This window comes from Macaca fascicularis, chromosome 16, assembly GCF_037993035.2.
Source record: "Macaca fascicularis isolate 582-1 chromosome 16, T2T-MFA8v1.1".
NCBI lineage: Eukaryota > Metazoa > Chordata > Mammalia > Primates > Cercopithecidae > Macaca > Macaca fascicularis.
Genome location: NC_088390.1, coordinates 78,331,079 through 78,619,436, shown reverse-complemented (window position 1 = coordinate 78,619,436; position 288,358 = coordinate 78,331,079). Strand labels below are relative to the sequence as shown.

The 288,358-nt window shown below is 43.8% G+C and overlaps 1 protein-coding gene and 2 long non-coding RNA genes across 7 annotated transcripts; 2 read left to right on the top strand and 1 right to left on the bottom strand.

Moving 5' to 3' along the window:
* The first annotated feature begins 115,394 nt into the window (after positions 1–115,394).
* Positions 115,395–269,574, top strand: LOC102136274 (uncharacterized). 4 transcript variants are annotated; one of them, XR_012426080.1, is made up of 5 exons: positions 172,805–172,849; positions 249,506–249,705; positions 256,665–263,673; positions 265,455–265,534; positions 269,446–269,574. It is a non-coding gene; the product is annotated as an uncharacterized lncRNA (long non-coding RNA). The 4 variants fall into 4 exon arrangements; XR_012426082.1 differs by lacking the exons at positions 172,805–172,849; positions 249,506–249,705 and adding an exon at positions 115,395–115,532; XR_012426081.1 differs by lacking the exons at positions 172,805–172,849; positions 249,506–249,705 and adding an exon at positions 234,439–234,715.
* Positions 167,224–172,600, bottom strand: SOX9 (SRY-box transcription factor 9). Its single transcript, XM_045376772.2, has 3 exons — positions 171,810–172,600; positions 170,653–170,906; positions 167,224–170,079 (listed from the first exon to the last, which is right to left on the bottom strand). The coding sequence occupies exons 1-3, from the start codon at positions 172,238–172,240 to the stop codon at positions 169,235–169,237; spliced, it is 1,530 nt and encodes a 509-aa protein (XP_045232707.1). The 5' UTR covers positions 172,241–172,600; the 3' UTR covers positions 167,224–169,234.
* LOC102136812 (uncharacterized) lies at positions 179,310–220,739 on the top strand. 2 transcript variants are annotated; one of them, XR_010581979.2, is made up of 7 exons: positions 179,310–179,411; positions 208,478–208,534; positions 209,482–209,604; positions 214,731–214,988; positions 215,880–215,910; positions 216,783–216,920; positions 220,551–220,739. It is a non-coding gene; the product is annotated as an uncharacterized lncRNA (long non-coding RNA). The 2 variants fall into 2 exon arrangements; XR_012426083.1 differs by lacking the exons at positions 179,310–179,411; positions 208,478–208,534; positions 209,482–209,604 and adding an exon at positions 209,653–213,954.
* Positions 269,575–288,358: the final 18,784 nt, after the last annotated feature.

Sequence of the window (288,358 nt, the reverse complement as noted above, 5' to 3'; positions counted from 1 at the left end):
CCTAGCTACTCAGGAGGCTGAGGTGGGAGGATCACTTGAACCCAGGAAGTTGAGGCTGTAGTGAGATTGTGCCATTGCTCTCCAGCCTGTACAACAGAGTGAGACCCTGTTTCAAAAGAAAACAAGCAAACAATAAAGATACCTTAAATATAGGCAACACTTAAGAGAAATAAGGTAGTGTGAATGAAGAGAAAGAGAATATTATTTAGAGGACATGGAAAGTGAATAGACTCTTAAGGTAGAAAACACTTGAGGGTGTTAATACAATGAGAGAAAGAAGCCAATGGGGAAAGAGAAAAATATGCAAGACATTGGGATCAATTGTGTGCAAGACGTTTTGGAAGAAATGGGCAAGAGTGCATGGATTAATCTTGGATACAAGGGAAGGTACAATTTGTGTTAGAGACCTGGGGAGAAAGGCAAGACTGCAGGTAGGGTTGGGCACTAAGTGAGGACGTTTACATCTGATTGCCTCTATCTTTTTTTTTTTTTCAGTGAAAGAGAAAACAAGGTCATTTGTATCAGAAATGATGGCAGAAGAGGCTTAAAAATTTGGCATTGCCACTGAGAAGAATGAAGGATGGAGCTGATTAGAAAATTGCAGGATTGCTGAGCACTGTGAGAGGTTTGTCTGAAACTGGCTGTGAGCAGACTAGCGGTATGTGGTCACTCTCATGTGGGAGGGAAGCAGACCTTTTGTTGGCCTGGTCCGTAGGTGCGGTTGGAAGTGGAATGATGGGAAGCACTGTTGGAGTTATTGGCATAAGAATGACCATGGGCAAATGGGCTCGGTTGGGAAGAAAATGACCCTAGGAGTGAGGTGGCAAACTGAAACAAAAGGGAGGGGTCCAGAGTGTGGAGATGATGATGAGGTGAGAGAATGGGCAAAGAGAAAAAGCTGGAAAGATAGGACATTGTGTCAGAGACCTCAGGTTTTAAAAGGTCAGAGGTAGGACTATTTTGGGTGATGAAAAATCCAAGACGTGTCATGAGAGTGAGTTGGGAAGAACATAGCCAGCGAAAAGTATTCAAGTAACGGTCAAGGAACCAGAAAGTCTTAGTGTTCATTGGACACTGACCCCTTCTAGGATGGTTGCAGAGGTTGGTTTCTAAAGCAACTGTGAGGCAGCAAGTGTGAGATGGAAGAACCCGAGAGCTCAAAGAGATAACACTTATTTTAGGGATGAAGACTAACCCAACTCTCAAGGTAGAATTCTTGATAAACACAGTCTCCTAGGCAAAGCAGATGAAGGGCGGGGGGGGGGGGGGGTCCGTTCCTCTTTGTTTTATTACCAAGTTCTGCTAGGCCTGAACTGGTAGAACTCGGCTTATTTTAACAGTGAAGGGGCAAAGTGAGTTATTTTCAGTATACAGAGAAGTGGAAACTTCGACAAGAAGAGTGTCAATGACTTGCCCAAAATGACACCACCAAAGTGCTGACCTCTGTCACTTCATCTCCCTCTTCCTTCCCCTTGGCTGCTTTCCTGCGTGTAACCTATTACAGCAGAGCCCGATCAGCATGGGCCTCCCTGTTGCGTGCCCTCTGGAGATTTGGCATTTAGATTTGATACAGGGAGGTGGAGGGGAATTTTCCCACTTGGCAGAATGTGTGAAAATCAGGAGGGAATGTTATTCCTGCACAGCAACAAGCAGTATCAAATCAGTACTTCTTTCTTTCATCGGACTCTGTTGCTATTTATGTAGATTTAACAGTTCCATAACAATACCTTTTGCTTGGAAAGGTCTTTCTCTTACCAAAAATGCAAAAAGAAACCCGCTATATTTTTCATTTCAGAAGTAGACACCACTGGGACAGGCGCAGTGGCTCACGCCTGTAATCCCAGCACCTTGGGAGTCTGAGGCGGGCGGATTACAAGGTCAGGAGATCGAGACCATCCTGGCTAACATGGTGAAACCTGGTCTCTATTAAAAATACAAAAAAAAAAACAAAAAAAAAACAAAAAAAAAACAAAACAAAAAAACAATTAGCCAGGCTTGGTGGCGGGTGCCTGCAGTCCCAGCTATCTGGGACGCTGAGGCAGGAGAATGGCGTGAACCGGGGAGGCAGAGTTTGCAGTGAACTGAGATTGCGCCACTGCACTCCAGCTTGGGTGACAGAGCGAGACTCTATCTCAAAAAAAAAAAAAAAAAGAAGAAGAAGAAGAAGACACCATTGATTATTTTTCTACTTTTATTATTTTTAAATTAATGAACTACTTGTGCATTTACCTCCCACCAACCTGACTCCTACCTAGATGTGAGGTCCTTAAAGACTGAAATTCTTCTGTGTCTTGATTGTAGAATCCTCTAAACTCTTCCAGTTCTTAGCACATGGCAAGTGTGTTTGTTGAATGAATAGATGAAACTCTTTTTCCCACCATTCTAAAGTGGGTGCTTTGAGGCTTTTGCATAACTGTGGCAGGAATGCTTCACACTAAGCCCTTGTATCTTGTTCATGGCTCCCTGTGATAAATGCAACAGAGATGGTAAAAATAAAAAAGATCAGGGCCCAAGACACCCAGGTTTAATCTTGGCTTTACCACTAGCTGTGTAGTGTCAAGTAAATCTTTGAATCTCTCTGAATCTTCATGTGCAAATGGAAAGAAATAATACATCCTTTGTTTGGTTGGGAGGAAGATGCAATGTGATTACATGTGGCCTGGTAACTGATATATAGGAACGGATCAATTAAAGAGAGATTCCTTCTTGACCCCCATCCATAAATTTATCCATCTACCCATGTCCCAGGGCATGTATCTCTGAGATGTTGAACTAATTAAAAAGTGTCTTCTGAAGCTGTGGAACAGCTTTCTACTTGGTACAAAATTAACCTGCCATTGATTTTGTAAGTGGGAACTAGTGCAAGCCGTGTAGCTCAGATGCCCATGTGGGTGAACTGAGGTGGAGGAGAGCAGGGCATCTATAAATCCTAACGCGTCCTGTCGCTAGGCAGCAGGTTGGTTAAGAACACAGTGGTGAGGGCGTCCTTCCTGAAATGGGTAGTGGTGGTGGTGACCAGGAACCTGGAGTATCAAGAATGAGGACAGAAAAGACTTTTTTTTTTTAAACACTCATCATGTTCCAGGTACTGCTCCAGTTGTTTTCTACTTGTGACGTGTTTTAATTATTCAATAAAACTCATTCAGGCTGGGAACGGTGGCTCACACCAGTAATCCCAACACTTTGGGAGGCTGAGGTGGGCAGATCATTTGAGGTCAGAAGTTTGAGACCAGCCTGGCAAACATGCTTAAACTCCATGTCTACTAAAAATATAAAAATTAGCCAGACGTGGTGGCGCATGCCTGTAATCCCAGCTATTCGGAGGCTGAGGCACGAGAATCGCTTGAACCTGGGAGGTGGAGGTTGCAGTGAGCCAACATTGCGCCACTGCACTCCAGCCTGGGCGACAGAGCGAGCCTCCACCTCAAACTCAAACAAAAACAAAACCCCTTCAAGGATTTGAGAAAGCCAGAATTTCAGAGAAAAGAAATTCTGGGTGTGCCAGCTTTAAAACTACCCCGAGTCAAAAATTATGTGAGTATAGATTGATTTGCTCAAAACTGCTTGATGCAAAAAGAAATGAAAGGAGCTGGAGCCACTGTAGATGGATGGAGGAGTTCCAGGGCAGCCTCTGGACTAACAATAGACTATAAGCTGCACCAAAGTGGGGGTCCCATCTGTTTGACCCATCCTTGCACACCCCTTAACAGATAATAGGTGCTGGATACAGGATTTGATGTTTGGAGCTATAGCAGCCATGGGGAAAAGTGAAGAGAATTTCAGGAACCATGGCCCAGAGCCCTAACACATTTGAGCTGCTATTTAATAAATTAATTCACCCTGGAACCACCTACCTTAAGACTTCTTGCCCTGGTTTTTAAAAGTCATTTTTTCCCAATTTTTAAAAAAATGCACAGAAACATCCTAACTGAGCTTATCATTCAGTGTGAGCCTGGGCTTCATTTCTGTCCCTTGGTTGGATTATCTGAATCATACTCCTAGATAGGGCAACACCTTATGAGGCTGGTGGCAGCACCCATTTCTGAGGGCTACACTATAAAATAAGCTGGGACCCTTGGGTTGCTCTCCCCCACTGCTAAACAAACTCAAGCATTTCACATGAGCATTGGATTCCCAGCAGTGCAGGTGGCAGAGAATGGGCCTGGCAGTTTGGTGTTTGATTTGTCAGGGTGCCACATGGAGCCAGGTGCCAGGGCCGTGTTACACGATCTGAGTATCTTGCTGACCTGCCTGCTGCTGTGGCTCATGGCAGGCCGGGGTTTAAGAAGCATAGTTTGCATTTTTCCCTCTACTGGAGAGTTTTATGAAGAAAGACACCTGAACTGGTCCACTGGGCATTTTCCCCTTCTTTTTTATGTGGGATCTGCTGTCTCTCCAACCTAAACTGGGAGGTGGGGATGGGGGATGGCCTTGGTGTGTTCTGAAACTTTATTAACTATTCATCAGGGAAGAATGTGATTTGGATGCATATATTCTTAGGTGAGACACTCAGGAGGGTTTGTGACTCTGGTGTGTGTACATCTGTATTTCATGGAGCTGCAGAAACTAACTTCCATTCCTCAAACACAGTATCCTGACATGGGGCTGGCTGCCTGGGAAGAGCCATTCCATCCAGTAGCTGCTGGATCTCCCCTTTATTTTCTCTGTGGTGACCCAAAATAGTTGGCATAAAGTGATTAGATAGGAAGACCTAAGAGGTGTCTAAGCAACGGCTCCTAGGAGAAGCAATTGTCCTGTTAATATTGGACAAATGAGAGCTGCATTTTCAATTCATTCTCTCAGAAGAAAGGAACTCTCCCTGCTCAGTCTTTGTTGTTGCCCAGTGAGCTGAAGGTCATTGGGTTCTACAGAGAGTAGCAGGCGGTATGCAGGTGGCAGAGACAGGAAGCTGCAGCACCCGCAGGTGCACCCTGACTTGGAGGAGCACATTGGAGGGAAGCAAAGCAGCAAAGTCTTCCCCAGGAATCACCTGCAAAAATTAAGGCATAAGCATGGTGCCCAGGAGGAAAGGTCCATCTGCACTGAACCAGTACCAAGACAAGTGGTTTCACTTCATTGATTATCAGTTGTCACAAGCTTTTTGGGGAGAAGAAACAGGTCATCATCTTTGGAACCTTCAGTATCTCCTCTATGCCTCGTTGACATGAAGTTGTACAGTGAGTCTGGAATTCTCAATTCAACTTTGGGTCCAGCCAACTGTAATCAACCTTCTTATCTTGAGAGAATTCCAAGATTCAGTTCCCCTTTGGCTACTATTGGATTTGGATATCTTCATCGTGTCCACCTACCAAGTCTTTTTTACTTTTTAGGTTTTTATTTTGAAACAACTTTAAACTTCCAGAAAAATTGCAAACATGGTACAAGGAAATTTTTTTCATGAGCCGTTTGAGAGTGAGTGGCCCATGTGATACCGCATCCCTGCAAAAACGTTCCTGTGTAATTTTACAAATGGCATAGCTTCCTACACGGCAACATAGCTCCATCCTACGTGGCTATAATGCAGCCATCACAACCGAGAAATTAACATTGATAACTTATTGCCACTTAATATTCAGAGGTCAATCCCCTTCACCCATTGTTCCAATAATATCTCTTGTAGCCAAAAGATCCAGTTGTCATTTATTCATCATGTTTCATTTGAACCATAACAGTTTCTCAGACTTTCCTTGACTTTCATGGCATTGACAGTTTTAAAGGCTGTAGGCCAATTATTCTCTCTGATATCTCTCAATTTCAGTTTGTCTGATGATCCCTAATTATTAGATTTAGGGGATGCATCTTTGGCAGGGATGTAACACGATGCTGTGTCCTTGTTAGATTCTGGCACATGGTACGCGAGGTGGGCCTGTCTGAGTCCTCCCTCATAAAGTTATCCCTTTCCCTTGTGTCATTAATCAACATTTTTCTTTTGGTGGAGAGGTATTTTGAAACTATGAAAGTGTTCTGTTTCTCATACAATTTTCAATTAATTTATATAAATATGTGGACTTGAAGATTCCTTTTTTCTTCATTATCCATATGCCATTACTTCATTATTCATTTTGTTGCTCGGATTATCCCAGATTTGGCAAGTGGAGCCTCCTCCAAGTTGACTTTTGTGACTTTTTTGACATGTCCTCATCATTTCTTTTTATTTTTTTTATTTTTATTTTTATTTTTTTTTGAGATGGAGTCTTGCTCCAGTCACCCAGGCTGGAGTGCAATGGCACGATCTTGGCTCACTGCAACCACTGCCTCCCAGGCTCAAGTGATTCTCTTGCCTCTGCCTCCCGAGTAGCTGGGATTATAGGCATGCGCCACTATGCCCAGCTAATTTTGTATTTTGAGTAGAGACAGAGTTTCTACATGTTGGTCAGGCTGATCTCGAACTCCCAACCTCAGGTGATCTGCCCACGTCGGCCTCCCAAAGTGCTGAGATTACAGGCGTGAACCACAGTGCCCAGCCTGTCCTCATCATTTCTGAGCACCTCCTTGATTTATGGAACAATGGATCAGGTTCTTCTTGTACTTTCCCTGTCCCATACCTGAAATCAGCCATTTCTCCAAGGAGCTTTGGTTCCATTTAGTGGAGAATAACACGTAGGAACAGATCTGGGAACTAAGTGTGCTCATTGATGTTGGGATGTTGCCGCTCCCAGGCCCTCTCAGCAGAATCATGTGCATAGACATGTGGAAGTGTATGCCACAAGCGCACACACACACACACACACACACGAACATACATGTACTAACATTTACATCTATATTTATTTCTGTATTTATCTATGTGTATTGAAAAGCTCACGTTTCCATTATTATCTTCATTTTCAGTCCAGCACCTGGGGTTCATTCTAGTTTTCTCCCTTCCTACAGGTGGTACTCCTTTCCCCACAGTGAGGAATTTGGCTTTTGTTATCTTTAGTCCATTTACTTATTTAGTTAATCCCCCTGCAGATAACCCAATCCCTCATCACTGTGGTCACCTTCTGCTCCACCTGGATGCCTCTTCATCCTGCACAGGCTCCACTACCCATGATGGGCCCTTCCCCAGGTGTAGACACCTTCCTCACCCTTTGGGCCTGACACCCGACCTTGGGTCACTGTGACTCATCCCTGCCTTCTAGTGTGGACAGCTACACTAATGGCTTTCAACCTGATGTGTTCCAGAAAGGACGAGGAAGAAGGAAAGAAAAGGATGGAGAAAACTATACATGGTCTTCACAGTGAGAATTTAGTGCCCAGAGTATAGGAAGTCATGTAAGCAGTTTGGTCTAATAAATCTATTTTAATGAGGCATATTTTTGTTGGACTGAGCTATATTGCATTAAGATGACTTGTAGTTTCTCTCCGTCTTCTCTTCGTTTCCCTCCCCAAATGACACTGTGACTGCCTGAGGCTCTTCTACCCAAAAGCCAGGCCTTGATCCTTACTTCCACTCACTGTCCACTCAGATTAGGGCTTGGAGAGTCTCCTTTGGTGACTGGAAGGGGAAGACAAATCCCTAGGGGCAGTTTCTGCCCCCCGCCCCCCTCCTTTTTGGCAGAGTCTCCCAGTGCCTTCCACTCCTGTATGGCCACTTTCACAGGCTGAGTTTCCAGCTCTTCGCCCACCCTTTCCCCTTTGGAAGCCCCAGTCTGTTTGGGAACAAAATGCCTGGGAGTCATGAGCGCAGGATGGGGAAAGCCAAGGCCAGCCCGATCCTGGCCTGGGTTGTTTAATGCTGTGGCGCCACATTCCTTCTACTCCCTGGGTCCAGCCTCATTCTCCTGAGGCTGGGAAAAAGAATAGGGCCCACTGCCCGGTCACCGAGGACAGGCCCTCTGATGCCCCTGGAGGATTTGGGATTAACTTGCAAAAGCAAAGGGCCATCTGACTCTGCCACAGGAGCTATTTCTACCCTGTGACACCACTTGCCACAGCCTCCCCGTCACTCTCAGGCTTGGCCACGGTCTCTTTTCCCTGACCCTGTGTCAAGATCTGTTGTCCATTCTGCCATTTGGTCCATTGGGGGAAAGAGATAGAGGTGTCAGCATGGACTGATGAATCGGCAGGAAGGCCCAGAAAGAGGGAGCTGTGGTGCCAAAGAAAACCAGTCATTTCGCCCCAAAGGATGTGGGGACAAAGGCCAGCTCTGCATGTCAGGTTTGGGTTTTATGTGTCTCCATAGGTCCTGTTTGGCTGGAACTTTACATGGAAGATGGGGACAGCTAGTTTTCTTCTCTGAGTCATGGGAGAGAAAGAACACGGCTCCTTGGGGACTTCTAAATGCCAGAGCCAGAGAACTCAAAGGTGTCTCTCAGAGGCTTGCAGGATATTGCCATATTGGCGTTTCCACCTCAACTCCATTACATCCCTTCCCTGCTCTAAGATTCTTGAATGATGTGAATCCTTCCCTGGAGAATGCAGTGGCCTGGTCATAACTTGCTAAATGCCGTAATTAAAATAGTTCTCTTATTAACTTGGTGATAACGCTTTTTTTCCCTCCTCCTCTGAAATTACATGTTAGCATTTTGTTAATTAAATTTCCAGTTCCAACAGAACTGCCATGTGGTTTTCAGGGGGCCCTCTTCCTGGGGGGGGTGGGGGGCGGGAAGGTGGATGAGCAGGTCAGACTGGTTCTCATCTTTTCTGGGGCCAAACGCCTCTTCTGCAAGAAGAAGGTGGAGAGAAGAAAACAGAAGCACTCTACACCTATACGAGGTAGCCAGATTTAGCAAATAAAAGTAAAAGACACTCAGTTAAATTTGAATTTCAGATAAACAACCAATAATTTATTTTAGGGTTAAGTATGTCCCAAAGATTGCATGGGCCATACTTATGCCAAAACCATATCAATTATTTCTCTGATAGTCAGACTCAGGCATCCTGTATTTCCTCTGGCAATACCATATCTACATCTAAACCTTGACTCACAGCTCCAGAGAATAAAGGTTTTCTACTCCAGAGAAGAAAGTGTATAATGATTCTTTAATTATTGAATTAGCATCAGGGGTTGTTTTACTCCTTTAGTCAGCTCCTTATTCTCATACTCTCAAAATATTTTACAGTTATGTGTTTTATTAATACTGGTGTGATGATCAATGTGGATCTATTGCTGTCTTAATCATTTAAATCGTACCTACGATGTACCAGGTACTGTACAAGAGGCTGGAGTTATAAAAGTTAGTAAGATAGACTTTCATTTACAAAGCCAGATGGTGGCTTTGTAAATAAAACTTTATTGGAACACAGTCACCCCATGTATTTCTTGTTCATGGCTGCTTTTGCCTCCAGTGCTGAGCTGAATAGTTGTAACACAGACTGTGTACCCTGAAAACCTAAAATGTTTACTTGCTGGCCCTTAACAGAAAGTTTGCTAACTTGACCTAGAAGAAGAGGTAGTCAAATATGCTAAGAGAGATGTAAGCAAAGTGTGTGGGAACCACAAAGGGTACCAACTCTTCTGTGCCACTGTGAATGTATCAGAGCTGACATTGGAGCTGAGTTTTAAAGGAGTCATCAACGGGTGGGAAGGGGAGAGGGGCTCAGATCTGAAGAGGAAGAAACAGCATCTGCAGAAGCACAAAGAGTACTCTGGGGCTACGTCCTGGGGATGTGGAGGGTGTGCAGGGTGAAGGGTGGGAAAATACCTCCTCTCAATTTCTTAGTATGTCAAGTATTTATACATATTCAGTTCTATAATGCACACGGCAGATCTCGAAGTTGAAATTCGAATCCATGTTTTATACAGGAGTCACTGAAGGCTCAGAGAGTTTAATTTAATTGTCCAAAGTCTCAAAGAAGGAAGGAGAAGGGTCATGATACTAACTCAGAGTGGACCTGTCTAGAACCGTCATTCCCAGCATCCTCTCTGCCAGCAGTCTCCAACCTTTTTGGCACCAGAAACCGGTTTTGTGGAAGACAGTTTTTCCACAGACCCAGTGTGGGCACAGTGTGAGGTGTGGGATGGTTTCAGGATAAAACTATTCTACCTCAGATCATCAGGTATTAGATTCTCATAAGGAGCATGCAACCTAGATCCCTCACATGTGCAGTTCACAACAGGGTTCATGTTCCTATGAGAATCTAATGCCGCCACTGATCTGACAAGAGGCGGAGGTCAGGCAGCAATGCTCGCTTGCCCACTACTGACCTCCTGCTGTGGGGCCTGGTTTGTAACAGGCCATGGACTGGTATTGGTCCATGGCCTGGGGGTTGGGGACTTCTGCTCTATGCTGCATTGCACGATGCACATGCCCATTGTGACCAACCAACCGAGGGTTCCTGGAGGACAGGGAGCATCTCTCACTCTACAGCAGTTCTCAACTGGGGATGAATTTGCCTTCTGAGGGACATTGGGCAATGTCTAGAGATATTTGAGTTGTCACAGCTTTGAAGGGAGGTGCTACTGGCATCTCATGGTTAGAGGCCAGGGATGCTGTTAAACATCTTAGAATGCACAGGATGGCCCCATGACACAGAATGATCCAGCCAAAATGTCAATCATACCATGATTGAGAACCTTGCTCTACATCCCTATGCCCAACACAGTCAAATAAAGGGGTACTAGGTAAACATTTGTTGAACTGGAAAAAAGAAAGGTATGTTTAGGGAATGGAGAAAAATTTAGAGTCATTGGTAAGAAGGGTGTAATGGTAGAAGATGATGCAAGAATATAAATTAGAATTGAATTGCAGGCATGCAAGGTTTGACATTCAGGAGTTTTAATGTATTCTAAAGGAGGGACATTTTACTTTAAGAGAGTGACATCATTAGGTGTGCATTGGAGGGTTACACTGACCGTATAATAAAGAGATTTGAGTAGGGAGAACTATCAGGTGGCCTCAACTAAGGCAACAGCAGTGGGAAGAGAGAGGCAGAAACCATTTTGCAAGAAGTTAGCAGGTAGACTTAGCAGGAGTTGGATGTGTGAAGCAAGAGGGAGAGTCACGAAGATACTTGTTTGAACAATTACGACACTGATTGAGGTAAGGGATATAGGAGGAGGGTAGACCAGGTGTGCATGCATAGTTAGAAGTGGGAGGGATGATGATGTTAGATTTGCTAATTTGGAGGTGGCTACAGAATTCCCTGTTCCCATGTGGCAATTTTCAGTAGGTCGCTGGAAATTTGAATCTAAAAACTGGAAAATAAGATTGATATGAAAGTATTGATTAACGCATGTATATTTTTCCCATTGATGTATATCCTTCTTTACATGGTTTTGCCTGTTCTCTTTGCCAGACCATAAGTCCCCAGTGTCAGAGATGGTGTAGAGGTGATGTGCTCAGACAGGATTGGGTTTGAATTCTGGCTCTACTGTGTTCTAGCCATGTAATGCCCAGGTGTTCTTTTGCTTCTCTGAGCCATAAAATTTCCTTATCTCTAAAACGGGTGTAATATTAGCTACCTTAGGGGCTGTTATGAAGATTAGATGAAGTTTTCATTGTAAAGCATGTAGGATGTTTTCAGTAAAAGTAGCAATTTATTTTTTTATTTTTACTTTTCATGGGTATATAGTATATACAGTAGGTATATATATTTATGGGGTACCTGAGGTGTTCTGATATAGGCATGCAGTGTGAAATAAGCACATAATGAAGAATGGAGTATCTGTCCCCTCAAGCATTTACCCATTGAGTTGCAAACAATCCAATTACACTCTTTAAGTTATTTTAAAATGTACAGTTGTTTACTATAGTTACTCAATTATTTCTTTAATATTTTGCTTTCTAATCCCGGTGTGCACATGTGCATGAGCACATGCATGCGTGCACACACACACAGGCACACACATGCACACACACATACACACACACACACACACACAGCCTAGTACAGGATTCCGTGAAGCTTGATGTTGTCTCTAGAGACCAACTGTCTTTCTCCATTAAACTAAAATGAAAAAACTCATTGTGAAAACTCATCAAGCTTTACATGTATGTTTTATGCATTCTTTTTCTGTATGAATGTTGTTTTAATACGAAGCTGAAAGATGAACAAACTGAGGCATGAGCAAGATGAAGGAAGGAAATTACTAATCACATTGTCCCCATGTCCAAACATAATAGAACATCATCAAAACTCTCCTTCAAAGATTGGCCCAATCTTCGCTGCTTCTCAACCCTCTTTTTCTTTAGGAAAGATTGTCTTGGCTTAGTGTTTCTGTCTCTATTGGAACAACAGGGCTAGAAACCAAGTTATGGACTGTCAGGACCTCTCTTGGATAGTGGAATTTCCTTGATGTATCAAAATATTATTATTGTTAATTTGTTTTTTAGTGGGTGATAGGCTGGTCATTGAGAGGTGAGATGGTCAATTCAGTTTTGGATCCTGGCTGGATGGACAGACTCATTGTCATTTAAAATGAACTTGCGATGGACTGGGAGAAATATATATGCAACATATGTGATAGAAGACTTGTATCCAGAATACACAAAGGATTCTTACAATTCAGTGAGAAGGCAAACAACTCAATGAAGAATAGCAAAATATTCACCAAAGAAAATATACCAATGGTAAATAAGCACACGAAAAAATACCCTCCAAACTATTAGCCATTGATCATGAAGGAAACACAACTTACATCCCTGAGATACCCCACCCACTTGAAGGGCTAATATTTAAAAAAGAAAAATCCTAGGCTGGGCGCTGTGGCTCATGCCTGTAATCCCAGCACTTTGGGAGGCTGAGGCAGGGGGAATACGAGGTCAGGAGTTCGAGACCAGCCTGGTTAACATGGTGAAACCCATCTCTACTAAAAATACAAAAATTAGCCGGGCATGGTGGCGCGTGCCTCTAATCCCAGCTACTCAGGAGGCTGAGTTAGGAGAATCGCTTGACCCCAGGAGGCAGAGGGCAGAGGTTGCAGTGAGCCGAGATTGTGCCACTGCACTCCAGCCTGGGCGACAGAGCAAGATTCTATCACAAAAAAAAAAAAAAAAAAAAGAAAAATCCTGATAACATCAAGTGTTGGTGAAGACGTAAAGCAACTGAAACTCTCATACATTGCTGGTGGGAATGCAAAATGGCAAAGCCACTTTCAAAAACAGCTTAGCTATTTCTTATAACATGAAACATACACTTCCCATACCACTCAGCAATCCCAGTTCTTGATATTTACTCAAGAGAATGAAAACATGTTCACATAAAGACTTGTACTCAAATATTCATAGCAGCTTTATTCCCCAAATTGGAAACAACCCAAATGTCCATTAGCTTGTGGTATAACTGACCACACAAGGAAAAACTACTCAGTAATAAAAAGAAATAGACTTCTGGTACACAGAATGATACAGATGACTCTCCAAAGCTCTTTATACTAAATACATAAGCCAGATCCAAAGGACGACATACTACATGCTTCCATTTAGATAAAATTCTAGAAAAGGCAAAGCTATAGAGTCAGAAAGCAGCTCAGTGGTTGCCAGGAACAGGCTGAGGGATGTGGATTGACTGTAAAGGGCACAAGAAAACTTTCTGGATCAATGAAAGAGTTCCCTATCATGAGTGTCATGTTGGTTTTGCAACACAGCTGTCAAACTCATCTAGCTGTAAATTTAAAACAGGAGGCTTTGACTGTATGTAAATTATACCTCAATAAAGCTAATTTAAAAAAGCAACCCATGACAGTGACATCCTCCTGCCTCGGGACACGTCATTCTTGTTACCTGGAATGCTTTCCCTTTCTTGCGCCTTTTGAGCCTGGCTCCCAATCCTAAATTTCCAATCACTCTTTTTCTACTTCCTTGGAATTTTAAAATTTCATTACTACAAAATTTTTGGTCCATGCTAACATGTTGCTTTCTACAATTTTGCTGGTTTCATCAGTACATATCTGACATTACACTAATCCATTATGATTATACCACTATCCTTAATTATTATTATTGATGGAAATAAATATCTTCAGTGCACACACTATAAGACATGACTCATGGCTGGGCACGTTGGCTCACACCTGTAATTCCAACACTTTGGGAGGCTGAGGTGAGTGGATGGCTTCAGCTCAGGAGTTTAACACCAGCCTGGGCTGTAACATGGCAAAACCCCATCTCTACAAAACATTTAAAAATTAGCCAGACATGGTGGCGTGCACCTGTAGTGCCAGCTACTAGGGAGGCTGAGAGGTGGGAGGATTGCTTGAGCCCAAGAAGTCGAGGCTGCAGTGAGCCAAGATCATGCCACTGCACTCCAGCCTGAGCAACAGAGCAAGACCCTGTCACAAATAAAGACATGGCCCAGTGTGGCATGGGTACCACTATGGGGTATGGGGACTGTAGCATGGGCTACCTTCAATTACCTTCCCAGTGGCTGTCCTGGCCCATTTTGTACTCTAACCCAGAAAGCTTTACAGCACACTAAGGCACAGGGGTGGTGGCTTAGAGCCCAGTCACCTGGCTGGCTTAACGGAGGATTAACGCTTCCCCATCTGTAAAATGGGCATGATATTAGTACCTAGGGTTGTCAGGATTTAAATCAATTCCTATGTTCTAACTGCTTTAAAAATGCCTGGAACAGAGTGGGCTCTATGTAAATGTTTTATTCAAATAATTTTTAAAATATATTATTTCTAACATTGGAATGCAAATTCATATTTAGCTGCTCACTTTTTTTACTCTGATGTGAACTTAGTTAAGAGTAAGAAGGACTTCTTAAACATTCCCTGTGTAAACCTGGTGTGCTCTTCTAGCTTAGCACTGATGGCATGGTCTGAAATTCTTGGTTGAGGTATTGCCTTTCCTTGTAGATTTCTCCAGGGCGGGGTCTTTATCCTAGTTATTTGCATCCCCAGCACCCAGCATAGTTCTTGGATTACAAGTAGTGCCTTGGAAGTGAGAGTTCCAACTGAGGTTCGGTGACATGCCTGAGGTTACACAGCTTTTAAGGGGTGAACTGAGACCTCTTGAATACCAGTCCAAAAGTCTTGGGAGGGTGGACTTCCTCTGATTATTTTAATCAGCAGAGAATTCAGAAAAACAAATCAGTTATCAATTTTGAAACATATGTACTCAACTTTGAAGGTAAGTTCTTGGTTACATAGGTTTCCTTGAGCTGTGAAGTTGAGTTCACACTCCTGAAGTCTATTCCAACTGGACTGTGGTGGGAAGTGACAGGTCTGAGATATCAAACTCCTGCAAGTGTTAGTCAAGAGTTAATCAGGTCTCACCTTGACCTGGGCTTGACTGTCTTGGGACTCTGGACATTTGGAGCCCACTCTAAGCTTTGTTCCTGACTGAATCATCTTGGAAGACATATGTTCCACCCAGCAGGTCCACTTCCTTTGGTTGTTACTATGTCCCTGCTGTACCACAGGGATGAGCCTGCTTTGCGTGGTTTGCTTCGTCTCATGCAAACTTAGATGAGTTTGACCACTGTATTGCAAATCCAACACCACACTCATAATAGGGAACTCTTTCATCACTCCGGAAGGTTCTTGTGTGCCCTTTGCAGTCAATCCACATCCACTAGCCTGTCCCTGGCAACTACTGAGCTGCTTTCTATCTCTATAGCTTTGCCTTTTCTAGAATTTTGTCTAAATCTTCTCAGCCCAAGATACCTACCCACCCACTGCTGAACTCCCCTAGTTACTAACCATTGATGTGGCCTCCTGAACAGATGCTTCCTGTATCAACCTGACTAAAGCAATTGACAAAGGAAATCTGCTGAAACAACTTACGGATTTCAAAGTCAAACTGGAGTTACTTTTTAATTCACCCTTCAACACTCTATATTCTCCTTGATATGATGATAGTGTAATCCAGAAAAGGGCAGAGTAGGTTACCTTGGTGTGATGGTGTATTAGTCCGTTTTCACGCTGTTGATAAAGACATACCTGATATTGGGCAATTTGCAAAAGAAAGAGGTTTATTGGACTTACATTTCCACATGTCTGGGGAGGCCTTGGAATCATGGCGGAAGAGCAAGTCACGTCTTACGTGGGTTGCAGCAGGCAAAGAGAGAAATTGTGCAGAGAAACTCCCATTTTTAAAACCATCAGATCTTGTGAGGCCCATTCACTAACAGCACAGGAAAGACCCGCCCCCATGGGTCATCTCCTTTCAGGTGTCTCCCACAACACATGGGAATTATGGGAGGTAAAAGATAAGATTTGGGTGGGGACACAGAACCAAACCATATCAGATGGTATCAACTTGATTGAATTGAAGGATGCCTAGTTGGCTGGTAAAGTATTGTTTCTGGGTGTGTCTGTAAGGGTGTTGATAGAGGAGACTGACAGTTGAGTTGGTGGACTGAGAGAGGAAGACTGACCCTCAATATTGGTGGGTGCCATCCAATTAGCTGCCAGTGCAGCTAGGATGAAGCAGGTGGAAGAGGATAGGATAACCTTGCTTGCTGAGTCTTCTGTCTTTCACCTTTCTGCCATGCTGGATGCTCCTCCTGCCCTTGGACCTCAGACTCCAGGTTCTTTGGGTTTTGGACTCTAGGACTTGCACCAGTGGCTTGCCAGGGGCTCTTGGCCCTTCCATCCATCACAGACTGAAGCCTGCACTGTCGGCTTCCCTGGTTTTGAAGGTTTCCAACTCGGACTGAGCCACTACTGGCTTCTCTCTTCCCCAGCTTGCACCTTGTGATCATGTGAGCCACTTCTCCCTAATAAACTCCCTTTCATATAGACATAGATCCTATTAGTTCTGTCCCTCTGGAGAATCCTGACTAATACATTTGGTTTAAATCAACAAATATTTATGGAGTACCTATCATGGGCCAAGTGCTGTACTTGTTTGTCCCTCAAGATTCTCAAGAAGTAACAGCAGCATCTGTCTTATCCCTGGTACTTAAATAAGACATCTCCCATTGTCCTGGGAAGATCAAGCCATTGAGCATTTATATGTCTCTGCCCTAGAGATTTCCTAAGGCCAGTCTTGAATTCTCCCCTCTCCTAGACTTTGAGAAGGATCAGTTTAGGAGGCAGGGCACTGCAGAGCTATAGGCCTCCTACCTGGACACCCTGTGTTGTCTGTTCAAGCAAGGAGGCTCCCCTCTAAGCCTGCAGGCTCCTTGCTGTCTGACCCCAGCCATCTACCCTTGCTTCAAATTACAAGTAGGACTAGAAGCCAAGAGCCAGCCCAATGCATCATGGTTCTCACTAAGTAGACAAACCAAGCTGCCAGCTAGCAGGGCTTGGCTACAAAAGCTCAGGAAGCAGCAAGCTTATCCAGAGAAGGTGATTTTGTTTCTAAATGCAGCTTCTCTCTCTGCAGAACCTATAGATTTCTTCCAATTGCTTTTCTGTTTAAAGATGAGCAGTCTTGTTGGGGGTGCCATCGGGGTGTGTGTGTGAGTGTGTATGTGTGTGTGTGAGTGATGGGGCATGCAACTGCATAGTAATTTAACTGACTTCATTTAAGATAAGGGCATGCCATTGGTTTAGTCCCCGTTAGGTTCTAATTAACCTGGCTCTATTCTGGAGCCACAGAAGACACTGCTGATCCAAGATGACGCTCTTACAAATGAACCTTCATGGTCCAAAATCTTCATGGTCCACAGGGAAGAAGGATGTATAAGAGTTGCATTTGCATTGTTTACTCATAAAATATGTGAACAGCTTCCCTCCTCACCCTGCCCCCACCATCCTCCCACACAAAGACACATACTCGGCTTATAATTTGGTTTGTCAGCTACTTGATATAAATTCTAGTAATGGGCAGAGGAGTGACTCCTTGGGGAGGGCCCTGCTAGTTCTTAATCTCAGCAGAGGTGGATAGATCTGGGGACCTGGGAGAAGCTAAGCACTTGGAGATGTAGCCTTTGCTGTTGGTTATTTTGTTGATGAGGATATACTTCGGAATCCAGAAACTCTGAAAGGAAAGTGTTGTTGATTCTCTGATATTGCATTCATTCATTCGTCACACATCCATTGAGCCCCTCCTGGTGGGGACAGGCACAATGATTCCTGTGGGAAATATGTTAGTTTCAAAGGCAACCCTGGAAGGGTCCATGGTCATTTCTGCAGAAAAAACTTGGACTGGGAATCAAGAGACTGCATCTATCCTGGGTCTTTTGCTCATTTGTTGGGTGACCTTGCGCAAGTCACTTCCCACCCCTGGGATTTCACATTCTCCCCTGAGCTCCCCTGCAGCTCTGACGCTCTGCATTTCAGCTCCATAGAGCAGGGAGGACCCAGATGCATGTGCCCGGGCAAGCCTCCCTCTTCCCTCCGCTCCTGGCTAAGTCTGAGGGCCAGGCTGGGTGTGTCTAGCTCTTACTTTCCCCTCAGGCTTCTCCTCAAGGTTTTCCCTCTTCTTTATCCTCTCTCCCTGCAAAAGTAAGGGAGAGATGAACAGAGGAATACGGATACAGAGAGAAGAATAACAAAAAAACAAAAAAAATCCTCAAGATTTCCCGTAGCCAGCGAGGAATATCAGGTTTCAACCTGAACAAAAACGTGCTGTTCCACTGCCTGGCTATTGCCTGACTTTGGAACCCAAATGGGTGTTCTCTGTCAAGTCAGAGATTGTGGTTCAGAGTGAAGACTGACTTATATACACATTGCCATGGCAACGTTTAGGTAAACTGGCTCAGAGGCCTCAGGATGGATATTATGGGATCGCTTCCTTTCCTCCTTTTTTTCTTTCCTCTCAACACTAGCCTAAGGTAAAGAACAGCTGAGCTGGGTTAAGTGATTCCTTTTTGGAGATTTCTTACCTTTGTACGTATTTGGCTGGGAATTTGTCAGTGAAAACTCAGCTGAGGTGTCAGCTGAAGGTGTGCTGGGGTCCTTGAGTTTTATTGATAACTAGATGATGTGATTGATAATTCATGTTGAATGTGACTGATTATGTTGCTAAGGGAAGAAGGGAGCTACAGGTGCACACGTGTGTGTGTGTGTGTGTGTGTGTGTGTAAACTGGATGGGGGATGCTGGTTGTGACTTTAAGTTGGATGTCTACCTTCTCCATTCAGATTTCATCTGTCTGTCCCAGATTCTCTTGGTAATGGTCGTATCCAGTGACACCCAAGTTTTCTTTCATTTGCTTGCCAGAATTTGAATCATTGTCTACCTAGTGCCTGATAGTCATACACCAAGTAGGGCCTTGAAAAACTAAAATACGCTTTCTCCAGGGACACCCAGAGCAGATGCAGAAGGCATCCTTGCCTCTTATCTCCTCTGGGGGTTGATGCTGGAGACCTTCAAAAGCCTATATAGAGAGCAATGGGGGTCTTGGATTCTCCTGGCTATTTTATTTTATTGCTTTTCTGACCTGGATTTCTAGGCTGCACACTTGAGGCATCAAGCTTACCTACATGCAGAAAGATTGGCCCAGTGAATACCCATACAGGGATTTCCGGAGCTCTCCTAAAGAAGGATGGGCAGACTTTAAGCAGGATCAGAATCTCACTTGTCGGAGTTCCGTGGGCCACACTAAGATGGGAATTAGGAAGAGAATCCACAAGGGAACACTGGTGGAATCTGATGGAGTCAGTTCTCCACTCGTCCGTTCTCCACTCTGCACTTCCTCACAATCTCCCTGGACTAGTAACACGTTTGTGAAATATAAACTTTTTTTTTTCCAGACAGGGTCTCTCTCTGTCACCCAGGCTGCAGTGTAGTGGCACGATCTTGGCACACTGCAACTTCAACCTCCCAGGCTCAAGGGATCCTCCTACCTCAACCTCTTGAGTTACTGGGACCATAGGCATGCACCACCATGGTCTGCTAATTTTTTGTATTTTTGGTAGAGATGGGGTTTCGCCATGTTGCCCGGGTTGGTCTAGAACTGAGCTGAAGAGATCTGCCCGCCTTGGCCTCCCGTAGTGTTAGGATTAGAGGTATGAGCCACGGTGCCTGGCCTGAAATATAAACTTAATTATCTTAGTGAGTATGATCAAGACAGGATATTCTTTTTCTTTTTCAAAGATAAAACGCCAGAAAATTACAACTTCTATAGATGTGTGTCTTACATTTATAATAGACAGGTGCCAGAAATCCATGTGTATAGGAAAAATTTGAAGTTGGTGAATTTTAAATATATTTGGTGAAATTGTCAGAGGAAATTCTTGGTGATTTCTTTGTAAAGTGCTCTATTTCTTCAAATGTTTCCGTTATCCAGATTTTTCTGCCTTTGGTTGACTTGGAATTGAGTGTCCCCACAGCTTAGAACAAACAAAAAGTGAGCTGGGCCTGGGGAAAAATCAGAGTAAGCAAAAAAGGTCTTTGGCCTCAATCTCTTCTTCTGAGATTTACTTAGCATATTTGGGATGTGCGGATACCCTTTCTCCTAGTCTTTAAATTTGCTTAGGTCACATTTTTTCTTTAGAAATAAAATGCTTTTGGCTTTTGTCAGGAATTCTTCTGTTCTTTGCCTTTTTTTTTTTTTTTTTTTTTTTAGAGACAGCATCTCGAGGGCAGTGCTACCATTGGAGCTCACTGCAGCCTTGAACTCCCAGGCTCAAGTAATCCTTCCCACCTCAGCCTCCTGAGTAGCTGAGACAACATGAGTGCGCCACAATGCCTGGCTATTTATTTATTTTTTATAGGGATGGGGTCTCCCTATTTTGCCCAAGCTGGTCTCGAACCCCTGGGCTCAAGTGATCTTCCCATCTCAGCCTCCCAAAGTGCTGGGATTATTATAGGCATGAGCCACCATGCCTGGCCTACTTTTCATGTTTTGGAAGCACCTATTGCACAGAGACAACTAAGAAACAGTTTCTATAATTACCTTTAGAAAGCATTTTGACCCCTATGTCTTTGAGACACTCGTCTTCTTTGCCAGCTCTGATAATAAACCCCATTTTTGACATTCAGGGCATTCAGTCAGCAACCTCAACAGGAAGAGGAAGCAGGAACTAACCAGAAGAAGACTGTGGGGATACTGGATGGAGAGGGAATCAGTCCATTGTAGGTGGCCCAGGACCTTCTGACTCCAGATTTGAGTCAACATGGAACTCCCAGGATGCTCCTCATTTAAAGAACTAGTGGCACTTGTTCTTTTCGGGGGAGAGGGGATAAAGAAGAGGGAAAACCTTCTCCTCTGGTCCTTCCTAGGCTCTAACCAATTTTAATATAACTCCATTGCTGGCACTATGGTCCTGGAAGCCACAAGTGAACTGTTTTCTACTTTGATCCTTAGGGAAATTGGAGCAAATCAAGTTGCTTATTTAAAAAAAAAAAAGTCAAGGGTGAGATTCCCTGGGGTGTGGTGTGAGGATTGTACTGGAAAAAGGAGGAACACAGTCCAAGCAAACACTGCTGAGAAAGTCTTCCAGCTGGTTGGGTTCCTAATAGTTTCTCTGGGCAAAGGGGAGATCCACTGTCAGATAAAAAGCAACTCATCACCCTCTAAGCAGCAGCTGGGCAAACGGCCAGACTGGGGAGAACAATGATTTCCTCGCTCTTAAATTTGATGATTAGTTCATATTTATTGGAAGCCTGTGATGCATTTAGCCTTGCAGCCAATGTGCAGAAGGAGGCAGCCCGATGGGATTCATTTTTTCCTATTCAGTTTTTCCAGTTTTCATCAACTGAGTCAGCATCTCCCTAGTTAAGAGTTGTTGAGCTGAATCTCATCTGATCGTCCTATAGCTACTAAAATGGCTCTTAATGCCTTCCCTCTCATTCCAGCCCCCAGATCAAACTGGCCTATGCATATCCACCCTCCCCAACAGTTCCACCCTTTCCTGCATCTCCATCAATAAGATGAAATGGCCTATTTCACTTAAAATACCTCCATGATTGCGGGTTTCTCATTACTGCCTGTAAACAGACCTCTCTAGTGTTTAACACGTTACTTTAATTAGCTTTAGGGATAGAAGGAAAAAGAGAGGGTGTCAGGGTTGGGGGACAGGTTTTCCCTGTTTGTTTTCCTTTTGTTTTGTTTTTTTGAGATGGAGTTTCGCTCTTGTTGCCCAGGCTGGAGTGCAATGGCGTGATCTAAGCTCACTGCAACCTCCGCCTCGTGGGTTCAAGCAATTCTCCTGCCTTAGCCTCCTTAGTACCTGGAATTACAGGCGTGGGCCACCATGCCTGGCTAATTTTTGTATTTTAAGCAGAGACAGGGTTTCACCATGTTAGCCAGGCTGGTCTTGAACTCCTAACCTCAGGTGATCCGCCCACCTCGGCCTCCCAAAATGCTGGAATTACAAGCATGAGCCACCGTGCCCAGCCTGCTTTTATTATTTATTGAGTGTTACTGTCTGTTGGACTCCATGTTGTGTAAATTCTCTCGCTCACTCCTCACAGCCTCTTTATGAGATAGGCCATCTTACTGACTCAATTATACAAATGTGGAAACTAAGGCTGAGAAAGCCTCCATGGTTCCTGAGAGGAGCCACTCTGATACTGCCTCTGTGACTTCGGGTCCTAGCCACAACTTGGTGTCCCGAAAGGTCAAAAGCCAGGGGAGAAGTACTAAGGGGTACCTATGGTGTTCCTTTAGGAAAAGAACTGGGGGAACTGATCGTGAAGCTCAGGTTTATAGAAATGTTTATGGGGCCAGGTCTGACATGCAAGGCATCCTGAAGCTTAAGCATCCATTTAAAGCATGCATACTTATGTTTGAATTTACTCCTGAGACCAAACTGTAGCTCCCTTATGTTCAAATTGCACTTTTCAGCAGTGCATTAAAACACCAGTTGCCACAGGATAAACAGCCCAGATGTTCCCAGGAGAAGAGCTGCTTGTTCACTTGTTGAAGAAGCTGGTAGGCTGTCTGGAGGTTGGGCAGTCTTACCTAGTCAGATGTGCTGGTGATTCTCCCTAGGGATTACTGGTTCTGGTGGTCTCTGACGTTGATCCTAATGCTGAATGGTTTCATCGCCTCTATTTTACCCATTCGTTGAGCCCTGGATGAAATGATTTGAATATGAATAAGCGCTACAGGGGGTTTGCAAATGAGGCCAAGATTTTTGCAATCCATTGCTGTTTTTCCTTCTGGGGATAAAGTGGGTGGTGGTTTATAGCCAGGTGCAGTGTAGTTTATAGACTGCCAGTAGTAGCGGAGGCCAAGAGCGGAGGGAGCTGATGATAACAAACAGTATCCTCTGGGGAATTTCATGGATGGTTCATGGATGTCCCTGAGAAAGTCAAAGTAACATGTAATTAAATCAAGTTTCCAAATAAAACACTCTGGGGCCAGAAGAGATTTATGATCTAGGAAGATTAATTAAACACATTGCTAGGTCCTGGGTTAGTACTGGGCATTCAGGGGTATCTGAAGGGAAAGCTGGATCCTGGTGGAGTGATTTCTCTTTTTCAGAAGAATTAGAATCCTGGGTTAGGGCAGCTGCTGAATGATCTGGAGGGAGTTATGATTGCCCAGAGGGTCATTTCAAGGTAAACCCTTCCAAAAGAGCACTTCACTGCAAGATGCAAGCATCATTAGGTTGAAATCAAGAACTTAAGCCAGCCAGACCCCAGATGCTCTGAGAGTCTAGCGGGCTAGCCAAACAAATGCATTCTCCGCTGCTCTGTGTCCCAGGAGGCTGGGCTGTCGGGATACTATCAAGAGGCTGTGTTGCCCTTGGGCTTCCTGTGGGGTTCAGCCAATGACAGTGAGGGGAGGAAAGTGAGGTAAGGATATTTCATTCCCCGAACCCCACCTTGCAGGATGACCTTGTGCTGGCTGCATCTCGCCAGAGTTCATAGCTACTGTGGAGCTGCATCATTCTTCCTCCAAGGTCTTGCCCCTTCAGGCCTGGATAATGATAGTCCCCACTATTTCTGGTCCTAGGGCACTGCACTGTTCCCTGCTACTTCTCGACACCCTGCCCACTCATTTGTAAGTAGTTCGTTTATTAAACTCTCCTGAAGTTACCCAACATAAGGGTGCCATCTGTTCCTGCCTAAACCCTGAATGATACAAAAGTAGCTACTAATAGGATCCCCATTTTACAGGCAAGGAAACTGCAGTGTAGAGAGTTGGAACAACTTGCCAGGGGGCCATACCTTGTAAAAGGCCAAACTAGGATTTACATCCAGTTTTGTCTGATCTCAGAGCCTACAGATTGATGACTACCCTTCAGCACTTCTGTAGGGCTCCTTATGGTGTCAGCAGTCTCTGACAAAGGCTACTAAGAATTCATCAGCCACTGGTCATTGCTCTTGAGGCCTTTCCTGCCACCCTCTCTGCCTCCTATGAGGTGAAATTGCGCAGATCCACCCGCTTCTTCATTCTCCCACTGCTGGGACAAAGGGCATGAGCCTCTATGGTGGATGATCTGGACTTGGATGAAGACCACATAGCAGTGCCAAGAGGCCACTTGAGGAGTAACTGAGCTTGGTTTCACTGGCCCGGTGTCCCTCATCTGACACCATATGCAGTGCAGGGACACAGCAGACAGGAAATGCTTTGTGGGACACAGTAATTGCAGGGCTGCTCACTTAGCACTGGGGTCATTTCAGAGCCCATAGATTCACTTCCAGGAGGCCCAGAGAGTTGGCTCAAACCTCATCCCGCACTGCTCCAGAGCCAGGCCATAGAAAATGCAGGTTCATGTGATCAAGAGGATGCTAGATTTTCACCTGGTTTTGTGCATTTTCATAATGTTCCCTCTTCCATTGGTGCTTAGATACTAACAGGTGCTTAGATACTAAGTGTAATTTACATGGTTCATATGCCTGACATGTAGTAAACTCAGAATATTGTTGAAAAAAATGAATGAATGGGCTAAGTGATCATACTTTGGGAGCTCTAAGAAAGTGGGGGATGGAGCTTATGAAATCATTTAATCACTTCCTATCCCTGTTTCAGACCACCAGTTAAGGTCAAGGCTGAGAGAAGAAATTTGCTGGGAAAGGCATAATGCCAAGAGTACTTGGTAGGAAAATAATAAGTGATAAGAACTGTCATTTTAAGCATGTGGTATGTACCAGGCATCCTGCTTAGGTTTAAAATGCACTATCTCATTTATCTTTCCAATCCTATGACTTTGATGGAATTATCCTCATCTCACAGATGAGCATCAAGCCTCAAAGAGAAAATTTATATTGCCTCCAAATTTACACTTCTACTAAGTGGCAGCATTGGGATTAAAAGCCAAATCCATCCTCAGACCTCAGAACTTTGGTTAATTATTCAGAGTTCTGGGTTGGATGCCTGGGAATTAGGGCTGCGAATCCAATCTTACGGCTTGGAGCTGGACACCACTGTCACAGCCCACCACACCTATAACCTCACCACCCAAAGAATTTCTCTCCCCATATGATTCCTTCTCACCTTGTCCTCCCTCTTCGGAGGGTTCTTTCTTGCCAGTTTCCTCTTCTCATTGTGAAATGGTTTTCTCTCTGTTGCTGCCTGTCCCAGCCCTTAGGCGGGAGGTACTGAAACGATTCACTAGCGTTTGCCCTGACCTGTCTGTCGCATCTCACACTGCACCAGGGGATGCTGTGCCTCTCGGCTTTGTTAATCATTTCAATTTGACATTGTGTGTGTTTTATGGTCTTACTTCCGCCCCACTTTGCCCCCATTCAATGATGTTTACCTTTTAAAGCAACACTGGAAGGGAAAAGCTATTTCTCCTGCCAGATGTTGAAAAAAAGAAGAAGAAAAGAAAAACACTCCTCCCCCCACTGCACACATTTCTGCTTCCAGTTTCTTCTCTGTAACACACATAGATAAATAGGAGAGATGAGCAAACTCCAGCTCTTTGTCTGAAATAACGAACAGCAGGGGTCTTGTCCTTGGGTATGGAGTCCCTGAAAGCAACGTGTCTCACATTTTAACACACATGTGAACCACCTGGGGGGTCACGTGAAGATACAGATTCTGATTTAGTAGGTGTGGGTGGAACCTGAGATCTTGCATTTCATCCCAGGGAGTTGCAAGGTGATACTCTAAGTGAGGCTCCTAAGATTTCCCCCCCGCCCCGTCCCCTTCATTTTGGTCCTCTATTTCTCTGTCCCTGATGTGACTCTGTCACTCAGGGCAATGTGCGCTTGTCTCCAGAGCTCTTGTGGTCTTTCCAGACTGCACCACATCTCCCACGAATGCTGCAGCTTGCTCAGTGGCATCGCCTTTTATGGCTTAGGTTGGAGTCTGTCTGCTAAGCCCTTCCAAGGATAACAGTTAGTTGTCACTGGCTTGGAGACAAAAGAAATGCATTTTGCTGGAGCCAGTTTTCCCCGAAACACTAATGGTACCTTTATCTCGGGTAATTAAAGCTCTGACTGATGAATGCGTAATTACGCATAAGCCCGTCTAAAATGATCGCCTTGGTCTTTCATCTTGAGCTCACCTCATTTAGAGAGGTAACAGTCTTTGGGTGTGCTTTACAGAGTAGCAGTTCTGAGGTGTCTGAGTTGGGTGGAGTCACTTGGGGGGCCGGCCACCTCCACAATTACTGTGGTTGTGTGAAGGCTGGAACTCTCTTTGTCTCCATGAAGTAGTGGCTTTACGTGGCTGAAGGGGGCAGTGGGAAAGTCAAGAAATGTGTTGAGGTTTGCCAGGCTGGAGGTTCAAGCTGCGGCCCATGGGTCTGGTCCCAATTCTGTATCCGAGTGCTTCGGGATAAAGGGGGTGACAGGCCCGTGATCTGTCTTCTGCCCTTGGGCCACTGGCCACCTCTTCACCCTCCCTGTTTGGAAACAGGCTCATTCTTTTTACTGTGGCTACCACTGACCCTACCTGTGCTAGTATCACTGTCATCCTGTGACCCTCCTTCCCCAGCCTGAGTTAGGGCTGATTTTGTTTTTGTTTTGTTTTGTTTTGGTTTTGCCTCTTGGTTGAGTGCTCATGGAAGTAGCCCAGAGTGCTAGGTCAATTTCTCATTCTCAAAAACACTGAAGCAGAAAGAGGCCTAGAGAGTGGTGGCAGATCACATGAGTTCCAGACATGGATGAGCTGAAAACCCTCCTCTCCCTCACATGAGAACTGCAGCAAATGACAACTGTTAAGCCCTTCTGAGCCTCAAATTTCTCATGTGTGAAATTCTACTAACCTCATAGAATGGGTTAAATGAAATAAAGCCGGTACTGGCTTAGCACATGGTCTGGCTATTGTATTGGCTTAGCACTTGCTTTGGCTATTGTATTAGCACAATACAATGATCTGGTTATTGTATTGGCTTAGCACATGATCTGATTATTGTGTTGGCTTAGCATATGGTCTAGCTATTGCTTTTGGTATTTCTATTACATGGGAGGGCCATCATATGCTCTTTGGGTGCTGTAGACCAATAGAAACTATTCAAGTCACTACTTTTGAGCATTCTCTTCCTCTCTGATAGGTCTAAAATGCTGCTGTACAATCTGAGACCCTCCAGGATCCCAAAGGACTTTAAAAAAATGGTTGGGATGGGCTTACCTTGAGCTCTCATCTAATGTCCACAAACACAGGGACACTCACTTGAGGGCAATTAGATTGGTATAAAAAACCAGCATATATAGGAAAAGTAATCTGAGGGCAACAAAAAATAATAGATGCTTAATGGGTCATTACTACCTGCCATGCTGTGTGCTGTGTATCTTCATACCACATTATTTTTGCAGTGATCCCACATGGTAGATGCTATCTTCATTGGCTCATGGAGATATGAAGGCTTAGAGGGGTGGCTTCCCTCAGTTTATATCTCTACTAACTAACCTATATAGGACCATCCTATTCCATTAAAGATGGTGACACTATTGTCTTCTTGTGCTGATCTTCTAGCTACTTCTGAAAGTTTTCAGTTCACACTCAGGTTTCTCAAATGTACTTCCCTTCCCCTATAAGACATCCATTCTTCAATCTTCTGAAGCTAGGCTTCCCACTCCCAGCCTTGTAGTGATATTGTCACCCAGTGGTCAACAATGACCTACTTCTTCGGTGCTAAACTCAAACATTTTCTCATTTATTTTTCTTCTTTTCTGGCACATACCACAGTTGATGAAAACTCTTTCCTTGGACCCTAGGATGATATATCATACTGATTTACCTTCTTCCTCCTAATCACCACTTCTCTGTCTCTGCTGCCTCTTTTCTTTTTTATGCTTACAAATGGGTCTTATTCCTATGACATATTCTTTGAGAAACTCATCTAGTGTCATGATTTCAACCCTCTCCTGTATGCTTACCACTGTCTAAACTTCTATTTTTAAGCTTTGCATTTAACAAGCTACAGGCATGTATATCCTGGCTGTATCTCTCTAGATGTAGTGGCACGATCTCTAGCTCCACAGGTGTAAAATAGAAGTCTGTGTCCCTCTTTGATATTCCTTTCACCTTCTGCTTTCTTAGTTTTTGCCAATGTCCCATGCCTCTTCAGGGAGAAATCTCAACTACTTTTGACTACCTTGTACTCCAACCCTCACAATTGACTTAATATCCAAGTGCTACAGCTTCAAATCTTGACCACCCAGTCCTGCTTCCTTTGTGAGACTCTGAACACCTCACACCTGACTTATTGGAGTAATTTTTCAAATGCTTTCACTTCCTTCATTACCTCTCCAGACTGTGATACTCTATACCACACAGCCTGCGTGTTCTGGAAATGCTACTTGCATTACATTGGTCTGCTCAGGAAGCCTACAAAATAGGTGACACAGGCCTTAACTTGACTTGAGAAGTTCTCCATGATTTCCATGTCTTCCCAACCTGTTTTTCCCACTGATACCTATGAAAACCCTTGGCTTAAGTCAACATAAACTATGTGTTAATTAGGATTAGGTTCAATTGCCAGTAACAGTATAATCCAAAATAGCAGCGACTTAAATTGCACAGAAGCTTATTTCACTCTTGTTTTAAAAACCAGGTATAGGCAGCCCAGGACAGAAATGCCAGTTCTGCTCCACCAAGGGCTCAGAGACCCAGGCTCCTGCTCTCCTGTTGGTCTACTTTGGGTGACCTCCATTCCCAAGATCACGCTCACGATTGGCCAGTTCAGAACCAGTTATCAAATCCACAGTACAGCCAGCAAGAAGGGGGGCAGGAGTGAAGAAGGACATAGTCCTTCCCTTTAAGAACATTTTCTGGAAATTGTAGATATGGCTTCCATTTGGATCTCATTGGCTAAAATGTAGTCACATGACCACATCCAGGTGCAAAAGAGGCTGGGAAATTTCTTTTTTTTCTTCTTTCTTTCTTTCTTTTCTTTTTTTTTTTCCTGTCTTTGACCATATTTGTATCTGACTGAGATTCAGGGTTTTATTACTAAAGCAAGAAGATGACAAAGGGTATTGGGAACAACCAATAACCACCACTGCAGTCAACTCTATTTTTCCTCACAGGCCATGGATATTTTTGTCACTGTGCTATGGTGCATACTTGCCTCCCTTGCCTGATATCTCATCTAAATATGTAAGAAACTTGTCAGAGAGACGTTATCACAGAGTTGAATGAACATTGACCTTGGAGTCACACAAAACCAGGTTCAGGTCCCAGCTTTACCACCCACAACTTGCTGTGAGACCCTGAACTCACAAAACATCTTTGAGCCTCGGTTTTCTTCTCTGCAAAATGGAGTAATAAAATTCATGTTGCAAGGTTATTATGAGGATCACATGGGGCAGTTTAGATTAAGTACATACCCCAATGTTTGGAATAGCATATATAATCGAGAAAGGAAAGCTCCTTATCTTAACAATAATCATGATAATCAATATATTACCTCAAAAGACCCAAGTTATTTTCTTTCACAGAGAACTTCCTATCTGTTCCAGTTTGAGGGAACCATTCCTTGCTTTGAACTCTTTTAATAATACACACTGTATTTGAGACACTGATGATAAAATTAATACATGCGGTTTGTGATTTTTTAAAGAAAATTTCTGAACCTCCAGAAAAGTTGAAAGAAGAATACTTTGACTTTCCTTAATTGCTACGTTAAGTGATTATGTACATTTGCCCAGTTTTCTCAACTAAATGAAATATCTCTTGAAGTCAAGGTCCACGTATTAAACAGGAAGCTTCCTTTGTTTTTGATCCTTTTTTTAAAATTTTTTTTTTAATTTTTTCTTCTCTTAGTACCTCCAATGCTGCTTAAGAAAACGGTGCATTTCACATCACTCTGTCTACTCCTGTCTTTGATGATTTTTCATGGATGTCCAAATGGCTGAAGGCAACAATGACTGTGTAGGATAAGATTTGTAAGATTTGTCAAAATTGTCCATTATTGCTTTAAGGGTGGTGATATGATTTGTCTGTGTCTCCACCCAAATCTCATCTTGAATTGTAGCTCCCATAATCCCCACATGTCATGGGAGGGACGTGGTGGGAGGTAACTGAATCATGGGGATGGGTTTTCCTGTATTGTTCTCATGATAGTGAATAAGTCTCGTGAGATCTGATGGTTTTATAAAGGAAAGTTCCCCTGCACATGATCTATTGCCTGCCTCCATGTAAGACGTGCCTTTGCAGAAGGTGAAGGCACCTTCTGCCATGACTGTGAGGCCTCCCCAGCCATGTGGAACTGTGAGTCCATTAAACATCTTTTTCTTTACAAATTATCCAGTCTTGGGTATGTCTTTATTAGCGGTGTGAGAACAGACAAATACAGGCAGGCTCCAGGTAGATATTCCCTCCTCTCACTTCTTTGTATGCATCATAACCTCCAGTGATATTCTTCAAACAAACAAACAAAAACAAAACACAGTTGCTAAGTGAGTGAATGAATGAATGCTTAGATAAATGAATGGCTGTAGAGATTCAACTTAGGGTGACTGGGAAGTTACTCAGATGGTCAGTGAGAGAGCACAGACTTGGTCGTACATAAATCTAGGCCTTTACACTATATACTGCAAACAACAATGATCAGAGGCAATGATGATCCTGAAGATGCTTCCTATTTTCTCCCCATTTTCCTTGTGGAGGTATAAATTGACTAATTTTGATGCCACCTAGCAAATCCTCCTTTAAAAGAATTATATTACTAAGATATAATATACCCTCTGGGGCTCTGTAAGAGTTTGATTGATAAGAATTCATTTTCTTTCTTTCATGGGTACTACAGGGGGTTAAAATGGCTTCCCAAAGGCAATCAGAGAGAGCTAATCCCCTTCAGCAACTTATCCCTTTGGCATGGTTCCATCCCATCTATTTTGCAGTAGGTAGGAAGGATTATCTTGGAGGCTTGGACAAAATCACTCCCCAACTGAAATGATAAACCGATGGTCTACCATGTGCAGTGTGTTGGATGCATACGTTCTCTCCACTTTTCACAACACCTCCACGATAGGTATTGCTCTTCCATTTTACAAGTGAATTAACTGAGAGTCAGAGAGGGTCACATGACTCAAAGGGGCAGAGACAAGAGTTGAACCAAAGTTTGCCTAACTCAAACCTTTTTCTTATTCTACTGTGGAGGACTCTCTGTGAATATTTCATTAACAAAGAACATGTTTCAGAAAACATGAAAGTAAGCAAGTTTGCTCCAGCAGGTCTGCAAGCAGGAAGTAAACATGCAGTAATGTCACATTTCAATACTAATCTGGGCGTTGTCTTGCCCCATCTCTCTGCTACCCGTTGAACTTCCAGAAAATAAACTCTATGCTTGATGTCCAGTAGAGTCATATTACTGCTCTTTGTCCAAGCTCTTGAAGACAGGAATTAGCATAGGCATTTATTATTATCTGAAAATTATTTGGACTTTATGAAACGGCCTTTTCTCAAATATCACTGCTTGGCGTAACATGATATTCACAATTTTGGTGCAGAAGAGCAACTTGCCTCCGACAAAGCAAATGCTCACTGAGTCAGATCGTTTACACTCTCTCTTCTCTCTCTTGGCACATATTATATATATTTTACAGTCAGTAATATACACATAGACCTATGACACACACACATAATAAACCGCGCAGATAAAGTGCCTTATTATGCCTCGTCTAGATCACCAAATAATGTGCCGGCTGAACAAAGGCTTTTAGCAGAATGATTGCAGAGTATGCTCTCTTTTGTCTTGCTTTCTTCTCCTCTTTTCCTCCTTGCTACCCACCGCCCTCCACCTGCCCCTCCTCTTCTGGCTCAAAGCACTCCATGCCGGGGCTACAAAGCATCACATTCCTCAACAGGTTTAATCTTTGTAACATTCTGGCATGCAAGTTATTAAGAGGAGATTGTGAGGAGCTGTGAGGATGATTTGATGGAGTCTTTTCGTGGATAAAAGGTTCTTGCCTGGGATTATCTTTACTTTATTTGAAGTAATCCCACTCGTCCCCTCAGCTGGGTTTGTGGTTCTTGGACTGGTGGGCTGCGGGCAGGTGCACCTAGAGTGATTTTCAGGGCTCAGCAGGGCCAATGGGAAGGTGGACAGCCTTGTTGGAGTAAACTGGGGAGGGGTTCAAGAACTGTACTCTGTAGAGAGAGTGCAAAGTTTGATAGGGCCCTGCTGAAACAGCCTGGTTTAGGGGAGTCTCTAATACTTTTCTTTGAAATGCAAAATTAGGCAAAACCACTTTCTTGACTGTGAGTTTTCCATTAACAACAGGTCCTAACCCACTAATGGGCACTGCCCATATCTTAAACAGGCAGTGCCTACCTCCCTGCCGCCACCTTTTTTAAAGCCCTTTTCATGTTTTTCTCTACTTGCTACCTCCAATTCTGTCTAAAAGAGACATGCATTTCGCTTCTCTCTTTTCCAAATTATATGATTATTTCCATTGATGTTCAAATACGTATAGGCAATGATATCTATCCAAACAGATTTTAAGGCACATTGAATTTTATTTGTACCTCATATTAATGGGGAAGGTGGAAATCACTTTTTGATAAGGATTTTAGATGTCAATGGAAGATTTCTTTTCCATGAAAAGGGTATAGTGATAGATACTTAGTAGTATTGTATTAGCTGGGTGCAATAGCTCACACCTGTAATACCAGCACTTTAGGAGGCCGAGGTGGGAGAATTATTTGGGCCCAGGAGTTCAAGACTAGCCTGGGTCACATAGCAAGAACCCATCTTTATAAAAATACAAAAATTAGGCTGGTGTGATCCCAGCTACTCAGGAGACAGATGCAGAGGATTGCTTGAGCCCAGAAGGTTGAGGCTGCAGTGAGCCGTGTTTGCACCACTGCACTTCAGCCTGGGAAAACAAACAAACAAACAAACAAATAGTGTTATAACAGGCACTGAGCAGATAGCTGGCATGTGGTAGGCAGGAAACAGAAGGGGCTACTGTGGCTGATGAGGAGATTGTGAATGAACCCAGAACATGGTGTGATTGCAGAGACTTACTTGCTTTGAGTGACCACTAAGAGCAAATGGGTCATTTGCTCAATCCATGTCAGAGCACCAGGATTACCTGGAGAATGTATTGAAATACGGTGTCCAGAGCATCTGTTTTTTGTTTTGTTTTGTTTTCAACAAAACAACTGAAGTGGCACGGCCTGGTATAGAAATCATATGGATGGATTGGAAGAGGGAATGACTAGGACCTTGGAATTAGATGACTGTGAATTCAACCAGAAGGGGTAAAATCTATTTCATCTATATTGGTAGCAAATAGAAAGGAATAGATAAACATTTCAAAGAGAATAGATAAACAAAGAATAGATAAACATTTCAAAGAGAAAGGACATGTCTTAGTTACTTATTGCTACGAGAAATAAAAAGGAGAGGGGAAAAAGTTCCATGCTTTCAAAACTGAGTGCCTGAGAGGATGGGAATGAGGGGGGTGAAAAAAAAATGTAAAATGACTTCAGGGACTAAAATAGGGATATTGAGAGGAAAAACCGGTTTGAGAGAAGACAACCTGGATATATTAAGTTTCAGAGGAATATTTAGGGACTAATGAAAACCACCCAACAGGCAGTTGGGGTATGAGGGATGGAGCTTGAACAAAAGTTTGGAACTTGACTTATAAATATGGGAACCATGAGCCCATAAGTCATAATCGAAAGCTCTGAGGATGAAGAAGCTCTCCTAGGGCTGGAGAGAAGAAAAGTCCCATTACTAAACGAATACTCCCTACTTAAGGTATAAGCAACTCATCAAAAGCAATGAGGTAAATAAGAAAGCTATGAAGAGCTTGGCTGTGAATCTGTGAAGCCATTGAGCACCCACCATGTCCAAGGGCAGTGTCTCCCGTCAACTCTAGGGCATTCCCATGGCCATACCAAGTAGTAGAAGGTACCAAGTAGACTTGAATGCTGCCACCAGGGGCCTGCTTCCTCTTGGCCCAGAGACCAGGTTTGAGTATCTAACTCAATGTCCTCCTTAATGCAGGACATCTGGCTCATCAAATTTCCTCTTTGATGTCTTTCCCTGAAATATGCAGTCCTCATTTCTGCCCTTCCCTAAAAGTCACAGGATTTGAGACCGCTCACTTTGGGAATATTTGCAGATACCTTTGGCTCATGGCACTTATATATAGAACATCTTTTCTTCTCTAGGCCAAATGTTTATTGGAGTCCATGCTTACATTCTACTTAAGGGACTTCAAACTGGAAGAGTTGTATGGTGTTCTACGTTTAGAGACCAAGCATTTAATTTACCTCAATCCCTGTTTTCTTATTTAAATAGCAGAGGTGGTCAAACGGATCTTTCAAAGGCCCATCCATTACATTCTTTTTGAAAATGCTGTTATCATGTTTCTTCACATCTGATTTATCTTTGTGTCTTCTATTGCCCATTATTCATAATGAATACTTAATAAATGTTTGTTGATTGAATGATTGGGGTACAAAGGCCAGAGTAAAGTAGAATAGGGTTTACTCCTGAACACTGATTGTACTTCCTTCCTTCTCTTTTAGCTCAGTGTTTCTCAAAACATGTTCCTCAAGATTCTAGCTCTGTAGGATCAGATATCACTGTTAAATTAAAAAGTGGTAGAATATGTTTGTGTGTATGCAGTTTCCCATAGAAAAATTCTGTCTTCTACTTACTTTGGGAAATTTTGTGTTCAAATTATGATGAGCTTGGCTCTCTTCTGCAGAACTTCTCAGAGCATTTACCACACTAATATATATTGTGAATTGCTAAAAACTAGTTCTGCAGAAGTCTCTCCCCATCCTTTTTAAAATAATATTTTGAGGAACCAGTTTTTAGATTGCACTTTGGGAATCCCACTGTGGTTGCTATAAAGTAAATTAGTTCAACCATTGTAAAAGACGGTGCGGAATTTCCTCAATGAAATAGAACTAGAAATACCATTTGACCCAGCAATTCCATTACTGGGTATATACCCAAAGGATTATAAATCATTCTGCTATAAAGACACATGCACACATATATTTATTGTGGCACTACTCACAATAGCAAAGACTTGGAACCAACCAAAATGTCCGTTGATAATAGACTGGATAAAGAAAATGGGGCACATATATACCATGGAATACTATGCAGCCATAAAAAAGAATGAGTTCATGTCCTTTGCAGGGACGTGGATAAAGCTGGAAACCATCATTCTCAGCAAACTATCACAAAAACAGAAAACCAAACACCACATGTTCTCACTCATAAATGGGAGTTGAACAGTGAGAACACATGGATACAGGGAGGGGAATATCACACACTGGGGCCTGTCGGTGGGGGGGGGATAGGGGAGGGATAACATTAGGAGAAATACCTGATGTCGGTGATGAGTTGATGGGTGCAGCAAACCACCATGGCATGTGTATACCTATGTAACAAAACTGCACGTTCTGCACATGTACCCCAGAACTTATAGTATAATTAAAATAAAATAAAATAAAATTGTCAGAATACATGTATTAAATAGATACATACATGCTAGAACCAAAATTCATTGAGATCTTTCAGAATCCCAAATATACGAAGAGGACATTTAGAGAAGAAATGAAGAGAAAGGCCTTGAATATGTGGGCCACAGAAATAGGAAATGTCAATATCTATGTGGATCTTTGAAGTATGTTTCATCCCATTCAAAACCATGTTTGTACTACAGGTTTGAAGCTCCTGTAAAGAGAAGTTAAATCAAACTCTGGCACACCCTGAGTGCTATAAAATTACTCATGAGAAACTTGCTATCAATTACCAGAGTAAAACAATAGGGTATTTTTTTTTTTCCTCTCTTTATTTAAAATACCGCTTCTCAGCAAGCAGTCATGAGAGTGCTGTCAAGGGCCGGATGTACTGTTTCCCAGCAGGATTAGACAGGTTGATAGGGCTCACCCAATGGGTGAATTTATGGCTTTGCTGGCTTCTGGTTGACACCAGACAGTCTTCTGAGGAGCTTAAGAAGAAAGACTAAGTGCATGTGACTGGTCTCATACTCTTCTTAAGATGGTGCCAACCCCTCAGGCTCACAGTGGTTGTCTGCACCCCTGCAGATTTCTGTTCTGACCCTGATAGCCTAGGGGCTATGGCTTTTGGTGCTACCTACTACTGTCTGCTTGCTGTTAGAGTGGAATAGAGGGTTCCCAAAGGCCACTGGGAAGCAGCTCTACTGATTTCTGGGGCAAGCTGCCATATTGATTTCTGGGACAAGCACTGTTCTTCTGCACTCTCAGGCTAAGTGGGAAGAAAATGTGTTGGCAGTGGAATTGGGGTTTGTTCACTGCTCAATCCAAAGGGCAAATGGGAGTGTCTCAACAAGTCACCACACTATAACATTTGTAATGTTGCACCTGAAACTGTATTCTCAACTAGGAAGGAACATTAGCCATGAGACCAATATTCTGGTCTTGACTAGTTAAGTAACCATTTGAGCATCATTTTACCTCCTGGGTCTCAGCATTCTCAACTGAATAATGCCAAAATTTACAAAGTACCTTTTGGCACTGAGTAATTTTGCTCACATTCTATAGGTATGATGCTCACATTGAGCATCAGTATCTGTGTCATACGCAATGGGGAAATTGGGCTCAGAAAGCTTAAATGGTTTGCCCAAGGGTCACACTGCAAGTGAAAGAGAGATTCAGGAACTAAACCCAGTGTATCACTCCAAATTTGGTGCCTATATTACACATAGTCCATTCTTGCATTGCTATAAAGTCATATATAGTCATGGACTATATTATATAGTTCATTCTTGCATTGCTATAAAGAGCTACCTGAGACTGGGTAATTTATAAAGAAAAGAGGTTTACTTCATTCATGGTTTTGCAGGCTGCACAGGCTTTTGCTTCTGGGGAGGCCTCAGGAAACTTACAATCATGGTGGAAGGTGAAAGGGAAGCTGGCACATCTTTCATGGCAAGAGCAGGAGGAATAGAGCAAAGGGGGAGGTGCTACACACTTTTAAACAATCAGATCTCATAAGAACTCACTTTAATGAGAACAGCAAGGAGGAAACCCACCCTCAAGATCCAATTGCCTCTCACCACACCCTTCCTCCAACATTGGTGATTACAACTGGACACGAGATTTGGGTGGGGACACAAATCCAAGCCCTATCAGTGCCCTTCCTCCTCATCATACTGAAGAAATTGAACTTGATCATCAGCAGGTCCTTTCAGCTTTTAGCATGACCTTACCATAGGATCAATGACTGCTTGAGGGCCATCTCCTACTCATGGCAATTGTGGAATCTAACGTTTCAGAGTGCTGTCAGGAGCTGCTCTCAGCCTTTCATCTGGATAATAAATAGACTTAGAGTTCTCTCTTCTAATACACTCTTGGATCATTTGATCTCATTTTTAATTAACTTCGCTTTTGGTGAAGCACCTTTCTTGGTACATTTCCTCTGCTCTCTCCCTGCTACAGCTTAAGCTTAACTCATCAGAGATTAATTATGCAGGTCATTAGCTCAATAAATGCTATCTATTTCTCATCCAAGAAATGGGATGCATAAGTTTCAACAGCTAGTACTGACTCTTCCACCTTTAATAAGACTTATTTTCCTTTTACTCTCCTCGTGTGTGGTTTCTATCTAAATCTCTCCTCCCCTCCCTCCTTCAGATTACCCCAGGTCAGACACTGACATGGCTACAAGGTCATGCTATTTAATTAACTGCATCAGATCCCTTGAGGTCTCTGCCTTCATACTTTCTGACTCCCCCTCTAGCTCTCTGAGTTGTCTATCAGCTTTTAATCTTCCGTTTTGCCTCTATCAGTTTCCCTCTTCCTGTCTTGGTGTCAGTTCTCAAGCTTACGTGCAGAGAAGAAAAGTGAAAAAGTTAACAGTCTGAAATCTGATGCTCCACTAACCTGTCTAATCCTGTTGCCTGGTACAGCAGGGGCTGAAATACCTGCACCACAGAATAACAACCACAGGACATGAAAAGAGAAGAGGGGGAGATGGGCTCCCTCTCCTTTTCATTTATCCTGGCAAATGCTTGTCAACATCTACAAGGGTGCCTTAAGGTCAGGAGGCCAAGGCACTTCCAGGTTATTATTTATCTTAGTATAGCTTGGGAAAGGTGCTTCTTTTACTTGGAGTAGGAGTGGCCAAAATGGCATAAGCTAAATAGAACCTTATGTTCTGGGAAAAGAAAACAAACTCAAGTCTCAGTGATGTGGATTACAATCGCGGACATATCCTCAATTAGGTTATGTGACCAAGAAAGAATCACTAACCCCTGCTGTTCACTTTATCACTCGAATCACATAAATAATAATACCGTCACCATGAATCTCACAGATTGGAAAGTTAAAGAAAAAAAAAGTAAGACATGTGAGCCGGGTGTGGTGGCTCACACCTGTAACCCCAGCACTTTGGGAGGCCAAGGTGGGCAGATCACCTGAGGTCAGGAGTTCAAGACAAGCCTGGCCAACATGGCGAAACCCCATCTCTACTAAAAATACAAAAATTAGCTGGGTGTGGTGGTGTGTGCCTGTAGTACTTGGGAGGCCAAAGCAGGGAGAATCACTTGAACCTGGGAGGCGGAGGTTGCAGTGAACTGAGATCGAGCCACTGCACTCTAGCCTGGGTGAAAGAGCAAGACTGTCATCTCAAAAAAAAAAAAAAAAAAAAAAAAAAAGAAGTAAGAGATGTGAAAAGGCTTTCAAATAATAAATACATCATGTGAATGATGGGATAGTTCTTTGTCCTGCAAACATTGCTTTGTTGGTGAAGTTCTTCCAAGGGTGTATTAAACTCCCATGGGTTTCCCCTTTGGTGATATTATTTTGTGGTTCTATTTTGTGTAACCTATTCACACCTGTTTAAAGATGTGAGAATGATCAGTTGCCCACTAATCACAGGGTTTATTTGAATCTGGCTGGCTAAGTGAGCTTCTCCACCCCCCACGTTTTTTGGTTAAATGCACATCTCTTCCACATCTGTGAACCCAGTTGAGAAGAGCATTCATCCTCTACAGAAAAGACCATTTTTTCCGTCGAGTGATGTGAGTAGCCAGCCTTTTCTGATAAAACCCTTACCTCTTGCTTGTTGTCACTTTGCAGCAATGTAACATATCACACAATAGGGGAACCTCCAGGGCTCTTTCAGTTGTTACTTTTACTTATATTTCATGTCATTATGAGAAGTTCAAGGTAAGCTTTGTTCACAGAAATAAAAACTCTGAAAAGCCACCTCTCAATTATCAGTTTGCAGTGGGATAAACTAGGGAGAGATTAGGTCATCAGGATTATCTAATTGTAACTGTCACTACCCACCCCCACTGGATAAGTTACATCTGTTCATACTATATTATGTAAGGAAGTCTCGGAAAGGAATCGAATACATTTTAGAACAAAAATTCCAGGGTTTTTTTTTGAGACAGGCTCACTCTCTCACCCAGGCTAGAGGGCAGTGGTGCAGTTAGCGCTCACTGCAGCCTCCATCTCCAGGACTCAAGCAATCCTCCTGCCCCAGTCTCCCAAAGTGCTGGGATTATAGGCAACATACCACCACACTCAGCCCAGGGTTATTGTTTTGAAAAGGGACAAAGTCTAAACCATGTGAACAGAAGGAATGTACATGTAAGACTAGATGGGCCATCTCTAAGAAAATAACAGTGATGCGTGCTTTGGTGAAGAAGGCTTGCTTCTTAGGAAACTTGTAAGCAAATCAGCTACATACTCCTACTAACTTGAGCTCCCACCAGCTTTCCTACTCTTAGGACTCACTTTCTCCAGAGTTTTCAGACACGTGGATAAGATGCTTCATTAGCACCCAACAGGGTACTAAGATTTCATGGCACAAAATAAGTAGGGAGTGAGGGGAAGGGTGCTTCCCTGAGAAAAAAAAGTGTGGGATCCATATTGGAGGCAACTATTGATAAAGAAGATGAGGAGTGGGAGACAGGTCAGGAGGAGGGGAGCATTCACAGGGGACCCCTGCTTTTCTGCATTGTGGTGGTAGAAGGGAATGTATAAGGTGAAGTTCTTCTCTACCACACTGCTCCTTGATATCATCCTGACCACGCAGTGAAAAGATGTTGGATGTTCAGTGACATGGCTTGGGGAAGACAGAGGATCCTGGGAGCAAGGAGAGCTGCCTGCTTCCTATCACCTGTGGCCTATTCCAACAGATACAGGAGGACAGCACAGACCCTTACCCTGTGGATGCTCAGCTAAGTCATCTCAGAATAGCACATATTGTGGAGGAACTTGAAGACCAGCAGTGGTCGAGAGATTTCCTGGATGCAGGAGACATAAAAATGAATTCCAGGATTGCTTCCCCTCATTGGTGAGCTAGGGCTCTGAGACAGAACCAAGGACCATGTCCTGTACAGATCATGTATGCATGACATGTCCATGCTGTGTCCTTCATATTCAGGCTGTGTTCTTTTCTCATCTCTTCTCTTTTCTATTCCACAGGTAATATGAGATCAAGGAATACACAACATAAATGTGAGCCAAATTGCCTTAGGAAGGGAAAGCCATGGCAACATAAAGCATATTGCGTTCATCTCTAAATGAAATAAAATATCTCTTTATGCACTCTTAGTGCAATTCTATTCAGGTGGATAATGATGAGTAGCCGTTTGATCTCCAGGTTTGAAAATGAGGTGTCTTTCTTGGTCTTTTGTTTCTGCAAAGTTCCACCAAGATTTACAAAGACATGGAAGGCAGCTGTGACCAATGTCCTTTCCCTTTTCCTTGGGTCTCTGGGCCCTGCTGCAGTCGTCAGCTGGGCTTCGGTCACTTTTCCAAGAGTTTCTTCCCTTCGTCTTAGAGGATGGGACTGGTTGAGCTGGTTATTGCCAGCTTTCTTGAAAACATTTCCAGATAGGAATGAAGGTTCCTGCCAGGTGGTTGGAACAGCAAGAATTTCTAGGGAGGAGTTCCTGTTGGGTCTAGTTCTCAACTCACTAATTAAAATCTCCCGGTTACTAATTTGTTGGTTCCTTGTATCACATTATTGTCTTTGAGGAGGTTGTGCTATTGTTGCCTTTGTCTGATTGGGAGATAGGGGTCTAGTCACGATCTTCAGAGTTATCTCTCTCTTGTGTTCTTTTTTTCTCTGATCAAAATTCTGATCAAGAGAGTTGAGAATGACCCTTTGTCTTGGATCCCTAGGCATCAGAAATCCAAGCCTGTCTGAACTAAGCTTCTCTAAATTTAAGTAGAAGAGAATCACTGCTCATTGAGAACACTTCCTTTCCAAGAGGGGAAGTCACAACTCATTGCCATCAACCTGCTTGCCCATCAGCTTTGCAGGGTGTAGGACCAAGTGAGAGAAAAATGCTGACTTTTATTTTTTATAGAAGACATTAGGGTGAGAAATCTGAACACTGGACTTGGTGTCAGAAGATGTGTGTTTGAGTTTGGGCACTGTCATATGAATCTAGAAAGGTCATTTGAATTCTCTGCAAAATTGGAGTAACAATACCCCTGTTGCCTCCTTCAGAGAGTTATTGATGGGGGAGAAAAATTAAAATTTTTTTTTTTTGGTGAAAAAACATAGAAAGTGAAAAGTGTAAAACCTGGTGGGATGTTTCAATTACCCAAGCAATGAGAAGCCAGAGCATGTTATAAATTTAATCCGAAATAAAAGATGCACCACCCCGCAACTCACTCCCTGATAAATCTCATCTGAAGCAACCCTCTGGGAATCTTTGCTAAAAATGTTGACTACTGATCCAGGAGAATTACAGATTGGCTCTTGGTTTAATACTTTTGCACCCACCTGCTGTACGAAGACAGCCTTGTTCGATTCATGGACAATCTCCCATTGGCTTTTTGGGTGCTTTCATTTGAACTTGGATGTTTCTAGAGCATGTAAGTCTCACTCTTGAATTCTTTGTTTTAGGGACTTCAAATGCCAGTGTCACAGCATGAATAGCTTATAATAAGACATTTTCCAGAAGCTCATGGCCCCAACAGTGACTATGGTAGAAAGGGAGGCAGATCTCAACAGGCTGATGAGTGGGCAGGTCCTGCACCAGCCACAAGAAGAACCCTAGGCCAGCTGCCAAGTTTCAGCCAGGAGGGAACATCTCTCCTGGAGTTTATAACCCTGCAAAGGAGGGAGTCAATAAGAAAAGCTGCTCCACGCCCTTAATACCACAACATTACTCATGAACACTTTGCTGTTAATTAACAGCGGTAAATACCACACTTATTTCATTTTGCTTACCATTTTCTCAAATAGCAACTCTCAGACACCCGGCAGTGGGATGGAGGGGGCAGTTTATCCCCATAAAGTTCTGGAGGCCTTGCCAAGACTGGAGCACCGGTGGATTTGATGGGTCTGTCATCAAGGGGCAAACTGAATCCTGGTTTCACTGCCCACATTCTTGTACCGAATGTAGGGTATATGGCCATGACTTCTTTAGAAAGTTCGAGTTGGGACCTGCTGATCTTTGAATACTCCACCAAGTGCTTATTTGATAAAAAAAAAAAAAAAAAAAAGTCTCCAGTTGCCTGTGAAACTCCATGCTTCTGAGAGGGCCTCCTGAATGATGGGGTAGCTCTTAGCCAGTGTTGACATATGGTCTTCCCCCTTTCCCATTTGCTTGGAAGGTCTGACCCAGGGAGCAATTTCCAGCTCTGTACAGCAACTCGGTTTTCCCCATACAGACATACCCCCATCCCCATTGGATGTTCAAATCTGACGTATCATGTAATGGCCCTTAAACAATATTTTTATTAAAAAATCATGTATTGAAGACTTCATGACAGGCCCTGAAGAGACAAGGATGAAGAGGGCAGGACCCTGGTCTTCAGGAACTCAGAGTCAAGAAGGGTAGGAGAATGGGTAACAAGTTCAACCAGTATGTTAACTCATATTTTCAATGATGGTAGAGGATAAGGGTGCTGTGGTAATCCATGAGGGAAAGTAGTTATTTTTGGAGGTAAGAAATGAAATGAAAATTAAGTTTTGAAAGTTGAATAGGAGTTTCCCAGGAAAAGAAGTTCTGGCATTTCGGGGAGAGAGAAAAGCACATGCAAATATCTCGAGGTATAGAACAAAGCACATTCCACACAGTGAGAACATAAACTTGTCTGGTTTTCTCTTCTTTTTTTGAGATGAAATCTCACTCTGTCACCCAGGCCAGAATATAGTGGCATGATCTCCGCTCATTGCAACATCTGCCTCCCTGGTTCAAGTGATTCTCCTGTCCCAGCCTCCCGAGTAGCTGGGATTACAGGCGCCCACCACCATGCCCAGCTAACTTTTGTATTTTTAGTAAAGACTGGTTTTCACCATGTTGGCCAGGCTGATCTCGAACTCCAGACCTCAGGATCCACCCGCCTCGGGATTCCAGGTGTGAGCCACCAAGCCCAGCCAAACTTATCTTGTTTCCTGATTCTTGCTTTCCTGCAAAATGTATGTTAGGTTTGCTTATATATATTATAGGCATATAATGAATTGCATTAAAGTTAACATGTTTGTGCTAACATGCTATGCATGCTTGAAACCTTCTTCTATCATACCACAACAACACTGAACACAGACACCGAGTATTCTATTTCTTTTATGTTTCATACCTTCCTGCTCCTTACCTCAAGTATTGGGCTCAGTCTTGACTCAGCACTCATAACCTCCATTTTTCCCAGGTCCATTGTCTTGGAAGGGAATAATTTTCAATTCTTTTCTTTCAGAATTGACTCCTATTCTCCCCATTTAACTAATGTTTGGGAGTGGGGTTGGTGGAGGGAGGGATGTGGAGCTCAGTGTTTTTTCTCTAGCCCATAACTCATTTCTCTCCTTCCCCTCATGGGGCAGCTGTCTAGGTCTTCCAGTGGCCGGTTCTCCGGTCCCATGGTCTTCATTTAGATTCTCACCTCCCCTACCACCTCCACCTAATGTCTGACCTCCATGCTCCAATGGGAGTGCATTGTGTCCTCGGTGAGGTTAACGTAAGGAGCTTGAGGGTGGTAAGATTTCTTGGCCAGAGTTCCATGGGACTTCAAATTCCATAAAGTGTTTCTGATTCATTCCTTCACTAGCCCACTGAGCTCCAGGTCCTGTGCTATGTGCTGGGGTGCTACGATGCACAAGAAAAATGGCATCTGCCTCCATGTACTTTACAGTCGCAAGGTCCTGATCAGGGACATTTCTGTTGTGGCCAAAAGTCATGCTCAGATCTGGGGATCTGGGTTCCCTAGTATCTAAGCCACCTTTCAAAAAGGGCACTCTATACACTGGAAAACCACATTTCCTTTCTGGAGGCATTAAGAAGCCACCTTTGACCTGCGGAGCTCCAAGATTCCAGCAAGGGTCAAGGTAGCCTCTGAACTGGCACCTAAGTTCCGGTGAGCAGGGCTGCTGGCGAGAGAAGATGCTCTGGAGAGTTTTGGATGCTTTGGCTCCAAATAGTTTCAGAGTGAAAATCTTATTTAGGCAAGATACATGGAAAGTCAACCAGCATCTGAGTTGTCCTTGGAGGCAATGCATTTGATGTTTCTAAACTTGGACCTCATCACTCACAGGCCTTCACATGTCAGATGTCTAATTCCCAGTGGTAGTTTATGAGAAGGGACAAATGAAATGAACAGACAGCCTTTGAACAGGATGGCTGACCCGGTCACCAGATTGGGGCTCCACTAGTGTAGATATCTAACACCAGACCTTGTCTGCAAGCTGTTTAGAACCTCTAACCTCTCCCTTCTGTTGGGGCAGGGTGTCTGTTTTGTTCATTGCCATCTCTCCAGTGCTTAGGGGAGTGTCTGCAACAGAGTGAGTGTTCAAGAGATGTTTCTGGGCTGAGTGGCTGAATGTTCATGTTGACCCAGACACAACCAACCAGCTGCCAACACCTTGTGAGAAGGAAGGCCAGGTGCTTGTTCTTCTTTGGCTTAATAACAGTCTGCAGGTACTGTTGTCTTTTATATGCCTGCTTAGCTCACTGTGAAGGCTCCATAAATATTAATTGATGGACAAGGAGCTCTGGGGTTTGGCTCCAGCCAGATCCAAGTACTATTTTTTGAGGAAGTTTATAAGAACAGAAGAAGGCAGGATATTATGTTGTGAGTTCTGAGACTCTCAGGACCCCCTCCTACTTCTCCCAGACCCAAAGCCTCAGGAGAAGTGGGTGGAGAGAGAAGGGAAGTACCTAATTATATTCATGAGTTATATAATTATGCTTTCAGGTTCTCACTGGTGGTGGGTTTTAAAGGAGCTTTGAATAATTTCCATTTTGAAATGCTTTGTTTCCTCAGGCTTTGTTTTATTCATTCTTTATTCATCATCCTTGGTCCTTCCGTAGTACCTTCCAGGAGGAATTATCTGACTATCAGCCCATGGACTTGGTAACTATCCACAGCAAAACTGAGATCTGCAGAGACTTGCTAGTGGTTTAACAATAGAATCCGAATACCCTGAATCAAGCCCAAGCTTCTCACCTGTTGAAGTACCTTTCATGGTAGCACCTCCCTATGCACTAAAATAGTGGTTCTCACTATCTTCTCCCCAGAGCAGCAGCCTCAGTATCACCTGGGAAGTTGCTGGAAAGGCATTTGCTTGGGTTCCACACAGAACTCCCAGAAACTCTAGGGTGGGACCCAGCAATCCATGTTTTTAATGAGCCCTGCAGGGTTTCTGATGCACATTCAAGTTGGGAAGTCACTGCTTTAGGTTCTAGAGCCTACAATAATCCCAGCTAAGGTGACTGCATAATGGCCATCTAACTAGATCCCACCTCAGACCTACTAAATTAGAATCCCCAGGAGTGTGGACCAAGCATCAGATTATTGTTTATTTCTTTTAGGCTCCATACAGGTCCTAATGATGCATGGTCATGGCTAAGTGTGACTATACTAAAGCAATTATGTGTTAGGGGCTATTCCCATGAGCAAGACACCACATGAGAGGCATCTGTGGGGACTAAGGTATGGACCTCACAGATACTGCCCAAGAACATAACCAGCTCTTGCATGTTGTCTAGCTCGCCTTGCAGGGCCTGATTGCAGCCAGGGATACTGCCTATGAACATGCAGAGGCTGTGATTTCCCATGTTTTCAAGACCAACTGAAATGGTTCTTGTGAAGTCTCAATTTGTCAGTTTGGGCAGAGAAGCCTGTTTGAATCTGCAGCTCCCTGAGGGGAAAGGCTGACAAATGAGAGACAAAAGGACAACCAGACAGAAGCACATCTCAGTTTTCACTCACACTCAGCCTTGGTTGGTGTTTCTCTGGTCTTCCTCATCAGTCAGGACAGGGGTTCTTCAACTTTGGTGTGTAGCAGACTCACCCCGGGGAGCTAATAAAGACTCAGAGGCCCAGGCTCCTGGAAGTAGGAGAGGGCCTGGGCTTTTGCATTTTTACGAGGTTTGCTGGTGATTTAAGAACCACTGCTATAGGCCAAGCTGACATACGTTTTCTGGAAAGAGCCAGATAGTCAATGTTTTAGGCTTTGCAGATTATGTGATTGTTGCAACTACTCAACTCTGGCATTGCATCAGGAAAGTTGCCATAGACAAAATGTAAGTGAGTGAGTATAGCTCTGTTTCAATGAGGCTTTATAAAATTGGATGATGGGCCATTTAGCCCATGGGTCGTAGTTTGCTAGCCCCTGTTCTAGATAATAGATCTCAACTTTGACTACACATTTAATCATTGGGAAAGTTGTGGGTTTTTTCTTTTCTTTTTTTTTTTTCTTTTGATTGTTTTGCTTTTGTTTTTGTTTTAAATCAATGCCTGGGCCCATTCCCAAAGACTGGATTCAATTGTTCTGAGGTGGATCCCAAGAATTATTATTTCCTTTTCTTAATTAAGTCTCCTTTGATTCCAATGTGCAGCCAGGATCAAGAACCATGAACTTAAGTATTTATTCAATAGCCATTGAATAATTCAGCCACTGAAGAATAATTCAGCGGCATGTGCTGAGAATGTTAAAATATGAGCCAGATCATATTACTCTTTCATGCAGCACTCCCCAGTGCTTTCCATATGACTCATAATAAAATGGATGTCCTTGTCATGTCTTGCAGTGTCCTTCAAGACCTTGCCACTAGTGACCGCTTTGACCTCACCTCCTACTGCTCTGCTGCTTATATTCTCTGGTTGATCACACTAGCCTCCTTACTGTCTCTAGAACATTTCAAATATTATCCTAAGTTAAGGTCTTTGCTTTTACAGTTTTCTATCAGAAAAGCTTCCATTGCAGTTATCTATTGCTGTATTACAAATCATCTCATCACTTAGTATCTTAAAATAGCAACAAGCATTTATTTTGTCCATGAATCAGAAAACTTCACAGAACTTGGCAGACATGGCTGATCTCTGCTCTACAAGATATCAGCTGGGGTGGCTCAACTAGTCTTCACAGCAAGTTGCTGCTGGCTGTCAGCTGGGAGCTCAGCTGGGTCATTGACCTGCATCTTCAGTTTCTCCTCACATAGGCCTCTTCCAAGGGCTGCTTGAGCTTCCTTACAACATGGCAGTTGGGTACCAAGAGCAAGCATCCAATAGAAAAGAAGTGGAAGATGCTATTATTTTAAGGCCTGGACCCAGAAACCGATAAAACATTAATTCTGCCATACTCTATTCATCAAAACAGTTACATAGCTCTCCAAGATTCAAGGGGAGAGGACATAGACCCCACTTTTCAATGGGAGGAGTATCCAAAGTGTTTGGGTCATCTTTCCTTTAACACAGCAACTTTACATATATATTCATGACTCACCTACTCTGACACTTCCTGCAGGTCTCTGCTCCAATGCCACCATATCAGAGAAGCCACCACATGTAGATGGCAGCCCTAACCCCTCACCTCGCCCCATCACTACTTATCCCCTGACCTGCTTTATAGCTGTCAACAGTGCTGAATGCTATTGGCCATATTGTGTATTTGTTTGTAATGGACACTTATTGAATTACTTGTGCTTGATGCTTAGATGGCTAGAAGAGAAATGTAAGGCACTATTTTTGACCTCTGGGAGCTTTTGATCTAGCCAAGGAAAAGAAAAACAAAAAAAGCCTCGGATAAAACAGATATAGAAATATGCTGGCAAAAAAATGTAAAAATGTTTTTAGGTCTTTGATTGTCAATTGCACACAGACAGTAAATGCTCAAGGTGGAGAGGCCCATAATGCCTCCTCAAGCCAACTCTTGGTGTCCCTACTGGCACAGACTTTAGATGTCACTTGGTGCTTTGCACAGAGATTGTTTTGAAGGCCAAAACATCACTCTCAAAATCCTCAGTTTTTGTTATTCTTGATGTAGAGCTAAAGTAACATGGAAGGAAAATTTTGAGAATTCAGTTGAACATGTATTTATGGAACATTATTTTGTTCCAGCCATGTGGTAGGCTCTGAGACATACATATGGTGCCTGATATTGACGAGCTTACAGTCTAGTGGGGAGACTGACATTTAAACATATTATTTTAATAAAACATAGCAAATACAATAATAAAGGCAATCCTAGAGGGTGTTTTGGAAGTGGTAATATCTGCTAGGTCTTAAAGAATGAATAGGAGTAATCTAGATGAAAAAAAGAAGAGTGGAAGATGGAGTGGGCTTGGAGAATAATAATATTTCAGCAAGGAAACAACTTGTGTAAAATGAGAAACAGTACAGTGGGTTGAGAGAACAACAAGCAGTTTATGTTGGAATATCAAGGGAGAGGTAGAAGAAGTGGGCTATGAAGGATATGAATAGTAACAGGGTTTCATCGTGAAGGGATCCTGCATCTCTCACTAAGAAGCTTGAGGTTTATTGGGTGGGTGTTGCACTGAGGATTCAAATGGTCAGAGGATGTACTTTAAATACCGTGTTCTGGTTGCAGTATGGAAGATGACTTTGAAAGAGGAGTAGGAGGTGGAGAAGCTGGGACCATTAGAAGTCTATTGGGGCGATGCGTGGTGGCTTATGCCTATGATCCCAATACTTTGGAAGGCTGAGGTGGTAGGATCACTTGAGGTCAAGAGTTTGAGACCAGCCTGGGCAACATAGGGAGACCCTGTCTCTAACAAAAAAAGAAAAAATAGGCAGGTGTGATGGCATGCTCCTATGATCCCAGCTACTCAGTAGGGTGCGGTAGGAGGATCACTTGAGCCTGGGAGGTTGAGGCTGCAGTGAGCTATGATTGTACCACTGCACTCCAGCCTGGATGACAGAGCCAGACCCTGTCAAAAAAAAAAAAAAAAAAAAAAAGGGCTATTGCAAAGTCCAGGCATGAAATGACAAGGGCATGAAATAACAGCAGCAGGGATGGGGAAAAAAGGACCAATTCAAGGCACATTCATGAAGCAATATCAATAGGGCTTATTGACTGATCAACTACAGAAGAGGGAGGAGAATTAGCTGACTTCCAGGTTTCTGGGTTTCTGACATGGTGGCCCAAGTATCACTGGGTCTGGATAGAAAAGAAAAGGGTCCATATATGGGCCCTAGAATGTAGAAATTCTGGTCCATTTTGGCTGCTGAGTTTGAGGGGCTTTCATGGTACCCAGAAGACACGGTAACAGCCAGTTAGGCAGATATCCAAGTCTAAGGACAGAGGGGGCCTGAGTCCTGGAGACATAGGGCTGGGCTTCATCATCACAAGATTTGACCATGAGGTTTTGTGAAGTGAGCCAAAGAGACAGACATTCAGAGGATATCATGCAGGCAAAGCAGGCTGTGAGTGAGGCCAAGGAGGAGATTTGAAGAAGCAGGAGCAGAGCCAGCAGAGGTAGGTGTCATGGAGAACAAAGAGGCAGAGAATGTCAAGTCTGAGGGTGCTTCAGGTGAAACAGATACAGAGCAGTCAAATGCAGTGGTGCCCTTGGGTTTAGTGACCATGAAGTCACTTCCAGCTTTATTAAGACCGTTTCCGTGGACCTTGGGGAGACGCACGCTCCTCCTGGACTGAGGGTGGCTCAAAGTTTCTTCAGCATGGACTTTCTTCCCCTAACTCCTACTTTTTACTCTTCAGGTTTCAGCTGAAATGTCACCTTTTTAGACAGACCACTAGACAATACCAGGTAGATGACTTGGCAAACAATAGGTGCTCAAAAAATAAATAAATAAATAAATAAAAGAAAATATTTTTTGACTGGGTGCAGTGGCTCATGCCTATAATCTCAGCACTTTGGCAGGCCGAGGTGGGCGGATCACCTGAGGTCAGGAGTTTGAGACTAGCCTGGCCAACATGGTGAAACCCCGTCTCTAGTAAAAATACAAAAATTAGCCAGGCATGGTGGTGGACGCCTGTAGTCCCACCTACTCAGGAGGCTGAGGCAGGAGAATCGCTTGAATCCAGTAGGCGGAGGTTACAATGAGCTGAAATCATGCCACTGCACTCCAGCCTGGGCAACAGAGAGAGACTCAGTCTCAAAAGAAAAATAATTTTTACAAAGCGGACTTTGCCACTGTGAGCATTGTTGTTACCGGCTTAGGCTGGAAAGAGATTTCTGTTGCTGCAGAACTCCGAGGACTGGGAAAGTTGACAGAGGGGGCAGTTGGGGAATGAATGAGAAAATGAACCTTCAGCAAGTTGCTCTGCCTTCCCGAGCCTCCATGTCCTCACACCAATGTGACCAGGCCAAGCACATTCATCTTCAGGATGCAGCTGGCTCTACAAAACAGTGGAAGATCCTAAGTGCTTAACTCCTCGTTGTCATACACGTTTATTGAGTTGTGTTTCATGCATTCTTCCTACTTCACAACATGTGCCAGGAGGAGGTACTAAAGCCCTCAGAGATGAGATGAGGACACAAGACTGACAGGGCTAACTCACTTGCCCCAAGATCATGCAACTGATATGTTTCACAAGAATTTTAGTTCTTCCCCTGACACTGGCTTCCAGTGATTCCCCACCCACTTTGGTAAACCCCATCTTCTGCGTGTGGGTTGGAGCCAGCAACTCCTAAAAAACAGAATGTGACAAAGTGGTGGGGTGGCACTTCCAAGGTCAGGCTACACAAAGGCCGTGCCTCTCTCATTCTCATTGTATCGGTCAGGGCTCATGGAGAAACAGGATTAATATGGGGTGTGTATGAGATAGAGAAAGAGAGAATAAAACAGAAACAGAAAGAGACACAGACCGAGACAGAGAGACACAGAAAGTAACAAAGAAAGAGAAAGAGGGACAGACAGAGACAGAGAGACAGAAAGTAACAGAGAAAGAGGGACAGACAGAGACAGACAGAGACACATAGAAAAAGTAACAAAGGGACAGAGGGATTGAGACAGAGAGGCGAAGAGACAGAAAGAGACAGAGACACAGAGACAGAGATACAGAAAGACAGAGAAGAACAGAGACAGAGAAAGACATGGAGAGACAGAGTGAAACAGAGATGCACACACAGAGAGACAAACAGAGACAGAAGCAGAGAGACACAGAGACATACAGAGACAGAGGTAACAAAGAGAGACAGACAGAAATGGAGAGAGAGAGGAGAGATTGATTTTAAGGAATTAGCACATGTGATTATAGAGGTCTGGTGAGTCTAAAATCTGACTGGGGTGACCAGCAAGCCAGAGACCCCTGCAGGACTTGTGGTTACAGCATGAACACAGTTTGCTGCCAGGACTCCCTCTTTCTCAGAGGAGGGCAATCTTTGTTCTATGCAGGCCTTCCACTGATCGGGTGAGGCCCACCCACACTGTGGCATGTCATCTGCTTTACTCAAAGTCTGTCAAGGTAAATGTTCATCTCATTCAAAAAACACCTTTACAGAAACATTCAGCATAATCTTTTGACCAAATGTCTGAGCACCATGGCCCAGCCAAGCTGACACATCAAATTAACCATCACCCTCCCTTGTTTGAAGAAAAGTCGATTAAAGGGTTGTGAGTTGCAGTGGAGAGGCCCATGTGATAGGAAACTGATGGAGTATCAGGCTAACAGCCAGGGAGAATCCAAGGCCCTCCATCCAACAGCCATGTGAGTGGGCTTGGAAGCTCACCCACCCTGACCACACCCCAGCTGTGCCTTGAGATGACTGCAGCCTGTGAGATTCACAGGGGCAGAGGACCCTACTACACTGCACCCAGATTCCTGACCACAGAAACTATGAGACGCTAAATGTTTGTTGTTTCAAGCTGTTAAGGTTTGGGGTCATTTGGACATTAGCAATAGACAGTCAACATGTGTGCCTTGCGGCTTAAGCTGGCCCTGGGATTTTCCCCAAATGTTTCATCTTAAGTATAGGTATGTGGGCCGGGTGCCTAGTGTAGAGAACTGGTTTGTGACCCATCCAACATTCTAATGGGATGATGCAGTCAGTGATTGTATGAGTCCTTTTTCACACTGCTGATGAAGACAGACCTGAGACCGGGCAATTTACAAAGGAAAGAGATTTATCGGACTTACAGTTCCATGTGGCTGGGGAGGCCTCACAATCATGGGGAAGGTGAAAGGCACATCTCACATGGTGGCAGACAAGAGCATCAATGCCAAGCAAAAGGAGTTTCCCCTTATAAAACCATCAGATCTCCTGAGACTTATTCACTACCATGAGAACAGTGCGGGGGAAACCGCCGCCTCGATTCAATTATCTCCCACAGGGTCCCTCCCACCACACGTGGGAATTCAAGATGAGATTTGGGTGGGGACACAGCCAAACCGTATCAGTGATTATTTTGCCACCCTTCCTCCCTGTTCTTATTTCTTCCTTGAACAGTTTTAATCCAATTTCTAGATTGGGAAACTGAGTTTTGAAGTGACCAGTACAGAACTGTGGAACGACGTGCCTCCTGGTGCTGGAGTTTGCACTTGGAGCTCCTCCACCCTGTGGATCAACAATCCTCACGTCAAAAGCACGACCTTCCTTCAGCAAGGAGGACGTGATCACATTCCACATTGAAGTGGAGACTTATTGCATCTGGGGACGGAATTCGCTCTGCTGAGCCCAGCAGCGGGGCCCTCTCAGTAGGCAGTCCATCCATGTTAATAAATGTCTCACCTACCAGACAGCTTCAATAAGGTGAACCGTGCAGGAGGGGTCATGCTTGTCAGTTTAGTTTTACTGAGACATGGAGGGCCTGTCTGATGAGGCTCTGGGATTCAGCTGTTGTCCTGGAGGGAAGACAGACTGGCAGTTTCTTCCCCAAGACCTGGCCCGCTCCCTTCCCAGACACACTCTTATTTCATTTCCATTTTTGAAGTCTAGGGACTGCTGGGGTCACATCGCCCTGCGTGTATATGCGTTGTATGTGCATGTATCGTACTCGTGTGTGCAATTATGTATAATATATGCGAGCTTTGTTCAACATTAAAAAATGCTTCCATAGCAGCTATCTCAATTGCTGTCCCAACAGGTAAGCTGTGCAGGCATTATTTTCCCCGCTTTGCAGATGGGTATAACTGAGTCTTAGAAGGTACCTGGTTCCCTTGAGGTTACCCTGTAAAGGAGGAGTGCTTATTCTCAGCCGTTAGGATTCCCGGTGGCTAATTCTCTGAGATGCTGTGTCCTCCTGTTGGACGTCATATCGCTTTGCATCAACTGCAAGGAAATTCACAGGACTCAGGAGTTTCCTAGGGATTCTCAGAGTGTCAGAATTTCACCAAAGGAGGTAAATGGCAAAACAGCCCAAGCTTGGGCATCCCCCTGTTCCACAGGAAGGAAACGGAAGGCAAAGCAGAACAGCCCAAGGTCAAATTTGACAACAAGAGGGAATCCAGGAAGCATCTGGGTCAGGCCCTTCACTTAACACACGAAAAATGTGAGCCTGTATGGGGGAGTGAGTGCCCAGAGTCAGAAGCCAGGGCAAGATGGAGATGTGGGTCTGATCCCCGTGTTGCTGCTCCTGAACCAAAGAGGTTCTGATGGTCTGAAGGCCCTGCAGACGCAGCTGTGTGTCTGTACTGGTGATGAATCCCCTTCTGCTACCTATTCCCTCTCCCCGGGAACAGCTTCCTCCTTAAACTCAGCTGAGCCAGCAGGGTGAGCTCCTCCAGAGAGCCGGCTGTGTCAGTCTCCCCTTCCCACACCTGTGTCCCCTCTCCATCTCCGCCCCGGATTCTCAGAGGCTGCACCTGCCCCATCAGGTCTCTCTTCTTCTCCGGGGCCCCTCCTTCTCTCTTTCCACTCTGTCAGGACATGAGTAATGGGCCCTCTCCTTCAAAGAGGAAACAAGATTGATGACAGAAAAAAAGGCCAGTGAAGATCTCCTGCTCCTCCCTGCTACATGCTTGTTCCGTGTGGATTTATGAAGTGGTCACATCTCCCCTCCCAGATAAAGCTTGGCAGAGACTCGGCCACCCAGGGTCACATTTCCTCTGCAGCCAAGCGCAGAGGGAAGATTCTCCAAGGTAGGTGTGCAAATAGGACCACCAGTGGGGAGCAGAGGCCACTTTTCCCAGACCAAGAGGAGTCTAGACTATCGCTCACACATGCCCTGGTCGTCTGGGGCAGCCAGAATTCTGAGAGTGCTTCAGTGGGCTTAAGGTGACGGCTGTCTTTTTTTTTTTTTTTTTTTTTTTGGCGGGGGTGGGGAGGGGATTACAGGTCAAATCCTGCTCCAAGAAAATGGGATATTTCTTTTTTTTTTTTTCTTGTTGCCCTTCCTTCCTTCCTTCCTTCCCTCCCTCCCTCCCTCCCTCCTTCCTCCCTCCCTCCCTCCCTCCTTCCTCCCTCCCTCCCTCCCTCCTCCCTCCCTCCCTCCTCCCTGCCTCCCTCCCTCCTACCTACCTCCTTCCTTCCTTCCTTCCTTCCTTCCTTCCTTCCTTCCTTCCTTCCTTCCTTCCTTCCTTCCTTCCTTCCTTTCTTCCCTCCTTCCTTCCCCCCTCCCCCACCAGGCTTCAGTGCAGTGACATGCCTGGTTAACTTTAGAAAAATGTTTTTGTATGTGTGTGTGGAGATGGAGTCTCCCAGTGTGGCCCCAACTGGTCTCAAACTCCTGGGCTCAAGCAATCCTCCCACCCTGGCCTCCCAAAAGTGCTGAGATTACAGACATGAGCCACCCTATCTGGCCAAAATGGGATATTTCTGCCCAGTGAGGACGCGTGTTCTCCCTCTGGACTTTTTCCCTGTAAGATTACCTCTACCTGAAGATACTGTTGACAAATAAGCTATAGGATGCTCAGGTGCATTCAAATTTCAAATAAACGACCAATTTTTCTTCAGTAAAAATATATTCCAAATACTATGTAGGACATGCTCATACTAAAAAAACAAAACAACTATTCCTTTTTGCTAAATTGTGCAGCCTGAGCTGAAGAATCATTTTGCTTGTATGTGTTTGTTCTTTGTTCTAATGATGAGTTTAAAAGCACTTTGGAGGAATAAATTCCTGAAAGTCCGGAAGATGAGGGCCTCCTTTTTGTATTTCATTTCTGCTATGTGCCTTGGGCCCTGCTTGCCCTTGGCCATGCTTGACTTTTGGCCACTGAATTGAGGAGGCAAAAGGCGGGAGATTTGTAGAACAGTGGTTCTCTACTGGGCACAGTTTTGCCCTCGGGGACATGTGGCAATGTCTAGAGACATTTTTGGTTGTCATTACTGGGGGTGGGGGATGCTACTAGCATCTAACGAATGAAGCTAGAGATGCTTCTAAATACCCCACAATGCCCACACGCATGCACGCGCGCGCGCACACACACACACACACACACACAAATTACTAGCCTCAAATATAAATAATGCTGAGGTGGGAACCCCTGGAGTAAAGGAAGAAAATGCACGTTTAAAATAAAGGGCCTGAGGCTCAACTACAAACCCACTGCCTCAAAGTTCTCCCAAGTCGGCCAGGCATGGTAGCTCACACCTGTAATCCCAGCACTTTGGGAGGCCGAGGCGGGTGGATCACCCGAGGTGGGGAGTTCGAGACCAACCTGGCCAACACAGTGAAACCCCGTCTCTACTAAAAATACAAAATTAGGCAGGCATGGTGGTGCATGTCTGTAGTCCCAGGAGAATCGCTTGAACCTGGGAGGCAGAGGTTGAGCTGAGATCGCGCCACTGCACTCCAGCCTAGGCGAGAGCAAAACTCTGTCTCAGGAAAAAAACAAAACAAAACAAAAAAACACCCGAGTCAGGAACTGGCACAGACAGCTTGGAAACTGCAGTCTAGCCCCCTCCTCCACCCAGAGCCCTGAGGCCCTGTAAGACCTTCCCTCCGATTTCCCCTTGAAGGCTGCCCCTGAGGTTAATTTTAACCATCTTTCATGCAGACAACAATGTTGGGGGATGGGCGGTCTCGGAGTGGTGCTTAGTCCCTCTTCTCCATCTTCCTGCCCTTCCCTGCCACCAGCCTTCCCTAACAAGGCTCTGGGATGATGGTGGCAACAGCTTTCCAAGGCGCCCAGATGTGTCCTTTCTGCCCTGGTGGAGGCTGAAGAAAAGATGCCCCTTTGCTTGCTGTCCAATGGGAAACGTGAAAGCACTGAAGAGGCAACAACTATCAAGACCCACCTCTTCCCCTAAGTCGTTTCTTCCACTGGCAGCCAGGGTCTCCAGAAAGGAGACTGGCAGAATCAGTATTCACTCCTAGGTTCTTACAGCAGGAGAAATAGACTGAAGGTTACCCCAACAAAGGAGACATAAATGCTCATCTTCAGCAAACTACATCAGCCCTCCAGACCCTAGAGTTCAGGGAGGTTTGCAAGCTCAGCTCTCCTGCATGCCCCTTCATCCTTGTGTTTTCTCCTATGTACTCCTCAGCAGAGATGACAGCAAGCTGAGCCCCCACACTCAGCGGTCTGCCGAGGATGGAGATATTGAAAACGCCCCCACCAGCTTCTCCAAGAGCCCTCCGTGTGGTGTGGGTGAGCAAAATCCAGTCCTTTCTTTGGGCTGAAAAACAAAGCAAACCATCAAAACAAGACAAAGGCAAAAATAAGCAACAAAAAAGTGGGAGGCTTTTCCTTCTTAAGTTAAATCCTGGGACAAGTAACTTTGAACTTGTTTTTTACTAGAAGGGGTAAAAAAGTTCAAGTCTTACAACTTAGATTTTGTTTCCCACAGTCTCTCACATTTTTATCTATGGCTGGAGAAGCAAAATAGTTTAGTTTATGGGACCTGTGATTTTTCCCTCCACCAAGTGACATGAGCCAGTGGCCGCCCGTTGGGTTGCAGTAGAGAAACTCCTCTTAGCAGCCCTGGCTAGTCTCCTCCCTCCCCTGCTCTTTTTCTGTCTGCCCCTCACTTTGGCTCCCCAACTCCCCGCCCCACCCTTTCCAAAAGATTTATAGAGCCAAGTGGCTTGAGAACAAATGAGCAGACTTCAGTCTGATGTATTCTGCATACTAATGACAAGATACTGCTTCTGTACCTAGGGGCAAAGCCAGGTCAGGCCAGTTTAACCATCAACTTTATTTATGGGCTTATAACTTTGCAGCTGCGGTAGCTCTGCCCAATCTTCTGAGATCTGCCTCTCTCTATAGATTCATACATATTTTTAAAACAAATTTGGTGGGGGCTGGGGAAGAGAGTGCTGGTAGCGCTTTCTTTATGATCTCCTGAGTAATTCTAGTAAGACGTTTCAGCCAAAGGAGAAAAAGGGGTCAGAGAAGGAAATAGTAATAGTAATGGTAGTAGTAGTAGTAGAAGTCATAGAGTAGTAGTAATTCTTCCTCGCAGGGAAAAATAAAGCAATAATAATAATAATACTTCCCCCTAAGGCAGATATTTATTCTATCTAGTACTTCTGAGTTTTCTACAAGTTAAGTTTTAGAACCACCGATCTTAAATCTTGAATCACAAAATGAGTTGCATGCTTCAAAATGGCTCAAGACCCTTCCTTCCTGCCCAGGATCTTCTACATTTGAGCATCTTTAATGTATCAGTGAACTGGTCTCTCCAGTCCAGATGGTGTGAAGCTCAGAGCTCAGCACCTGCTCACCTTGCCTCCTTCAATCCTCATGGTGCCCCTCCTCCATTCTGGTTGTATGTTATAACCCTGTTTGTGTAAGTCAGTGCAGCATGAGAAAGAGTCCATCTAGGATCGTAAGTTCAATGTAATGAAAATGGATCGATTTTGCTTGGCTTCTGTGTCATGGACTTAGCTCAAGGACAGAGATGGTGTAGATAGCTTCAGTCATTCAGTAGAGATGTATTGGTCACCTGCTATGGGCCAAGCACTGTGTTTGGTGTCAGGGACACCAGAGTGAACAAGATACAATAATCTCCCGTCTGTAATGAGTTTGAAGGATGTAGGCAAGTCCATTCCCACTGCTGAGAATGCATTTTAGAGCATGCATTAGAATGCTCGTGGCACCTGGCCCATCATTAGTATACCATGCCAGATCTTTTCCAAGGTGAACAGCATTGGATCCGTGATTGGAGATCAGCCTTAGTATCCTGGGAACTTGGGTCATAATCTCTGCCTATCCGTGGAATGGTTAATCTATTTTACCTTTCTGCACTTCAGCCTGCCCTTCAGAAAGGATCTAAGACATTAGTGGGTGAAGAGGGAAGAGTTTGTGAACACCTGTGACCTTTAACAAAAGCTTGAAAAAACAAGGTCACCACTATTGATTGCCACTTTTCTCTGTTTCACATGTGGGCTGGGCCACGACTGGGGTCAGAAATTGAATAAGGACATTCTTTGAAACTTGCTCAGAGCAAAATGTTCCCCTCTGGGAAAGGAGTCCAGCCAAGTGGTCATGAGATGCCAGAGTCGTCTTATCTGACTCTCAGGAACCTACTCTTTCTATTCTACGTGGATAGAGACAAAGGATTGGGGCACAAGAACTTTGGGGACATGACAATAGCAAGGGAACTGTAGGCTGGTGGATAGGCCTAATCTTGCCAGCTTGTGTGACCTTGGACAAATCGCCTTACCTCTCTGAGCCTCGATATACAAATCTTTGAAATGGGTATAATAATAATTCATGTCCTAGGTACCTTGCATGGTTGATATATTTGCGAGGGCTATATAAACCTACTACAAAAATGTTACGAATAATTAGTAAAGTGCTCCAAAAATGTTAGTTTTTTAAATGGCTGCTTGAACAGTGGAAATCAGATACTGATGAAGATTTGTTATATAAATGAAATACCTGAATAATTGAAGGGTTTGAATGCTCCACAGCTTTTTAATCACACTCAACCAATGCCGGAGTATATAAATCTATATAGTAATGATCATTTGTCTCACTGTGCTTTTGAATGGATTCATTGGCTTTCCTTGTAGGGCAGGGGTATGTGAGTCCCCAGGAGAGCATAAGGTTCCTGTGGGTAGCAAGTAGGTCCGTATGTTTGCTGATGTCCCTGTAACACCTGCTGCAGAGGGCTGCGTTCTCAACTGAAGTCACTCCCCTGGCTGACCAACTGATTGACCGACAGACTAGGGCTAGGGATAGACATTCATAGACATGGAAAGATGTTTTCTAGTCTTGTAACATCTATGATACTCCTTTGACATTCCTGGAAGTGGCATCTATACATGCTGACTGAATGAAAGCCGGGAGCTGTACAGCATCTTGTGATATTTGCTGGTGGAAGGTGTGATGTAGAGTAAGATTCTTCTGGCCGGGCACGGTGGCTCAAGCCTGTAATCCCAGCACTTTGGGAGGCCAAGACGGGCGGATCACGAGGTCAGCAGATCGAGACCAGCCTGGCTAACACAGTGAAACCCCGTCTCTACTAAAAATACAAAAAACTAGCCGGGCGAGGTGGCGGGCGCCTGTAGTCCCAGCTATTTGGGAGGCTGAGGCAGGAGAATGGCGTAAACCTGGGAGGCAGAGCTTGTAGTGAGCTGAGATCCGGCCACTGCACTCCAGCCTGGGTGACAGAGCAAGACTCTGTCTCAAAAAAAAAAAAAAAAAAAAAAAAAAAAAGATTCTTCTTCCCCAGGACAGTTAGCATTGGTGTTGCTACTTCAAAACAAGATCTTGAGGAAGTCACTTTGCTATCTGATTTGGTAGTTTGCAGAACTCTAAAACTGAAATGCTAAAGGCTACCTTGCAGCTGTGTGGATTGGTGTGTTCTATAAAGACCCTAGCACAGTGCCTGGAACATGATAGTGGTTAATAAATATTATTTTCCATACTGCTTTCGTACTGGTGCAGACACGACTCAAGACTACATTTGCTAACTAAACACGTGCGTGGTGTTATCTGACAGTTTTCTTGGCAGGAAGGACCATCCTTCCCATCCATCTGCTGCTAGCCACATGGCCCATGCGTCTGTGCCGTTTGTCCCCAGTTCTGTTTCCACAGCTCCTGAAGTTGTTACTTCTGCACTTCAGCAGACCCCAGAGTAACTGGGTTTTTGGTTTTTTTTTTCTCTCATACATAATTCTTTTCCTTTTTTTCTTTTTTTTTGAGAGTGGGTCTCGCCCTGTCGCCCAGGCTGGAGTACAGCAGCGCAATCTTAGCTCACCGCAATCTCCTCCTTCTGGATTCAGGCGATTCTCGTGCCTCAGCCTCCCAAGTAGCTGGGATTATAGGTGTGAGCCATCGTGCCTAGCCCCATAATTCATTTCTTATTTCATCTATCAAATATTTATTAAAAACCTCATATATTCCAGGTGCTATGATGGACATTGAGGTACTTCTAGGCCAATACCACTGAGCTTAGAACATAAACACAACGTAAAACAAATAAACAAACAAAAAAAGTCTACTTCTAAATTCAGCCAATGAAATCCGGATAATAAGAAAGGTTACTATGGATTCCCCACCCACTTCCTCAAAAGAAGAATTTTTAACCCATTGCTGAGGCTCAAGATGTTCTTATTCCTTTTTTAGAGAATGTTTTCTTTTCCAAAGCCTGTGAGGAGAAGGAGATTGTAGAAAACAGGATTACAGAAAAGATGCTCTGCAATTTAAATTCTCAATTTGGGAGTCATCAGGCTTTTTCTGTAAAGGCCCACGTAGATAGTAAGTTTCTTAGGCTTTGTGAATAACATGGTTTCTGTTGCAACTACTCAAGTCTGACATTATAGCATGAAGGCAACCACATATAATATGTAAAAAAAAAAAAATAAGCATGACTATTAAACAATAAAACTTTATTTACAAAATCAGGAAATCTACAAAATTCTGATTAAAAATACAAAAATGTAATAAGTAGAGAGATATTCCATGTTCATGGATTGGAAGACTTGAGATTGTTTAGATGTCATTTCTTCCTAACTTGTTCTGTACACTCACCACAATCCCAATCAAAATCCCAGGCAGCTATTTTATAGAGAATGACAAACTGATTCTAAGGCTTATTTGAAAGGGCCAAGGTAACATAATACTGAAGAAGAATAACAGCATTGCAAGACTCACACTACCAGATATCTCACATTAAGGCTATACTAATCAAGACAGAGTGATATTGGTGAAAGAATAGACAAATAGATCAATGGAACAGAATAGAAAGCCCAGAAAAAGACCCACACAAATACAGTCAGTTGATCGCTGACAGCACAGGCAATTCAATGGAGAAAGGATAATCTTTTCAACATATGATGCTGCAGCAATTAGATATCCATATGGAAAAAAAAAAAAACTAGACACAGATCTTACACTTTATACAAAAACGAACTAAAAATGGACATGAGCCTAAACATAAAATGAAAAACTGTAATATTTCTTGAAGAAAATGTAACAGAAAATCTGCATAACCTTGGGTTTGTGACAAGTTCTTAGATATAACATCAGTAGCACAGTTGATGAAAGAAAAAATTGATGTCAGACTTTATTAAAATGGAAAACTCCTGCTATGCAAAGACAACCACATAAAAATGAAAAGACAAGCCACAGACTGGGAGAAAATGTTCACAAAACACATATCCAAAAAAGACATGTATCCAAAATACACAATCCACAAACAACTCAATTTAAAAATGGGTAAAAATTATGAACAAACCCTCACTAAAGAAGATACGTAGATGGTAAACAGCATATGAAAAGATTATCAATATCATTTGTCATTAGGGAATTGCAAATTAAAACAGTGAAATACCTGTTAAAATGACTAAAATTCAAAAACTAACAATACCAGCTTTTGTCAAGAATACAGAGCAACAGGGACTCTCATTCATTGCTGGTGGAAATGCAAAATGGTACAACCACTTTGGAAGACAATTTGACAGTATCTTATAAAACTGGTCTTGCCCTACAATCAAGCAATCACACTCCTAGGTATTTGCCCGACTGGTTTGAAACATATGTCCACTCAAAAATCTACACGTGAACTGAGCATGGTGGCTCACGCCTGTAATCCCAGCAATTTGGGAGGCTGAAGCGGGTGGATTGCTTGAGGTCAGGAATTCAAGACCAGCCTGGCCAACATGAGGAAACCCTGTCTCTACTAAAAATATAAAAAAAATTAACTGGGCATGGTGGCACATGCCTGTAATCCCAGATACTCGGGAGGCTGAGGCATGAGAATCACTTGAACCTCGGAAGCGGATATTTCAGTGAGCCAGGATCTTGCCACTGCACTCCAATCTTGGTGACAGAGTGAAAATCTGTCTCAAAAACAAACAAACTGCATCTGAATAGCACTTTTATTCATAATTGTCAAAAACTGGAAGCAACCAAGACATCCTTCAATAGGTGCATGACTAAATAAACTGTGGTACATTTATACAATAGAATATTATTCAGCAATGAAAGAAATGAGGCATCAAGACATTGAAAGACATGGACTGATCTTAAATGTATATTGCTAAGTGAAAGAAGTAAGTCTGAGAAAGCTACATGGGGTAAGATTCCAATTATATGACACACTGGAAAAGGCAAAATATAGGTCTTGTTCCTCTGTCGGTTAAGAGAACCTAGAGTTGGTAAAGAGATTGGTGGTTGCCAGGGGTTCAGAGAAGAGAGAAGGATGAATAGGTGAAACACAGCGACTTCTTTAGGGCAGTGAAATGGTTCTGCATAATATTGTAACGGTTGGTAGAAGATATTAGACATTCATTAGAACCCATAGAACTTTACAGCAGAAAAGTGCACCTTAATTTATGCAACGTTTTAAAAAAATTTTTTTAAGAGTTTGAGGGATCTCAGGGTGGAATGCAGATGTGACAGAAGGATGTAGAATTCTTACAAATATATGAAAGAACATCAGTGAATGAGGTCAGGGAATAAGGTACTGACCTAAGTAACTTTGAAAATGAGTGAAGTCTGTAAGACGGAAAGAAAAAGGAGCTGTAGGCCGGGCACGGTGGCTCACGCCTGTAATCCCAACACTTTGGGAGGCCAAGGCGGGCGGATCACTTGAGGTCAGGAGTTTGAGACCAGCCTGGCTAACATGGTGAAACCCTGTCTCTAATAAAAATACAAAAATTAGCCAAGCATGGTGGCTCACACCTGTAATCCCAGCTAGTCGGGAGGCTGAGGCAGGAGAATCGCTTGAACCTGGGAGGTGGAAGTTGCAGTGAGTTGAGATCATGCCACTGCACTCCAGCCTGGGTGACAGAGTGAGACTCCATCAAAAATAATAATAATTATTATATTACTAGAGAAAAAGGAGCTGTATACAAGCGCTGTATTGGCATTTCTACCCACCCCCACCAACACACTTTTTTGTGGAGAAGATATGGGTTAGCAATTCTGAAACCATTATACATAAAGGCTGGAATTAGACAGTTCAATAAATGGATCAAAGATTGTGGGAGCCAGGTTTTTCATTGCTAGAATGGGAGCTCACAGATAAGCAACAGGAGGAGATGGAAATGATCCATGTGCTAATGGATTCGAGTTGGAAACATAAGTACAAACCCAGATTTAGCTTAACATAGAAACAGATGATTACATGTAGAAATATTCATTGATATGTGTATATATACAGGTTAGCACATGCATATATGTTTCCTTGCTCTGTCAGTTGGAAGAACCTAGAAGCACTAACACTCCAGTAACAATGAGCACACCTAGTGCCTGGTCTTAGTTCCTAAAACCATTTGCCTATAGAAAGAACTAGGGCTCCCTGTAGATATAGCTGACTCTACTGGAGCAGGAAATGTACAAAATGAGCCAGGAGCCTCTTGTAGTGGCAGGAAGTAAGAAAATGCTCAAAAAGCAAAACTAAAACAAAGTGAAATTCAAAAAAAGCAAAACGATAAAACCCCCACATACCAGGCATAGTGGCTCATGCCTGTAATACCAGCATTTTGGGAGGCCAAGGTGGGAGGATCATGAGGTCAGGAGATCGAGACCATCCTGGCTAACACAGTGAAACTCCATCTCTACTAAAAATACAAAAAAAGTTAGCCAGACATGGTGGTGGGCACCTGTAGTCCCAGTTAGAGGCTGAGGCAGGAGAATGGCATAAACCCAGGAGGCAGAGCTTGCAGTGAGCCAAGATCACGCCACTGCACTCCAGCCTTGGTGACAGAGCAAGACTCTGTCTCAAAAATAAATAAACAAATAAATAAAGTAATATTCCATATAACGCCCAAAATATAAAGTAAATACCCATGATTCATAATGATAAAGATAAATGACTGGGTAAACAAATGGAAGAGACCAGACACATCTGTGCAGAAGGATTCCAAATAATTTATGTAGCTACTCCACCCCTGAGAAGGAGGAGCATAATTCCCCCCTCCTCAAATGTGGGCTTCACATAGTGACTTTCTTCCAAACACTAGAGTATGGAAAGGGAGAAACAGAAAGTACGAGAAACCCAGCAAACCCTACCTGAGCCAGGTTAATATTGATATCAATAAATTTCATTGATAGCAGGGACTTTTTTTTTTTTAATGTCAACAAAAGACTTTCACATAGACACATAAACAAGCACTTTTTGTTTCTTTTTTCTTTTTTTTTTTTTTTTTTATTGAGACGGAGTCTTGCTCTATCACCAGACTGGAGTGCTGTGGCACAATCTCAGCTCACTGCAACATCCACCTCCCAGGTTCAAGTGATTCTCATGCCTAAGCCTCGCAAGTAGCTGGGATTACAGGTGCACACAACCACACTCGGCTAATTTTTGTATTTTTAGTAGAAATGGGGTTTTGCCATGTTGGCCAGGCTGCTCTCGAATTCCTGAACTCAGGTGATTCAACTGCCTCGGCTTCCCAAAGTGATGGGATTACAGGCGTGAGTCACCACACCTGGCCAATAGCATGGACTCTTGATGTGATGAGAGTGGCACTTTCCATCTGTCGTCTTCCTCCCCAAAGCTCATTATCCCAGTCTAATCAAGAAAAAAAAAAAAAAAAGAAAAAAAAAAAGGAAGACAAGTCTCAACTGAGGAACCTTCAACAAAATATCCCACCAGTATCCCTCAAAACTGTCAAAGTCATCAAAAACAAAGAAAGTCACTCTGAGAAGTTATCACAACCAAGAGGAGGCTAAGGACTCATCATGACTAAATGTAGTGTGGTATCCAGGGTGAGGCCTTGGAATACAAAAAGGATATTAGGGCATAATTGAGGAGATTTGAATAACATGTGGTCTTTAGTTAACAATAATTGATCAATATTTGTTCCTTCATCATGACAAGTGGGCCACCATAATGCAAGATGTTAATAAAGAAAAAAGGGTGTGGTGTGTGCAGAAAAATTCTGTATTCTAAATAATTTTGAAAACCTGAAACTGTTCTAAAATTAAAATTGTAATTAAAAAAAATACAGGCGATAGGCTGAATTTGGCTCCTGGCTACAGTTGGCTGACTTTACCCGAGATCAATGTTTTCAAACCTGGCTGCTCATTTTACAAGCTTTATTTTATTTTAGTTTAGTTTAGTTTAGACGGAGTCTCGCTCTATCACCAGGCTGGAGTGCAGTGGCATGATCTCGGCTCACCACAACCTCAGACTTCCTGGTTCAAGTGATACTCCTGCCTCAGCCTCCTGAGCAGCTGGGATTACAGGCATGCTCCACCACATCCAGCTAATTTTTGGATTTTTATTAAAGACGGGATTTCACCATGTTGGCCAGGATAGTCTCTACCTCCTGACCTCATGATCTGCCCGCCTCGACCTCCCAAAGTGCTGGGATTACAGGTGTGAGCCACCGTGCCCGGCCACAAGCTTTATATTTAAAATAGGTAATTTACATGTTTGAGAATAAAGACATTATGAAAGTCTTTGTGGTTTTTTTTTTTTTTTTTTTTTTTTTTTTTTGAGATAGGGTCTTGCTCTGCCACCCAGGCTGGAGTACAGAACATGGTCACAACTCACTGAAGCTTCAACTTCCCTGGGTTCAGTTGATCCTCCTACCTTAGCCTCCTGAGTAGCTGGGACTACAGATACACGCCACTGTGACTGGCTGATTTTTTTTCTTTTTTTTTTGGTCTTTCTGTAGAGGCAGGGTTTTGCCATGTTGCCCAGGTTGGTCTCAAACTCCTAAGCTCAAGCAATTTACCTGCCTCAGCCTCACTAAGAGCTGGGATCGTAGGCATGAACCACCACACCTGGCCCTATGAAAAGTCTTAATCTTACCCATTTGGAAAGTATTCTGTCACTCCTTGTTCCCTGTTGTCACTACTTGTATTATTTTCTTTTGTATTCATCCAGTGCTTGTTTATTCAGCTCCAAGCAATAATGAAGTGTATTTTTTATTTTCTCCCTTTTTCTACATAAATAATAGTACCCTATAAATACTGTTCTGCCTCTTGCTTTTTTTTTTTTTTTGTATATATTCTGGAGATTTTTCAATATTAGTGCAGAAAAAATCTTTCTCATTCTTTTTAACCGTTGCATAGTATTCTAAGTTACGAGTTTATTTAGCCAGGCTCCTATAAGGGTTGCCTCTAATCTTTGTTATTACAAATTATTCAGTAGTGGACAATCTTACATGTCTGGAGTTAAAAGCTTGAGGAGGTCTGACTTTGATGCCTGCACTCCGCTTCAAGTGAATTAAATCAGAAATTCTTAGGGTGGGTCCTAGGCATCCTTATTTTATTTATGTATTTGTTTTTAGATGATGTCTTTCTCTGTCGCCCAGGCTGGAGTGTAGTGGTGCGATCTCAGCTCACTGCAACTTCCATTTCCCGGGTCCAAGCGATTCTCCTGCCTCAGCCTCCCAAGTAGCTGGAATTTCAGCTGCCCACCACCACACTCGGCTACTTTTTGTATTTTTAGTAGAGACGGGGTTTCACCATGTTGGCCAGGCTAATCTCGAACTCCTGACCTCAGGTGATCCACCCACCTAGGCCTCTCAAAGTGTTGGGATTACAGGCGTGAGCCACCACACCTAGTTGGCATCCTTATTTTAAAAAAAGTCCTCCAGTGAATCCTAACATGAATCCCAGACTGAGCAGCACTGCTACAGAACAAACACATCCGGGAAGGTTAGAGGAGAATGGTTCTCAAGGCAGGCGACACATCAGAATCACTGCAGGGCTAGATAAAAATCTATACAAATATCCACGTACAAGGCTCACCTCAGAAAAACTGGATCATAATCAATGGGTGGAGTACCCAGTGTATTATTTTTTAAAGCTTCCTATGTGTTTCTATTGCACAATTAGGGTTAAGAACCATCAATCTAGGGCAAAAGTGCACCTTGTTAGAGGGAGAGCTGGAGAAGTGCCTTTTCTTCCCCTGGCTCTTCCAGTCTACTCTCTGCTTCTCTATCCCCTTCCTACACCTGCCTTGGAATGTCGCTAGGAAGTAGACCTAGGACAGGATGAATGGCAAGTCAGGGTGAGTGCCCACAATGCAAGAGTGGGGTGGTGGGCTTGTGTCAGCCCACGGGCAGCATGAACATGAAGGGAATGCCTGCCATCAGAGGGTGCGCATCACTGCCCATCCGTGAGCTCCGGATTAATATTTTGCCAGCCCTTGATGGACTTTTGTTTCCTTCCGGCAACCTCTCTTTGCCGTCGTCAGAGCTGTGGTGAGTTCTGAGGATATGGGTGTACAAACCGAAACTTCCCTTTCCTCATCTTTACTTAATCTCAATGAGTTGGCTTGAAATCTAAGCCATGACATGCTTTGGGCATTGCTTCCTCATTGTGTCATGGGAAAAGACAAGGGGAAATGAAGTTTTAAAGAAAGGACTCTCCCTTAGTAATTGACATGTGTCGAGTGCTTACTCATGGTACTCTTGCCCCAGATGTATGACGTTTTATTTTACAATGGGAAACTGAGGCACAGAGAGGTTAAGAAATGTATCCAAAGTGACACAGTTGGGTAGTGTCAAAGGAAGTGGATCTGAAAACCAGGTTTACCCATCTCCAAAGCCTAAGCTCTGTTCTATCCTGCCTTCTTCCTATAGAGATTGAGAATTTTCTCCTGATTTCTGTATATCCTCAAGGACTGTCATCTTCAATGGAATCCAAAATGTTGGTGGCCTCCACCTTGAGGAAACATAAAAGGGATCTCTCTCTATATATATATATATTATCTGCTCCTATTCCAAGATTAACTTTCTGCAGGAGGCAAAAGCAATTACTTTGCATCTCCAGGGCAGCCGTAGGGCTTTGTCATAGTCTTGAACTCAAGGGTTCTTCAAAAAGTTCCTCCTGGAACTCCACAAATACCATCTGCTCTAACAACCATTACAGTAACCATTAGGGTTTCCAGGCGTATAGAAGTCTTACCCTCATTGCCTCATTTAACCTTCATTCCACCTTATTAGATAAGCAAACTGGGACCCCAAGAACTTAAGTCACCTGCCGAAGGTCACAGCACTAGGAAGTATTACTGCCAGATTCAAATTCAAGTCTCATTTGCCACCACAGCTTGTGCTCAAGCACTGCCCTGCCCATTCCAGTGCACTTTCTAGGGAAACTTTCTTTTTCATCCCCTGGTGAGTCTTTCCACTTTCCTCTAGCTATCCCTAAAGGCATTCAAAACTTTTAAGTCTCTTTCTCTTTCTTCCCCTACCCAAGCGAGGGAGAATTAGGCCACAGTGGATGGATTGATACGTGGAGTTAACCCATGTCTTCCCCAACCACGGCCACACAAATTCCAGACATTAGAATCAGGGGCAAGGAGCTGGAGTGAGAACCCAAGGGTTAATATTGCTATAGTGGGAAAGTTATCTGCTTTGTTGTAAAACACAGCTTCCCAGCACTACAGAAGGGGCTATTAGCATGCAAATGTACTTTGCCTCATGCTTTTTAATGTTTTACTTCTGTTAATTGCTGAAACCGGTTGTAATTTCTGAGCACTGCTGGCTTCAGGGAAGCAGTTTCCTCTAAAGAGAGTTATCATTGCACCTGGAAAGATTTGAATTCTAATTTTATTAACCAGTTGGGTGAGGCATTTTCGCTACTTCTCAAAGGGAAAAAAATAGTTGGTTGAAGTAAGAAACCTTCTCATTGTACTTAGTTTCCTCTGAATTCTTTGGTTTGGAACCTGGTGTTCTCCATAAGAGATCAAGAATCACATATGAGGCCGGGCGCGGTGGCTCATGCCTGTAATCCCAACACTTTGGGAGGCCGAGGTGGGTGGATCACGAGGTCAGGAGATCGAGACTATCCTGGCTAACACAGTGAAACCCTGTCTCTACTAAAAATACAAAAAAATTAGCCAGGCGTGGTGGCTGTAGTCCCAACTACTCGGGAGGCTGAGGCAGGAGAATGGCGTGAACCAGGGAGGTGGAGCCTGCAGTGAGCCGAGAAGGTGCCACTGCACTCCAGCCTGGGCGACAGAGCGAGACTCCAACTAAAAAAAAAAAAAAAAAAGAAGAAGAGTCACATATGAGATTTGATAAAGATAACAGGGAGTTTGTTAAAGACTTTAGATATCAGGCTCCCAGTTACAAATTTGCAGTGAAAAATATTTCCTTTTTTTTTCTCATTCCAGGGACAATCTAGATGAGTAAATTGCTTTTAAGGTGACTTACAAATCTGAAATTCTACTTTCTATGAAGTAGAAATGACTAGAGAAGGGAACCCCTGCTATGGTAAGACCAATTTGCTGCTAGCACCCAGCAAGGCCTTCTCAGCCAGTTTAAAGAAGAAGTGACTTCCCACCTTACCTCCATCAACACATACATCACAATGGATTTTTTTTTTCTTTTGAGCAGTAGATGCAAAGATTCTGAAACTGGACAGGGGTTCCAGAAAACAAGTCATTTCTCTAGGCCTTCCATAGACGCCCTTGTTGATCAAGCCATTTTCATTTTTCAGGAAGTATTTTATTATGGAAGTCCCGAAGACCATTAGCCCTACCTGGCACTGGCTTTCTGATTGAAAAGCAGCATTGTGGAGCCTGAAACAATATCAGAGGCAACTACTCCTCCTCCCCGTGGATTTAGGACCGCTGCATGCAGAGGTCTGTACTAGAGAGCCAGCTAGAGTAGCCAGCAGTGGCATAACTATGTAGGGAGACGATGCAATTGTCACCTCGACCCCACTGGATGCAGAAATGTCAATGGAAAAACAAATTCTGCGTCCGCTGAATTTGCTCTGTCAATGCTTGCATTTTCTTGTCATTTACTATATAGAAAGAATTATTACTATCTTTTATCTGTCAGTTATTGATCCACTTTTTTTTTTTTTTGGCAGTTCTCCTATTTGTTAGTTTGTTCTCCCAGTTGAATTCTGAGTTTCTGGGAATCTCTAGTGCAATGAGAAATGATGGAGAACCAATTCTCATTATCTGATGAAGGAAAGAGCCATGTACCTACAATAGCAAAGGCTCAGACAAGCTTTCTCCTGCCTTGGGTTTATGGTCACGTGCTGTAGGTGTCTTGTCTTCCCACTCACGCCTGTCTGCATCCTCATGGTGCATCCTCAGGATGTCCCGTACGGTGTCTTACCTATCGTTATGCTTTTATAACAATGTGCTAATAAAAGCATGGATTACAAAACAAAACAGAAGATATGGGTTTCCCTGTTGATTTAGATACGCACAAGCTTTCTGGGTTGGGAGACTGCAGTGTCTGGACTGTCTAGAGTCGAAGCAATGTTGAATCTATAACAGCAAGAAGCTATTTCAGCAGAGCAGGTATTAGGCTCTGGGCTGAGCTTTGACGGAAACTAAAGAGAGGACTAGAGGAGTTTGCGTCCCATGCAGAGGAGGCTGGAATATTGTACGTGAGTGAAGTGATGAGCTTTAAAGATTCATCCTTGCTGTTAGCTCACTGTATCAAATGATGGATTCTTTCATTTTGACTTTTTAAGTTTCTTTTTAGTGGTAGTTGGGAGTGGAGGTGGTTAGTGAGAAGAGAAAGACTTTTTCGTTTTTGAGCACCTCGTTTGTACCATTTACATTCATCGACAACTCAGAAGAATCCAACAGGTAGTTTTATCTCTATTTTGCTTTAAAAAGAAATTGAGGTGATGGGTGCTGACGAGTTGATGGGTGCAGCACACCAACATGGCACAAGTATACATATGTAACAAACCTGCACATTATGCACACGTACCCTAGAACTTAAAGTATAATAATAATAATAATAAATAATAAAAGAAAATCCAAAAAAAGAAAAAGAAATTGAGGGTTAGAGTCCCATGGATGCCCCAGGCTACAGGAGCAGTGAGAGAGTGCTAGGGTTTACATCGGTTCTTCCTGACACCAAAACGTTCCCCTCCACTGCCCCTCCCCAGAACTGCCTTCCAGAAGGACCAGAATGGCCCATTTGCAGAACTGGCAGTGGGGAGGGACTGTTCCAAGGGGGCCTTAGTCGCAAGTGGCCGAGCTCTGCTTCCCAGCCACCCACCAGCCCTTCCCCTCCCCGACAATTTCCACTTGTTTCCTTCAGAGGAAACATGACTTTTCCCATTGACGGAACTCCCAGGCCAACAATACGCCCATGGCATGCCCCCCTTCCCTGGACCCGGCTTTGACGCTGGCATGTCCCTCTCCCCACCTCCCACCCCACCTGCCCTGACCTTCCCTTGTGGGGGACGTTCTGCATAACAATGTCTGGTCCGTGCTGCCCGGGGCTGCCCTTTTGCTATTAGCACCTAATGAAAATGTAACCGTATTTAACCCCCCACAGTCCTGGATGGCGAGAGAGCCCAAGTGGGTTTAATTCCTTTGTATGATAAGCATCCCGCTCTCCACTTGCAGGGTCCATCCCCTTTCTCCCTGGAGAGGACGCGGAGCTGTGTATGGCTAACTCGGACCTCTCAGCTGTCCGGGGCACAATGGGGAAAGTATCTTTTGTGGCAATAACGGCTTTGGGGAGGGGAGAGGGGAGGGTCCGGGCTGGTGGGGAGGGGGTGCAGTTGAAGAGGAGGAGAACAATGTGTGAGAAGCTGAGGCTCTGGGTTTCCCACACGGACCAATATGTGCCCCCACCCCCCTCTGGGAGAGACAGATCTGCAGCGACCAGCCCACAGCTGATCCCGCCTTGATTGGCTTTTTTTTTTTTTTTTTCATTGTGCTCTCAAGGGACGAAAATCCTTTTGTGGCGTGAAAGGAGAGGCGTTCCTGCCGTCCCCTCCCTCGAACTGATTGGCTATGTCACAAGATGGCCAAATCCACCCGGATTAATGTGCGGCCGGCCGGGCCGCGGTATGAGGACGTCTGTGTCCGCCCCTTTGGGCGAGCGTGTCTGCTGCCCTGGGAGCAGGGGAGGGGGACACGGAGGGGCAGGCCACCATTTTCTTCATATTTATTATTCTCCCCCCACCAGACCCCAGCCCTGCAGGGATGTTTATTCATGGGCCACATCTGCTGGCTGGCAGGCGACATGTCTCTTGTTAGAAGGAATGCCTGGGAGTCCCCAAGGAGCCAGGAAAATGGGACACATTCCATAGGACCCGCCTTTTCCTTTTCGCTTTGCGCAGAGAATCCTTCGGGGCTTTCCCAACCCACCTGTAATCTTAGCCTTCCCCAACGACCAGCTTCCAGCCCTTCATCGGGGGTGGCCCCAAGCAACTCACCTGGGGATTCTGGGTTCCCTGATCTCCTGTCCGCAGTGCTAGAAAGAAGGCGCCTTCTCCCTCTGCTCTTTGCACCTTTAGTCCCTGCTACCTGAGCCACTCTTCCCCTGCCTAGCTTCTTGTATAAATCAACCGCAAGCCTTTAAGACCCAGCTCAGATTTTGTCTCTGACTCTCCTGATGGGGAGACCGCTCTTCTTTCTCTGAGGTCTCATATTATTTTTGCACCTCTTTGATCACATTGGCCACTTTTTACCCTAAATAATTATGGTTTGAGGGAATGCCATGCTTCCCCTCCCAACTCATAAGATCTCTGAGGATGATACTTATCTCTGGTCCATCCTTGTCCAACCACCTGCCCCCAGCTAATGCTGATCATAAATGTGTCCCTGGGAGGCATCGTTCACCAGCTGTTGATTGAATGAAATGGGTGAATGCATGGAGAGAAGCAAGTGGCTAGACCCACAAGTCTTGGATCTCTGTGGTGGATGCTGGGATTAGTCTAGAAGGTATATAATGCCTCTTTCCCCTACTTGTAAAATGGTGCAAAATTTGCTCCAACATAGCTTCCCAGGTGTCTGTCCTGTGTGCGGCTTTAACAGTACCATGCATTTCAAAAAAGTAGACACTGCAGAAAAGGATGTTCCCAATGCAAAGAGGACAGAGAGACCTATACAGAGATTTGGGGGGACAAGATATCCCATTGAGTCGTTCACAGGTCAGTCTGTCTATAGGGTCAACTACATGGCAGTCAGGCTAATTATTACTTTTTGGATTGGCAGCTGGAAATGTCTTCGCTGTTTTCTAATATAATTGATATTGACTTTTGGAAATGGGACAACCTGCAATGTACTTAGGAATATGGGACTGGGTGTGGTTGTTCACGCCTGTAATCCCGGCACTCTGGAAGGCCGAGGCAGGTGGATCACCTGAGGTCAGGAGTTCGACACAAGCCTGGCCAACATGGTGAAACTCTGTCTCTACTAAAAATATAAAAATTAGCTGGGCATGGTGATGCACGCCTGTAATCCCAGCTACTAGGGAGGCTGAGACAGGAGAATTGCTTGAACCCAGGAGGTGGAGGTTGCAGTGAGCCGAGATCACTCCACTGCACTTCAGCGTAGGTGACAGAGCAAGACTCTGTCTCAAAAATAAAATAAAATAAAATAAAAGGAATATGGGCAAGGAAGAAAAATAGAAAAAATGTGGAAGAAATTGTAGTGTTTTTATGGATAAGCCATGTCAAGCTTTCACAGGTTTTAAGTGAAGAACTAACAGTAGACAAAATTATGTTGGAGTTGTATAATTTTTCCAGTGCTAGCAAGAGTTCCTATGAGACCATGGCTTGTTCTGGTTCTGAGTGGGGGCGTGTCGGTAAGTCTGTGGCAAGGGATGGGTGTGGCTTCTAAGTGGGTTGACCAACTTTTAGAAGATAAGTAGGACATCTTTCTGGTATATGATTGAGAGCCTGGAAGACTCCTTCTTCTAGGAGAAACTGGAGAAGTGGAATGTGATCACAGAGACACTTTCACCTATGCTGTTAAATATTGCTTAACGGATTGTGTTTCAGCCACTCACACTTTGTCATGAACTGATTCAATCAAATTGCCTCTCTTTTAAATCTCCGCTGATAGTAGCTTCTCTAGGTAATAGAAACTTGATGACTAGGGGTAGACCCAGGAGAAGCTGAATGGAAGCTAAGAAAACCCCAATACCCTCCGAGAAAGAACTCTAAGAGGGAGAAGAATGCAGAAAAGGAGGAGTGTGGTTGTCAAGCAAACTTCTCCTTCCTGTTCTTCCTCCACATTTTGCCTAAGATAATTCCTGTCTGGGAAACAAACACGGCAATGACTTCTTACTTTTCTCTCCTTCTACTCCCAGAGCCCTGCATCCAATAGTTGGTGCTGCAGTCGTGCTCCCTTCTAGGTTAAATAAGGAGGCCTAAGAACCCAAAGCACCATTCAAAAAGAAAGAACAAAAAAGCCACATGAGTTCTTAGTTCCAATTAAGCTTTACAAAGTATTATTTGGAATACAATCCTTTCCCAACCTGGGATCGGTGCTTAGACTGGACGTGGGGAAGTGAAGTGAATTGGGGGATGGAGGAAGTGGCCAGGCCTCTGAGGGCATCTGATCCTTCTTGTTGGATTAGTGCAGAGTCCATGGGGCTATACATAGCATGCATCTAGCATACATTTCAATATGTCAGCCAACCTGGTCCTACATCAGTCTCTTGGGGTGTTAAAATAAAAATACAAATCTGGTCCCCCAGCCCAGACCTGCCTTTTCAGAATCTCTGAGAGAGGGCCCTGGGAATCTGTATTTTAACAAGTACTCCAGGTCATCCAAGTAGACACGTCTCACTGTGAGTGAGTAGAAGAGCTAAATGCAGACCACTGTGGCTCTCAGAGCTCAGGCAGCATTTATTGTGCCCTCCTGAGAAGATGCTGAACTGAGAAGAGGTTGATGGTAATTTCTGAGTTAAGCAGCCTTAGGAGTGATTAACACTTAAAATCAAACCTTGAAATTTATTTTCAATTCCATTTATTAATTCCAAGAGCCTACTAATTTTTCCTAAAAAGGATTAGTGTTAATAGAGAAAAAAAGTTAATATTCAAATATAAGGCACCACCTTCCAAGGCATAGGAGGTTAGAAGATGGTTTTGAAAAGTGATAGGAAAATGAAAATTTTGAGAAAATGTTCTTTTTAAAGTGCTTGTCTGCCAGACATGGTGGCTTATGCCTGTAATCCCAGCACTTTCGGAGGCTGAGGCAGGCAGATCGCGACGTCAAGAGATCGAGACCACCCTGACCAACATGGTGAAACCCCATCTCTTATAAAAATACAAAAATTATCTGGGCATGGTGGCATGCACCTGTAGTCCCAGCTACTTGGGAGGCTGAGACAGGAGAATCACTTGAACCTGGAAGGCGGAGGTTGTAGTGAGCCAAGATCTCACTACTGCACTCTAGTCTGGCGACAGAGTGAGACTCCATCTTGGAAAAAAAAAAAAAAAAGTGCTTGTCTATGTGTCTATGTGAAAGTCTTTTGTTGATATTAGAAAGTTGAGTGTGTCTCTCTAAATAGGCTTATACAAATTTCTATGCATTTGTTATCTGCATATGTGCATAAATAATACATTTATTCATTCTCAACCTTCTAAGAGCTCAGAGTTTAAGAAATAACTTTGTCTGAGAGGGAACTTGGCATGAATTGGCATCACTCTGGACATGTAAGTCTCCATTTATAACTGAAGGTTGGATTGGGTTTAGAACTGTTGGGGGAAAGTCTGAATAGGAGATGGTCCAATGTTTATTAAAAAAGGACATCTCTGATAGGTTTTGGTTTATCAAAGGGAAACATTAAAATGAGTATTGTTTTTCTAAAGTTAATCTGTCCTTTTACACATAAAAATACAATTTTTTCTTGAATTGAGAAGAAACAACTTCAGCTCTGTTCTTGATCTTAAGAAAATCTGCTGCACACATTTTATAAATGTCGAGTTAATTAGCACTGAGTTAGTGATGTCATAATGAATTATTTCTCATCAAAGCAGATGGGTCAAGAACAACTTCCTAGGACGAACAGTTTTCTAAAGCAAACATGTTAACAAAGTAGTTTCCTATAACATTCTTTGCCTCAAGTTTTCAAAACAGCAATACGGAGCCAAAATGTTAGAAACCTCAAAATTGCTTTGTGAATTGTATATGTTTTCCTATAGATTGTTTTCATTTTATTTTTTATCATAGTTACCCTAGTTCTTTGACTTTTTATTAAAATATAATAATATATCTATGGAAAAGTGCACAAATCATAGGTGAGCAGTTTGATAAATTTTATAAACTGAATATACCTGTGTAATCAGCGCCTGGATCAGGAAATAGAACATTAGGAAAAGGTTCTTCCTGATCTCTTTCAGCTACTCCTCTTCCTTCCCCCAAAAGGGAAGCCCCTATCTTAACTTTGAACACCATCAGTTTATTTGGCTTATTTTTGAATTTTATGCAAATGAAATCACATAGTATGTATGGCTTTATGTCAGGTTTCTTCTGCTCAACATTCAGTCTGATTGTTGCATAAAGTCCCAGGTTATTTATTCACAGTTTGGTAAAATATTTCATGGTGTGGAAATACCACAATTTATTTTTTTATTCTACTGGAGGTAGTAGACATTTGGGTAGTGTCCAGTATGGGCTCTTACGACTAGAATATACATACAGTTTAAAATCTTGTTTAAGTCATCTGACAAAGCTTGTGAGATGAATACAGTTTTGAATTGCTAAAATCCTATTGATTTTTTGACACATGATGCTAAAAAACCCCACAAATTCCCAAATTGTAAACATGTCATTGTGCTAGGTGTTCTGATAGAAAACATAAATTGTCTAAAACTGACAATTTGTTTTTGACAATAAATGAATTCAGTAAAGTTTGCAGAATGTTGCAGGAAACAAAATTAACATACAGAAATCAGTAGCATTTCTATATGGCAACACAGAGCTATCTGAAAAAGAAATTTAAAAAGTAACCCCATTTAAAATAGTGAAAAATAAAATAAAATACCCAGGAATAAACTTAACTAAAGAACCAAAAGGGGGCCGGGCGCGGTGGCTCACGCCTGTAATCCCAGCACTTTGGGAGGCCGAGACGGGCGGATCACGAGGTCAGGAGATCGAGACCATCCTGGCTAACAAAGTGAAACCCCGTCTCTACTAAAAAATACAAAAAACTAGCCGGGCGAGGTGGCGGGCGCCTGTAGTCCCAGCTACTCGGGAGGCTGAGGCAGGAGAATGGCGTGAACCCGGGAGGCGGAACTTGCATTGAGCTGAGATCCGGCCACTGCACTCCAGCCTGGGTGACAGAGCGAGACTTCGTCTCCAAAAAAAAAAAAAAAAAAAAAAAAAAAAAAAAAAAAAAAAAAAAGCAAAAGATCTCTAAAAGATCTCTACAATGAAAACTATAAAACATTGATGCAAGAAATTGAAGAGGACACCAAAAAATGGAAAGATATTCCATGTTGATGGATTGGAAGAATCAATATTGTTAAAATGTCCATACTACCCAAAGCAATCTACAGATTAAATGCAAACCCTATCAAAATGCCAATGACGTTCTTCGCTGAAATAGAAAGAATAATTCTAAAATATATATGGAACCATGAAAGACCCAGAATAGCCAAAGCCATCTGGACCAAAAAGAAGAAAACTGGAGGAATCACATTACCTGACTTCAAATTATACTACAGAGTTATTGTAACCAAAACGGCATGGCACTGGCATAAAATTGGAGACATTGACTAATGGAACAGAACAGAGAACCCAGAAATAAATTCATTCATCTACAGAGAACTCATTTTCAACAAAGATGCCAAGAACATGTATTTGGGAAAGGACAGTCTCTTCAATAAGTAATACTAGGAAAATTAGACATCCATATTCAGAGGAATGAGACTAGACCCCTATCTCTCACCATATAAAAAAAAATCAAAATGGATTACAGACTTAAATCTAAGACTTCAAACTTATACGAAACTATTATAAGAAAACATTGAGGAAACCCTCCAGGAATTTGGTCTGGTTAAAGATTTAATGAATAATATCCCCAAAGCACAGGCAACCAAAGCAAAAATGGACAAATGAGATCACATCAAGTTAAGAAGCATCTGCATGGCAAGGAAAACAATCAACCAAGTGAAGAGACAACCCACAGAATGAGAGGAAATATTTGCAAACTATCTGACAAAAGATTAACAACCAGAAAATATAAGGAGCTCAAACAACTCAATAGGAAAATATCTAATACTCTGATTAAAAAATGGGCAAAAGATCTGAATAGATGTTTCTCAAGACATACAGATGACAAACAGGTCTATGAAAAGGTGCTGAACATTATCGATCATCAGAGAAATGCAAATCAAAACTACAATGAGATATCATCTTAATCCAGCTAAAATGGCTCTTATCCAAAAGACTGGCAATAACAAATGCTGGTAAGGATGTGGAGAAAAGGGGACCCTTCTACATTTTTAGTGGGAATGCAAATTAGTACAACCACTATGGAGAACATTATGGAAGTCCCTCAAAAAACTAAAAATAAAACTGCTGTATGTTCCAGCAATCCCACTGCTAGGTATATGCCCCCAAAGAAAAGAAATCAGTATATCAAAGAGGTGTCTGCACTCCCGCATTTATTGCAGCTCTATTCACAATAGCCAAGATTTGGAAGCAACCTGAGTCCATCAACAGACAAATGGATAAAGAAAATACGGTGCATATACACAATGGAGTACTATTCAGCCATACAAAAGAATGAGATCCTGTCATTTATAACAACATGGATAGAATTGGAGGACATTATGTTATGCGAAATAAGCCAGGCACAGAAAGACAAAATTCACATGTTCTCACTCATTTGTGGGAGCTAAAAATTAAAACAATTGAACTCATGGAAGTAGTAGAATGATGGTTACCCAAAGCCGGGAAAGGTAGTGGGTGGGGTGGGGTGAGTAGGGGTGGTTAATGGGTACAAAAATATAGTTGGATAGAATAAATAAGATCTAGTATTTGATAGCATATCAGGGTGATTACAGTCAATAATCGTTTATTGTCCATTTTAAAATAATTAAAAGAGTGTAACTGGATTGTTTGTAACACAAAGAAATGATAAAAGCTTGAGGGGATGGATACCCCATTTACCCTGATGGGATTATTATGCATTGTATGCCTGTATCAAAATATCTCACATATCCATAAATAAATACACCACCATATACCCATAAAGTTTTTTAAAACAAATAAATAAAACCATGTCTGTCTGCCACTATAAAAAAGAAAAAAAAAAAGAAATTATCCCTGATCTCCTGAGATTATCTTTTTTTTAAGGCAGAGTCTTGCTCTGTCAACCAGGCAGGAGTGCAGTGGCGCAATCTCAGCTCACTGCAAGCTCTGTTTCCTGGGTTCATTCCATTCTCCTGCCTCAGCCTCCCAAGTAGCTGGGACTACAGGCGCCCGCCACCACACCCGGCTAATTTTTTGGTTTTTTAGTAGAGACGGAGTTTCACCATGTTAGCCAGGATGGTCTCGATCTCCTGACCTCGTGATCCACCCACCTCGGCCTCCCAAAGTGCTGGGATTACAGGCGTGAGCCACCGCGCACAGCCATATGAAATAGGTCAGAGCATTAGCCTGAGAAAGTAAGTCCATGGAGGATGTGAAGGTACTGAATGAGCATGGAACAATGACATAACATATTGAAATGTTCATACTTTGCACTTCGAAGTTTTTATATGGAATTATTAATGTAACCTGTATTATCAGTGCCTGTGTTTCATGTGCACTTGACCTGGTTTACACAGAGAACCTAGTACTGCTGGGCCCTGCGAGAACTGAGGGGTGAGCCTGGAAAGTCTTATCAGCTAGCCTTTCCATCTCTCCCATCTCTCAGGGGACAAATGGTTTCTCATTTTCTGCTTCACTCAATGTATCTGCTTCCAAATCTCTTTTCCAAATTGCTTTGCTGCATTTCCTTGTAGTTTCTGCTACTCCATAACGTTGTGTACGTGACTTTGGTTGGCCCCATGCTGAGCCAGCCGGGGGGGGGGGGGGGGGGCGGTGGGGGGGGACTCTGCTTTCTCACCTCATTACTGCACTCTACAGCTGATTAGCAACAAATCTTTATCTGCATTTTCTAATCCTTAAATGCCCAGGGGTGAAATTTGCCTGGTTCAGCTCATCTTTTGTTCACTCGGTGAATTGAACTGCTTGCCTGAGGGTTGGGGGGCGATCTACTTAGCTATCATTTGTGTGGTGGGCACAGATTACCTGCCTGTCTAGGGCAGGGGTCTGTGGGTGAAGATTCTTCCAAAAGGGAGAGTAGGTTGACTTGCACTTGGATGTCTAGTGAGGCTCCATGTTTTCCCAACTGCACTTGAATTTCTCAGAAATACTTGGAAAATAAGCTGAAGGGAAGAGTCCCTGCACATGGTCCTAATGAATGTCAAGTACATTCTTTAGACACTCATTTAGTAGGCAGTGTTACATAAATGCGGGACCAAAAAATGTTTAATGCTTTGATATTTGCCTCCACACTTTAACACATTTAGGTTTGCAATATCTGCACAACTGTGACAGATATTGCAAAAGTATCAATATTTTTGCAATATTTCAAAATATTGCAATGACTACTTGTTAGCATGGTTTAGAAAAGTTACCTGGATCGGATGGGCTGAGAAACTGGGATTGGATAAGATTTAAGGTCCCTGCTGACCTGAGAATTCTGTGAACCCAATAATAAAGCTGGAGCCTTCAATTCTGTCTGTGACCTGGGATGAAGAAGGCCCTTCTTTCACTTGCTATGTGGAGATAGCTTCCTTAGCATTCATCACTGTAATCATTAATTTTGATAGTAAAGTTCACCAATTCATTCACTCATTTTACACTTTTATCCAAATGCTAGATTTTCCTTCATGCAGAAACAACAAGCACTGTCCTGCACCACAGGGATGGTGAGCAAAACACGCTGGGGCAGTGATCCTGCAAGCTGTCGCAAAGTCCAGTTTAAACTGGGACCAGGGAAATGAATGCAGGTGCCCAGGGGCCCCGTTCTAAAATAATGGTACTTTTAGTAGCAACACATCTTGATTCTAACTGGCTTGGGTAGGTCCGTGGCTTTTTTATGGGGAAGATATTCTGTGATTAAGAACACTTTTTCGGCTGGGCGCTGTGGCTCACACCTGTAATCCCAGCACTTTGGGAGGCCAAGGCGGGCAGATCACAAGGTCAAGAGATTGAGACCAACCTGGCCAACGTGGTGAAACCCTGTCTCTACTAAAACTACAAAAATTAGCTGGGCGTGGTGGTGCATGCCTGTAGTCCCAGTTACTCAGGAGGCTGAGGCAGGAGAATCTCTTAAACCTGGGAGGCAGAGGTTGCAGTGAGCAGAGATTGCACCACCCAGCCTGGGCAACAGAGCGAGACTCCATCTCAAAAAACAAAACAAAACAAACACACTTTTTGTTAACAGAAGATGTGTGTACTTTAAAGCATTGTTTTCCCAAATCTATGCTCCTCTCTGTTCCTATTGGCTCTGATGACTGCTTTTTGAAAAAGTCATGTACATATGTGTATATATGTATATCCACATACATGCGTATATACACACATACATATAGGTAGGCATATAATTAAATGGAGGGCATATACACAATACTCATATACATATACGTGTGTGTGTGTGTGTGTATGCAGCCATGCATCATTTAACAGCAGGGGTACATTCTGAGAAATGCATCATTAGGAGATTGTTGTCATTTGAACTTCATAGACTACTTATACAAACCTAGATGGTGTAGCCTACCACACACCTAAGCTATAGGATATGACCTATTGCTCCTAGGCTTTATATCTGTACAGCATGCTGCTATATCAAATACTGTAGGCAATTGTAACGCTATGGTATTTGTGTATCTAAACACAGAAAAGGTCTAGTTAAAAAATATCGTATTATAATCTTATAGGACCTCCATCATCTACGTGGTCTGTCCTTGACGGAACGTTGCTATTCCAGGCATAACTGCATACATAATTTTATTAAAAAGCAAAGTGGTCACAGAGCCAATATGACTTGCTATCCCCTAGAATGTTGGAGCTGGAAGACACCTCTTTGTTTCTATAAAGAGAAACAGAAGCATAGACAGTGAAGATGATTTGCTCAAGGTGGAAGAACAAGTGAGTAAGAGGATTGAGGGCTAGAATTCTGATGTCCTCTTCCCAGGCCAGTGCACTCTCCTTTGCTTCTCCCACTGGCTGCCTCCCCTCTGCAGTGAGGCAGAGAGGGCTGAGTTAACAGGGAACAATTCCCACACTCCCCCCAGGTGGGATGTGTGCAGGAGGGGGCCTGGTGAGGTCGTGTCTGGGACTCTTCTTACCCTTGGAAGGGGCAGGTGATTCCGAGAGGACCGACCAGCTAACATGCCCAGGTGCCCATGATGAGCACACCGTGTTTTAAAGCAAGGAGCGAGGCATTTCTGTCCCCTCCATATTCTCAGTGCCTATCTCAGTGCATGGGACAAAACAGAGTTCCAAAAATGTTTGCAGAACCAACTTTCTTGTTTAATTGACTTTCAAATGTAAATAACTGTGGGATCAGGCTTGTGTTTTAAACCATTACTTGCCATCTATCCCGGGGCAGAGATGGATGAATGAATGTTTGGAAGACAGGTTTTATATCAGGCAGAAGGAGATAGTGCATAATCACTGGGTTCTGGGAATAAGGGTGAAATCAGGGGTTAGAACAAGCACGGACCAGGGAGACAATAGCATCAAAGACAAATGCCGAGTATTTTACAATTTGCACCCAGACTATCCTGTCCCCAGGGCCATGGTGCCCATCAGAGAGGCCTCTCCCTATGGCCAAGCCAGCACCCTGGAGGAAATCAGATCATGTTCTTCCCTTCCTGGGTGTTTGTTCATTATCTGTTTCCCCTGTTGATTGATGTTTCCTGTCTTTTCCTTACTGGCTTTAATCTCATGGCTAGTCATTTGAGATCAATTTTTAGCCTAGTGTCCTCACCTCTTGAACAGTGCTATGGTCATTGCTGCCAATCTTACCCCTGTATACCCTGGCATGATTCCTGTGACCCTTCCCATCCTTCGATCTGTTTCTTAGTCCTAACCTCTGTTCACCCATAGTATTACCATTTATCTCATTATATCAGGCTCTAGATATGTGTGCTTAGTTCATTTGATTCTCATAGTAGCCTTGTGAGAATTAAAGTAGTAGGTGCTTAGTTGCTCATTTTACAGATGAAGAAACTGAGCTTTCCTATTCAGTAAGTGGCCAAGTTAGAATTCAAACTCTCAGTTGTCTGACTTTAAAATTTCTGCTCTTTTAATTACACCAAATAATTATCTTGCACCATGAGTTCTTAAATTCTGTGCTCTCCATTAATGCCATAAAATGATCGCTGGTGGGTCTTCAACAATCCAGTCTTATTCAGGTCTGTTGTTCATTCTTCCTTCCACCCTTGACATATCCTTAGTGTCCTAGCTCCATCATGTCCATAGCATCTGCCCAATTGTGCCACACTTCTGCTGTCCTGCCAGTCATTAAGGTACATCAACAGTTTTGTGAAGTATTTTCTTTGCGTTTATCAGCATCAATTAGAAATTCATTCGTTTTAAGAATTGAGCTGGCATTTTAAAATGAAATGTGGAGAAAGGGATTTGATGACACTCTGATGTTGTTAAACAGGATTTAATTGGGGGTAGAAAAAGTCTTGGTTGGCTGGGTGAGGTGGCTCACGCCTATAATCCCAGCACTTTGGGAGGCCGAGGCAGGTGGATCACCTGAGGTCAGGAGTTTGAGACCAGCCTGGCTAACACGGTGAAACCCTGTCTCTACTAAAAATAACAAAAATTAGCCAGGCGTGGTGGCAGACACCTGTAATCCCAGCGACTCAGGAGGCTGAGGCAGGAGAATCACTTGAACCCAGGAGGCAGAGATTGAAGTGAGCTGAGATCATGCCACTGCACTCCAGCCTAGGCAACAAGAGTGACACTCCATCTCAAAATAAAAGTAACAATAAAAAAAAGAAAAAGCCTTGGTTTAGGGTGTCCACATCATTCATTAATTCTTTGCTCATTCATCCAACCCATCAGAAATATTAAGCATCCACTGAAGACGGATACTGAACAGAAATTCAGGATACCAATATCAGCAAATCCCAGTGGCTTCTTTCCAGGGTCTGAGCCCCCCATTTCCCAGTCTAATAACCCTGTCTATAATGCCTCTCACTGAGGCAACTTAAAAGAACTCTGGAGAAATGTGTAGAGGTCATTGTCATCAAATGCATTTTGCAATCACATGGTCAAATTAACATTTAACAGATCTCCTTCTCAGCACCCCTTGTCATTTCTTGTATCTATGAATAGTGGTGGTAAGCCTGGAGACATTTCTGCAAACATCAAGGGCAGATTTATACTCCAGGTTATGAGAGCAACACAGCAGCTTGACCCTAATTTCCAGAGTACTAAAAGCTCATCTTCAGGCAACATTTCTTATTGATCAGTCCTGCCAAGTTTCAAGAAGGTAAAGGAGGAATAAAAGATAGTCCAGAAAAAAAAAGCCGGAAAGGCCCGGGCGTGGTGGCTCACGCCTGTAATCCCAGCACTTTGGGAGGCTGAGGCGGGCGGATCACAAGGTCAGGAGATTGAGACCATCCTGGCTAACATGGTGAAACCCCATCTCTACTAAAAATATAAAAAATTAGCCAGGCGTGGCGGCGGGCACCTGTAGTCCCAGCTACTCAGGAGATTGAAGCAGGAAAATGAGTGAACCCGGGAGGCAGAGCTTGCAGTGAGCCGAGATCGTGCCACTGCACTCCAGCCTGGGCAACAGAGCGAGACTCCGTCTCAAAAAAAAAAAAAAAAGCCAGAAAGATGGAACTGTTTCTGAAGGGTTATTTAACCTGGAGCAGCATGACTTGAGGAGTGTTAATACCTACCTTTATATCTGTGGAAGGAAGAAGTAGGAAACTAGCACCTGTATCATATGTATCTGATATGATATGATACAGGTATGATATGAACCATGATACCTGTAGCATATGTATCATGGGCCATTCACTTCTGCTCCAGCTGCTCCAGCTAATCCCTATTACATCCCAGTGAAACTGATATTATTGCTAGACTTTCACACGTGAGGAAACTGAGGCTTGGAGAGGGCAGGTGACTGGCTCCAGTGGCTCAGTCTCTTGGCAGCAGTGTTAGCTTTGGATCTGATTGGGTTAGCACCTGAACCCGTGCCCTGTGCCCCACCGCGGTGAGGGTTATCCTCTGCCCATGGTAGTTGGATCTTGTTCCATTCTTCACTAGCACTGAGACACAGAAGAAGAAAAGGTAAATTTTGCAAACTGAAGACTTTTACATTTAAATCGAGAGTTCAGCTGAGGAGAAGAAATCCAGGAAACTTACTGATCAAGAGCTTGGGGAGGAGACAGACCTGAGTTCAAATCTTGGCTCTGCCAATACTTTTCTGTTTATTACTTATATGGCCTTATGGGAGTTTTGAGTCTCATTTTTCTCATCTATGAAATAGGATTGGGGGATTAAATATTATAAGTATAAATTGCGAGCCATCCTTAACACTTAAGACAGGCCCTGGTATTAGCAGGTATTATTGATATTAAGGTCTTTGCCACATTTGGGCTCTGTGATGGATTTTCTCATCTTAAGCACATACTTTTGGGCCAACCTTGGAGTGACGATACACTTGGCATGTTCACATGCTGAGTACACTCAGCTTCCTTAAAGAGCCTCTGCAGTTGAAAATCAGTCATTGGAATAATTCTGCTGCCAAGGACTCTGATCCTTTTCCCTCTGGTTTTGGATCTCAGAGCTGGAGCTGTAGAATATGGTCTAGGAGTTCAGGCCATGTCTTCCTCCACTCTCTCCTTCAGAAAAAACAGCAGAGATCTGCAGATGTAGGTGCATCTCCTTGTGATTCCGGTTGGTAAAAGGCATGATGCAGATGATAACGCAGAAAAGCTTCCCTGTGCCATGCCATGCAGAAATGGGATCACGCAGGCAGGGACCATGAATGCTGATGCCTGTCAGTGAACTACCCCGCAGATTCCAGGTCTGATCCAGCCACACACAGAAAAGGGAAGAGCCAGAATTTCTCAGCTGCAGCAAGAGGTTCCCCCTAAGAGCACGAGTTCCCTAAAGCGTCCCTGTTAGGGACCCCATGACACTTGGAGCTGCAAGACTGTCCCAGGCAATGACTTCGTTGATAGAAAAAAAGGAAAAGCATTCAAGTTTAAATGAAAACCAGGACCCCTCAGGGTTCCACCCGTGCTTTTCTTGAGAATCCCAGTATATTAAAAATATTTGCAAATTCAAGGTTGTAATAATTTGCTATTTTTAAAACATTTATGTTGAATAAATGCATGCTCAGTTTCAAAAACACTCAGAATTACAATGATGTATTCTCATGTGGAGATTAAGTCAAAACCCCGAATTTAAGGGTGCTTTGGACATATTGCCCTGTCTTGCTGTAGGATTGGCTGGGTAAAGAAATTCTCCTGATATCAAGATCTTGCTAATGCCGTAGGACTCCTGGCCCTTTATTAGCCTTAACTATGATCCGAGAGAAGTTCTAAGTTTTGGGGCTCATGGTCAGGGTGAGGTTTTTTAGGATTCCAGCCCAAAACTCCAATCACTGGGACTTGGCTGGAATTAAACAAGAACAGCAAAATCTGACTTCCCAAATCCCAAATTTGGCCTTCAGGACCCTCTCATCCTTGGACCAGATCCCTCTCTGTTCACACCTCCCACCCCCACCACCCTGATAGCAGCTGGAGTCTGTGCAGCAAATTCCCCCCGTGCTCCTCCTGAAGCTCTCTGGACGCTGCCCCAGCGGGCTGGGGGCTTTCGATGAGATCTGATTTTCCCGATGGAGGTGAAGTGGCCTTTGAGGCCCTGTGGGAGGGGGCGGTGGTGGGGAGGCGGGCAGCCCGGCCGGACCGCTGACTGTGTGAATGTGGCGGGCTCATTGTTCCTCAGCTTTATTCTTCAGGCCTTGATGGGGTTGATTTAGAAATCCTAATCAGGGAGCTCTCAGGGCTTCCCGGGTGTGACACAACTTGAGCGGCTCTGGGGGATTCTTTGTTCTCTGATGACAGCTGACTTGGTCGCCAGTGGGAACAGTTTGAGCATAACTCGACACTGCATGTGCTGGCAGCTGCGGCCTTAACTCTTTGTTACCCACTCCTGATTTCCCTCCACTTGCCAGATCCTTCCTCAGAATGACAACTCTTAAAAGTACCTTTCTATGGATGGATGAGGAGGGGGCGGTCAATGCTGAATAGGGGAGGGGCACATTGTGTCCCACAGCAGGGGCATTCTTGAAAATCAAGAGTGTCCCCACCCCCACGCGATTCCACTTTGCCAGCGCTAAAGGCTGCCAAACGATGACCATTCACCGTCCACTCAGGTGCTCGGGTAAACTTTTTTTCGGCCTGGCAGAAGCGACAGGAGACAGAGGGACAGGGATCTTCAATGCTCAAGCTCTGGGGCTTCTTCTGATCTAAAAACAGAGCAAAGCAGGTCAGGATGTCTGCTGAGAAGGCTTCAGAGCAATAGCAGAAGGGGATTAGATTTGCAGCTGGGGTATCCTGTACTGGACTACAGCGTCTCCATTTGACCAAACCCTGGTCAAGTTGTTTCCCTCTCTCCAGGCCTGAGTACGTTCATCTGTCAAAAGGGAGATGGTTATAATTACAGTGTGACCCCACGGCATTGCTGAGGATCAAATGAGATAGTGCGTGTGAAGGTCTGTCATAGGCATTACTAAATGACTGCTGCTGTGGCTCTGATGCCGTAAACTCTCTCCAAACAGAAGATGCTACTGCTCAGGAGACAGAGAAGAGGGGAAAGCTGCAAATGTCTTTAAAATCAAATTGTTATGTAGTTTCTCTCTCGGGTTCTGAGCTAGGAGAGCAGCCACAAGAAGTTTGTTAGAAAGTGATGTTTGCTATCAGATTGGTTATTAATTCGACAAACTTTGAGTACCAGCAATAAGCTAGGTTCTGAGGCTAACAAAGATAATTAAGACATAGACCTGGCTTCAGGGAGCTGTGACGATAAAAGTGGGTGCATAGTTAGGATCCTTGGTTGCAAATACAGAAACGAGATTCAAGCATGATCAGGTTCCTCTTTCTGGCCCTGCTTCCACTTCTCTGTGTTTACTGGCTCCATCATTCTGTCTCATAGGAGGTTCTTATAAAGCATGGTGGACAACAGAGATTGAAACTATTCCTGAGTTTGGCATTGCATAGAATTCCTGATAAGGGGCCAGGTGTGGTGGCTCACGACTGTAATCCCAGCACTTCGGGAGGCCAAGGTGGGTGTATCACCCGAGGTCAGGAGTTCGAGACCAGCCTGGCCAACATGGTGAAACCACATCTCTACTAAAAATACATAAATTTGCTGGGTGTGGTGGTGGGCACCTGTAATCCCAGCTACTCCAGAGGCTGAGGCAGGAGAATCACTTGAACCCAGGAGACGGAGGTTGCAGTGAGCTGAGATTGCACCATTGTGCTCCAGCCTGGGTGAGAAGAACAAAACTCAATCAAAAAAAAAAAATTCCTGGTAAGGAAACTCATTGACTCAACCATGGTCAAATGCCCACTCAGAACTGAGCAATTCTGGCCATGGGGCAGGTTCATGTTCTAACACAGTCATTTCCTCTCAACCCCTGTGGATGGGAACAGGGTGATTTGGCCAATTTGCAAAAGAGTTACTGGGGAGACAATAGTACAGGAAACCAATATAGGAGCAAGAGCCAAATAATAAAAAGAGTCTGGATGTTATCCCTAGGCCAAAAGGAACCATTGAAAAATTTAAACTGAGGAATAAAACAGCCGTGTTTATATTTTTCAACTGTAACATTAAGAGCAAATGGATAGGAAGAGGTGATTCGGGAAGTAGAGAGACCTATCAGCAGGCTATTGCAATAGTCCAAGCATGAAATGGTGAGGGCCTAAAGTGGGGTGATGAATAACGGGGATGACCAGAAGGTGACAAATACAAGAGATACTGAGGAGGTAGAATAATTATAACCATTAACTAGATCCTGGAAGAAAGAGTGAAATATTAAAGGCGATCTTCAAATTTCCATTCAGAAAACAAGTTTTTAGATACAGAGTATAGCAGTTGTCCTGGACTGCTTGGGTCTGATAAATTGGTGGGTCAGTGAAATCCCCAGATATTTCCATATCCATTTTTAAATCAACCTATCATCTATCTATCATCTATACAATCTATCTATGTATCTATTTATCCATTCACCCAACCTATGTATCTATCATCTATCTATCTATCTATCTATCTATCTATCTATCTATCTATCTATCTATCTATCTATCTATCTATCAATCATATGAGGGGATTGGTTTGGTCCCCTGGAGAGCAATGAGGAAACAAGGATAGGTAGCAAACAGAATGGTGACCATTCTCTAGCTTGGCCCCAGATGCAAACCTGATTCCCTATAGAAAAAGCAGCTGCAAGCAAAAGTTCAAAGTCAGAAATGAGGTATATCTAGGTGACACTATGAGACCCAGGGTTGTGGTATGGAGAATTTGCTCCATTGTTTTGAGGCTGTAGAAGTGACAATAGCCCAATGAGGACTAAGGGACATCCTTTGGCATCTCCAAGTTCTCTTCTTTCTGCACCCACTCAGTGGCCTTCCAGAGAGTACCACCACCAGCAGCAGCAGCAGCAGCAGCAGCAGCAGCAGCAGCAGCAGCAGGAGTGAGGCCTCAGCTCTAGGGTACTACATTGGGTGCGGTCATGGAGTAAAGCATTGCTGGCTTCTATATTTAAATTTCAGCATTATCCAGAGTAACTTTGCTTTCTTCCATATTAAGATTTCAATGGGAACAAAGGGTTCCATTGAAATAGTATCCTATTTTCTTATGGTGGGGGACAAGTGGAATTCAGGACATCAACTTAGAAGCAATTCATACTGTTTAAGGGAGGAGTTAATGAGGGCCTAAAGTAGTTGGTGGCAGCAGACATGGCAAGCTGGGAGTCATATGAAAGACAACAAAGAGGTGGGCTCTTAAGGGCTTGCAAGTTGCATAAGGGGGCCAAATGAACAGTGAGGAGCAATGATGATTTCTAATTTGGAGCCTTGGCAAAGGAAAATGGCATTTCTGTTAACAAAATTAGAGGAGTCAGCAAGAAGACATGGGTTGGTTTGGAATTCAATGAGTCTAAGACATATACAGATCTTTATCTGAGGAGAAAAAAATAATAAAATGTGTATGTGTTAGATCCTGGAACAAGTAAGGCCAAGATACTAGAGGCAGTCTCTTATTATGACATCTTTTGAGGTATCTGTGAGCATAACGATTATAGGACCAGGGTGAATGATAACTGCTATTGGAGAATATGTTATGTTTGGGACTAGAACTAGAGACTTCCTGCTTTGGGGGAAAATGTTTAGGACTAGATGCATTAGTGTTTTTTCCAGTGAAGGCTCCACCTAGCATCTGTCTATTCATCCATCATCTACCCACCCATTCATTTATCTATCCACCTATCATCTACCCATTCATCCATCTATCCAACCAACCAACTAACCATTATTCCTTGAGCACCTCATATTTTCTTGACTCTCCAGTTTTAGAGAGCCAAAGAACAAAGTACAACTTAATTTCTGGATTAGGGGGAATATAGCCAATAAATCATGAAATCTTCAAAAGGAACATTTGGCATCAACTTGTCAGTACTTTTGCTCACATAACAGGTCAGAATAACTAGGAAGTCTTTTTGCAGACTGATCATCTAGTTAATGCTTTGTTTTTAGCTAAATGGCAAATAGGTTAATTCCAGTAGAATGCCTAAAAGTCTTCTTAGCAATTAGTATTGGGGTTATTTACATTTTAAATATTCATTTAAAATTTAATTTCCTTACCATTTTCTATATTGATCACATGGGTACCCTTGACATCTATCTTTCACAGTGGTTTACATTTTATGCTCAGAGAATGCAAATTCATTTTAATACTGGCTTTAGCCACATATAAAGATGAATTGGTCCTCCAGAGTGTATATAATGCGTTGCTGTTTTCTCTGACATTTCCCCTCATGCTTCAAAAAGAACCACTAAGAGTTTATTGTACTTCAATACCTTGGACGATATAAGCCTGGCAGGTCAGTTTTGTGGACTCCTCAGCCTATACTTCTCCAAAGAAAAGAGATTTCATTTTTCATCTCAGTCTCCAGGGCTCCAAAACTTACTTTTGTTAGTCATTAAGAGCAAAATTGTCAAACAGATGACAGTTTGGGTAAGTATACTGGTAAAGATCTTTAATTATTATTATTATTTTTTTTTTTTTTTTGAGACGGAGTCTCGCTCTGTCGCCCAGGCTGGAGTGCAGTGGCCGGATCTCAGCTCACTGCAAGCTCCGCCTCCTGGATTTACACCATTCTCCTGCCTCAGCCTCCTGAGTAGCTGGTACTACAGGCGTCCGCCACCTCGCCCAGCTAGTTTTTTGTATTTTTTAGTAGAGACGGGGTTTCACCGTGTTGGCCAGGATGGTCTCGATCTCTTGACCTTGTGATCCGCCCATCTCGGCCTCCCAAAGTGCTGGGATTACAGGCCTGAGCCACTGTGCCTGACCAAGATCTTTAATTATTAAAAAAATTAAAACCATTTGCTAGGACTTACTTTTTAAAAAATAGGTAAACAAAAAGATATTCTACCTCAAACTGGCTTAAACAATGCAGGGGGTTCATTTACTTACTCTACTGGAAGGATAATGAATAACGTGGAATTCAGGGTTGGTGTGCTCCAAACAGATCAATGAAATCATTAAGGACCTGTTTTACTTTCTCTTTGCTTTGTGTACATTGGTACCATCTTTATCTTCAGGCCAGTTTTCTTTAGAGTGGCAACATGGCTAAGCTCTACGTTTATTACCTTCAAACCACTCCTAGAGTGAGAAGGTTGGTTTTGGTAGCTCTCTCCGACAAAGTTAGAGACTTACTTCCTCAGAAACGCTAGAAAATCTTTCCTCAGGAGTCAGATAAGGAAATGCCATGTGTTGATTGGCACAGATTTTACTTATTGCAAACCAATCATTATGGCAGGAGGACAAGCATCCAATCTCTGATTGGTTCAACCTTGCATCTGGGTAGTCAATCTCCATTTAATCTCATGACTACTACACAATTGAGGAAAGATAGAAGGATTGCTGGGGCTCCAACTCTAATTTCTACTATAGTAAGGCTTTAAAATTTTTCAGTATTCAACCAACCAGCATGAGTGCTTTCTATAAACAATGAGCCCTACTAGGTTTTTGGCAATTGACTGCAAAAATCATTATATTGACCTTTATGGTTACTGAAATAACAAAGCACTGACCTGAAAGCTTAGAGTGACAGGCGGTCCTGTAGCTTTTGTGGGGTGATTGTGGAGAGTGGCTTGTTATAAGACTCATGGCAGGTACCTAGAATTTGAACAATGAAAATGACTCAGTCCCAAGGCACCTAAGTAGGAACATGTTATTTGCATTAAAAAGAAGTAGGAGTGTTTGAGAAGTTTCTTTCCTGCCTTCCTTCCATGTGTATGTCTGATCACAGTTGTTTGGGGAAAATTACGTCCACTAGACCTGTTGGGCTGTGGTACAATTCCAGTTAATATTTGACCATTGGCTTCCTGTTGCCCAGAAAACTATTAGTGAGGAATAAACCACAATATAAGTTGTCTCCCTTTTTCTCTTTCCAACTTTTGGGTCTCTGCCCTTTTAAAGAGATGCCTTTCTGCCTATACAGTTGGAGGATATGTTCACTGCTTGTCCAAAAGGGAGCAAGTGGGAAAAAATCCTCTGGTGGTAGTTGGGCCTTGTCTATTTTTCAAAGTGGTTGAAGGAGAAGGTGCAGGTGACCGAGTCTCCCAACCATTCTGCCTGGTTTCACGGCTGCTTGAGCATATACTCAGCTGTCCATCTTAGAGGTTATCCAGGATTGCAGGCGAGGCAGATGAGAAAATTAGGAATGGAAATGGAGAAGAAAAGAACTTTGGTGCGTGGGATCAACATGTATCAGATTGATGCAACTCCAAGTAGAGGGAAGGGAGGCCTTTTGTCCCAAGGACAAAACTGGTCTGTTTGCAACTTTGACCCCAGTTCCCCATCTCACTTCCTTTCCCCTTCGGAACTTGGATGGATTGAAGAATCTTGTCAGCATATCGATTCTCTGAGCACCTGTGTCCACCGTACTGTCCTTTATGGATATTTCCTTATCTCCTGGCTTCGGCTGGCTGGTGTCTCTGTGGTAATGGAGAGTGGGGAGGGGGACGTGGTGGCATTCCAATCCATTTGTCATCAGTTGCCACTGTTTTTTGTTTGTTTGTTTGTTTTTTGTGGAGACGGAGTCTCGCAGTCTCACTCTGTTGCCCAGGCTGTAGTGTAGTGGTGTGATCTTGGCTCACTGCAACCTCCACCTCCCAAGTTCGAGCGATTATCGTGCCTCAGCCTCCCAAGTAGCTGGGATTACAGATGTGCACCACCATGCCCGCTAATTTTGCTATTTTTAGTAGAGACGGGGTTTCGTCATGTTAGCCAGACTGGTCTCAAACTCCTGACCTCAGGTGATCCACTCGCCTTGGTCCCCCAAAGTGCTGAGATTACAGGTGCGAGCCACCCCACATTGCCAATTGCCACTGTTTTGTTCCACCTGGTGTGTGCTCTCAATTGTGTCCTGGAGGAAGAGAAGCAGAGCAGAGAGATTCAGCTGAAGGGCTGCCCCCGCCCTCGGAAACTGGGGGTGGGGACATATCACCAATGGAACCGCCTTCAGGACAGCCAAGGCATCTCCAGCCAAGGCATGGAGATGGTAATAGAATGCCCACCTCTCCTGGGAGAATAATTATTCTGTAATTCAGATTTTATGTTTTAGGAGGGAGCGCAGCATTTGTATCAGCCCAAAGGCCTTTATTGTTGAATTAAGAGGCAAGTAATTCAGATACAGCCATCCCATCATATACTCTAAGATGTGATCTTTCTTATTCTGGGTTGGAATTTTACTTAAAAACCGTGAGGGCTACCACTGTACCCCTGCCTTAAACAGAGCATGAGTGTGCTCCTTGTTTTGTTTTGGGCCCCGTCTGTATGCTGTGCATTCATTTCCACCATTCACAAAAACACTGGCCTCCCACCCGCCAATGTCAGGCTTAAACAGGAGTTGAGTGGCAACATTCCTTCCTGGCCAGGCCTATGAATGGTCTATGGTCGAGGTCTGGTGAAGCCTTAGTTTTGCTCTACTTCTACCTTTGCCCTTAGCAAAGGCTCAGACCAAGTTCCTCCCAGACTCATGAAATGTGAAGCCCTCTCTCTCATTCCATGAGGAACTCACCAGCGTGGCCCAACTGAATGGCTTCTTCATATTTGCACTATTTGGCCTCTGCATCCTTTACAACATCACCCTTCCTCTAGAACTTCTTCTCTTTGGTTTCCATCACAAGGAATGCTGTGTTGTCTTCCTGTCTCTGCTGGTGCTTTTTGGATCATCCTTCCTGGTTCTTTTGTTTCCTCCCACTCTTTAAAAGGTGGTACTGGCCCCTCTTTTCATATTGTTCTTCCATGTCATCTACTTCTACAGCTGTAACTGAATTCTCTCTCTCTCTCTCTCTCTACATATATATATATATATATATATTTTTTTTTTTTCACATCTCCAAACAGCCATTGAATGTAACTGTGAATTCTGAAGTGGAATCTCAAACCTTGCCTCTAACCCAGATCCCTCTCCTAAGCAACCAGCTCTGAGAGACAGCTGTCTGGGTGGGTACAAACTATTGAAAACCAGATTTGAGTTTCTCTTAAAATTTCCCTCCTGTCATTTTCTCTGGCTTTGACAGCATCTTTATTCTTCCAGTTGCTCAGACTCCAAATCTTTGTATCGTTTATGACTCCCCTGTATGACATAACTCTCATCTTCCTCCTCCTCCTTTTTTTTTTTTTTTTGACATGGACTCTTGCTCTGTCACCCAAGCTAGAGTGCAGTGGTGTGATCTCAGCTCCCTGCAATCTCTGCCTCCTGGGTTCAAGCGATTCTCCTGTCTCAGCCTCATGAGTAGCTGGGACTACAGGCACATGCCACCACGCCCAGCTAAGTTTTTGTATTTTTAGTAGAGATGGGGGTTTCACCATGTTAGACAGGATGGTCTCGATCTCCTGACCTCGTGATCCACCCATCTTGGCCTCCCAAAGTGTTGCGATTACAGGCGTGAGCCACCACGCCTGGCCTCCTCCTCTATCTTTTTCTCATTCTTCTCCTCTTCTCTACTCCTTACCCCCTACTTTGTCCTTCCTGAAGCCTCTGCCACTTCTGGCCAAGTCATCCTATGCTCAGAAAACTTTCATACCTCTTTAATCCCTAGAAATCAAGGTTCACTTTTTGCTTACTGTCACACAAGGTTCCCCCAGAGATGGCTTGCACTCTGACTCCAGACCTCCTCTTCTGCTAGTGTACCCTTTGAGCTTTCTGTAGCTGGGACTATTAAAAGGGACATCCTAGCCAGGCGTGGTGGCTCACGCCTGCAATCCTAGCACTTTGGGAGGCCGAGGCAGGTGGGTCACCTGACGGCAGGAGTTCAAGACCAGCCTGGCCAAAATGGCAAAACCCTGTCTCTACTAAAAATACAAAAATTGGCCGGACATGGTGGCAGGTGCCTATAATCCCAGTTACTCGGGAGGCTGAGGCAGGAGACTCACTTGAACCTGGGGGGATGGAGATTGAAGTGAGTGAGCCGAAATCATGATTGCACTCCAGCCTGGATGAAAGAGTGAAACTCTGCCTCAAAAAAAAAAAAAAAAAAAAAAAAAAAAAAAAAAATAGGACATCCTTTGGTGAACTACATTGAAAACTGTATTAGTCAATTTTTACACTGCTGATAAAGGCATACCTGAGACTGGTATGTCTCATTTCTAAAGAAAAAGAGGTTTAATGGATTCACAGTTCCATGTGGCTGGATAGGCCTCACAATCATGGTGGAAGGTGAAAGTCACATCTTACATGGTGGCAGAGAAGAGAGAAATGAGAACCAAGCGAAAGGGGTTGCCTCTTAAAAAACCATCAGACCTCGTGAGACTTGTTTACTCCCACGAGAACAGTATGGGGGAAGTCACCCCCATGATTCAGTTATCTCCCACTGGGTCCCTCTCACAACATGTGGGAATTATGGGAGCCACAATTCCAGATGAGATTTGGGTGGGGACACAGCCAAACCATATCAAAAACCTTCATGGTGTGTTTGGACCAAGTTATTCCACTTCCAGGAATTTCTCTTAAGGAAATGATCAAACATCTGCACAGAGATATGTGCAGAAGAAGATTGATTACAGCATCATTTGCAATGACTAAAAAATGAAAACAATATCAGCGTCCAATAATACCAATACAATGGAATACTAGGCAACCATTCAAAAACAATACACACTTATTTCCTAACATGGAAAGATATTTCCAGCATTTTTCTATGTTCTAAGGGAAAAGGAAGTTATGGAGTAATATATATGATGCTTGCATATAGTATTTGTATATGTAAAGGAATAAAACAACTCTAGAAGGAGATGAGAGAGATCATCAGGCAGCTCTGAAGTCTGCATGGAGTTACCAGACAGGCTGGCTCAGGACGTGGTGTTTTTTCTTCATGGATTCTAGAGTTAAGCATTGCTTTAAAATTGCTGAAAGGAACAGAAAGTGCTGTATTATATATACATATCTGTATATCTCTCTCTATATAAACAATTTCTGCCGTAACTGTGGACTGACAACATAAAGGAATGAATAGTTAAATTTACAACGTGCTGCCGGGCGTGGTGGCTCACACCTGTAATCCCAGCACTTTGGGAGGCCGAGACAGGCGGATTACCTGAGGTTGGGAGTTGGAGACCAGCCTGACCAAAGTGGAGAAACCCTGTCTCTACTAAAAATACAAAATTAGCCGGGCATGGTGGCGCCTGCCTGTAATCCCAGCTACTCAGGAGGCTGAGGCAAAAGGATCACTTGAACCCGGGAAGCAGAGGTTGCGGTAAGCCGAGATTGCACCACTGCACTCCAGCCTGGGCAACAAGAGCGAAACTCGGTCTCCAAAAAAAAAAAAAAAAAAATTTACAATGTGCTGAAGCACAGTAATTTATTTGTTTTGAGACAGGGTCTTGCTCTGTTGCCCAGGTTGAATACAGTGGCACAATCATGGCTCACTGCAGCCTCAACTTCCTGGGCTCAAGCAGTCTCCTACTGTAGCCTCCCAAATAGCTGGGATTACAGGGATATACTACTACATTCTGCTAATTGTTGTATTTTTTGTGGAGATAGGGTTTCACCATGTTGCCTTGGCTGGTCTCAAAATCCTAGGCTCAAGTGATCCACCTGCCTTGCTTCCCAAAGTGTGGGATTACAGGTGTGAACCACAGAGCTCGGCTGCAAAGGAATTTTTAAAAATTCTTAAAAGAAGACCAGGCGCAGTGGCTCATGCTTTTAATCCCAGCACTTTTGGAAGCCGAGGCGGGCGGATCGCTTGAGGCTAGCAGTTTGAGACCAACCTGGTCAACGTGGTGAAACCCTGTCTCTATTAAAAATACAAAAAAATTAAACAGGCATGGTGGCAGGTGCCTGTAATCCCAGCTACCTGGGAGGCTACAGCAGGAGAATCGCTTGAACCTGGGAGGCAGAGGTTGCGGTGAGCCAAGATTGCACCATTGCATTCCAGCCTGGGCAACAAGAGGGAAACTCCATCACACACACAAAAAAGTCTTCAAAGTAAACATCCTCCACTGTTTCACCTTTTGCCTTTGTTGACCTCATCTTTGTGCCTAGAAGGCTTCATGTCCCCATGTTAATGAAGCATTATCCATTCTCAAGTACAGTTAAATTCCCCCTGCAGGGGAGGATCGAAGGATCTGGAGCTGGAGGTTCCAGGTTTATATCCTCCTTCTGCCTTTTATTAGGCTGAGTTTCCATCTCTCTAAAAGAGGAAGGGGTCATAATACCTCATTCACAGGCAAGGCATGAGGATTGAACAATGTATGTAAGAAGCATTTTAAGAACTGCAGAGCGTCACGCAGTAGTCAGGGAGTGTGATTTGTGATTATTATGAAGGCCCTGGGGTTTAACTCTGTGGACCGAATTGCCACACGAGCAGCTGGAGCCGCTTCAGCCTCAGCCTTGAGCCCAGTGTGGATACAACCCAAGCTTCACTCTGGTTGGAGCCCTGGTCCCGACAAATAGGCTGTGTGGGTAAAAGGGGGTATGATTCCTCCCCACATGTCCCCAGCACTTCCTGTTCCTTCCAGTGTTTCCAAAGCGATGCTTAACTCTAGAAGTCATGGAGAAAATGCTGTGTCCTGTCTGAGCCGGTCTGTCTGTTCGCTGCATGGAGACTTCAGATTTGCCTGTTATCTCTTTTCTCTTCTAGTTCTGCGTTCAGGATCTGAGGAGTTGAGTGGTCCCCAGGAGCTGGAGGCCCTCAGTGCTACCCACTGCGTGGATGATAAAGAGGCCTCCATTTCCCATCATTGCCCTGGCTGGAGAACAGGCTGGCAGCGCTGTGGGTCTCTCTCTCTCTCTCTCTCCCTCTTTCTGTGTGTGTGTGTGAACTAGTTTAAAGTCTTCTCTGCACACACACAAGATGACTGAGCCTACTGCATGCTTTTTAAAGTGAGTCAGGACTCCAAACCACCTACTCAGGTCCTGAACAGTTCGAGTGGGAAGGAGAGACTCTGGGAAGAAGTAAGGGGGGACCCGAGGGTGATGCCAGCCTCTGACAAGATCACCATGACGTAGGGCACCATGAAAATAGGAGCAGTCTTATTTATCCTGGTCTATGCATTTGCCTGTGGGAGAAGGGGTGAACTCCAGATGATCTACAGGGACTCTTGGAGGTGAACTGCCATCCAGAAGAAGGACTTGGAGGGATAAGGGGGTGCGAAAGCCCAAGACCATTTGTCTTGGCCTGGTTGGAAGCTGCTTGGCCAGCCTGACTGAACCTGTCAACAGCTAGAAAGTGAGGTCAGCTGGGCTAGAGGCATCGTTAGCTATCACCAGAGCTTGCATCTCAACCTCTTGAATCATCCATGATGAAACTCTTTATCAGCCTGGGAGGAGGCAGCCCCAGGGAACAAGACTCCTGGATAAGGCTTGATTTTGAGCAAGGCTACATCCGGAAGGACTGGCCAGGATGAGTTAGCCCCAATCCACACTCCAAGATAACCAAACAAGTTGACTTGCTGAAGGGAGTTACTTAGTATTCTCCATCTGGGATCAGGGGAATGCCAATCTTCTTCTCCCAAATCTGGGCTGACTTAACCCTCGAGGTCCCAGGCAGCGGAATTTCCAGACTTCATCATCTTTCCCTCTGAACCTCCACTCCCACTCTCTGGAGGGATTCCAAAAAAACCACCAGCTAAGGGATGGGGCATGGAAACAGTTTTACTTCTGGAGAAAGATTAGGGCTTATTATGTGACAGGGAGTGATAACACCAGGGGACAATCAGGAGTTTCGTCAGAGATGTTCTGCTAAAAAGAAACAACTGCAGTCTTGAAGCAACACATTTGAGAGATAGGAGAGAAAGAGAGAACGTCTTGTACCTCCCCTGACCCCCGGGCCTCTAAATGCTTCAAGGCTGCTCCAAATTGCAGTGGGGAGAGGCTGGCTTCGGGAGCTGTCTTCTGAGTGACAAGGAGGTCCTGCCTGCCTGAAATGGTAATCCTGGGGTTAGAATCAGGAGGGAGGCTGGAATTTTTAGTACGGCCTTGAAAGAAAATATCAGCCCACCCCGCCCCACCCCTGGGATGGGAATAGGGTAGGAGGCTAGCAAAATAAATAAAATCTGCTGTCTGTCCTGACCAGGCATAAATTGTTACTTGAACGGCAAAGGAAAAAATGAGCCAGATATTCTTCCTGGGCTTGTTTTCCATCTTCTCATCCTCTCGTCCCTTATCAATGTGTTTCTAGAAGAGTCCCAAAGGGAGCAATTGCATGAGAGTTACAAGAGGGTCATTGCTGGAAAATAAAGTGTGGAGCTGAGAGAGGCTGAGCAGAGAAGATGGGGGATCGTGCAACACCCTCAGGGCAGCATTCCCACACTGGGAGACCCCTCGTTAGCTGACAACGTCAGAGTGAGGACTTGTATTCAGTGCCAAGATTTCCCCAAAATCACCCGGGAAACACAGCACCAACTGAAAGGAGGAGAAGAGTGCACTTCACAACACCTCCATTGACCATGTGTGTTAATGCTTCAAAAGCGAATTCATTTATCATGAAAGTAACCCAGTTTGGGCCGGGTGTGGTGGCTCATGCCTATTATCCCAGCACTTTGGGAGGCTGAGGCAGGCTGATCAAGAGGTCAAGAGATGGAGACCATCCTGGCCAATATGGTGAAGCCCCGTTTCTACTAAAAATACAAAAATTAGCTGGGCATGGTGGTGCATGCCTGTAATCCCAGCTACTCAGGAGGCTGAGGCAGGAGAATTGCTTGAACCCGGGGAGGCAGAGGTTGCAGTGAGCCGAGATTGCACCACTGCACTCCATCCTGGAGACAGAGCGAGACTCCATCTAAAAAAAACACAACAAAAAATACTCACCCAGTTTGCAGTTCTGGGGAAGTTTGAATTATCCTCCTTTGAGTTTTAAGACTGATGTGTTTAAATTTTTTCTATGTTGACTTCACTAGGAATCAAGGGAGATGATTGAAGAAGCTGGTCCCTTCAACCCTAGCTCCTCAACCAAGCTCTTCAACCCTATTGCTGCCACAAGCCATCAATGGTGATGGCTGGCTTGGGTGTTTTTATGAGTGTTGATAATTTCATTAGAAAGTGATTTCATAGGCTTGACATAGTGGATCACACCTGTCATCCCAGCACTTTGGGAGGCCAAAGTGGGGGAATCACTTGATCCCAGGAGTTCAGGACTAGCCTGGGGAGTATAGGGAGACCCCATCCTACAAAAAATTAGCCAGGCATGGTGGTGCATACCTGTGAAGGCTGAGGTGGGAGGCCTGCCTGAGCCCAGAATGTCCAGGCTGCAGTGAGCTATGATTGCATCACTGCAGTCCAGGCTGGGTGACAGAGTGAGACGGAGGAGGAGGAGGGGGAGGGGGAGAGGGAGAGGGAGGGGGAGGGGGAGGGGGAGGAGATGGAGATCGTTATGTTCTCAGGCCAATGATAAGAGCCAGGCAAGTCACCTGAAAGGTGCATTCATTCATTTCAGTGGTTGCCATAGTGCTGCCAGACATCTGGGCAAATGAAAGTGTGGTGTGTTGGGACCACGCTGGGTGAGCTATTGAGATGGGTAATCTTTGCTTGGGCTCTGGGGGCACAAAATGACCAGAGGAGTACGAAATGGGAAGTACTTGATCCCTTCCACATAAAGACAAGTTGGGTGCTCCTTGGAGCATGGCCGCTGTTGATGTCTCTTAAATTGTCTCAGCACAGTTTGCCTGAACTTATTAGACAAGACGTGAACTGAGACACGGGTGGCCGGCCCTGGGAATGAGTTAGTTGTGAAGGTTCAGAAGAGTCAGCTTTGTAATCTGGGTGCTGCCTAAACTTCCTGTGTTTTCTTTGTTTGTCTTCCTTTTGGTTTTCTCTTCCTAGTCTCTCCCACACTTAAATTCCAGTCTCTCATATGGGCTAAGGGAAGCCAAGAGAGAGAGAGCTGGCCACACTTGGGCCAGAGCTCTGAAGGACAAACAATTATTCACTCCCAGGCTGACATAGCTGTGGATGTGAGAGTCAGAGGGAGAGATGGGGGAGGGGCAAGCAGAAACTCAGGTGCCATGTTGACATTGCCAGGTCAACCCCCATCTCCCCACCTGGAGAATCAGCTTCCTGTTTTAAAGCCTTGGGGACTTTGTGTTTTGTCTGAATAAGGGAAGCTGTTTCCCTTACATCCTTTCAAAAATAAATAAATACAAGGCTGTCATATCATTTTACAGATGCTGCTACCCACAAACAAAGGGTCAGAGCTCTGGCCAATTTCTACAAACCAGAAGATCAGAAGGCAAGGAATGCAATGCAAGGGAGGATTTTAGAGACTGAGAAAGCCAATTAGCTGGTTTATCTATGTTTCATGTTACTCCCACCACTGCTACTAGTAACAAGAGCATGCCTCCATTACTACCACCCTCATCACCATCATTATTATCACTATCACCACCGTCATCATCACTACCACCATCACCATGAACACTACCACCAGTATCATCACTACCACTATCACCATCACTACTACTGCCACCATCATTGCTACCACCATCATCGCCACCACCACCATCACCACCACCACCATCACCACCATTGCCACCACCATCACTACCATCGTGATCACCATCAACACTACCGTCACCATCACCACTACCACTACCACCACCAACACCACCATCAACACCATCACTACTATTATGATCACCATCAACACCACCACCACCACCAAATACCTCCATCGTCACTACCACCATCATCACCACCACCATCACTATCAACACCACCATCACCATGAACACTACCACCACCATCATCACTAGCACTGTCACCATCACTATTACTGTTATCACCATTATCATCACCACCATTGCCACCATCATCATCACTATTGCTACCACCATCAACACCACCACCACCATCATCACCACCACCACCATCTCTGCTATAGTGATCACCATCAACACTACCATCACCACTACCACCACCACCATCACCACTACCACTACCACCAACAACCACCACCACCATCATTACTACCACCACCTCCACGATCACTACCATTACCACCACCACCATCACCACTACCACTACCACCATCATCACTACCACCACCTCCACGATCGCTACCATCACCACCACCACCATCACCACTACCACTACCACCATCAACACCCACCACCACCATCATTACTAGCACCACCTCCACGATCACTACCATCATCACCACCACCACCATCACCAGTACCACTACCACTACCACCATCAATACCCTCCACGACCATCACTACTACCACTACCTCCACGATCACTACCATCACCAGAACCACCATAACCATGACCACCACCACCACTGCTACTACCACCACTGCTGCCACCACCACTGCCACTTTTGGTCCCACTCCCTCTACTGTGGTTATCACCTCCAAGTAGCTCTCAGGAACACCAAAGTTAGGGTCAGCCGACCTTAACCAAAACAATGCATGCCAGGTTGTTGAGTCAGATGGGGGCCACTGAGCCTACAGATGCATTATTCTAGCTGATAGGACTGAAAAACATAATTTATTTTATAAAGGTAACCCCAAAGCTACTGGACAATAGCAGCAACCTGATGTCAAGTTTCCAGTCTCAGAGCCAGAAGACCTAGGTTCTTGTCTTTGCTCTACCATCTGCCAACTGAGTGACCTCGAGCAAGTCACTTCTCTTTAGGGACTCAATGTCTTACCTATAAAATCAGGACCATCAAAACCTATGGTCTTATAGAGTTTAAAGGAGAAAACTCATAAAAACACTTATCACATTATCAGACTGATAAAAGGTGCTAAAAATCCTTCACTTCATACCTCCCTGCCTCCCTCCCTCCCTCTCCTCCTCTTTGTTCTTCCCATTTTCCCTCTTATCATTACTCCTAGATCTGAGATCCTCATCAGTCCCCAACCTCAATTCAAACTCCAATAGTCAGCCATCAATATAGGACACTAATAAACCTTTATAACTACTCCTCTAGTTCCTAACATCCTGTTCACAATACGCGTTTGTCCCAAAGAGGAGAAAAGCTAGCCCCAGTACCCAGGCACCCAACATGTGAAGGAGGGATGAGGAGCATGGCAGGGGAGTGGAGAGGGGAGTTCCAGCTCCTCTAGAGAATGAGGTCAGGCCCTATGCAAGGGCTAATTAAAAGGTCAGGCTTCATTTCTTGTGTCTTCCAGAAGAGCTTCCAGGGTGAGCAGGCGGGGGAAGGCCAGGCTTCCTGAAAATGCCTGCCAACTTTGTATTGCAGCTGCTTGCTGGAGAGCTGGCTCAGGAGAGCTGTTTGCTTTGGCCAGATGCGCTACACGGAAACAGTAGTAGGATAATGTTGGGGGAGTGGCAGGGACTAAGGCAGAGGGGGCCCTGTGCATTTTCAACAGAGAGAAAAGTTTTCTTTACAGGCGGTGTTACGCCTCAGGCTGCCTCAAGGAGCCAGCTGTGACTTGGGTTCAAGAGCCTGGCCGATTGGGATGTCGGATGACAGGGCCGTGTGTGACGGGAAGAGCATTTGTGCTTGTTTGTGCAGAAGCGGGTTATGTGCCTCATGGAAATCAAGCAGGGGTCCGAGGACAGTCAGACTTTGGCTTATTCTTGCCTGTCTCCCTTTGGGTTGAATTCTCATGGGATGATAAAGAGCTTGCAGCTAATGGGCATATGTGTGCTGTCAATCCAAAGAGGAGATGACGTTAAGCTGGGTGGGGGACAGGAGCAATGTGGTCAGGACATGGTACCGGTAGATGTGGCAGATCCAACAGGGGCTTCCAGATGTCACTATTATCATTCGTAACTCTTTTTTTTTGCAATAATAAAGTAAGATTCCCTGTGCACCACGTGCCATTCCAAGTGTTAAGTGCTTTACACGCATAACCTCATTCAATCTTTAAAAAATAAATTTATTTTATTTATTTATTTTTTTGAGATGGAGTCTCACTCTGTTGCCCAGGCTGGAGTGCGGTGGTGCCATCTCGGCTCACTGCAAGCTCCGCCTTCTAGGTTCACGCCATTCACCTGCCTCAGCCTCCAGGGTAGCTGGGACTACAGGTGCCTGCCACAACGCCCGGCTAATTTTTTTGTATTTTTAGTAGAGGCGAGGTTTCACCATGTTAGCCAGAATGGTCTCCATCTCCTGACCTTGTGATCCGCCCGCCTCGGCCTCCCAAAGTGCTGGGATTACAGGAGTGAGCCACCGCGCCTGGCCAAAAAAATAAATATTAAGAGATGACAATCCTAAAGCTCAAGAGGTTCAGATAGGTACATCACACAGCCAATACAAGTAACAGATACAACTTAGACCAAGATCTGTCTGCCTATAAGCCTGGGTTCTATAGTAGCCCTGGGACGCTGCAGGTAGTGATAACTCCTCCCTACCAAGTTCTACAACTTACCCTAAGGACCACCCATGGATGAGACTGATAAAAGGTTGTGGATTTCATGGATTATAATATAAAGGCGAGAAGCTGAAATGAAACCAACTGTAATCCCAGCACTTTGAGAGGCCAAGGCAAGAGGATTGCTTGAGGCCACGAGTTCAAGATTACCCTGGGTAACAGAGCAAGACCCCATTTCTCCAAAAGAAAAAAAAAAAAAGAAAAAAAAATATATATGGTGGTGCATGTTCACCCCCACTACCCTTTAAAAAAAATTAGAGGCAGGGTCTCGCTATATTGCCCAGACTGGAGTGCAATGGTGTAATCATAGTGTAATCACTGCAGTCTCAAACTCCTGTCCTCAAACAATCCTCCTGCCTCAGTCTCCTGAGTAGCTAGAATCACAGGCATATGCTGCTGTGCCTGGTGATCTCCCTTTCTTGACTCTGGGAAAAGGTAGATGATCCTTCAGCATTTTGCAGAAGCTGAGTCTCTGAGAACCAACCTTGATCTGCAAGAATAATTCAATTTCTTTCTACAGTGCTAGGACTGGAGAGAAGAGAAGGCTGAGCAGGCTGACAGATGAAGACAACCTCATGCCTCCAGTTCCTTGAGAAGAATTGCAAGGGCGGACTTGAATCTCACGCTTCAGCCTCCTGAGCAACTCTGAAAGGCAAGTGTCTTCCGCACAAGCTATGTCGACTGAGGAAACTACAATGGAGTTTCCAGGGTCCCCCGTGGCACCTGCTCCTTCCTCCAATAGAAGACAACTGATTGTTCCTGGTTCCTTGGTCCCATACCTTGTTGTGCTCTGGGGGGAGTAAATACCTAGTAAGGAGTTTTCTACATATTTTGCTCTCTCAGAATTCAAAACATCTGGGATGGGAAGCAGCAGTGCTTGACTGCTGGGGCTGTCTGGGGGCCTCAGAACTAGTGAAGAGGGAATTGGAGGAAGAATCAGCTACTCCATCATTTAAGGAGAACCCTAACTGCGTCTGTATCCTCTTAACTTCCGGTCACCGCAGTAGGTCCCTCCTGTCTGTTCAGCCACCAGTCGGTCACTGCAGAAGAGCTGACCACCCCCACCCATCCTTTGTCCGGGGAGGAAATTTGGACTTGAAGGCTCTAGGCCAGAGCCTGACCCCAGCTTGCTGCTGCTCCGCTGTAATCTCCTCCCCCTCCTTCCTCCTGTCTGACTTTCTCCATGTCTCAAAGAGCAGGTTTCAAAAATAAGAGGCTAACACACCCTTGGCAAGTGCTGGGAAGAGGGAAATGTGTTTGACACATGCTCACCCAGAGTGCATGGAGGGCTCCCAGCAGGATACAATTAATGATCAAGGGGGAGGAGGGGATTGCAACAATATGGTTTTTTTTCCCCTTCCCCATATCCCTAGTTCCTGGAGTTTGGCAACATTTCATGGTGGAGAGAAAAGCATCCCAAGGATCTGTACATAAATAGCTGGTACACATCGGTCTCAGGTATAAACAGAAGGAAGTCCAAGGTATGTTGCTCATCCTATAGTACAAATGCAAGGATTTGCAGGAAAACTGGGGCGTCAACTGGAAATCAGCTAGCTAAAGGGCATTAGGAAAATTTCCCCCAAGTTTAATCTTTTGAGCCTTCAGGCTAATTTTGAAAAAAAAAAAAAGAGAAGTGAAGCAGGATAATTAAAGTTATTAAAAACTGTTCATAGTTAGGCTAAGAAATCCACAGGCACCTGAGCTTCATAGGGGGTCAGCATCAAAAATGGGAACAGAACTTTGTGTTCCACATCTTTAGAAGGCCAGTTTGGTTCCTGGGCATTTTAAGACTCTAGAGAGCCAAAACCTTCCTCCTAATGAGAAAATTTTATTTTAGAATGGTTGAATCTCAGAGTTTCCTTGCACAATGAGGTAATGATGCAATGCATCTCCCTCCTCCCACGCAGAGGAGGCCTGTGTAGCCTACCAGCTGCCTAAGAGGCTGCATGTGATAGAAACACTCCAGGAAAAACTCCCAGTTCCTTTCCTCCCAGACCCCCCAGGAAAGAAAAATAAGGAAATAAAAGAAGAAAATCAAGTAGATTATAAAATGTTTAAGGGAAATCAGATTTTTTTTTTTTTTTTTTTTGATATGGAGTCTGGCTTTGTCGCCCAGGCTCGAGTGCAGTGGCGTGATCTCAGCTCACTGCAAGCTCCACCTCCCAGCTTCACGCCATTCTCCTGCCTCAGCCTCCCGAGTAGCTGGGACTGCAGGTGCCCGCCACCACGCCCGGCTAATATTTTTGTATTTTTAGTAGAGACGGGGTTTCACCGTGTTAGCCAGGATGGTCTCGATCTGCTGACCCCCTGATCTGCTCTCCTCGGCCTCCCAAAGTGCTGGGATTACAGACATGAGCCACCACGCCTGGCCAGATTTAGAATTATTGGAGTAACTGTACGCGTGAACCAGTTGGAAAAAATGTTAGAAAAGTCTGTTTTTCCAATGATGCCTTAGTTTGGGGTAATAACAATACTCAATGCCTATCTAAACTCAGTAGGCCCCTGTGTGATGCCCTTTGTGATTCTGGGCTATCTTTCAAGGATAAGTAGGGCAGACTTTAAAATCCCAATCTTATAAAGAAAATAAAGCAAACAAACTAAACCCCTAGAGAGCTCAAATGACTCGAGTAAGTTGCACAGCTTTCAAGGGTTAGGATTAGGACCCTGTACCCCTATTTTGGCTTTACTTGTTTTTTTTACTCCCTTCCACTTTTCCTTCCCCTTCAGCATGGTGCACAGGTGTAGGGAGAGAACCTGGACGATTTTATAAAGATTGAGCGGTTGGCATGTAGAGGAAACCAAGCCAGGAAGGTCTTAGGGTCCATCTTCTCTCTTTCCCTTCCCTCCTCCTGCCTTTCTCAGGACAGGGATTTCCAGGAAGTTCAGGGCACCAGGTGCTCAGCTGTAGAAATCAGAAGCATACACTCTTTGCACATATTGAGGAAACTGGGAAGAAAGAAGCAGAGATGTCAGACACTGACGACCCATCCCCTTTCATGAGCATCTGCAGGTTTGTCTGCTCTGCTCTTGGGTGGTTGTCACCCATTGTATGCTCCGTGATCTTGCTTGACACAATGCAGAAACTAAGTTGGGCAATCTGGGTGTGGACTCAGGAGAGCTTGGGCCAAGGCAACTTCCTCCAAGCTGAAAACCATGGGACATTTCAAAGACCAACATTGGGAGTGCCAACCATGGGTGGAAAGGCCCTTTTGGAAGTGCTTTGTGTTGAGCCTGACATCAAAAATTGGAAAGTGACTTTTGACCAGTGCCAACGAGTGAGTCTCTGTGCTTGTGCCTCACACAGGGAGGAGGTACATCTGGGCTGGACGTTGAGAGAGGTTTGTAAGTGTAGGGCTTTTAACCGGCCCATCCCTGCTCCCTGGCTAGCAGGGGGATGGTGGTGGGGCTAAGAATTCCACATTCCTTTTGCCCATCCCTTCTCCTGGCCAATCTAGTCTCTCTCTTCCCTTTCCCCATGTGACAGTCACTGTCACAGAAAAACTTTCAACAAATATTAGCACAACCTGAATTTGGCTGCAGTCCATCTTGTTTCCAGTACCATCTCAGGGTTTGCTGAGGCCAGTCCTTCGGTGCCTGGCACCCTGCAGAGATTTATAGAATTCCAGAACAGGGAGCAACCTTACAATTCTTATTGTCCAACCTTCCCTCTTGGGAGAGGGCTCCCAGCCCTACACCGGCCTCTCCTAGCCTGCGCTGGTTCTCCACCATAGCTTGTGTGCTTTTCGCCTCGGCCAGTGTATAAAGAGCAATTTTAGGGGTCCCGAGCTGCTAAACAGCGGAGGGGGAACAAAACTACCCTGGGGGTGACAAATCCCCAACCTTAATCTTGGCCCTTGAAGCAAGGGCCGCTTGAATACAACGTGCTGTTTATGCAAATCCCATGCAAATCAGGGCAACTGGATTAACTGGGGGGAAAAAATCCCATGGTCTTTCTGAGCCTTCCCAGCACTCAGTGTTGGCCTCAGAAAGGATGAGGTTTTGTTTTGTTTTGTTTTGTTTTAAGTACTGTTTTCTGTTTTCGAAAGGTTTCTGCACTGGTAGCCTCCGCCAGTAGAGAGTCAGTCTCCCAACTTGGCTCTTCCATGCACCAGGGCCTGTGTGTGAACAGGGAGGTTTGTTTTAAGCTCTGTCAACAGGGGCCTGTTGGAAGTGACCACACCTTAGCCAGGCTTGCCAAGATCCCTGTAGGGGGTGAGCATGGGGAAGTGGCTGGCAGTGACCAGGGGATAGGGAGGGTCCAGTTGAGGGACATTTGCTCAGCTAAGAGATCAGTGTGTCTCCCCATCACCAGGACAATTGAAGATCCTTCTTTTGGGTGGGAACCCTGTGTTTGTAAGATCCTGAATATCCTATTTGAAAACACAGCCCGTTGCCATTTGACATCCTTGGAGACTCCAGCTCAGCCACTCAGCTTGCATATTTATGCAAAACAAAATGCAAATGAGCCCACTGAGTCCTTTGTCTATATCCTGCCAAGCTGGGAACCTGAGTCTCCTGACAGACTCCTTCTCCATTCCTTTATCCTCTCCAGAAAACTTTCCTAATTAGGACATGCAGTCTCTGAAACTTTGCTAGTACAGTGAAATTCAACTCAATAAATAAGCTTTCTGAACTCCTACTAAGCACAAAGTATTATGTTAGGTTTCTAGTGAGTTGCAAAGAAGAAAAGACATTAAAGTTATTGCCCTTGACGAGCTCATGGTGTCTTTCATGAGATCTCCATTCTGGTTAGTCTCTCATTTAATTATTCATTCAACAAATGCATATTGAACACCTACTATGGGCCAGTCCATGCACTTGGCACTAGGATACACTGAGCAAGTAGGAGAAGGTTCTTGCACTCATGAGTTTCCATCCCAATGGAGAAGAAAGACAAAAAGAGGTAGTGACACATAAAAGAACAAGATAATTACAGACCGTGATACCGGCTAGGATAAAATAAACAGGGTGACATTTTATTATGACAGAAATGCATTATGGCCTGGTTTGATGTCTTTATAACAGTTACATCTATTTTTTAAGTGAATTAAAAGCAGCCACAGGAAAGGCAAAGGGCAGAAGGCATTTTTGCTTATCACCTGCATCTTTGTTTGCTTTCATTAGAATAATGATGTTCCATTAGTCAATGAATTCCATAAATATTTATTGAGCACCTCCTTGAGAGAGGAGGGTTCTGGATACTGGAGAGTCATTCATAAACAGAACAGACCAAAGTGCCTGTTCTCACGGGCTCATCCTGCAGACCCTATGCTAGTCTATGAGACGTGTGTTTCTGTGAGGTGGGAGGATGGAGTGTCGTGAAGTGGGGCAGTGATAGAGGGTGTAGAGTGACAGGAAGGTGGTGAAGGTGGCACTACAATGAAGTGCAGCCCAGGTGCCAAGGGCAGCAGGAGGAAAGGATCTGATGAACAGGTTTGAGGGGCTGGTGTGAAGTCAGTGAAGGAGATGTGGAATGAGGTGAGCCTGTCAAGGCAAACAGGGGAAGAGGATGAGCCAATGGAAGGTGTTTAGAATTGATCATAAATGTGGTGGGAAATCTTGGTGGATTCTGAATAAGGAAGTGATCTGTTTAGATTACAGCTTATAACAGGTCACCTGGTGGTGGCTGAGCAGTGATGAGACAGGAGAACAACAGAATAAGCTGGAAATACAGAAGATTGTTGTAGTCGTTTGGGCAAAAGGTAGTGTCAGTATTAATTAAAGGGACAATGGGGAAGATTGAAGGGGACAAATGCAGCTGTCTTTTGAAGGTCATGCTCACCTGACCAGCTGATGGACTGGATTTGTGTGTAGCAAAAATAGAAGAATCAAGAATGACTCCTAGGTTTTTGTCTTGTGTGACCAGGTGAACAGCAATGCTGCTCTGTCCTTTGTAGAAGGCTGGGAGGAGTGGTTTGAAGGGAATGAAGGGTTGTGTTGAAGACATCTGAAGGTTGAGATGCCTCTGGGACATCCAGTTGAAGGTACTGAGAAGGCAACTAATGTAAGTCTGGAGCTTAGAGGCCAGTTAGTTTACAGCCAGCATCTTAACCCTTCTTCTGACCTTTTTCCGTGATTTCATAAAGACATTGGATGAAGTGAAGTGAGTCATTGCAGTTCATGGGAGGGAATGGAAGGGGCTACTCTTGAGGGTTAGGGACCATGTGCATCCTTTGCACTCTCCTGGGGCAGGAACAGGGCATGGCACCCTCAAAGCCTGTTCATTGCCAGTGTCCTGACCTCCCATGGATTACCAGGCTTGTGTCAAAGACGTGACTTCCTGGAGGCAGAGTGGGAGAATTGTCGTTCTAATCTGAGGGAGGGTTCGGAACCCCAGGTGTTCTTTCCTGGGAGTGCCTGAAATGAGGCCAATGAAGAAGAAAGCAGCCTTGTCTTTCAGGCCGTAGCAGCTCCTGGCATTGCAGGTGAAGAAACTAAGGCCTGCAGAAGAGACATGGTTTGGCCAAGTCTGCACTGTTCAGTTTAAATGCAGAGCTGGGCCTTGAACCATGGGTCTCATTTGCCTCTCACATTCTTTTATGTAGGGCTTTGCAGACAGTACCAGCATGGATGAATTGGCCACAGGTGTGATGTAAGGGAGGGGCAGGCTCCCCGATAGCCACCTTTTGCATCTTGACACAGTCTCATAAGAAGACTGTTAAAGATGAGTTAACATTATCTGAGTGTTATCTAGATATGAGTTAATATCATCATTATCTGAGTGCAGGAGCAGTCAGATAACCCATCTTTCATGGCTTTGTGTGTTGCCTGTGCTGACGATTCTATTTATCAGCTCACCTGTGAACAACTTCTGAACACACACAAAAAAATCAGACCATTAGAAAACAAAGCAAAACCAAAGGGATACACCGCTATTGTGGTGACAATAAAGTGTTTTCATTTGCAGAGGTTTCCACTTGTAAGGCTAGATCTGTTGGTGAGTAGGTGATGGATGTTTGTGCTGGTTCTCTGTGGACACCCCCACCATCACCCATAACAAATCTCATTGTGTGTATTGGGAGACATCTTCAGATATAAAACTTAGAAACTTGAGTTTTCTGGGTAAGAGCTGGTTTTGCATCAATTAAAAGAGACTAAATACTAAACAGTTTTAGTAAACACGTGCAATGAAACTTGATTGATTCCTGGTGAGGTTGCTGGGTCACCCCAGTTTGCCTAGGACAGACTTAGGGGAGATGTTTCTCAGGCTTTCAGGGCTAACACTGGGACATGTCTGGGCATACCAGGATAGTTGTCGTCTTACTTCCAGTTCAGAGGAAAAAAACAGAAACAAAAATGAAAACAAACAGCTCTAAAAGACATTTTTAATACAACTAGGGGCTTTTAATGTGGGCTAGGTAGCAGATGATGATGGCAACCATTGTGACTTTCTTAGGGACATCGGTTGTAAGTGGTTACCCAGGGGATCATTGATATTCTGGACATTCGAGAGGTGAAGTGTCCTGCAGTCTGCAACTTATCATCACATGGTTCAGGAATACAACACAACACAACACAACACAACACAACACAACACAACACAACACAACACAACACAACACAGCACAGCAATGCAAAATCACACACGCACATATGATGATAAATAAAATATGACAAAAAAATTAATAATTACTAGGGGCTAACTGTACAGATGGTTCCTATACTATTCTTTCAGTTTTTTTCTGCAATTTTGAAAATGTCTATAGCCAAAAGTTGAGATAATGCTTTTGAGTGGAAAGACCACTACTGCCTTCTTCTTAAGGATCACATTTTTTGTAGAAACTGAGATTTGGTAATTCAGCTCTTTGTCACAACTCTGTTGTGAAGGTTGCTAGATGCTACGAGAATGCAGTTATTACGGTTACTAATTTTTATTTTTTAGTAAGTATTATTTTTTTTAGTAAGCAAAGTCCTATTGAGGTTATTAATCAGAAGTGGGGGAAACTTAAGACAAACCTCCACCCAATAAAGAAAATAAAACAGGCCAAGTGCAGTGGCTCCCGCCTTTAATCCCAGCACTTTGGGAGGCCAAGGCGGGTGGATCGCCTGAGGTCGGGAGTTCAAGATGAGCCTAGCCAACATGGTGAAGCTCTATCTCTACTAAAAATACAAAATTAGCAGGGCGTGGTGGCGCATGCCTGTAATCTCAGCCACTCAGGAGACTGAGGCATGAGAATCGCTTGAACCCGGGAGGCGGAGGTTGTGGTGAGCCAAGATCATGGCATTGCACTCCAGCCTGGGCAACAAGAGTGAAACTCCATCTCAACAACAACAACAAAAAAAAAAAAAAAAAAAGAAAGAAAGAAAGAAAATGAGAAAATGAAGGAAGATGGGAGGGATTAGATTCTGGGAACAACTTATAAATGGGAGGACGGACTTTCAGGGTTCATGCAGTTGGCAGAGAGACCCAGCGCAACTCAAATTTCTCTTCGTGCTTCTTCCACATGGACAGTGATGGGCGAAATCAGAGAGAGAAAGGAGCTAAAGTATAAGGAAATGAAGCCGTCAGTGAAGGTGGTGGGATAGGGGCCTGAGTAGACCCCTTCCTTGAAGGAACTAAAGATAGTATTATCAGAGCTTTAAAACAATTGCAATGGCTTTTTCATACCTTCATGGAAACTTAAGCAAAAATGCTAGCTAAAACATTTAATTAAGCAGACTTGAATCTCACGGTAACCAGAAAAGTGTTTGACTCTCTAGGCAGACTTGCAGAGAAATCTCCTTACCAAGTCCAGGCCCAAAGGTGAGGTCAGGAGGAGGGGGGCCCAGGGAGGAAATGTTAGTAGGAAAATTTCCAAATCATATCTATTTGGCTGTTTCCTTAAAATGATATGTTTAACCCTTTTATTGTCCTTTAAAGCTGTTCATTAAAAGTTTAATTTGAATTAAAAAAATAAAAGGCGAAAGCATGTCATTTGGGACTTATTTTTCAGTTTAAAATCAAGATAGCCAATCAATAAATCTTGAAATGATTTTTTCAGACTGTGAACAATGTAGACAAGACATCACTGCTCACCTGCTTGTGTAATTTTGCAGTGTAGACAAATAACCTCAAAGAGGGATAATGTGAATTTGGTTAAGAACTAGTTCAAGATCAGATAGACATGTGAGGGAATCCCAACTCTATTTGCTCACTGCTTGTGTATCTTAAACCAGCTACTTAACCCCTCTAAATTTCAGTTTCCTCATCTTTAAAATGAGGTAAGATAATAGTACATTCTTCTTAGAGTCTGGGAAGCTTAAAAGCATCCATGAAGGTAATTAGCATGATATCCAAAATATAGTTCACTTTCAGTAAGTATCTATTATTATGTCACTTGCTGCTAATAAAAAAGAAATAGGTGTGATGAACCGTATTAAACTTGCTTCCTTATACATATCTCCCTGCCACAGAATGATCTCACCATGACAGGGAAGTGGACTAAACCCAGGAAAACTTACTTTGAGGACGACACTTCTACAAGACTTCTCTAGACACATGCGGCATTCTAGGGCTATGACCTTCGTTACATAGTTGGCTCTTAACACACAGTACTTTTTTTTTTTCTTCATGAAACCACATGCTCTCATTTAGAAGGACTTGAAAATGTCCACGGTCTTGGAATTTGGGGTTAAGTCCTGGGAATGAGGGGAATGAGAAGGCAGGACTGAAACGAAGGGAGTGCAGGATGAGAAAAACAGAGAAGTAATATTCTTCCCCTGCTCAGGAATACCTGGCCCCAAGCATTCACTATGGAAGGCAGGTGAGCAAGGAAGGGCTCCGGGACACTTTATAGAGCATAATAACCATTGCAGCTGTGCAAGCAGAGATCAAAGATCAAATCAAATTTCAAGCTGCAGGGACCTCAATCCGATCACCTGCAGAGGTCAGGGAAAGGAATTTTTCTTCCTTGAAGAGCCCCAAGATTGGCTGAATTCCCAACAGGGGGTTTGGCCCTGCCTTGAAGGATCACATTACTGGCTACTGCCCAGAAGCAAGGGGACACGGCCTTGGGGGTGATGGTACTGGTGGGGCCATTGCTATTGTTCCACCGCAGAGTGTCTGCCAAACTGAATGGGAGAAATTCAGAGAAAGCCCGGGGCCTGGTATCCAGGGGCTCCAGCTTGGTCAGTGATCAAAAGCCTCCTTTCGAATGTCCACTCTTAAGGTAGGTACCTTGGATGCTAACTGTTGAGGCTTTTGTGGGTGTTAGATTGGTTTCTATTGCGTCCTCCTTTGAAAGGAATCATATAGTTTGTGAGCCCAGGCTGAGATGGGACTTCTGCCAGAAGGAGGATGGGCAGTTGACTTGCAGGGCCATCTGCACTGTTTGCACATCCACCCCATTTTTCCCCCCGTGCCAACCCCAACACACACACAAAAGAAAGTAGCTGAAGCCGGGAAGCTCAGGCCTGCGCTCAGCTTTGTGGATACTTGCTCAGTATGCTCTGCTGGAGACAATTCCATCTGGTCAACATGAACACCCTGGCATCTCTGCATAGTTGGAGAGAAGCAGGTGGCCTCCAGCCTGAGCTCTGAAAAGCTCCATGGAACTATCTGAACTTGGATCTTCAACTTCAGCCCCCTCTCTTTTCCTTGCCTCTCCCCACTCCCATTTGATGACATTACACATGGGGTGGAGGTGGGGGTGGGGAGCAGAATTAGGAGGATTTATTGCAGTGGTGGGAAGATTTAATTGGATGATAAAGGGAGAACAAAATTTAATTCCAGAAAGATTCAGTGGATTGTTTTTAAATATCCCCAAATTCTATTTTGATGGTCTTATCAGAAGACACCCTTCAGGGTGAGAAGGCAGTGTGTATAAAGCATGGGGAGGAGTGGTTGGTGGGTCAAATTAAATGTATTATTAAGTGAATAGGGAGAACCAAGTGACGGTGAACTTGGCCACTTGGGCTGTGGATGTCAATCAAACTAATGTGTTGGGGGAAGGGGGGAGGAAGTTTGTCACCCGTTTTAATATCAGAAATTCCTTTACGTGGGTGGTAACTGGGGAACAGCTGCAGGTAGCTGAATCACAGCCCAAATCCTTGCAAAAACGCTGGTGGGACCCCTGCCAACAACTGAGCAATGGCTTTTCAAGCTGGAATGGAGCAAGTGGGACTAAGTGAGGCGAGGTGGGGGGGACGGGGGGTGGTGCTGGGGGTGGGGAAGCAAGTTTTTAAAAAGCTGAGTTTTGAAGCCGGTGCATATTTAATAGGATTAGAACACATGAGTTAGAGGCTGAAAATTCTCAACCTGCCTCGTTAAACAGCCAGCCTGCAGGAAGGCCTGGCTCTCGGAGCAAAGGCAGAGAAGCAGGGAGGAAGGGAGGTGAAACACCTGGGCTCTCTCCAGAGGTAGCCAAGGCCAAAGGAGAGAGTTTGGAAGTTCTTTTCTCTCCTGCACTCTCTGTGAGGCCTCGGAGAATCCATCCTTCCCATTCTAGCCCCGCTTGGTCCATTAACACACCCAGTTTGTCAATAGTGCCTTCAGGTGCCATGTCCCTGTTTGCCTTGGCCCAGGCTTGTCCACCCACTGCCTTGGTCAGCCCTGGGAGGAGAAGCGTTTGCTTTTGCCTCCTCATGCGAGGTGAGTGGGCCCAGCCCCAGTCTCAAAGGTCTCTCTGGATTCTGGCTGGATGTGTCTCGGAGGCAGTTCTGAGTCTTGGGTTTTCAGGTGACAGGTGGTGCGGATGCGTTAGGGTGGGCGGGAACATTTTTCTTCTTCTAACTGTGGATCCTTATTTGCTTTCCTGATGACTAGCCCATGGGTGACAGAAGGCTGTCCTGGGCCCTGAGAATTTAGCTGAATGGCACGTGATGCTGAAAGAGAGTTGGGGTTTCCCTGGCTTCGGGCTCTTGCACTAACTCGGGGAATGGCTTCAGATAGGAGCTCTTACCTCCCGGGACTCCAGTTTCCTTATTTTCCTCCAGAGGCCACAGGTCATTCCAGCCTTTCTTAGGACAACTTTCCATGCCACTGAAATGAAAAACACATCCCAGAAGTACTACAAATATTTGATCTCAGACACTCTGCAAATCACATCATGAGGGTGAGGGATGACAAATGCAACCGTGTTTACAAGATTGAGGACCTACTGGGTGCCTCCCGCTGTGGCCCAATGTGTGTCTAAACTTGTAACCATCGGTTTGCTCTTCACAGCCTCCTAGGTACTGCCCTTAGCAGCTGAAAGAAACGCAGCCTCCCTGAAAATAATGACCAGAAGTTGTTGAGGCTTAAGTGCACCAATAACCTCCTTCCTTGACTTTTCATTATGCAAACTGTCTTCTTCCTGATGTTCTAAATTAGAAAGAGGAGAGTAGATTTGCTCAGAAGAACACAAAGCGTTTCCTTGATGTTCTGTCTTCCAGGCTGGAGTGCAGTGACATGATCTCAGCTCACTGCAACCTCTGCCTCCCCGGTTCAAGCGATTCTCCTGTCTCAGCCTCCCGGATAGCTGGGACTACAGGGACTGCCACCATGCATGGCTAATTTTTGTATTTTTAGTAGAGACGGAGTTTTACCATGTTGGCCAGGCTGGTCTCAAACTCCTGACCTCAAGTGATCTGCCCACCTTGGCCTCCCAAAGTGATGGTATTACAGGCATGAGCCACCACGCCTGGCCCTCGATGTTCTCTCTTAAAGGTAGGTGAGGCTGGAGCACAGAGATCAAGAACCTAAGTTTTAGGACTGGATGGGCTTGGGTTCAAAAGCTGGCTGCCACTTATTAACTGGGCCAACTTGTGAGAGGTAGTGAGTCTTTCTTATCTTCAGTTTTTTCACTCTAAAAATCAGTCAAAAGTAGGATTCCATGCAAACAAAAAACAACACCTGCATGTAACATACTTGGTAGACAGGTACAAACTTCATGTACGTGGAACAGTTTTACCAATGGTTATTATTAATCGTAACCAACATTAAATGAGCTTTTTGCAAGGGTCAGACGTGTCGGTCAGTGTGACATCCTTCATTCATTTGCTATCCTCAGTCCAGCAGCCTGCTCGGCCAGGCTATCTCCCTTCTTAGTTCAGGCAACTTCCCAAGTCTTCCTTCCTGACTTGACACTCAGGCCCAGGACTTGGCTTAGATAAGGACCTGGCCCCTGCCTGGGGTGGTCCTGGAGGGCCCCTGTCTTTGGACAACCCAGGGGAATTGTCGAGCCCCAGCACCCGGATGCGGGGGCCTCAGGAATCCCGGGAAGCTGAGACCATTCCGACAGCTCTGGGGAGCCCTGAGTGAACAGTGTGTGTCCTGCCGGCTGTGTAAACACAGTAACCAAATACACTGATGGTTTCCAGGGCCCACCAGATGGCAAGAAGTACAGTGGGTGATGCAGTTTCCGTTGCTTCTCCTCCCTTCTGATTTTCATTTGCTCCTCGTGCCTCGGAGTAGGACAATGTGAGATGCCCAGGAAGCTTTGCTGTAATCCTGAATCTTTAGGTATTTGCATCTTCCTTCACGTTGTCTTTCAGGACTTTCTTTGTTCATGTGGCATCTTCTCACTGCAGGCTGCTTGGACCCGAATCGACCGACTCCTAGTACATCATATACCCTTTCCAATTGTCTTTCTTCCACCGCACTCACTATCTGACATCTATAATTTTAATTACTCCAATGTTTTTTAATTTTTTTTGAGATGGAGTCTTGCTCTGTCCTCCAGGCTGGGGTGCGGTGGCACGATCTCTGCTCACTGCAACCTCTGCCTCCCGAGTTCAAGTGAGTCTCATGCATCAGCTTAAGGTGTAGCTGGGATTTTAGGTGCGCACCACTCCGCTTAGCTAATTTTTGTATTTTTAGTAGAGATGGGGTTTCACCATTTTGGCTAGGCTGGTCTCAAACTCCTGGGCTCAAGCGATCTGCCAGCCTTGGCCTCCCAAAGTACTGGGATTACAGGCATGAGTTACCATGCCCAGTCTGTTTTTTTAGTTTTCTGACTACCCTCCCCTGCACCAAAAAGCAAGTATCTAGAAGAGAAGATTTTTTTTTTTTTTTTTTTTTGTCTTTTTGTACATGACTGTATCTCAGAGCCTCCAATAGGGCTATATTTTTTGAATGCAGGGTTGTGAATGTGTTTCTCCTGGGCTAGGCTAAGCATGAAGCTGAGTCCTGCTGAAATATTTGCTGGAGTCTTAGGGACACAAAATAATTTATTTTCAGACTTTTCTAGGAGACTTGGGCATCACAAGGTCAAAATAGAAATCTTCACACTCAGGTTTTTAAGATAGAGAAAAGTTCCTTGAGCAAATGCAAGAAACAGTGAGTATGCTGGAGTCTAGCAAATTGGCACTGTCACCCCCACCTCCCTGTCTGGGGAGGTCCAATGGGTAACTTATGGAGTGAGCCAATGGGGGCTAAGGATATAGTGATTCCAGCCGTTTTTAAAAATGGATGCAAAGTCTCCCGACACATTCAGTCCTCCCCAGTCATCCCCTCCACCCAGCTCTTACGCTTACCAGAGACGGGAGCTGGTGCCTGGCTCTCTAGCTCCATTCTTTCTTGGAGTACAGCCTGCGGGTGCCGGCGGCTTCAACCCAAGCTCTCCTTTTAATGCTTGAATCCACTTTCCCTTTCCCAGAAGTGAAATATGCTTTTATATTTTATTGTACGCATATTGTTTTAATTGCTTTTGCTGGTGAGACTGAAGGTAACAACAGTGGCTGGTGTCCCTGGATGGTCACCAACTGTTAGTATTCCTGGCTCTGTCTCCACTCAGCATGGGATCCTCAGAGAAAACAGAGCAAAGAAAAGGAAACTGGTCTTGGGACAGATGGAGTCATTTGATAGGAAAGCTGGGAACTGGGGAGAAGGCAGGAGAGGAGAAGTGAGGAGAGAGGAGGGGAGGAGAGGGGAGAGGGAAGAAGAGAGAGAAGAAGGCACACTGAGGTTGGGCTTGTTTGTGTGTATTGGTTTGGTTGCAGGGGTGACAGCCTGAGCTGGGTCTGAGAGTTTTAATCTTCCAACTACCCTTCCTGTCACTCCAGAGAAATAAAAGTCAAAGCTCAAAGTGATTTCCAGTCCATTTTAGGCTTCTTGCCATTTTTATTCATCGGATGTGCCCAGCAGCTCCTCTTGGTGGAGGCAGCTACTTTGCCAACGTCTCTGTCATTCAAGTTCAGGCTGAAGTTATGTAATAACGTAATGAAACAGTGAAGGCCATTTCTTGTCATTGTTTTTTCCTCGCTTGGATAAAAAATTTGTATCTCACTGCTCTATTTTCTTCTTCTTCTCCTTCTTCTCCTCCTCCTCCTTCTTCTCCTTCTCCTCCTCCTCCTTCTCCTCCTCCTCCTTCTTCTTCTTCTCTCTCTCTCTCTCTTTCTGTGCATATATATATACACACACACACAGAATATATATATGAGATCATATATATATTCTTCTCATATATGAGAACTCAAGGGAGGGGCACAAAAAACAGACAATTGAGGGGATATTTAAGGAGACTGCTTTAATCTCTGTCACAAGTTTCATTGTATTTTATGATTTAAAAGCTAACATGAAAGAATTTTCCAAGGCTGCAAACTTTGAGTGTTCCCTAAACTGCTGTAGTCCCTACCCCTAGACCCAGAAAGGACACAAGCAAAGACACAAGTGCACATGCTACACCCTGCAGATTCTCTAACTGGCAATAGAGGTGCTATGCAAGGTAGGGGAAGGGATGAGGCAGGGGTGGTGGGTGGATGAGGGGCAGCTTTTCAGAGTTTGCCTGGCAGTCAGAGGGAGGAGGGTCACTGTAGGCTAGAAATACCTCCACAAAGGTATTGAGGGTGGAAAGAGCATGGTACTTGTGGGGAGCTGGTAGTCATTGTATGTGGCTGGCATGTTGGGGGGTGAGGCTGAGGAGGTGAATGTGGACTTGGATGAGACCATAGCAGTGTCAGGGAGGCAGGCTGTGGCCCCCTGGGTTTGCCACTTTAGCACATGGCACTCATTCTGTGGGTAACTGTAAGGCATGGGAATACTTGCAGTGTCAAATAATGCAGCCAAGTGTGTGTTTCAGAAAATGAGTCTCACCAATTCAGAGGATGGACCAGAGGGTATATGAGAGTAGAGTGGGAAGACTCATTTGTTCACTTACTGGTAGGAATTTTTTTTTTTTTTTTGTAGACAGGATCTTGCTCTGTCACCCAGGCTGGAATATAGTGATGCCCAAGCCATCCTCCCACCTCAGTCTCCCAAGTAGCTGGGACTACAGGTGTGCGCCACAGCATCCAGCCAACTTTTTGTATTTTTTGTAGAGTTTGGGTCTTACTATGTTGCCCAGGCTGGTCTTGAACTCTTTAGCTCAAGCAATCCACCCACCTTGGCCCCCCAAAATGTTGGGATTACAGGTGTGAGCCACCACACCCTGCAATAGCAAATATTTATAGAAGAGAAAGCCAATGATAAATATATATAGGAACTAAATGTGTAATATACATGAACAAAATATGTGATATATATCCAAATATATGATGTAACTAAATATATGATAAATATATGGTATAGTTATATATAGATATGATATATATTTATATACAAAGAAATATAAAGCCAATGATACATATTTTATATATATGAACTAAATGTATGATGTATGTGAACAAAATATGTGATATATAACCAAATATATGATATATATTTATATATAGATATGATATATATTTAGTTATATATAAATAAAGTTTGCTAAAAGAAAACGAGGTACGTAAGGATAAAGAGTCACAGGGAGTCACATTTTAAATCAATTGACCAGAGAAGAGCTCTCTGAGGAGGTGGAATTGGAGCACAGAATTGGATGAAATGATGGATCCAGGCCTGCCAATATTTGGGGGAACTATAATCATATTTTGGAGAGAATAAGTGTGGCCCCAATTCGATGGCAATGATGGGGAGAGATGACAGAACAATTTGCAGAAGTGAAATTGAAAGTTCAGCTAGCTATGGCAAGTGAGAGAAAGAAAAAGCCTCCGGGGGTGAGAGGGCGGTTCCTGTTTTTGTGTTTTTATTTTTGCCTTGGTCATCTGGGTGGGTGGTAACACCATGAACTAGGACGGAGAGTGAAGGAGAAAGAGTATTTCTGCAGTGTGAGATAATGAATGTGTTGCCCTTCAGTGGCTAGTGGCCCATCCTAGAATTTTCTTCCATTTTTCTAGGCATTGTTCTAGATCTTGGGAAAGTTTTATATAATATTCATTCTCCTTTAAGAATGGGAGGGAAGATGTCAACCCCAAACATCAAGAGTTTAGGAATTGGTCTAATATTTTACTTGGCTTATTTTCTGTTTTTCTCCTTCCCCCTTTTTCATGTTTTTTCTTTTTGAGTCCAGCCAATGAGACCACTTACTGGACAAGGTCAAGCCTTCTTAGACCTTCAGAGAATGTGATTCAGACAATGTCTTAAAACAAGACTATTTACCTTCTTGGTGCAAGGCTTCTGCTGCTCAGAATCCCACAGTCCTGCTGCAAGCCTGAGTTTAAAACCAGTCTATGCATATCTTGCATTTTTAAGACTAACTGGAAAAGGTCATTGATGACAAGGGAGAAGGAGGTGACAATGAATTTTCTGAGCTGGATTCTGGAAGAAGTTTTCAAACCAAATGTTTGTTATGGTCTAGAGATTTCTGAAAGTCATTTGCAAAATTGCCAATAGGGTCAGATGTTCCAGTTTTCTCCACCCACACGTTAAGGGCTATTCCTGTGTTCATTTAAGGGACACTCTAGTGGCACTTGAATTGCTTACATATTTCCAGATCATTTTGCTAATTACTCTGTGGCTTAGTTCACCTTCTGTGCTGTTATTGTTAAGCTGGAAAGGGTGGCTGTTGGTAAAGCTACCTTCCCATGGGGCAGGGGCTGCTGCCTGTGTCGGGGCTTGCGAGGGTGGTTGGCTAAGCCATGGCTTGGCCTGAGTGAGCGTGTGCTAGCTCCTCAATGGAATGGTCCATTGCCCATCTCAGCTTCTAAACACAGATATTGTGCCATTTCCCATGTTTCCATGGCTGACTTCTGAATTGATCACCTTTACATTTGTTTTCCAGCCATGCTAAGATTCTGGTCCAGGCTGGGAACCCAGGCTCTTTCTAGCATTCTCATTGCTGACTCTCAGACTCTGAACACCCACTCTGTCTTCTTCACGAGGGACGTGTGGTGTCAAGGAGCTATTGTGAGTGGCGTAACATGAAAGACCAGCTCTGGTTTGGGGGAAGGACTCTTAGTGTGGATGGATGCAAAAAATTTTAGTGCAAACCAGAGGGGTGTGTCCCTTCTGGAAAAGGTGGGACCCATGGCTCCCCACTGTCCCCAGGCTGAATTCCAAAATCCTTGTGATGGCCTCTGGGGCCTCCTGACCCTGAGGGACCAAGCTGTGCCTGCCTCTAGGATTCATCTTGCGCCTTTCTCTGCCACGACAACGAAGCTCTACCAACTTTAGCCCTGTTGTTATTGTCCATCTCCCTGACTAGGCTATGAGCTCCATGAGATCAGGGATCATGTTCCTCTGCTTATCTGGTTTTGCTGGTTGAATGAATGAGAGGTTGTAGATGAATGAGGGAATGAATGAATGACTTGGGGAGCTCAAAGTTGGAAAGCTACCTTAGCACTGTATTCAACAGTTCAGCCTTCCGAGCTGGGGCTCAAAGAGGCATCCTTTTCTAATAAACTATCAAGGACAGACAAGGGCCTTGAACTCTGGGGAAGGTGTTATTACTCTGAAGCCACTTGTGAATGTGGGTCTGAGTCTCAGGCTAAGGCCAAACGATGCTTCCACATAAACCTGTACAGCTAAGAAGATCCAGGTTTTAAAAGCAGGGCATGCATTCTTTAGAGCACAGAGGTGAAATGTCAGGCCAATCCTTAGAAGGGAACTCCGAGAATGATTTGGCAGTTGATTTTTTAAAAATGTGACCCAAGCTTCATTTTGTAGCTTTAAAAATAAGCAAACTCAAAAAAAATAAAAATAAAAAAATAGTACACTTACCACCACTTCTGCAAAAAGAAAAGAAAAATAAAAGCAGGTCAGATGTTAAGCTCGTATCACCTTGACCGACTGTGTTTAATATGTCTAGAAGCAGAGGGAGGTTTAGGCAGCCGATTTTCTTGATTTTCTTCCGTTGGGAGGCAGATACCCTGTGCTGCCTGGGGAGAAGCTGAGTGCAGACAGGATTGGGAAGGCAATCCTGTCGATCCCTCCAGAGACAGGGAAGACCTGGGGTTTACTGCCCTGCAAAGAACCACATAGCAGTGCTAACTTCCTCCTAGCAACTTTCAACTTTTTATACTATTTATCTTGCAATTCCTTCAACCTTGGAGTGGAAAGGCAAATGCTTCAAAAGATGGGATATGCTTGCACTTGGACTGAAGAAGCGAGGAAGGGGTTGTTCCTGCTGTTGGAAGAATCAGATCAGACATGGTCTATAGGCAGCAGAGGTCAAGCATTGGAAGTCAGTTTTGTAGACTCTTCAGAAATTGCCAGAACACATGCAATGTGTTTGGCTCCCAGGATCTTGCCTTTTACCTCAGCTTCCTACTTTGAACTTTCTTTAGGTCATCGTTGCTATTTTTATCACTAGGCTCTACCTGCTATATTAACCCCTAAGAACCCAGAGAGGAGTGAGGAGCTCTGATGCTTGTGGAAGCAGTGACAGGAGGGACTGGACATCAGTCGGCCATCTGGGAATGTGTGCGATGCCTGTTGTTGTGGCATGGTGTGTTGGAGAGGATGAATGCAAGCCCCTTGGCCCAGCAATGTGAGTAACTCTAATTGGGGTACTTCTTCCTGGGTCTCAGGTCTTGCATCTGTGAAAGGAGACAATTGGATAGATGGGCGAAGTCATTGCTTTCAGAGTTTTTGAGATGGTTCTGTGTTAGGAGACAGTTCCATGCACAAGGCTCTGGAGAGCTGGAAGTTTGCTTTGACCCTTCCGTGTCAGTTGTCTCATGGAGGATCCTTTTGGAAAAAGCCACATGTCACTAATGTAGAGGGGTGTACCGACTCAACCACCTGCAGAGTTGTGTACATATGTGTGTGTGACACATACAGAGGAACAGGAGATGGAAGACAGAGCCTTTATGACCAGAGTCCCCGTGTGCATGTTAGGTTTGCATCCAGTGACTGAAAAACACCAGGCTGGGTGCGATGGCTCACACCTGTAATCCCAGCACTTTGGGAGGCCAAGGTGGGCGAATCACAAGGTCAGGAGATTGAGACCATTCTGGCTAAAATGGTGTAACCTCATCCCTACTAAAGTTACAATAAATTAGCTGGGCCTGGTGGCACGCACCTGTAGTCCCAGCTACTCGGGAGGCTGAGGCAGGAGAATGGCGTGAACCTGGGAGGCGGAGGTTGCAGTGAGCTGAGATTGCACCACTGCACTCCTGCCTGGTGACAGAGAAAGACTCTGTCTGAAAAAAAAAAAAAGAAAAGAAAAAGAAAAAGTAAAACACCAGATTCAGCATAACACAGAAGATAGGAGGGGTGTATGGCCAAAGGGAGGGTGTCAGTTTGCTGAGCAATCAGAAATGTCCCTGTTTCCCCTTGTCACTGCTCCACCCCTCACCCCCAACTCTTGTCTGTCCTGTGAAGAGCCAGTGTGGAGCTTTTGAGCCTGGCCTTGTTTATTGCTACCGGCTCCACTGCCACTGTGGCCTGGGCACAGCCAGAAGGCGTGAATTAGGGCAGTTACTGAAGCCAGAATGTTGCAATCAGGAGTTCGCTGGTGAGGCCATGGGTCACCAGAAGGGTCACTGCTGACTTATTTCCATGTCCCCTGGTCCTGCCAGGAGGCCCGTGGAGGCACAGAAAGCAAATACAAGGGAGGGCTCCCATCAGAAACAACCTGTGACTTTTCCTGGCCTAGGGACTTCACAACGGTCAAATCCTCCTGCAGCTCCCTTAGGATGGTAGAGGTGAAAAGTGTGCATCCGTGTGCCTATGAGGATGTCTTTGTACTTTGTGTATTTCTGCAGATGCATGCTAATCTGTGCAAAACACACATGCATTGCGTGTGAGCATGTAACACTCACGGGAAGAGAGCTTTCAGGGGATACAAAAGCCTGTAAAAGTCTTGCGTGTGGTGCCAGTGGGTTCAAAGTGACCAGCCTCTCCGGCTGTGTCTCAGTGTCCCTGGCTCTTTTGTTAGAAGGCTTGAAGGAGCCATCCTGAATAGCGTGGCTAATGTACAAGCGGATCAGTCTGCCCTCCTGTCACTCAGTGGATTTGACCAATCAATCAGTATCAGGTCTGATCAGTATGGGAAGGCGATGAAGGAGAACTGTTTTGAATACAGCCTTGAAAGGGATGGGGAGAGCAAGCAGCAGTCCCAGTTTCTGTTTCTCTCTCTGTTACCGCCTCGCTGTCCCTGCTTCATGGTTGGTGACATTCTTTGGCAGCAATGTTCTGTCTTTGACTATCAGATTCCTTTCGGAATGGAATGTCCCCTGCTAGTTTTATGGGCCTCTTATGGGTCTTTTGGAACTGTTGTCCTGTACTTTTAATATGCATAGTACCTCACCTATTGACTTCATATAATGGTTCCAATTTACATGTTGCTTTGCATGTGATTTGCATTACATTAGGTCAGTCCCCATTCCAATGAATATTTATCAACAGTCACATACCATGGAAGATGCCATATAATGAGAACGAGGACCAGGGATACAAAATCCTCTAACTAAATCTTTGTGGCTTTTCACCAGCAGCCTCTAGCCCTTTCCAGTCCACTAATCCATCTCTCCACCTACTTTTCTTTGACAGTTTCTTAATAAAGGTTGATGTTCTTGGGATAATCACTGGTTTGGCTTCTCAGAGTTTAGTCCAGCCTGAAATATGTACCTGAAGAGTCAGAGCATACTAAAATTGTACACAGATGTGGTTCTTTCAATGATTTCTACCAATAATGTGGATTTCTTGGGCTCTTCCTTTCAGATGCATTGAGGGACAGCCACAGATTTAGCTCCATTTACATTGAAGGAAAGAAGAAACTGAGACAGGGAATTTGGGAGAAATTTACCAAGGACTATTATACCAAGTTGAAGCCCAACGTGAGGCTAGACTAGATTCAATTCAACATGTTTTTTTGGGATCCTATAATATCTGAATACTGTGTTCGATGAAGAGAGAGACACACAAAAAAGTATTCTCTCCAGAGTTCGTAACATATCTTGCTTATGCACATGCAATCCTGAATTCATTTTGAAGTAGTTTCACTGGCTTGTTCTACTGGTCATAGTGAACCTGTGTAATATTTGGCTCCCATTGCTTCAAAAATCCTCCACTAGAGTATCAGGGGCCCTCTTTGAATGGGATCTTTGTAGAAGTGAGAGTACTTAAGGTCCCGCTTTAGTAATAAATACACTTGAGAATATCCATTGCATAATTATCCAAAAAGATGGCTGTCTCTCCTCCAAGGGGTGACTCAAAGATCCTAGCTCTTTTTGTCTTCTCTGTCTTGGCCATTGTGGAGTCTTTTGCTTCTGGTCACGGGGACAGGAATATGCAAGATATTTCAGGGGTCCAGCTGAGAAGTGGGGGGCATTGCTTCCATCTGCATTCCAGAACTCAATCACATGACCAACACTACTGCAAGGAAGACTAGAAACTGTAAATATGCACGTGGATGTGGATGAACACTAATGATCTCTGCCAGAAACACTTAGCTGTGGGCCTCAGACAAACAACCTGTTTTCTCTAATCCTTACTTCCTTGTCCATAAAATGGGGACAATATCCCCTCGCTTGTAGATATTAAACACATATGAAGGTATCTACCAGCACAGTGCCGGGCACAGAGCAGAGGTTAAAGGAACGTTCTCCTCTCGTTTTGATCTCATCCGTCCTTTCTACTAATTGTTTCTGAGAGGTTGTAGGAAAAGAGGGGGCAGGATGGTCTACATATGGTTTTCATTGGATAAATCAGGATGTGAGAAGATTCTGTTTGTATTCTTTGCTGATCTTCTCCAGGCAAATGAGTAATAGCTAGCTGTTTGGAAAGAACAGGTCTTCCTAGCCCACCTCAAGCCCTTCCTGACTGTTTTGGTGGTTATGTTTCCACGCTCTGTTAGAAAAGATAATGGATACTGCCCATGAGCACGACGGCACTGAACTCTAAAGCCATAGCTGTTTTCTGGGTTGTTCTTGTGAGTTGCACATAGAGAAAGGCAGATTGCATGCCCTCCAAATTATTAAGACAGGTGCTGAGAGCTGACTCAACTATACTTTGCTTACAGAATAAGCTGAAGGTGGGTGGAGGCTGTGTGTACAGATGGGCTCTCTCTCTGACTCAAGTCTCAAAGGTGTTGACACCAAGGGCACAGCTTTGGGAAATGCTCTATTTAGAAAAGCTTGGCCTATGTCCTGGTCTGTGTTCTCATCATTGAGAATATGTTAGAAGAGTCAGTCACATTGGAAATCTGGCCTTCATCTCTTCATGTCCAAACTCCCATTTAGGCTAGCTGGTATGACACACCTTTTTTTTTTTCTCTGTGACCCCTTGACAGTTTAAGCTTATTTTAAAAATAATTTTTCGAATGTCCAATTTAAATACATTGTAGAAATCAGTATGGGCCCATTGCCTAAAAGAAACAAATATTGTAGTAAGGTAAATAGCTGCTTTAGGGATACTGTGGGATCGCTGGGCGTGGTGGCTCATGCCTGTAATCCCAACACTTTGGGAGGCCGAGGCAGGCGGATCACTTGAGGTCAGGAGTTTGAGACCAGGCTGGTCAACATAATGAAGCCCCATGTCTACTAAAAATACAAAAATCAGCTAGGTGTGGTGGCATGTGCCTGTAGTCCCAGTTACTTGGGAGGCTGAGGCAGGAGAATCGCTTGAGCCTGGGAGGCAGAGGTTACAGTGAGCTGAGATCATGCCACTACAGTCCAGCCTGGGTGACAGAGCAAGACTTTGCCTTGAAACAAAACAAAACAAAATACCACTTTGAGTTGCAAATAGTAAAGTTCAAATAACAGAGGTTTACAAATTTAATTGCCTCACAAGGAGGTCTGGGGGTTGGTGGTACAGGGCTGTTTTGGTGCTCAGTGATGATCACCAAATCTATGCTTCCCTTTATTTCTACACTTTTCTTAACTTACTACTCTTTCTAAACTTAGCTTAACTTGTTGGCTTTTCATCCTTATGGATGTAGCCTCATGGTCACAAAACAACTTCTGCAGCTCCAGGCATCACATCTGCATTCAAGGCAACAAGAGGAAATAAATAAATAGCAGTAGCTCTATCTATCTCTTTTATCAGGACAGCAAAAGTTAATCTTAAAATATACACTAGGAAAAACAATTATTTCCAAGTAAAGCCAATACCACTTAACTTTAATTCCGAGTTTTTTGGTTCATTTGTATTTCTGGAATCTCCCTTTTCTCCCTTACTTTCCTCACAGAGGGAACCCTAGTCCATAATTCGGGATTATATTCACCTCTTTTCCTCTGGCATATCGCTGACAGATGGAGAAACAGACTTCCAAGAATAAGACAAAGAGAGATAAAGTAATATCCAGGACATAGAGAGAGATTTTTTGATCTATTTCAATCAATGTAAACCAGTACAGTTCATGTTGTTTCCTTCCACCCCACCCTGCCCAGACCACATCTTTAACATCACCTACTTTGAGTTTACCTGCTTTCCAAGCAAGGTGCTGCACCTAGTGTTTTACGGTAAGATTTCAGAATCAAGTGCTGATTCATGGGTAGGAAGATGTCTGCACAGTCAAACTTATTGATAAATTATTTTAGGGAGGCAAAAAATGAAATCAGTTACAAATGTAGAAATCTGCTTTTTCCTAATTGTCTGGGACTGGATCTAGTGCTTGGAGAGGGGATTTTCCATACCTGCTTTAACATACGTAAATCAAAACTGACTTCAGACACCAGTTCATTCAAACATTAAAAATAAACCAATATTAGTTCTTCCTTCTCCTCTCCCTTCTATATTCAATGACAATGAAAATGAAGGCCCAGGAATTTTTAGGAACTATTCAAAGATTCCTTGGAAAGACTGTATGTAAAAACTAGATATTTCATTTCATGCTACTCAAGGCACACATCCAAGGCCAAGCTTACGGCATTCATTGCTAAGCAGTCACTGTCAACTTCCTCTCCCACACATGGCAGACATTGCTAATCAATCACAGCCAGCTTCATACTGATTTGTCATTTCATAATCCTTTTTTTTTTTTTGACAGAGTCTCGCTCTGTTGCCCAGGCTGGTGTACAGTGGCATGATCTCGGCTCACTGCAAGCTCCGCCTGCCAGGTTCACGCCATTCTGCTGCCTCAGCCTCCCAAGTAGCTGGGACTTCAGGCGCCCGCTATCATGACAGGCTAATTTTTTTTGTATTTTTTAGTAGAGATGGGTTTTCACCATGTTAGCCAGTATGGTCTTGATGTCCTGACCTCATGATCCGCCTGCCTCGGCCTCCCGAAGTGCTGGGTGCCATGAGCCACTATGCCCGGCCTTCACAATCCATTTTAGTGGAGTCCTTCAGGAACCTACCACAAGTCCAACAGGGTTGATTGTTGAGATACAATAAAACCTATTTGTCATACATGTCACAGACATCTTCCATTGCTTTATTTGAATAGATCTAAAAACCAGAAGACTACCTTATTCATTCAAGTAAACTCTGTTTAATTTTTTTCTAAGATGATAAATTTCCATGCAAACATATTCTATCCCCATATCCCAGCTTCTATGATTGTTACCTTGGACTATATACAGCTGGCCTTGGAGATGTTCCTATGGAGAGGTATCAATTTCTTCTATGCCGGGAGCTCCTCCAGAGAGGAATAGTCAGTGGCTGAGGTGAAGTGGCATGCAGCTCTTATCTCATTGGAGCTTCCAGCTCTCCTTCCCACAGCTAGGAACATTTGCCAGTGGATGAGGTTTCTTGTGTAAAGAGGCCTCTCTCTGGAATGAGTGATGATAGCTTATCCCTCTTCCCACTGGCTTCCAACATAGCTATAGCCTGACACCAGGGAATTGAGCTCTACAAACCTGGCCTGAAAGGACCTAAGAAAAGCAGATCTTTAGATTATGCGATAAGAGTAGTGAAGAGCTGATTTGGAAGAGGAGGGACAGAAGGGTTGATATTCCATTGATGGTGAGGGTAGCCAGGTAATTACAGAGTGGCTAAGGTTGCTAACTGTCCTCATTGACCAAAGAACAAGTTAAAACTTGTCCCCAACTAGAAAGTACCAGCAAAAGGAAAACCCTGTTTGAAACATATCTTTCTTCTCAAGGCATGTTTTTGTTGTTATTGTTGTTATTTTAGTTACGTCTTCAACCTTCACTGGATGGGTTGTTGAGTCTGGCTTTCGAGGTGAGAAATGAGGAATTTGAAATTTGCACTTTTGGGCGGGTGTGGTGGCTCACGCCTGTAATCCCAGCACTTTGGGAGGCCGAGGCGGGCGGATCACAAGGTCAGGAGATTGAGACCGTCCACGGTGAAACCCCCTTCTCTACTAAAAATACAAAAAATTAGCCGGGTGTGGTGGCGGGTGCCTGTAGTCCCAGCTACTCGGGAGGCTGAGGCAGGAGAATGGCGTGAACCTGGGAGGCGGAGCTTGCAGTGAGCTGACATGGTGCTACTGCACTCCAGCCTGGGCAACAGAGTGAGACTGTCTCAAAAAAAAAAAAAAAAAAAGGAATTTGCACATGTTTGTATAACATAATTTTCATTTGCAAATGACTGTCACTTGATAGAGACTCTTTGAATTCAGAATTGTGAATACACACACGGTGCTTTTGATCTTCTCTGCCCTAAGGTGGACATTCTATAGGAGGTAAATTTATTCTTACAAATTAATATCAAAATAGTTGCTAATAGTTATTGAGTTTTTACTCTTGCCAGACATTGTTTTAAGCATATTATATGGGGATATTTTATCCTTCTAACCCTTTAAGACAACTACTATTATCAACCCTATTTTCAGATAAGAAAATAAAACCCAGAGAAGTTAAGAAGTTTCCCAGGGTCATACGGCTAAAAACTGGCAGAACTTGGATTTGAACCCAAATAATATGGCCTATGACACCCAACACTTTACTGTCCCTTTCATCTGTGAAATGCACTGATTATGGCTCAACATGTGTTTCCCCTGAATAAGGTGAAGAGATTTCCTCTTTAAGGAGCTGTACTGGTTCTAGACATCGGTCTCCACCCTGGCTGGTGTTTTCTGCTTCTTTATGCCATGGAGAATGCCCCAAATCCTCAAGGCATCAGACTGGCTTCTGGATCTTTCTATTTTTTTCAAACTTATTTAAATGTAGCCCTTCCTAGTCTTTCTTCCACTTCCTGATGACGTCCACTGGGCCAACATTCCAAGGGCAGCAAAAAACTTTAGCCAGGGAGCCCCAGTTGTTGTTGTTTTTCAACTTCCTTTGATCCTATTTTGTGGTTGACTTGGCGAAAGTCCACATCTGTCACCAATGGGCTTTAAAGCCCATATCGGATTTGACCTCAACACACCCAGTTCTAAGGCATCCATTTCCTTTCAATATTGGACGAATAAACGGGGTTTCTCTTATTCCACATTCATCTTTCTTGTTTTCTGTCTCTCTCTCTCCTCCCCCTCAATAATCCTTCAGACTCAGGAAGGACCTTAGCATGTTTCTGTTGCTGTGCAGCATATGTTGTGTTCTAATCCTTCCTGTGTTTGCTGTAGGTATGGCGGCTCTCCAAAACAAATTACTGATGTTGTCGAGGAGGTCACCAGGGCATCTTTCTGATGGGGGATGGAGGGGGAAGATGTCTCTGGCGATACACTCTCGGGGCCGCCTCCGCCTCTTGGCCTGTTTGGTGCTTGTTTGACGCTGAAGTGCTAGACCTTGGGACCCCAAGCTGTGAGCTGGCAGAAAGGGAAGGAAGAGATGAGTTTTACCTACTGGTCTTGTCATTTGATGAAGGAGAAGCTTGTATGGGGCAGGCCTCGGGCAACAGATGTTGGTGGAGGATCTGCCAAGACTGAGTTGAGGCCGAGGGAGTGATGCATATGTTACTTGACACGTGAGGATTAGGGAAACCATGAGGAAGCATGCCTGGGCCCTTCACACCGTGACACCTCGGGGAAGTGAATTATGAGGACAGAGCAGCACAGTCCACGCACAGACAGGATGATGGGCTCAGGGCAGGCAGTTTGAATGATGCCTTTGCTTTTTTCTCCCCCACCAATGGTCCCCCACTCCCCTGCTGGGACGATTGGCAGGCGTAGTGGGATGTTTTGTGCGAGTTGTGAAATCAAAAGCAGAACTCATTTGATGGAAGAGCTGCCTTCAGGGTTGTCTTCTGTTGTTCCGCTCTGTTAGCCTTCCCCGCCCATCCCCACATTGATAAGAGGTTCTAATGCAATGCCCAGTCCTTTTTCCTGGATTTTGCAAATGAAGTCGTATGGAAGGTAGCCAGAGGGTCCGACCATCCGTCTTTGTTGATGGCACAAGGGGGCATCTAGGGAAATGAAAACAATTCAATGGGCTCAGGCCCTCGACAAAAGCAGGCAACAGGGTCATTGGACATTTAAGACTGGGTCACATGAGAACCAGTAACAAGTGGGAAGGAAATGAGTTAGAGCCCACGGTTTCTTCTTTTTCCCTTTGTGTTGTGGTTTCTTGGGTCTCTGCATTCTCCTGGTGGAGCTAGAGGCAGCAGAGGATGCAAGCACTTATCTGCCTCCCCCTATCTGTGAAATTGTGTGTGTAGGGTAGGGGGTGGCGGAGAGTGGTAGGTAGAAGAAAGAAAGAGATGATGGAGGTTGGGTGTGGTGGCTCATGCCTGTAATCCCAGCACTTTGGGAGGCTGAGGCAGGCAGATCACAAGGTCACAAGATCGAGAACATCCTGGCCAACATGGTGGAATCCCGTCTCTACTGAAAACACAAAAGTTACCTGGGCATGGTGGCAGGCGCCTGTAGTCCCAGCTACTCAGGAGGCTGAGGCAGGAGAATCGCTTGAACCCGGGAGATGGAAGTTGCAGTGAGCCGAGATCGCGCCACTGCACTCCAGCCTGGCGACAGAGCAAGAGTCCGTCTCAAAAAAAAAAAAAAAAAAAGAGAGAGAGATGATGGAAGATTGGCCTAGGAAAGAAACATTTCGGTAATGAAAAGGCTTTTGGAAATGATCTCAGGATCTCAGTTTCTTTTTTGGGCTATCACACGTTTGGAGGAGGAGTAAGAACAACCCTACTGAAGTCCATGACTGAATCCAGTGACCTCTACTAGAAAAAGAGGTCAAGGTTTATTTCCATTAAATGAAGCAAGCCTCTCAACCAAGTCTTGGTTCCCTTCTGCAATACCAACCTGTTTCCACCACTGGAGATTCTAGAAAGGGTAGAGAGAGGGTGGGAAAGAAGGAAGGGAAAGGGTTGGAGAAAATGAAGAGCGTGTGGAAAAAACACAAAATGTGGAGAGAGACAAAGAAGGGAAGAGAGGAAGCCAGTGAGAGAGAGAGAAGGATGAGGAAAAGGGGCGTGGAAAGAAGTCAACCTGGGGATATTCTAATGTGGCTGCATGTTTGTGAATGTGTGGGTCTTGACATGCTCGGTGCCTGGGCCTAGTGCTTTCTTGCTGCAGAATAGTGGAAGCAATTTTGAGGCACTTCATCAAGTTTGAACTCAGACAAGAGGCACTGGAAGAGCACACACACTCTGGCTCAAATCTCTCTCCTCCGTCTTTACTTTCTTAGAAATCTGACTGCAGGGCCGGGTGTGGTGGCTCACGCCTGTAATCCCAGCACTTTGGGAGGCCGAGGCGGGCAGATCACGAGGTCAGGAGATTGAGACCATCCTGGCTAACACAGTGAAACCCCGTCTCTACTAAAAATACAAAAAATAAGCCGGGCATGGCGGCGGGAGCCTGTAGTCCCAGCTACTGGAGAGGCTGAGGCAGGAGAATGGTGTAAATCCGGGAGGCGGAGCTTGCAGTGAGCGGAGATCTCGCCACTGCACTCCAGCCTGGGCGACAGAGCCAGACTCCGTCTCAAAAAAAGAAAAAGAAAAAGAAATCTGACTGCAGAGTTTGTCAGATCCTCAGACTCTACAGGCTGTTTTCAGATTGCAAGAAAGAGTTTATGAGAATAGTATTAAAATAGAGGTAGCTTTACATACAATAGGAATAGGTCAGAGGTATTTCATCGCTTGTCATTTTTGCCGGAATTCTCCCATTAGAGATTTATTCCATTAAATCTCAAAGGTGTTCTAGAGGTTGCTGTGAAAGTTTAAAACAAATGCTCTGGGAGGGTGTTTTAGTTTGCTAGGACTGTCATTGCAAAGTGTCACAGGCTGGGTGGCTTAAATCATTTTCTCCTGGTGCTGGAGGCTGAAAGTCTGAGATCAAGAGGTCTGCCATGATTGGTTTCTTCGGAGACCTCTCTCCATGGTTTGTAGATGAATGTCTTTTTTTTTTTTTTTTTGAGATGGAGTTTCCCTCTTGTTGCCCAGGCTGGAGTGCAATGGCACAATCTGGGCTCACTGCAACCTCCACCTTCTGGGTTCAAGCGATTCTCCTGCCTCAGCCTCCCGAGTAGCTGGGGTTACAGGTATGCGCCACCATGCCTGGCTAATTTTGTATTTTTAGTAGAGATGGGGTGTCTCCATGTTGGTCAGGCCGGTCTCGAACTCCCGACCTCAGATGATTCCCCTGCTTTGGCCTCCCAAAGTGCTGAAATTACAGGCATGAGCCACCGTGCCCGGCCATGTAGATGGCTGTCTTTGCCCTGTGTTGTCCTCACACAGTCATTCCTCTGTGTGTGTCTGCATCCTAATCTCTCCTTGCTATAAGGATAAGAGTCATATTGGATTAAGGCCTACCCATAAGACTTCATTTTGCTTTAATCACCTCTTTAAAGACCCCGTCTCCAAATACAGTCACATTCTGAGATTCCAGGGGTGAGGACTTCAGCATATGAAGTCACAGGAAGGAGGGAATTTAGCCATGACAGAGGAGTCCAAACTTAATTCTTTTTTTTTTTTTTGAAACGGAGTTTCGTCCTTTTGCCCAGGCTAGTGTACAATGGTGGGATCTCGGCTCACTGCATCCTCCGCCTTCCGGTTTCAAGTGATTCTCCTGCCTCAACCTCCCAAGTAGCTGGGATTACAGGTACCCGCCACCATGCCTGGCTGATTTTTGTATTTTTAGTAGAGACGGGGTTTCACCATGCTGGCCAGGATGGTCTCGAACTCCTGACCTCGTGATCCGCCCATCTCAGCCTCCCAAAGTGCTGGGATTACAAGCGTGACCCACTGTGCCTGGTACAAGCCTAATTCTTTATTAGCCATTCAGAGTTTAGCAGGGATCTGAGAGCTGGCTGAGAAGGAGCCCTACAGGTAAGGAAAGCCAGGCTCAGGGGAGTTCAATAACTTGCCCAAGGACCCAGAGGAAATATCTGGAATTTCAACACAGGTCAGTGGGACTGCAATGTTCACTGTTTCCATCATGCAGAGAAAGAGAAAAGATGGAGGGAGTGTGAGGGTGGGATGTGAATCTGGAAGGAGCCGTTTGGGCTAAAGGAGAAGCAGCGAGGCTGAGGATGCGTGTGGATGGGACCTCAATTCCTGACTCATCCCTGACTGACAGTGACCAACACCATGCTGTCATTCCTGATGGCAGTCACTCTCACAGCCCGTGACTCTCCAGCCCCACACCCCTCACCCATTTCTAGTTTGAAAACATGCCCAGCACTGCAAGCTAATAAACAAATCAAGTCTCTATAACATGCCTGTGCTTCTAGTCCTTTCAAAGGATTTCAAACTTTCGAGGATGCCATATACAAGCAGCATTGAATAATTATAAAAGTTCACAAATTCTCTCTTGCATCACACACAGACACATATACGTGAAATTTTTTATGATGGTTATTTTTTATAGTTTCAAATTTTGTAGTTTCTGGAAACTTCACATCTCTAGTGATTCCAAGTGGAAGTGAATTGAGCTCTGGGGTTTATTTTAGCACATGGTTTATTTTAGTACCAAGTGCTGAAGTATAAAGGGGGTTGACTTTGGTCTGGGCCATACCATGGGCACAGGCAAATAACAGGGATTGTCAACACTATAGCATCTACTATGCAATTGACACAAAAGTCTAAGCATTTTGCTTATATTAAGCCATATAATCTTTCCCTTTGGGACACACACTCTTATTACCATCATCATTTCCATGTTACAGACGAAGAAGCTATGGCTGGAGAGTCTGAGGAACTCCCCATGCACAGTTCCTGAGAGGAAGGGCTGGGGTTAGATCTGGGCAGTCTGTGTCCAAAATCCCCTATAGCTGAGAACCATTGGTCTGCACCGTTTGCCCTGACAGAGTACTGAGTGTGGAGTCTGAGCAGTACGCCCTTCTGTGATTGAGGCCTCTCTATTACATTCTCCTCTGAAGGTTTCTTCCCCCCAGACAGCAGGTCCCTCCTGAAATCTGCTCATCGTACAACCAGGAAGGCTTAAGAATGGGGTTACAAAGCTTTGATCCCAATTTTGACTTTTCAGTGCTAGTGCTATTATTATTAATTAATAATAGTTATCACGGGCGGGTGCAGTGTGGCTCACGCCTGTAATCCCAGCACTTTGGGAGACCGAGGCGGGTGGATTACAAGGTCAGGAGTTTGAGATTAGCCTGGCCAATATGGTGAAACCCTGCCTCTACTAAGAATACAAAAATAATTAGCCAGGTGTGATGGCGCGCACTTGTAGTCCCAGCTACTTGGGAGGCTGAGGCAGAAGAATCGCTTGAACCTGGGAGGTGGAAGTTGCAGTGAGCTGAGATTGCACCACTGCACTCCAGCTTGGGTGACACAGCAAGACTCCATCTCAATAAAAAAAAAAGAAGTAATAATAGTTACCATTTATTTAGTATCTGCTTTGTTCTAGAACTTCTGTTAGGCACTTAAGATAAATTGACTTCTGTCTTCTCAATAACCCTGGGCATGATTATTATCTATTATTTTATATATATATAAGTATAATTTATATATAATTTATATATAAGTATATATAAATTATACTTATATATATATAAAATAATAGATAATAGATAATAATATATATAATTATATATGTATATAATTTTTTTTTTAGACAGGGTCTTGCTCTGCTTCCCAGGCTGGAGTGCAGTGACTCAATCATGGCTTACTGCAGCCTCAACTTCCTGGGCTCAAGTGATCCTCCCATCTCAGCCTCCTTAGTAGCTGGGACTGCAGGTACATGTCACCACACCTGGCTAATTTTTGTATTTTTTGTAGAGACTTTGTCTCGCTGTGTTGCTCAGGCTGGTCTTGAACTCCTGGGCTCAAGGGATCCCCTGCCTTGGCCTCCCAAAGTGCTGGGATTACAGGTGCGAGCCACCACACCCAGCCTATTATCTGTTATTATCTTCTGTTTACAGATGAGCAAAGGCATACATTATTGAATAATTTGCAATAAGGAAAAATTGGAAACAAACACGTGAGCAAATTGCAAATTTCTTACTCTTATATGAGTTTTTGTGCCCTTATATGAGTTTATTTTAGTCTAGATTCTAAGAACTTGAAGAACATATATTTGAAATGACAAATATTACCATGTTGCCCTACAAAGGACCACAGTTATTGACTCACCCGCTGTCAGTGTATGGGGGTACCTGTCTTTCCATGACAGGGGGTACCTGTCATGCTGGGTAATATCAATTTTTTTGAAAGTTTTTGCCAGACATTTGGAATAGTGTTATCTAACTAATACAGTAACCACTGTGCATGTATGGCTATATAAGTTGATAAGAATGAAATAAAATAAAAAATTCAGCTCCCCAGCCCTACTAGTCAAATTCCAAATGTTTGATAACGGCACATTGATCTAGAGGCGATCATATTCACAATGAAGATACAGAGCATTTCTACCATCACAGAAAGTTCTACCAGACAGTGCTGCTCTTGGACAAAAAAATGAAATCTCATTGGTGTTTCATGCCTGTTCCCGATACTAGTAAGATTGATCAGCTTTTCATAGAATGATTAGAGAAAACTGTTAGGCACACCTGCTATGTAACAAGCATTAATCTAAGTGCATGATGCAGGTAATCCACTTAATATATTGATTGACCTGTTGTTTGAATGCAGACAAGAAGGCTCAAGAAGTGAAAGGGAATTTGAAGGTGCCCCAGAGAGAGGACTAACTGAGTCTGCAGGTCCCTGGGGAGGATTCAGAGCAATTGGTCTTTGATAGCAGAAGGGACTTGTTTTCTCCAGAAGCATCAGGGAAGGAGGAGGAGAAGATGAGTAAAGTGGGGCTGCACCTGTAGGTTTAATGGGGATGGCTTCCATCTTCTCTGTGAAGTATAAGGCATGATCATCACCTGGAAGGCAAGGAACAGGGGAAATTTCCAAAGGGAGGGTCGAGGAAAGCAGAGGTAAACCATAACCACTCACTAGAATGGGAACATGAGTTGTCTAAAGAAACATACACTATTTCTGGCTATTTTGAGGGCCCAGTTGAAGTTGGGGATCGTGAATGTATCTTGACAGCAATGTAGTTATAGATCTGATTTTCTTTCAGCAATTATACTGGCATTAAACTTAGAGCAAGGTATGCCCTCTGAGCCCGAGTTTTCTCAGTGTGGAATGCTTCGCTTCTGAGAAGCTTAGATGAATGCCCCTATGTAATGGCTGTGGGGGGCTGCCCAACATTCAGTAGAGCCCCAGGAAGATTCTGTTGAATGAATGAATGAAGTAGCTGTGGTTTTTTTTTTTTTTTTTTTTCCCTTTTCCACTTTCTGCCCCCACCTCCGAGCAAATTAGTTTATGCGTCCTTTCCCATTTGGTCAAATACCTAAAACAGTGTGAGCAAATCCTGGTAGAGTGAGCTTCGGCAAGCCCATGTCCTCCAACTGAAATTAAGAAGCATGCCACCCAGCTCCCCAGGCAAGTAGCCCTTGTCCAGCCCAGCCCAAAGTCCCTGAGGGGTCTGTTGTCCTTTCTTTAGCTCTTAGCTTGTCCACAGTCATCCAGGCCATTTCCTCTTTGTCTTGGCTTGGGGTTGAATGGACGTAGCCCTCCCTTCGGTTGGAGGTATAAGCTGCAGTAATATTGGCTTCCTGATACCTCTTCAGCCTCTAACCCCTGACAAGCAGGTAGAATGAACTTCTTTAGAGAATTATATGTACCTTGGAATCTTTGTAATGAATTCCCAACTAGCCAATCAGAAAAGAAAATGCAGCTTGGGAAGTGAGGGTGAAGGGAATAGGAATGTCTCCTCAAGGATTTTCTCCCTGGGCCTAAAGTATTTACATTCAGATTTGCATATAATTTGCATATAATTTGTCTGGCTACAAAGCCTTTCTGTTGTTCAGATAATGTGTAAGCTACAGTTGATTTCTACTATGTCCTTCTCTGCCCCTGTCTTTCCTTACCCTATTTACTCAGATGTGTGGTAAAAATGTCAGGACTGTCAGGGACCAGTTCGGTGTCTGGGACAAGGGTAGGCTCTGGGTCACATTCTTTCTGTGTTAGCAATGCTGCATGATATTATGCATTTTATTGTTGCAAAACATTTTGTACAGCAAAAGAAACCAGAACAGAGCTGCCTGGAGTAGGGTTGGAAGCAATAAGTAGAGGAGTGAACTTGGCTAAATTAGAAAGGGGAGTTAGTCAGATAAACCAAAAAAAAAGGTGAAGTCTGGGAAAATTAATTAATAACCCTTGCTAACATTTTATTTAAAATGCTTACAGCATGCCAGGCATCATTTTCAGCACTTCCCATGTAGTATGTGTTCAATCATTACGACAGCCTTAGGAGATGAGTAACAATTGTTACCTCCATTTTATAGATGAGTAAACTGAGGCACACAGCGTGTAAGTAACTTGTCTAAGATTGTGCAGCTAGAAAATAGACACTCAGGATTTGAACTTGATCTTCAGAACCTGGAACTGTGCTTTAAACTAGTCTAGTGTGCCGTATGCAGAACCAGAAAGCATAGTTCTAGAAGTGAGAGCGAGTGCCAGCTCTTAACTTTAGGCTACAGGGATCAGATGCTCAGGCCAGTAAAGGGTTAGGGACAAGGTATCTGGATATCCAGGGGGTGGACAGGTGGAAAGAGGGTTTAGAGCCTGCGCCTACAGCACAAATGAGCTGTAGCTCTGCCATCACCTCCTTCTGGCTTGGTCTGAAGCCACCCTTGTTTGCTCTTTCTCTTGGCTCTTGGGTTAGAGTTGACAGATGACTCGCTTCAGGGTAAAAACTGGCCTCAGCCGGTGGCAGTGGCCTGGTGGCTGAACTTAAGCCTGCTGATGTGGATAAGCGGGAATAGTTGGTCAGTGGCCGGGACTAAGAGGTTGGCAGGATAAACAATGGCAAGGATGAGTCACCGCCCTATAGTCAAACCCACAGGGTCTGTCTTATCAGGCCCTGAGTGACCCCCAGGATGCTGCTTGCTGGAGAGAAAAGATGCTGCTTGGAATCTTTCCACAAAGGGAAAAGGGAAAAGAGGAGCTGCTGCTCCGTGAAGCCTGGAAATTTTTCGGTTTCTCTGTTTAGTCAAACTCTTCGTTTTCAGCATTGATCTGAAATGTAACTTTCCCCCTGGTTTTTATTCATTTAAAAAAAAATTATATTTTGTTCATGGCAATGATGTTGACTGTTCCGGGATGAAAAGGAGCCAACAGCAGCTGGGAAGTGAAGGGGGATGTAGCTGAGAACAAACCTTGCAGGAGTGAAGGGGAGAAAAATAATTAATGAAAGATGGCGTAGAGGCCCGTTAGTATTGGCTGAGACAGTGTGAGAAACTTCCTTGTGCTGGGGCAGTGTTGTCGAGGAGAGAGTGTTGTCATCTGAATTAATTTGCATGACAATAGGCTGAACCCTGATTATGCATAGGGATGCTAATGGGCACCAGCCACAGTGCATTTCCATGGGAAAAGCCTCTTCCTTTCAGGAGACAACCTCTTCCTCCTCCCCTTCCCCACCTCCCCTCCCCCTTCCTCCTCTCCCGACCTCTCCTTCTCCCCTCCTCTCTGTTCTCTCCTCCTCCCCTCCTCCTTTTCCATTTTTCTTCCCTCTTTTCCCTCTTCTCCCCCTCCTTCTTCTCACAGTGGAAGCCCCAGCTCCTCTTCTAGCGGAATATCCCCTTGGGGTGGCCACTCTTAATGGGAAGGTGAGGGTGCTATGAGATGGAAGGAATGAATGCTTTCCAAAACCTCCCCAGACCCGCATTTCTCCCTCCCACCTCTTACGAAATGACCAAGGAGGAGGTGTGAGTGTGTGTAGTATAACTGAAAAATGGATCCCAAATAGTGTCAACCTAGTTGTCACTGGAGATGCTGTGGGAGAAGCCACTGTGTGGGAGCAGGTGGGGCAGAAGATACTGAGGTTTAGGGTGAGAGTAGGGCCCTGAAAAAGGGCAGAGACAGCCTTTATTCAAGGACTTTCAAAACGTGTTTCGGTGCAAGCTGTTCTCTTATAGTGTTTCCATTGCATGCCCTTGAAGAAAAACTTAAAACTTGGCACGGTGGGGCTACTCTATCTCACTTCCAACACCACACTTGGGGAGGCCGGAGAATTCAAGGGCAGAGTCTGGATCCAGATTATCTGGGTTCAAATCCCATCTCTGCTGTTTACCAGCTGTCTGATGCTGACTTTGTGACTTAACTTTTTGTTGCTCTAGTTTCTCCACAGGTAAAATTGAGCTATTAGTGCCTTTTCCCCATCAGGCTGTTGTTTGGTTGAGACAAGGCATGCAAAGTGCTTAGAACATACCTGGCATGCTGTAGATACTCAAGGAATGTCAGGTGTTACCATCTTCCTTTCTTCTCTAGATGGTTCTCCTTCCACTCAATGGCCTCCGTTTTCTCTTGTTCCATTAGAAAATCTCTTCGAGTGTTAGGTGACTGATGGCATTGACTAATCCCCCAAAGCCCTATGCCTCTATCCCTGTTCCCCCTGCCCGCCCCTCCACACCGCCACCCTGCTGGTGGCAAAAGAAGTGAAGACCAGGTTTTGTGGGACTGGACCGCTCATGATCACATTGTTTCCTTGGGAAGAGTCTGTCCCTGCTTTGTCACATGGGAAGATAAAATGTCAGGTGATGAACCTGATTATACCGTGGGTGCTGGGAGTTCTCAACAGCTAATCTATAACATGCGTCATGGTATAAAGTGTTCTCTCTTGTCCAGAACAAGATTTGATTGTCAGAGTTGAAATAACTGCCTCTTAAGTGATTTTGACTTGCTTAGCTTTGCCTCACAGTGTCCCTGAGGAGGAAAGATAAAGACATCTCATTAATGGGGCTCCTGACCTACCCAGAGGCTTGAAGGGTGAGACTTGGGCACCTCAGCAGCGGTTCTCACACCTTTTTTAAAAGCTCATGTTTGAGAAATATAAATATTTCTATATTGTCATTTAATATCTCAAAATGGATATTTTTACTAGATGTAATTCAAGCAGGTGATAATTCTAAATTTACTTTTTGTAAGGCCTTTATTTGAGGGCGTGATGAGGACCAATGAACAATTTGGTATTAACTCATGAAACTCTAGCGTGATAGCTGTATTAGAGGCGTTTGAATCAGAGCAACTCCACTTGAATAGGAGCTGGGTAAAATAAGGCTGAAACCTACTGGGCTGCTTTCTGAGAGAGTTAGCCATTGTAAGTCACATGATGAGATAGGAGGTCAGCACAAGATACAGGTCATAAAGATCTTGCTGTCAAAACAGGTTGCAGTTAAGAAGCCGGTAAAACCCACCAAAATCAAGACGGCAAGGAGACTGACCTTTGGTCATCCTCACTGCAACACTCCTGCCACCACCATGACAGTTTACAAATGCCATGGCAACGTCAGGAAGCTACCCTATATGGTCTAAAAAGGGGAGGCATGAATAATCCACCCCTCGTTTAGCATATCATCAAGAAATAACCATAAAAATGGGCAGCTGGGCACAGTGTCTCACGCTTGTAATCCCAGCACTTTGGGAGGCTGACGCGGGCAGATCGTGAGGTCAGGAGTTTGAGACCATCCTGGCCAACACAGTGAAACCCCGTCTCTACTAAAAAATACAAAAATCATCTGGGTGTGGTGGTGCGCGCCTGTAATCCCAGCTACTTGGGAGGCTGAGGCAGGAGAATCGCTTGAACCCGGGAGGTGGAGGTTGCAGTGAGCCAAGATCACGCCACTGCACTCCAGCTTGGGCGACAGAGCTAGACTTCATCTCAAATATAAAATAAAATAAAATAAATAAAATAAATAATAAAAACCCTCAGGGCTGCTCTGTCTATGGAATGACCATTCTTTTATTCTTTTACTTTCTTAATAAACTTGCTTTCACTTTACTCTATGGACTCACCCTGAATTCTTTCTTGTGCAAGATCCAAGAACCCTCTCTTGGAGTCTGGATTGGGAGCCCTTTTCGGTAACACCTAGGTGGTACCCATGACAGGGCGGAGAGATTTGAGGCGGATATCAAGCTTCTTTACCCTCGTGCTTAGGATGGCCACATCTTACAAACCTTTTTTGACTGTTCCATGCTATTAATAGAAGGGTGTTAATGTGAGGGAACGTCTTCAGGGGAAGATCATTTGAGTTCTACTTTACCATGGTCCTACTTAACACTTTAATTAAAAAAAAATTAGATGAAGTCATAGAAGAAATGCTTCTAAAATGTGTTGATGATCGACAGTTGGACAGGATAACCAATATTGATAGTATTACCAATCAGAATTAAAAATGATCTGAGGAGTCTGGTAGCCAGGCATCAAAACAAGCCAAATGAAATTCAATGGGGTCAAAAGTGAAGTCCTGAGAATTTTAGTTTCAAAAATCCATTGCATAGAGATGATAATGATGAAGAACATCAAATGTGGAAACAGTTTTGATGGGAATAAAGCAGGATGTTTGGGTTAATGACAAGTTCAGTAAGAACTGAAGGTATTGAGAAAGCAGATAGGAATATTGACTCCAATCTTCTGGTTAATTAACAAAGACATGTGTCATCTCCACGTTAAAAAGAGAACTCTTTCCCACACCTTCATTTGCAACCTTGTTGTTTGGAATTTGGAATGTATTTTTTTCCCCTGGAAACACTGTTATAAATTAACCAGGCTTTGATAAAGCTTCAGCTAAAATCTAGCAGAACAACAGTACAGTAAAAATAATCACTTTGATTCCAATTTGCAGACAGAAGGACAACCCAGGCCTCATTACCTCCAGGTACAGGTGGTTTGCTCTTAGTGTCCCCAGACCCTGCTTCTCAACAATCAGACTCCTTTTCATGCAGCATGTCCCACTCGTTCCTACACAGCTGGCTGTGGGCATCAGGAAAGGGGGTTACCAGAGCTGCCACTGCGAAGAGAGATCAAGAGTGTGAAGCAGGAGATGGCAAAATTCAAACATTGCGCAGGCTTCATTTTGGGAAAAGTCTTTCTAAATTGATTTGTTCAATACCTAGAATAGTAACCCCAGGTAAAACGTTATTATCTGCAGCTGTATATTAGGTTGGTGCAGAAGTAATGGCAAAAACTATAATTACTTTCCCCTACAGAAGGCTCAAGGCCTAGACTGCATTCTGTGGGCATTTCAGGACTTGGCAATTTTTTTTGTATTTTTCAGAGACTTTTGTTAGATCTCACTGCTCATATTGTCATTTCCAGACAAAGGGAGAGAAACTGTAGCAACCTCATGGGGGTTTCCAGTTTGTAGATGGTTAAAAATTTCTTTTTAATCAGGAAATTTCAATGTGACTTATTTTATTTTCTCCTCCCCCTCCACCTTTTCCTTCTTCTTCTCCTTCTTCTTCCCCTTTTTCTTCCCCTTCTCCTTTCCCTTCTCCTTCTCGTTCTCCTCCCCCTCCTCCTCCTCCTCCCCCTCTTCCTCCTCCTCCTCCTTCTTCTTCCTCTTCCTCCTCCTCCTCTTCTTCTTCTTTTTTACTTTCTATTTCTCCACACATCTCAGTTTTGAACATGGTTAAAATAATGATGTGTCACTAATGAGGTCATCTCATAATAAGAACCCTTGGCTTGGGTACAGGGAAGTTGAAGTATTTCCATCAACTCTCCCAATCTTGCCAGGATGAACCAGATGAAAGCTAGCTGGGCAGGAGTCCTGACCCCTCTTGGAGCATCGTGTGTTCCTTTTGAATCTTTTGAAGGAATGGGAATCTTAGCAATTAGGAAATAAACCATTCTACCAAAGTTTCATATTGCCCCAATGACATTTACAAAGTGACCAAAAAAAAAAAAAAAAAAAGCTGGGGAGTTACTCTTTATTCTGGTTGCAAATGCAAACAAAATAAAATACTGACCATTTTCAGAGAAAGCTCAGTCTCATGAGAGACACAGGTATGAGAAAAGATGATTGAAATATAATGTGGTAAATGGTAGGAGGAGAGAATAAGAAAGTGGTCTGAGAGTACACTGGAGAGGCTGACACAGCCCGGGAGGAGGGGAGGCTTCCTGACTCTCAGCTAAGGCTTGGAGGATGAGTGAGTAGGAGTACCCAGGAGAAGAGATCAGAGGATCAGCACAAAGAACTCACTCGTGCAGCCACAGCTAGGGGAGACACAGCAAGGAACATCAAGGGGTATGGCGTTGCTTTCTCCTTAAAGAGCAAAGCAAGGAGAGGCAAGGGATAAAGCTGTTCAGAGTAGAGAAAGACCATATAGCCAAGAACTTTCCAGTCTGGATTAAAGATATTGGACTTTATGCTATAAGCAAGGGGAGGCTTTTAAATATTTTAACCTGGGAGATTGGTACATCAGGATTGTTTTAGATTGATCGCTTGCTGGACAAAATGGAATATGAAGTAGACGAGTGTAACCTTTGAGTTGGTGAAACCTATAAGAAGGATGATGTAATAATCTAGGAGAAAGGATTTCTGAACTAGGACAGTGGTTGCAGGGAAGAGGGGTATGGGTTAAAGGAATGTTTAGTAGGTAAAATCAGGAAGCCTTGGGGATTGATTGTAAAGGCATGGGAGTAGGGAGAGTTGAGGATGCTTTGAAAATTTTTAGCTGGATGGTGTTGAGACCCCTCACTCTAACAGAAAATAAAGACTTGGGGGACAAGATGACTTTAGTCTTGGACAAGTTGAAAAACTATATGCAAATGAAGCTGTCTAGCCAGTGTGTCTATTTGTTTGACTACACCTCTGTGTCCTCATTAATGTATTAGTGGCTATGGAGTGCCTATCACATACTGTGTTTAAGGCATTGTTCTATTCATTCTAGCTCTCTCAGGGAGAATTGAACATGACTTTTGCCTTCAAAGAATGTACAATCTAATAATAGGAGACAAGATACAACTACAAAAAATACTACTCCAAGAAAAAGTTCTTATTGCCATAAAATGGAATTCAGGGGTAATAACAGAAGGCTTTATAAAAGAAGGAGGTAACATTTGAGATGAGATTTGAAATCCAAGTAGAATTTGAATATACAAAGATTTACAGTTAAAAAGAAAGGCATCCCAGATGGAAGGAGGAATATAAACAAAAGCAGACCCAAGAGATTTGAGGATGAAAAAGGAAAGGGAGAAGGGGGGAGAAGAAGAGGAAGTAGTAGGAGGAGGAGAAAGAGAAGGAGGAAGAATAGGTTGTTTGATGTGAATGGAGCACAGAATGGTTGAAGAGCAGGAGAATAGTAAGATACCAAATCAGCAAGGTAAGTTGAACCAAGATTATGGAAGGCTCGCTTGTTTGTCTTTTATCTGTATTAGTTCCCCACCGTCTTGGCTCACGAAGTCTGAGCAATAATCAGTCGTGCCCCACACTTTCCTTGTTAAGACACATGCATTTACTCTTGGCAACACCCATCATGATGCTTGGCTATGGTGCTTCTCTTCTGAGTTGGTGGCCATGGCCCCTATGCCAAGGATGAGAGACCTGCTCTGTGCACCAGTGTTTCCTTCTGTTTTGCTACAGGAATAATCTGTACTCTATGATTCATGCCCGTGCCCTCAGCCACTGAGAAGCATGTTCACTTGACCATTTTGCTATTTGCCCCTGGTAAGTATCTACTTGCATATCAATTTCCAGGGACAGAGCAGACTGGTAAAAATCAACAGACTGGTATCTTGTAGGACTTACTTGCATAGCTGCTCCAAAAAAGTGATCAGGGTGAAAAAAAAAAAAAAAAGTAACTGGTGCTACTGTGTTGACTTATAACCTGTATGAGCATCTGACATGTGCAGAGCCTTCCTTTCTGGTGGCTGACTCTATCTCCCCTTTCAGAGTTCCTCCTGTCTCCACGGCTTCTGAGAGATTCTAACTCTGAGAGTCGAGGAACCTTCCTAAGCTTTCGTTAATGTAAAGGGGTTTGGACATGAACTTGAATGGCTATTGAGCTGATTTTCCAGCTGACAGGAGATGGTTAATTGTATGCTGTCTATAGGAGTCTTACAAATCTGTCTGGCCATGTTAATAACAGTTTGAAATTTATGGCTTGAGACCATTGGGGGTGAAAATGAACTCAGGGCCCAGCAAGAGTAATAATCCCTTAGGTGGAAAATAAAGTCCAGTGGGCAGATCCCAGAGCCCTATAAAGAGAGATGATCAAAAGTAAACATGGTGCGAGTTCAGCAGCTCTGGTGGTATTATGTTCTCTCCTTCTGGGATATCATCTGTCTTTTCAGAAGCACATACAGTCAGTTAAGAGTGGAACTAAGAGTTGGGGGTTATAACATAGTCTGCTTACGTGCTATAGGGATGGGAGCTCTGCATCCTTTCCAGGAATCACCTCCTCCCTGCTATGGTTTTTGATTCTAATAATCAAAAGGCAAGAGAGGCAATTTATTATAACTGAATAAGTGAATAGATTTCTTTTTCTCCCTTGAATCCTGAGTCAAAATACAATAGTGACACTCATAGAAGGAAGAGACCCAATCTTTCTCCCAGAGAGAATATGGGGAACTTCTCCAGAGCTCTTCTGTTGCGGGATACATTCTTGTGTTATCTTTGGGAGGAGGCAGTATCCGCAGCGATGTGAGCTGCAGCCCCCCTGCTGCAGCCCCCCTGCCCAGAAGCTTAGGGTCATAGGTGAGGATGTGGTCTGTGTCGTTTGCTGCCAGTTCCTTTCTTTCCAGCACTAGTTTGGTTCTCAGGCCTACCGTGACTCTGTGTCTCATTGGTTCCTCTGATTGCTGCTTCCTCATCTGTATACTTAGAAAGTAGGGCTAAAGGGCCCTACCTCTCAAGGTCATAGTGCGGATCAAAGGAGACAGGTGCAGAGCACAAGGTGCTAAACAAATAGAAGTCCAATAAATGGTGTTGCCTTACTTCTCATTTGCATTTGCAGGGCACATGCGCAATGGAAGGGACACATATGCAGTGGTTAGTGGAGGTTTCCGCTGGGAGCTGGAGTGCAGGGGTTCTTCCACTTATTTCTGTAATTTCTGTATTTGTAATAAGCTGTTAACAGTGTGTATGATATTTTTATAGTTGAGAAGGAAAGCTTAGCTGCATTCACAATAAAGAAAATTGAGGGTCTTTTATCATACCCTCCACACAGTGTGGTAGCTAAGGGGAAATGTGAATAGTAGTTACTTGGACTCATAGAGCACATGACAAAAGGCAACAGCTGTGACAGTAGTTTTCAAGGGTTCTCTAGCTCGTGGGCTGAGCTGATCCCATTCCTTCCTTCACCATCCATGCAGCCACCTTAACACAGATGCACACAATCTATTTTAATCCAGTTGAGTGATCCCCACTCTCCTGCTCCATGAGATTGTACCTTCAACTACAAGGAGTGTATTTGACCAAAGTCCTGAGCATCTGCTCTTTGAAACTCAATGCCAAGTTTGCTCCAAAGCCACGACTCCCATAGGCTGCTCCTGACCAATGGTTGAGTGCAGCAAGGATGCTGTGCTAAGGAAGACCTGTTCTTGGGAGATTCAACTTTAGCTTGACAGTTCCCCTGTGGCCTTGGCCAGTGGTCTAGGAGGCTTTTACCAACCTTCTGTCCTTAACTCAGGGTCAGATTTGCATTGAGGCCTGATGGCTGTACCAACTTCTCCAGCTCTCTCTATCCCCTGCCCCATCTCCCTACCCTCACAAGCATTTCCTTTAATAAAATATTCACTTATGAGACTGGGCACGGTGGCTTATACCTGTAATTCCAGCACTTTGGAAGGCCAAGGTTGGAGGATCACTTGAGGCCAGGAGTTTGAGACCAGCCTGGGCAACACAGCAAGACTCTGTTACTACAAAGCCATTGAAAAAAAGAAATTAGCCACTACAGGTGGTGTGCACCTGTAGTCCTAGCTACTTGGGGGACTGAGGCAGGAGGGTCGCTTGGGCCCAGGAGTTCCACACTGCAGTGAGCTATGGTTGCGCCACCACACTCCAGCCAGGGAGACAGAGTAAGACCCTGTCACAAATAAAATAAAATAATAAAAAATAAAATCCGTGCTCATTTAATCTTATCTCAGCATCTACTTCTCAGTAGGCCCAGGCTAACACACTTCGGTTTGTTGTTTGTTCTTTATTTATTTGCTTTTGTTTTCCTATCTGCAATCTCTAGGAAGCCAAGTGGGATGATCCTTGCTGGTTTCTCCCTCTGAGGAAAGAGGAAAATGCCATGATTCCCTGTATGGCCTCTCTTGGAACCATATTTTGAGGTACCCTACTTCCTTCTTGAGTGTCAGCAAGAGCAACTGTAGGACTGGCATGAGATCTGGCCATTTCTAGGAGAGCGAATACCTTTTGCCTCTTTGATGAGAAAACTAGACGAGACATTATTTAGCAATTCTTGAGCTCAGATTTTGGCATTATGACAGCGTGAATTCAAATTCTGCCCCAGCCACTTGCAAGCTGGGACCTAAGGTCATGAGCTTCTGGTTGTTCATCTATAACAAGTGGATCCCAGTACCTACCTCATAGGGCTGCTGTGAGGAGTAAAATAAAATGCATCCATCAGCCAGCTTGCAGTGTCTGCACTTAGCAGGTGCCCAGGTGCAATACCTTGATAGTTTGTGATGTTTATTCTCTTCCTCATTAGCATGCGTATGTGTCTGTATCTTGTCAATATAAACCAATATCTTAAAATGTATGAATCAGGCTTTTAAAAATATTTAAGTACACATTTTAAATTACAAAACCTAATGAATTGAATATATAAGGATTCTTGAGGGCAGAAATGCTTTTCACTCTTACTGTCATTTTTCCATATTCATATGAATGTGTACTGATGTGTGTTTGTGAATACAGCACCAGCACTACGCTAGGATTGATGAGAAACATGAAAGTTGATCTGTTAGAGATCATGCCTCTAGGAAGATGTCAGTTCAGAAAGGGAATGCACAGTAACTACGATCTGGGATAGATGTATAGGAAAGATTAGGTGTCAGAATACATATTTATCTCACTGATTTTAAAAAGCACATTTTGTCTTTCAGCCAATGGCATCTTAGATTTGACCAAATGCAAGTTTGTGCAATATGTTTCGATAGTTTAGAGGAAAGAAAGATTCTTTTAGCTTACCTTGAACGTGGAGAGGAGAAGGCTCAGGAAAGGCTTGAACTTTTAGGATGGACAGAATTTGGGTAGAAGGCAAAGGGGACAAGCACTTTGAGGGGAAGAATAGAATAAACAAAACATACAGGCAGTGAATGGGAGTAGCAGGGAGAGGGGTGAGAAAGGCAAGGTGGGATAGGGAAGCTCAGGGGTTTGTGGATTTTATTATGCAAATCAGAGAGGGTCAACAGAACTCTTGCATGAGAGGGTGGGGAAGTAGTGGCGAATAATTAGGGCTGTGTTTCAGGATTTGATTTGACAGGGGCACTGAGGTCAATGGGAGGTAGAGCGTGAGGTGACTTGGAAGGCTATTATGACAGCCTGGTGGAGAAGTAATGGAGAGAAAGGGAAGCCCAATTCTTGGCCCCATACAATGCAGCAGTCATTATCTCATGTGTCCTTTGAAATGACCTTGGAAATTGTTGGGAAAATTAAATGAATTGACTCTGTCTTCCCCAGCTTCAGTTATCTGCTTCAGTCTCACCGCAAGCTTGAACAGACCTTGCGCCAACTCTAATCCCCATGGCTGTGCCTTGTGGGAGGTGTGGTGAGAGGCTGTCCATTTTTGTTGCTTTGTTTTCATGCCCTCCACATGTTTGGCAGTGGTGTGGCTTCACTTGCATCCTGGAGGTGGCCTTAGTTCTTTAGTGTTTGGATGGAGGAGACATAGGGTCCCGGTTTTTACTTGTAGCAGCTCCTAAGTGTGTTCCCCAGTGTGGGGGAAAAACTGGAAACACAGAAGCCATAGCTTTTGGTGTGTGACTGTGGCATTTAGGGAAGTTTTCCAATTGAGGTCATCAGAAAGAAATCTTTGCATCCAGACCCAAAGCCAAGGCCACCTGGACTTAGGCTTTCTGATGATTCCAGTAATTTGGGAAGCAGGTGCCAGTAAGGGCACAAAGGAGTACTCGGATCAGGACAGAAACAATTTAGGAGAACTGCTAATTTTCTAGTTCTATAAGAAGTCATTTGATATCTTCCTTCCCTCTCCACATCCCTCCATTCCTCCCCTCCTTCCTCCCTCTCTTCATTTCTTCCTTCTATTCTTCCCTCCTGCCACTGATGTTTGTTGAGGGCTTACTACGTGCCAGGTACTCTGCAATGACTGCAATGCTGCACAGGTTGCTAAGTGCTACAGGTGGTACCTAAGAGGGAGGAAAGCACAACTCCTGTGGTCCAGATGCTTGAGAAGTGTTGCTGTCAAGGAGACAAAGCTGTATAAAACATTTGGGAGGCAATGACAACACAAAATACAAGAAATATCTACATAACACAGGAACAAGACATAGGAAATAGAACACAGAGTTCAAGGGTGACTGACTCCGGTTCTTTGGAGGAGATGATTCAAGTCTTCAAAGTTCTAAACAAGGAGAGGTAATAGGAAGGGGTATATCCCAGACTGAGGATCTCATGAAATGCAGCCATAATTATTCACCGCTACCTCCCCACCCTCTCATGCAAGAGTTCTGTTGACCCTCTCTGATTTGCATAATAAAATCCAGAAATCCCTGAGCTTCCCTATGCAACCTTGCCTTTCTCACTATCTCCCCGCCACTGCCATTCACTACGTGTATGTTTTGTTTATTCTATTTTTTCCCTTAAAGTGTTTGTCCCCGTTGTCTTCTACCCAAATTCTGTTCGTGCCACAATGCCACAACGTCAAGCCTTTCCTGAGCCTTATCCTCTCCACTCTTGTGCCCAAGCTAAAAGAATCATTCATTCCTCTAAACTACCAAAGAATATTGAACGAACTTGCATTTGGTCAAATCTAAGATGCCATTGACTGAAAGACAAAATATGCTTTTTAAAATCAATGCAAAAAATAGGTATTCTGACACCTGAATCTTTCCTATACATGTATCCCCGATTGTAGTTACTGTGCATGGGTTGTTCTCCCTTTCTGAAATGCCATCTTCTTTTTGTTTGTTTATTTTTGTTTTTTTGGAGACGGAGTTTCGCTCTTGTTGCCAAGGCTATAGTGGAGTGGTGGGATCTCGGCTCAGTGAAACCTCCTTCTCCTGGGTTCAAGTGATTCTCCTGCCTCAGCCTCCTGAATAGCTGGGATTACACGTGCTCACCACCACGTCCATCCTGAGTAGCTGGGATTACAGGCACCCGCCACCACGTCCAGCTAAGTTTTGTATTTTTATTAGAGATAGGGTTTCACCATGTTGGCCAAGCTGGTCTTGAACTCCTGACCTCAGGTGACCCGCCCACCTTGGCCTCCCATGAATGCCACCTTCTTAAAGGTATGGTCTCTAACAGATCAACTCAACTGGGGCAGTTTTCCTTCTTCCCCCACCCAACCCTCCTCAATCCGAGGACATCTGGAAATATTTGGAGACAATATTGGGTTGTTGAAACTAGGGAGGGGTGTTATTAGCATTTAGTGGGTAGAGGCCAAGGATGCTGCTAAACACCAAGTCCCCCTGCAACAAAATGCCACAAAATGCAGTTGTGCCAAGGCTATGAAACCCACATGAATCATCTCACAATGCAATGGGGCATGGGACTGATTATCCAGAGAGATGGCTGGAGATGGATCCATTGAGGAGAGGTGTGCTTGAAAAGGATTATAAAGTTTCACAGAGTGATCTATAGGATCCCATGCTGTTGGTTCCTGAACAATCTAGAAACAAGACAACTGGTGCTTCCAAGTGTTTGGATGACAGTATAAGTGAGGAGACAATGGCACAAACTGCAGCCTGAACTGCAGTAGCATTTTCTGGGCAGATGGCTCTGAAGAGATGCACTGGGAAGGAAAAATGAACAGGACATGCAGACTCACTCCTGCTCCATAAGGAAGGAAGAACAGTCATCGAAAGTTCAATTTTGGTACTTTCATGTGACCATGTCTTCAGAGACCTAGCTTTGAACTTGGGGCCATAGGGACTTTGCCTTTTGTTTTAAAAATGACACTCTTTCATTCCATCTTGAAGGGCAAGTTGCTCTATCAATTAGTTTCTAACATTTTTCTTCAACCCAAGATCATTTATCTTAGGTTTTCTGGACTTGAGATAATTTAATTTGCACTGCGAGCCCTGTTTTGTGTGTTTGTTTTAATAAGCTGAAGTAAAAACAGAAACAAAACAAAAAGTCCTCCTCGGAAGAAAACCTGTTGTTTTCGTGAGAAGCTTTTGCTCCTGTCTCTGATGCTCCTTCCACGGAATGCTCTTCTATCAGGGCTTCTGAGGACACTGCCTCCTCCCTGAAAAGGCTGCCTTTCCTTTCAGGTCCCTGGAGTGTTGCTGGGTGGGTGATGTTCACTTCTGGTTCCCATTCATTGTCCTAAAAGGAGCTTGTGGGGTCTGGTGTGGAGTGTGTGTGCACGCGTGCATGTGTGAGCTTTGCCTCTGGGAACAGGCAAAAGAGCAAGAGAGGAACAGATGGGCCCCCTGAGCTTCTCTTTGGCCTGAAAAATGAAAGGCGGAGAAAATTGTAATAAAAAACGGAAACAGCTGTGGCAGGACAACAGCAGCTTGTGGGGTGGGCCTAAGCCTGAGGGGGGGTTGCAGTCTGTCAAGATTCTGCTCCTCGGCTGGTTGGGTATCACCAAAAAGAGTGTCCGGAGGTCATCAGATGTGCCCTGTGGCCTTCCTCCCTCTTCACTCTCCAAGCCAGACTGTAAAAACAGAGATTGAATGATTTTTTTAATATATCAGAGAACATGGACAAAGAGGTACCATAACTGCCACTGAACTTATCCATGCAACATGACTGTTCTTTCTTCGATCTCATGTAAATTCCCCCAACTTTGTTGAAACCTGTTTTTTGTTGGGTTCTTGGCACATAAAGTCAGCAGCAGGTTAAGATGGCATTTGCCAACGACCGACCAGGATGATTCACTGAATAAGCAGAAAAGACATTTAGTCATAATCATTGGCTCCCATTCAAGAACAACTGGACTCTTTCTCCAGAGGGACTTTTAGACCGGGTAGCTCTGAGAAATGAAGACTGAAAATGTGACAACTTGAAGGAAGACTGCAGCTATCATATCAGAAGAGACAAAGAGTTTCTCAGAAAGTGAGGAGTTTGCTACTCCTTCTCTACTTCCCACCATCAATAGTGAATAGTAATGATCATTTCAGTTGAATCACTAATGCAGTAATAAAGTGTAACTTTGCTATGTAGAGCAATCCAATTGCTAATCAAATGACAAGTGGCTGTACAAATCAGGAGATTACTTTTTGTCAGGTAACCTATTTATTAAGCAACCTTTTATTTTTTTATTTGGTATTTAAAAGCAACACACATTTAGATGATGAAGTTTAGAAGCTAGGGAACTCCTGACCATAAGCTCTTTATTTGCTTAACTCCCTTGACTATGTTTAATGAAGAAACATAAATATCCATAATTTATTAACATCACTTGTTTAACATTGGTCTCTTTCTACTAGGTGTGGGGTCCCTCTGTCCTGTTCACCTCTGTGCCATTAGCTTCTAGCATGAGCCTGACAGGTAGTAGATGAGCAAGAAACATTGGTTGTCTTGACGATTATGACTTCCTGGGCAATGTGGCTGGATAGACCTGAGCATGTCAGTTCTTTCCACACTGTATGCCCATGAGGACGGTTTTGATGAACAGCTGTGGGCGCTGGTCTCTAGCCGGAAGCTGGATTTTATTTGGTCCCATGTCCATTGATTGACTACTATGCATGGCTGATTTCTGTTATGCTGTTGGCTCAGGTTGTGTTCCTGCTGTCTTAATTTTGTTGTCTAGCATGAGATGCAAGCTTGGTTCTCATAGTTGCCGACTTGCACTGTGGTTGAATCAAAATGATCAGATAACACAGGTGAACATTGGAGGGAAAGGAGTCTTGGTGGGAATAGGGGCTCAAGGGGCAGGGGCATTGGGGAGACTTAAATATGCCATGTCATTTTTTTCCCCTTAAATCCCAGAAAACAGCTGCAGGTGGAGAATGGGATGGATTTCAAGAATTCTTCATGGAGGCAGGGGTTCACACAGGGGCCAGCTGGGTGATGAAATCCACTGAGAGGTCAGATGTGTGCTCATGTTCAGTGAAGACTTCAGAAATTTCAGGGACTTTCAAAATTGGCTCTGGAGGGAGGCAGATCTGTTGACTGGGAAGGACTCACACATGATGATTCTGAGACATAGGGGCCTCAACCAAGAGGGAAAATGAGGACCCAGACTCCTTCTAGTTCTGCTTTGGGAAACCCTTGAAGAGAAGTGTCTCTTTTTTTCTAAATTTACAGAGATGTAGGACATTCAGAATAAGAGCAAATCTCACGGTTTCCAGGGACTTTAAGCTATAAAGTGCAGAAGTCCCACAAACATTGTCTTTCCAAAGGTCCTTTATTTGCATAGATGTGGGTCAGCTCCTCACAGTTCCAGGAATTAGAGCAATTTGCATAAGTGCCACCTAGAGGGCCAGATGTTTATTTGGGCTTTGACTTTTCCCCCTTATCCCTTGACTTCTTCCACCTCCCAAGCTGCCTGTAAGTGAGCCTGAAAGTCTCACATTAGACACTCCTGAATTCCCAGCCCTATTTGTCACCAGCTGGACCTAGAGGACCAGCATAATCAGCTTCTTCACAGAGCTTGGCACGTCCCCACATGGGTCTAGCTAGATTCATACAGTGCCGAGGCAGCTGCAAAAATGAAAAGTCAAAAGAAAAACGGATATCTGAACTCTTCCTATCCAAATAAAGGAAATAAACATCTGGGTTCCAAAAAGAGTGTCAGGGTCATCAGATCTGATGTCCCTCGAACTCCATAAGGCCAAACAGTGTGCAAGGGAACTGGATAGGGCATTGAGGAAGAAGGGGTGTTGGAAATGTAAAGTGAAAGCATGAGATGCCATTTTACACCCACAAAAGTGGGTGTCGCAAATACAAAATCTGACAACAGATGGGAGTGTTGATGTAGAGGAACTGTAACTCTCCTTCCCTGCTCGTGGGAGTATAAAATGATTTAAGCACTTTGGAAAATGCTTTGGCAATTTTTTGGTAAGATTGAACGTTTATCTATTCTATGACTCAGCAATCACATTTCTAGGTATTTACCCAGGAGAGATTTATATCAGCTTTATTCACAATAGCCCCAAACTAGAGAGTGCAAATGTCCACCAGCAGGAAAATAGATAAACAGAATCTTGCAGATTCATGCAATGGAGTACTAGTTAGGCAGAGAAAAGAATAAACTACTGATACATGCAATGACACTGAGGAATCTCAAAAATTATTTTACGCAAAACAAACCAGATATGAATGGGTACCTATTGTATAATTTCTTTTTTTTTTTTTTTTTTTTTTTTTTTTTTTTGAGACGGAGTCTCGCTCTGTCGCCCAGGCTGGAGTGCAGTGGCCAGATCTCAGCTCACTGCAAGCTCCGCCTCCCGGGTTCACGCCATTCTCCGGCCTCAGCCTCCCGAGTAGCTGGGACTACAGGCGCCCGCCGCCTCGCCCGGCTAATTTTTTGTATTTCTTAGTAGAGACGGGGTTTCACCGTGTTATCCAGGATGGTCTCGATCTCCTGACCTTGTGATCCACCCGTCTCGGCCTCCCAAAGTGCTGGGATTACAGGCTTGAGCCACCGCGCCCGGCCATTGTATAATTTCTTTCATATCAAGTTCAAGAACAGATTCTGATCAAGGGTGTTAGAGATCAGACCAGTGGTTGTCTACGGAAATGAAGACGGACTGAAACAGGGAATGAGCAAATGTTCTTGGGTGATTAGTTTGTTCTCTAATTTGACTGGTGTGGTAGTTGCTCAAATGTACACACATATCAAAAATCATCAAGTTGCACACTTAAGACCTATGCGTTTCACTGCATGTAAAGGATTTAAAAAAAAAAAAAACAAAAAACCAAGCAAACATACAAAAAAACCCCGTAATAAAGCAAGACAGGAGTCCAAGAGGGGAAAGGAAATCTGTAAAGGATGCTTTTTTAAGGGTTGTTTCATCAATGGATACTCATCCTCCCTTCACTGGGGAGGTATGGTGTGTTACTCATTGACCCCAGGTTGAGTAAATGGGGCTTTATTTTATTTTTTTTTAAGATTAATTTTTTTTATGATTAATTTTTTTTTCTCTTTTTTATTATACTTTAAGTTCTAGGGTACATGTGCACTATGTGCAGGTCCGTTACATATGTATACATGTGCCATGTTGGTGTGCTGTACCCATTAAATCGTCATTTACATTAGGTATATCTCCTAATGCTATCCCTCCCCCCTCTCCCCACCCCACAACAGGCCCCTGTGTGTGATGTTCCCCTTCCTGTGTCCAAGTGTTCTCATTGTTCAATTCCCGCCTATGAGTGAGAACATGTGGTGTTTGGTTCTCTGTTCTTGTGATAGTTTGCTCAGAGTGATGGTTTCCAGCTGCATCCATGTCCCTACAAAGGACATGAGCTCATCCTTTTTTATGGCTGCATAGTATTCCATGGTGTATATGTGCCACATTTTCTAAATCCAGTCTGTCATTGATGGACATTTGGGTTGGTTCCAAGTCTTTGCTATTGTGAATAGTGCCAGAATAAACATATGTGTGCATGTGTCTTTATAGCAGCATGATTTATAATCCTTTGGGTATATAACCAATAATGGGATGGCTGGGTCAAATGGTATTTCTAGTTCTAGATCCTTGAGGAATCGCCACACTGTCTTCCACAATGGTTGAACTAGCTAAAGTCCCACTAACATTGTAAATATGTTCCTATTTCTCCACATCCTCTCCAGCACCTGTTGTTTCCTGACTTTTTAATGATCGCCATTCTAACTGGTGTGAGATGGTATCTCATTGTGGTTTTGATTTGCAATAAATGGGACTTTAAAAGAGGTCACTTGCAAAGCTTTGAGAAGAGTTCTTGCAGTTGAGAAGCACGGAGAACTCGTGCTTGCCTTGGGAATCTAGTTATCTAGGGTGAGCTGTGAGAAGTGTTGACTTTTCTTGGGTAAGGGAGGGACTTGTTTCCATCCACCAAATGTGGGTCCCTATCTGGAAGAGAGAGCAAACATGGCACCGTCGTGGGTCCTGTTTAGCAGAGTTACCTGCAAAGGCGAGGAGACCTCCGCAGAAAGAGGCTGGAGGTATTCTGAGCATGCTCTGTGGTGGGAAAGGCAGTGAAACTACCTGTCTAATAGAGATGTATCTGTCGGAGTCAAGACAGCCGCATGAATGAACAGTTCATGAAAGCGCCCAAGGGGAAGCAGTGCAGCGCTGCTCAGGTGCCTGGCCTGCCAGGAATACCAGCCTTAACCATCTACTAGGACTGGAGAATTTGGCACCATCCATATAAATACCCCTTTCTCTTACTTTTCCTCCCCTGTTAGTCTCATCCTCTTTGACTCTGTTGGGCAGACAGGAAAAAGCAGCCAGCTAGTGGGGGAGGGGAAAACAGGGAACATGCAGAGAGGTGTACAATCATCCTCTTCCCCAGAGTGGGTTTTCATCCTGGAGCATTTGTGCGTTGAGGAGGGAAGATTTACTATTAAGCCAATTTAGACATTTCCTGGGAGCGACATTTCAGTTTTGTAAAATGAGACTTAAACAAAGCATAAGAGGCCGGGTGTGGTGGCTCACTCCTGTAATCCCAGCACTTTGGGAGGCCGAGGTGGGCAGATCACCTGAGGTCAGGAGTTTGAGACCAGCCTGACTAACATGGTGAAACCCCGTCTCTACTAAAAATACAAAAATTATCCAGGTATAGTGGCAGGCACCTGTAATCCCAGCTAGTCAGGAGGCTGAGGCAGGAGAATTGCTTGAACCCAGGAGGCAGAGGTTGCAGTGAGCCGATATCATGCCATTGCACTCCAGCCTGGGTGATAGAGCGAGACTCCATCTCAAAATAATAATAATAATAGAAAAGAAAACATAAGCATAGTAGTTTTTTTTTTCCCCTATCATTCTGAGAATAATAGGAAAAGTCATGTCTCCCTCCCTTTCCACCCGCTTTCCTACTTCCTGTGAGCACTAAGGGCCAAGGGAAGATCCAGCTCCTGAATAAAATCCAGAGTCAATGAAGGCAAATAGAAAGTGCATTTTGATCACGATCCACATAGGTTACATGTGTTTCTAACTGACTACTAAGCATGTCCAACTACATTCCTATATTCCATGATTTGTTCAAATGACACCATCTTTCACTCTGCCACTGAAGGTAGGGCATAGAAGTTAGCCTCCATGTCACCTTCTGAGTGGTCTGCATACCAATAGTTCTCAACCCCCATCACTTCTAGCCCTTGAGTCCTCTCTTAGCCATCCATCCTCTCCATTTTTATTCCCGCTGCCTTGGCCTTGGCTCAGGCTTTATCTCTTCTATGATGGACTAAACTAGAGACTCCTAAGTGGTCTCCTTAATGATCTGGTTTCCTGGATTTTTGACAGCAAAGTCAAAAGTGTGGGTTGGAGCAGGTGGAACAATGTCCACTTTTAAATTTATATATATAGTTTTTGAAATAGACTCTTGCTATGTTGCCCAGGCTGGCCTCGAACTCCTGGGCTCAAGGGATTCTCCCACCTCAGCCTCCTGAGTAGCTGGGATTACAAGCGCAAGCCACCACACCCAGCTAATGTCCTCTTTTTTAAAACACGCAACAACTCTTGCCATTTCCTGGTTCACATCCTTAAGTTCACTATGATTCTGCTTATCTCTTAACTAATTTTCTGCTATTTACCTACCCATATCCGATACTAGTCACAGTGAACTAACTTATAATTGCCCCAAAGCACCAGCCTGTTGAATATTTCCATGTTCTTGCACAGTCTCTCCTCTGTGCCTTAGTGTCTTTCTTTAGCTGGACAATTTCCCTCTACTCCCCCTCCTCTGCATTCTTTATATACATCTCTAACTCAATGCTCAACAATCTTGTCTGTTTAATGTCTTTATCTTTACCCTTCTTTTTGTGAGCTCCTTATCTTATTAGTTTTGAAGCCCAACTGCTACCTGGCATATAGTGAACATTAATCAAATGTTCATTTAATTTAATTGATAATTTAGTTAATGAGTTATTGATTTTTTTTTTTTTTTTTTTTTTTTTTTTGCCTTCTAACCCCTAATACTTGATTCCCATCTCAGGATCTGGGAGAATACAGCAACTTAATACACCAATGAATTCATCAATAAATGCTGACTGAGCTCCTGTTATGTGTCAAACACTTTCCCAGGTAATGGAGATAAATTGAGAACAAGATGAAGTTCAAAGCCTTAGTTGGAGGAGACAAACACATAAATGACAAAGATTATTTCAGGAAGTGATGGTGTTACAAAAATGGAATAATGGATTAGGAGGATTGAGGTGATGGCAGTGTGGACTACTATATCCAGGATGGGCAGGGAAGGCCCCTTGGACCAAATGGCCCCTTGGTCGGTCCGTTTCAGCTGATAACTGAAAGATGAAAAAGAAATAACAGGGAAACTGATGCAAGGGTCACGAAAGTAGGGAGTGCAAAGGCCCTGAAACAGCAAAGAGTTTGAGAGATTGAGAATGAGAAAGAAGGCAGAGGGGTGGGGCCTTGGGAATAAGGAGAGTAGTGGCAACAGATGAAGTCATAGAATTAGGCAAAGACTACATTGTGCAGGGCAGCAGTCAGCAAATCTTTTCTGTAAAGGGACCAGCTAGTAAATATTTTGCGCTTTGTTGGCTACTGCCTCTGCTTCAACTACTCAAGTCTGCCATGAAGCAGAAAAGCACATAGACAATCTGTAGACTAATGAGCATGACTTTGTTCCAATAAAACTTTATCTGCAACAATAGGAGGTGGGCCAGATTTGGTACATGGGCTGCGGTTTACCAACTCCTGGAGTAAGGCAGTTGAATCCTATGGTAAGGAATTTGGATTTTATTCCAAGAATAGGTAGCCATTGAGAGGTTTTGAACAGGGGTCATATGGTCAGATTTTGTTTTGAAGAGGTTCCTGTAACATAATTTATAACATAAGAATTGTCTTTCTCCATTTATTATTCCTTTCCCACTATGAACTCTATTTCTAATTTTCTTTTGAAAACTGAGAGGATGGGGGGAGCCTCTGGTAGTTACCTATGTCGTTTACTAGTCACATGACCTTAGGTCAATTGCTTAATCTCTCTGAGCCTCAGTTTCCTTCTTCATAAAACTGTAATAAGAACACCTGTCTCAAAGGGTTGTTAAATGGATTACATGAGATCATGTATATACAACATCTGTCACAGTGACTGCCAAAGTAAGGGCTCAATAATGCAAATCCCTTTGCCATTTTTTTCTTCCATTGGGCCTGTATATGTCATACTCCAGTCAAAACAGGAGGATATGTAAAACTTGGGTTGAAAAATCAATTGCACAATTACAGGATAGGTAAGAAATTACTTAACATAACATAACTGGGTGACTTGGCTGCTATAAGAGCTAATATGATTTTAATTTAAATTAATAGAAACATGATTCCTGATGACAAGAATGATGAATCTATTTGTCTTCCATGTTAGCCAAGTATTTGGAGTCCTGGAAAAAATCCGAGTGCACTCATTTGAGAATACTAGTAAGTGAAGTACATTCGAAGAAGGCTGTCAAATATAAAAGGGTTTGGGAGCCCTATCATACGTAAAATGTATTGTAAGTGTTTAGATTGGGAAGAGTAAAAGAAAACTTTAAAACTACACACATAGTTGAAAGGCTGTCACTCGGAAGAAGGATAAGACACACATTATTCTGCTGTGGAGGTGGGCCACCTTGGGCCATTGCATGGAAAGTGCAGAGGTAAGATTTTTCCACATTTAAAGATCTCCATGGTGCATGTGAGCTCTCAATCCATGCAGGTATTCTGGAAGCGATGGAGAAGTATTCAATAGCTGAGATAATGTATAAGAGATTTTTGCAATGCAAACACAAATAAATTAAAAGACCTTTCTTTATACCTTCCTCATTTCTGATTCCTTCCTCATTTCTGCAGGCTACATTAACCAAATCTCTAGAGATCCAAAGACTCTTTGGATACTAGGGACTGGATTTTTCTCTTGGGGTCTCTGCTAAAAAGATGATTGTGAGACCCATGAATCCATGGTTCATTAAGAGGTAGAGAGACTAATAGAGGGTTATTGGGGGGTAGGGCAGAGGGGCAGGAGAGAGTGACTAAGGTAAAAATAGAGTGGGTTCCCTTTATGTAAATGGAGTCAATTTTATATCACTGAAAAAGAGATGAAGATCAGGAGAGGAAAAATGAACTCAGCATGTTCTCACCAAAACCATTTCCAAATCCATCAACTCCTCCTTCCCTGTGCCTGTTCTCCCAGTTGGCCCTAATGAGTTGCATTTTTCCCCCATGGCATGCAAACAAGGAAAGACCAGGAAGTACTATTTATTTTTGCCTGCCTCTTCTTCATGAAAATGTAAGCCCCATGGGGCAGTCTTTCTTGTTCATGGCTGCATCCTAATCAAATGTTTACAGAAAGAATGAGGAGTGGGAATCATTCTAGAGTGGAATATGACAGCAGGAAATAATGGTGATCGGATGAAGCTCAATATAAAATCCTGAATACTCAAGGGAAGTGTCTAACCATAGCTTCAGGGAACTATTGCCCCAAATTTAGCCTGGTTGTTTTCTGAGATTACCTGGCCCATGTTGTATCTGGTCAAAAAAGAACGATTCTCCAGAAGTTCATAGTAAAATAGTTCTAGTCTGTGCTTGATGGAAGAGGAATAGCTCAATCAGGGCCCAGCAGAGTTTTCAGCTGTTGGAGTCAACGGGAGACTCTGAGAAAATGCAGGGGAGAGGTGGCAAAGAAAGGAAGAAAAGGTATGAGCAGGAAAAGGGAAGGGAAAGAATAGGAGGGCAGGTCATTGCGTTTCTGGTGTGCAAGAAACCTGTCTTATGCCCACAAGTGAAGGTCATTCGAGAAGCGAAAATTCATTTGACTCTCAGAGGGATGAGAAACTGTGTAAAGACAAGTGGTAGAGTGTTACTGCAGAGATTCCAGTGTCTTCTTTGGCAATACCATCATGTTCATGGATACAATGGAAGGGCACCTACTATGCTTCAGGTACTGTTGAGAACAGAAAGAAATCTTGCTATCTTCTACGGCAGCCTCTAATGCTGCAGTTTACTGGCCAGTAGGTGTGGTCAGGGGCGGATCCAGCTTTTGTGGGGCATGAAGCTTATTCTTTTTTTTTTTTTTTTTTTTTTTTGAAGAGAAGCTCTTTAAGAAAAATAATTTCAATTTTAAAAAGTCAAGAATAAGTCTAGAGCCTTAAAAGGAGCCTGTGCTTTTGAGAGGCACTGAAGCTTGGGCTTTGTTTGCTTCATAGTAAATCCATCTCTGGCTGTAGTGATAGTTCATCAATTACTTTAATATAAAAAGTGCCACCATGCTGCCTCAAAAACATTCATTTTGGAAATCAGGGAAGGAAAGGGATGGGATGGAGTTGAAGTGGGAAAGTCAAACAGCTCAAACGAATCCACATGGTTCTATTTTAATAATAGAGCAAAAGACTGATTCTTAAATGAGTTTATTTTTATTCCCTTTTGCTAAAAATTCCAGTTTTGTTAAAATGGTTAGCAAAGAAAAGGTTTTATTTTAAGTACAAACAAACAAATAAATAACCCTGGATCTACATACAAACTCTTTCCGGTGTAGAGGACTCTCCTTGGTTTCCAATCAATATGTTGCTGTTGCCAGGGTGATAAGCTCCGTGCTTCTGGATTTAGACTAAAAATTCCTCCAAAATATTTTATAATCTGTTGATGTTGGGCTTTGACTAGATCTGATAGATATGGGGGTGAGTGGGATTCTGAGGAATTCTCTCTCAGCACTTCTGTGTCTCTTGTGTTTTACTGTGTATCAGAGCCACTCGGGTAGCTTATGAAACACTTTTTCCTGGGTATTACTCCCAGGAATTCTAATGCAGGGAGACTGCTGTACAGACCAGGAGACTCCAATGCAGTCAATTCCCAGATTGCTCTGGGTAAAATCTCCCCTATTAACAACCTGCTTTATGTAGGAGGAATTATAAACATACTCAGCAAAAGGGGAAACTGAGGCACAGGAAAGCAAAACAACTTGCCTCAGGTCCCTTCACAAGTTTATGTTCAAACAGGACATTTCAGCTTCAAGAAGTCCTGGCAAAGGCCACATACTGGGAAAAAAGAGCATGTTTCTGGAAGAAAGAACAGTACAACAAACATACAGATTTGCTAGGGAAGGGGGTAGTCACAGTGGAATGGTGTGTGTTGATTTTAATAGACAAAGGGATTAGAATGAATAAGGTAGACAAGAATTAGTGAACACCACAGAGACTTTTTCAAAGGACTTTGTGAGTGTTGGCAAGAGAAAAAAAAATAGAGATTTTGTAAGAGCGGAGGGCCTCAGTGCATGGAAGGCTATGTCACAAACAAGGAACAGAATTTGATGTCTGAAGGGGTAGGGAAGGATTTGCACAGTCCCCCGCAGATCACAGGCCCTCAATCAATGTTTGTTGAAGGAATTTGCAAAGGAGGCCGAGTACTAATGTAGACTCGATTTGATAACTACCATTTTCCTGGTTGCCATGTTCCTGGTGTGGGATGTCAGCCAGGAATCCAATAAGCAGAAACAGACAATGTGAGGTAATGCCAGAGAGGTTGGACTCTGGTTAAGACTGTCAGAGACACAGGCCTAGTAGTAAAGCTAGCCTGAGAGGGTGAAGGTGACTGACTCTTTAGAGACACTTCTCCAATCAGCTGGGGTGTGGGAGTGGGGGTGGGGAGGTGTGCCCATGTGAGGGAAAGAGTGATTTCATCTATTTAATGAAAAATGACCTGAACGTTTCTCTGAACCTGGAAACTCCCCATCTAACCGGGGCCAAGGAAAACAGGATTAGGTCTTGTTTCTTCTACAATGGCTTTGCGTCTGCTTAGAATGAGTTAAACTGGAGGGAGCAGAAAAATCATCCCCTTTCATTGTTTCTGCAGAGAAATCTGGAAGGCTCTGAATCATTTAATGGGTTAATACGACAGGCTTCCCTCTGGTTCCCTGTAGACATTGTTTTTCTTTGGCTTCCTTTGCTTTTTAAATGGACACTCCATTTCTTGGGTATGTGTTCATAGGACAGAAAGTTTGCCATATTAAAACCAGAGAAACAAGTCACCCCTCTGGCATTCTGTCTACTGACGAGCTCCTGATTTCAGTCTAATATTCCCTCTGACCTCCACAAGGGACAGCTTTTGCCCTGAAGCATGAGGTCATGAAAACCACAACAAACATTTTTGCCAGAGTGGGCAACTACTGACATGTAATTTTCTGTGTGATCGAAATATTCAAGTGGCACTTTTTCAAGATTTCTCTGCCTAGATGTTTGGAGATACACAGTCTTTTCCTCAGCATGTTTTCTAGGATTGCCAAAGGTGCTCATAAAAAACATCACAGTCGTCAGCACTTCACGATGTCTTTTGTGCTCAAATTTGCCAAGTCGTCCAACAGGAGAACTGGGTGAATAAATCCACAGGGCCATTTTCTTTTTAATGCAATGTATATTTATTGTAAACAATAATATACAAAAAAAAAAGAGAGAAAGAAAAAGGGAAAGGTAAGTTTCACGGAGAGAACAAAAGGTTTGGGGGTGGGAGGGAAACATGTGAAACAAACAAAACATGTACACAAACCAAAGCTTACCTAAAGACAAAATATGATTTAAATGCCAGGTTTCTTAAGTTACAGAAATATCTTTTTAAAAAGATCTGCTTTTATACAGAAATTGAAGGATGCCATATTATGAGTGCTTTAAGATTTTATTCTACTGACTTCTAAAACTGTTAATATATCTTTTTTTAAATAAAAAAAAAAAGTTTGCTGTCTTTTTTAAAAAGCAATCCTCAAAACTCTCCAGCCACAGCAGTAATTAAGATTAAGGTCTGTCAGTGGGCTGATCCCCTCCAGGTAGCCTCCCTCACTCCAAGAGAAGATGCAGAGGAATTATTGATGACACATGCTTGCATTGTTTTTGTGTCAACACACACACACACACACACACACACACACACACACGATGTAGGGCGGCCCAAAGGTCTGTGGCAGAAAACGCTGCAAATGACTCAGTGATACACTACATTTGCAATCTCTCATTTGTACAAAGAGAAACAAGTTTCCAGTTTGTTTTCAACAAAAAGAAAAAAAGGATGGACAAAAAGGCATTTATACAAATCTAGGATGAGGAATCCAAAGAAACTTGCTTTTAATAATAAAAAAAGATTAAAGAGATAAATAAAAAAAAAAACTGGTTACAGTTAAGAACATAATTTAACAACAGATGACCATACCCTTTGAGGAAGGCTCCAACAACCTATTTTAAAGAAGGTAAAATTGAGAAAAAAAAATTTTGTTTTAATTAAAACCTCTCCTTACAAAATAAATAATTTTAGCACGTGGAATGTCTTGAAGGTTAACTGCTGGTGTTCAGAGAGGCACAGGTGACAGAACGAGCAGGCATCTGCCTTCCACATGGGGCCCAGGCAGGCAATGGGGGGCAGTGTGCTCGGGCACTTATTGGCTGCTGAAACATTCCCAGAACAGATTTTGTCTCCTTTGCTTGCCTTTACCTCTTTTAAGACTGCAGTGAACAAGCAAAGGCAGGAGGAAATGCACTAAAAGAGAGCGCAAATGTTTCCCAGCAGCATGGTTTTAAGGCTCAAGGTGTTTTTTCTTGTTTAAAAAAATATATATATGATAAAGCTTACCAAATGCTTCTCTAAACTATTGTTTACTCTCATAATTGCAAAATAAGGCCTTTATTTTTTTAAGGCAGCTCCTCCTCGAATCGCAAAGCCTGAGGAATTAAGCAAAGTTAACCCCCAAAACTGATCACATAACACAATTCTTTTTAAAATGTTAATACAACAGGAATTTTTTTTTTTTTGTAAGAGAAAGCAAATCTGTACAAAAATACTCTGGTTGCAAGAAAAGCTAGGGCACACTGTTCAACTAAGAGTAGTTTAGCTGTTGGAAAAATAAGAGCATTTAATTTTATCTAAAAATATGTATAAATCCCCTCAAAATGGTAATGAATCATACACAGTACATACTAAAAATATTTAAAATAGAGAATATTCCTCACAGAGGACTTTTTTCTTTAATTACTGCTAAAAAAATAATTACAAAGTCCAAACAGGCAGAGAGATTTAGCACACTGATCACACGATTCTCCATCATCCTCCACGCTTGCTCTGAAGAGGGTTTAAAAAGTCCAGTTTCTCGTTGATTTCGCTGCTCCATTTAGCCAAGGTTGGCCTGGCCACTGATTGGCCACAAGTGGGTAATGCGCTTGGATAGGTCATGTCTCTGTCTTGGAAATTTGGGTACGAGTTGCCTTTAGCTTAAATGTCTTTAAGGAAGAAGAAGAAGAAAACAAAAAACAAAATAAAAAACAAAACCCACAAATGTCCAAAGGGAATTCTGGTTGGTCCTCTCTTTCTTCGGTTATTTTTAGGATCATCTCGGCCATCTTCGCCCTTCATAGGAGGCCTCCTCAAGGTCGGGTGAGCTGTGTGTAGACGGGTTGTTCCCAGTGCTGCGGGCTGTGGGTCTGCGGGATGGAAGGAACCCCAGAGGTGTCGGCGATGGGGGTGTACATGGGGCGCTGGGCGGGGTTCATGTAGGTGAAGGTGGAGTAGAGGCCGGTGCCCTGGCCCGCCGCGTGGCTGTAGTAGGAGCTGGAGTTCTGGTGGTCGGTGTAGTCGTACTGCGAGCGGGTGATGGGCGGGTAGGAAGGGCTGTAGTGCGGAAGGTTGAAGGGGCTGTAGGCGATCTGCTGGGGCGAGTGCTGCTGCTGCTCGCTGTAGTGGCTGGGGCTCAGCTGCTCCGTCTTGATGTGCGTTCGCTGGGACTGGCCCGGCTCGCTGCTCAGTGTGGTCAGCGTGTGCGCCTGTGGCTGCTGTGGGGGCGCGGCCGGCTGCTGCGGGGGCGCCGCCTGCTGCTGGGGGGGCGCCTGCGGGGCCGGCGGGGCCTGCGGAGGCTGCTGCGGGGGTGGCGGCGGCGCCTGCTGCTTGGACATCCACACGTGGCCCGCGCCCGCCGGGGTGGCCGCGGTGCTGCTGATGCCGTAGCTGCCCGTGTAGGTGACCTGGCCATGCGTGGCCGGCACCCCCGGGTGGCCGTTGGGCGGCAGGTACTGGTCAAACTCGTTGACGTCGAAGGTCTCGATGTTGGAGATGACGTCGCTGCTCAGCTCGCCGATGTCCACGTCGCGGAAGTCGATGGGGGGCTGTCTGCCTCCCTCTGGCAGGGGGCGCCCCTCTCGCTTCAGGTCAGCCTTGCCCGGCTGCACGTCGGTTTTGGGGGTGGTGGGTGGGGTCGGTGGGCCCTGGGATTGCCCTGCGGACAATAAAAGAACAAGCACGGGAAAATCAACAAGTGCTGTGCAGACGCCCTAGTCTTAGGCACCCTCCGGGGACCCTCCCTCGCTGCTAAAGTGTAGTAAGGGCCCGCACCCGCGCGGGAGGCGCGCTGCACCGGAGATAACTCGCCCAATGATTAACCCGCCGGTACACACTGGACAGCCCCCTTTTATCAGGGGAGGGTCTGGGGCCCGGAGGGTCCGGAAGAACAAATTGCTACTTGTAGAAGAGCCCTGTGTATGCTTTTGGGGTGGGGGAGCAAAGGAAGAAGGGGGAGGTCTCGTAAGGCTTGTAAGGGCATTTTACCTCCCAATAAAAAGAGTTAATCTCTTCGGATGCTGGGATTGAGTTGGGGTGTGTGTGTGTGTATGTGTGTGTGTTTGGGTGCCTCTTAGGCTCTGGGTAGAGAGGGGGAGCGGGACAGGGGCAAAGGGTAGTGTGTACCTCCCGGGAAGCATAAAGTCTCCACAAAGAATCTCCCAGGTGGAGGGCAGGGGGTGTGCCAGGCGGGCCGGGGTGGCTTGTCCTGCGGGACTGAGGGGCGACTCACCCGAGTGCTCGCCGGGGGAGTGCACTTCGCTCATGCCGGAGGAGGAGTGCGGCGAGTCAGCCTGCAGCGCCTTGAAGATGGCGTTGGGGGAGATGTGCGTCTGCTCCGTGGCCTCCTCTGCCTCCGCCTGCCCGTTCTTCACCGACTTCCTCCGCCGCGGCTGGTACTTGTAATCCGGGTGGTCCTTCTTGTGCTGCACACGCAGCCGCTCCGCCTCCTCCACGAAGGGCCGCTTCTCGCTCTCGTTCAGAAGTCTGCTTGGGGCGGGGCGGGGCGGGGGACACAGAGAAAAAGAGGGAGAGGGGTCAGTGAAACCCGCCAAACTGTCAGGTCGGCGGGGAGGAGGCGGCGACCCAGACCACTTGGCTTCCTTTGCATACAACTCCATCTTCCCTCCCGCCTGCAACCACGGCTTATAACTTTTCTTAAAAATAAACAAATAAATAAATAAGTTCTTGCAGTCCGACCTGAGCGGTCACTCCCCGCCCCCTCCATCCCCTCCCCTTTTATTTCTATTTTGGAAACGCTGAAGATGAAAACGACTCCTGCTGCTGCCCCCTAAACGCCTTTGCTGCTGGAGTTATCGCCCCCAATCCCAACACCCTTAAAAACTTTTCCCCAATTACTCTCCAATTCTCACCCCCCCATACACTCCCACCTATTTCCAGCAGCCTCCCTCCTCCCGCCTTCCAATTCCTGCCAAGGGTCTCCTCCAACCTCGGTTTCTCCCCTGCCCCATCTCCGTGGGGGTGTGTGTGTGTGGGGAGGAGGGGGCTGCACGAGACAGTGCAGTTTTAAGGGGCGGGGTGGGGGAAGCCAAGCTTCACTTCCCCGCCCCGATTGAGCTTCCAGGCGACGGGAAGGCAGGATGGCAGCCCCCTCCTTCCGTCTCCCACCAGTCTTCGTCCATCCTCCAGCTACCTCCCCCACCCCTTCCACTTACCACCCCCTCCTCCGCGTCCCCGCGAGCAGCCCAAGAACTTTGACAAACTCTGAGCCACAGTTACACCCCGTTCCCACTCCCACACCCCCATCCCGCCGGCTCCCGGAACCGCAACTCCCGGGCGATGGGAGGCGGGGCGGGGCAAGTCAGCCCTGGCCAGCGCCCCCCGCCGCCACGATGCCCACCCTGCCGCGCCGCCCCCGCTGGGCCCTACCTCCAGAGCTTGCCCAGCGTCTTGCTGAGCTCGGCGTTGTGCAAGTGCGGGTACTGGTCCGCGAGCTTCCTGCGCGCCGCCTGCGCCCACACCATGAAGGCGTTCATGGGCCGCTTGACGTGCGGCTTGTTTTTGCTGGAGCCGTTGACGCGCACCGGCATGGGCACCAGCGTCCAGTCGTAGCCCTTGAGCACCTGGCTGACTGCCTCGCGGATGCACACGGGGAACTTGTCCTCCTCGCTCTCCTTCTTCAGGTCGGGCTCGCCCTTGGGGAACGTGTTCTCCTGGGGCCGCGTGTTCTCGGTGTCCGAGCCGGAGCCCGACGGGCAGGGCGAGCCCGCGGAGTCCTCGGACATGGTGGGGCTGGGGGCGCCGGACAGGCCCTTCTCCTGCTCGTCGGTCATCTTCATGAAGGGGTCCAGGAGATTCATACGCGGGCCCGGGGCAGGGGGCGGGTGGCCGGGAAAGGCGAGAAGCCGCGGCGGCTCGGGGACTCGAGGCGCGGGCTCCTCTCCCCTCGGCTGCCCGGATGCGGAGCGAGCGGCTCCCGGGGAGGCTGGCGCGTCGGCCGGCTACCACTTAGGGAGGCGCGGGGCCAGTCCGCAGCTGCCCGCTCCAAGTAGGGGGAGGCGAATTGGAGAGGAGGAGGAGGGGAGGAAAAGGAGCAAAAGTGGGGGCGCTTGTACCCCTTCTCTTCTCCTCCTGCAAAGAAAAGTTTCCGGGGTTGAAACTGGCGAGTCTCCGCGCCACTGAAGTTTCCAGTCAGTTTCGAGCTCCGCTCTCCGCTCTCCAACTCCCAGCCCAGGGTCTCTTTAATAAATACTCCTCCTCACCTTAGAGCCACCCGCCAATCACAGCACAGCAGTCCCAGGCAGCTGATTGGACCCGATTTTGGGGAGGGAGGAGGATTGCGGCACTGGGCTGGGTGACGAGACGGGAGGGGAGAAGAGGGGAGGGGAGCGCAGCCGAAGGGTGGACGGTCGGGAAGGGGGGGCGGGGGGTGCTGCGGGAAAGGCGGGGGACCCGGGACTTCCAAGTGTGTAAGTTTGTCGAACTCTCGGAATGCCAGAATTTTAGTGACTTCTCCGCGCGAATCTTTGTGTGTGTGTGTGTGCGCGCGCGCGCGCAAGTGTGTATGTCTAGACTAGGATCTACCCCCACCTCCGACATTTATTTTCACTGCTCTCTCCGCGGCACAGGGGACTTAGCTGGAGTTTGTAGTATTCGAAAAGCAGCCGCTTCTTAATGTGTAGCCGAGTTTACGCGCCTGGGGCCTGCCTGCCTGCAAAAGTGCTTAGAAATAGTCTTTTGAAGCAAATGTTTTGGTGACTCAACGCCCGCTGTTCCTCCGTAATAATCCACATAAATAGATTAACATGCTCGGGTTCGCCGGGGCTGGTGCGGCTGGTCAGGATTCTGCTGCGCTTTTGCAAAGGGAGTCAATGGAAAGCAAAGCTAAGTCCCCGCGAAGGTTGGCAGCGGCGGCCGTGGCCACGCAGGATCCCCGCGCTCTCGGGGCCGCCCCGCGCCACACCGACCTTGAGCTCTGACAAGTCTTTCTCCAGTCCCGCGACCCCGCCGACGCTCCTCAGTAACAGGGCTACTGCTCTGACGTTTTGGTCTTTGCCTCCTGGCCGAGTCAGAAACGTCAGCCGAGTCGTCCTGCCTGGGGAGAGTTTGCTAACTGCTCTGGCTTTGAGAGATCGAAGTTTGCCAATGCGGCTGTCCCGGGCCGCGAGGCCCAGGCCGGTCACTTGGTTTGCAAAAGGCCAAACAAATGGGCACCACGGCAGACAAAATGCTCCACTCTGGCAGAGTCGTGCTGCTTGCCCGCTTTTGCTGGCATTTACTAAACACCTGAAGGGGTGAAGCGCTGGTGCTTCTGACTCCAGTCCGGTCGGTTCAGACCTGCATATAGTTTGGAGTTCTGGGGGAGGCATTGGTGGTGTCTCTCATGTATTTCAAGTGTGATTTGAGCACAACCTTTGTGTTCACACGAAATGCTTAGAGCCAGGTTGGGTAAGTGCAGAGCTATCTGCTCTGGGACAGAAGAAAAATCTTGGTCGTTGCGGGTTCCGTGCTTTCAGAATCCCAAATAAACGCATAACATTGGGAAAACTCTTTAATTTTAAACTCCCCGCCCCTCCCCCCCCTTTTGAACTCTTGCAAAAATTCGCCTCTAATTAAATTGTTGTTATGGTGAATCGGCCCACATCATATTAAAAACTTTTTTTTTTCCCCTTTCTAATTTGCGAAGTGAGGACACTATCACAAGATCCAAATCAATGTCCTTCCGGGAGAACTTTTAAAAATCTTGTTTTCTCTCGTTGTCTTTGAAAGAAGCCCGACATTTCTTATAGGAAATGGAATTCTTCATCTCTTCATAAGGTAGTAAGTTATAGCCTGGTTCAACAGCGGTTTTGTTTTGTTTGTTTTTTTTTTTTAAACGAATGTAACTTATTCAAATAGGATGTTTCCGGTGCCTTATAGTTTGTTTACAAATTTAAGAAATTTGCATACAATAGCTTCGTATCCTTGGCCTGTGATTACTTTCAGAAAGTGTGAGAACAGCATCGTCCTTTCCTAGGAGAAAAAAGTCCGTGTAGTGTGGACCTATTTCTGTGTCCTGGGTAGCAGGGTATTGTGTGTACAGTATAACTGTGATTCTCAGACACCTGATTCAGGAGACTTGGAGACCAGCGGGCAGACATTTTAGCCAGGTCGTCTGTACTTAGTTGTGTTATATTGTAATTACCATGTTTGCTGGCATAAAGTCAGTGAAGAGGGGTGTGACTAAGATATTTTGGAATATTTCACTAAATATGTGTTAAGATATATGCGTATATGTATAAACATATTTTAATGCAATCATGCAATAAGATACGAATATATAGACTTTTACGTCATAAACGACAGGGATTTATACATTTCCCGTTGATTTGATGCAAGCATTTTTAAATTTTACATCTTCCTGAAAACTTACGATGAACAGGCGACTTAAAAATGGGCTGCAGTTTTCATCTGTATCCAGAGGGGGCGCCAAAAGCCCAGAAACTGTCTCCAACTCCGAGAACCAGGGAAAACTTGGATGGTGGTGGCTGGGGGTGGTGTGTTCCACTCAATCTGACTGCTTTGCTGCTGAGATTTGTATTTGCAGGAATTCCTACGCAATATTCCCTCCTGTGCGAATCCACCTCTGCGCAGCTCAGTGAGGGAACTTGTGTCTGTAGAGAACCGGGTTGAAAAAGAGCACTCGAGATGCCAGCCGTTTCCATTCTGCACAGAATTTGGGGACTGAGGCCAGGAGAAGGCCCCTATTCCCCAGGTGCCAAGCGTTGCCACAGTCAGGCCAAGTCTAGCGCGTGGTACCGTCAATTCGCGAGTGGATCGGTCCTGCATTTCTGCAGGGGCCTCCCGGTGTCCACTCCCCTTTCCCCATTCAGGGGCTCCATTCGCTTCGTTGTGTCTTTCTCAGGTGGCCCCGACCCCTCCTCCCTGACCTGGGAAGACGCGTGCAGTCCCCGACCAGAGGACCTCAGGCACAGGTAGAGGGAAAGGAACCCGCTCCTGATGTTCAGGTTGCAGATCTGGAAACTGAGGCTGTTGACCCAGTGTTAGCTAGAACATTTAGCCAGGGGTGAAAGGAGTCAGGGTCCTCCATCTGATGCGGTGAGGGAGGGAAAGGGCATAGGTCAAGAGGCAGGAGACCGAGGGCGCTTCTCTGTGCTCTGGACGTGCTTTCGGATACCCGCTCTTGAGCAAGCGCTGCGAGGTCTGCCGCCGGGAGCGGAGACAACGGAGGTGCGAGTGGCTCCCCAGGGAAGCCCTCGGGAAACCGAGGTCTGGGATCTCCGCCTTTTCCCCCCTTGCACGTCCCGGGCCGGCGCCGGGCTCAATTTCCCCAGCGGGGGCCGCCAATCTCTCCTCCGAGTCTACGCGGGAGCTGAGACCCGAGCCCAGAGTTGCTGGCGCAGGGCGAGTTTCGCGCAAACACGCAGTGCTCAGGATGGGGGTAATGGATGCGAGCGGATGGGGTTCCTTTCACCTGGCGAATTAAGGACCACAACCTCCCTATCCAAACTTCCTTAGCGAAAGTGGGGACAGTGTTTAAATCCGTTTTCAGTAGGGACGCTTCTCTGTCCTTAGGGAAAGTTTGGTGGGGTAAGCAGCGGCGTCTCCCAAATGTCTCAACCCCGGGCAATGTTCTCATTAGAGGTGAGAGAAGGGGTTACCCCTTCTCCATTCCAGTTCCCCGGGCCGTGTCCCTTGCAGGTAGAAGACTCCAATCCCTGGGGGGACAGGTCCCTGGGTCCCGGGCTCCCAGCCCCTCCTGTAATTAGTACTTTTCGCTGAGATTGGAGAGTGTTTATCGTTCGCTCTTCACGCCGGACACAAGAAACACGCCGGACACAAGAAACACGCCGGAGTTTCTTGTGGAAGGCAGCGGTCGGTAAGCCCGTCTCAGGACGGGCGCTTGGTTGGACAGCAACAGCTAAGGGGAAAAGGAAAGTAGAAGATAGCGTCGTAGGTGCGCAATAAATATCTGTTGACTGACCGAATAGATGTGACCTTTGGACGTGTTGCCCGAGTGAGTGCATGTCCCATCACAGCCGCCAGACCTCCCAGCGACAGTTGCGAACACGCGATGAATGTGCATTCCTGCGTGTGTGTTTCTTCCCACACGGGAGCCCGGCTTTGGGAAGTTGTTCAGCATGTGCCACCCAGGGCTGTGGAATCCCGACCCCGCTACAACTGCAGACCAAGAGGGGTGTTTTTCTTCCCTTTCCTGTTTTCGAAAAAAAGAAAGATGAGGTGGACGGGAGGTGTCGGGTGAGGGAGCGCGAACCTCCAGTCTGCCTTGGTGACCTGGCCGGGTCTGGGGGCGTCGGGCGGCTGTAACACAGCAGGGTGCCCCGGGGGTACGGACCGGAGCCCAAGCCAGAGACCGGACGAGCTGGCTGGTCGTGGAGCTGCGGAGCCGAGCAGGGAAAAAGGAGGGGTGGGAGTGGAAGGCCCCAGTCCCAAAGGAACTGCGCTCCCAGAGCGAGTGTGCTCTTTTTTCATTCTGGGTTTTCCGAAAATACCTGTCCTTAGCGGTGGCACCGGGGAGCCGCGCGTCATGCGGATTCCCTCAACTCATCCCTAGAACGCCCTGCGGAAAATATCCTAGGCCAGCTTTTCCCCCTAACGCCCACTCCCACTCTTGTAAAAAGTCTTTTAGGCAGTTTTAGCTGAAGGTGATTTTAAATAAAGATAAAATCAGCGCTCAACGCAGTGGTGCTTCCTTTGCGACATACTCGGCGGGGGCCACTTCGGCCCCTAGCGCTTCCTCCGCACCAGCACCTGCTCCTCCCCCTCGATCGCCCTTCAGTTTAGGTCTATTCAGTCTCAGGTACCGACCCAAGACAGCTGAGATGCTCAGGATGGTTTTGTGGGGTGGGGTTTCCCTAGGGGAGGGCAGGCTCAATGGCGATGATTTCCTCTCAGCCTGGAGGTATCCTAACCAGCGCTTTCCTGTAAGAGACCCCATTGGGTGGGCGATTATTCCGGATCTTAATCAGAGAACGTGTCCCCATCAAGCCACGGAAATAGAGGACATGCTTGTAAGGTACAATTTCGGTCAGAGTTAAGGACGAATTATCCTGTCTTCCCTGCAATCCTTTCTGTCTCAGCAGGACCCGGGAAATCCCGAGCAGAGCGCATCTCCCTGGCTCCTGCAAGCTACAGCTTCACCCAGCTTCGTGTTGGGTTCCGTTTTGGTTTAGGAGCGGCGTGAGGGAGTCTCGGGGGCTAGGTCGACTGCCACTGGCCTGAGCTCCGGACTCGGGGGGCAGCGTGTCCTGTCCCAAGGGCCCCCCGCCCCTGGGAAGGCCAAGGTCATGAGGTCAGACCCCAACTTTTGGGCTTCCGCGAGAGTAAAGCCCCCTGAAGGTCCTCGGAGCTGTGACGTCACAAAAAGTGCTTGGGGTAGGCGGACCCACGGCTTTGTTAAACAGCCTAGGGGCTTCGAGGAGGAGTGGGGGCCCAGAGCAACTCAGGGACCCGTTGAGCTTCCTGCTTTGTCATTGTTTATTTCAAATTAATTTCATGGTGCCTGTCGCTGACTGCAAGGCTGCCGGAGAGACAGGCTGCCCTTGGGGTCTCTCCCAGCCTGGATAGGCAGACCAGGGATTTTTGAGAAAGCAGAGATTTTTGGTTTTCTTTCTTTCTTTTGTCTCTGTGCCGTCTTTCTCCCAAGGCCCTTTCTCTCACTGATGTAAAAGGGAGAAGTTGAATAGTAAATGTCTTCTTTTTCTGTCTTCAGCCTTTTGTCTTCCGGATGGGTTGTGAAATTTGGACCGGCGTAGGAGAGGACAGTATTTTTGGACCCTCTCCCCTTCCAAATCATTAAGACCCGGAAAATGTAACAGTGTTCCTGTCACTATCTTTTGGATCACATGTGTTTACCCCCACGAGAAAGGGAAGATTGTTTTCTTTTGCAGTGTTCTAGGACTGGAACCTAGAACTTTTTCTTCCCTAGTTTCCAGGTTGGCTAAAATGTGAGGGAAGTCGTGAAAACACAGTCAGAAGGCATCAACTGTATTACAGAAACTGATCCCCTCTGGGGTCCCCCTGAAGCTCGCCAAACTGTCAGCTTTGGTTGGCAAAAGAAAACTTTTTGTCTCATCTGCCTTAATATCCTCAGGCAAAGCAGAGACAGATAAACAGTTACTAGTATAATTTAGGGGTAGGGTCCCTATAGATTCAAGTATATGGGCATTTAATCTTTCCCCTAAATACTCATTTTCTTGGAGCAGTGGAGACATCTGATAGGTTGAGATGTTGTCCTCAGCAGCCAGGAGAAAAGGTGGTGTCTGACTGCCGGAGGGAGGGGTTGCTACCATACCTGGAAGGTGTGCTGTCTACCGAACGATTGGACAGAAAGGCAGAGTGGGTTTGGTTCACCCCATCCCCATGCCTCCAGGCTCCACTTCTCCCCAGGGACCTGGCTCTAGAGTTTTCCTAGGGAGCTCCCAGTAGAGCATTAGTTTGAACCCCAACTATGTTAAATATATGCGGTATCATGGGCGGCAAAGCAGGCGGTTGCGAGTGCTTGCAAATTTGCAAAGCATGGACGAACACGAGGCTGGGCAGGGATTAGGGGAATGGGGTGGCTACATCTAAATGTTTCTGGGACTCCAGATGACGGATTAGAGTTCTGGGTAGAGGAAGTACAACGCAGTGGAGACACCGTGTCCTTTCCATCCTGTCTTTCCCTGTCACTTGTCATGTCTCTCCCATTTAGCACAACATCAAATCATTCTCATTTTTGAATAAATCAATTCAGTGAATGTTGCTTGAGGGCTGACAATGTGCCTAAACTTCTGAAGGAGACAAGATTTGGTCTCTGCTGTTGTCTCCAGGTCTGATTTCCATCAGAATCCAGCCTCTGTCCACATGAACTCTGCTCTGCCCTCTGGGCTCATAATGTTCTGAGACTCTCTCTTGCTGCCTCTTTCATGGATTCCCCCTCTATTTCCCTGAGACGACTCACAGGTCACAGAAAGCTGCCTCCCATCCTTGCGGCTCTATCAAGGCGCTTTGGAGGCAGGTAAAGCACAGGTAAGGAGAGGTACCCCAAGCTCTGGGTTTGGTGGCAGACTCCATCCCATCTCTTTCCTCTTGGCCCCAGGAACCCTGCTGATGCCGTGTTGCTCTTTGACTGGGCCATCTTTCCCCGCCCTCACCCCTTCTTGGTCCAAGCCCAGAAATGCCTTGTAGTGTGTGGTACACTTCACTCTCTCTTTGGGGGACATCTGCCAACCAGCACAGTGGTGATGACAGTTTCCAGATGATTTTCCAGGAGCAAAGAAATGTTCTGGGGGAGGAGAGAGTGGCATTGGCCAAACACTGAGTGGGCTGAACATTGTGGTTCCGGAAGAGGCCCAGGGAGGTGGAGTTTCATGAGGCTCAAAGATTTCTTTTTCCCCTTTAGATTCTGCCTAAAGCAAAAGTCACTAATTGCTTTGTATTTTCCTGGCACTTAAATGGTTCTCTGGTTTCTGACTCTCCTCCAGGAACTTAGGTTTGAGGAAAGCAGGGCTTCAGGGTGGTATCAGCGGGGACATTTGTCTCTAAGCTCACCTTCCTCAGCTCAGCTAGGCCCAAGGCCTACTTCAGCCAACTCTTGAGTTATTACAGGATCATCAGCCAAGTGGCCTGCACAGTCTGGGCAGAGGATAGAATACAAACTCACCTATTCCCTTCTCCTGTCTCTGGGATTTGCCACTCCAACTTCACTTTGCTCGAAGCATTTTGATATTTAGTCAGGCAACCAGGAAGTGCTAGTGAAGTTGTTTTGGAGACTTCAGAATGGGTTCAGGCCAGGCGCGGTGGCTCACACCCATATTCCCAGCACTTTGGGAGCCCGAGGGGGTGCGAATCACCTATGGTCAGGAGTTTGAGACCAGCCTGGCCATTATGGTGAAACCCCGTCCCTACTAAAAATACAAAAATTAGCCAGGTGTGGTGGCACATGCCTGTAATCCCAGCTACTTGGGAGGCTGAGGTAGGAGAATTGCTTGAACCTGGGAGGTGGAGGTTGCAGTGAGCCGAGATCGCACCATTGCACTGCAGCCTGGGTGACAGAGTGAGACTCTGTCTCAAAATAAATAAATAAATATAATATAAATAAAATAAATAAATAAATAAATAAAATAAAAGAATGGGTTCAGAGAAAAGATTCAGTTATCTCTTGATTCTGAAAAATCTTGGATTTATATGCTGACTTATACCTCATCTTCACTCTTCTTTTTCATACACTAGGAAGGCTTTCTTTCCGTCCTTTCTTGCAACTCTCCTTTTCAGGGAAAGGTGTCTCTCCCAGATAAAAGCTGTCTGCACCTATCTTACCTTGGGAAAGATGTGAGACTTATTCAGACTATGGAGTAAATGACTACTAAGGCTTCATATGTTCTCAGTCTAAGAGGCAGTGAGACTTAAATACGGGGTAGAGATCTAGTTTAAATGCTAACCCCTCTGTGAAGATCTGAGGACTCCGTAGGAAAAGCTATTGGCTCCCCTCTCTGTGTTTTTATAACATTTTGTTCAGGCCTCTATTGTGCTGCTATCTTTGTGCGTATATTGTCCACCACTAAAATGTGATCTGCTCGAGGACAAGCATGTAGTGTTATCCTCTTTGTATCCTCAGTCTGTGCGCCACATAGACTCTGCTGAATAAATGTTCATGTAGGGAATGAATGCTAAAATATAGCCAAAGCAATGAATACCTAATGGTAGAATTTTAGCCATTAGGCACACAGTGGGACATGTTGATCACTTAGATGGAATGTCCTTAAGGCTCCCTTTGAAATGTGTCTGGCAGATGGCTCCTTACGCCACTTATAAGGAAATCTGTCCTTGTCTTGGCACCTTCATATAAATTTCCTACCCTCTGATTTTTTTTTTTTTTTTTTTTTTGAGAGAGAGGGTCTCATTCTCTTCACCCAGGCTAGAGTGCAATGGTGTGATTTCAGCTCACTGCAACTATGACTTCTTGAGCTTAGGTGGCCCTCCCACTTCAGTATCCTGAGTAGCTGGGACTACAGGCGCACCATGATGCCCTGCTAATTTTTTGTATTTTTAGTAGAGATGGGGTCTCACTATGTTGTCCAGGCTGGTCCCAAACTCCTGGGCTCAAGTGATCCTCCTGTCTGGGCCTCCCAAAGTGCTAGGATTATAGGCATGAGCCACCGTGCCTGGCCTTGGCTTCCTTCTATAAGAAAGTGTTGTAGACCTCCTTTGCAGAATATTTGGAGTGATGGATATAAAGCTTTCAGACTGTAATCTTTATACATTTCTGGCCTGGATTTACAGGTTTTGAGAAAACAATCAAACCGCAAACTGAAATCATTATTAACATATCAGAACCTCTAAAACTCCCAGACCTTGCTGCCCAAATATACAATGAAAATAATTTTTTTTTTTCTTTCTGGTTTTTTTGCTTGCTTTTCTAAGTTCAATGCACAGCCCTTTCACAGATGAGCCCTGGTGGTGGTGTAGCTGACTGGTGAATGAATTGTGGGCGGAGATGGTGGTTGTGGGGAGTTGGTGCCTAGGAGACAATTATGACCTGGCCTTTCTCTGCAGCTCCTCTTGGGAAGGCATTTTCTTCTTTCTGCAAACCGTGCTGCTGTTTGTTTGGAGAAGGAGAGCTGTGGGTATGGAATTAGCGGGTGTCATGTGGGCTGCACGTGTGGCTGGAGCTACCTGAAATCTGTAGGCTAATCACTCCCAGATGGCCCCAGGGACTGCAGTCCCCAGAGCCCCAGAAGCACAAATCCCTTCCCAGCCCCTCCTGTAGAAGGGGAGGGGTGGGAGTTAAAGGGAAAGCGAGAATGGCAGTGAGTGCACACAGTGTGTGTTGTCTATATCATTCGTGCCTCTCTGACTCTGCATCCTCTGACCCCGGGCATTCGAGAAACAACATCAACCACCACTACTCCTGCCCCTAATCCAAACTGTGTGATTTATTTGGAAGAAGAAGGAGGAGGAGTAGGAAGAGGTGAAAAGGAAAATGAGGACAGAAGGAGGAGAGAAACATTAGCTTCAGCAACCGTTGCATTGGCTTGGGGGTGGGGAAGGATGGGCGGGGTTCATTTCAACAGCTATTTACTTAGTTATTGAATGTCAAAAGTGCGCTAGCTTTTTGCTGCTTCTGGGTGAAACCTGTTGCTCAGATGGGTGGGGTGATGCACTGAGGGGTCACAGGAGAGGCACTCTCTTCCAGCCCGTGGGCAGCCACCACATGTAGGAAGTGTGGGGTGCCGGCTTGGGGAGGAGAAGCCTTGGTTTTGGCCCCCTGTCTGTTTAGAGCCTGTATTCTCTCTTCTTTGTCAGCTTCCACCCACAACTGTGGCCTCTACGCCTCTCCCCTGCAACCAGCCTTTGCCTGGACTCAGTGATGACAGCTCTCTGCAGTCTCCCTGAATAAACACCCATTCGCACACTGCACCATCACTCATGGACGTGGGGGAATCCTGGGAGGACACGCCTTTTCATTCTCTCCCTCTGTCTCTCTCATACACACACATACACACACACACACACACACACTCGCCACTCCAAAGCACACATATTCATTTGCCCTTGTTCCTTCTCAAAGAGTTCCATCACTAATACACGTTCCTTGCTGCTGCTTCCTGCTTTCGCTTTTGAAGTGCCCTTCCATCCACTCCTCAGCTCTATTCCCTGCACATCTCTAGGAGGCTGTGAGGGGAAGGAATTATTCTCTTTGTTTTCCACCTAAAGAAACAGAAGCTCTGGCAATAGCTGGCTGCTTGCTCAAGGTCACACAGTTCATGGAGAAGCAGATCTGTGGATGCCGCGCCGCAGGGGCCACGCCTGTCTCCCGCGCCGCTGCGTGCACACACACAATTCCTCGTGCTGCTGCTATCACGGAACTCAGGGTACGGGTGTCCCGCAAGCCCACTCCTCCACAGTCGTCTTGTTCTCCCCGTGCTCTTCTTCGCTCTTTTTTGGGTCACGTGGAGAGACTGGGACTCCACTCTTTTGTGAAGTGCATCTCTGATTTTATCTCCTCCCTTCTCCCCTAATCAGGGTTTGGCTGCCTTTGTCTCCGAGGAGCAGAGAACAAAGTGTGACTTGAACCATGCACATCAGACGTGTCCTCCATTTGTTTAATTTCCTTTTCATGAGAACTTCTCCCCGGTTTGGGTTTGTAGGAATGGTGTGTGGGTTGACTTTGCTTCACAGCGATCGTTACTTTATTTTACTCTGCTCTGTGTTGGGATTTCTTTCTTCTCTATGGGATGTGGCAGCCTTTTTATATCTTGATGCAGATTTTAAAAATCATTTCACTCTACGAAGCAGAACTTGGATGCCGCCATCCTCTTGCACCTGGAAGAGTCCCCATCATTTTGGAAGTGCAGGGCCCGCTATTATTACCCTGTCCTTTCTCTGCTACTGGAGGCATTTCTTTTTTTACTTTTCTTTTCTTTTTCTTTTCTTTTTTTTTTTTTTTTTTTTGAGACAAAATCTCGCTCTGTCACCCAAGCTGGAGTGCTGGAGTGCAGTGGCGTGATCTCAGCTGACTGCAACGTCCGCCTCCCAGGTTCAGGCGATTCTCCTGCCTCAGCCTCCTGAGTAGCTGGTATTACAAGCGCCCGCCACCACGCCTGACTAATTTTTGTCATTTTAGTAGGGACGGGATTTTACCATGTTGGCCAGGTTGGTCTTGAACTCTTGACTTCAGACCTCAGGTGATCTGCCCGCCTCGGCCTCCCAAAGTGCTGGGATTACAGGTGTGAGCCACTGTGCTGGGGCTAACATTTCTTAATAAAAGGAAGTACTGGCACAGCCTTTCGTATGAGCTTGGTAATCTGCTAAGAGCTTTACCTGGATATATTACCTTGTGTGCCCCCAGGAACCTTTTGTGGTGGTTCTTCTTATTTTCCTCATTTTACAGATGGGAAAGATGGGGTGCAGAGTGGTTAATTCACTTGGCCCAAATCTCACAGCTGTAGGTGTTAAGGGGTAAAAACCAACACTAACGACAACAATAGTGAAACAAGAAAACAATAGGTACCAAATTTTGGAAGCTTACTATGTAAAAACTCAATACAAACTGGGATGGGCTACCCGGTCATCATCTCTGTTCTACATCAGGGGAAACTGTGTTTACCATGGCCTTGTTTCTTTTTGGCCTTGCCTTGTTTTCTTTGGAACACAGGTTTTGTGGGGCAATGTTAGTTCACATTTAGAGATGGCAGTCCCTAAGCCAGGTTGTCAATGGAAGAGAGCGGGTTAGAAAGGAAGAGGGGCTGCTGAGAATTTCTTTTTTTTTCTTTTTTCTTTTCTTTTTTTTTTTTTTTTTTTTTTTGAGAGACAGTCTTGCTCTGTCACCCAGGCTGGAGTGCAGTGGCGCCCAATCTCAGCTCACTGCAACCTCCGCCTCCTGGGTTCAAGTGATTCTCGTGCCTCAGTCTCCCGAATAGCTGGGACTGCAGGCACGCGCCACCACGCCCAGCTAACTTTTGTATTTTTAGTAGAGATACGGTTTCACTATGTTGGCCAGGCTGCTCTCGAACTCCTGATCTCAGGTGATCCACTCACCTCGGCCTCCCAAAGTACTGGGATTACAGGTGTGGGCCACTGTGCCCTGCCTGCTGAGAATTTCTGAATCTCCGTGGTTGTCTTGCGTTTTGCATAAGCCATAGCAGGTGTGGTACCCAAGTGGTTTCTTCTGTTATCTGCATCTCCATTGCTTCAAGCCGTTTGCTCTTGTGTCCATGCTCCCCATCTACCCAGAGTTCCCAATTGTCCCCTAATGCTGGAGGACCATGTAGAGGAAGGGTGCATTCTTTTTGGGGGAAATTGAGGTTAGAACTCTCTGGTTCAAGCCAGGTCTGAATGATAACACATTTCCTTCGTACAGCAAACACGGGTTCTGGAAACTTGCTCATGCAGAACAGGTGGGAAGAGGGTTGCTATGTGCTCCTTTAAGGAAAAAAGAGGGCAACATACGGAGGGGGTGGTTATGACTCGCTGAAACCCATGAGGTAGATAGCGTTAGGGTTCCCTGAGTATTTTGGTGTCTTTCCATTGTTCTTTCACTGTTTTCTCCATGAGAGAGCCAGATTCCAATTCAACTGGAGTTAGTCTTTTAATTTTTAGCAATTATTCCTGTATAATTGGTTGGAGAATGGAATGGATGGGGTGAGGGCATTGCTAAGGATTGACTCCAGGGAATATAGATAGAACAAGGACAGGGGATTTCAAGAGAATGACAAAGATCAGTCAGTTCAAGAATATATTTTATTGACTTTCCCTGAGCTCAGGCCTCTCTACAGGGAGCTAGGAAGGCTAAGGGGAGCGGTGGGCAAGAACAATGAAAAATTTAAACACTAAAACTCCTGCCTTGGGAAGTGTCCAGTGTGCTCTAACAATGACAGTGTGCTCTTTAAAAAAGCAGTGCACATTCATTCCACAAACATTTCTTGAATGGCCAGGAGAGGCCTGGCTGCGTGCTATCCAACTACCCAAATTTACCAACCCAAGGGCAACTTCATTCTTAATTCAGCATGTCAGGCAGTGGTGCTTTCCTAGCTAAAGCCCTTGTCTGTGTGGCCCTTTGCAAAGAAATGCCACTTTTGGGACCTGATTAGGAAAAGAGAAAGCAACACATTTGTGCCACATAGCTGGACATTCGCAGATTCCTTCCCCATTTCTGACACTTGGTCATAGCTACGTTCTAAGTCTGTGGTCACAAAGGTTTCCATGGATATTTTAAAGTGCTTTGTGTGTCGGAAACTGTGAATAAAAAGGTAAGGGGGGAAAGGCTAAGCAGCAAGCTCACCCAAACCCTAAACCTCAGACTCTTGGAAGGAATCAGCTGCATAAAACAGTCCCAAACTGCAAATATGCCGTCAGCCAGGACGACGAAGGAGACGTTTCCAGTGACTGGTGGTTCTGCAGTCTCTGGAGGCCTTGGCTGCACACAAGCCCACACTGAATGAGTGGAGATCCTTTTTAAGTTTCGGAAAGGAAAACACTTTCTCCCTGCCGCACCCCTTACCTTGCTCCCTTCTGATGGGCCTGGTCTTCTCTCCGGGGTGCTCCTGGCTGACCCCAGGGCTCACACCAGCCTCCCTCTTGACAGTGGCCACCTCTCCTGCCAGCTCTTATCTGGGAGAGCAGGGATCCTACCTTTCAGATTCCCCACAGTTTCTGAAAGAAGGTATTGTTATGTTCTCCAAAGTGCCCAGGTTAGGAACAAAGGCGGATTCTGGATCTTCTTTAAGCAGGATAGAATGGAATTGGCATTCCTTTAAAATGGCTTGTTATTACAGCTGATTTCTGCTAACAATTACCTGACAATATAGAAAGAGGCTCTGACTCCTTTAGGGTGTTGTTGAATTTTGCTTTTCTCATTTTCTTTTTTGCGGAGCCTTAAACGAATTTGTGTGTAGTTGGAGTTTAGATGTAGACAGGTCTAGTATATTTATATCAGTGATGTGTAAATCCTACTCGACAAATTATTATTTTATAAAAATGTGTGTGCGCGCTTCCCAGAGAAGAGAAAATAGGATATTTTATTTCCTTTGATAATCAAGTTGTCTCTTCTTGAGAACAGAATTTTGTAGGAAAAAGGATGAGTTGCTGAATTTTGAAAACATGTCTATGAAGAGTATGATGAGATGGTTTGTTTTACAAGTGGAGTCTGTATTTTTTATTATTTGATTTGAGCAAATGCTTTGCACAAAACTGATGCTCAACCTATATTTGTTGAAAAGAATTGTGCCTGCTCTGCTTAATGTGCTGAAGCAGAAGGAAGTCCCTGCTCTATGCTAGAATGGGAGATTGGAGGATTGAAGACTGTCCTGCAACAAAGCCTGGGCAGATGGGCAGGGCGTTTGGTTAAACCTAAAAGCCAATTTCTGTCAATACAGTGCAACCTCCATAGATCTTTCAGGGAGTAATTCTAAATCAGGAGTTCCTTAAACCAGAAATGTGACCTCTGTGTTTCTATAACTATGTTAACGTGACCTGTAAAACAGTTCACTTCTCAACAAGTCAGTTTCCTCATATTTAAAATGAGAAGCTGTCTTGAGTTTCTAAAGATGTTTAGGCTGCATTGTCTTGGGACTGCTTAGGATTTTGACCTCTGAGATAAAAGCTGGATTTAAAAAGCCAATCCAAGCCAAACACCTGGCATTATTAGCATTGTTATTCCATCAGATCTGTTTGTTTGATAGAGAAGCTGGGGGTGGAATTGGTGGTGCCTTAAATGCCCTAGCTTGGTGGAGAGGTAAGATACTGTGTCCGGGCACGGTGGCTCATGCCTGTAATCCCAGCACTTTGGGAAGCCAAGGCGGGCAGATCATGAGGTCAAGAGATCGAGACCATCCTGGCCAACATGGTGAAACATTGTCTCTACTAAAATTACAAAAATTAGCTGGGCGCAGTGGTGCACACCTGTAGTCGCAGCTACTCGAGAGGCTGAGGCAGGAGAATCTCTTGAACCTGGGACGTGGAGGTTGCAGTGATCCGAGATCACTCCACTGCACTCCAGCCTGGGCGACAGGGTGAGATTCTGTCTCAAAAAAAAAAAAAAAAAAAAAAAGATAGTCCTTAAATATCCTTGCAGCCTGACATACATCAGGAGCTCAGTAGACAATCAACAAAAATTCCCTGAATACCGGAAGATTTGACTGTTTGGGGTTGAGTGGAAGCTGCTTTAGGAGTTGGGCTGTAGCTTTTCAGAGGCAGTTTGTCAGGAGGAGTCATGTCCACATCATATTCTTCATACTGTGTGCCTCATACCAAATACATACAGTCCCTCCAGCCCCCCATTTTTTTAGAGACAGAGTCTTACTATGTTGCCCAGGCTGGCCTAATATTCCTGGGCTCAAGTGATCCTCCTGCCTCAGCTTCCCGAGTAGCTGGGACTACAGGCACACGAGACACCAGAATCTCTTTTTGATGAAGATGGATTTGATGGCAGATAGATAGGTGGTTGTTTGTTTCAACCAAAGCTAGATGTCACCTTCCCCTTTCACCCTTTGTTCCCACCTTCTTGTCTCCCTCTTGCAGGCCCCACGCATTGATTTTAATTTTCAACACTTAGCACCTGACTTAGTGATCTAAGATCACTGACTCAGAAAACAGGAAAGGTCAGTCTGCCTAACACCTCACCCAGCGTCCTGGGATTAGGATCCAAAACAAACAGATTAGAGATGGGATGCAGACTCCCAAGAGAGATTCCCACGTGTGAGAAAGCGCAGGAGAAGCGGATGGCGGATGGCGTTTCTCAAGCTCACTGATGTCACTCAAGTTCATGATCCAAGGCTTCACTCTACTGGGGTTGGGGGGTTGGGCACTACCAGAAGAGTGAAGTTGGTGGATTAAGAAAAGTGGTGGTAGGGAGAGGGAGGGAAAGGAGTTCTTTCTGCTAATCAAAGGAGAAACCAAATAAAATGAATGAAGTCCAAGAAAAATATAACTCTATTGTTTTGGGGGACTAAGAGGCTGGCTTGGAGGCTTCATTGAGTAATTCGAGTCACACCCTTTCTCTGTGGGACTGAAGGAATGTTGGCTGTTTCTCTGGAGCCCAGGTGGGAGGTGGGTAGACAGGTCTATGGAGATGAGAATTTCTTGGAGCTGTAACTCTCTGAACATCCCCACGGCCTTGCAAGCTGGGAGGCTGGGACACAAAGAAGCAGGAATGCAGTGCTGAATCAAGGCCAAGGAGCAGCGGCCATGGGAGGGGACGGCGGGAAGAGAAAAAGGCGGAAGAAACCTAGAAAACAGGGAAGGAAGTGACCCTGTTCTTTCTCTCCTCTTCTGAACAGGGGCTTCTCTGTCCTCAAGAGCCCCTTGGCTCCCTTTCATTAAGCCATAGGGCGGATACCCAGGGAGAGGTGGCGTGTCTGGGTCGGGGGTGTGATGGGAAGCAGGAAGCACCAGTCATTTCACAAGAAGGCTTGACATTGGAGAGGGAGCCAGCGAAAACTGGCAGACCCCCAAGGTGGGGTAGGAAAGTCTGGCCTAGCGTGAAGAACACTTGGCTCCACAGAGTTCTGTGGGTTTGTTGAAAAACAGGGCAGTCCACAAAGTTGTGCTGCCAGCCCACCTAAAACATCCCTTTCTCTCCTCCTCCTTGATTGTTTCTCTGCAATGACACGTCTACCTCTGGTGGTGAACTTCCACAGCCCAAAGGAGGATTAATGTGACCAGATGTCTTGGCAGGATTGTCCATCCCAATAGCAAGTCCTTAATCATAATTGTCAAGACTGTATGTGGACTCCTGGTGGATCCTACTACCTTATCTCATCCCTCTTTGCCTTTTACTCTTTCTTCCCTTTAGATTTCAGCAAGAAGCATATTTGTGTAGATATAGCTCTGGAATTGCCTGTAACTCTCTTTTGGGGAGAGTTTCACTGTTGGATTGGTCAGTGTTCTGTTCCTTCTGTAGCTCTTTGTCCCTTTCCTGGACTGGGGATCTTTTTCCCAAACTCTAGCTTCAACTCCCCAAATTCCATATTATATTCTTTAACTATTAATGGTGAAGATGGAGGATATACCTCTTCGTTCTTATTCTGGATACACAATTTATTCGACTTATAAAGTGCCCTGTGTCGGTGTATCTGAAACTTCACCCCTGTGAGAAAGATGATGTCATTAGGGAGCCTTCCATTTTTTTTCCCCTCAAAACACTTGTTCTACAGTTGGATTTGTTTTGGTTCCAAGGTCTCTGAACTTACGCTAATGGAAATTATTACTGATCTAACGCACAGTAGCACTCTGGATTCAGAACTCCTAGTTTCTCTCTTTCTTTTGACCAACTTGGTCTGCAACTTTAGAAAGCTATGCCACATTTTCTGTGCTTCATTTCTACCTCTTACTCAAAGAAAGTTCTTCATCAAAATTCAGTGTCTGCTCGCCCTTTCTTTGTCCTTTTCCAAGGCCAGGATACTTACTGTAAAGATCTTTGACATGCTTCCTCGTGGGAGAGTTTGTTTAGAGTGAGTTTGGAGGAGCTTAGGATGATGGAGGGGTTGAAGGCAGTCAAGAGGTTTTTGGGCTGAAAGATGGTCGTCCATTTGCTTTTAAGGAAGAGCTAATCATCGATGGGGCACCCTAGAGAAGAGCTAATCATCGATGGGGCACCAGCCCCAGAATCTTTAGGGTTTAGAATTTGGCAACCACTGCGAAAAATATCTTTGAACTGAACAGAAGAGGGATGAACCAGTCTGGAAATATTTTCACCATGCCAATAGCCATATTTACAATAGAGCATATGGACAGAGTTTAGAGTTGATACATTTCCATCACTTAAAAAAAAAGATGATCCATCCAATAAAAGGTATACCTTAGCAAGTGCTTGTGTCTGAATTCTGAATTCTGTTTATCTGATATGACACAGAAGTCCCTAATGGCAGCACTTCGACATTTCCCATTTCCTTATCACAATGATACCATGCAGTGTTCGGAATTAAAAATCAGAGAACTCAAAGCAGTGCTTTGCAGAAGAGTCTTTGCCAGCTACACAGAAAATTGCTGTCCAAGTAAAGCCTTGGTTTAGGGGTGCTGCCATTTAGTGCTAGGCCACTGATAACAAACTCAGATGCTAAAAGAATGGCGTGTAGAAGGCCAGGACAATGAGAAGCGCTTATTACAGTCTGTGTTCTCAGCTACGATTGTGTGCTGATTGGGTGCCCTCTGCAAAAATGTTGCCACTATTGATAAGAATGATCCTTGAATTCTTTGTTGAAAAGCCACTATGAGTGAAGGCTTTGTGCTAAGTGTGTCATAAACACTGTGTGTGCTTCCTACGGCACCATAGGCAGTAGGCTTGCATTTCCAGCCTGATTATCTACAATGGGGGATAGCACTAGTGCCTCCCTTTGTGGTTACTATGAGGATTAGAGCCTGTGGGTGTCATGTGGAAGAGTTGCTGGCATCTAATAAGTGCTCACTACAGGGTAGTTGGATTGGCTGTCATGCCCACCACCAATTGAAGGCAAGCTCAGGCTCAGAGCAGTAAAGAAACACATCCAGAGTTTAGCTAGGAAGCTAGGAAATGGAGGGATTGACATAGAAACCCAGATCTGTCTGTAACTGAAGACCGGACTCTTCTCTTCTCTGAAAGAAAACTGAGAGAAGCCCTGGATTACAACTTGAGCAGCCATGTGGGGCACTGACATCCCATGCCACACGTTTCCCATGACAGGTATCTTGAAAAATGTTACTTGGAGGAAAGGAGAAGAATTCAAGAGCCATTCATGAGAGAGTATTAACTTAAAAATAGGTCTCAGGAGTGGTTCAGATTCTCTGGATATTTGAAAAATTTCATAGTAAAATGCTGGGAGAAAAAAGTATGGTGCAATGGAAGCAAGAAGAGGCTTATTTAGAAGGCAAGAAGGCCTTTGCCCAGTGTTCCAAAGCTCAGCACTTTCTAGAAGAAAGAAGGAGCAGCAGTGGCCTGAAGCTCTGAGCCCCTGACCTGGGGCGTGGCCACGGAGAGTTGCTTGACTTGATTGGGAGGACATCCACCCTAGGTGGAAGATAAGATTCTAAGGAACAAAAAGCCACTTTTCTCAAAGCCTTGCTGATTTCCACATTACATAATGTAGAGTTATGTGTCTGCTGTGGGGTTGGCAGGAGTCTGAATGTGATATGTTGATAATACATGGAGTCTTGCATGCAAACTTTGTTTATACGCTAGGCCCTCCCTCCGAGTCCAGGGGCGGGTAGCTGGCTGCACAGCCTCCATCAGAGCCTGCAAGAGTCAGTGTTTTATGGCCACTCATGTTTATTTTGCTGTCTAACTATGTTAGCCATTGTTAATTTGGTTAAAGCAAAGCACTGTAAAGAAAATGGAGAAAGCATTCTCTGATATAGAAGCAACTACATTTCCATATGTATCTTCCCTGTCAGATGGCATCCCTGTCCAGAGAGAAGGGGCCACCCAGGGTCAGAAAGGAGACTGGGGACCTGTTTTGAACCTTTAGCTACTTTCCTAAAAATTTTGCTCCTATGCGAGTGTCCATTTAAATATTCAACCCAAGTTTTATGTCAAAGTTGGCTGTTGGCTGCTGAGAACGGAGAACTGGCATTCCATCTTTGAAGGGATGGCAGAGAGATGCATTTCACTTTGTCACTTCCAAGCCATCTGATCTGAGTGATCAGAAAAGAGATCAGCCCTTCTCAAGAAGACTTCACCATCCCAGCCAAGAGGGAGCTCAGGCCTCAGGTTGAGGCAGGTTCCCATGAAGCAGCCAAATGTTTGCAAAACAAGCACTGAGATGAGGAGGCTCAGTCTGCAGAGACGTCCCAAGGTTGCGACAGTCTTGGAATACGTGAGTGAGCTGATGGAAGAGCCCTAGGGAGCCAAGGCTGGGAGACAGCTGCCTAGGCAGAGCTGGGGTCCCTTTTGTCCCTTCCAATCGCTGCCTGAAACACAAGTGTGCTGAGCAAGGAAGGGCTAACTGGCCGGTGTAATTGTCTGGTGTTTATATTTGAAAAGGGATACTACACTTCCAGGATAATTCCCTCCAGCCTCCTCTAGGGCTAAGATTTCCAACTGGTCTAGAGTCCTGAAGAGAAATCAGGGGCTGATTACCTGGCCGACTGGGCTGCAATCACACCCTTCAATACTAATTATCTGCTCTTTGAGTTCAATGACATTGAGCGTCCAGGCTCTGGTTGGGGTGAACCTTGCTCATTGGTTTGCATCACTGGCTTAAGACAATGATTTGAATGGACAAAGTACCCGCACTGTGCCTTGATAAGCAGGAAATGAATGCTTGTTTGCAAATAAGATTGGGAAATGTGATCAGCTTTTTGTTTGGCATCTGTCTTTGGCTAACAAGCCTGGTAATACTAATATAGAAATAATATGTGAGGAGACACCAGTGGTGGAGCCTTTTTTATAATTACCCCCAACTTTCTGTACCTGAAACCACGGAAGAAGAAAAGAGGATGCCTTTTCCCCTGCCACCCCTGAAAGTATTCTAGTTTGAATTTTTTTGTTTTTTGTTTGTTTGTTTTTTTTTTTGGTGGAGGTTTGGAGAGACAGTTCCCAACGTGATACAAGATACCTTTACAGTGTTGTCGTGTTGGTATTTGTTCATATATGTGGCTTTTTCTAAATGCCTGCCTCTATTCCCAGCCATCTGTGATTCCCACCCCCTCCAAGAAAGCCCTCCATTGAGTAGAATATAAATTTTCCTCCTACTTGGATGCAACGTAATGGAGGTTCATTAGTCACATAAACAGCTTTGGTGCAGATTCATTCCAGTGGCATTTCTTGGTGACGAGAATGCATTATGAGTATTTGGCAGCTCATGGGGGAGTCAGCTGTGGGCTAAGTGAAGAGAGGGAGAGAGATTATAAGCCAGTATCTGGCTTGAAACTGCTTGTGTTGGCATCCAGCAAAATGTATTGTTTCTGGTGAAGGGACACTGGGGACAAGGAATACATCCTCATGGTCTTTAATCTTTCAGGAATGTTACTTTCAAATCTTGACCCCTTGATCATAAATTACAGAAGTCCATTGTCATGGGTCGAATCGTGTTCCCCAGAAGATGTTGAAGACCTAACCTCCAGGACCTCATCATGAGACCTTACTTGGAAACAGGGTAATTGCAGATATAATTAGTTAAGAGGAGGTCATATTCATCTTTGGGTATAGCTCAATTACCCCAGCCAGTAGGGTGGGCTTCTAATCAAATATGACTCATGTCCTTATAAAAAGGGAAAATTTAGACACAGCCAAATACAGAGGGAAGATGCTGTGATGTGATAGAAGAAATCCTATGAGAAGGTGGGAAATTGAAAGGAAGCATCTATAAGCCAAGGAATGCCTGAGGCTCCCAGAAGCCAGGAGAGAGGCATGGAACAGATCCTTCGGAGGGAACACGGCCCTGCTGACACCTTGATTTTAGACTTCTAGCTTTCAGGACTCTGAGAAAATACATTTCTGTTATTTTAACTCCCCTCCCCACCTCCCCCCGCCCAGTTTGTGTTCCCTTGTTATTGCAACCTTAGGAAACTAATATATCCAGCTTCCACAGACCCAGATAGTTTGGAAAGGAAGAGCAGTATCAGCTTACCCAACCCAAACAACACTCATGTTCTTTTGTTTGCCAGCTTGGGCACTGGGAAGTGCTCAGGATCCTTGGTTTGGTTACCACTGGAGTCTCAGCAGTCCCAGGCCTATCTTGGAGGTGGTTACATGTCAGGGGACTAAACCAACTGCAAGCACACCCCTGGCTACATTACTAAAAGGGGTCAGGATGTAATTGAGACAGCTCTTTGGTATGATGGACTTGCACTTTTAATTCCTACTTCATCCGCTTAGCTTCTCTTCCTTTACCCTGGAAGGGCAGGAAAGAGAAAATGGCTTAGGTACTGGAGCTTAATTTATAGGCAAACATGGTCAAAGCCAGAGGCAGTTTTAATTGATTTTCTTACCGTGTTGTCCAGTCTCAGGGCCTTTTGTGATAGATTGGATTGTTCCCTTTAGTATGCCTCCCATGCAACTTCTCCCAGTATAGCTGGAACCTGGAAAGAATGGAGACCCTCTGGGCTGAAAATAGTGTACTTCACCTTCATCTCTTTGCCACTATTCTGAGGATCATTAAGTCTGCTAGGTCCTGATGCGATTGTCTACTTGGCTTCTGCCCTTGATGAGAAAGACAACCAAGGAGGCAATTCCTTTGCTCCAGCCTCTTCCCTTTGCCATGGTCATGTATGATGCCATCAAACCATAGAGCTATAAGGACCCTCAGCGATCAATATGAAAACTTCCTTATTTTTTATTTATTTATTTATTTATTTTTGAGACGGGGTCTCGCTCTGTCACCCAGGCTGGAGTGCAGTGCCCGGATCTACGCTCACTGCAAGCTCCACCTCCCGGGTTTACGCCATTCTCCTACCTCAGCCTCCCGAGTAGCTGGGACTACAGGCGCCCGCCACCTCGCCCGGCTATTTTTTTGTATTTTTTAGTAGAGACGGGGTTTCACTGTGTTAGCCAGGATGGTCTCGATCTCCTGACCTCGTGATCCGCCCGTCTCGGCCTCCCAAAGTGCTGGGATTACAGGCTTGAGCCACCGCGCCCAGCCTGAAAACTTCCTTATTTTTACTTGAAAATGCTGAGATCCAAAGAGGGAATAGAACTTGCTCAAATGCTCTTGCCTTGGTGGTGCTGGGCTTCATGCCCAAGTTTTCTGAGTCTTGGCTCTTCATTTCTAACCATAGCCCCGTTTCTTCTTCTTTAGAAGCTTTTGGGTTTGTTCCCTGATTTGACAATTCCTCAGTGTTCTATTGATAAGGTTTTGCTGTGTCCCCACCCAAATCTCATCTTAAATTGTAGCTCTCATAATTCCCACATGTTGTGGAAGGGACCTGGTGGGAGATCATTGAATCATGGGAGCAGTTTCCCCAATACTGTTCTCATGGTAGTAAGTCTCACGAGATCTGATGGTTTTATAAGGGGTTCCCTCTTTCACTTGGCTTTTATTCTCTCTTGCCTGCCACCATATAAGACGTGCCTTTCACCTACCACCATGATTGTGAGGCCTCCCCAGACACATGAAACTGTGAGTCTATTAAACCTCTTCTTCTTTATAAATTACCCAGTCTCTGGTGTCTTTATCAACAGCATGAGAATGGATTCCTACTTTTCTGCCACCAGACCACTTAGAGTTGCTCTCCCTGTCTCCCTGCAGCCTGTCCACTCCCCTTGGCCTACTTTTATCAGTAAGTAAAGAAGAATTGGTATTTTTTGAGCAGCTACTGTTGGCCATGCATAATGCTGAAATGCTTTCCCAAATGTTAGCAGGAGAGTGCGGCTCACAGAGGTCAAAGTCATGCCCAAGGTCATGCAGCTATTAAAAAATAGAGCTGGAATCCAAATGTCTCTGGGGAGGCTCTTTCTCCAGCTTGAGAAAGGGGACCACACCCGTGGTGCCATGCTTGGATGTAGCAAAGGGAGGGTAAAAATGGCACCTCGGTGCTGTTCTTCCAGTCTCTGTGCTGTTCTTCCAGCTCAACTCTTTCCACACCAACAAAAGCATTTGAATTCAAAAGGGGCAATGCTTGCTATCTATGAAAGAGGTGGTTTATATATATATTTTTCCTGCTCTGCACTTTTCTAGCATAAACAGAACACCTTCTGCTGGTAGCACACACAGACTCCCCCATCTCACACTTAAAGGCCCAGCATCAGAGTCAAAGCAAATCAACACATATTTGGTGGGCACCCACGATGCCCAAAGTCAAGGGAGTGATGTGTAAACTCCTCTATTTGAGTTGGTTACAAGCCTCGAGGGGGATGACTCAGGCACTGCTCAGCAAGTCAACAGGCCAAAAATAAGGGTGTTCTATGAGGAAACCGGCCACCAGCCACCCTCCGTCCACCTTCGAGCCTTTCTCGTCACATCTCCGCACACTCCTAGCCTAGTTTTGTTGCTACAGCCACTGCCACATCCTGCTCACTCGTTTTGGTGCCCTGGCTGAGATGTTGCCCCACCTCCTTCTAAAATGGCCTGGATGATGTAGTGGAAAGACTGGGAGCCCCGGCTCCTGATGTCCTGACCCTCCTCTCCTGCAGGAACTGGGTGAGGGGATGGGGAACACTGGGCTTCATTTTCTGCATTTGTAAATAAGTGGGTTATATTTAATAATAAAAAGAATCCTTCTTCCAGTTCTGAAATGTTACACATTTTTAGTGCCAATGCCTGTTCAATCACTCTCTTCAAGACCTTGGCCAAAACTCTTTCTTTTAATTTTTTCCTAACTCTAACTCACTCTGACCTTCAAAGCACTTAACCAAATCATTATTGTAGACTATTTTATGCTTTTTTAATAGGTCTCTGGAATGGTTGAAAACTTTTGTATTTTGTTTTCTGAGCAAGTTTTTCAGCTATTGAGTGTAGAATCACATTTGTTTGTAATCCAAGGCCCTCAGAAATCTGTGTTGTATGATAGAACTTAATTGTGAATTCCTATGTATTAACTTGTCACTGATAGTATTTTTTTCCATCCAGTCTTCTATTAAATTCTTCGGTGGTTTAGATGTTTTTAAGTCAACACATTCATGCAGGTAGGGAAGATTCTCAAGCAGAAATGGGAGGAAATGTCCAGTTGGTATAGTATAGTGGCCCCATATTACAGAACACACAATAAAGAGTTTGAATTTTTGCAATGTCCTTTCTAGCAATAAGACCATTAGTGTTCTTGGCCTGTTTGGCTATGCCTCTTTCTGCCACTGCCATTTATTCTTCATCTGACCTCAGCTGGAGATAAAATTGCCCACAGGGTCAGGGATTCTGGGTTCTAGTGGCTGTTATTGATCTCTCCCTTGAACTAATTAAGCCTGCACAAAGTAATGGCATGTATTTATTAATTAAACAGATTTTGATTGATCCCCTATCAAATTCTAGGCACAAATTCTGCCACAGCAGAGAGCAGCCCTCAAGGAGCTTAAAATTTGGACAGGAAGACAGAGCAAATAAAAATTATTAGAAATTGTGAGGAATATTCAAACAAATCAAACTATATAGAGAGCAATTATTGGGGTGGGGTAGGATGGGGGTTCTCTCTGGCATCTGGGGTAGCTGGGAAAAGGCTCCTAGAGAAGATGACGTTTAAGCTGGAACCTGGAGGATGAGGGGTGTCATTCACAAGGAGAGAGTGAGAGGAGAAGGGATGGGAGAGGGCATCCTAGGCAGAGAAAAGAGCACATTCAAAGGCCTTGAGGTAGGGAAGACTTTGGTATGTTGGAGGAGCCAAAAGAATGCTGACAAGGCTAGCATGCCCTGGCACCCACTCTCCAGACCTGGGATGGGCATGATATAAGCTTGAATTCCAATTCTCGCAATAACCCTAAGAGGTAGGCATTGCTTTCCCTGGGTTTTAGATGTGGACCTTGTTTCATTTTTTCAAGCCCATACCCCTAGAATCTGGGTTTGTGCTCCTTCCCACCCGCCATGCTTCAAGGCTTGCAGTTGGCTTGGGTGTGTGTCTTGGTAAGGAAGTCAAAATGGATCACCTGTCAGAACTGGGGAGGCTGGGGCTTGGCTGGCAGGATGTGGAGTGTGTGTATTTTCTGTTTATTCTTGAAGTTTCCTTCCCTGCAAATACATGCCTAGTTGCCATGTGCCTTTCACAAGGAAGCCAACGCCAGCACTCCATCGCTCATGAGCAGTCCTGCAAAAACAAATCCATATCCTCAATGCAACCCTAGGTGCCAGCAAGTCAGGCCTGCACTGGCCAGGCAGCCTGGAGCTTAGGAACAATCTGGTCCTCAGGAAGGGAGGGAAGAAAAACAATTTCAAATTCCAGGCGCCTAGGGCCTCTTACAGACGGCCATTGTTGGGAGAAGGGAAAACTAAACTGTGTAAAGGAGCTGGTGGCGCCTCTGGGAAGGGTAGAGGATATTGAGGTTAGGGGCTGCTGCTCAGGGTGTGTGCATAGTGGGCATGGGATGGGGTAATCTGAAGAAAAAGCTGAACAGTTCACTTGTGTGAGCTTGGGCAGCTTGTCTTTAAGTGCCTCAGTTTCCTCATTTTAAAATGATGAGAAGAGTAATAGCTGCCCTTGTTCCCTCAAGTTGGGCATACAAATGTGAATAGGCTTAGAAAGGGGCGACAGACTGTTTAGATGTCGGGGATTGCAGAAGAGGGCTGCCTCCCTGTTTAATTATTCTGTTGATTAGGACCCCTGGTATGTCGTAGTAAGTTCCCCCTCCTGGGACTAACCACCTGAGAAGAGCCCTGTAGTTTCCTGTTGCCCAAGGTGAAGGTGGTGGTTGGATGCTCTTCAGGAGTGATCAAGGTTAGGTTAACCCCCAAAAGGCTTTGGTAGCTGCAGAATGGAATCAGCATATCAAGTTTTAAGGCACCAGGAGCCACCATAGAAAGACACAGCAGGGCTGTTGATACATATTGATGATGACGATGACAACAGTGAAGATGGCAACAGTGATCATTCACTGAGGTGACTGAGTACACTGCATGCCTGGTAAATAGCACAAGGCACTTCATTCTTACCATCTCATTTGATCCTCACAAGAAATCCATCAGGCGGGTGCTAGGGTGATTTCCACTTTGCAGATGAGAAGGTTGAGGCACAAAGGGGTTGATAATTTGCGAACATCATACTGCTAGTAAGTGGCAGCGCTGATACTCAAAGCCACATGTATCTGACTCCAAAAGGAATAATCTGCTAATATTATACATGGATTTTTTTAAAGAAATGAACATTAAAATTTGCATCATTAATATCTGTCTTCCTAGAAGACTTGTATAAGCATATATGAACTATATTTAACATTTATTGGTGAAAAATTATTTACCATGTGGGATTGCTTGATTTGTTGTTTTGTACAGTTTTGGTCTCTGGAGCTTCAGAGAAAGAAAATATTAATATAATGCAAAAACTGTCAGCTGACAGCTGGTACTGTGTGTTTTCTGTCATATGCTTTTTAGTCCAGTAAAAGTTAGCCAGAGAATGGATGGGTGGGGAAAATATGTTCCAGGTAGAGGGAATAGCGTGTGTAAAATCCAGGTATAAGAGAAAACATTGTGGATTCTGGGAAAGGCAGGTCAATAAGATAGTTGGAAAACAGGCCAGTGCAGGTATGGGATGGAGTGAGAGATAAACCTGAGGAAAGAGGCCAGGGCCAGACCAGAAAAAGCCTTCTCTGCAATGTTAAAGACTTTGCAGTTCATCCAAAACCAATGAAAACCATGAAGCTGAAGACAGACATGATCCAATTTGCATTTTAGAATGAGAATGCTGGGTGGAACGCACCACTTCTCTTGCTGCAGACCTAGGACCATATATTTCCCCATTCAAATGGCAAGAGCAGTTGAATATTTTTATGTCCTAGTTCAGTACTCTGGAAGGCTCCTTGAAAGCATATGGCATTTTCTTCTTCGGTGTCGAGGAGTCCAGCCAACCATAGCTGTTGCTGCAGCCTGGCCCTAACCTGAGAAGAGTGTGTGCTTTCCCCACTTTCAGTCCAGAGGTATGCTTCCTGCATTAATTTTTCTCTATGAGATACTAAAAAGACAGGTGCTGAGTTTGGGGGCTTTCTGCTCACTGTTAGCCCTTATGCTGTGTTCTGCTGAATGCTCAGCTGAAGCTACCTGGAAGTGGGCAGTGCTATGAGTTCCTGAGCGACCATTTACCTTAGCTGTAAGTCATTCTGCACACCAGGAAGGAGAAGGTTGATAAAGAGTAGTATTTCTTTACTTAATAGCAAAATAGAAATGTTGTTTGTATCCTACTAGCACTAAATCCCTAAATGTTGTCTTCGCCCATTGCAATGGCAGGCTAGACAGTGACAGGTGAATAGAAATTTAAAAAAATCTGCTGACCTCTCTCCTTGACATTGCTCTTCCCTGAAGTCAAAGACACCAGCGTCTCTATGCTCAGTCCTCTCTAGAAACTGCAGTTCAGTGTGGAGAGGCAGAAAGAGAGGAGTGTAGTCCTGGACTTGTTTTAACCTTGGGAGTTCTTGTTGCTTTTTCTGATTCAATTGTCCAATTCATTCAGTCCACTAAACACATATTTCATGGGACTCAGTTGCTAGGGTCAACCAATCGGGATAGAAGATCACAGGTAATGACTGTGCCAGGAAGCAGAGACAAGAAATTCCTTCCTTGCTGCTTCATAGGTGACAGGTCTTCAGAAGGTGAAGGACTGCTGTTTGCAGGGTGGACTTCAGTGACCTGCATGGAGCTTGGGAAACTTCACAGTTCCACTTCGAACTCCCCTGTAAGAAGTCAGAGCAAACATTGGAGGTCAATGACTAAATCATGGCTTAAACTCTTTCCATGGGAGTCAAATTCCACTCCCAGCTGTTTAACCAGGACATCTGGAACCTGGATGTGAGCATTTTGACCTCCATTTTTGAAAGGCAGTCTATCATTTGATTAGCTACTACCACCTTTTGGCCAAAGAGAGAAAGAGAAGAAATAAAGATGGCCGAATGTGTTGTGTCGCCTTTGACTTAGTTCAATGGTTCAGCAGCCAAAATGGCATATTTGGAAGTTGGTCACTAAAATATTGATTATAATAACAAACTATAGATCCAAGCTTCAGTTTTCTTACAAGCACAGTGGAGAAATAATTTAAAATGTGGAGGCACCATGAATATCACGTGGATATTTTCATTAACTCTGTAAAAATCAGTAATCTATGCCGGAAGAACATGATGAGACAGACACTTTGTTCTTGGCATTTTAGCCTTTTTTTTGTTTGTTTTTAACAGTGTTTCACTCTGTGGAGTGCAGTGGTGCAATCATAACTCACTGCTGCCTCAACCTCTCAGGCTCAAGTGATCCTCCCACCTCAGCCTCCCAAGTAGCTGGGACTACAGGCACTCACCACCACACCTGGCTAATTTCTGTATTTTTTTTTATGAGACAGTGTCTTAGCAGGCTGCCCAGACTGGTCCTGGGCTCAAGCAATCCTCCTGCCTCAGCTTCCCAAAGTGCTGGGATTACAGGAGTGAGCCACTATGCCTGGTCCTTGCCTTTTTTTTTTTTTTTCATTTTCTCTTTTTAGTTTGATAATTGTATTATTACCAAAATTTATTAGTACATTTGGAGATTATGGATAAATATGAAACCTTATGTCAGGCTCTGCAGAGAGGACCTCCACTCAGTTTACTTTCTGTAATGGGGATTTATTGCAAGATTGGTACATGCTGAGGGGGAGAAAGGGATGCTATCTCTCTGGATCCTAGTAGCCCCAGGACTGTGAGGCATAGCAACCTTCATAGAGAACTGGACTTTAGAGATCAATCTTGTCTTGGTTTGCTTAATATTCATATTTCCCGAAAGAGAGGAAATTGGGCTTATTGGCCACCATTCTACACGGACAACCTTGGTGGGGCAAAATTTAGGATAGCATATCCCAGAAATAGCCTTCTTTGTATCTGGTTCTGTGAATTCTCAGCCATTCCATAAAGCAATCAGCTGTGTGGTTAGAGAGAGCAGGGTTGGTTTATCCACACGACATGGCAGGAACTACATCATGATTGATATGGTTTGGCTGTGTCCCCACCCAAATCTCATCTTGAATTCCCACGTGTTGTGGGAGGGACTGAGTGGGAGGTAATTGAATCATGGGGGCAGGTCTTTCCCATGCTGTTCTCATGATAGTGACTAAGTCTCACAAGATCTGATGGTTAATATAAGGGGAGTTTTCCTGCACAAGCTCTCTCTCTTTGCCTGCTGTCATCCATGTAAGATGTGATTTGGTCCTCCCTGCCTTCTGCCATGATTGTGAAGCTTCCCCAGCCACGTGAAACTATAAGTCCAATTAAAGCTCTTTCTTTTGTAAATTGCTCGGTCTCGGGTATGTCTTTATCAGCAGCGTGGAAAGAGACTAATACAATGATATATAGGAATAAACCATACTAGTCATTTTCCTTATATTGTGTTTGGACAAGTTGGGCATCTGATGATTTTGAGGTTCTTCCTGTAGCCCCTTCCTCATACTACTTTGATCTTGTCCAAAGTCTTGGAGCATAATTTTATTGTTATGACATTTACAAATGCACTTTTTTTCCTAATGATAAAATTTTGTCTTTATGGGTGCATCTCAAAAATCTCTCTTTGCATAATGTGTGTGTGGACCTGCCTACAGACATATTGGGTGGAAGCCTTAGGAGCCTCAAGCAAGTCTGAAGGTTGGCCCTGAGAACCACTGTTCTCATTATCAGAAAGGATTTTATCTAGAGACCTCTAGGAATACATTCACCAAAATACGACTGTGGTCCTGCGGTTGTATGAGCTCTGGCTCTTCTTGTGAATTATATTTCACCAGAGTCAGGTGTTTTCTGTAAACATCGTTAAACCACGAGACCAATTGCATTGAACATTTTTTGTACCACACTGTTTTATTTCTAGCTTGTCTTTTCCTTGCAGAGCTGGGGCTGGGGTGAGGTGTGCGGTGTACCTAGCACTCAAAATGTAATGATTCTGAGTCATACAGGGGCACAGTCAGCACCTGAGAGTGAGCTACGCCTTAACATTTTGCCTTCTAGGTGCTTCACTTGCCTTGCCCAAGCACTAGTCCTAGATTAAATAATATGTTTCCATTAGTTTTTCAAAATTATAATATTAACAATAACTAGCACTTTATTGAGCTCTCCCTTAAGTACCAGTAAATGTGACTTACATGTATTTGCTTATTTTTCCTTACATGAAACCCTGTGAAGTAGATACAATGGGTATCATCCCTGTTTCATAGACAAGAAAACTAAAACACTGGAATGTTGAATCAGTATTTCAAGACTCATCTAGGAAGTGCCAGATCCAGGACTGGGACCTGGGCCATCTGATTTTCAGCACTTGATCTCAAACTTTCCACTACATACCTCTTCAAGGACATTTTTGTCCGTGTGACAAGTAGAAAAATTCCACAGCTGGTTTGCTGACCAGCCAAGTCAGAGCTTCCCTGACACCAGTGTGATCATAACACTTGGGATTTGAAACTGTGGTCAAGAATTTTCAGACTAGCTCTCCAATAAGAGAAACTTCAAATATCAAACCCCAGGGCAGCTCATTTTCATCGGGGTCTTTTAAATGACTGATTCTTGGACCCATCCATTGATACATTCATTTAACAAATATTTACCGGGCCCCTCCTATGTACTAGATATTGTTCTAAATGCTGAGAACACAGCTGTGATTAAATTAATGCCCCTATCTGCATAGAGGTTACATTCCAGTCGTGGGGACACATCGTAAGGAAACAAACAAACATACAGTTTGATGTCACAAAGAAAATAAAGCAGATCTCGAGGGAAAGTGAGTGTTGGGTGGCCAGGAAAGGCTTCTCTGAGGAAGCGGCATTTGAGCAGGGTCTTGAGTGACACGAGCAGAGAGAGAGAATGCGAGCCTCACATAGCAGTACTGTAGCTACTTTATAAATAAATTTTTCCTATTGTGTATTTGAGTTGACATTTTTAAAAAGTACAAGATCAACACTGACAACAATGTAGTCACGAGAATGTCACTCACCATGGCTTCAAGAGCTATTTTCACCTCCTTGCTGTGGCAAGAAGGAGTAGGTGGGGTAGATGGCCCATGAAACAATTTACTTCACGGACAAAATCTTCTGACTGGGGATTTGAAGTCTGCTGAGTGATGCTCTGTTTGTTCTTCTGAATTAAATTAGAATTGGGCAGTCTCCATTTTGCGGTTTTCTTCTTCAGCCTCTGGTGGACCAGAGCATCAGCCAGTTTTCATTTGTGTTGATTTTCTTGGAGGAAGAAGTTCTGGCAGAGGCTGCCCCAGGTGTGCGAAAGACCATCCTTCCTGGGCCATGGCTGCAGCCTCTGTTTCCATTAGCCTTTCTGTAGGGCAGTGTTCTCAGGTGTCCGATTCCAAATGTCGCATGACCCAATAGTGAGCACGCAGTGGATTTGTCAGTCCTATGTAAGGCTGGGTCAGGACGAAAGCTGCCATGACAATGTCACGTGTCATTTACTGTGCAGGTGAGTGTCTTAGGTGAGGCTGGACTTTTCCTCTGAGAAGATCTGAAATGCAGTGAGCACTTTTGCTTGAAGACAGGGACTGATTTGGGTAGCATCCTTCGGCCTCTTCTAGTCTGGGAGTCAGAGAAAGTTTGCATCAAAATGTCATCAGGGTAAGTGCGAGTGTGAGTAAAGGTAGATGTTTCCAGGGCATCTTTGGCCAGAGGTAACATTTTAACATTTCAGGGCCAAATTTTTAGTTTTGGCAAAAACACGTTTTGCAACTCAAAACTTCTCTTCCTGCTTTACCCTGATTAGTTGCTAGCTGGAAACACTCGGCATCTCAACTGTGTCCTCCCCTCCCTATTACCACCCCCTCTCCCCAGCTGCTAACTTGGGAACTCAGGGCTGTGCCCAGTGTAGATGTTTGTAACAGTTGTAGGGAGGTAGATGGGAAGAAAGGAGGGAAAGAAGACTTTACTTTATTTGAGTACTGAGAGCTCTGTTTCTGGGGTGGCACTGCCTGACCTGGGGTGGAGTTACACCGTGTATCCCAGATCCACTAAGTCTGTGGCTTTATATAGCCTAAGAGGTTTGAATAACCCCAAAGCTTCTATCATACAAGAATTTCATAGAGATTCAGATACCAGCAAAGCCATTGGAAGCTGTGATGGTTAAGTTGATGTGTCCATTTGGACAGGCTGCACTATCCAGTCATTTAATCAAACAATAATCTAAGTGTTGCTAAGGAGGTATTTTGTGGATGTTAACATTTACAACCTGTTGACTTTAAGTAAAGAGGATTACCGTGGATAATGTGGGTGGTCCTCATCCAATCAATTGGAAGGCCTTGGGACCAAAAACTAGGAGAAGGAATTCTGCCTTAAGACTGCAGCCTCAACTCATATGGGAATTTCCAGCCTGCCAGCCTGCCCTGTGATTTTTAGACTTTCTAGCCCTGACAACTGCATGAGCTAATTCCTGAAAGTAAATAAGCTAATAAATATTTGTATTTTATAAGTTATTGTATTATTTTATATAAACTATATTATATCACACAATTATGTTACCTTTATATAATATAATAATTATATGCTATTTCTAATAAAATTTATATTACATTATATATTGTATTCTATATTATGTTATATGTCCAGTTATAAATTATAAATACATGTAAATTTATGTATAATACTTAAATTATAATAATTTATAATTTGATATGTATCATAATAAATACATGTATTTATAATAATTTATAATTTGCTATATAACATAATGTGTATATTCCATAGTGTTATATATTCCATATTATGTTATATAGCAAATTATAAATTATTGTTTTTTCTTAATGATATGAATTATGTATATATAATATATATATGATATATATAAAATCTGCTCTTGGTTGTCTTTCTCTGGAGAACTCTGACTGATTCAGAAGTTTCTAGCTTAAGCGTGTATACAGTATAGACAAATTTTAGCAGGACCCTTTCTTCAGCTCTTCTGTTAGAGGAATCCAGACTTGAATTCTTAATGAAAACCAAAAAGAGGACAAAGGCAGGAGCTTCTGGCTAGGTGGGGACCTGTGTGGGGATGGATTTCCTAATCCTAACCTGAAAAGGGAATTTCAGGGTAGAATGGACGACGTCCCAAACCCCAGACCAGTGTTTAGTCCCTGAAAGGCTCTGTGGACAGGTAAACAGCTTGGGTGGAGTGCACAGTTTTGTCTATTCCGTTGCAGAGCTTTCCTGGGCCTTTTCCCCAAGCTGGGTTGTGGTGGTTTAAAATTAGTTCTTATTTGGCCTGCGAGGGAAGAGGGAATTGGCGGAGTCTGGGCTGGACTCAGCCTTTTGCTGTAGAGGTTCTGAGGGCTGTGTCTGTGACCTGTGCATGTTGAAAGTGGAGAGACTTGGGCTCCAGACCTCCATGTGACCTAACCTCTGTCCTTGTCATCAGAGCTGTCCAGAAACCTAAATGGAACTGAAGGCCACCACCTTGGTCTGATCTGGGAGACACCTCTCCTGTCCCCAGTAGAGCTCTCTACCTACCTCCCTCTCTGAGATGCCTGCGATCTGCAGGAGGAATTACTCCTTTTGGGCATGACCTGTAAGCATTGCTCCATTGCAAGTCTTGTTCCCAAACCGTTACTGCCCATGAGCACAGTGACATTTAATTTCATCTTTAGGATTCACTTCCATTACTTCAAGCAGGGTCATCTTGGAACAGGACACAGGATAGGTAAGCTTTGGGGGGGAGGGGAGGAGGAAGGTTGCGATGCTAGTTGCCCATTTAGGAGAGAAGCCCTAGCTCACTGGGAGGCAAGATGAAAACATTGCGGGCTGGAGAGCGGAGGATGCTGATTGAGAGAGTTCTGTAAGGGGTTAAAAGAGCAGAAAAACAGACATTCATTTTCTTTACAAGTGTGTTTTCAGCTGGCATGAAACCTCCTTTGACTCTGGAGTTGTTTTCTCTGACTATCTTTGCTTTCCCCTTTTCGGACATTGATTCCAATGTCAGCGTAAAGCTAAACGTGGCTGACTACACATTTGGCCTGGTCCTTGTGAAAATACCTAAGCTATTACTGAATTCAGGGCTATTGCTGATTGGTTTCCTAAGTGGACTTGAAATGTATAGCTTTATTCAAATAATCGTATCAACAAGCCATATTGCAAACAGGTCAGCATGGGTAGTTGATGACTAATACCACACACACACACACACACACACACACACACGTGCACACACACCACTTCATTGTGAGCTTCATTCCAATCTCAGCAATGTTTGATTTATTTGATTTCTTTTGTCTGATAAAAACAGAAGTGATGAAAGATGATCAGCTTTAGTTATTAATACTTATTGATATATATTTAGATCTTTGATTGGCAGTTCAGTCTTACAACCACTAAAACAGAGAGACCCTTGGAGGAAAGATTAGCTTTGTAAGAATGTTAGGATTTTAATAGCCTAGATAAAGTTTTTTAAAAGTGGGAAACCAGAAAATTTGCTTTGAATTTAATTTATGAAAAGGACTTCCAGACCTCTGTCATGTAGACAGTAGATTTCTGTTCCAATTGCAGACAACTGTGTAATCTGTTATTCAGTTAAGAATGTTTGTACAGTTTGTGTTCAAACAGACATATTTAAGCAATGAAGAAAGTATTGTAACTAGGCAACTATTGATTATCTACCCGGTGTCCAGTCCCTGCTATTCCCTTCCTAGCAGAACCTTGATTGGGTCGAGGTTTAAACAGCAATGTGTCAAGGCAGGTGGACCAGGAGGATCCTAAGGGAGGGAACTTGATTGACCTGAGCCAATCATAACACTCTTGAACATCCCTTGGCCAGCGATTGGCTTAGAGGTGGGCATCCTAGACTTGGCATACGAGAAAGACAGTAGGAATTTGCTGGGCGCTCTTGGAAAATATTGCATAAAACAGTTCATCAAAATTGGCCTTTCCTTTTTGCCTTGACTAGCTATGTAAGAAGTAATGCCTAATGCTGAGACAGACAAATTGCAACCATCAGGGAAAGCCAGGAGACTCTGAGAGAGACCAATTATTGAGCTGCTGAATTAACCCTTCCTGAAGCCACCTGCTTCCTCACTTACTGGTGTGTCCTTACTCTGTAAACTCCTTTTAACTGGGTGTTTTGTGTCTTGCAGCCAAAAACAATCCATTGATACACTTGGTGACATTGATTGAGAAAAAAACAAATATGGGTAAGATTTAGTCTTCAGATTTTTTTTGTCTTTAGTAAGGCATAATGTAATTAACCAAAAAAGAAGTGATTATACTTTTGGTAACTCTTGTAGCCATTGTCAAGAAATAAAGTGATTTGGAAAACGTGCATATATGCATGAACACACACACACACACACACACTCTTCAATCCATTCTTGAGGTTGATATATTAGTTTCCAGGCATTGGTTGTTTCAGTATTTCTATATCTAAAAAGTTGTGGAAGGACCTGAGAGACCCAGATTCAGTTTTTATAGCTGTTTGCAAGTATGCTAAGTTGGCAATGCATAGATGTGTAGAGAAGGAAAGTAAGAGACACAGGGAGCAACGTGAGTGAATAATCTCAAGGGATGAACAGTTCCTTCTGAAGCTGTGTTGGGACTTCTTTAGCCACATCACATCACACGCTTAGAAGTCAAGTTTGCTAGGTGTGTTTTACAGATAGAAAAGTCAAAGTGCAGAGAAGTCAGGACCTGCACATAGAAATTAAGTGATCTGAGTTCCCAGTGCCCCCAAAGGATTTTCATTACTGCACATTACCTCTGTTTTATCTCCTCTTACGAAAATGCAGACATGCTCAACCCTCTGAGGACCTGTTGCCTTTTTGTGAACTTGAGTAGAAAAGAGATCAAGCCACTTGCTGTGGTTGTTAGACTGGAAACTCTGAGTTGGTCACAAGAAAAATGGTTTTCATTTCCCTGAACCCAGCCATCTGAACTGGTCAGGCTCTAATAACCGAGTTTACGGAAGCTCATTTGGAAGAGATGAATTTGCTTTTTGGTATTTTGGAAAGGTCTCAGGGCCTTGCCAACATCAGCTGCTGATGGAGTTCCTGACTGTGTGTGACAGGTCTGAGCCCCCTGCTTCTAGGTTGCTCCAGGTACCCACTCCCTGGTAACCACCTCTGATTTTAAACTTCCCTAACAGTCTGGCCATGGAGGCATGATATCCGTAACATCCCCCAAAGGAGCTAAAGGAGAAATCCACAAGTTACCATGAGCATTTCTAGTCTGCTGATGGCCAAGCGATTCCTCCAGGACATTCCTCAAGGTGTGTATGAAAAATAGTGTCCACCAGGGACTGAGGTGGTTCAGGTACCATTGCTGCTTTGGGGTAGAACATTTCTGTAAAGTGAGAACAAAATAGGGGTAGGAGCTATGTGAACAAACCCCCTGTTGACTAGGAACAAGACATAAAAAGTTTCTGATAGACGCAGATCTAATGGGGAGGACGTGGCGGAATCAACGCCCTCCAATTTTCTACCAATTACATCCCACCTCCCTCTCGGGCACATGGCTGCAGTCGTGCTTAGCCCATGAGGGTGCTGTTCTCCCTTCCTTATGGAAATTGGAGAATGTGGGAAGAGGAGACTTTGCTTTTCTTTTTAATTGTTCTCTTTTTAAAGAAAAACAATTAGTTTCTTTTTTAAGAGCAGTTTTAGGTTCACAGCAAAATCAAGCAAAAGGTACAGAGAGTTATTACACATTTTGTAACTCTTGTAGCCCCCTGCCCCCACACACATGCACAGCCTCCTCCACTATTAACACACCCCATAGAGTGGTACATTCCTTGCAACCAATGGGCCTACATTGACACATCATTATCACCCAGAGCCCATAGTTTCCATTAGGGTTCACTCTGGGTGTTATATATTCTATGGGTTTGCACCAATGTATAATGACACGTATCCACCATTATAATACCATACAGAGTGGTTTCACTGCCCTAAAAATCCCCCTGCTTCACCTATCCATCCCTCCCTCCCCCCAACTTCTGGCAACCACTCATTTATTTATTGTCTCCAATGTTTTGCTTTTTTTCAGGATGTCATATAGTTGGATTCATATAGCATATAGCATTTCAGATTTTCTTTCACTTAATAATAAGCATTAAGTTTAAGAGACTTTTAAATTTTGTTCTGTAAGATAGCCTAACATTTTTCACACCCTTTAATAAGGGTGTGGTCTTACCTGTTTTACATTAGAAGGAAACCATTTGTTTGGAATGAATAGAGTAAATCTTTTGGGAAAATAGAAAACAAAGAGTATTTAAAAATCATGTGAATATTTAGGTCTAAGAGTTGTCCATGAATCCTTAGCTCAGTGTCCATAGGTCCCTACAAACAAGATCTATGAATAGAATTCTTGGAATCCTTAAGTTAGGATAAGAAAACATTACCTTTATTTTTTCTAACCTCTATTTGAAATGTATTTTTTTCCCTTACAAGTGTATGTGACAAGACACAGTAGTATTGGTCATAACTAAGGCTTTATCACCAACAAAAATCATAGATTTTTTATATCACATTGTAGTGTTGTAAAAATCTCAAGATATCATCTATGCTCCTCACTGCTTCAAAATTATGGTAGTTAGTAGACCCACTTTCAGCTCTTGTTATTGGATGCATTAATAAGGAAGCATACATGTTATGTTTCACAATTTTATTTCCTAAATATTTTTAGATCGCAACTGCATTGCCATATAATTTATTTTGTAATTTGGTGTGTTTCAAGTTTTGCATTTACACATGTAATTCTAAAAAGAAGTCCATAGACTTCACCAAATTTCCAAAAGAGTTCACAGTAAACAAATTATTAAAAATCTCTGTTAATTCATAGATACTCATTCCAGAAAACATAACAATGGCTGCAGATCAGGAATATCTTTTTCTAGAAAAAAATATCCTCAGTTACTAGATATTCTGGGTAGTTTCTGTATGTGGAGTTTCTGGGGTAAATTCTTTGAGTTCAATATGTTGACTCTATGCTATGTCATCTCAGATATCTGACCTTATTCTGTTTTTCTTATCCAGGTCATTGTATGTTTCATAACTGGATTTTGTATTTGGTATTTGCCTCCCAAATTTTAAGAGCAAAACTTGTCATCTATCGCCTTATTTTAATTCTCACTATGTAAACTTATAAGAAATAACTCACAACGTGGTGTCTCATAACTCACTTCTGAAATATCCCATGAAAAATTGCCAAGTTATTCACTGTTGTTTATTTTGGTCCCAGTACACTGTCCATGCCCTGGTTGAATATCTCGCCAAATTTCCTCCAATTTATTGCAAAACCAATTGGCAGAACAATGAGGAAACCTGTCTGGGGCCAATTTCAGCAACTGATGGTGCCGCCTTCTCCCCCCACCTCCACTTTCCACTAATCCATCAAGTTTCTTCTAGATCTAGCCATTCTTAATGGGAATTTAACACCTTGGCATAGCTCCAAACATGAAAAAAAAAATTCTTCCTATCCTTACTCCACTGTTTCCCTCCCCTCTGCTTCTCATCCTTTTCTCAAAACTGACACCCTCCAACAAGTACTTCTCCCAGCAGAGAGGATGGCCTACCTGGTATTGCAACATTGAGAATGAACCTTATTTTGAAAATAGGTGATCATGCTCTTATCAATACAGGAAATGGGAGATTTAAACCTCTTCCCATCAAGGTGTGAACCTTTCACAAAGCAGCAGCTCTGAAATATTTCCTGTGTGGTTGGCATCGGTGAAAACACTGTATTGCAGAGCCTACTGAGGCCAAAACTAGGGAGTGTCTTTGCAGCCTGTTGTTAGTCAAAGTAGTTATGTATTGCTGATGGTGCTTTTCTAACATAGACCTTAAAGCTCTTTTACATGGACTGTCTTTTTGCTGCATTTTTAAGACAGAGCAAGAAGCTGCGGTTATCTGTTCCCACTATGGTTTCAAGACTAGAAACTCAAGGAGGTTTTAGGCTTGTCCAAATAACTTTGGACAAGTATACTTTGATACTTGTCCAACGTATACTTGATACTAGTATTTCACTAGTGTCAAAACCATAGTGAAATATGTGAATTAAACTCTGCTGCCATTCTGTTTATTATTATTATTATTATTTTTTATTATACTTTAAGTTCTAGGGTACATGGGCACAACATGCAGGTTTGTCACGTATGTATACATGTGCCATGTTGGTGTGCTGCACCCATTAACTTGTCATTTACATTAGGTATATCTCCCAATGCTATCCCTCCCCCCTTCCCCCCACCCCATGACAGGTCCCAGTGTGTGATGTTCCCCATCCTGTGTCCAAGTGATCTCACTGTTCAATTCCCACCTATGAGTGAGAACATGCGGTGTTTGGTTTTCTGTCCTTGTGATAGTTTGCTCAGAATGATGGTTTCCAACTTCATCCGTGTCCCTACAAAGGACATGAACTCATCCTTTTTTATGGCTGCATAGTATTCCATGGTGTATATGTGCCACATTTTCTTAATCCAGTCTGTCACTGATGGACATTTGGGTTGGTTCCAAGTCTTTGCTATTGTGAATAGTGCTGCAATAAACATACGTGTGCACGTGTCTTTATAGCAGCATGATTTATAATCCTTTGGGTATATACCCAGTAATGGGATGGCTGGGTCAAATGGTATTTCTAGTTCTAGATCCTTGAGGAATCGCCACACTGTCTTCCACAATGATTCAACTAGTTTACAGTCCCACCAACAGTGTAAAAGTGTTCCTACTTCTCCAAATCCTCTCCAGCACCTGTTGTTTCCTAAGCATTACGTTGAGTTAATTTTCAGATTTCTCCTGCAGGTAACAACCAGAAAGAATTTTGGGATATTGTGTTAGTTAAGGTGCATGCAGGAATACAGAAAGCACATTAGGTGTTTCAACAGAGGGGATTTAATTTAGGAAGTTGGTTATATATATTTCAGCCTTTTTGGAAGGCTGAAGTAACGAAATGGGAACAATGAGAAAACACAGAGATGGTAACTGCAGAAGGAAGCTACCCCCACCAGGGCTGGGGAATAAGGGAAAAGATTAGGTCTATTGTAACCTAAAGGATCAGAGGAAGGGCCTTGAGGAGTTGAAGTCCAATCTCTGAGGGGAAGGCCCTGTATGGCTGCTGATGGCATGTCAGGAGATTAAAGGAGGGATCTTATAGAGCTGGAATTCAAACATCTGAGGAAGGAGCAATACTGACTTCCTAGAGTTTGCACCTCTGAGAAAGCACTTTGAGGCTGACTCTAGGAGATAGGGACTGTATCCAACTACTGCTGTAAGGATGAAGTATTGCTGCTAGGTAGCACTGGTGGGAGCAGCAAGTAAAAAAGTGGGGAGATGCATTCTGCCGTCTCCTGATTCCAGTCTCCCTCTACTGCCCCCTATTGCCGGAATCTATCTATTAGAAACAACTAGCAAAGGAAAAACATGATTTGCAGTCCCTTTTAGTGTCCCAGAGCAGGTGTTGGAGGTTTGGGAGCTGGGAGACAGTAGCTTACTACATCACACAGGTATGTAGGACACTTTTGGATTACCAGAGGATGTACCGGTCATCCATAAGGATGTTTGGTATCATGAAGAGGATGATTTAGTATGAAGTCTACTGGTCATATATGTATGCCTAGAGCTGGCAGGTGAGTCACTGAGACTTGAGATCCTAGGCCTTCTCTCGTTTGCATAGTCCTTTTGCTTGGGGCAGAGAGAGTGGGGTTGGTGTGGGAAGAAGATTGCAGCATGCAGGGTTGTGGGTGGTGATGCCAGTGTCCCTTGTCCAGCCATGCAGGTACTAGAAGCTTCAGAGCAGTTGGGCTGAGGCTACGGTCAGGGATTAGATGGGGAGGCATCTGGCAGAATATCTGAAGGACCACACCAGCATTTTCTTGTATAGAAATCAATGCATTGGTTTAGACAAACATTTGCACCCACTTAAGGCCCCAGTTTCTGGAATTATAAGGAGTAGAAAGAACCTTGATTATGCAAATCTACAGATTAATGTGCTCATCGAATAATTATAGAATGTCTAGTAAATACTACCCATTGTGCTGGGGCCAGGGAACGTGAAGATGAATCAGGTAAAGATGAATCTGCCTTCAGGGGAGCTCAAACATTAACGGAAAATTATAGTCACTTTATTTCTGGCAGAATGGGAACAGAGTTGAGGGAGAGGCAACTTACTAGTGCACATCAGGGACAGCTTCACCCAGGAGCATGAGCTGAGTCCTGTTATCAGGAGGGATGTTCAGTAGATGGCAAGAGTCAGGGGACAAAGGGCCATGGAACGATGAACACAGCCCAGAGGTGTAGCATAGACTGGTGCCCTTGAGAAAGTGGGAGGGACAGCAGGTAGAAGGTCAGGGTCTCCACTGAGGCAGCAGCTTCACCTGCCTTCTCTTTCCGAACATTCTATCAGGCAGCAGCCTGACCGGTTTGAATTTCACCTTCTGCTCACCTCGGATGAGAGCAACAATCATCACGATCCCAGGGAACAGCCAAAGGAAGAGAAAAGGCAGAAGATTTGGACAAGACTCCATGAAGACTAACAGCTCTTGGAAAACTGAGAGAAGGCAGCTGCATGAACAGTTTCGATGCACTCATGAAGGCAGGGCCCAGTGCCTGTGGTACCTGCCTTTTTCTGGAACCAATCCATATTTCCTTGTGGCTTTCTGAGGTACAGAGAGGGTACATTGGGAACTTTGCTTGGGGTCGTTTTCACATCTTAGAGAGAGGGAGGGACCCTCAGCATCTGCGTTAGCGGAGGGTGATCCTCATGTCCCTCTGAATGAGCTGGACTTGAGGGAACGAGTCCCTTCCAGGAAGCTGTCCCATGACTGAAGCCTCAGCAGCAGCCTCTGTCAGTCCCCTCCCCCACAGAACCTTTGGCTTCCATCTGACCAGCCTTGACACCCAGTGTCCAAACACCGATAAAATTGATTCCACTAAGCGTGGGAAAGTCCTGGAGCATCGATTGTTTCCTCCTCTGCACCCCCGATACCCTGGCATTAGCGCTCTCCCAGAATGTACCTTGCTTGTTTGATTGGAGGAGGTCAAAGCCCTGATGAAGAATGAGTGGAATTCCACAGGATTGGGGCAGTCTTGATAAATGACAGCAGGGGATGGTGTGGGGAGGGGAAAGGATCGGAGGAAGTGGGGATAACTGAATGGCTTAAAAAATAATCCACCTTTGCCTCCCCTGGTTCTACCAGTCTGTCTAGTGCTTTCAGAATGAAAATTTTAAAAAGCTTGCCATTCTAAACATTTGGAGTTTCAAAAATGATCAATAGAACATGTTTAGTTTTTCAAGTTAAAAATATTAAAAGAAAAAAAAATGTTTGAGGGCTTTACTGCTTTCCCGCAAAGAGCTAGAGCCACCCAAGCAGGATTGACTGTCATTGGTTTGAGGTTTCTGCTTGCTTTGAGGCTATTTTTTCCTTGGTGCTATGAACTAGATCAGTCCATTTTTAGCTGATAACCCTTTCCAATTTCGCTATGAAATGAGAGGCTGGTTGGGTGGTCTTTTATGTTCCTTCCAGCTTTGACTTTTATGGTCTTTGATTCCAAGGTACCTCATCGGCTCTGAAGACAAGAGATAGGTAGGTTCTAACTCCAGACAAGCCACTGCAAGATGGTACCAGGATGGGACAGAGAGTCTTTGTACTATCTTTTATATGTTCTCAAACCCAGCCAGGGATCAGAGTGACAGTATACCATGGGGAATCATAGAGATGTTTATGGTGATGCTGCTATGAGTCAACTGAGATGTCCCCTATGGAGATGATAATTCCCTGTACTATAGGCAGTTAGACAAAGATGTAGATGCCTCCATTACAAATGCTACCCAGATCTAATTAGGACCACACATGCAGAGAACCCAACGGCTTTTGGACATATAGGCCAATGGTCTTCTTGGGAAGGTCTCTTCTAGTCATGGGAATTGTCTTTTTATTGTTTAAGCTTTTGCATAGACCTGGAAGAGACATCCATTGCTGTTACCCCTGAGTTTATAATCATGCTGCAAGTCCAGTGGGGAACTTTGGCACAAAGCGTTGAATGAGATGAGACTGCACTTATGTAGCCTGTATTTCTTGAGAATAAAGATTTCTGTTCATTTGGTGCAGTGGTTCTCATCTGGGGAAAACCCAGGGAGTAGAGGCCGGGAATGCCACTAAAATCCCTACACTGTGCAGGAAAGCTGTCAGCCCTTTGCCCCACAACAAGGGATTAACTCGTTCCAAAAGTCAGTAGTGCTGTGTTTGAGAAACACTGTTAAGCACCTGGAAGTTCCAGAGAGCTCAGATGGTGGTGGTCATTGTGCTAAGTTTCAAATTCAGTATTTAGATTTGGTTTTTAGCTTATAGGCCACAAAATGGCTGACTATGGGGTAAAAAGGAAGTACCTCCTTTATCAAGATTGGCTTCAAAGGATGTCTGTCTCCCCTTCTGGTGGGTCCTGTGTCCATTCACAGTGTGAGAAATGGAAAGGAAGTCACTAAGAGACTTGCAATGGATGTAAAACTGGATGCAGAAACTCTGGATCTGAAGGGAATGTTCATGACTATTTCATCCCTCCTGCCTTGGAGCACCAAACGCAGGAGCCACCCAAGGTGAGACTGAGGATTACACAGTTTTCAACATTGCTTCTCATGGACTACTTCTCCTTCCAGCATTTATAGATTTTTTTGGTGCCTTCTTTTCTTCTGGAGACTTTCCCCTTTTTTCTGAGCAGTGTTCTGGCTATTTCAGATCTCTGCATCTATGGAGGAACACATGCTAATTTGTTGTTGCATGGCCAGACGTCAGCAACTCATTGCATTGTGTTACCACTAGCAACTCTATTAGCATTTTTTTTTTTTTTTTTTGAGATGGAGTCTCACTCAGTCGCCCAGGCTGGAGTGCAGTGGCGCGATCTTGGCTCACTGCAAGCTCCACCTCTCGGGGTCACGCCATTCTCCTGCCTCAGCCTCCCAAGTAGCTGGGACTACAGCCGCCCACCACCATGCCCGGCTAATTTTTTGTATTTTTAGTAGAGACGGGGTTTCACTGTGTTAGCCAGGATGGTCTCGATCTCCTGACCTCGTGATCTGCCCACCTCGGCCTCCCAAAGTGCTGGGATTACAGGCGTGAGCCACTGTGCCCAGCCTCTATTAGCCTTTTTAAATGGGGTTCTTGAAAGAAAAATAGTGCCTAGCTCAATTTTTCAGTGGTGAAACTCTAGGTATCGTAATACTTTATGGAAGAAAACACTTTTGGTTGCAGGTCTTTTACTGCTTTTCAAATGGTTGTGTGTAGGCAATCATTTACTCTTAGTATCTACCTTATCCATGGTAATATTCCAAGCAAGATATTGTATAATCTTCCTTGGAAACACACTTGAATATTTAACAAGATAGACTCCTCTAGATAACACAACCCTATTTGCCTAAATCTAAACTCTTGAATATAATGAAAAGTCTCCCATCTGGACTATCTGGGAATAGTCATGTTTATAGCTGCTAAACTGCAAATCAGTTATGTCTCCTGGCATTAAATATGATTTGCCTTCCTGTTTGTCTCATTAGCACTTTTCGGCCCTCTCTAACTTGAGTCCCAGGCCATTGATGAGGGCACAGGTGGGCTGTAGAGTTTGGCAGAGGGAAGGAAGCCACTCCCTGCCTGCCACGCTCAGTGATGGACCACTGGGTCCTGCCCAGTCTATTTTCATCTTCCAACACCTTTTATGACCTTGCTTTAGAGTAAGAAAACTGCCCTTCAAAGGCCTCGCTCTGTCAATTTCCCCCACCATATGTTCTTATTGAAATGTTTATGACACTCTTTATCTTAGGCTTATTATCTTGGGATTGGCATTGATTAATAAAACATGTTACAAACTACAACTTACTATTTAGATTTTTAAAAAGTGGGAATAACAATAACACATGTATGATTTTAACCACTTTCTAAGCAAATGTTTCTAGTTGCAAAGTAGTCTCAATAGCAATGGAGGACATTATCAGGGCGTGTTATTTTCAGACTAGAAACACATTGAATATATATTTGTTTGGGTCACACGCCTCGTGATGTTGCTTTTTTTATGAGACTAGATAAAGTATATTGCAAAGCTGATAGCAGCAGAGCATTTATTGACATATTTTAGGTGTTTTCCAATTGACTGTAGTTTGTCATTGTTTGACAAATATAGCCCGGTCAATTCCTTTGATGATGGTGTTTTAGCAAAGTACTGTATGTTCAGATATTAGCATTAACAGCACATGGTAAATAAGCTATTTCTATTAAAGATTTTCATTGTCTTATTATAAAAGTAATTACATTAATTGTAAAAATTTCGGAAAGCATAGAAAAGAGTAAGAAAGAAAATAAATGTAATTCATGATCCCACCACCCATTTATCACACTAATTTTTTAATAAACATGTAGATACATTAAGATACAGCTATATTGCCTACATACATACATATAAACAAGTAAAATATATAATTATTTTGGTAATTCTATTGCATAACCAATTTTGTGTACTTCTACTACCATTATACTATAAACATTGCCTATCAGGACAGAATTCTTTATAAACAGTTTTAAAGGCTCTGTGGTAAAACATTATGAGGGTGCAGCATAATGCTTACTCTCTTAGCAGTATACAAGAAGGCTATTTTCAATTTTTCACTATTACTAACAATGCCATAATAAGCAGCATTGTCTCAATCTCATAGGTTTTGTGAGAGGGAAACGAAATGGTTCATGTGAAGTTCCTGATGTAATAGTGATAGATGTTCAAAATGCCTTCGTATCCAACTTTCTTCCTCTCTCTCCACCTACGTTTTTCTCCTTTTCTACCTTTAATGCATTTTTTTTTCCTTAAAAATAAGACCCTAGAATTATAGCTACTTGGTTAACGTATATACACTTTTTTGTTGTTTGTAGTAATTTTTACTTCCTCATCAAATGCAGTTACATGGATCTAATTCTTGATTGGCTTGAGATGCCTCGTTAACCTCTGTCCCAGTCTCAGTCCCATGTTAAAATATAGAAGGGTGGGAATGAAGGTGTGCTCTAAAGTCAGTTATCCCAGGTAGGAGGGTCTGTGAGTACATGTCCAATGTCAAGTCCTTGCTGTCTTCCAGTCTTATCCAGCTGAAACCATCAGCCCATTTGGTTCCTGGGCGTACCCGGCTAGAATAGTGATGCTTTAAGAGTTCTGTCTGCACTAGGGGTCTAGAATTTGATTTGTTGTGGAAGGTAAGATCCAAACACCTTCCTGTCCACAAAACACATTTAATTCTGCCGTATTTATTCAGTTCATAAGATTGATCCTTTCTCCCATTTCTGATTTATGTATACTTTACCTCCTTCTTGCAGTTGTAACCGTGTCCTAAACACTAATCTATCTGGCTGGGCTTCAAGCTTCTGTCTGATCCTTGCCGACCCCTTACCCCTGGGGAAATGCAGTCTATTTCCAACTGGACGGGCCACGTGGAGGCACATTGCTCTCACTCTGCCAGGTGTACTTAGACATTTTTGCTCTCCTCTTTCACCCTCAAGAACTAACTTCCTTGAGCATTTACAGAATTCCAGATCAAGGCTCAATTTCCCATTCCTCTTAGGAGTGTAGGCCGTCTCGCTTCTCAAAGCACTGACCCTGGGGCTGATCAGACAAATCTGTTTTGAGCCCATCCGCCCCAGAATCCTTCCTTCTTCATGGCACTGGCAAATGTCACCAACTTCTCAGCCCGCTCAGGGTCAAGCCAGCTCATGAAAGGACACCCTCTGGTGTGCTTCTGGCTGTTTCGGGACCACAAGGAGAAGCAGCAGCCGGCAAGAAACATGTTGCTAAATAGACCTGGCTTCTATGGGAATCCCAGAGTCAAGCATTCCCACCCCTGTGGGCCACCTTTCACATTTGATTGATTTTTTTTCGATTGGTTGTTTGCCTGACCTGATCAGAGAGTTTGGACAGGAGTTTCTGTTGACACTTTATTTCACTTTGGGTAAAGTTTAAACATGACTTATCACAACCCTGACACATCTGGAAGGCCATATTTTGCCCCCCTCCTGTTGTCTACCTCTTTCAATTATGAGAATAGAGGGCATAAAGGCCTTTTTTTATACATGAGGAGGACGTTCATGGCTTTGGGTCCTTTTAGACATAAGTCTTCGGCCGTCTAGGTTATAATTACTGCTAGATAATCCTTCTTTTTTCCTATTGTTAAAAACCTTCATATTTATTTTATTTACCACAGGTGAAAACCATCCATTTCTTGGAGAAGTGCCACTGTGGGGCTGCAAGTCCCAGGGTCAAGATTTCTATGTGTCTCTTTTTCCCTTAAAGTGGCTGAAATCTGAAGCTGAAATTGCAAGTGTCATGGAGTCATTGAATCTCATAGTCTTGACTGATAAAAGTTATTAAATGTCCTCTGGTTCAACCTTCTATTTAATGTGGAAATCCTTTCTACAGTAACCCTGTGTGGGAATCACAGTTCACTTAGGGGCTTAGTCTCATAGTCAAAATGTCTTCTTCCTAAATGGGAAATTACTTCCAGCTTCTACTCACTCAATAGTTGTTTAAAACTCTCTCTCTCTATATATATATATGTATATCTATAGATATATAGAGATATATGCATATGTGTCTATATACATATATATTTATATATGTACATATATTTATATATGTATATATCTATATACATATATATTTTTATATATGTACATATATCTGTATATGTATATGTATCTATATACACACATAAATATAAATAAATATATATATAGAGAGAGAGAGTATATCTCTGTCTAAAAGCAGAAGCATAAAACATACCTTTAACACCAGGGTCCAGTTAGGTGTGAGTGCCACACGCATGCTGCTGGGCCCATGGGATGTCAAGTTTAGTAAATCCCAGAATTTGCCTTTAATAAGTTCAGAGTCTAAATATCTAAATATATATTTTAAAAGATGTCTAAAACAAGTTTCCTACTAAAAAGTGACTTATAGTCTAGAAGGCAAGGAATGACAGCCACTCATTCTTTCTTTCATGTGGTAATCATAATGGTAATAAGAATGATACATGACATGCATTGAATGCTTTCTCTGTGCAGGTACAGTTTTAAGTGCTTGACATGAATTAACTCATTTAGTCATCATAATAACACTGCAAGGTAGGTAAGTACTTTCATTAACTTACCCATTTCGCAGAGGAGAAAACCGAGGCACAGCTGCTCAAGATTATACAACTAAGAATAAGAGGACCCAGGATTCAAAATAAAGCATTTTGCCTCCTGAGTCTGTAGACTGTACTGGTATGCTATTTAATCTCTTGCAAACAGCTAAGATGTTTGGTAGAAAGAGAGAAATGCCATGAGAGAGAAAGGGCAGACTCCTGTGCTTGGAAAAGATGGCCTGTTTTGATGCCTTTGTAAATGATTTATCCCTGGTGTCGGCTTCTCTTGGGCATGTTTCCAGGTATGAGGGAGAAGGGAGTCACTGGCTTCATCTGTTGGTTGCCACCTGTAATTTACAGCAGCAGCGTTCACACTCAACTGGAACTTGGTGTTAAAATGATAATATTTTATGCTTTTGCTTTTAGTGGGTGACAATAAAAAATCAATGGATTATAATTACAGGACCTTGAAGTTCAGTGTTGCCCCAGACTGTAATGAAAATCCATTTATGGTATGACAACCACAGATTAGCAATTTATCTCTCCCGAAATAGCAAAGCAGTTTATGGTATTGCTGGTTTGCCACCACTTACAGAAGGGACCAGATAATGTGCCAGGTTGCCCCGTGAGTAATAGCCTGGTTTTATTATACAGGATAAATCAATCACATAGCTTCTTGCGTTGGCTTAATGAGGTTAGATTAGCATGCACGGAGCTTGGGAAAACTTGTTGGTCAATAACCTCCCAGTGCTGATAGAGGACCCTCAATGGGCTGAATCTGGAGTGAATACTCAGCAGTTTGCCTTGCAGGTGGGTGATAAGAATCTGAGACTTGGTTTGGGAGTTGGTTTTCAAGAGGGGACGATTCCTTTTTCTTTCTGTCTTTTTTTTTTTTTTTTTTTTTGAGACAGAGTCTTGCACTGTCACCCAGGCTGCAGTGCAATGGTGTGATCTTGGCTCACTGCAACCTCCGCCTCCCAGGTTCAAGCAATTCTCCTGCCTCAGCCTCCCGAGCCGCCTGGGATTACAGGCGCCTGCCACCATGCCTGGCTAATTTTTTGTATTTTTAGTAGATATGGAGTTTCACTATGTTGGCCAGGCTGGTCTCGAACTCCTGACCTCGTGATCCACCTGCCTCAGCCTCCCAAAGTGCTGGGATTACAGGCGTGACCCATGGTGCCCGGCCAAGAGGGCAAGATTTCTAAAATACAGTTAAAACTGCAGACAACTTTTGTAGATGAGTAGATCAGTAATAAAACAAACAAACAAAAGTCCAAACAACAAATCTTTAAGAACTGGCAGTCTTTGTCATTTCCCTTTGAAATGATGGATTTATTTAGGAGAGGACATACATAGAAGGGGAATGGATTATAGAATATCACACTAGTTGATGGCCCCCAAAGGAAAGCATCCTGCCTCTCTATGGCTAACATTGGTTGGGGCATGGAAGCTGTTTTGGCACAATATCTAGTGACTCCCTATCTTTCCAAGCTCCCTTATGTCACAAGTGCCACCCTTTATTGCTTGAGCTAGGTTCATGGCAGGAGAAAAGGCATTATAGTTTCCGTCTGCCCTTTGTACCCTGGCTTTTCTGTAGATGTATTAGAGCCTACCTTTGAATATCTTTCAGACATTTGCCAATAAGAACAAGCTGAAAGTAATCAAGACCTTCTCTCTTGGTGAGCCTTCCTCACTAAATATCTCTCATGAAGCTAATATCTTAATTTGCCCCCACTCTATGTGTACAGCTAATAAGAGTGCCACACATTAGCCTGGGTGCAGTGGCTCACGCCTGTAATCCCAGCACTTTGGGAGGCCAAGGCGGGCAGATCATGAGGTCAGGAGATGGAGACCATCCTGGCTAACATGGTGAAACCCCGTCTCTACTAAAAATACAAAAATATTAGCCGGGCATGGTGGCGAGTGCTTGTAGTGCCAGCTAGTAGGGAGGCTGAGGCAGGAGAATGGTGTGAACCTGGGAGGCAGAGCTTGCAGTGAGCCGAGATTGCACCACTGCACTCCAGCCTGAGTGACAGAGCGAGACTCCGTCTCAAGAAAAAAGAAAAAGAGTGCCATGCATTAAAAATTAAAGTAACCACAAGGAGTTGTGTTGTGGGATCTGGAAGAGGGAAAAGCAGACTCAGAGAGAGTTCAGGTGAGGTCCAATACTGGCATTCTCTATTTCAGGGTCAATCATGTCTTGCCTTTTGGAATGAAGCCATAATCCCTAAGGAAATTCTAGAAGAGGCACATTTGAAGACTTTTTGCCTCCATAATGCGTTTCATATTTCATTTCAAATTTCTACTTTGTCCTTTCTATTAAGAGACTTAGACTTATCAGAAAAAACAAAGGTTTTAGTTCTCGTATGTCAGAAGATAGAAATTTGTTGACATTGAAGCAGAAGGGGGATAACTGAGACATAAGAAAGCACGTTATAAAAGGGACCGTGACGGTGTATCAGTCAGCGTTGGTTGCATTAGGGTGTGGTAACAACCCTCAAACACTTTGTAACCTTTTCATGTCAAATAAAACACAGATATAGAAACCCACACAAAACAAATATTTATCATATTATTAGAAAGCTGACCGGGCGCGGTGGCTCACGCCTGTAATCCCAGCACTTTGGGAGGCCAAGGCGGGCAGATCACAAGGTCAGGAGATCGAGACCATCCCGGCAACATGGTGAAACCCCGTTTCTACTAAAAATACAAGAAATTAGCCAGGCACAGCCTGGGTGACAGAGCAAGACTCTGTCTCAAAACAAAACAAAACAAAACAAAACAAAACAAAAAAAAAAACACCTAATATCCCTGTAACCAGCACTCGGGTTGGGAAATAGAACATAGATAGTCACCCCAGAAATCCCTTCATAAGCTTTGTCCTTTCGCTTCCTTCAAAACTAGCTGTCTTCCTCACTCTTATGGCAATGACCCCACATCTTAATGGATTAAGACAATGAAAGTGTATTTCTTACACTGTGTGTCTATCACCAGAAGCTGAGGTGATAGCCTGCTTGTCATTGTCATCCATATTCTGGGACTCAGGCTGGAACTTTCTGGAATATTGCCAGGGAGCAGGGCAGAGGGCACAGTGCCTTCTGGGGGAATGCACATTGGCTCAGCCTGGGTAATGAGTGGTATACATTACCTGTGTTCACAACTCATAGCCCAGCACCAGTCACAAGGCCCCACCAAATACCAGAGCCCAAGAAATGTAGTCCTGTGGATATGGTTTTGCTGTGTCCCAACCCAAATCTCATCGTGAATTGTAGCTCCTATAATTCCCATGTGTTGTGGGAGGGACCTGGTGGTAGGTAATTGAATCATGGGGGTGTGTCTTTTCTGTGCCGTTCTCATGATAGTGAAAAAGTCTCATGAGATCTGACGGTTTTGTAAAGGGGAGTTCCCCTGCACATGCTCTCTTGCCTGTTGCCATGTAAGACATGACTTTGCTCCTCATTTACCTTCTGCTGTGATTATAAGCCTCCCCAGACATGTGGAACTGCGACTCAATTAAACCTCTTTCCTTTATAAATTACCCAGTCTCAGGTATGTCTTTATTAGCAATGTGAGAACGGACTAATACACCTGCGATGTGCCCAGAAGGTAGGGCTAAGGAGGGATCAGGAATATTTGGCAAATAGAAGTCTACCACAGTTCTGGAACTCAATGCTGGGTTCAAATGTTAGCTCTATCAGTGGCTAGCTGTTGCTTTGGATGAGTAGTTTAAAATACTCAGTTATGTCATTTAAAAAAATGAGAGGAAATTCATAGGGTCTGATATGGTTTGAATCTGTGTCCCCACCCAAATCTCATGTTGAATTGTAATCCCCAGTGTTGGAGGTGGGGTCTGGTAGGAGCTGATTGGATTATGAGGGTAGATTTCTCATGAATAATGATATGGTTTGGCTCTGTGTCCCTCTCATCTCGAATTATAATCCCCACGTCGAGGGAGGGAACTGGCGGGAGGTGACTGGATCATGGGGGTGGTTTCCCCCATGTTGTTCTCGTGATAGTGAGGGAGTTATCATGAGATCTGAATGGTTTATAAGTGGCAGGTTCTCCTGCTCTTGCTGTCTCTCCTACTGACATGTAAGACATGCCTTGCTCCTCCTTTGCCTTCCACCATGATTGTAAGTTTCCTGAGGCTTCTTCAACCATGCAGAACTGTGAGTCAATTAAATCTCTTTTATTTATAAATTACCCAGTCTCAGGCAGTATCTTCAAAGCAGTGTGAAAACAGACTAATACAAATGGTTTATTACCATCCCTTTGGTACTGTCCTCCTGATAGTGAGTGAATTCTCCTAAGATGTGGTTTTTAAAAGTGTGTGCACCTTCCCCCACCTTGCTCCTGCTTTCACCAAGTGAAGTACAAGCTCTTCCTTCTCCTTCCACTATGATTGTACGTTTCCTGAGGCCTCAAGCAGATGCCAGCATCATGCTTCCTATACAGCCTGCAGAACCATGAGCAATTAAACGTCTTTTCCTTACAAATTACCCAGCCTCAGGTGTTTCTTTATAGCAGTGCAAGAACAGGCTAACACAGGGTCCTTGAGATAATTAAATGAATTGATGCTTGATACAGTTTGGCTGTGTCCCCACTCAAATCTCATCTTGAATTGTAGCTCCCATAATTCCCATGTGTTGTGGGAGGGAACCTGTGGGAGGTAATTGAATCACGGGGGTGGGTCTTTCCTGTGACAGTGAGTAAGTCTCATTAGATCTGATGGTTTTATAAAGGGGAGTTCCCCTGCACAAGCTCTCTTGCCTGCTGCCATGTAAGACATGTCTTTGCTCCTCATTTGCCTTCTGCTGTGATTGTGAGGCCTCCCCAGCTATGTGGAACTGTGAGTCAATTAAACCTGTTTCCTTCATAAATTGCTCAATCTCAGGTATGTCTTTATTAATAGCGTGAGAACAGACCAATACAACGCTTTACAGTCTTAGGGCATAGCCTGGGCATCACAATATTTACTGAGATGAAGAATGTTTAAACATTCCCTATTCAGGTAAGATGTTCAAGATGGAAAGAGATTCCCTCTGACCACTGTCTAAGATGATGTGGGGGAAACAATCAGGTGACATTTGCAGTCTGCATTTATGTACCCCATGTGTAAACACGAGGTAACAGAGTGATGGGCCATTCTTTGAAGCACCTTGGAGTCTTTCTATCATCCACTCCATGGCCTATTAGTTTGAGGCAGGGGATGGGGGAGGGAAGGAAAGACGAGACGTTCCCATTGCTAGATACCTCTGGGGTTTCTATTTTGTTGTTGTTATTGCTTCAGAATGTTGATCTTTCATTCTTTTTTGGATGACAAGAAAGTGATTCATGTTCAAGGGGTGGGGTCCCATCCTCTGTTTCACTGACAGCGAAACTGTCAAAAAACCCATCCTTATAAACACCAACCTGGCAAATGAGACCAAGCCTCCATATGGAAAATCAAAGTAAGGGATTTGGCAGGGAGTTGTAAAGATGGTTTGAATCAGAGGCAGAGACAGCCCATGGATATTGGGGTGGGGGTTTGGGGGCTGTCTGCACCAGCGTGCCAAGAAGGCTGGGAGCTTGGGCCAGTGAGTTTTCATTCTTGGGAGAAGGCAGGCCCTATTTATGGTGGAATCCAGATCGTGGCAGGTCTCTGGTTTAAATTCGGCTCATTGGAGGGTCCTCCAAGCTAATTGGGAAGGAGCCGGCTGTATTTTCTTTCCTGCTTAATAACAAGGGGGAATTGCTTACAGCTCTGGACTTTATTAGGGGGGAATTTGACATTGTTTTGTTGGACAGAGGCTCCATCCAGGGAGCTAATCTCTCACACCTGTTTGGCTTTGTTACGGAGCCAAGGGTCCCTGGCTTGTTTGCTATTGGTTATTGTAGGGACTGATAAAAAAAAAAAAGGAAGGAACAGACCAGATAAAGGATGCGGATTTTCCTCCTCAATCTTAACTCTAAAAATCTAGACCTAAAGATGATACAGATGCCAGTGACAGAGTTAATAAGTCCAATGTCAGTGTATGAATTAGGTCCATTCAAAAACGCCAGTGCCCAGGTGTAGTGGCACGTGTCTGTAGTCCCAGGTGCTCAGGAGGTTGAGGTGGGAGGATCCCTTAGGTCCAGGATTCGAGGCTGCAGTGAGTTAAGATCCTGGGTGAAAAAGATCCCATCTCTAAAAACAAAAAACCCCCAAAATACCCACAACCCCTCTCTCTCACAAAAACGCCAATGCCCTCAATACTTATAAAGTATCTGTCATTTGCAAGGCATGGTCCTGGGCCAGTAACTTGTGAGTTAAGCAGAGCTCCTACCCTTTGGGGAGTTATATGTTAGTCATCCCAAGAAAACACTGGAACATGTCTCAGGATTCTAGGAAGTTGGGACTCTCAGCAAAAGGGATTCCTTAAGGAACTGATACTGGCTCCTTGCCTGGGCTTTTTCTTTCACTGGAGTAAACTCCAACGTTATAGGCTATTTCATAAGTCCAGGGAACCTGGCCCTTTATCCTTTGGGGGAAATTTTACCCTAATTAGTGCTCTTAGAAGAATGATTAAGAGAACCTGAAGAAAATACAAGGCGAGCGTAAGACACCTGGAGGGAATGGAAAAATCCCTCTTCCTGTGGGATGAGCACGTGACAAAGCCTGGGGCCTTCTGGGGACCAGTCACACACATTTCCTCTTCTTGTCATGTGAGCTTTGAAGAAGGAGGAGTCCGCCAATGCTGGAGCAAGGAGCTCTTTGAACAGCTGAAGCCTTAATAAAAAGGTGCTGGCTCTTATGGATTGAAGAGCAAGGTGTCTTGCACTTTGATTGGTAGCTCTATCTCTGGACTTGAGGTGTCTGGGTTTGTATTTCAACCAGGGCCAGGCCCACATCATTTGTGGGGCTCAGTGAAAAATGCAAATGCCGGGTCCTGGCCAGGAATCAGCAAGTCATGGGTTCATAACCCCCACACACAGTAGACTGGAGACCCCCAAGGAGATTGCAACTTCCATCCCAGGACGTGCTCAGAATCTGGATTGGGATTAGGGAGAGGCTCCCCCAGAGGTGGGATTGGCTGCTGCCTTCCCCATCTGGAGATAGCACAAGGTATGCTTCTGACCCTGAGCCTCCATGGGTCTGTGCCCAGCTTCACCACTTACAAGCAGTAAAAGCTTGAGAATGTTACCTAACCTCTTTCTGCATCGATTTTTCGGTCAGAGTCATGATGATGACAGCAGCTGTCTCAGAGGGATACGGTAAAACAGTTAAAACCCTAATACACTTGAAGTGCTCAGAGCAGTGCCTGCCTCTTAACCAGCAGTGCTGTTAACCATTATTATGGAGACAGATTCACCACTTGCTTTGCTGTGGTAGGGTATATGCTTGGAGCTATATATTTTTTTCACCCAGTTCTCCCAAAGGGCCCCGACTTGTTCTCTTTGCTCTCTTGTGACCAGTGGCAGGATATTCTAAGATATCTTTTCCAGGCTTTAGGAGGAGACCCATATTAATATAGAACACAGAATACTCTGCCCCTTCAATACACACACACACACACATGTCCACACATACATAGGCACACATAGTCATACAACACAAACACAACACAAACACACATACTCCCCTTAACAGTATTAAATGTTAAGGTGAGGTTTTTTGTTTGTTTGTTTGAGACGGAGTCTTACCCTTTCGCCCAGGCTGGAGTGCAGTGGCGCGATCTCGGCTCACTGCAAACTCCGCCTCCCGGGTTCACGCCATTCTCCTGCCTTCACGCCATTCTCCTGCCTCAGCCTCCCGAGTAGCTGGGACTACAGGGGCCCGCCACCTCGCCCGGCTAATTTTTTTGTATTTTTAGTAGAGACAGGGTTTCACTGTGTTAGCCAGGATGGTCTCGATCTCCTGACCTCGTGATCCGCCCACCTCGGCCTCCCAAAGCTCTGGGATTACAGGCGTGAGCCACCGCGCCCGGCCAGGTGCGGTAATTTTTAAAGGGCCCTAAGGAGATGAGGGTTCTTTGGGGATACTAAGGGTCCCCACGAGCAGCCAGCAGGGGTAACCAACCACTGTCATCCCACCATTCACATTCAACTGCAGAAACTTTTCATTTTCTCTGAAATGTATTTTATTGTTTCTAATAGAATTTTGCTAGAACACATAGAGCTTTGCTATTCTGAAAAAAAGAAGTATGAAAACCAGCACTTTAATCAATGGTGCTGTAGGACCTTGACTCTGCCATAGTTATGAGTCTACTGAAGTTTTGATTACTCTGGCCAGGGGTGCAGTGGCTGAAGTGGGCACACAGACAGTTCAAACCCTGGGCTCTGATATTAAATACCCTTTACCCAAGGAGGTACAGCTAATAAGCTTGGCTGGGATTGGCAACATGGCTTGCAGATTCTCTCTCTCCCCACTGAACTGCCTCCTTGCTTAAACTGAGGTCTAAGAGGGATAGAACTTTCCAGAAGAGCTGTTCCAAAAAGAGTATTTTGACTTTCTCATGAGAATCAGAAGACCTGGGTTCTGTTCTTATCTCAGCCATTCTCCATTGTGTGACTTTGGGCAAGCTATATAAGCCTTTTGAACCTTAGTATGCTCATCCACAAAGTGGTAATACGCTCTAGTTTATTTTTCCCACAAGAACATTACGAGGCTCACACAATATGGTTTGTAGAAAAGTCCTTTTAGAAAATATAAAACACTATACAGATGTGTGAAAAATTTAAGAATATACTCTTGCCTCCTTTGTCTGTATTTTTTTAATTAAATTTTTTTATCTGTGTAAATTTAAGGGAAGCAAGTGCAATTTTGTTACATGGATATATTGAGTAGTGGTGACGTTTGAGCTTTTAGTGTAGCCATCACCTGAAAAATATACATTGAACCTATTACACAATTTCTCATCCTTCACCCCCCTTCCACTCCCCTACCCTGCCAAATGTCCAATATCTATTATTCTGTATTCCATGTCCATGCGTACAATTACTAGCTTCCATTTATAAGTGAGAACACACAGTATTTGTCTTTCTGTTTTTTTGTGTGTTGTTTCTTTTGTGTGTTTTTTGTGTGTGTTCCTTTGATGAGTCTTGTTCTCGGTGACCCTGATGAAACTTGTACGGCAGGTAGGAATAGCTCACGTTGCTTCATTTTTCTACCAATAGCCTTGTTTCTGTGTTTTGTGATCTGCCTCTACTAACCCCAAGTTAAATGATGGACTAAACATATACATGCATGCACATATGCACATATTTCTATACCTCTATTTAATTATCATCCTATAAATTATTCAGATTACCCCCTTTCCTTACATATAGGTATGCTATTGGACAGTAAGTAGTGTGATGGTAATTTTTTTGAAATGGGGCCTCACTCTATCACCCAGGTTGGAGTGCAATGGCATGGTCTCAGATCACTGCAACCTCTGCCTCCCAGGTTCACGCAGTTCTCCCGTCTCAGCCTCCCGAGTAGCTGGGACTACAGGTGCGTGCCACAACTCCCAGCTAATTTTTGTATTTTAAGTAGAGACGGGGTTGCCCTATGTTGGCCAGGCTAGTCTTGAACTCCTGACCTCGTGATCTGCCCACCTCTGCCTCCCAAAGTTCTAGGATTACAGGCGTGAGCCACCATAGATGGTAAACATTTAAGAATCAGCTCTCAAAAAAAATTCATGTTAATATGGACATAAGTTTACTATAAATTTTATTGATGTAAAGGATGTATAGCGCACAATTTGCAAATAATTATAAAATATTAAATATCCTTTATTATAAATTCCATATACCTGCTTGATTCTCACAAAAGCATTTTACTGATTTTTTTCTTTTGCAGTTGGTGAAAAAGTACAGTTCCAGCATTAGTGCTGGTTGATATTTTCATGTCTGTTGAGAAATGAAAGAATGGCAGGGCATGGTGGTTCAAGCCTATAATCCCAGCACTTTGGCAGGCGGGCAGAACACTTGAGGCCAGGAGTTTGAGACCAGCCTAGCCAATATGGTGAAACTCCATTTCTACTAAAAAATACAAACGTTAGCCAGAGAAGGTGGCACTTGCCTGTAACCCCAGCTACTTGGGAGGCTGAGGCAGAAGAATTGCTTGAACCTCAGAGCCAGAGGTTGCAGTGAGCTGAGATCACATCACTGCCCTCCAGCCTGCATGACAGAGTGAGACCCTGTCTCAAAAGAAAGAGAGAGAGAGACAGAGAGAGAGAGAGAGAGAGAGAGAGAATCCCAGTTACTTGGGAGGCTGAGGCAGAAGAATTGCTTGAACCTGGGAGCCAGAGGTTGCAGTGAGCTGAGATCACATCACTGCACTCCAGCCTGTGTGACAGAGTGAGACCCTGTCTCAAAAGAAAGAGAGAAAGAAAGAGAGAGAGAGAAAGAAAAGGAGAAAGAGAGAAAGAAAGAAAGAGAGAAAGAAAGAAAGAGAAAGAGTAAGAGAAAGAAAAGGAGAAAGAGAGAAAGAAAGAAAGAAAGAAAATAAATGAAAGAATTAAGATGTATGTTGGAAGGTCAGTTCTTAGTCAAATGATGTAAGTGATTGCTTCTCTCAATCAAGGAGTAGTTTTTGAATACTGGAAGAACATTTCCTTAACTTTTTTTTGGTTGTTATTTTGCTACTCACCATGTAAAAACCCTTGACATGATTTACTTTTATGTTTAATCTGCATTATTAATATTTTCTTCATCGCTGTCTCAAGTCTAGACAATTACAAAACCATAAAACCATGATTTATGGCATTTTTAGATTTCCATGGTGTCAGTGTTCCCACCAAGGCCTATTTTAAGCTAAAAATGTGACATAATTGAAATAAGAGCAGGGTAGAGATGCATGGTAGTCACTAGGACACAGTATTTCCACCATATAAACACAGCAGATGTAAACAACCTCCAGAGTGTAGGTAATAGTAAAATAACAAGGAAGTGATGAGCTCATTACCTTTGTTTTTAATACAATTTATTTAGTTTTAAGTTTATAGAATTTAACTTTTAATAGTGGCCATGTTTAACAATTGGCTCAGAAAACTCTCATAAATTTAATAATTGGCTCTTGTGAGTGGGTGTGGAACAGCTCCAGCGTACCACTCTATATTTGTTTTCCTCTTCCTCGTGAATCTGGAATTTTTCAACATTCGGAGAGAGATATTGAGCACTTCTATGTGCTAGATGTTGGAGATTTGGTGACACAGTCCCTGTCTCATGGAGCAAATAGTCTTCTTGAAAATCAAATAAGCAGTGATTTAGAGCAGTGGTGTAAGTGTATCTTTGTGTTTTATTTACAAGAGAGCAGAAGTCCTGTTTGGTGTTAAGGTGCACGCTTGTTCCATTCTTTTTTTTTTTTTTTTTTTTAAGATGGAGTTTCACTTTTGTCGCCCAGGCTGGAGTGCAATGGTGCCATCTCAGCTCGCTGCAACCTCTGCCTCTTGGGTTCAAGAGATTCTCATGCCTCAGCCTCCCAAATAGCTGGGATTACAGGCACCCGCCACCACACCTGGCTAATTTTTGTATTTTAGTAGAGATGGGGTTTCACCATGTTGGCCAGGCTGGTCTCAAACTGCTGACCTCAGGTGATCCGTTTGCCTTGGCCTCCTGAAGTGCTGGGTGAGCCACCGCGCCTGGCCCCTTGTTCCCTTCTTATTTGCCAGTTGTGTTGTAGGGGTAGCTTTTTGTGTCAGGGTTTTCCAGTTTTCTGACTAAAAATTCTTCTTTTTAATAAAACGTTTGGCTAAGGAGCTTGACGCTAAGGATGATGAGCTCCTGTCTTGAAGTTGCCTTTTGAAGGCTGACTATATTAACAGGTGTGGCACCTGCCTCCTTTGGAAGAAAGGCCCTCTAAACACTTTATGATTTGTATGGACCCAGGAATTCCTTTTCCTTCACTGTCAGAACTGATTCCCAAGCCTTCTACCCTCTAACCTGGGCACGTGCAAATTCTGGATCCCAAGCAAAAATAAATACATGAATAAAAATTTTAAAAGGCCCACATACCCTTTGTTGAGAATAAAAGAGAGTTCATGCTGAGAGGGCCTCCTCATTTTGTAGGCTGCCCTGAAATCAGAGGATTTCCAAGCAATGGTTACACCTCTGCTTATGTAAAAAGGTGTGGGGCTTGATCACTTCGTCCAGACACGGATGCACCTGTGCAGGTACATGGGCCTGCAGACACAAGGACACACACACAGGGAGAAAAAGGCTCCCTTCTTGTCTTAACAAAGATTGTTCATCAGAAAGGGTTAGCAGGGAGTTCTCTGTCATCATGTGTAATGTCCCCTGAAATGACTTGGAAAAGTTTAATTATGTGAGTGCCTTATTTTCAGCTCCTGTTATCTTTTGAACTCTGGGAGGGTGGGGGGATGGGTTACCCTGAAGCTCAGGCTCTTTCTAAAGAGCCTTTGTCTTTCTGCCCAGGTATTAAGTTGGTGGCGCAACAATCCTAGGTACATTTGGTTCACTTTCCTCCGCCCCAGTCCTCCCCCCAAGCGCTATCCTGGGTCTGAATGTGGGCCTGTGTTCTGGCCCACCATCCTCAGGCCTGTACAGGGGACCAAAAGAGAATGGGCCACAGGAATGCACCCAGAACAGAGCCAAATTGTTCAAGCTGCGTGAAGAAGAAAGAAAAAACGGGAGGAGGGTGCACGGGGAGGGAGAAGAAGAAAAGCTTTCCTTGTCGGTTCAATTTCTCCGGAGATATTTGGAGGATAACATCGTAATTTTTCAGGGAGGGGCTGCAGGGGGAGCAGAAAACGAGAGAGCCGAGTTTTATCGGCACAGTGGCCCATACAGAAAGGTGACATTTGAGAGAACAATTGCTAGGTTGTTTGGCCACATTTGCTTCTATGAATGAGGCTTAAGAAAAGGTGTCTTTGGATTGCTACTAATAGTCATCTTCATCATTCCTGCTCTCTCTCTCTCTCTCTCTCTCTTTCTCAGTTCCCTTATGAAATAAGGGCACACAGGTAATAAACAAAGCACTATAAAAGATCGGATTGAGGTATTCTGTGGGCTCATTCAATGTTTGGAGCAAGCTTTCTGCACTCCACTGCCGGTACTTTCCGGCTTCAAAAGCAGCTCCGAGACTGAAGAATAGTAGGCAGGATTAGACTAAGGCCTGGGAGTTCTACAACCCTGCTGAATTTAAAAGAACCATATTCTTGGTCAGCTAAACCACACCCGATGGCCAAGGGCAGAGGAAAAGATGGCAGGGTAGAGACTCTTGGACTTACTCATTTGGATTTTGGAGTTTTACCTGACTTGGTCAAGCCTCATGCCAGATCCAGGTGAGTAGCTGCCTGGGCTAAAAAGCTGTCAGTTGAATCTCGTTTTTGCTAACCTTGACAGAGGATTCACTGTGATCCTTATTTCTTCTATTTTTGCCTCGATGTAGGCACTAGGGGTGACTTGCAATCTCCCAGCAGAGTCTGTTCCGGCCACCTGCTGGGGGAGAAGCCGGCCAACCTCTACAAAGGAATTGTATTGATGTGTAGGAATTGGGGGAAGGGAGTTAGGGAAGATAATCAGCAATGGATTGATGGAGAGAGGTATGAATGACTCTTCTCCCAAAGGGCAGGCTTTCTTACCATGAATCTTCGTGCCTCTGGCCAGGCCTCTATCCCCTGCCCTTGCCTCCTATATATTTCTCCTTTGCTCTCAATCTGCATGATTCCCCATAAGCAAACAAGGGAGCTGTTGGAAAGTGTGAAGGGCCCCTGCCTGGTTTGCAACACAAGAAAGTTAAGTGAGTGAGCAGCAAGCTGTGGATCGGATTTCCTACGGCATATTGGTACCCAGGGCGCTTATCTAGAAAGTTCATCCACATGAAGGTGCTGCTGAGCTGGGTTCCCACAGGCCGGGCCTCTGGGCTGACAAGTAACTAAAGATGAAAGGGGGACCCAGGGGTTTTGGGGCTCTGTGTTTCATCAGAGCCTCAATATTCTTTATTCTGCTATTGGTTCTCCTTCTCCTGGATTACAATAATCATTACTGGCTATGATCAAGTAATAGACCTGAATGGACTTATATCCATTTTGCAGAGAGGAGTACAGAGGTTAAATGGGCTTGTGCCTGTGCTTGTATTTGCAGAGGAATGCCCACCCGAATGTGATAGATATACTTCAAATATTTGCTTGACAAAACCTTGAAAATGCCATACTGCTTACAGACAGTAATTGTATCGGTTGCTGAGTTCTAGGCATTCCGAGGAGAAAATTCTTCTAGTAGCGATATATTCCCATCTATCTTATGACCAGTGAATAATGCCAGAGAGTGGTCTCATGTATACCTTTTATAACACTAGATTCTCCTATATCTACACAATACATTTAGCCTCAGGATTTTAGGTACTTTCCAAATGAACCCATTTATTATTATTATTTTTATTAACCTCCATTTTGTGAGTAGAGAAAATGAGTCATCAGGGGTTTCAGTTATCTTCCAATTATTACACAGAAATCTTTCTGAGGTTTAACTAAAATCTTAGCCTTCCCAGATGACAAACAGATTTGTATGTGCATGTGTGTTTAAGGGTATGTATTAGAATATACATCATGGGAGCTGTATACAAACGCAGCGGGTATATCGCTTGTTCTGTTAAGGTGTGTGTATGAGAATAAATAATGGAGAATATTGAGTCATTGTAATATATTGTAACTTGGTGACTTCGACTCAAACTCTAGACTTTTCAACAGAGACTTTTCTGATAGCCTGCTGTGTGAGAAATGAGGCTGAACGCTGCAAAGACATGGTATTAATTCGTAGGAACGGGGTTATATTTAATACCTCATAAAAGTATTTCATAGACACGTACAAAGTTTAATATAGGTCTTCCCAATAATGAACAATAGATGCTTGAAATCTCCCCCAATTGGCCATTGCATAGAAAATTACCTCTTGATTTGCTCAGCTTTGAGGCTTTTGTTTCCTTTGCTTGCGTTTCCTAAGCAGTATGAATTTCTCTAGAAATAAAAGGGATTTTTAATATGGCTACTCTAAAATAAATCAAGCCTCTGGTTTTAACTGTGCCAGGAATATAGTAGGGAATCAGTAATGGTTTGAAGATTGAAGAAATGATTGAATAGTTCCCTGAACTGTAGGTATTGATTTATGTTAATGTACACCTCTATATTTATTTATACAGGCATGTGCTTTCTTAAGTGGAGTAGTCAGTTTTTTGACTCAGTTGACAAGTTCTTATCTTAATGTCTCATTTAATTGATCAGCGACTTAAATTCAGTCAGTTAAGCGGTTGCTTTGGTATTTTGTAAATATATAAAAAAAACTTTTGTATCCTTGAAGTTTCCTTCTTTGTATTTCCCATCATCATCTATATTTAATCAATATACATTGAGTAGCTTAAGATAAGACCTCATTTCTCTGAGACTACACTTTGAAATACGCGTGCAGTATAAGTCAGGTGTACCAAATCTTGGAACAGAATTTAACTTCTTTTCTCATACTTCCTGATGGGAGACCTTGAATGACCAGCAGTGCTAATGGTAGCACAGGGGTCAAAAAATTTACTCCTGTAAGGAAAAAGCACATCGTTGCTCAAGAATTCTATAATTAATGCTAGCTATAAGTCACAATCTATGGTTGTGTTCTAACAAGCATTTTGCCCAAACAACGCTAGGTGAAGCAGCTGCCAATGTTGTCTGGACCGGACATCTGCTTTTTACAGACTTATGGGGGTATGGGGACCCAGGGCTCAGACACATGTATTATTCACTGTTTCTTTCTCTGCTTATTAGCCTTGTGGGTAAGGGCGGCATTAACCACCGGCCCAGCAGCCTTCGAGAACACCATGGCAAAATTCAAGAAAACACACAGTCTTGTGTTTGGGGCTTTAAGAGACTCTAAGGTGACTTGGTGCTCAGGAGGATTTGAGAACAGATTGGCTTATAGCCATTACTGTTGGCTAATAATTGCACTAATCTTTTCGAGGTGGGGGTTTGTATTCCCCCCTCCTTCAATCTCCAAGACAGAGAACAATGGGCGAATTGTGTTTCTGCACTATTCCATGAGATAGGGTCAGAGACTGCAACTGGGTGGACAAGGTCTTCAGGGGATGACCCACCAGGCGTTAGCCCCAAACCATCGTTAAGAAACCCAGGACCTGAGCATTACAGCTTTGGCCTAATGATAGGGAAGCATTTCCCTAGTGGAGCCATTTCATTAGCAGCTGTTTTGGGGTTCTCAAAGTGTCCTTTGGGTGCTCAGAAGCAAGTGCAGTGCTCACTGGAAGAGAAAGGGTGTGTGTGTTTGACCTGCACATATCTGCACTTGTGTATGCTGCCTTCTATCCATTTTTCGCTTGCTTAAAATTCACTTAGTAAAACCATTTTGTCTTCTTTAGAATGGATGACATTAAACTGAAATTTGGAATTGCAATGCCACATGGAGATACCTCTGTAGAATGAACCGTGAATGTGTGTGTGTGTGTGTGTGTGTTCGTGCGTTGGTGGTGGGGGCCATATTTGTCTTTAATATTAAAGTCAAGTTATCAATTCTACTACCAGGAGTTAAAATAATCTACAAGATTAATCTATGCAGAGGGTATATCCTCTGATGTAGAAAGTATTTAAATGTAAAGTTGTGATAAGCATGCATCCTCTAATTTAGAAATTACATGCACAGTAAAAACTTATGCCTAGAAGGTTCCACTAAGAAGCTCAAGGGTTCTTAGATCCAAGGGGCAGGTAAATCTCAGAATACATTTGTCACAGTTCGTCCTAATCTCCTTCAGTTTTCCCAAAACGGGGTCCACGATCATTTTAAACATCCTGGGCCTACCCTTTCCTTTTAGGGAATTTCTATGGGCTAGTTGTTCAAATGTGGGGCATTGAGAACGCTGGGTCCTTGCCACATACCAATTGGGATAGGTGCAGAGCATTTTATTTCTCCTCTGCCTCTCCACCCAAGGTTTCCCTCCTGCCTGAGAGTTCCAGCCCTTTCTCCATCTGCTGCCTGTTAAGCAGCTGCTGGGTTCAGCAACAAGGAGGCCGGTGTGGCTGGTGGATGGAGAACACTGTTAGTGTAACTTGGCAGGAGGTTGCACGCTGGCACAGAGGGGCAGTGAAAACGAGAGGAGGTGAGAATATCTCCACAGGGTGGGGGGCGGAGGACAGAGAAGGAGGACGACCACTAGGAGACTCACTGCCCCTGGCGGCTGGAGCTCGTAGGGAGCGGCTGGTCCAAATTGGATGGAGATCCAGCAAAGACACAGTGTCTCCCCTCCCAGACCCCAGGAGTTCTCCAGCCTGCATTTTCCAGTTCCCCACGAACATTTCCAAATTAAAAAATAAAATAAAAATACGTGTGGAAAAATACAGTAAAAGTGACAGCGCCTTCCCGGTTTCCGACTGTTCTGTTTTGACTTCACAATCAGCCAAACTGGAGCCCCTGAGTAGCTGGCTTAATTTGTCACCTTGAGTTATTAACCGTTTCCCTGCCTCTCTCGGTGGGTGTCCTCCTGGCTCCTCGCCCTGGCTGGCTCAGTGACCTGTTAATCTTGTGCCCTTTCTCTCGGGCTTATGGCTCTGCCTGGAGAGCCCTGTTTCCCTCTTGGAGTCAAATTTGAATTCATTTCACAGTCACCTCTCAGCTGGTTTTTGCCAAGTGGTGGCTGAAACAGAGGGTGATGGCAAAGTGCAGGAAAGAATGGCTCCAGAGGCAGCTCTCGCAGGGTCCCCGGTGTCCTTTAGAAGTTCAACAGTTCAGTCTATTTCTTTTGGTTAAGGGCCAAGAGGCAGAGGGAGGCTCATTTTAGAACTGGGATGATATAGAATATAGTCTATTGGGAAGCAGAGGAGAGCTAATCCTGATCATTTTTTATGTCAGCAAAGTTAGTCTGCGTAGCATTCTATCTCTCTTTCCATTATCTCCATTCTATCTCTCTTTCCATTATCTCTCTGTTACTTCATACTTTCATGTTTCATGGAGGCTTGGGACTTTTTTGGACAATATCCCGAGAACACCATTATCCAATGTTCTCTTTTTCCTCAAGACTTACATACCCCTAATACCGTTCATCCTCGAAGCCTTGTACTTTTAGGACATCCAACTTATTAATAAAAGCAATGAATCCAAGTTAATGAATTCCTTGGGGGAGCTACTGGTTTAATGTGTTACTCAGAGTACTAAGGTGTCTTATAGAAACAAATTTAAAATGTATTAAAAATTCTTTTTCTTAAAAGATGTAAATTTTCTTATATTTAAAGAGGTAATATGGTTGCATGAATTATAATTCAAAATATAAAAATAAAACTACCTCCCCCAGCAACTGAGGTCCTTTTCTGGAGGCAACTGCAATGATTAGTTTATTGCTTTTCCTCCCACAGATGTTTTATGCATATGTGGGCAATTATAAAATCTCTACTGCTTTTATTTATTTTTAATTTTTATTATACTTTAAGTTCTAGGGTACAAATGCACAACCTGCAGGTTCGTTACATAAGTATACACGTGCCATGTTGGTTTACTGCACCCATTGAACTCGTCATTTACATTAGGTATTTTTCCTAATGCTATCCCTCCCCCAGCCCCCCACCCCACAACAGGCCCTGGTGTGTGATGTTCCTCACTCTGTGTCCAAGTGTTCTCATTGTTCAGTTCCCACTTATGAGTGAGAACATGTGGTGTTTGGTTTTCTGTCCTTGTGATAATTTGCTCAGAATGATTGTTTCCAGCTTCATCCATGTCCCTGCAAAGGATATGAACTCATCGTTTTTTATGGCTGCATAGTATTCCATGGTGTATATATGCCACATTTTCTTAATCTTAATAATTAATATTAATTATTAATTATTAATAAATGCCATATTTTAGACTAGTTTTAAATTTAAGGAAAAGTTGTAAAGATAATTACAGAGTCCCCATTTACTGCATCATTCAGTTTTCCCTTTTGTTAACGTCTCGTAGTTTTGTGGTACCTTTGTCACAGCTAGGGAACCAACATTGGTATATTAGAATTAATTAAATTCCACAGTTTATCAGGTTTCACTAGTTTTACCCCAGTGTCCCTTCTCAGTTCCAGGATCCCATCTTAAATTGAGCTCTCATGTCTCCTTCTGTCGCCCAGGCTGAAGTGTAGTGGCATGATCTCGGCTCACTGCAACCTCCGCCTCCCAGGTTCAAGTGATTCTTCTGCCTCAGCCTCCTGACTAGTTGGGACTACAAGCACGTGCCACCACGCCTGGCTAATTTTTCTATTTTTAGTAGAGATGGGGTTTCACCATATTGGCCAGGCTGGTCTCGAACTCCTGACCTCATGATCTACCTGCCTCAGCCTCCCAAAGTGCTGGGATTACAGGGGTGAGCCACTGTGCCCAGCCCAGAGTGGAGTAACTTTGGGCCACAAAGGCATTGTGGATGGTGGGGACAGTGGCTTCTCTGCAGTGTTGGTGCTGGCTGCCTTGAATTTATTTACTGCAGCCGGGTAAGCTGGCAGTTGAGAAGGTTCTCCCTTTTGGCCATTCTGGTATTACACTAGCTGTTTTAGTCTGTTCTGGCTGCTATAAGAAAATACCACATACTGGGTGGCTTAAAAATAACATAAATTTAGTTTTCACAGTTTTGGAGGCTGGAAAGTCCAAAATCAAGGCATTAGCAGATATGGTATCTGGTGAGGGTTCACTTTCTGGTTCACAGATGAAGCCTTCTCTCTCTCTTCTTATATGGTGGAACGGATGAGGGCTGTCTCTGGAGCCTGTTTCGTAAGGACACTAATTCCGTTCATGAGAGTTTCACCGCTATGACCTAATGATGCCCCAAAGGCCCCACCTCAAATTAATATAATGGTTAGAATTTCAACATATTAATTTGGGGGAAGCACAGACATTTAGACCATAGCACTAGGGTTTTTAAAAATTTTTTCCTGCAAATCCAAGTTGAGACAGACATACTCTGCTCTGATGTAGTTGTCTTTTGTCCAAGTCTCTGAAACCTAGCCTTTCTGAGATCAGAACATTGCGAAAGCCAGACATCTTGCCTTTGGGAACGGGCTTATTATCATTGTTTTGTCTAGTGAAACATCCTCTGTTACACTTCTGCTTTCTAACCCTCTTAGCCCATGCACACATCTACGGAGATAGTTTTATTTCATTTGGTTCTTACTCATTCAATCTGTTTAAATGATAGGATTTTAGAATTAGAAGGTGTCTTGGAACCCCAAAGGAAAATTCTCTCTCAAGGTCACAAAGCTGGTTGTGGAAGTCCAGGGTCATCTCAGACAGGTCTTTAACAGCCATGAGTTAGTTTCTCTGTATCAGACTCCCTTATTTACCAAGTGTCAAATAATAACAACAATAGTGATTAATGGCTGGCACTTATTGAGTACTTTCCATGAACCTATGATACGATAAATGCTTTCCATGTATTGTTGTTCCCTTCCTTCCTTCTTCCCTTCCTTCCTTCCTTCTCTCCCTTCCTCCCTTCCTCCCTCCCTCCCTCCCTCCCTCCCTCCCTCTCTCCCTCCCTCCCTCCCTCCTTTCTTTGCTTCTTTCCTTCTTTCCTTCCTTCTTTCTCAGAGCCTTACTTTGTCACCCAGGCTGGAGTGCAGTGGCACAATCTCAGCTCACTGCAACTTCCACCCCCCGGATTCAAGCAATTCTTCTGCCTCAGCCTCCCGAGTAGCTGGGATTACAAGTGCCTGCCACTGCGCCCGGCTAATTTTTGTATTTTTAGTAGAGACAGGGTTTCACCATCTTGGCCAGGCTGGTCTTGAACTCCTGACCTCGTGATCCACCCGCCTCAGCCTCCCAAAGTGCTGGGATTACAGGCGTGAGCCACCGCGCCCGGCCCCCATGTATTGTTTTCTTATAACCACTCTCGAAGTCAGGCAACTATCTTTATCCCCATTTAGCAGATGAGGAAATTTAGGAAACACTGATTAAGTTACTTGCTCAAGATCATAGGTCTAATAACAGGTGAAGTCAGGACAGTCAGATTGCTGAGCGTTCACACTTATCCTTGCTATGATGCCTTTCTGTGCTACATTACAGAGCAAAGTAGCACATGGAATGCAGGAAGGACATGGCAGAAACAGTCTCAGCCTTTGAGGGTTTCCATTATAGCCCAGGGGGCAAGATGTGGGGATAGAGTTGCCTATAAAATACACAACACCCAGTTACACTTGAATTCTGGATAGACACTGATTTTTTTTTTTTTTTTTCTTCAGTCTAAGTATGTCTCAAACATTGCCTGGGGCATACTTATCCTGAAAACCGTATTTGTTGTTAATCTGAAATTCAGATTTCACTGGGTATCCTGCATGTTTATGTGCTCAATCAGGCAATATTTTATGGGGAAAATAAAGCTTATATGCTATACACTTTTCCTTTTCCTCGACCTCAGATGATCTTCTCTCTGTTCTCCTTTCTTCCTTCTGCACCTCTTACTATTGGGCCCCTCTCCCTGCTGTGTGCACTCCTTCCAAGATATGCAGCCTTGGGCCACAGCAGCAGGTTCTAGAGCTACGTCCCAGGCTGCCCAGCAGTCAGTGTGGAAACATTTTCCCTTCTCCCTGGGAGCTCAGCCCTGGGGTGTGCCCCGTAACGCCCGAGGCCTTGACGCTCCTGTGGGAACACTCTTCCTCTTGGCTCTCTCCATTTTCTCTGCTCAACCCGTACACCACCCCAGACATATTTTACCAGGGTTCTCACCCCGTCCAGTCCAGTGGCTTGTGCTGGTTTGCATCAGGGCACTTGGTATTCATTAATATTCACCTACATCCCTGAACCCAAAGGGAATGAGGCAGCAAAGGAGCCTGGCTGCTGCTTTGTCCTCTCTCTGAGATAGGCTTTCATGGGAATCGGATGAGCCGTTGGGGTGGGGTGGGTGGCTGCTCTGAGCACACTAGCTGCAGTCACTGCCTGTGTACTCTCTGGGATGGGGGCGTTCCACTGGCTATTTTAAGGCCAGACTGGTGAATGTTGGGTTCCCCTTCGTTTACCTAGGCTTTCAATATTTTCCCTGGCACAAGCTAAGGTGGTCACAGAATGTGGGAAACCAGGCAAGGGAAAAAATTAATGCAGTGCGATGACGCCCCTGGTAGCTGCTGCTAGATTCCACGGAAAAGATGGGGGGCTTGCTATCTGTGTCCACGGGGGCCTCCTAAAGCTGTTAGCTGTGTTGGCACCTGCTCAACTCCAGAGATGCTGGAAAAAAGAAAACTGGCTGCAAAGTTGGTCCACGGCCTGCCTGGTAGCACCAGCTCCACCCATTCCCGTGGAATGGCTTTGCCCACTGTGAATGCCCCTTTATCGTCAGTGGGCGATAATGACTTTTCAAAAATACTGTGTAGGCCTTGTGTCCCGGATGCCTGTGGCACGAAGGCACTGCTTCCCTTTCAAGGGTGTTGGCTTAGAAACTCACCCAGAAACCTGAGAAAAATATCTCCACTTGGCAACTCAGGAGGCTGACACCAACCACTTTCTGTTTTTCAGCCCGCTGGCCATGAGCTAACTAGTGGACAGTTATTATCAGGGAAGGAAGCAACCTCAGTACTGAGAATTATGCAGCAGGCAAATGAGTTATCTAAAGTCCCACAGGGAACATTCCCTGTGTCATTTAGACCTGCATGGTGAGGATTTAATTCAGAACCTTCCCTGAGCTGTAGATTGGCTTTGCAGGAATGCCCCCCTTGGCCTCCTGCAGTCTTAGCCTCTTGGTTAGCACTGTATCATTATGGCTTATGGTGGAAATCAAGTTCTCGTTTGGGTCTGAAGTTGGGTGTGTAGTTGGGTATTGTTCTTTCCCATGGGCCAAGCATTTGTTAAGTGCCTACTGTACACTAGGCACTCGACAGTCACATAATGCTGTGTACCTTATGTCTATCAACCTGCATTCACAACAACTCTGTGTGGTAGGTGTCATTGGATCTGCTCTACAGATGCCATCTTCAGTAACTTGACTGTGGTCACCAGACAAGGTCAGCCTGGAAGACCTCTTGTGCAGTGTCTTCTTTTACATAAAGCCTCCAAAGTAGCAGAACTTTTATTTTGAGCATGCATTTTTTCCATCTAATTGCAGCTTTACTCTGGAAAAATAGGTCATACCCAGAGGTGATGGGTCCACTTTAGGATTTTTTTTTTTTTTTGGTCATTTATCACATATTAACAACTGAGTTCTATTCAGATACAGGTAATATAATTTCATTACTTTTTAGTGACTGATATGGTTTGGCTTTGGGTCCCCACCCAAATCTCATGTTGAATTGTAACGCTGGGCGAGGGACCCAGTGGGAGGTGATTGGATTATGGTGGCAGACTTTTCCCTTGCTGTTCTTGTGATAGTGAGTAAGTTCTCACAAGATCTTGTTGTTTTAAAAGTGTGTATCACTTCCCTTTTCACTCTCTCTCTCCTGCTTTGCCATGTGAAAATTGTGCCTGCTTCCCTTTTACCTTCCACCATGATTGTAAGTTTCCTGAGGTCTCCCCAGACAGGCTTCCTATACAGCCTGTGGAACCAGGAGCCAGGTAAACCTCTGTTCTTTATAAATTACCCAGTTTCAGGTAGTTCTTTATAGCAGTATGAGAACAGACTAATACAGTGACATCACATGAAAAATGCCTCACCCCAAAGCTGTTGTCTCTCTGTCATACCTGGATGGGTTCTGTTGACTGGAGGACCACTTACATCCTCAACTGACCACAAGATAGAAATAGTTCAACGTGGTCTCCAAATTGACTCACACTGGTCACTGAGATGTCAAAGGCAAACTCTTCTATTCAGAGTGTAAAATGCTCCATGTGAGCTTTTGTTCCTGCAGAGGTAATGCCCAGTGTGCTCATGTTAAGTGCTGCTAACTTACTGGTGGAAAGTGAGCATTGGGAAAGTACTAAGAGTCCTTGATGTTTGACTTAATCTAGGTAAAATCACAATCATGGTTTTATTGATTATTTGGTCCCCAGGGTGATCCTAATTCCTTGCCCTCCATGAATGTTACCTTCCCTCACTGTGGTGACTGTGGGCTAGCCTTCATTTGGAGAGTCCTGAGAGCATGTATAAGTGAAAAAACCCACAGGAATTGGCCTGTGACCACGTCTGTTATTAATACCAGTTATAATTTTTAATTAAGTTCTTGACAGTCCAAAGGATCACAGTCTTTTTGTAATAGGCAGACCTTCTCCCTGGTTGGAAGACAGGAGTTAGCAAAGCACAAATATCTAGAAAAAATATTCTGTTCTAGTTCTTACCTCAGAAGACATAAATCCAACTTCCTGGAAAGTATGGAGAGATGGCTAACGCCCCAAACCTACCTGCCATTCTTCCCCCCATGATGAACATTTAATATAACATTATGCAGATTTGGGGGCAAGTTGGTTGTTTACTTTTACTGCTTATCCTTTTGCCAAGCTTTCTACATGTTCTTCATATTGCTAATCAAAGGCCATTCATTCCATACCATTTCTCAAGAACCTGCTGTGGACAAATCCCTATGCTTGGTGCTCTGAAGGACATAGATGGGGTCAAGGATAAGCAAGGGAGACTCAATGACTATACTAAAAACAAGCGAACAACTGTAAGGCAACAAACAGACTGTGCAACCATGGTACTGACACTGTATCACAAACCATACGTTCTTCTGCCAAAATACAATTAATGCTCCCAGAAATGAATTAGAATAGTACATCCTGTTCCTGCAAATGCCCTAGTTTGCTGAGGATAATGGCTTCCAGCTCCATCCATGTCCCTGCAAAGGACATGATCTCGTTCCTGTTTATCGATTCATAGTATTCAATGGTGTAAATGTACCACATTTTCTTTATCCAGCCTATCACTGATGGACATTTGGGTTGATTCCATGTCTTTGCTATTGTGAATAGTGCTGCAATGAACATACACATGCATGTATCTTTGTAACAGAATGATTTATATTCTTTTGGGTATATATCCAGTAATGGGATTGCTGGGTTAAATGGGGAGGGAGACCATTAGGAAAAATAGCTAATGCATGCTGGGCTTAATACCTAGGTGATGGGTTGATAGGTGCAGCAAACCACCACGGCACATGTTTACCTATGTAACAAACCTGCACATCCTGCACATGTACCCCAGAAATTAAAATAAAAATTTTTAAAAAGTACATTCACTACTTCATTCTGATATTCACTCAACAAGTACTTCCTGAGGGTCTTTAATGTCAAACTTCTGCATTAAGCCCTAAGAAGAAAGTAGAATGGTGAAAGATAAGCTCCCCGCTTCTAAGAGCTTATAATTAGGCCGGTAGGAGATATTATAAGTAGGTCTTTCTTATATTGTTATTGTATAGAATAAATAGGGAGTCTGCTGTTTATGGGGAAATTTATGTTTGAAATGCCAACGCACATGTCAAATTCAAACAGATATCACTCTTTTCTAGGCACTCATAGATGAAAAATGTATGAAAATTTAAAATAAGAGAGAAGAAAGTTTGACACTAAAGTGAATGATGTTTTAAGCATTTCTCTGTGATAAGATCTCCAATTGATAAGGAATGTGTAGATGCACAGGAAGGGTATGGCCATGGAATGTATTTCATCAGGGCGACAAACCCTCCTGTGTGGCTTAGATTCAAGGCAGCTTTAGTAGAACTTGAAGGTGACAGACATACCTCCAGGAAAGAGTGGGGCTTAAGAAGAGTGGAAATAGGGAGAGAGGTAGTCCACACTGTGGAGGGAATGGAGGACAGGAAAAGATTCTCCTAATGTGAATGGAGGAGCAAAGCTGTGGGGTAAGGAAAGAGAAGGATAAAAGGAAGGAATAAATGTAGCGTGTGAGTGCTAGCTAGACTGAGGGCTTTTGTTTTAAATCAAAACAGACTTTTGTATAGGTCAAATCTGTTCATGATACAAAAATCGAAAGGTCCAATAAACATATTGTGCAAATTCAGTCCCCTCCTGGCCTTCGCTCCTAGCCATCCAGTCCCCTACCCCACAGGCACCAGTGGTGCTTCTGGTTATCCTTCCAGGGATAGTATGTGTGTTTATTCAAGCACTAGAACAGTGGTTCCCAACCAACGGTGATTTTACCCTCCAGGGAACACTTGGAAATGTCTGGTGACATTTTTGATGGTGATAATGGAGAGGGTGGTGGTCTGTGGGTGGGGTGCTAACATCTGGTGGACAGAAGCTAAGGATGTTGCTAAACATCTTATAATGCACAAAACACATACAATCTAGTTAGAAAGGTTATAGAGAGGAAGGAGATAGATTGACTACTGCCCATACTATTAGGCACTTTGACATTTTTAATTTAAAATGTAACGTGGATACTTTTTATTTAATTCAACACACACAGAATGGCTTGTATGGATGTAAAATACCGAAACACAGACAACTGTCTTTGTAAAGCTCCATAATATTCTATGGATATGACTATGCCATAAATTTCTTCCCCCATTGTTGGACATTAGGTTTTTTTTTTTTTTCTCACAGTCTTCTGCATTATTCTGCACAGCATTACAGACAATGCTTTTACATTTACCTTTCTGTAAATCTGGAAGTATATTTGTTAAGATTAATTCCTTGAAGTAGAATTGTGGGGTCAAGGAGGGTGTATGTTTGAATTCTGATAGATATTTAGACTAATATTAAATTTGCCATGATCAAGTTTTTTTTTTTTTTTTAAGATATTACACCTGCTGTTTTTTGTTTTAGATGTCTAGATATGTGTTCTGGTACTGTGGGTAACAGAAGCAGATAGCACAATGCAGTGCTTTCTCAACTTGCACAATCTTAGGAAATACTTTGGGGGCTTGTTAAAAATATAAATTCTCTGCCCCTCTGCCTACACCAGGCAAATCGGAATCTTCAGAAGAGGGGTCTGGGAAGCAACGCGAACAAAGCCAGGCAAATTTGGGCAACTGTCAGCATGACAAGGCAATGTCCCAGATTTTGACGTGGGGCTCAGGGTAGATGTAATTCACAGTCATGGGAAAGTGACAGGAAATCCTTATAGCACAGATACTTGGGAGGGTTAATGAGCTGTGTTAGTTTCATCCTTGGAAGTATTTCACAAGAGCCCAGCTTCTTCCTGTTGGGAAAGGTTAGGCAAGATCTGCACAGAGGCAGGTGGCCAGGTATGGAGGGTAGGTAGAGGGTTGGGAGGTGGCAGTAGATTAACAGACCTCTGTTTCATTTCTCATTCATGTACTGCATGACCCTCTACCTATGTTTTATATCAAAAGTGTTCCTCTTTAAAGGTTAGACAATATCTGTATAAGGCAGGTGGCCAGGTATGGAGGGTAGGTAGAGGGTTGGGAGGTAGGGGCAGATTAACAAACTTATGACCCTCTACCTATGTTTTACATCAAACGTGCTCCTCTTCATAATAATTACGCCAGCTAATGACTATAGAGAACTTTCTGTGCCTGGCCCTCTGCTCTGTTGTTTACATACATTACCTTTACTTCTTATAATGGTGTGATGTAGTAGGTCACTTCTTATTTCTTCATTTTGGATACGGAAACTGAGGGTCCCCAGGATTAAGTGATATGCCCACGTTAACCCATTCTATCAGTAGTATAGCCAAGGACTGGAATTCAGATCTGTTAGATTCCAAGACTGTGATCTTTGCAAATTCACTGCATATACTTTAAAAAAAGGGAGGAGGAAAATCCACAGAACAAACAAGCCAATATGGAGAGTCTATTTACACATTTTTACCTTGAAACTAAGGAAACATTATTTTAGCACAGAAAGTAAAATTTGCATTTAGCGTAAAGATAAAAATAGGAGATATAGAGATGCCATATTGTCAGCTGGCCACTTCCAGACCTCCAGAAATCTCGCTTCACTTTCCTCTTAGCGTTTATTTGGTTAAAAACTTTGAGGAATACTGTACTCTATTCAGTCACTGACATTCACCTCTCAGTTTGTACACTTAACACAAGACATGCCATGAAAAACATTTGTACCTTCAAAACAGCGTGGTATCAAAACACGTAAAGCAAACACTGTTAGAATATGCAAGAACAATTTGGGCAGAAAACACACTTGCAAACCCAAACAAGCACAAAACCACAAAAACAGCAAATGGAGTAACTTCTGTTGAAAAGTGCTCCTTCTTGAATATCTTTTTCCTTTTTTTCTCAGGTAAAAATGGTGCTACCCTTGGAAATCCAAGAGCAGCTTCAAGAGTCAACTACACCAGCAGTCCCTAAAGCTGGAGAATTTATGCCCACGGAAGTCTGTAGCGTTTTGCAAACTGTGAGGCTGAGGAATAGACCTAGTTCCTGCAGCAGATCAAAATTGTAGCCCATTTCCTTTCCATGAAAAGAACTTCTACGGAGACAGTAGGTTTCCTATTGGATTGTTGTCAGATGAATTGACCTTATCTCTTTTCAACCCTTACTCTCGGAAAGACGCAGAAATGCAGCAACTATTGCAGGGATTCCGTGAGACCAAGGAGCTGTCTCTGTAGCAGGGTGATGTTGCCTTTAGTAATAATTATAATGATAAAAATATTATCTGATATTTATGGAATAATGCCAAGCACTAGAACTGTGGTTCTCAACCAGGGGCGATTTGACCTTTCCAGGGGACACTTGGAAATGTCTGGAGACATTTTTGATGGTGATGATGGAGAAGATGGCAGTCTGTGGGTGGGGTGCTAACATCTGGTGGATAGAAACTAAGGATGTTGCTAAACATCCTGTAATGCACAAGACAGTGTCCCTAACCTCCAACAAAGAATTTTCCCACACAAAATGAAAAGAGTGTTATGGTTGAACAACCTTTCAGTAGACTGAGGCTTGTATACATATTTAGCCTTCAAAATAACCCTATAAGACACACAGTTATTGCCCCCACTTTACAGATGAGAATATTTAAGCTTGAAAGAACTAGCTCCAATTGTTTTGACCTTTGAATGCTCTCAGGTTTCTTTCTTAAGATCTGTTTGGGGGGTTGGGCATGGTGGCTCATGCCTGTAATCCCAGCACTTTGGGAGGCCGAGGCAGGTGGATCATGAGGTCAGGAGATCGAGACCATCCTGGCTAACACGGTGAAACCCCGTCTCTACTAAAAATACAAAAAATTAGCCAGGCATGGTGGCGGGCGCCTGTAATCCCAGCTACTCGGGAGGCTGAGGCGCGAGAATGGCGTGAACCTGGGAGGAGGAGCTTAGATTGCACCACCGCACTCCAGTCTGGGCAACAGAGCGAGACTCCCTCACAAAAAAAAAAAAAAGAAGACTATTTGGGTCTATGGTCATTGCAGAACATTTAGGTATGTTCAGTGACTGGGAATTGGTTCCCTCAAATGTCAGCATGGAAGTTATTCAGCTCAAGCTGACCTAATCCCTCTCCCATTCTGCTGACTAACAGCTGGTGGCTGGAGCTGCGGGGAGAAGATATTATATAATGTCTACAGAAGTAATGAAAAGTTGATTTAACTGCTAAGATAAGCAACCAGCAAAACAGAGAGAATTTACACTGATTAAAAAATATGTTTGCTGAGCATAGTATCTAGACTGCCCCCCATGCCCTCTGTTGTTTATTCCTGACCTCTGATAGTGCTGTGGCATGTGCTGTTGAGAAATCAGAGGTCTCAATGCCATGAGAATCAGACAAGAGGCAATCTCTACGCTGTAACCATATACAGAATTAGGTCATTGAATTCCAAGAGTGTTGGGTCCTTTGGAAGACAACCTCTGTTATTCTTTTTTTTTTTTTTTCCTTTTTGATAAATGCCTAGCTCCTTGTCAAAATATTTATGACTACAGACAGGAAAATCAGACTTTTTCTTTTGAACCATTTCTCTGCATCTGGGTTGGATGTTGACTACTTCTTCTCTTTCCTCTGCTCTTTTTCTATCCTTTTCCCTAATTTTTTCAACCTTTTTCACAGTTGTTTCTATTTCCTTCTTCTCCCCTGTCCTTATAATACCTTCCCCTGTGCACCGGGCAATCAGTATGGTTGGGTCAATAAGGGCAAAGACCTCTTTAGTATGGTGGGGAGCCACCAACTTTGAAGTCTTTTGTAAATGAATAACCCCCCCTCTGAAAGTTTTCGAAACCTAAGCTGGGTACAACAGGGTACAAATATAAATAATTTCTCCCCTCACAATTTTCAAAAACTTTCTATCCTAACCAGCTCTCTGCCTTGTCCTACTGCTCATGCACATTTAAATGTTATTATCACTTTGACTGACTGATTTCAGTGAAATTCAAAATACATGTTAATTTAACAAACATTGATTAATCATGTATTATGGGCCAGGTTGTATATTATGGGCTGTGAGAGGTAGCAGGATGAATATGTTGTAACCTCTGCCCTGTAGGAACTTAACATTTTGGTGGAGAAAATGAGTAAATAGACATCCAGTTGTTACTACAGGTTGAGGTATTCATTATCAATTGCTGTGAAACAAATCACCCCAAAAACTTTGTGGCTTAAGATAACACACATTTATCATCTCACAGTTTCTGTAAGTCAGGAATCCAGATATGGTTTTACTTAGTCTTCTCATTTCAAGATTTCTCATAAGCCTTCAATCAAAGTGTTAGTGTAATATCTGTGGTCTTATCTGAAACCTCAACTAGAGAGAGGTTCACCCATATGGTTGTTGGCAGGATTCAGTTATTTGACCATTGTTGGAAGGAAAGTCTCATTTTCTCACCAGCCACTGACTGGAGGCCACCCTTATTTCCTTGCCACATGAGCCTCTCCAGCACTGCAGCTTGCTTCTTCAAAGCATACAAGCTGAGAAGGCAATTGAGAGAGGCTGAGAACAAAACAAAAGTTACAGCTTTGTCTGAACTAATTTTGGAAGTGACAGCTCATCACTTGTGTGTATTCAATTGATTAGAAGAAAACCACTAAGTCCAGCTCACATTCAAGAAGAGAGGATTACATCAGGGCTTGAATATCGGGAGAGGAGATCATTAGGAGCTGTCTCAGAACTGCCTACCTATAAGGTTTAAGAGAATATTAAAGAGAGGCTCAAAGAAGCTGTGATTAGCCAGGCACAATGGCTCACGCCTGTAATCCCAGCACTTTGGGAGGCCTAGGCAGGCAGATCATGAGGTCAAGAGATCGAGACCATCCTGGCCAACGTGGTGAAATCCTGTCTCTACTAAAAATACAAAAATTAGCTGGGTGTGGTGGTGTGTGCCAGTAGTCCCAGCAACTCAGGAGGCTGAGGCAGGAAAATCTCTTGAACCCAGGAGGTGGAAGTTGCAGTGAGCCAAGATCGCGCCATTCCACTCTAGCCTGGCAACAGAGTGAGACTCCATCTAAATAAATAAATAAATAAATAGAAGTTGTGATTGTGTGAAAGCAGGGAGTGGTAAAGAAATCTTATTTTTAAAAGGAGATATGTTTTACTCTACTGATACTAGACTGCTCTAGAAGGTTTGCATCTACCCAGTGGTTTATGGAATAATCCCAGACCTCCAGAATTTCTGAGTGGAGTGTTGGTGGCTAACTACTTAAGGTATTATGTCTCTAGTCATGATGAAACATGAAGCTGCAACAGTGTCCCCAAAGCCACATTTATGGTTGTTCTTTTCAGGCTCTGTCTCAAGGAATTTTTTGTAATCAAAAGGTCATTCAGTTGTTTATAGTTGTTATTACAGTTGACCCTTAAACAATGCAGGGACTAGGGGCCCCAACACCCCATGCAGTCAAAAGTTGGCATATAACTTTTGACCCCCCCAAAACTTAATAGGCTACTGTTGACTGGAATTCTTATTGGTAACAGAAACAGTTGATTATACAAGTTTTGTACGTTATATGTATTATACACTATATTCTTACAATAGACTTGAGAAAGAAATATTATTAAGAAAATAATAAAGAACAGAAAATATATTTATTTTTCATTAAGTGGAAGCAGAACATCATAAAGGTCTTCATCCTTATCGTCTTCACAATGAGTAGGCTGAGAAGGAAGAGGAACAGGAGGGTTTGGTTTTGCTGTCTTAGGAATGGCAGAAGCAGAAGAAAATCCAAGTATAAGTGAACCTCCACAGGTCACACCTATGTTGTTCAAGTGTCAATTGTATATTTATATGCATTTTTTGTATCAGTTAATGCTAGATAATGAAACTCAAAGATGAATTACCTTTGAGGGATTAGATAATAAAGTTCAAAAATGAGTAAGATTTACCTTTGAGGGCTTTTCCTCCATCAAGACCAGGAGTTGAACTATGTCCTTTGGGTTAAATCTGTCCCCATCTCGTCTGTTTTTGAATAGCTAATGAGATTTTTAAAAAGATAGTTTTTACATTTTTTAACGTTTGAAAAACAAAAAAATTTTATGACATGAAAATGATATGAAATTTAAATTGCAGTGCATATAAAGTGTTGGAATGGAGCCATGCCCATTTGTTTCCATATTGTCTTCTGTAGACTGAATGTCTGTGTCCTCCCAGAATTCTTATGTTCAAATCTATTCCCCAATGTGATGGTATTTGGAGGTAGGGCCTTTGGGAGGTGATTAGGTGATATTGTTTTGCTGTGTCTCCACCCAAATCTCATCTTGAATTCCCATGTGTTGTGGGAGGGACCTGGTGGGAGGTAATTGAATCATGGGGGTAGGTCTCTCCCGTGCTGTTCTCGTGATAGTGAGTAAGTCTCATGAGATCTGATGGTTTTAAAAATGGGAGTTTCCCTGCACAAGCTCTCCCTCTTTACTTGCTGCCATCCGTGTAAGATGTAACTTGCTTCTCCTTGCCTTCTGCCATGATTGTGAGGCTTCCCCAGCAACATGAAACTGTAAGTTCATTAAACCTCTTTCTTTTATGAATTGCCCAGTCTCAGGTATGTCTTTATCAGCATCATGAAAACGTATTGTATTAGGCCAGGAGGGTGGAGTCCTCATGCATGGGATTAGTACCCTTATAAAAATAGATCCCAGAGGGCTCCCTTTTCCCTTCTGCCAAGTGAGGACAGAGAGAAGACACCACCTACAAACCAGGTTGTAGGCTTTAGCCAGATGCGGAATCCACTGGAGCCTTGACCTTAGACTCCTCAGCTTCCAGAACTGTGAGAAATAAATGTCTGTTGTGTACAAGCCACTCAGGCCATGGTATTCTTTAACAGCAGCCCAAACAGACTAAGACATCATCTATGGTTGCTTTTGCAAAAGCAGCAGACTTGAGTAGTTGCCACAGAGACCATATGACCTACAAAGCCCCAAAATTTTTACTATCTGGCACTGTTAAGAGAACATTTGCCCCCCTTTGGTCTAGAGGAAGACGGACATGCAAACAAACGATTATTGCACTGTGGTAAGTGGTATACTGGCCTTACAGACAAAAGACATCAAGGAGCACAGAGCAGGAGTCTGTAATCTTTGTGGCGGTCTCCTTGAGGATAAGTAGGAGTTTTCCCAAAATGGGAGGAGTAAAGAGAGCACAATCAATCTCAAGAGTTTGACCCATTTATGCCGAGTGTTCCATTATTGGAATGCTAAGCATGTGGGAGTTATTTATATCCTACTACTCAAGATCATCACCAAGATCTGATTGCAAAAATTGCAACCTCAGGCATAAATGGGACAAGTTGGTAATCGCATACTTCTTAGAGAGTGAGGTACTCCCTGAAATCGCTGGCAAAACCCTGTGTTTATGTACATATGTGTGCTTTTCCCACCTTAGGGATAGAGTTTATCTCTTTCAACAGGTTTTCAACAACTTAAGAACCACTACTGTGGTCGGACATGGCAGCCCATGCAAAGTCACAAAGGTGTAATATAGAGAACAGCACACTCATGGGGTCAACAGTGAGATCAGCAAGAACATAGAACAGATTTCTATGGAGGAGAGTGGGAAATGAGGCTAAAAAGATGTCACCGAACATCAGAGGGAGCACCCAGGATGGGGGTGGGGCAGAGGTCTGAGACTGATTCAATACAGTATAAAGGTCTAATTAGTACAAGGAGAGTGAACAACATCAAGTTAAACAGATGTGGACTTTGCTCTCAGGTGGCTGCTCCATCAAATGCAGTTGGTGGACAGGCAAGAAGAACCCAGCTAGCCTGCAGAGAGGCTGTGGGTTGGTAGTTCATTGTGTTAAGAATAGAAGGGCTGACCAGATGGTCAACTATTTTTTTTTTTCTCTTTGCTGTTTAAAAAGTGATCCAAATATTTGTACTTATTTATGGGATACATACGATATTTTGTTACATGCATAGACTATGTAACGGTCACATCAGAGTATTTGAAGTGTCCACAACTGTTAGTATTGATCATTTCTGTGTGTGGAGCATCTCAGGTCCTCTCTTCTAAGTATTTTGAAATACACGATACCTTGTTAACTATAGCAAATAACCAGCTCTTTAATCAATCCTTGGTCAAATCTCCATTTCATATACCCCTCCGAGCCAAAACAACATTGACTAAATCTGCCTCTGGCCCTGTGAAAGGCCAGCCAAACAGCAAGAGGCCAGTACAAAACATAGCTTCCGCTTCTTAGAGCTGAGACTTCACTTTTGAGTGTACTGTGGGGCACACAGAACAACATCAAACTCCCAGGTGATGGGAGGGAGAGTTCCTAGGACTCGGGAAACGGAGCCTATGGATGTGAGGTGTGTGAGGAGGTGGGGTGGGGAGGTAATGGTTTTCACTGGATTCCTTTTTATATTTTATTTAGATTAAGTTCTGCTCAGCAGGGTGATTTCTTAATTAGAGCTGCCCAGCCAAGCAGACCTCCAGCTCAGACCCCTGTGCTGCCTTCTAAGGTTTCATGAGGGACCTTGTCCTGCCTTATTTCCTGAGTTCTAATATTTGAATAGTATGCAGTGGATTTCAATGGGAGGAAAAGACATGTAATTTAATCATCTTTATTAGATTTTGCCTGTGGATGGGGAGAGGAGGAGGAAGCAGGAGGGACATGGGTCCTTTCTTAATTTTCTTTTTCTTTTTCTCTACCTTTCTTCCAGTGGTCAAAGGAGGAGGAGGATCAATGGCCTTTTTGCCTCCCCTCCGCTCTTTTTTTTTTTTTTTTTTTTTTTAAACAAAGAAGCAAAGTGAGAACATTAAGCCCTAAAGAGAACTGTGTTCATTGCAGGACTTTTTGAGGTCTGGTTAAGCCATTTATATAAAGAAATTACACAGTTCCTCTTTGGTAAACTCAATCCTGAGAGCGAGTGTGACAGGCCTACAGCTTTTCGTTCTCTTCCTCACTCCAGAAGTTGCGGACTGCGCTCAGCAAGACCTCACAACATGGAGGAAAACTAAAGAGATAAACGGTCCATGGTGTATCCCCTTGCCCCACCATAAATTGACATCATTTTATGCACAATCCAGGGAGAAGAGAAAGAAGACCAGAAGCTCGCAAACCATCTGAGAGAAGGAAGGGAGCTTTGTCGTGTTGCCGTCTGAGGCAAGTATATTTGGGATGGGACAGGCAAGCTGAATAGGAATGAACAAGAGCACTTGGTCAACAAATATACAAATCTATTAAGGTTTTTTTCAAGAAAGAGAGACAAAATTCAGCATGGCTCACCAAAAAGAAAAAGAAAAAAAAATGTGTCCAGAATTCTCCCAATTGTCCTGCTAAACACACACACACACACACACACACACACACACACACACACACACACACACACACACACACACACCAGCCTATAATCCCCCCCCACCTCATGCCCCTATTCTGTTGATCTTTCCTCACTTAAAAATTATCGGAAAAGAATTTATTCATTTGGGAGGATTCCAGGCACTACATTTATGGTGAGTTCAGATGAAATGGGATCCAGACTTTTCAAACCGTACTGTTTTACAGATAAAACACAAAGGCAGAACTTCATTATCTGGAGACACTGCCCTTTCTTTTTTCTCCTGCCTTTTGTTTCTGAGCAATTTTAAGCTTGTTTGGAAAGTATCATAACAGGGGCAGAGCGTTTTTTACCACATCTACTTCAGGAGGGTTTTTAATACAGAATAATAAAATTATTGCTAAACAGATGGAAGAGTTTTACTAAAGCTAGAAAAGACACTTTTACTAATACACCCTATAGGCTGATCTCAATTCTTTCATTGTTAAGAATGCTTGGTCTAAGAGAGTTGTATTTATGTGCCAAATGGCTTTATTAAATCATTATATTAACACAGAAAAAGTCCTATTACAATGACTGTCTCTGTATGATCAAAACTTGTCCATGATCCTGCTGATAGCCTATTTATTCTGAAATTTAAAAAGGTAACATTCCAGGACAGCCCAATGTTTGGCCAAGTTTTACAAAATGCATTCTAATATGGCTGGAAGGGTTACTATGTCCTAGCCAGGAAAGGCCTAAGTTTTATCAGGGCAGTAGTCCCCAGACAAAAAGAAAACGTGAAAAAGAGACCTCTCTCATCCACTCATAGAAATTAATCCCTGGCAACTTGTAATGATTTCACCTGTAGAAATACAATGGGTCTGTGATTTCTACTTTGATTAATAATGACAATAATAAAACAAAAACAAAAACCCAGGGTAATCTCAGTGCTTTGGGAGGCTGAGGCAGAAGAAACACTTGAGGCCACAAGTTTGAGGCCAGTCTGGGCAACATAGCAAGACCCTGGCAAATTAAAAACTTAGCTAGGCATGGTGGCTTGTGCCTGTAATTTCAGCTGCTCAGGAGGCTGATGTGGGAGGATTGCCTGAGCTCGAGAGTTTGAGGCTACAGTGAGCTATGATCATGCCACTGCACTCCAGCCTGGGTGACAGAGCAAGACCCTGACCCCTCCCTCCCCTGCCCCCACACCGACCACAAAGAATCCCAAGTGACAAATTTAAAGGCAAATTAATTGCACTGGTGAATCCAGGACTATGGCATGTGAAAAGAGTTTAAAAAGCCAGGAGAAGCAAAGTGTGTTGTATACTGGATTTTGAAACCGAATTAAACAGAGAAACACACACAATTTTTGAATGTAAAATTAATACATGTTGATTATAGAGGAAAAAAAAAAACACTCCTAAGCCTACCACTGAGAAAGCATATTTGTTTTGGCCGCTCAAGATTGATTTCTGCCTTCATGTGGAAGTAAGTTTAAAGGCTCTGTGTTAGGGCATAGTCTAGCAACATGGGGTCCCATGGGCATCAGGAAAACTTACAAAGGGAAGAGATGGAACTGGGAGGGTTCAAGCTACCAGTTCCATCTCTCCATGTTTTAGAGAACTGGGGCACTAGGTCAGCCAGGTAAGGCCAGGTCAGAGGAGGGTCCCGATGAAGCTTGAGATGCAGAGGGATGGTGCATGAGTGGAGACCTTGGGTAGCACCAACCTGTGGTGGCAGAGGTGGGGCGGATGTGGCTGATGTCAGGGAGAGAACGGGGAGCATGCACAGGGCTCAGTCCTATAGATATATTGAAAATCCTTTAGCCTTTCAAAGATTATTAACCCAAATCACCTTTCTTTTTTACTCCAGATGCCTCAGTCTCTGATATAATTGCTAAGTATCTGCCGTGTTAAAAATAAACATTTGAGAATCGAGGGTGATTTTTCTCTTTTCTTTTGAATTGTAATTGCGATGTACTCATGGCCTGCCATGACGTGAGGTCTGGCTTAGATTAGCCCCTGGCTGAGAGACCCGTGCTAATTTAGTGCCTGCAATTATGCCTGCCTCTAATTGTGTTCTGCTCTTTGTAGGACGTGCCCTTTGAGTTTCTCTGCAATAGCAGCAATGGTTATGCTGGGTCATCTATACTTTCTTGCCCCAGGCCCCTTGTGACACACATTGGTGAGACAACTGGCCAGGATTAGGGGTATGATCTGTGACCCTGAAACGGAGTGAAATTGATTGGCAATGAGGGATGAGGGGGGTGATCCTATGAAAATTGTAAGCACCGTAAGTATTCTAATATTTGACCCCCCACTGCCATGGATGTGCACCTGCCTCCCAGCCGTAAAGATGCTTCCGATAAAAGAATCAAAAACAAAAACATGCAGAAAAACAAACTTTTTTGTATTAGTGCATTTGTCTGAGGTGTCATCCAGCTGTAGCTTCAGAGTAGGAATGTACCTGTCAACTGAGAATTGAGAAGGATCAGCCTTTGCTTTCTGTCTGCAGAGGCTGGCAAAGGGGTAACAAGCTGCATAGTTCAGTGCTGGCAAAATAAACCACTATGTAGTTACAAATAAGAGTGGGTGGGTGAGTCGAAAGATGGGTGGATGGGTGAGTGGGTGGGTCCCCTTCCTGATGTATAAAAACAGAACTCCTCGGTTTGGGGTTCATGTTACAATTGGACTCCAGGAAAACAGACTATACATTCAAAATAATTCTAAACCAGCTTTAAAATATAAATTAAAAAGTATTTTCCCTCTAGCACATTTGAATATTATTTACTAAGAGAAAGAAGAACAGGCTACATGGCATCTTCGATAGCTCCCGCATGCTCCTAGATTCACAAATGATACCAGGGAAGCCCCTGCTTGCCTCTGTACCTTTGAAGAGGCGGGGGTTGTAGTGGGAAGTCTGAAAGCTCACCATCACGGAGCTCCAACTTCTTCTTCCTGAGATGGGGCACTTGGCTGTGAAGCCACAGGAGGCTGGAGGGGTAGAGGCTGGGGGCAGGAAGAGGAGGAAGTGAGGAAGGGGGCGATGCCCGGGAGGGCTCTGGGAGAGTAACCAATTCCTTCACTGGGGGCAGGCGGGAGTCTCCAGGGTCATTATGGGGCAACCTGTGAAGGGAGGGGAGGAAAGAGATTTCCGGAAGTCTCCCGCTCTCCCCCCTGCCTGCTTCCCTCCTTCCCCTAGCGGTTGATTGCGAGGAGCAGCGGAAGGAAGGATGTATCAAACCGAAAGAAGAAAGAACCCCTGCCAGTCGCCCCCATGACATCCGACTCTGAACGGCAGCGATCTCGAGGCTGCGGCGTGTCGCAGATTAACAGCAGCGAGGGCAGGAGGCAAATCAGATGCTGCAAGAGCTGACTGTTTTCTTTAGCCCTGAGAGCCGACTGTAGGCACAGGTTGCATATCAAAGGCAACAGGAATCAGTCTGTGGCAATATTACATCAGGTCCTGTACTGGTGGTGGTGTTGGTTGGGGGGTGGGCGGTGGGGTCCAAGTCCTAAAAGATGTCAGTCAAACACCAGCTGAGCTTCTAGACCTCCTTCTGTGGCCCTTCTTCTGAGCAAGTATGCAAATAATACAGTCAGGCTCTATCTCCTGCAATTAGCACAAGGGAGGGCTGAGTAACTAACTGGGAAGACTTAGCCTTCTCCCTGTGGCTAGCTTGTAAGGCTTTGAAGTGTAACTTTTGTTTTGGTTTGCTTGCTTTCTCCCTGCGTAGAAATTTTCCCTAAGGGAAAGGTGGGTCTAAAGTACCTTTAAAATGAGTTTTCACTCCCTGAACAAGGCTTGTAAAAGCTTGAGAGAAAATGCCAGGAGAAAGCATGGAAACTTTTTGGTGATAAACTATGGGCACATAATCAGCGGACAGCCGCTAACCCCAGTAGCTGCATGCTTTCTGCCATCTTCATCTACCTGAGCAAAACTTCGGGAACATGTTTATGCTGAATCTCCAGAGACAGCAAGAGAAGCCCAGCTTGGGAGAAATGACTGGACCTTGATTACTTAGGATAAAAAGAGATCAATTTATGGTAGGACTATCTATCTATTTATGTCTGCACATTCATCAGGTTTGCCTAGGAAAGGAGTCTGAGAAAATGTGTTGGAATTGGGCATTTCTGATGTCTATCCTATTCCCTGCCTTGTTTGGTAACACTTTCTCCAGTCCCCAGATCTCATTTTAGGAAATGAGACTTGTTAGCAGGCGTCCTAGAGCCTCCATATTTTTCTGAGTCTTTCTGTGTCTGCCAGCTCCACTGACGTTGTTACTATTGCTGGTTTTCCTTTTCCTTCTATTTTCTGTGAAAATGCTTAGGAGTTTTTGAGAACTGGTGGCCACCAGAGAGGTTAAACATTATAAACAATATAAAGCAAAGGAATCTTAGTGTGCTTTCTTTGGGGTGTGTCATTGCTGTACAGCTTCTCTTTTATCCCAAAAAACCCTAATCATCTTCTGGGGTGGGAGGGGTTGGAGGTGAAGGGATGGCTAGTTGAGGTGGGGGCAATTTGTGCTACACCTGTCTCTGACAGTCTTTTAACTTTTCATTTGTCTATGCAAATTTCTTATAAAAGAGCTGTGTCCAGAACTGGTTCCTTCCAGTGGGTTATTGGTCTTGCTGACTTCAAGCATGAAGCCGTGGACCCTCGCAGTGAGTGTTACAGTTCTTAAAGATGGTGTGTCCGGAGTTTGTTCCTTCCAACCTTCAGATGTGTCCGGAGTTTCTTCCTTCTGGTGGGTTCGTGATCTCGCTGACTTAAAAAGTGAAGCCACAGATCATCCCAGTGAGTGTTACAGCTCATAAACGTAATGCGGACCTAAAGAGTAAGCAGCAGCAGCAGCAAGATTTATTGTGAAGAGGGAAAGCACAATCCTTCCACAGCACGGAAGGAGAACCACATAGGTTGCGGTTGCTGGCTTGGGTGGCCAGCTTTTATTCCCTTATTTGGCCACGCCCACATCCTGCTGATTGGTCCATTTTACAGAGTGCTGCTTGTTCCATTTTGCAGAGTGCTGACTGGTCTGTTTTTACAGAGTGCTGATTGGTGCTTTTACAAACCTTTGTTAGACACAGAGCGCTGATTGGTGTGTTTTTACAGAGTGCTGATTGGTGTATTTACAAACCTTTAGCTAGACACAGAGTATTAATTGGTGTGTTTACAATCCTTTAGCTAGACAGAAAAGTTCTCCAAGTCCCCACCCCACCCAGAAGCCCAGCTGGCTTCACCTCTCAAAGTTATGACATTTTTATTCATTCACTCGTTCACTTAGCCATTCAACAAACATATACCCAGCACATGCCTTGAGTAGGACAAGGCTGAACGCTGTTTTTAAAAGGTATGTTTCTGTAAAGATGCACTCTTCCTTGACCACCAGACCCTGCCAAACCTTTGAGAGAGTGCCTCTGAGAGAGAATGAGCAAGGGGAACTGTCCCATTGCAAGGGAACTCTTGTGTCCTCACCCCTCCTGAGATAAGAGGTGATTATGGGCGTCTTCTAAAGCACTAAGAACTGTAAGGTCTCCTTAAGGGGGTGAGGGATATAACTTTTGAAAATAACAGTAAAAACAGTTTATGTGGGGATAGTTTATGAGAGTTCGTAGAACACTTTCACGTGCGTTACTAGAATGAGCGTTGGGTTGAAGATTAGGCAGACGTGCTTCCAATAATACTTTTGAAGCACTTAACACATGGTGTGTTTCACCAAGAAGTTAACAATTGTTCACAGTTGTAGTATCTGTGAACACGTGTCCCAAATGATCAGATTAGCTAACGTGACCAAAGAGGAGAGGCTTGAAATCTCTTTCACTTGGTTCCATCTCCTTATTTTGTCACTAACCTAGTGTGTGTGGTCATCCATTCACAAAACACACAGAGATGAAAAACTAACTTAAAAAATCAGGGCCGGGCACCGTGGCTCACACCTGTAAACCCAGCATTTTGGGAGGCCGAGGCAGGTGGATCATGAGGTCAGGAAATGGAGACCATCGTGGCTAACACGGTAAAACCCCGTCTCTACTAAAAATACAAAAAATTAGCCAGGCGTGGTGGCACGTGCCTGTAGTCCCAGCTACTCAGGAGACTGAGGCAGAAGAATCGCTTGAACATGGGAGGTGGAGGTTGCAGTGAGCCAAGATCGCGTCACTGCACTACAGCCTGGGTGACAGAGCAAGTCTCTGTCTCAAAAAAAAAATATATATATATATATATATATATATATATATATATATATATATATGTGTGTGTGTGTGTGTGTGTGTGTATGGTGATGATTTTAGGGGATCAAGTCTGATTTCAGGATTTTGGGTTGCTTCTGTTCCTCTGGGTGTTTTCTTGGACCCAGAGTCAACATTTAAAACAAAACAAAACAAAAACACCTACTGGTTCTCAAGTTTTGACCCTTGTGTCATTTATCAAAAGAAGTCATGGGATCCACAATTATAGAACCCAGGACTGAGTTAATCTTTGAGGGATAAATTGTGGCACATTCTGTTTTTGAGGGCTGTTCCAAATCTAAATATCTTTGTCAGTGATTTATGATCTTCTGTGATTGTTTATTTAGTTCCCTCGGTCTAAAAAAAAAAAAAGAAAAGAAAAGAAAAAAAGTCAGCCTTTAGCGTCAGCCTTCAGTGAACAGCGGCTGGACATCTCAACAGCCTCAGCCCAGCCTTGGGCTTCTGCTGAGATGCAAGCATAATGACCGGGAATGTGATCTGTCCCCAGCCAGATGGTCAATAGCTGGAAATACTACTCCCTCCACGGTAACTACAATCTAGGGGAGGTTGAGAGGGAGGATCAGCAAACCTGGTTGATCTAAATGGATTTCCACTCCATGTTCAAGCATTTTGGGTTTGAGAAAACCCCCAATACTTCGAGCCCCGGGCATTTTTTCCATTAATATTTTAAACTGATGTTCATGTCAAGAGAAATTTAATACGTAGGTTTCTGATTCATTTACACTTAACTCATCAAAATATTGTTCTGTAAGAGATGATTGGTGTCCAAGAAATCTTAAGAGCCTTTTTATAAGCTTTTAAACTTCTTTTAAACATTAAGAAACAGAAGTTGCAGTCTCCCCAATGTAAACAGGAGTGAATCCCTGGTGGGGGGGAAGGAAGGTGGGAGGGTGGAGAGGGTGGATATAAGGCGCCAAGACACACTGACCTCAGTCCTTGAGGGACAAGAAAGTGGAGCCCAGGACTTTCCAGTCCCCACCTAGCGATCAACGTCTCACCCACAGTCAGGGGAGCAAACTGCTGGTTCTACTTTTTTGAATTCTGAAGGCAAAGGCCAGCTTTTTTTTAGGGGTCCTGCTGTTGGCAGAGAAAGCTCCCAAGAGTTCTGCTGCAGAGAAGAAGGATATAGACTCCAAAATTTTACTTCCAGGCAAGGCCTCCCCCCACCCTCTTTTTCCCCTTCAAAGAAAGTGCTCATAATGTATCCTTTCATTTATAATTTTATGAAGGTCTCAATTGAACATGTAAAGAAAGTGGAAAAATTCTAAGTTGCCATGGATGTTTGGCATTTTTCCTACTATACTAAAATCTACTTTCTGCCCCAAGCAAAATGGTTTCAGAGATTCCAATAAAAGGGGGTGGAAGACAGTGAGGGTGGAGGTCTGGAATCAGAGTCTTCATGAAATATATTTGTATTTTAATTATTTGAATATGATCAACTTCTGTTTCACCCTATTTCACTTGGCTTCCTATGGTAAAATACAGCTCCTTTGCATTTCATAAAGCTTGTAACCTGTGTAAATGAACACTCACGTGTTTTATCTTGTTTTACTCATGCTTCTACAAAATGATAAATGTAGCAGAATTCAGCATCTCTTGTTTAGGTTTGTTTATTTGTTATATTGTTTTTATTTTTCCTCTTGTGTTTTCTTAAAAGAGGGAAAGCTTGAGAATAAATCAGCAATGATAAAAATTTTGTTCTGTTTTCGGAGTTTTAAAAAATTCTCATAATTTCAAGTAAATGCAGAAAGCATTCATATTCAGAAAAGAAGCCAAGGAAAAATGTTAGACACCACTTTAGATTTGACCAAGATAACATTTACAAAGTGGTGGCTTTTTTCTTGGTCTAAGTTTTAATCTATTGGTATTAGCAGTATCTGTTTTTCTCCTGCCTTGCTTGACACAGATTCATGATTTCCTAAAAATTGATGTTTTACTCAAATTGAGGTAGGTTCTTTTCTACTGTCTTACATGACTTTGGGTGCATAGACCAAGATTATTTATACGCTGTAGAAGTCGATGGTATTAAATCCGCTCGAGAAGTAAGAGAAGTCAGAGGCTAAGTTATGAAAAACCTTTGTCAGTTGATGGGTGCAGCACAGCAACATGGCACAAGTATACATATGTAACAAACCTGCACGTTATGCACATGTACCCTACAACTTAAAGTATAATAATAATAAATAAATTAAAAAAAAAAAAAAAAAGAAAAACCTTTGTCAAAAGACTGTAGGGTGAATGTGGTTTTTGCATCCAATGCTTTACCTGTGGTTCTAATATAGTTTTTGTGTGTTCGTCTTCTGCAGGAACATTTTCAGTAGAGCCTCTTAAGACACATGTTTTGGAATGCAGTCAAATGCGTGCTGCTGTATGACCAGCCTATTCGGTAAGGAATGCCCAAAAATTCTGTCTTGTCAGATTTAGATGTGGAGATTTTCTTGAGGAAATTGCATATAGAAATTCTTCCATGAGTTCTGATAGGAACATGAAAAACATCCTTCTGAAAAACAGGATAGACATCTGAGTACTTTGAAACACTCATCTACTACTATTGTTGAAGTGTTTCTTTTTTTGAGTAAAATTTTAAATAGTATTACTGTTACCCTAATTATACTATTGTTTATTTCACGGTTAAATTCTCTGCATCTTTTTTTTTCTTTTGAGAAAAAGCTAATATGACATATATCTTCATAACTGCTATTGCCTTTTTAAAAATCTCTTTTTAAATGGTGAATTTTACAACATCCCTGAAAGCTTAGGTTTGAGGTGTGGGCCTCTTACTATCATGAGGTATCAGTGCTGATCTCTAATGTTGCTTTTGTGCTATTTGAATTATCAGTTTGCAAAGGAAATTCTTGTCCATGGAAGATAGGACTACACATATTTTCAGCAAGGTTTTAAATTTTTTTCTCTGTTGAGTTAAAGTTTTGTAAAAAGAAAAATCAACTGATGTTAATTGTGCTGACACCTATTAAATAATTATTTGGTTGGTTTTGTGATCATTCCATGTGACTGTCACAATTGCCCCAATTCATAGTTGAGAAAACTGTGGCTTTAAAAACTCATGTGATGCAGCTATTGATTAGGTAAACCAGTACGGCTCCTTGCAGTGCTGGGTAACTGGAGCATGTTGGCTGGATGATCTCTTTGTGATGATGTTTGTGTTAGCCCAGCATTAGAATGGGGACTTAATTGACAAACAGAACTGTTTACATTTTCTTTGGCATAATATTTTTTAAGTTCAGAAGAATAATTTTTATACCCAAAGCCACATTTGCTTATATCCGTTGTACAGGTATATTTTTAGTTATTATTTGTTCATTGATTCACTCACTTAATGAATGCTGACTCTTAGCTGAATAAGGCTGGAAATAGGCAAGGCGCCTGGCTTTGAGTATATGATCAAATAGGGGAAGTAATACAGAAATAATTAGAAAATCATGTAAGAAGGTCTAATACAAGTATTTTACAAAACAACCAGCTTTATCATATGACTTTCAACTTGAACATGATTTCCTATTTAGGATACCATTTTACCAAGAATGCAGGAAGTTAAGCCTTCATAATATTTAAAAACACTCCAGAGTTAACTTTTTTCTGCCTTGTAAATATCACCTCAGGTATTTGGTTTTGCCATAAAACATCGGATAAGCCCAATTTGAAATGTGATTCCTAATTCTGGAAAAAAGCAAATGCTACTAAAAGATAAGCTTCATTTTCAGTTCCTTTATGGCTGTTAGTCACCAGAAGAAGGGAAAGTCAATTTCCAATTTATTTCCAATGTTAAAACCTTCATTTTGAACATTGTTTTTTATTCTAGTTATAGCTACATCCAACCTCTTTGCAATGGTTGGAGACCCTTCCCTAAATTGCCCTCTTCTTTATGGACTGTTAAACTAGCAGAAAGCACTAATTAAATGATCATTAGCTTGAGGATGATTGATTACACTTAGATTTACATGTTGCCTTTTATGTTCAAAGAACTGCTTAAGCATCAACTAATTAATCTGCAAGTGAAGAATACTTCCAGCATTACTCTATAATTAGACAATCTCAGGAGGAAACAAGAGGATTTCAAAGGGGAGTCAGATGGTTTTGCACACCGCTACCTCATTTATTTTTTCATTGCTCAGGTAAAATGGCCAGACCTGAATCCAGTTGCCAACTCATTATTCTTATTTACAAATAAATTCACTTTAAAAAGGCTAAAGTTGTATAACAGACGATGAGCTGGAAATAAAAACAAATGAATAATCAAAAGTAATGCCTTTCATCTCAGCTGTTTGGGTTATTTCTAACACTTTATTCTCCATACAGAGTGAAATTAAGCAAGTCTGTTTCATGACATGTGGTAGACTGTCCTTTCTCTCTTTTCTTTCCCATCATACTCTTATTTGCAAGTTATTGCTGTATATGTGTGTGTGTGTAGGTAGATAGAGAATTAATACTTATTTTGGGCTTTGGTTTCCTAAGTAGTAAGTATTTGAGATAGGACAGATCGAAAATATATATGATGGGGCTGACAAACAGAATTTTATAAATATTTTTGGGAAACAAATGTTTGTGACCATAAGAATGATTGATTGATAGAATGTTGGGAATCTATTTGGTGTAATGATGCATATATTGAAGTAGAATATATCTTTATAAATTCATCCCAAAATTATATTTAAAACCATAATGACTTTTGCACCAACCCAATACGCAAAACAAGGATCTTGAATAGTAATAAAAGACAGTCGTTTTACTCAGGCATCTCATCTGTATATATGGGTCAGTAGGACAGCTCTGACCTATACATACAAATTAGGTAGGATATTAAAATGATACTAAAATGTCAAGCTTCTGTTGGTCAGATGGTTATTTATCAAACTTTCCTTGAAGCATAAGAAGTCTTCTAAGCTTTACAAAATAGAGGGATGTAGCAGTAAGCAAATTCAGTTCAAGTTTCTGTTTTAGGTTGGTTTCAGATGAGCTTGTGTCAAATGCTAAATTTTCCCTAATTCAGCAACTAGCTTGTATATGAACATTAAGTGTTTGTGGGGGAAACTTCACCATTTATTTTTTTGAAACTTATAGCTATGCATTGATTTGCATTAACTTCTCTCCCCCACTTCACTTAATCACAGTAAATTAAAGTGATGATCTGTTTTTAGGTTAGAATTTGCTAAGTGAGTGTCTTTGGGAGCAGTCACTTAATTTTCTCACTAGGAGTATGCAGTTTCTAACCTGTCAAGGACAGCCTAGATTTACCATGCCACACAGGCATTCTGATACGAAATTCAAAAAGTTGGGATTGTTAGGAGAGCTAGAAAGCACAGATTGCACTCAGTTGGACAAAGATAAACAGAAAGCATGTTTTTTTATGAAATCGGAGATTAAATGAGTTGATGGAATCAAGCCTAGACAGCCACATAAGCCAGAGTGGAAAATTATAGACTAAAATGCATCTGATATGAAGAGAATGACTCTCTCCAAAAACCCTCACTTTTTATTTGATTCAAGGAGTCTTTATAAGCTAAGATTTTAAAAAGAAAAATAAAAGCCTCCAAACAGCATGGCTTTCATCCAGCGCTTTTGTGATTTACAAGTGACCAGATTTAAAACTTTAATCATCTCACACCTAGGGATTTTTTGGGTTTGTTTTAATTTGTAAGGCATGTTCACAGACAAAATGACTCACAAAAAACAAAATCAGCCTAAACCTCCAATTGGCCCTATTCCTCTGTCAAACCAAGACAGTCAATTTTGCCCTGGGATTTCAGAGTGTCCCCAAGTGGCCCTTATATTGATGCAATGTTCATCTTGCAGCTATAATCCCTGGTTTCTTTTTGAAGTGTACTTAAGCTCTTGCTTAAGTAAATCCATTCATGGACAATTATTTAAGAGACTGGAAAATCCTTTTTCCACGTGAAACCTTTCTTCCTGAGCTTCCTTATAACTTGAGATGATAACTTCTTTGGTCGACTCCATGCCATGGATCCCACTCTGTGAACCTGTTTTATAGAGGCAGTATAACAGGTGATGTGAAGCCTTGATATACATTTTGAAGGTATGTGGAAGCCAAGAAAGTGCCCTTTGAGAAGCCCTGGTCACTTCTGAAATTGTAATTCATAGAAAGTCACTGGAGCTAAGACTTATTTTTAGGGGGAAATAGAAAAAGAAAGTAATAGAACTATGAAGATCAGGTCTTGATCCTTTCAGAGTTGCTAATGCTAATGTCATTGTTCTTATTTTTCTTTCAAAGATGGAATGACACTAGTTAGAAAAATAAAAGTCTGTTATTTAACATTTCAGATTATGCCTCCAAATCCTATGGAAGTGTAACAACCATAGAGCAGACAAACACCAACAGCATCAACAACAGAGAATCTCAGTCCAGGAGGATATGAAACCCTTTGTAATAAAGAAAGCAACAGCCATGAACATTTGTGTACACGTGTCTTTATGGTAGAATGATTTCTATTCCTTTGAGTACATACCCAGCAATGGGATTGCTGGGTCGAATGGTTCTGTTTTTAGCTCTTTGAGGAATAATTACACTGCTTTCCACAATGGTTGAACTAACTTACACTCCCACCAACAATGTATAAGTGTTCCCTTCTCTCTGCAACCTTGCCAGCATCTATTTTTTTCTTTTTTAAACTTTTTTTATAGTAACCATTTTGACTTGTGTGAGATGGTATCTCATTATGGTTTTGATTCACATTTCTCTCATGATCAGTGATGCTGAGCATTTTTTTCATATGCTTGTTGGCTGCATGTACACCTTCTTTTGAAAAATGTCTGTTCATTTCATTTGCAAAGTTTCATTTCATTTACTTTGCCCACTGCAGCACTATTCACAATAGCAAAGATATGGAATCAACCTAAATCTCCATCAATGACAGATTGGACAAGAAAAATGTGGTACATATACACCACGGAATGCTATACAAGCATAAAAAAGAACAAGATCGTGTCTTTTGTGGGAACATGGATGGAACTAGGGGCCATTATCCTTGGTACACTAACATAGGAACAAAAAACCAAATACTGCATGTTCTTACTTATAAGTGGGAGAAAAATGATGAGAACTCATGAACACAAAGAAGGGAACAACAGACACAGGGTCTATTCGAGGGTGGAAGACGGGAGGAGGGAGAAGAGCAGAAAAAATAACTATTGAGTACTAGGCTTCGTACCTGAGTGATGAAATGATCTGTACATCAGACTTCTGTGACACAAGTTTACCTATTTAACAAACCTGTGTATGTACCCTTGAACCTAAAAGTTTAAAAAAAGATAAAGCAACAGCTAACTTCATCCATTCACTGATGTGCTACAACTTTCTCCCATAGGAAGATGCTCTCCATAACTGGTATCTTATAGTGATTTAAAAGCACAGGTTGAAAAGTCCCTACTGGCCTCGCCACCCTTGGTACTCCTCTGACTTCAGTTCTTTCATTTGCAAAGTGGAATTGAGCACCTTCCTCGTGGAGGGTGACCAGCAGTCCCAGCTTGCCCAGGATACTCAGTTATAGCCAGTGATATGGTTTGGCTGTGTCTCCACCCAAATATCACCTTAAATTGTAATAATCTCCATGTGTCAAGGGTGGGCCAGGTGGAGATGATTGAATCATGGGGATGGTTTTCCCCATACTGTTCTTGTGGTAGTGAGTAAGTCTCATGAGATCTGATGGCTTTATAAATCAGATTTTCCCAGCACAATCTCTCTTGCCTGCCACCACGTAAGATGTGACTTTGCTCCTGTTTTGCCTTCCACCATGATTGTGAGACCTCTCCAGCCACGTGGAACTGTGAGTCCATTATACCTCTTTTTCTTTATAAATTACCCAGTCTTGGGTATTTATTAGTAGCATGAGAACACACAAACACAGCCAAGTTCCAGGGAACCCATCAGTGCTGAGCAAACTGATACATTTTATCACCCTCTATGAGAAACAAATGCGAAAATGTGTGCAATATATATAACAGTGCCTGGCGCATAAGAAAAGCCCAATTTATGTTAGCTGTTATTAAATGGAGGGGGTCAAACTTGGTCTTCTTTCCCCCAGCTCCCCAACATATGCATTTCATAAAATAAGAAGGAAATGCAACTTTCCACGACCAGATGTCAGATTGGGTCACAATCTTCCTGATGACCTTGAGGGACTTGGAGCAGTGTGTCATCCATCCAGGGTAGAGTGTGGAGTGTAAACAGGATGGGAATTGAACAGTCACATAAACAAGGGCATTTTGTTTTTCTCATGTTCTCTGTGCTATGCTGATGTGGATTTCATCTCAGCCCAATTCTTCCTATGGATACTTTCAGTCCTAAGCTTCTGGGGTACCACATTTTCAACTTTATAAGGTTGGTGCAAAAGTAATCGTAGTTGCCATTAAAAGTAATGGTGGCCAGGCGTGGTGACTCATGCCTGTAATCCCAGCACTCTGAGAGACTGAGGTGGACGGATCACAAGGTCAGGAGCTCAAGATCATCCTGGCTATCATGGTGAAATCCAGTCTCTACTAAAAATACAAAAAATGAGCTGGGTGTGGTGGCAGGCACCTGTAGTCCCAGCTACTTGGGAGGCTGAGGCAGGAGATTCACTTGAACCCAGGAGGTGGAGCTTGTTGTGAGCCGAGATCACGCCACTGCATTCCAGCCTGGGTGACAGAGTGATACTCTGTCTCAAAAAAAAAAAAAAAAAAAAAAAAAGTAATGGCAAAAACCACAATTACTTTTGTACCAACCCAATACCTTTCTTCATCATCAAAATAGCCAACACATATTCGACTCTTTCTATGTCACAGGTAATCTTTAATCACTTTTAGATTTTTACATATATTAACTCATTAAACCTAACAGCAACCCATGAAGTAGCAACTGTTGTTTTCCCCATTTTGCAGATGAGGACACAGAGAGATGGAGAAATGTGCCCAGGGTTTAAGATTTTAGTTGTCAGGAGACAAGATGCAAATCAAGGAGGACCGACCACTTTCAGTCTTACTTTCCTCACCTATAAAATGCCCCAATACGAACTGCTCACCTTGTTCATAGGGCTGTTGAAAGAATCAGATGATTTGGTGTACAGGAAAACACGTTATTAGTTTTCACATATTAGGCAAATATGCCCTCATTATTTTTTCATCAGACTTTTATTTGCTCACTCTTGCTGTATAGTCTGAAATGACAAACATTTTGAGAGCCAATAGGACTGCCCCAACGAGGTAGATCCTTTCTGTAATTAGGGAAACAAAGCCTTATTTCTTTGGAACCCTCCCCATGGGGATGAAACTTAGAGCAAAGAATTGTCCCAAACTTAGGTCAGCGATGGCCCCACCTTTCCCCCTCTTTCAAATAGCACTTGTTGCTACGAGACGCAAAACACAAAATGAGGTCCCCGGCATCACCTTTGCTCAGCACAGAAGTGGACCGTGCCGCTTTGAAGATGGGAAACAGATGATAAAGTTTAGGCAGGTATTGAGTTACCATTCTGCAGCCTTAAACTGAAAACTAATTAGAATTCAGGCCTGTTTCTAAGAAGCCAACCAAACAACGATGTCCTTAGAACACATAGTAAAAGAAGCTGATCATTCGAGCTTGGGTTTGCTTTGGATTAGAAAGTTCAGCAGAGACGGTGTGTGAGCACTGTGCAAACTATTCACTATTCTCCAGTCCCTGTGTGCACACACCCACATGACGCTCACTCTGATTAATGAAGGCTATATATGCACACTGACATCGGCATTGGAGCTCCAGAAGCATTAGAAATTTCCCCAGGTGTAGCTAGTTTATTTTCAGGTGTAGACAGGATGGTCATTAAAAACAGAGCCAGATTTGGTCTCCTACCTAAACTCAACACCTCCTCTGCCCCTCCCCTGGCAGCATTTTTATGCCTGTGAAGCCTGTCTTTTCCTTGTTGGGCATGCAAACCTTTCACTCATCAGAGGCCCAGAGTTCTTTGGAAGCCTCGGATATGTCAGTATCAGTAAACTAATGGAAGCCATGTGTTCGCAGAATGGAAAAAACCTGGCATCCTAAGGCCCCAGACATGTCTTGCCATAAACAGGTCTAAAGCAGAGACTCTTTGAGTCCTTTTCTCTTCATAGTAGGTTGTTGGTCACCCTGCTGATTAGCTGTTGATAATGTTGTTTCAAATGATTCCATTCCTAAACACGAAGCTCTCATTCTCCAAGGGCAAGGGAAGCAGCTAAGATTTGTTGACTACATATTAGGTGCTATGCAATTTAATAATTTAATGATGAGCACAATGATTATATCACCTGCTGTGTATTTGGTGCATAGGCCTGCTAAGAGCCCTATGTTGACTGATTTATTTAATCCTGACCCCAAGTTGGGAGGTAGGTATTGTCTCATTTTATGGAAAGGAAACCCTTCCTCAAGAGGGTTGAATGATGTGTCTACTGGTGGTCAGGAGTGGGTTGGGAGAGCCCCTATACTTGGTGTACTTCTTATCTTCCCTGGGGCACAATAACTTGGAAAGATATGAATTATGGTGCTAATTTTATAACTAAGAAAGCTGAAATTTAGAGAGTTTGAATAAATTTTCTAAAAACATGTGACTCTCTGGTAAATGACAGCAGAGAGGAGATACTCACATAGTCTACAAAAGTCAGTGTATTCTGCTGTGTTTTGCCACAGGGCAGAATTTCTAAGGGGAGAAGGGTTAGATTTCCCAATAGTCAGACCAGGTGAGGTGCATACTCACTGTACCGCATCATATCAGAAGCATCAAAAGAGAAGTTTTTAAAAGAATTTGGTTATTCATGGAAATCCAAATGATCAAAGTAGTCATTAAGGAAACCGAAATCTTTTGGACTTCTTGGTTAGGTATTTTATATTTTTGTATCTTCAGTAAAAAACAATGTCAAAATCTCAGTGGCTGAAAATAACTAAGATGTATTGTTTACTTATACTACACATTCACCATGTGATATGGTTAGGCTTTGTGCTCCCACCCAAATCTCATCTTGAATTGTAATCACCATAATCCCTGTGTGTCAAGGGAGAGACCAGGTGGAGGTAATTGAATCGTGGCGGTGGTTTCCCCTATGTGTTCTCATAATAGTGAGTTCTCACGAGATCGATAGTTTTATAAGGGGGCTCTTCCCCCCGCCCCCTTTGCTGACCACTTCTCCTTCCTACCACCTTGTGAAGAAGGTGCCTTGCTGCTTTTCTGCTTTCCACCATGATTGTAAGTTTCCTGAGGCCTCCCCAGCCATGCTGAACTGTGAGTCAATTAAACCTCTTTCCTTTATAGATTACCCAGTCTCAGGCAGTTCTTTACAGCACTGTGAAAACGGACTAATATACCATGGGTCAGCCAGCAAGAGTATGGGACAACAGGGTAGGGTAAGGTGGGTTTGGTGCCACTTTGTCCTCATCAGGGGAAGCAATATGGAAGACCTTCCACCAACTGGAATATCCCTGGCCTCAGTGGCATAGAGGAGGCAGTATGGGAAGGTTTGTATTGACTCTTAAAGTCTTCTGCCTGAAAGTGTCTCCTTTCTTGTTCATGTTCCCTTGGCCAAAGCAAATCTCATGGCATACCTGACTTCAAGGAGATGGGGAGTGGCATTGCCCCCATATGCATGGAAGGAGAAAAACCATCATATTGAGGAACAACTTCACAGTCACCATTTTGCAGATAGGTAGTGGAGTGAAGAGGATAGTAATTTTTTTCAGTGCTCAGAGCCCTCAAATGTGTTAATCCTTCCCAGATGGGGAGGAGGGAAAGCTGGTAGCTCCCCCTTGCATTTGAATAAATGCAAACAGTCAGACTATACAATCCCTTCTCCTCCTCCAGACTCCATGATTCCTACACTTCTCCTTCAAACCTGGATCCCAACTAACAAGGATCGGTCTTCTCACTGCAATAGAAGCTGAGTTTATGGTCTTTCCCACCCATAGACTCAGGACTGCTTTCTTAGGGAGTTTTGTGCGCAGCCTTGACATCTGGATTGTCTTCAGAGTGAATCCTTGCTGCTCTTGGCATGAAAACAGCTCCAAGCATGGAGCTGATCCTCTGCAGGGCGATCACCCTGGCTGTTAGCTTCCCTTCCTGTCCTCTCTTCCCCAGCCCTTGTTGACCATCTCTTCCCACACAGCATCTGAATCCTGGGGAGCAGACTGAGGGTGGCCACTTTGGAGCCAAGGGGTTCTAAAGCCTCTCAATTAAAAGATGCCAAGTGAAACTTAGGAGTCATCTGAGGGTTTCATCTTTTCTCACTAACTTATGGGACATCCCTCTTTGCTTCAACTGCCTCATTATAAAAACCAACTGCCCTCCCAAGGAGCAATCTTCTGTCCAGTCAGCCACAGTTAGCTCACAATGCAACCTGGTCCCCAAGGCTCCAAGACCCCCTCCTTCAGGTCCATATCACTAGCTTTTACCAGCTTAATCCTTTTTGGGATGAAAGGCTGGGTCTGAAAGGTCAGTTCTGATGAGCCTAAGCTTTTTAATTAAAGTCACCTGAATTGCTCACTCCTTTATTGCAGTCATCCTATGGCCTGGTTTAGCTCGGACATATTCCCAAAGGAATAACTTCGGCATTTCTTTAAAAATTTGCTGCAAACTGAGCTGTTTTCAAAAGTAAGGTCTGGTTTAAAATTTTTTTTTTTTTTTTTTAAAAACCTTTTCCTTTTGTGGTTCATTATCATCTTCTACATTTCTCTTTCTTTTTCTCTCTTAAAACTAGAAGTATTTCACCCTGGCTTGCCAAATGATTTTTATCTCAGTAGAAAAAGGACTCGCTATTTCCTGAAAATCTACCACTGCCCCCAAACCCCTTTTTAAAATACATTTTGTGCTGGGAATCAAAGTCAGGTAACTTGATAAGGAGTTAATGAACACAAATTAATTCTGTCTGCATTTAAAAAAGGGACAGCCTGGCCTCACAGAGTTATCTTATTTGCTTTTCTGGACATGACACTTTCTGGTTGTAACACTGTTGGAAAATCTAGGTACTTGAAGGAAATAAATAAAGGCATACTATTTTCCCACTGGAGTAAGGTGATTATGTATGTGTAAATTATTCAGATAATTTTGGGGGGTGGGCGGGAGAAATTTCATTCCAACACATCTGGCTAATTGCATGTAAATTGTCATTTTGACCCTCTGTCATGTGGGCAATTTGCATTAAATCCTGGGATAGGGAACGGGAATTTTAAGTAGTGTTTGTGTGACAGCTGCAAAAACAGTATTTTAATCATCCTAGGTCTCTCCTTCTGGAACAGGCTTGTACAGCCATAGAAGAGGTCCCTGACCTTCACTCTTCTCCATTTTCTATGGCTTATGTTTCCAAGAACAGAACATGCTTACTCCATGATCTTTCTGGACTTGTACGTTTCCAAGGACAGAACATGCTTACTCCATAATCTTTCTGGACTTGGAGACTTCCCATTTTGAGGAAATCTGTATTTTTCAAAGCTGACAACATTCTATACTCTTGTAGAACTATTGAATGATGTTGCTTTAAAAGTGACATAGAAAAGGAGTATGGCGGGGATAAGAGGCCACACTTTATTTATTTTTTATTATGCTTTAAGTTCTAGGGTACATGTGCACAACAAGCAGGTTTGTTATATAGGTATACATGTGCCATGTTGGTTTGCTGCACCCATTAACTCGTCATTTACATTAGGTATTTCTCCTAATGCTATCCCTCCCCCAACACCCTCATGGCAGGCCCCGGGGTGTGATGTTCCCTGCCCTGTGTCCAAGTGTTCTCATTGTTCAATTCCCACCTACCAGTGAGAACATGCGGTGTTTGGTTTTCTGTCCTTGTGATAGTTGGCTCAGAATGATGGTTTCCAGCTTCATCCACGTCCGCGCAAAGGACATGAACTCGTCCTTTTTTATGGCTGCATAGTATTCCATGGTGTATATGTGCCACACTTTCTTAATCCAGTCTATCATTGATGGACATTTGGGTTGGTTCCAAGTCTTTGCTATTGTGAATAGTGCTGCAATAAACATACATGTGCACATGTCTTTATAGAAGCCACGCTTTTATATCTGGTCCTGTTAACTCATATAACTATGTGTCTTTGAGGCAGGAAGAATCAGGGCAGTGCTCTGGAGATCACTGTTTTGTGGTGTATGGCAGGAGTGACAGCTGGCGGTCTAGGACTGCCAATGTCATGCTTGAGAGTTTGCTCTTAGTATTGGCTTCCAAAGAATATCAAATAATAATGTAGAGAGACCCAGAGGTGAAAAAATGGCATCCCAGGAGACTTGTGTAGCTTTCTCTGGCCAAAAAGAACTAAATAAACATCAAGACACTCCTTCTTTTTTTTTTCTTCTTCTTTTCTAATTCATTATTAGCAGCTCTTTCTAATGATGTTAGAGAGTGGGTGATGCTAGAGGAACTGGAGGGTGGAGGGAAAGTTGGAGATGTGTCTAATACCACTCCATTTCTTTGTCCAAGTGCACTTTCTCTCTTCCCTTTATTTTCCTCATTGGATAATGAGGCTATGCTTTTTTAAAAGAATCAGATGAATGTCTCAAGTCTCTCTTCACCTACTTCCCAGGTTCCCTGCTTCAGGACAGTCTGGTATTCATGGAGTTACCATCTCCCAAGAATGGAGAGCATCTTCTTCATTTAGCAGTGGGGACATATGAGAGCATCATTTTCATGATAAACAAATTCAGGTTCAAGCAAGTTAAGTGACTTTCTTCCAGGGAAAATAAAAAGTATTTTCAGAGGCTGGGTGCAGTGGCTCATGAGTATAATCCCAGCACTTTGGGAGGCCTAGGAGGGCAGATCACGAGGTCAGGAGATCAAGACCAGCCTGGCTAACATGGTGAAATCCCATCTCTACTAAAAATACAAAAGAATTAGCCAGGCGTGGTGGCACATGCCTGTAGTCCCATCTACTCGGGAGGTTGAGGCAGGAGAATCACTTGAACCCAGGAGGCAGAGGTTGCAGTGAGCCGAGATTGTGCCATTGCACTCCAGCCTGGGTAACAGAGCGAGACTGTCTCAGAAAAGAAAAAGAAAAAGGGAAAAAAAAATCATCAGAATCAAGGCCAGGTTTTGGGTCTTCCTTAATTCCTAATATGTTTCTATACGAGTTAATTGTGTTTTACTGTATGCTCTTTGCATGTACGTAGAATATAACTTATCAGTGGAAGGTTGACCTGCCAGGAATCGCTTTGTGCAACATCGAGGACTTTTGAAAGGATTCACCAGAAATTTGCTTATGAATATAAGCAAAAGAAGATAATTTTTGTTTTGAGTAGCATCTCTCTGAACATAAGACCAGAGTATAGCTGTCCTCAAGAAGTGATGAAACTAGGCTCGATAGCTTATAAATACACTCCTCTCCATACATTGAAGCTTGTGTATGCATTTGCACACTCTTTCTCTCTTTCTTTCTCTTTCTCTGTCTCTCTCTCCTCTTTGTCTCCTTTTCTCTCTTCCTCTGTTCTCTTTTTTTCTCTTTTCCTTTCTTTCTCTTTCTCTTTTTTCTGTTTATTTCTCCTCTCTTTCTCTTTTTCTTTTTCTCTTTCTCTCTTTCTATTTTTCTCTTTTTCTCTCTTTCTCCTCTCTCTTCTCCATTGATGCAGCTTCCTCCACACACTCCTTGGAATTTAGCCTTGAGATAAGTCTAAAATAAGTACTCAAGAAATTATGCTAACTTAGATGGAAAGTCTCCAGCTGCATATTATCTTTATATTAAGCATTCTATTGAAATTTAAACGGTAAAACCAAAAGACAGGATGGTGTCTCTTTTTTACAAATATTCTTTTCAACGAAGGTGAATAATTTACCAAATTTTCTTTAGTATTGCATTCTTGGTGAGACCAATTATAATAAATGACTTGGATTATTTCCATTTATTTGTTGCCACTAACATTTAGGGAATGGATTTGTATTTGTGTGCTCATGTGCAGAAGTCTGGGTAGTCCTTGAAGAATTTATTTTAAGCTCAGCTAGAGATGTAAAGGCTCTGGAAAGCTAAAATGCAATTCTTAGACCAAAACTGAAATATCGACAGGAATTTCTAAAGTGAACATATCTCAATTGTATTTCGAGGATATTTCCCTAATCATTTTGCTTCTTTATGGATCTCATTGTAGAAAGTGGAGGATGTGCATTCCACATCTTTATGATCTCAGCTGAGATGTTACATAAATGATTTCACCTTTTTAAGGGTTCCCTCCATGTGTTGGATAGCTGTCTATCAGCTCCAGCAGAAACCTGAATCTTTCTCTAGCTCTGGATGTTTTGAATGAGGTGACTTGGAATGGGGATGGATCTGTGGTTGGGTCTCACAACTCAGCAGAGTACAAGAGTTATTGGCCTCAGCATTGTGGGGTTTGAGGTGCTTGGTTGAGAGTGACAGAGGGGTTGAGGTGCTTGGTTGAGAGGTGCTTGGTTGAGAGGTGCTTGGTTGAGAGGTGCTTGGTTGAGAGTGATAGAAAGGGGCGAATACAGGACACCAAAAGGATAATGCTGGCAATGCTGGTGGAATTCAGATGGGTGGGGAGTGGGGAGGATTCCAGTGTGCTCCAAATAAGGCTCCCTTAAAATAACTGGGCAGTTGCCTGTCTTGAGTTCCTGGATTCCATTCTCAATATGCATGCTGAATCATTTCATTTGCTTCCTAAGGCTTTTCAATTTGCCTTCCAGGATTACAAATTGATTTTATCTGCTAAGGCAGACTCAGGCTTGTTGGTACCAAGGTTATTCAATGTTGCCAAGTGGCCATGAGATCTTGGGAAAAGTGTAATAGAGAATTACTGAAGCATCGATTTGTGTCATCTCAACGAAAATTCTCCTTCTCCCAAGTATCTAGCTATCTTTGGTAGTTTTTTTCCTGAGTTATCAGTGAGTCAGACACCCAGGATTACCTATTGATGATGTGGCTTGAGCTATAAATAATCCAGATAAGTGCCTGTATTCCTTTTCCATGTGCTAATACAACATACTTTCTTGTAGCCTATTTATTAAATGCATTCTCTTTGAATTCCAGCCAGTTTTCATAATAGGTAAGAATTAAGGTGAATGACATGAAAAACTTAGGATAAGACAGTAGAGGACTTGAAATCAAGTTTCTGATTTACTAATAACCAGCTGTATGACCTTAGAAAAGTCATCTAATTTTTCTGAAGGTCTGAGATGTTCAGTGGGAATTGGATGGGCTAAGATGCCATGTAAGAAAGCCATGGAAGGTGCCAGTGATTTCTATGTCACCCTCGTTTAGTTCTTCTTTTTGCAAATATTTTTTAATAAAAGAGTTAATCACACTCTAGCCATGACATGGAGGTGAGAAGGTATAATTTCCTAGAGGCAATGGTAAATACAGGTAACTTGGAGCTGGGATTTAAGATTGCCCTATCATAGCAATCTATTTCTCCCCTAACACTTATCTCCTTCCTAGGCTATTCTTGGGCTTCCTTGAGATTTATTCATCTGGATGAACGAATTTCTTTCTCTGGAGCCTTCTGTGCTTGCCTGTATTAGTTTTCTATAGCTGCCGTAACAAATTACTGTAAACCTAGTGGTTTAAAACACCACACGTTTATTATCTCCTAATTTCTGTAAGTAAAAAGTCCAACATGGGTCTCACTGGGCTAAAATCAAGGTATTGGCAGGGCTGTTTCTTACTAGAGGCTCTGGGGAAGAATCAAGTTCATTCAGATTGTTGTCAAATTCATTTCCTTGCGGTTACAGGATGGAGGCCCCTGTTTCCCTGCTGGCTGTCAGCCGGGTCACCTGCACTCCTTGGCTTCTGTCTCTCTTGCTCCTTCTTCAGAGCTAGCAAGTCAAGTCAAAATTCTCATTTTGACCTCACCTTTGGCTTCCTCACTTGCACATACCTCTTCCTTCCTCCTCTTTTAAGGGCTCATGTGATTACATTGAGCCTACCTGGATAATCCAGGCTACTCTCCCTACTATAAGGTCAGCTGATTAGCAACCTTAATTGCATCTTCAAAGTCCCTTCACAGAAGTACCAAGGTGAGTGTTTGAATAACCGAGGGACGGGAATCTTGGGATGAAGAAAAGGATCTTTACAATCCTTTGTACTGCACCACACTACAGAGTAATGTATCAAGTAATTATCAGTCACTAACACCTTTGTGGAATTAGCCTAATGGGTGGATTTCCAGTTTCACTACCAGCTAAAAGGAGTATGATGATTTTTTTAAAAACTGCTACATAAGAAATTACATGGGAGATTAATTCAGTGTTTGAGATGGTCAGGGGTTAGAAAGTTTTGGCAAGAGTACGGAGGGCAGTGGGGTTCTAAGCTAGGTAGCATAGAGGGAGAAATTTTCCCTAGAGCAGCACAAAATGGTGAGAGATTTTTTTCCAAAGGGAAAAACAGTCATTTACTTAACACTACTCTGATATGTTTGAGGTTGAGAAGTACCTCCTGATTTATAAATAATACACGACTGTTGAAATATACATTATCTTCATTTGAAGTATAGCTTTTAAAATGAAGAAAACTGAATTTCTTAAACATTTGAGAAAAGATTTGAAGACATTTGCATGAGCTGGGTATAGAAGAAATCCTTTTCTTCTCCCTTTTCCCTTTCTTAGTTTTAAAAGTTGAGTTCAATTACAACTTAAGCCTAGTCACATGAAATGTACTCTTTGTAGGATTGTGCAAGTAGCTTTATAGATACAGATAATGTTAGCATATAATATCTGCTGCTGCAAAATATCTGCAGGGACAAAAATATACTGCCTTATTTGGTGATATAACATACACACATACACATATACTTTATATATATTTCTATTTGTCCATATTTCTACCTATAGAGACATATTTCTCTCTCTCTATACGTATATATGTGTATATGTATATATGTGTATATATGTATATGTGTATATATGTATATATGTGTATATGGCTAAATGTCAAAGTCTAACATATGCATGTTATATGGACATAAATACTAGACTTTTCATTCTTGAACAAAAGCAATTGCAGTATTACATAAGTATTGCACCAGTAACTGCAATATTACAAGTTTTATTTTCACTCAGATTCCATTATTACATGACTCTTAATTCCCCTTGGAATGGATGTAGGTCTCATCCAAATATCCAAGCAGAATCACTTCCTAATTGCAAGTCCTTTCTAGGGCAACGGAAAATATATTTTTCTTACATGTTCATTTTGTGGTCATCAAGGTTTCCCATCCACGGTCTTTCTGTGAATTCCCTTTGGGCCTAGTTTGGCCCAAAGAAGTGTTTTCAGGAGTGACTGGAAGACAGGCTTGCTTTTGATAAAGGCATATCATTTCATCAGGTTTGACACATTCAGAATCCGACCCACCCTCAGTACCTGGGGTTTTTCAAATCATACATTAATCTGTGTCAAGCTGACTATTGTCCGGTATGTTCAGGCCCCTTGACTGGAAGTAACAGGGCTGAGGGAGAAAAGAAATCATATCCTGTCAATAAGCGCTGAAAATATTTAGTGTGGCAAGCTCTGTGTTTTCTTTCTTATGAAAAGCTGATTAATATTCAGTGGTTGAAGGTTAATACCCCATTCATTTTATTCACTTTACATCCTGCACACAGCAGTGACTGTTCCAATTTCAACCCCTAATTCATACAAATCTGGTTCCAATCAGGAGATTAGTAACTTACTGCCTAAGCAGAAACAAATCACACAATTGCTAAGCTTATCTTTCTACCCATGCACAGACACGTACATGTGCTTGAAATGGACTCATTCATGGGCAGATGCAGATTCATGCAGACCAGCAAAGCTTCATCAATGTGGATATAGCTAGGACATTTCATTTGCTGGCACAGCATGTGATAGGGACAGATACATGAAACTGACACGAAGAAGGCATTGTCTACATATATTCAGATGTGCACAAGTCTTGAAACTGATTCAATAATTGTGCCTCTATTACATCTTCTATATCACAAATATTTCTGTACTGAATCATATTTTAAACATATTGGATGAGCCATTATTAAAAGACTCCCTACACTTTGTTCTTTCGCAGACTATGACTTTATTCTGTGAGTTAACTACCACAGCTCAGTATATTTGTTTACAAATTCACTTTTCTGTTCAAAGGGTTTCCATATAATTGGACACTACTTTTTTTAAGGAGGTGAAATTGCAGCAGGATGAAGCTGACAGTAATGATAAGGAAAGTTTTTCTGATTATATACGTAAAACTTCAACACAAGTCACCAAGGTAGGAAGGGAGTTCACATTTCCTGAAGATCTTTTGAAATCATATCTCATTTGTCTGGAAAGGATTAAGATCAGCCCTGCAGAGGTCTGTTCTGCGGCTCCTTCTTGTTTAGTGAGTCCGTGATTTAGGAATATCTGTCCATGGTCATTCTGCAGGAAAGATGAGGGTAGGTGGGCATCTGCACTCAGGGTAGGAGGGGAGGGGGGGTAGGTATGTGAAGCGGTTTGCTCTTTAGATGATGGCACATAGAAGCTGACCTAAAGTATGAATCATCACAGCAACTGGCCATCAGATGGTGAGAATAAGGGTGATCGTTTTATTGTTTTTAAACATTGTATTTATTTTTGCTCAACACATATGTTGTGCTGCTAAAAAATGGACACAGTGAGACTAAAAATATGTCTTAATATTTCATACTACCAGTGCTTTATTTAGGGGACTTGATTTTGATTCCTTACTAAAAAGGATGTTTCCCAAAGATTTGGAGAGATTGGAATGAATGGGATGTTATTATAGCTTATTTGAAAGCCTAAAATCGATTCATCACCTAGAGACCTCCAGGATTTCATCCTCCTCTCCTTTCCTTTTTGACTCCTGTATTACAGAAAAAGGCAAAGTACCTGATTTGGAGCTTACAAAACAAATACAAAAGCAAAAAACCCATAAAAATAACCACCACCATCACCACTGAACAACCATATCTTAGAATCATATCTCTTTCACTCGATGGTTAAATGGCCTTGACTTCTCTGAGCCTCTTAATCCAGATGGAAAATGAAGTAATGCAAACACGGTGCTTAGAACATCACAGGACCTCAATGGTAGCCATTAATTACAGGTTTGATGTGAGGACTATGTAATTCATATTTGTGAAAATATTTGGAAATCTGTGCATTGTTAAATTATGCATCGTTACTATTTCTTGGTGCAATTATATATATATATATATTTTAACCTTTAAGTTCAGGGGTGTGAGTACAGGTTTGTTTCATGGATAAATTCGTGTCATGGGGGTTTGTGGTACAAATTATTTTATGACCAAAGTATTAAGCCTTGCACCCATTGGTTATTTTTCCTGATCCTGTCCCTCCTCCCACTCTCCATTCTCCAAAAGGCTCCAGTGTGTGCTGTTCTTCTCTGTGTCCATGTGTTCTCATCATTTAGCTCCCACTTATAAATGAGAACACACAGTATTTGGTTTTCTGTTCCTGTGTTAGTTTGCTAAGGATAATGACCTTCAGCTCTATCCATGTCCCTGCAAAGGGCATGATCTCATTCATTTCTATAGCAGTGCAGTATTCCATCGTGTATACATACCACAGTTTCTTTATCCAGTCTATCTTCGGTGGGCTTTTAGGTTGATTCCATGTCTTTGCTATTGTGAACAGTGGTGCAAAAACGTGTCTTTTTTTTTTTTTTTTTTTTTTTTTTTTTTTGAGACAGAGTCTTGCTCTGTCGCCCAGGCTGGGGTGCAGTGGCCGGATCTCAGCTCACTGCAAGCTCCGCCTCCCGGGTTTAGACCATTCTCCTGCCTCAGCCTCCCGAGTAGCTGGGACTACAGGCGCCCGCCACCTCGCCCGGCTAGTTTTTTGTATTTTTTAGTAGAGACGGGGTTTCACCGTGTTAGCCAGGATGGTCTCGATCTCCTGACCTCGTGATCCGCCCGTCTCGGCCTCCCAAAGTGCTGGGATTACAGGCTTGAGCCACCGCGCCCGGCCAAAAACATGTGTCTTTATAACAGAATGATTTCTATTCCTTTGGGTGTATACCCAGTAATGGGATTTCTGGGTCAAATGGTATTTTTGTCTTTAGGTCTTTGAGGACACACCACACTGTCTTCCATAATGGTTGAACTAATTTACACACCTACCAACAGTGGATAAGCATTCCTGTTTCTCCATAACCTTGCCAGCATCTGTTATTTTTTGACTTTTTAATAATAGTCTAGTCTGGTAATAGACTGGTATTAGGTGGTATCTCATTGTGGTTTTGATTTGCATTTCTCTAATGTTCAGTGATATTGAGTTTTTTTTTTCCATATGATTGTTGGCCACATGTATATCTTCTTTTGAAAAGAGTCTGTTTATGTCCTCGGTGCAATTATAATTCAAATGGCCTTAGGTGGGTTTTTACCTGTGTCTACCTACTTGATATGGTTTGACTATGTCGTCACCCAAATCTTATTTTGAATTATAATTCCCATAATCCCCAAGTGTTGTGGGAGGGACCCAGTGGGAGGTGACTAGATCATGGGGGCTGTTCTCATGAGATCTGATGGTTTCATAAGAGGCTTTCCCCCCTTCAGTCTGCACTTCTCCGTGCACTGCCATGTGAAGAAGGATGTGTTTGCTTCCCTTTCTGCCAGATTATAAGTTTCCTGAGGCCTCCCCAGCCCTGCAGAACTGCAAGTCAATTAAGCCTCTTTCCTTTATAAATTACTCAGTCTTGAGTATTTCATCACAGCAGTGTGAGAAAGGACTAATACACTACTCTCCCCAACCAAGCTTCAGCCCTAGCCTACCACCTGCTGTGTTCTTTGAATTGGAGGAAACACATCACCTTCAATTTTAGGTAAATCTTAAGCATCTTATAGCTACTGCTAAAGGCCTGGGTCATCAAGAGCCTGAGGAGCTGGGGAAGTTTCTATCAGCAGGAATTGCAGTTCTAATGAAATTCATAACATGCCTGTCATAAAGTGCTTCAGAATATGGAGGCCTAGATCTCAGATTAATACCCAGAAAGCCACATTTTATTCATGAATGCCAAATCACACTAACCTGGGGAAGTCCTTGGAGTCTTAACTGGGACTTTCCTGACCACTTTCTGACCTGCACCATCTTTTTTTAACTGTGGTAAAATACACAGACCATAAATTTATCATCTTAATGTTTAAGTGTAGAATTCAGTGGAATTAAGTACATTTACATTGTTGTGCAACCATCACCACTATCCATCTCCAGAATGCTTTTCATCTTGCAAAACTGAAATTCTGTACTCATCAAACACTAATTACCTATTCCTCTTCCCTCAGCCCCTGGCAGCCACCACTCTACTTTCTATCTCTATAGATTTGTGTACTCTCAGTACCTTATATAAGTGGAATCATACACAATTTCTCCTTTTGTGACTTATTTCATTTCGCATCATGTTCGCAAGTTTCATCCTTGGGACATGCATCACCGCTTTTTGCATGAGGAGGAAGTGGTAGCTACACTCCTAGAAGCATTTAGGGGGTGTCGAGGAACCAACACATTTAGAGTCTCCGTGAGGTCACTGGGTACTGACAACAATCCAAGGTGAGGTATCAACGCTAGCCTTACTTGTAATTGGTGATGATAAACCACGATCAGCAGCTCTCAACATGCCAGGGGTTCTGAGAAGAATTCTAGGAGACAAGGACTCCCAGCAGAAAAGCACGTGCCCTCAGCTCTTACGTGCAGGCAGTCACTACATGCAACCTTGCGATAGGGCTACTCACTGCAGAGGAAGGCTCACCATGGCAACGCGTTCTCTTTTTATTTCACAGATGCCATCAGGAGGGATCTTTGGCTTGGGGAAGCACTGTTTTCTCTTCCTGCCTTTGGGTGACTGTACAAATTTAAAAAAAAAAAAAACAAAAAGCAAACAAAAACCCTCCAGCTTCAGCGCAGCTCCACACAGGGTGTCTAGCCAAAATGCAAAGTTTTACCACAGCGCACAAGCAGACAGTGTTTTTCAAGTGCGGGAACAGAGTGAGGTGCCTTTCAGCACCTTTTTCGGCACTTCTTTAAAAAATGATTTAAATTGGAGGCAATAGCACCAAATGCTGAACATCTGACACGCAGACAAGACTTAATGAATCATACACTTTAACAACATCACTCTTCTCCAGCCACTTGACTTGGCGTCCATGGTTGTTGGTTTTCCTCCCCCCCACAAAAACATTTGTTCTGCAGACCATTTGCTTGTTAGAGTGTCCTGGGCAACTCTTCATATTCATGGCAGGGAGAACTGGTCCAGGAAAACCTGCAGACCTGAGTTCCTCTTCGAGTCCTCTCTCTCTCTGGATCTGAATTTCAGAGGGAAAGGACAGCAGTGCTCCTTAGAGACTGGACTTAGAACCACCTTTGGTCTATCCCCAGCTTAATCTCTTGCAGAATATTCAAGTTGCACAACCAAATGTTTTTAACCCTGCGACATCCACCATCATCACAACTGATTTGAATCAAAATAACAAAAAAGCACATCATTTCGTGAGTAGAAGAATTCTAATTCAGAGGAAAAGACAGTAATTCTGAGTATTGCATTGGAGCGAATCATTGTCCTTGGTGTCATAAATTAAACGTCACTTGGCAGGGGATGGTAGTATAGCTCACAGCTTGCCTGATAATTGCCAAGGGCACAGGCAGAGTGGGCAAAGGCTGCCCAGCTTTGACAAGGATTGTGCATTAGTGTCTCACCTGCCTTTCTGATGGGTAACTGTCTGATCATTATTCTGCTGGCACTCAGCACCATGGGCAGGGAGGATGATGAGGCCATTCTTTCTGTGACTGCAACGCATGCAAACAATTTAATCTTCCACTCCAATTCTCAATGTAAATGTTTAATATAAACCTGATGTTAACATGATGTACACGAATTTACTGGCAGGCAAAGCTGGGATTTACATTGTGCTGAAAATCAGATGTTCTTTGCAGCTGGGGTTGGGAAAACCTTTAAAGATGGCAAAGATTTCTTTTTCAATGGCAGGTGTACCATGCCCATGACATCATGGGGGACCAGCTACTCACCAATGCTGACTCTGTGACTAACAGTTAGAATTTAGCTAATGTCAAAAGAGTACAATGGTTCAGTAAAAATATGAATTTCTATGTCTAAAATTTTCTATGTCTTCCTCTGACACAGAAAATGTCCACTCTTGGCTGTGATGGAACATACCATTGGATGATTATCGGATCACCCCACACCCAAATCCAATAATTTCTTTGCAGACTGTTCCATGAATAACAACCTAGACTCTAGACCACCAGCTGACAAAC

Coding starts and splice junctions, on each gene's coding strand:
- SOX9 (XM_045376772.2), bottom strand. CDS start 172,240: ATGAATCTCCTGGACCCCTTCATGAAGATGACCGACGAGCAGGAGAAG. Junction 170,907..171,809: donor ACGCTGGGCAAGCTCTGGAG/GTAGGGCCCAGC, acceptor CGCCCCAAGCAG/ACTTCTGAACGAGAGCGAGA. Junction 170,080..170,652: donor CTCCCCCGGCGAGCACTCGG/GTGAGTCGCCCC, acceptor TATTGTCCGCAG/GGCAATCCCAGGGCCCACCG.